Here is a 202,100-nt window from a genome sequence, read left to right on the forward strand (position 1 = left end):
ATAAGCTATTATGATATAATCCTCTAAGTAGAAACGGATATGTTGTGGGCTTTTCCTTAGTTTTAATAGAAAGTAAATGACACATTAATAAAAGTTAACATAATTATGTGTACGTTAAGTGGGACAAATATGTTAAAAAATTATTCGCTTGGCATCTTCACTATCTCCTGTGCATCCCTCCAGTCTCTTCCTTGCTCCATGGCGTGGTGCAAATGGCTGCCAATGTGGAGAGTCGGGGAATGTCAGATGGCAGATAGACATTTAACGGTGGTGATGTTCGTAGTGAACGTATCGAAATAAAGTATTTCGTTGAAACTTGTCATTTTAATATTGTGCCTCGCTTACACGACATTCTGAAGACGCCCGGGGACTGCGTTTTTTGTTTATAGCGGAAGGAGTATATCACTTTGTTTACAAAATACTTTTATTTTCCAAGATGCACAAACGTGGATGGGAGTTGGTGTAAGATTGGTCAACTTTCTTCGTGAAGAAAGTTGCTGTCTCCTTCTAGCCGTGTGTGCCGCGTGAGTTATCAGTTGCAGTAAATAGTGTAGTTCGGTCAGCCGTCGTGAAATAGCTAGTCAGTGCGGAAGTGGGGCAGGCGGCGGTGGTTCGTCTGTGCAACTTGAAGATGCGATGTGAGTACTCGCAAGGAGACGCAAATGACTTCTTTGCGAGTATCAGTCGCCAGTACCTACTAGTGATCGCCTGCAAGATAAGTCTCCAGTGAAACGTGATGACATTTGCCAAGTAGGCATGCGCCTAAAACTCGAGCTGTGTAAAATTGTTTGGAACTCCGATAATGAATGTGACTTATTTGGGATTGGTTTCAGGTGAGTCAGTTTCTAAACAACCATGTATATTTGTCTAAGCATATATTTAATGTAGTCTTGTAGAACCAATTCTGGTAATTACTGTAACAATAATAGGGCAAATATTATTTTAAAAAATTCTGAATTTTTTTTTTTTAAATATTGGTTAAATATCCTGTAAATATTATTTTAGATCCAACTTTTTCTTGCAAATGTGTTTCGCTGTTACCTGAAGAAAGTTAGTTGAAATAACCAGGTTATTGAACATTGTTCCAGACAGCAATTGTTCTGTGTAACATATCCAATTGTATTTTAACGTAATATATATACCAGTTAAATTGATTTGTGATTCCAAGCTGTTGATAGTTAAAAAAATATTAATTTTGAAAATACGATTTATAAAATTTTGAGATACCTATACCTAATGAATGCGATAAGTAAAAAATACCTAATCTGGCTATGATCAGGTTTCGTTTAAAAAGAAATAAACTAAATCACAAACCCAGCAGGTAGGATGGGTGTGCGTTCTGAGTGTGTTCTACATTGCTCCTGGAAGCAGATTGATTCAAATTTGTAATAAAAAAAAATTACTCAAATATAGTTGTAATTTATATAATACTAGCTGCAGTACCCAGCGTTGCCCGGGCTGAACACAGGGTGAAGGGGAACTGTTTAGAATTGTCTTCTTAATTTGAATGTCAAGTGTGCAAAATAATTTATATCACTTTCAGATCCCGACAGACGTTCTGCCAGTTTATAGCGATTTACCTGGTCTGTGTGTAATCTTAGACTCTATAAAAAGCAATATAGAAAAAAAAAATTGAAAAATAAGGGATTACTACTTAATATTGAAAAGATTCCATTATCTAGCTAATGCTCGGCATGCATTGCAATGCCTCATTCAGTTATGTTTTGTAATATGTTTGAAGTAGTTACACATAGGCCTATACAAATAATCTATCCATGTCTCTAAATATATATTTATCTCTATCTACATCTATAGTCCTATATATCTATGTATCTATCTGTATTTATCTCTTTATATCTACATATATACCTCACACTATCTCTATGTATTCTATATGAGGGTACTGATTGCTTCGTTGTTAATATCACATGGGTGCTTTTTACTTGTATGGGAAAATTAAGAATGATAAGGCATCTAGTGCGTGGCAACTTCTAGTGCCTGCGGCATTGTCAACACACACTTCATAGGTGTACTGCATGTTGTATCTAACCCCCTCCAACGCATTTGATTCTAAATTGGACTTTTAGTAAGGATCCCAAATGTTATTGATAATATAATATAGCCTATAGCCTTCCTCGATAAATGTACTATCCAACACTGAAAGAATTTTTCAAATCGGACCAGTGGTTCCTTAGATTAGCGCGTTCAAACAAACAAACTCTTCATCTTTATAATATTAGTGTAGATACCATTTTGTAGAATTATTTATTAGGTAATTGTGGAGTTTTGTAATACTGAAAAATACAGACTTTTTCTAGAAAAATAAAAATAATAAGAAAATGGTTTTTTGAAGCCTCGGGATATTCCTTGATTCATCTCAAAAATGGCATTTTTAAAATACCACTGGACTGAAAAATTTGGTCGTGGCAGGGCCGTAAAATGGAGTGAGCATGTGTGAAGTAAAAGTAATAAACATATCACATCTTTCAACATGGTTCATATCAAAATATACACTGCCCTTGTATAAGCAGTCGTATTAGGGTAATTAAAATCGTCCAATATAGCAATACTGTATTATTAAATAATCATGGATGATGAAAGAAACTTAAAAATGTAAAATCAAGAACTTTTAAATATTTTTTGAGAAGTAATTTAATTCCTGCTCACACTTTGTTCGACAGAGTGGCACAGATTTGCTATTTTAAATGGAGGGGTGGCAAGAGGGATTCATAATTTTAAAACTTGCTTGTGCGGGATGGTTAGCAAAGAGGTTATCAGCATCCAAACCACCATTTTCATAATTTTTAAAATATTTCAGTAAACCATGTTAATAAGTATTACAAGCAAACATTAACAATAGAGATTTTTTTATTTTATTTTTTAATTTTTTAGCCTATATTTTTAGTAAAGCTCTCAAACAGTGCATTAATAAAATTGGAAATATGCCAATCGTCCATGCTTTGTCAATAGTATAACCTGTGTTATGTTTTATTGCAAGGCAACGCCTCATGCAGCTAATGAGGACGAGTTCTGCATAAGGCGTTACTTGAGTTCTGGTTATACCAACATCTTGATTTACCTCTCCTGCCATTTCTGTTTGTGCACAAATTGTTAGTGCTGCGGAGGGCTGTGTCACTGATTTGTAGAGATGGCCGCAGTGCTCTGCTTCTAAGTGCACTCCAGGGTGTCTGTAAACGGCAGGAGAGAATGTTAGTTTTGCCCGTCGGACCCAGTGGGCAGTCCTGAGCTACAAGGACTATCCAGAGGTCACACGTATTGTCGATACCGTATTCTTGTTGGCTCTGGGACATAGGGAATGCATACTGTATCAAATTTACCAGAGTACCTACATAGGGAAGTAGAAGTAGAGAATTATTTTCCACGTGCCAAAAGGAATTTGGTTTGATCAGGAAGTTGGTTGAACACAAAAGCTTAATAAACACCAAGCACTATTTACTTTTAGTGATTTGAACACATATAATGTTCCTTTTTTTTTTACTTGTGGATGCATTATGCTTTTACTATTGGTATGTTAATATATTTCAGTTTGCAGACATCTGAATTAAATTTTATACCCATGTTGTTGCTTAGAGATAGCTTGAACCAAAAACACCACCCAACTTAATATGCATGCACAGTACCTAGCTAGTTTCTATTTCTTAGAAGTATTAGACATTGTGTTAATAATAATAATAATAATAATAATAATAATACATTCATTTATTTATAAATGCAGGTTTCTTTTATTTAGAGTAAATATATTCTACAGAAGGGCATTATACAATCTCCTAGTCGTTTAGTGAAAGTTTAATAATATAAAATGACTGCCTTTCAGTGGTAATGAGTCTACAATGTCCATTTTCAAAGTCATCCCAGTATGAAAAAATGACATTATGTGACATGTATAATTGTTTTCTGTTAGGCAGACATTTTAGAATAAATAGATATATTCCAAGGACATTTAGGATAAGCATAGAGAGACCGTTTTGCTATGTGAGCCTCATTTCATTAATGATTATCAAAAATTCAAGAAATCAATGGCATTTTTGAGTGGACTGAATTTATTGCACATTTAATGCCCCCCCAAAACTAAAAATGTACGAGTATCATGTGACTTCTCGTAATGATACTGCCCTTGGAAAATGCATTGTTTTAAAATTTAGCATGTAGCAACTTCTACATTCCTCATTTCCAAAACTTATGTTTTATTGTTTGCATAGTGACAAACCACATCATTTTGAACTTCCTTTATAGTTTGCATCATAACAATTTAATTTGCCATTTTCAACATTTGAACCAATCCAAGGCAATCGTACAAATATTTGTAGCTAATGTTTTAATTTTTTTATTGGTACTTAAGTACCTCCACCATATGATACTGAAAACTTGGCCAGCAGATAGGCCTACTCTGTACAAGAGGAGTATCTTCCTATCTGCCAGTGAGCACAGTTTGGTAGAATACATTTTTAAATTTAAAAAGTGATAAAGATATTGTTATTTTTGCGTTCAGAAAACTATTCATGTCTGTATGGTAAATTTTTTTCTAATACATAAAGAGATTTTTTTTTTTTTGCAGGGAAAAATTCAAATTTGTGTATTCTTCATTTACAGTCATGACAATTTCTGTACAGATTATTTCAATTTCCATTTGGACATGCAGCATACCTTGATCTTTATCATCGGCTTACTTTGTAAATTGATTGGCTCCCTTATAAAATTCAGTGACAGATACTTGTTGCTTATATTAAGTACATGTCAGGGGACACACTTTAAAACTTTAAAAATGCCTGATTACAAAATACACATATTAAAAAACTATGGTATTTATTTAATTTTTTAGACGCCAATACATACATTGTTGTTTCCAAATATGCATCAAATAATTATTTTTTGTTGGTTAAATGTTTATTATATGTGCATAAATAATTTATTTTTTATAGAAAACTAATGTTTCTGCTTCTCGCTATATCTAGTTGGATAGTAATTCACTTTACGTCTTACCGGAGCCATCTTGGACTTAACAGCTTAAGTTTTTGACTCCTAGGAGTGTTATTGTAGGTATGTTGCTGGGTTTGTTTGTGTCTTAAAGGAAAGTGAGGATGTGTGATGTAAGAGCACACACATTGTGTCGCAGGTGAGTCCCGGGGGTGCGCTGGAGCCAGGCGATGCCTTTGCCATAACCGCTGAGTCCCGATGGCAGCCCTGCTCCTGTGGCTGCTGTGGGCTGCCGGTGTCGCCGCCGGGGTCCCCTCGACAGTGCCGCCCCCCGCGGGCAGCATCTCGGTACCGGGCCCGGTTCCCCGGCCGGCCCTTACCACCCCTCACCCTGCCCCGCCACGCAGCTACCCCCTCCGAGCGTCCACCATTCCTCCGTTCGCTGCCCCGCGCACCATGTTCCCCGCCTCGTTCACGACCCCGCCCGGCCGCAAGGCGCCCTCGTACGTGCCGCCCCTGCGCGCCTCCTTCACCCCGCCCCTGCCCCCCGGCTACGGCAATCCCTTCGCAGACAAGCCCACGCTGCGGGGGAGCAACTCGGACGGGGGGTCCCTGGGGCCCGGCCGGCACCAGATACCCCCTCCACCGCGGCCGCCGCCTCTCCGGGAGCGCATCCCCCTGCGGCCCCAGCTGCCCCTGGGGGCCGACCGCGACAAGGACAGGTGAGTGGCTATTTTTAAGTTGTTTAATGTTGATTAAATATTGGAATAACTATTTTTTTTATTGTATATCTTATGCTATCACAACCATTAAATACCTAAATTTGTATAAAGTAGGTACATAAGTCATTTGTTTGTGTGTACTGTTTATTCAATAAATGGTCTTAACTTTGAGGTTTCCGCGAAGCAGAAGATGTATGCATTCATTGCAAATGATACAAAATAACTAATTAAAGGGACTATTTGTAAGTTGATGTGAGAATGTTTGTGGTTGCTTGCAGCTCCACGCCGGAGCGCAAGAAGCCACTCAACACCCCGAGCTTCAACCGCTCGCCGGAGGCCCCCTTCTCTGAGCCAGAGACTCTGGGCACCAGCGTCCACGCGGCCAACGACACGGAGCTGGAGCTTCTGCACTCGCTGAGCGTGTCGCGCATCCTGGCCGGCAGCAACGGCCGCAAGCAGGAGCTGCCGGAGATCTTCCGCCACCCGGACCTGTTCCCCAAGGTGCAGCCGGACGTCTCCGTGGCGTCTACGGCCAGGGGGACCCCGCCACCCGAGCCCAGGCCGGAGCCAGAGACGCCCAGGGCCGAGCAGAAGCCGGAGCAGACGGAGAAACTGCCCGAGGAGGAAAAGGTACTCCCGGAGAGCGTGGCCCCCGCGGAGGCCGGCCCGGCCGTGACCGGCAGGAACGAGGAGAGGGTGGAACGCCTGCCCGACCCCCAGCCGCAGCCCCCGGAGCCTGTCGAGCCGGCCATCGGAGTGTCCGACGCCCCGACCAGCCCTTCTCGAGATGGCCTCGAGAACAAGTGGCAAATAGCCTGGGACATCCACGTGTACCTCACGGCGAGCCTCTTCACCCTCCTGTCGCTCTACTCCGTCGTTAACATCGTGCGAGTGAACTTGTCCAAGAGATTGTTGTCCTGCGGCTACTACATGGCGCTCCACGGACTGGTGCTTACGATAGGCGTCGTGAGGAGCGTGTATCTTTTCTACGATGCCTATAACCTCAACCGCTCATTCCCCGCGCCTATATCGCACCTCATGCTGAACGTAGTCTCTCCGCTAATCACCTCGACGTTCATCATCCTGTTCCTGTTCCTGCTGCAGGCGGTGAAGGTCAGCAACGTGCTGAGCCTGCAGGTGCACCGGCCAGCCCTGGCGGTGTGCTTTGTCGTGCTGCACGTGTGCCTGTGCATCGGTCTGGACCTGGCCGCGGGCCTTTTCCCCACCGCCACGTTCCTGCCCCTCATCTGCCAGTCCCTCTTCATCGTGGTGTGCACGTGCCTGGGTGCGGCCTACCTCTACGCGTACCAGCACCTGGCCCGCGCGGCCACTCGCAAGCTGGACAACATCTTCGGCAGTGGCTTCGCGAACGTGCGGCGCCCGGCGCTCGCCACGGCGGTGCGTGCCACGCTCGCGACCGCGCTCCTCGCCTTGCTGATGGCTGCGGTACAGCTGTACGGTATCTTCGGCATCTACGAGGCGCCCGGCCCGCGGGACCGGCCGGTGCCCTGGCTGTGGTGGGGGTACCAGTTCTCCGTGCGCGTCATCGAGATAGCCATGTGCGGTCTGTTGTCGTGGGCGGGCACCCAGCCCCTGCAGCGAGCCGGCTCCGAAGAGGAGAAGGAGTCCCAGAACTCTGGGTTCGCCCTGTTCCGGTGTGGCCGGTGCTCCAACACCCCGCGCAGCAGCGAGGGGGCGGACGACATCTACCCTGCGGTGTGTGTCACCAATCAGGCCATCCACGACTACACCATCCGCACCGGCAAGAAGGTGTACGACGACTCCTTCCCCCTGAACAACCTGCACTCGGGGTACCCCCCGGGCGAGTCCAACCTGGGCCTCTCCACCTCGGAGCGCCGGTCTCTCAGGAAGTCCCCGTACCTGCCGAGCGGGGCCGGCACCTTCGAGAGACACTCCCTGAAGAAGGGCGGTCCGTACGAGATGGACGACCTGCCGTTCCCGACGAGCCGGGCGAGGCCCGAGCTGGACGCAGTGTACCCCCTGAGCAGCACGGCCGAGCGCCGCTCGCTCAAGCGGTCGGGAGCGCTGGAGGCCGCGTACGGCAGCGCGGAGGCCCGGCGCTCGCTGCAGAAGGCCGGCACGCTGGCCTCGCTGAGTGCAGACCGGCGGGCACCGGTCTCCGGCCAGCACAGAGGCGGCACGCAGACGCTGTCGTGCGCGCGTGATCGCACCTCCCCCTCCATGCTGGTGGCCGAGAACGGCTTCGTGCGTTTCCGTGCGCTCGCGGAACCGGAGGACGCGGGGGTGCCGGACGCACCGGGCAGGTGAAAACTACAGCCGCGTCCCTTACACTACCTGAGCACGCCTTGCGTCTCCTCGAACACTGCAAGCTGACTCATGAGTCGCAGATAGTGCTGGTTGTTGTGTACAGTTCGTTACAAATATTATGGTGTTCGTTAACTTTTTTTTATGTAGCTGAATGCTGGATGACCGAAGTGTGTGCTCCTGTTGGAGTGCAGACTGTACTTAAAACTGAGTGGAGAACGTGGCGTCTGCTCCTCGACTGACCGTCCAAGTCTGATTCAAGTTTCTGTCCTTCGTCTTTGTGCTCGTACTTAACCGTAGTTATAGTGTATGCGAATCTCAATCCTTGCTACCTAGAAGCGTGTACATATATTGTCTCTTGCAACTTTTCGAGATAATGTACAGTGTCCATCAGTAATGCAAACCACTGCAGCCTGCTCTCATTTTGCAAGTACACATATGTGGTAGCTTGAGTGTTATGACCAGTTTATAGGATGTTTGGAAAATGTGAGACAAGAATTTATTTTGTGGCAAGGGATGCCAAACGAAGCCATTTTTGCTAAGGATCAATGTCCAGAAAGGAAACCCTGAAAAATTACAGGGGTGAACAGCAGTGCTGAAATTTGAAATTCGCAGGCACAAGGGCACTGAAAGGACGCCCAATCACAGGGCAGCGATGTTAAAACGCTCGGCGGGAAGTGGGGAATGAGATGGACGCACGCCAGCAACCAGCAGTCTGGTGTACACTATGTGAAGTCTGCAGTGCTGTTGCCGTTTGTTAAATATAGTTGCCAGTCGAAACCTTGGCTAAGTGTTCAAAAACAAACTGTAAACGTGCCACAACTAAGCACCACTGTGTTTAACACCAGACTGCTGGTTACTCGTGTGTTTGACTAACAAACTGCATTCCTCTCAGCCAATAGAGTAGTGCCCTTGGGCTTGTGATATTCTAATCTGTGCACTACTGTTCACCCCTGTAATTATGCAGGGTTTTGTTTCTGGACACATGATAAAATACCCTTTAAATTTATGCTCCATGATTTCCGAACAGCTCGTTACATTATGTAGGAAATTTTTTTCATGCCAAAAAGGGTAAAGGGTTACATTGTGTATATTAGATTTTTCAAAAAAATATATTTAGGTGTTATTGCTGTCTCTGTTATTTTATGGGTTATACAATTTGTTTATTCTATGTATGTAGTAGGTTTTTGGAAAAGCAACAACTAATTGTACTTAACGTTTTTTATACTTAACTGCTTTACAGTTTTTGGATCGTATAGTTCGAATTTATTTATGCATCTTGCATTTGATTCCAAAATAACTCACTACTATATTATTCATTTTTTTTTTATGGCAGGAGTTGTGATGCAGCAACACAGAGTGTGACATTTAACTTAACGTGTACAGTGCATGGGTGTTAAAAACCTTTCTATCACACCATCTGGAAACAGTTGTCTTGTTTTTGCGCTACACTAAAATAATCACATTGCTGCTGAATAATTAAGAGGTCAAGAAATGAATAAAATCGACGTAGTATTTGGCTGTAGCGAACACAAGGATCATTGGCAAACCGTCGTGCGACGGAGGAGTTGGAGTGTTTTGTGTCGCTGGTTCGGATCATGCATTCACTTCAAATCCGTACATTTTGGTTTGATATTCAAGTAGCTGATTTATGCCGAACTTGATGTTATTTCCTCAGCACAAAATAAGACATTTTAGTTTTTTGTTTGTATTTATTGTGTTATATGACAAGAATGACTTAATTTAAATTGTTGGTAAATTTGTGATAAAAAGTACTTGACCTTACTTACTCTGTTTTATGTTATCAATCATACTTTTTATAATTTTTTTATACTTTTGATACGTATTTTACATAATGATCTCAGAAGCGACAGTGTATTACCAGTCAGTACTTAATTAGTCGTGTTGGCGGCCTGGATACAGGCCGTAGAACGAGAGCTGGTTGTATTGGTTTGCATTAGTTGTTGGGCTTGTTGAGCCTTTGCATGTTTCCTCAGTATTAAAACAGTATTCAGAGTTTTTATCTATCTTTTATGATGAACATTCCATTGATTTGGTTACAAGGAGAGCATTCCGTTTGTTAGGGTTTGAGTGCTAATGGTAAACGAGAAAGTTGCGTTGATTGGGTTTATAATGAAATTGGTGGCTTAACAATATAGTACCTCATTGGATGCAAATTTTAATGTTCATTGAAACTCATTTTGTATTTCCAGGACTGTAAATTGGCCTGTAAAATGTGGGTTTATGATTTGAAGCAAATAGGTTAACACATTTTTTCTTTAGTCATGTAATCTTACCAGCTGTTATTGTTAATGTGAATTGTTTGAGAGCACATCGTAGCCAGTCAAACCCATTTCAAGGGCAAAGTGAAATTTCTCCTATATATTTCCACGTAAATCATAAATTATGATCACATCAGTGTTGATTTTTTTTTTCTTGAATGCTTTTATACATATAAGATTCATATGCAAAATTACCTTTTTTATGACAATGTGTGTTATGTACACACTTGAGAGAGATTATATCTGTTTCATGAAATAGTTTTTCTCCAGGTGTTTATAAATTACAGCACAATGATTCCCTGTGCTCTGGGCTTCAAAATGCCATCTGTAATTGGTTTCTGTCAGATAGTCCCACAATATTGCATTGCAGAGGACACATCCGCCATTTAATGCAGGCATGAATTTTAGTGTACTCCAGTTAAAGTTAGCTTTGAATGTCACCACCATTTTTGGTGTAGTTCTACATAAGCAACTTCATAGAAACTCAAGTTTGAGGAATAGTACAGTAAAAAATTCTAAGCATGCTAGTTGTCGCTTAGTTTTTGGGGTGATAATATAGTGTGGTTTAATGATTATAGAAATTGGCTCAGAATTCAAACTTCTTCTGGTGTATTACCAGTAGAAAGTTATTCATTGTTTTTTGTACGTACTCTAAAAGCTCTAATTGTGAACAATACTTTTGAACAGCAGGGTTTTTTTACTGTAATTTTATTTGCTGGCCACTACATTAACCTGTCTTTTGCCTTAAAAAGAAATGGCTTTCACCACAGTTTTATTATTCTTTGTAAATAGTTTGGGTAAACATGAAATAAATTTTCCTCTCTAGCAAACTTAAGACTGGGGCTTGTACTTTAAACAGGAAGCTAATTAACAAGCATAAATGATAATTATTGCGGTTAGGTTATGATCATAATCCTATGTTTCAAGGTGTTGTTTCATTGTAATTAAAAAAAAAAAGAAGGAAAATGCATATTGATGTACATAGGTGTTTTCCATCACAATATTAATTTTTCCAAGGTTTGCCTGTCGTTAATTAGACTAAAACATTTTGCAGCTATTCATTAGCAATTTTTTTATTAACTATATGCATATTTATATGGCAAGCTTAATGCAGTAACTTACAAACCCTTAACATCGGCAGTATTTTTTAGGATAGGTTTTGTAGGAAGATAATTCAGGCAAGTTCTATAAAAATAAGCATAGTCCTTTTTTATTTACCTTTTTTATTTACTGTCATATGGCCATGTGTCTCCAGTTGCTTGTGGTCTCCACTGCTTTTCATTTAAATATCTTGTGACATATTTTACAAAAAAAAAAATCTCAGGATGAAGTAGAGTGCAATAAAACTGTGTGAGGTTACACTCAGCAATGACACCCCGCTATTTCAATTTTGGGGCAGAGTTGGTTTACTGTATTTGCCCAAATAAAATTTAAAAATACTCTTCCAAAAGGTTTGTTAATACGCTTATTATCGCAAGACCTGTGATACTCTAGCAGTATCATAACAGTTTTAAGCCTTAAACTCAGCAGTCAGTATTAAAGTGCCTCACCCGTAAGCCAGTTGCATTAGCACTGTGACCTTGCTGCCAAACAAAATGCGCTTTCTGAAATGAAAAATTACTCAACAAAATTTCCTCACTTCTAGATTTCCTAGACATTTCTCTGCTTTTCCTGATTTGTGATAACCGTGGATTACTTGTTTGCTAATACGTAACAATATGTACATTTACAAGATAACTGAAAACTTACTTTACGACTCTGCATAAAAATCTTTTAAATTTACTTCCTCCGGGAAAAATAGTTTGTAATTTAGGATGCCATCAATGTCTGTCCAATGAGGGTACTATGTTGTTACTGTAACATGTTTGTTATGCATGCCATGGTTGGCTTAGATTCTTGTGAAAAGAAGTAAGTGCTCTATTGTCTGCTACTACTTAACTCCAGTTGTAACTTTTTCTACTTAAATGTATTGCATAGTAAATAATAAGAGCATTATTATGTCTGTTTTTGTCATGGTTTGTACATATTGTCAACTCAATAAGTCTTATTCTTCCTCGTAATTTTCATCTATCCTATTTGCGAATGACTTAATAAGAAATTAATATTGTTTCAAAAACTCAAACTGTTCTGAAAACTGTTGTGTGATGAAATTTATATGTCATTAGTAGAACAGTTCATTAAACATTGTAACTTTTAAATAATTGTCAATATATTTAAGTTTAAATCTTAAGATATAAATCCCAAATGAAAAATGTACTCGTTGAATCACTTAAAAAAAAATTGATATATTTATTCAGCAGCTAAGCCATAATTACTGTATAGGTAAGATCATGGAATTCATACGGGTTGAGAAATAAGTGTATTTCAGTTTGTATGCTCTCTTCAATTTTCTTTTGTATAATTTTTTTTATGCATTTTTTTACCTCAGCGGAGCATTCCACCGGGTAACGTCATGCTTACGCGTTTTTACGGTTTCCTTGCGCAGTCCAATTGTATGCATGTAGTTATTTTTATTGCGTCTCATGTTCAATCTGCAAACCATTCCTGATTTCACCAAAACATTAGTACCTACGGGAAATCTTTGAACTAAATTATAAAAATAATTAATTTTAAAATTATAGATGTGTGTTCCAAGGTGTGATTCTTCTCAGATTTCCCAAAGGAATGCATTAAAACAAAAAACTGCCTTTCCAAAAAAGAGTTTCCCTCTCCTGCAGTGACTGTCCTGTGTCATTGCCATCAGTGACAGGATACAGGTGACGTGAGTCGTGTGTCTGATCAGGGAAGTTTGCACGAGGTTTTACTTTTTTATCATCTTAATTCTGCCCAGGTTGTAATTTCTTACATTTTATGAGCATTTGATACTAGTGTACTCTATTTACTTCACCGTGCAGTATTTGTGAATGTGTCAACATGTTGAAACAAGTGATCTCTCTCACTGTTTTTTTTCTCGGCAGCTTGTGTGTCAGCTTGTTTATATTTCCAAACTATTCGTAGCTATTCTTTCAGATTGTTTTGTTTCTGCAGTGAGTTTTAACCACTGGTTAATAAACATGGTGTACTTTTTCGGAAGTTTCGGCACAAAATATAATGTAGTTGTTTTGCAGTGTAGTGTTCAGTGCAGCTAAAGTCAAGGAGACTGCTCTATGAATTGGAAGTAAAGTTGAGGTTGGCAGAGGGCTCATCTAGGTAAGGTGACTGTCTCAGCAGCATCTCATTTCTGGAAACAGTGCACTAGTCTAGTCTGGGATTTGTGCCTGGGTTCCCTCCCAACCCACTTCTCCTCCGTTCCCAACCCGAAGGGCGCTCGGCACGGCCAGCGGACGTTCTCCCGGATGGAAAGCTCGCATTAATCCCAGTGTTAACGGTAGCGCGTGAAGACTACTAGCATAGCCAGCACACTTCTGTTTTCGTAGCAAGTAACTTCCTGTAATACTAAGTTGCTAAAAAGATGGTTGTGTTAGGATTATAAATGTATAAGTGAGTAGTTATATTTTTGTAAAGAAATATGAAAAAAAGATGCACACTTTAATTTGCTTACAAGGACTATTTTGGAACGTGAAGTTATGTTTGCTCTGTAGGATATTCTTACTAATGTTTCCATGTATGGTTGTGTGTGTGTGTGCAATGATCGGTTTGATGTATTCTAACACATTGTATATTCAATCACTTCCTGTCTAGTCCTTGTAGACACGTTATTGTTACTGATGTTTTAGGCTCGACATGGTCTCCCCTTATCGGAATTGCACCCACGCAAATTTGACAGGCCTAATTAGGTGCAGTGAGGGGGAAATAATGCATTTAAAACTGGGCATTGCAGGTTTTAATCGAGTGTAATGCCACATTGACATTTTTTTTGTGTGTACAGATATTTTATGTATGTATTCTTAGGTAGTTAAATATAAAGTATTCATAATATGGTTGTTTTCTTAATTGAATCCTTTTGGGGGATAAACTTGTAAAACAGTTGTATAGTTTTATCCTATATCATTCTTTGTCTGAAGAGCACCTTAAAGTGTTTGTGTTACAAAGCTTGTTTCTTCATAGGAACAGGACACATTTGCAGGTTCAGCAACCTGCATGATAGACTGCACAGTTGCCTCACCCATGTCACCTGTTGATTGGCTGCTGACTTACGAGAAGATTCAACGAGGTAGCCTGTGAAAAATATGTCCTTGATGGAGGGTTTCTCATTGGTTCATAGTCCTCCAGATAAACTATAAACTAAGCTAATAGCAGAAGCAGCACATAGAAATATGCATTTGAATTTTAGCTGATTGATAAAAAGAATGCAAATCTTTTTCCTGTATTTAGCCACGTTTCAAACAAGGCTATGTCCGATTGGATATATTGCCGGATTATTGAATGCCATGTTTTAATGGTACTCAAGAAAAATGCAGATGAGCTTTACTGTTTGATATATATAAAAAAATCTCCAATATCATGTTGCAGCCAAGAATCGGATCACTTGGAAAACTCCTTTCTGAAATGAAAACGGATAGCAATGGTAAAAACTAAGCGAACTGAATATGCCGCAGCATGGCAGCAGAGAGCAACTACTGAACTCCCCAGAGGCTAGAGTACAGAACGTGCGGAACCATGGAGTCAAACGAGCACACAAGAGAGAGAGCACTGCTGTGCTCATTGAAGATTGCATACTTTCGTCTTTCCTCAAAAAAGGCATTGTGAAAAAAAAACTAAATTTCCCATATCCTCAACGGAAATGTGCAAGCTTTAAATTTTTTTTAAGTTTATGCCAAATTTCGCATGTTCAGATATTTTATTACTTGTAATTACAAGAATATTTGTGTGTGTAGCAATATAGTGAATTGAAAAAAAAAAATCTGCACTTTCAGATTTTCTTTCCTTGTAAAGAACTATTTGGGCCAGTAACCTCATAACTATCACCAAGCTGATATTCACTAATGCAGTTTTTGATGTGCAACATCTTAGCTCTATATACAGAATTTCGTAGGAGTAATTTTGCGAATAGAACGGAAGTCTCACAGAATGAAAATGTGTATTCACGGCTCTGCGTTCTTTAGTGGATGGCACAAATTAAGTTCATAAAGCCAAAGGGAATTTTTAACAGTATTAACTGTTAAATGAATTTTAGTAAGATGGACAGAATTTAATAAAATTCCCTGTCAAAAATCAGACCCAAAGCAAGGGTTTAATACTGTTTTGAGTCTTTTTCACTTTTATTGGTGCAGTTTCATTGCATAGTTAAAATTTATGTTTTCTACTCAAATGATTCAATAGTCAACGTTGCTGCTCCAGATATGAATTCTAGCGGCGGATGCGGAAACAATATGTGATTTGCATCCAGAAATGTAGTTAAAAAATTAATTTGCATATATTTATCACATGCAGCATTATTTTAAAGAATTCAATGTTATAATAAGAAACATGGACATGAAATTTAAGTGTATGTGCAACATGAAAAACACATGAATTTTCTCATTACAAGTCAGGTGTTGCATATCTCTGGCGAGTACTGAAAGGCTCATTCACATTTTTATTTTTGTCACACTTAAGTCAATGAGCTATCTAGAGACAGAGAGACAGATGCATGTGACAAGTCGAGAATGGAGAAGAAATCATTCAGCATATCACAGACTCCAGGTGGTTTGATTGGGTGTGTTGTGGTCCAGTTTTATCACGAAAACTCCCGTGGAGACAATCATCACACTGAAGATAAGTACTGAACCTAACACAACCACAATGAAGAGTAACTACATTAAGACAATAAAAGAAAAGTTAAATGTAAAATGAGATATAATAACATCTCTGTGGTAAGCATTAAGCAAATATACAACACAATGAAAATGATTACTGATGAAATCTACAAACAATGAAGTGAACATCAATTATGAGCCAATTGACCACAACAAAATACAGCAAGTTCTCAATTAATAGGCTTTTGTTATGAGAGAGAGAGAGTATTTTGTTGCTTTCAGTTTGGTTAATGAACGCCAAACACACTACTGCGAACATTTCAGCATTGCAACTTATGAACGGGCGGGGTTGGCAATTTTTGAATAGTCTTGTGTATAAACACATCCAAACGCTACACTGCGCGCGCACACACACATGAATAATTAAAGCATGCATGTATGTATAATGGTTATCTAAGGATGACAACTGTTTTAAAAGTGTGTCTGCTAATGTGTATGATACGGACAGCAAAGAAAACGAAAGCCAACTCGCCCCTTTCATTGGCACGCAAGTCTTGTTATGAAAAGGAAATCTGTGCAGTTCTTTCAGCTAGAGGAGTAGGTTCACAGGGCGAAAACTTAAGTGCCAGTCGGTGGTTTGACAGTTTCATAAAATGCCACAGCTACAATAAGGTGGCAGGCAAGGCTGCAGAGACGTTTAACCCAGAACTCCAGGGTATCGCTGGAAATGGAAAGTACACATGTAAGCAAATATTCAACATTGACAGAAACTGGGCTCTTATGGAAACATATGTTGGCCAGAACACACACTTAACGAGAGGGAAGACTGCACCTGGCTTTAAAGTAGCCAAAATCATCTTGCAGTGTTGGTCAGGAAGCCATGCATCAGGAGATTACAAAATGAAGCCTCTTTTTGATTGGCCACGCTGTCAAACCACGAGCCTTGAAAGGACATTCCAAGGAACACCTGCCCATTATCTAAAAGGTGAACAAAAAAGGTGTGGATAATAGATGCAATGTTTTGAGTGTGTCTAACGCTACATACAATACCAGAATTCAAGGTATACTGTACCACGGAAAACATGTTTAAAGATTCTTCCCTCTTTGAGAATGCTCCATGACATCCAATCACCAGTGACAAAGTGCACAAAAATTTGAAAGTAGTATCTCACCCCAGAAAAATTCACCCTTTTTTAAGCCAATAGACCAGCCTTTAAGGCGTGATATTTAACAATTTCTCGATGCCACTGATGGGGAAGGAAAAACCTAGAGCAGGAACTTCAACTTTAGGCACATATTTTAATCATCCTGAATGTGATCCAAACCATCATCAAACCTGGCAGGAATTGTCTCTGAAATGCATGCATGGAGCACGGTGAAAGATATGGCCCGAGTCTGTTTAGGATACCGTCAGTATTGCCAGGCAAGCACGCTTCATCGAAATCTAGGCAGGTGTCACCAAAGAGCAGACCTGCCAACATTCAAATTAAAAAAATCATGAGGTCCTCGATAAAAATTTTCAGGCCCATAAATACAAGTTAGAAATAAAACACAACAAATGAGAATCTTTAAATTTAAGTGACATACCTGTACATGTGTTACATGGTCTCTGCTTCAAAATTTATTTCAACAAATTATAGGTTGCAGATTTAATTTAGTTGAACATAATTTAGCGCTGTCGTGTAGTGATCATGCAGGGCCGCAACTAAAAAAGATGTAAAATAACATTCTGCTCGTGTAACACTATTATCACTGTTCACAGCAAAATTAATTTTTTTATTGGAAGCAATACACTTCACGTGTTAGTTGTGTTTTTTTTTTGTAGCGACATGTTTCACAATGTCTCCTCTTCCTCTATGCAAAAATAGAAAAATCAGCACGGCACATGCTACAAAACGCAAAATTGCTTCCTTTACGTGACTCGAGTATTGATGGAAACTCGATACTGTAAGCTTTCGTAAAACTTTTTTTGTAACTTTTACAAACAAAATCTTGGGGCTCCAAAAAATAGTGAGGAAACACTATTTTGGCGTGAGGGCGTGAGATGGACCTTAAATTCGTGAGCCTCACACCAAAATCGTGAGAGTTGGCAGGTCTGAAAGAGGTTCTTGCAGCCCGTAAAGCACTTCACAGAGGAGCTACGAGAACACTGATTGACAAATAACCAAAGCTTGTTCACTTAAAGGCCCCACTTTTCTATCAAAATTTTAGCAAAAAAAATTTGCCAGTAAAACAAAACACGGTACGCATTATGTAAAATTTAATTGGAGTAATTAATGTTAATGCATAATATTATTGCCAAATGATGTATGAGAAATTATGCAAAATGTAATGTAGGTAGGCATTTTGGAAGGTCTAGGACCATAATCTGGGAAATTAACATTGTTCCTTGAGGAGAAACTTGCTTTATTAATGGACTATTTCCGGGAACGTAACCTGCCCATTAATCACGGACTCATACTGAATGAAGCCAAGGCAGTGAAGATGAGTCTGAGCCAACTGAGACTTGCAGGAACGTGCGTGGTCAGGCCTGAGAACGCATCAGAATATAGTAATACAAGACTTGACTTTGATGGGACCAGCATGGGAAACAATTCCCTCATTTAACCAAACCACCACGCAACTTGGTGGTGAAGAAGCCACACCAAGGTCTGGACTGCAACAACAGAACCCAGCAACGCCAACTGTTGGCAAGATGTCCGCATGCCATCCCCATGTTCAAGAGGAATCCACACATGATAAAATACTCCTCCACATTTACACAAAAACAAGTACCACATTCATCATTTATTTCACTGCTGCATCACTGAACAATAGAGTCAAGACTAGAATAAACCAAAGTTTTTAACACAAAAAAAAAAATAATTCCTTACACCTTTACAAGGCCATTTCATGTCAGTATTAAAACAAATTCACTTAAATTTCATCAGCATTTAATTACTAAATGCTTGACAATACTTTTTCAGCCGTGCACAATGTGAGGAAATATTTACATGCTAAAAATTAAGAAAATATTGTGATGTCTTTTGAGTTGAAAATTCTTCTAACACTAATTATCCATTTCTACTGTACATAATATCTGCACATATTTACACTGGCAGTTAATCAATGCTTATTAAACTTGAAATGTCATGACCTTTAAGCAACATGGTCAAGACTTCAATAGCATCTTAGAACCCCCAATTTTCTAGCAAAATATTACCTTTGTCTGAAAAACATAAGGATTAATTTAGACAAGGTTAACCTTTACTTAATTTTTTTTTTACAGGATGCAAATACTGTAACATGATATATAAGCCAATTACCAAATTTCCATGAAAAGAAAATGCATGAATATGGTAGAAACAAAAACATTCATTGTGCCTATAATTAACTTCAAATGCTTCAGCGAATTATTGGGTAGCATTTCCCCAAATGTAATGAGAACCGTGTATGAGCAATTAAGGGTCTATTAAAACATCTGCCTTACATCAGCATGTGCAACCGTTTCTTTGAGCAGGCCGGAGATCCACAGTCCTGCAGCACACGTCTCAGCATTATGAAGTGCGTTTTTAAGTTTCAGAATCTGCTTGGCTTTCAAAATCAAAGTTTAGATAGCTATGAGACGAGACAGTTCCAGTATTTCATCATCTCGTAACTAATGTTATTTTGCACAAAAGGTGGTCGTCATTTTTAACTTTCGGAAAATGTTGACTTAAAACATCCTAGAACCTTATTGGTGGTTCTAAATCACAGTAAGTCAATTCTTGATTCTTAATCTTAACTCAACCCATCTCTAGTTTATCTTGCAGGGCTGTCAGATGAGCTTTCAGGAGTCTTGGCAGGAATTCATCAAAGTTAACTGCCACGGAAATGAAGTGTCAGCTGTTGTGAATGCTGCTTTGCTTCAACAAAATGAAACAAAAATGAGTTATTCATTCAACATTCACTTTTTACCAAAAACGGTTGACAGAATAAAAAAAATGTTATATTAGAACCAAAAAACTGAATTTGTGTAAGTAAATATTTATTAAAACTTAGAATTGATACTAAAATAAATTAGATGTTTAATTCTGTACAAGAATAATGACATCTTCCAACTACATTATGTAGTTGTAGTATAACATTTGATACTGACAAATTTAAAACTTTTGTTTTACACTACTATGGCTTTTACCAACAGAATTTCTTTTGGAAATCAAAATGAAATTTCCGATTGTTGTGATATAAATAATGTTAATGAACATTTGCACAACTATGTGCAAGTTCTTATCGCTGTTCAAACAAACACATAACTTGGAACCTATTTAGTGGTGTAAATTTACTATCACACTACTTGGAAAAAAAAAAAAAAACAAAGAAGCACTACAAAATCATAAATACATATATTTTTTAAAAACATACAAAAAAAATAAAGAATTCACCAGATATCCTGAGCCACCCGACACGTCACGGTCAACAATATTAGTACATTACGTTTACGATTGTTTAGGTCCATAATGCCCAACCTGGTGCAAAACTGTAGCTAATTCTGTCGAGCACCGAGAACACATGGTGTATGTTTCCTGACTTGTACTGCCTGCTGTGGGGGAACAGCCAATTCCAAGTTTAATAAGCACCATCTAAGGTTAAAAGAATTTACATAGAAATTTGTCTGTACATATGTTCAGGCTCCCGACTGCACGCCGTGCTACGCGTGGGCACAAGTCTCGCCTCGGCCCGGCAGCTGGCCGGGAGCGTCTTCACAACGCCAAGCAACGTCGTCAAAGTGAAATTCTGCATCGATAAAAAAAAATTCAGATATAATCGCATCAACGAAAACCACAGTTTTAAAATACTGCACTAACACGTACCAGAGCATGCTGTATTGTTTTGAAGGTAAAAACTATACAACTGGCTGTCATTACAATTCATATGCTCACTGCAAGATGCTTAAAATAAAATGAATCATTAAAAAAAATTAAAGGAAAATATAAAAAATCACAATTATTAAGCACAAAATATGTTTACATACTTCTATGCCAGAATATGTTCAGATCAGCACAAAACTATTTTCCTACAATTGCCACAGAAACAGTTGTGGAAAGAAAGAAAAAAAAAAAAGAAAAAAAAAAAAGGCATGATTTTGAACTAATATCAGCGGTACATGTTCCAAACATTCTTCCCACATTGTGACCAATAAAAAATCAAAACAATCCTAGTGGTTGTAATTGGTTCATGGGTAAATGAACACTTCTGAACCACTGCCAGGCCCAGTGATGTGTGCCCTTGCAAGATCACACACTGATAACTCAGGAACTGCTACAATTTATCACACCTACCTAAGTATGTGTTTAAAATAATCTTTCAGTAAGAGTCTATGATAAAAATGGTGATTTAAAAACATGAACATTATTTTTTTGAACAAAAACTGAATACTTTCCTCAATGTCACTGACTGTACAATAAATTACGTACTTTTTTCAATTTTTTTCGACACTACATAAACTGATTATCAATAACAAGAAATCCATGTTCAGAGTCACCAATTAAAATACAGTAAACTCTCGATTATGTGTGTTATTTGGGACGTACCAATTCCTGAATAGTTGAAATCCCTTAAATAACCCGGATACATAATTTGTTTCACGGTAAGGGTCGCCCTCTAATATGTGCAGCACCATATTGGACCATGATCAACAGGACACTGTCTCGCCATGTGGTCTTCATCTGTCTACTGGAGAGGCGGCAGTCCCCACCCCAAACCCCTTCGTCATGTTGAATTTTTTCTATCTGTCAGCATCGGCGGCAAATTACTCCTTCTCAGTTCCTTGTCCTTTCATGAAACTATCTCGCAGAGAAACATGTGCCAGGCTGGAGGGATATGTAAGAAGCATTATAATACACAATTCTCAGAGGAGTGATTTTCACATACCTCACACAGAAAAGTTTCCATAAATCTAAGAGGGATGAAACACTGCAGTTACAAGCGAGGGAAATAAATAGCACGAGAAAACAATATTGCTGGCATCACGAAAACCTGTCGTGAAAGAAAAGGTTCATGATAATTTACAATGGCCAGAGAGGAAACGTTAACCTAACACTGCTCAAGATAAGCTAGCGCAGACTTTGCACACACAAACTCTGGCTATTTCTTTCTTGTTTCCCAGTGTCTCTTCTCGTCACTCGCCGGGCAGACAGAAGCACGTGAAGCAGACGAGACGGATACTGGAGTGAAGCAGCAGTCAGCCCCCCCCCCCCCCCCCCGGGTTAAAGAGTGACAAGTGTGACAGCTGAGGGGGTGGGCGACCCAGGGTGGTTAAAAATACACAACGGCCAAGCGAAAAAATGTGCCAGAGCACTGCCATCCGTTTTTTATTTTTACAGCTACAAAATATAACAAACCAAAAAATAAACTAAATTTAAGCACGGATAACACGAAAACCGGATAACCCTAAAACCTGATTATCCAGGCCCGGATAATTGAGAGTTTACTGTATTAAAATTTTTTTTTTTAACTGCCTGATCTGCTAGCTGGATTTGTGTCCGGCTATTTCTCAAAGGTAGATTTCAAAAGTGTTCATCTCAGCATGATGGCATTAAAATACTGTACATTACATCCACGAACCCGTCCGGCCGACATTACTCCACAGCCCACTCAAAATTTTTTTTTTGAAAATGCGTTGTACTTTTAAACATGTGGCCCCTCTTGTTTCAGAGAATCATAAAAACATTTTGACTGCACCTAATGAAATCTGAAAACAAATGCATGCAGACTGCCAATTCAACATCTGAGAACATGACACTTTGCTGAGCAGTCAAACTACACGAGTCAACAGAAGGAAGAAAAACAGAGAAGCCAATTTTTAGAACTTGTTTGCAGGTAAGACATCTTGGTGGTATTGTTAAAAGTGAACAACTTGCAAGCTAAGCATCTTTACTTAAAACTTAACTTTACGGAGGAGATATAAACCCAATAAAAATCTACTATTTTTTTCTTCTTCACAATTATATAATTATATTTCTGCAGACTTTCTGCACTGTTGAAAGCAGTTTCTGTGTAGTGTAGTGTGTGTGGGTGTGTGTGTGTGAAAGGAATGTGCCTAAATACAAAATGGCTGCATGATCCCAACATAAATGTTCTCGACTGCCTGTAGCAAGAGTTCCCACATTTTATTACGGGTGGCAACCCACACAAACATGGCAGCATCATAAAAAAAAGCACTACATCATCGTTAAAATACTTGTGCATGCAAAGTTCGAAACCAACGTCTACTGCCTCTAGCAGACTTTGCCGGAAGTCTCGAATGACCAAATAAATACAAAAAGTTGACACATTTACAAGTTGTAAAAAGAGCTCACATCGGACGCGCACAAACAGGAGTGGTGACACTTAAGACCTTTTGCGTGTGGGCTTGTCATAACGTCATCTGGCTCAAACCCCAGTTATGAGTCATTCATTACTCATTAAGTCAGATGTGAATAGCCTCTCAAGATAGTTGAAGTAGATTTTGATACACAGACGTGATAAATGAAATATAACACAATCTGCAATCAAATAATAATACGAAAATACATTTCATCTATTAGCTTATAAATACTAACATGCTACTATTAAATATTAAAAAATTTGTGAACGGCAGAACACACACTGACTATCTCACCACAAAATAACACTCTATGAAAACACCACATTACAAGCATTTTGCTTTAAATTATGTTCTGATGCTTCAAGTTTTCGTTTTCTGCGCGTACTACGCACTTTTACCCATTTGCTTGATTGATATATTCATGAACTACAGCAAATGAGTGTGAACCATCGCCTACAATGCGATGATCACGGACCTTAAAACAGGACATTACTAAGCATGGTGAAGACTCAAAGTGTCAGACGAAAATCATAACCACTAATACATACTTCTGGCCTGCCAGGCATTTTTACAACACTCACAATTATAGTCTGCACGCCCACACCCCCTTATTGATCCCCAGTCGAACTGCCACCCAACCTCACACTCGGAAGGACATATGCCACCACTCCTAGCATTTCATACAAAGCAGTTTACAAAATAAAATATATTATAAACATTTCTTCTCTGATAAACACATATACCAGTAATCAAATATAAAATATCTACGATGAAGACACAGTCCAGGGCTGTGTACAAACTGGCACATCACACACAAACAATATAAATAAAACGTCACGCCCACCGAGTAGCAGGAGTCACCACGTCCTGGCACGCACGTCCGTGGCACGGGACGAGCCGGCGTCTCCCGTCTCGTCGAGAACCACTCCCGCCCACCACCGCACTTCCCGTCGACACGGCACGCGCTCCACGGCTTCGTGCGGAGCAGCAGAAACACCGTGGAGTGGTCACAACGAAATACGACGAAGAGTAGAACTGAAGGTCATCACAGCATGAGTAATAAATAATTTATCTTCATGTCTATCAAGAGGAAAAAGTACCAGTAACTCGTTCCAGATGGATTTTGAACTGGATGGGCAGATGTGTCCGTAACTGATTGGGAATGATTTACAGAAGAGTGCTTTGTCTTTACAGGTTAGTTGAAGATTTCTCTTTGCATTTTTTTTTACCTATTTTATTGTTGTCTCGAAGAGACAATTCGTTCACCCCCTCACCATATCATCATTGTAATTACAGCTATTAACTAGCGACATACGTACGCAACCAACTCAGTATACCTACAGGAGGATCTAGAGGAATGGCAAACAGGTGAACAGGCCCGAGTTCAATGACGATAAATGTAAAGATAATTTGCAAGGAAGCTACGACCTCTGAGCACCAACACCGTGCTCCTGCCCGTGTCGGGGAACTATTGACCCCTGCCCTTGCGTGCAGCACTGGACACGATCAAACCCAAGCCTATCCCTTACCGAGCTTCACGGTTCAACAAGCATGTTGTGATCAGTCGACTGCCAACCAGCTATAGGAGGTGTTTCGTCTGTAGTTTGAAGCAATAAAAACTGTTAAAAATGTAATCTCAGCAGTTAAAGATAATGTAATTAATTTAAAATGCTATCCAAAGAGCATAATTTGCACCTATTACTTGCCCTAAGGATTATTTACTTAGTAATATCCAAGAAATGTTTTGATGAACAAGGTAAAAATCTGATTTAAAATAAATCAAAATTAGTTCATTTTAATATTGGGTTATAACGTTTTCACCCCCTTTTGTAGTACTGCACTTTCCGTATTCTACGCTCTGTTTTAATAGAAATAAAACACATTATCAATTCTGGCAACAGTGTGGAGGTACAGAAACCAGTCCCAAGAGCTCGAAGAGAACTGGCGAACAGTGCGCGGCAATCGCAATATGTGGAAATACACGTTGTTCCAAGATGACGTAATGTGTAATAGTATGTGTTGAGCTGAAATACGTGATGTTTTCAGTAAGCAATCACAGTGAGATACTTTACCCACACTCCCCAGACAAAAATTTTTTTTTATAACAACTGTGCAGGGTGTAGCGAGAGGAAAAAATTCAATCTGTAACGAGATCACACGGCATCAGACGAAGCAATCGGAAGATGGAAAAAAAAGTGTCACGTAAAAGGCAACCGAGACGGAAGTATAGCGAACACCAAGGCAAGGACCGGTCCACGGTGTTCCTGCCCGCCACGGAGGACGCTACGGACGCTAGCGCGCTGGCGATCAGGCTGAGTGCAGGCGCCGGTACGTCTCTATGAGCTCGCTCGCCGACACGGTGGTGGGCGCGCACAGGTACGTGGTGCCGCCGGCGCTGGACGTCGACACCTGGATCATGGCGGCGGTGGTGTTGGCGCTGGTGGTCTGCACCTGGTGCAGGATGTTGGGCGCCAGCAGCGCCGCGTTGTTGATGGTGGTGAGCGGCGGCGCGCCGGCGTGGGGCAGTGCCACCTGCTGCTCCTCCTGCTGCTGCTGCGCCGCCTGCTGTGCCGCCTGCTGCGCCGCCTGCTGCGCCGCCTGCTTCCCGCGGTGCCGCATCTTGTGGTTCGCCAGGTACTGCTTCGCGGCGAACGCCTTGTCGCACTGGTCGCACTTGTACGGGAGCGGGTCCGCCACCTCCGCCCCCTCCTCCACCTTCAGCCCCGCCCCGTCCTCCCCCCCGCCCCCTCCGGCGTGCGTCCCGCGGTGCATCAGGAAGTAGTGCTTCACCACGAAGGACTTGCCGCAGGTCTCGCAAACGTACGGGCCCGCCACGCCGTGCGTCTTGCGGTGCTTGTGCAGGTTGTCCTTGCGGCTGAACGCCTTGCCGCACATGTCGCAGGCGTGCATCTTCTGGCCGGTGTGGGAGACGGCGTGCCGCACCAGGTGCTCCTTGCGGCTGAACGCCTTGGAGCAGACGCCGCACACGTACGGCCGCTCGCCCGTGTGCAACTTGCGGTGCTGGAACAGGTGCTCCTTGCGCTTGAACAGCTTGCCGCAGATCTCGCAGGCGAAGCTGCCCCCGTTCTTGTCGTCGCCGGGCGCGCCGCCCTTCTGGCCGCACGGCGCGTGGTTCTCCAGCTCCTCCGCGGTCGTGAACAGCTTCCCGCACTCGTCGCACGGCCGGGCGATGGTGCCCGCCACCTCCACCACGGCCGTGGGCAGCGTGCCGTCGGTGATGCTCACCGTCTTCATGCGCAGGAACTCTCCTATCTGCGCCATGGAGGTCCTGCAACCAGCACGCCCCCCCTCTCTCTCTCTCTCTCCCTCGCACACAGGTAAGCAGACACTTACATGTTGGGCGACCACTTGCAAACACATGTCTAACACATTCTGAACTAACAAAATATTAATTAAAAAATATATAAAGAAACACAAAAATGGAATGCAGCGTGTTGAAACTGGTTTTAAGTCCTAAATGTGAACGTGCTAAATTTTTATATATATAAAATAAATAAAAGCATATGATAAAAAAATATTTTCCAGAAATATTCAAGTATTTTTAAAGTCGTACATGTTATGAGTAGGGACTAGATTATATGGTAAATTGCGATAAAACCAAAATAACATTGCACAGCATGTCAATGTAACACTGAAATAAAAGTTAATACCTCACTTAGCGCTAAAATCTGACTAAAAACACGAAATCAGACAGAAATGTTACTAAACTACAATTAAATCAAATTACAAAATTTTAATCTTTTATCATGGTAAATTCATTGAATGTAATTTATTTGGAATGAATTTTGTACCAGAATGTATGACCTAAATGGAGTGGGAAATAAATAATACTATATTGTTTAATCTTGCATTGCTTACATTAGTAACACTTTTTTTTAATTATGGCACATGATTATTACTATTATTATTTATGGTAATAGTGTATCAGGTGTCAATCAAAATAAGAATATTTAAGGTAAATTATTTTAAGAAATAATTTAGTTTCATATTTGTTGATCATACAATTTTTTTAATGACAATATACAAAAATAAAATATATAACACCAAAATCTCCTGTTTTAAAAACAAAACTTTTCTGAAAATAAAACCATAAAATCTTGTCCCCATTTTATGAGCGCTTTCATTTTACAACTTTAAATTTTTTTTTAAAAAAAAAAAAAAAAAAAAAAAAAACCCACGCAATAGCTTAATGCTGATAAATAACTTCACAGTTATTCTATTTCGTAAATGTCTTATCTTAATGCATTTAATACTGAAGGAGCAGAAGAATACTAAATGTCAAGATGCAGAAAAAATTCTAAAGGTCAGGGGACCCGGCTTGGAGCCCTGGGTTCGTCCCACGCACCTGCACAGCAGTGGGGTGGGTTCCCAGGGCTGCAGTACTGCCAATTGGTTTGCCGGGAAAGCAGTGACACCCGAGGATGGGCTGGACGGTCAGAAACGAATGCCAAAAATGCTGTACCTGAATATTAGAATGTATCTTCAGTCAGGATTTTCATGCCAGCAATGATTGTCCTACCTATTCCAAATATTTAAAACAGTTAAATAAGGTTTTAGTCCAAACCAAAGAGTGTATTTTTTTTTCTATGTTTGTTAGATTGTTTTTAATAACCCAGTAATAAACCAGTTAACCTAATTCATATTTACGTAGCACTGAGATTTTTATTGCTCTGTGAGAACCAGCACCAGAACCAAGGTTCTTGAAATAAAACCAAACTGGAACCAACCGACCAATACAAACCCCAATAGCACAGCCCTAACAGGATTTAGAGCTGTGCAGATAAGAATCGGCAGAACCCGATTTTGCCTATATTTAGTTGAATCTGCGTTTCTGTCAATTCATAATACACTTGTTAATTGAAAAATGAAAGTGCCCGTCAGAACCTAAAAATCCACCAGTACCCTTTTCACTTTTCGTACTACTACAGTCAAACCTCTATCTATCGTTTTTCAGGGGACCAACAAAAAAAATTCAGTAGATGCTATAAAGGCAATATTTACCCTTTCTAGAAAGTAAATATTTAATTTCCTTAATATTTATTTTGTTTAATTACATTTTATTCCGTATGTTTATATTTGTAATCTATGATTAATTCAGACTGTAAATTTCTTTGGTTATCGTTTTGTCTATGTATTACTCTATGTTAATTTTTATTTTAAATTATTGTCAAGGCTAGCATATCAGTATTTTTTGTAACCACTATTAATTTAAAGATGAACACGGCAGTAATGGGTAGTAATTTTACTAGTTTTGTTTTATCAACAACCTTAAGAAAATTGTTTATTAGTGACAGGGAAAATATTCTTTTAGAACGAATTGAGACTTGATTAAGGCAACATCTAGAACGCAACGATTTCGAGATTAATTTAGAATTGAATATTTATAGAAGAATTGAAAATGGTTATTAATGCCAATATTGACTGAGATGTTGAAGGAACTAATAAATTTAATCAACGAAGATAAGACTCAGACGTCAAGAATCTAAATAATTATTAAGAAGAGAAGTCGACGAATATCCAGATTCAAGAGATCGTCCAATGACTGTAAATTGCTTTGAAACTACGAAGAATAAATGCCGTTTACAATTCCGAAGAAAGAAGAATCCTGTCGAAGAATGAAAAGTCGCAGTTCGAGCCCGGGAAGGATGACCGTCGTGCAGTCCAGCCAGTTGCAGCCCACAGCCTGAAGGATGGAGTCGTGACGGCGCGTATTCCTGCCGCCCGCTAGAGACCGGAGGAGCAACACCAAGTTCGCAGTCCTGATTGAGTCGAACCAAGGATTCTCCGAGAACCTACACGTCTCGTGGGTATCCTGCAGCAATGTTTGGTCCCTTACCCCATCACCCGAAGACTCACTGATTATAGAAGTACCCTAACGAATTACGACTTAAACAAGACAAACATTTTTCACAGAACTAGAAGCTTTTATATTATAGATCATATTATTTGTACAGAAAAACCGTGTACTTGTTCATCTTTAGATTTACCATTCAAATTCCGGAATCGCGATCCCGAACTAAATAATATTAGATAGTATAGATGGAACTTGATATTGAAAGAACGTATTGCTATTTTGTTTGACTGGTACTGCAAGTTACGTACCCAGTAGTCCACGCTCTGCCGGACTGAAGTTAGTTAAAATAAATAACATCCAAGTAATTAACATTTGATCTTAAAGATAACTTAATCAAGTGAAAGAATTGTTAGATGCTTTGAATTTGAGAGTAATAACAAATTCCATCTGTAGTTAAAATAAATTATTTTAGTTAAGTTTATTTATATAAAGCGTGATTTGTGCCTTTCGAAGTGTATTGTCACCGTCTGCGCAAACATTACACGCAAATATAAATATTACATTTGAATTTGTTTACACGTTATTACAAGGTCTAGTCACGAGATTAGTATTTAACATACTTTTGACACACTGTAATTTGACTTTCAGACACAAACTTCTAGATACAATTCTTAAAACTGAGAGAGGTAGGCTAGAGAAACTGAAATTATTAACTATATTAAAGAATTTCAATATTTACACTAGCTGACTCTACAATGCGGACATTCAATAGATGTGGACTTCACTCTAAGAATTTTTAAAAAATATTTCAACCTCAAAATTAGTGTCAGAAATATATCAGTTACTTGTAATTAAAGTTAAATCAGTTGAAAAATAAATAAAAATGGAAGTATTATACTTAATTCAATTTACACTTGCAAAAAAAAAAAACATACGCACAATCCATCTACATGGAAATTAAAGTCTTTTTCAATATCCTGAAGTCTGAAATATGTTTACTCATGTCATCAAATGTAGAGCTGTACTGAAGAAGCCGATTTTGCCAATATTTAGTTGAATCGGCATTTCTGCCGACTTCCGATACGCTTGTTAATTTTCGGCCGATATTACTGAAAAACGAGAGAGACTGCCCTAACCTAAAAATGCACGATTACCCTTTTCGCTTTTCGTAGTAGTACTGCATTTTTTCAGATCGCATTATTTCTTTGCAACATGTGCCAAACGTACATATAAAAATTTAACATCCTATTTTTCAATAATGTTCTTTATTTTTAATATGTCATAAATAAATACATTACCGTCACGGTAAATATACATCTCGGTTGTTACGGTAACTGTAGTGCAAATGTGGTAGCTATCGTGCTTCTGTAGTAATTATGGTATCGACAAAGAATCTTTAGTTCTTTTTATGGTAATTATCTTAGGATAACAATTGGGTTTGTACTGTAGTTATGGTACATCATGCATATTTCTTCGTAAGTTGTTGTTCATTTGTCTTTTCTTCATATTTACGTGCTCCATTACTTGGCTGCAGATTTAAGTTGATTTTTACTACTGTATACTATCGTTAATGTTTTTATGACGGTTTCTTTCTAAGAAATGGTTATTTCTGCAAAATCTTTATGGTTAAAACGATCATCTATTATAATTTATAGTGACGGGACCACATATTTTGTACGATCAATACGGACAAAACGATAATTCGAACATCGGTACAAGCGGACTTTTTTAACCTTAGTTGTATGGCAATTTTGCCGGGACCGTAGAAAGTATACGATAAACACGGACAATCGATACATGCGAGTTCGATAGATAGAGGTTTGACTGTACATACTTTGAACTCTCCGTCATTTCTTAACTACGTGTGCCAGCCATACATATCAAACTTAAACATCCTATGTTTTAATAACGTTCTTGAATCTAATACATTGTAAATAAATATGTCACCAGCAAGGTAAATATTTACGGCATGGTTACCACTACAAACAACGAAGAATACCAACTGCTTCAACGGCAAAAGAAATGTCCGTAATATAGTGACGGAGACATTTTTATATTAACTTACGTAAAGTTTTTAAAACTGAATAAAAAAATAATAACCAAATAATATAGGACTTCACATAACGTAAACTATTTTTACTGTTTCACGTGCAAAGCGACCACATGGAACGCACTTCCCTATAAATGTTTGGTACCATAAATTTTTGCCGCTGCACGCGTCAGGATGGTATTGGAATTCCCATTAATTTTTTTAACTTAGTATTTTGTGAATTAATATATTTCATAGTTACATATTTATATTAAAAAATCTTATTTTATATAATTAAGTATTGAATTATTAAATTTTCTGGTCTCCATTTATAGATTCATTTCTCAAGAAGCAACTAAAAACAAAAAAAAAGCTAAAAATACTAATTAAAAAAAGAGAGTACATGTTCCATTAATAAACTAAAATACACATGCATTTGCATTGCATGCTTTTTTATGAGTTATTTTGGATCAATTAATAAAATTATAAAAAAAAAAATGTTTTTTTCTCCTGTATTGGTTCGGAATCGTTCAATTGGCAACAACAGTTGTATATGCATTATCGGCAAAATTTTGTGAATTGGTACAGCTCTAATAGGAATGTGACCATTTTTAAGTTAGGGGAAAAAAAAAAAAAAACCTTTCAGAGAATACATCTGCACGAATTAAGTCTTCCAACTATTCACAGACTGGTAGTATTTTACGTGCAACTAGAAACTGAATTGGGGTACCAAAAAATGCAAGTTATGAAATTAAAAGTATTGAGACGTTCAGCACCGTTCCCAATTATTTCAGATCTTCAGTTTTGTTACTTCATGGAGACTTTCGTGACCAGTAGACACCCCGAACCTGAAGCCCCGCCAAGGAGGCGAGGGCGCGGGAGAGTACTGAAGTAGCCTTACGCCTGCGCCGCGGGAATGTCGACCCTCTGGAGCGTGGCGGCCGTGTCGTCCGCACGCAGGAAGCCATCGCGGTCCTTGGTGAAGTTGAAGTGCACCAGCATCTCCTGGCCGGTGCCGGCGGCCGTCGCGAAGGCCACCGTCTGCTGGGGCTGCTGCCCCACGACCGCCTCGCTGCCGTCGCTGCTGCCCGGCGACTGCTGCGGCACACCAGGCTCGGCTCACGCCGTCTGCCAGCAGCCCCGACACTACTCTACTCACCCCTGACACTACTCACCCCCAAAACTACTCAACCCCTACACTACTCTACTCGCCCCAACACTACTCACCCCTGACACTACTCACCCCCAAAACTACTCAACCCCAACACTACTCGCCCAACACTACTCAACCCCAACACTACTCAACCCCAAAACTACTCAACCCCAAAACTACTCAACTCCAACACTACTCAACCCCGACACAACTCAACCCCCGACACTACTCACCCCCAAAACTACTCAACCCCAACACTACTCTACTCACCCCAACACTACTCGCCCAACACTACTCAACCCCAACACTACTCAACCCCAAAACTACTCAACCCCAAAACTACTCAACTCCAACACTACTCAACCCCGACACAACTCAACCCCCGACACTACTCAACCCCCGACACTACTCAACTCCAACACTACTCAACCCCAACACTACTCAACCCCCGACACTACTCAACCCTGACACTACTCAACTCCAACACTACTCAACCCCAACACTAAGCATCATAACTTAAATAACTGCAAAATATTTTTTCTAAGAACCAGAAACCATGTTCAATACAAAAACATCTAATACAAGGATTTTTTTTTCAACTACATAAATTGTAAAGCGAACCAAAGAAAAAAAAGGTACACAATTAAAGAAAACTTAAAATAAGAAGCCAAAAGAAAAGGCACACAGAACTAAACTAAGTATTCAAGGTGCAGTATTTTCCTCTTGCACCATTTCACTCTCTTCCACACAGACATGCTCTCGAATATACTAACAACTCACACTTGGTCTAGTTCTCATGAAGTTTTTCTGCCTTTTACAACATCTCACTTTCTCTTGTGCTCATTCATAAACAATCTTTGCTCACTCACGCTCAATCTTTGGTTTTTTCCAAACTATCTTTGCTCACACTCAACATTTGCTTAATCACATTAAATATTTCCTCACTTGCACTCAATCTTTGCTATTCACAACCAATATTTGCTCACTCACATACAAACTTTTCTAACTCACACACAATTTTTGGTCACACAATCTTTGCTTTTTTTTTCAGTCACCTTCATGCAATATCACTCACTCAAACCATCTCATTCAGACATTCATTCAAATCACTTATTTCTACTCTTGAAGTCCCTTGTTTACTAACATAACATGATAATTCTATTAATAATAAGTCATATTAGAAACTAAAGCTACACAAAACATCTTCAAACAACTATTTTTTTCTATCTGCCCACCAGTGAATGTTACATTTGTATCCATTTCCTCAACCTTACTATTTTATTCACGATGGTAACACGAGCAGTTAAAGCCACACCAAACTAAATACTTATACATTTTAGCTGCCAAAATGTACCTTATCGATAATACGTGCCTAGAACTTTGTAATACATACACAAGAGGCAAGAATTAGTAGAACGTAATCAGTGGGTCCAAGGTGGGGTGCGAGACAGGACACACTGGAACACAACTCTTGCCCCTTGTGCACAACTATATGCCAACATTCTTACGCTGTAGAACATCGAGTTTAGATCGGTCGCGTGGGAGCGTGTTGCGGGCCCGTCGCCGCCAGTCACCTTGTTGTTGAAGTCGGTCTCGCTGCACTGCGTGCTGCCGTCCTCCACCTTCGAGATGACCACGGCCTGGGCGGCGGCCGCGCTCTCCTCCAGGGGGCGCGGCGTGCCGGAGGCCGCGCAGGGCTCGTAGCTGTAGCGGGCCTCCGAGGCCGCCGCCTCCACGACCGTGGTCCCCGCGGCGCCCGGCTGCATCTGCGGGCACGCCACGGCACCCCGGCCGTCACCAGGGGCCCTCGCAGGCCCTCGCGCGCGCGGCGCACCAGGGAGACGAACATAACCGTCCGTGCGCCAGGCCGATTCATTTGTTCGTGAGCAAAATACAATCTAGTAGCTTTCCCTGTTGCTACAAAAGTGTTTCTCTCATCCATCAAAGAGTGCGTTGGTGTTTCTGTCACACACAATAGCTATTTTTTTTTATTGCTGGTGTGGAGTAACTTCGCACAGACACGATGTGACTGTAGTTAATGTTATCTGAATTTCGAGACAAAATGTTTCTTTACGAATTAAATAGTGATGTTCAATTTGAAGTGTACTTACTATCTCTGAGCATAATATCATGTGTTACTCTTTGTTTTTTTTTGTTAAAAAAAAAAATGTTTGGCTGCCATCCGATTGTGCAGAATTTTTTCGCTAGAGGGTCCAAGCAAAATAGTTTTATTAAGAACATTTGGTAGGCTTCGAACCTTCATTGACGTCAGACTTGTTTCATGTAGTCTAGTTTTAATAAGTCAAATTGTCGTTAATACTCTGATTACTAGCTGAATGATCAAGAATATAATTGAGTAACTACGTCAAGCTAGACCAATTAATTTATACAGTTATAAAAAGAGTTTTGAAAAATTATCTTTTGGTAATCCCGAGAATTTTTGAACTTGATTTCAAAAGAGTTCAGTAACTGAAGATATCGCAACTTCGAACATTAATTTCCTGAAATTGGTGCATCGCGAAGATAAATAACAGATGCTTTGCGGTGAAACTCTAGGAATAATAATTTTGAGATCATACAGTTCAACTACATTTAGTTTGACGACTAGTTTGAAGAGGTGTTGAGCACTTTGAGGAGTCCTGTGATCAGCGTCTTCCAGTGCGCGGTGATGACTAGCCGAGGACCAACAGGCGACCAGGGACGTCTACAGGTTCCAGCGAGTGGAAGGACCCTCACGGCTCAAACAGATGATATTCTTGTTGGAAAGGACTCCTTCCGGATTACCTATCTCTATGAATTGACGCTAATATGACGATATGTCTCAGAGTAGTGAAATTGCTAAATTTGTTTTTGTTGTGTTCAGAATATTAGCATCTCCTTAAATATTTCTTTTGGCATAGAATTAACATGTTTTTCACTTATTTTCATTCAATTAATGTTCACAAATTTACATCTGCAAAGTCTATTTTAACTATCATTTTTAGTTATCCCAGAGGATACCTGTTTCACTTAATTAAGTTTTTATTTGTGGTGTAACGAACGACTAGCCACCTTAATGATGCTTAATGATTAGTATAAAAGTGATACTGATTTATTTATTTTCTAAACATAATACTTTTGTTGTCTTGAATTAACTTCAACTATATGCCGGCGCTCATCCTGAACTTCAACTGCATGTTCTACTGGCGTCACGTATAAAACGACTACCTTGATAGTCAAGTTAGAAAACTAGTTTTATCGAGAACTTAAGATCTGATTAGAATGAAGACAATATTAGTATCAAATAAGAGCATGGTTTTTAAGATTTTTTTCAGCTGCCAAGGCTTACTGGCTATTGCTATAAATATTCTTATGATGGGAAAGTTGAACTAGTGCATTTCCTACAGTGATTATCTTTTGACTAAAGAGCGAGAGACAGTAAAAGCAGGCACGGACATCTGGAAGTTTTACTGTAGTGAAATGTGTCATGATTGGCGGAGTTGTGAAAGCTGTGTTGTGATTGGCCAGTGAGGTCACGTGACTCCCTCCTCCCTGTGTGGCTGGAGGCAGTGGCGTGATCTCGTTAGTCCTCTGCTTAATGTCGCCCGAGAAAGTCGCATTCGGCAGTGGCCCAAGCAAAAATTAAATAATGTGTAATAAGTAACAACCTTCATGGTTGTGGTCCGGGTGGCACCGGTAATCAACCTACACTCGGATATTCAGTTAGAATTACAGTGACCACAGTCGTCGGCCTTCAGCCTACGATGGGGCTTAAGTAAATTTTTGCGTTTGTCCCTTGGCTTGCATCGTCGACGCCAAGCAACTTCAGGACTTAACGAGATGTGAAATGTGAAATTGAGCATTAAGAACATTTTAGACAGCATCCAAATGAATAAGCATTCACATTTTTTTAGCAGGGAAATTTTGTTATGAGAACTGTGTGGACTTGTAAGCATCGCGTAGTGACGGATTGTTTTGTTTTGTGCAGCTCTGAAAAAAAAATAAGTCTAAGTAAAAGTTCTACTAAATATTTTCTTCAGTAAAAACTGCATAACCAAATTTGTACCTAAGCTCTAAATTTAAAATATCAACAAACATTTAAATTTTTTTTATAATTTTTTTTTAAAAGTGTTCTGTGAATGTAGAAAGTCAGGTTGTCTTTTAGCCGAGCCGACTGAGTTGTAATAAATTATACTGCCATACCTGCCTACCTACCAAATGTTATGAAAATCCAATCACTGGCTTGAAAGTTATCATCAGACAAAGTCACATACATACATACATACATACAAATGTTGATCGCTCTGGTAACAGAGACCCCACTTAGCTCGGTTAACAAGAGAAGACAAAAAAATCCACTTTCAGCACAGCCTACTGGTGCAGGTTTACATTTATAGATAATTTTTGCATTTTTTGCATATTCTATAAAGCCAAAATGTTACAATGTTTCCAATGTATACAGCATTTTCAAGAATATTTACATTCTTGCAATGGGGGAAGATTGATTAAAATTTTTTTTCGACATACATCAGTGTTTTAAATCAATCTAGAATCTTAATAAGAATGACATAGCCATGAGCTGGTGATTGGCTCGGCGCAGGTAGCAAGGTTCTGTGCTAGGCTGCTTGTGGAAACTCTCATAGCATAACACGCCCATTTACGCCCATAAACTACGTATTTAAAAATATACGTGCTTTTGCACTAAGGTTTACAGTCATCAAATTTATTGTGATAAAAAGATGTACAATAATGTTGAACTGATTTTATAATATGCCTATTAATGAAATAATAAAACAATGAAATATTTCTCTTTCTAATCACATTTATTTTTCCACCCTTTGCAATAATAGCTTGTTATATCAAAAATTTAATTACACAAACGTTTGCTCCATTGAGGATTAATTATCTCAAACAGATGTGATATGTCATATTAAGGTAGTTAAAGCAATTTGTTTGTTTTTCAAAAACCTTCCCCATTTCTAACCATTTAGTCATTTCGCCCATTAATGAACTCAACAGAGATTTTCATCTCTGTATTTTATGTATCAGATTAAAAGTGATTTGTGGAAAATTACAGCAGTTATTGTGTCCATAAAATGTGATATATCATTGTACAAATATATTTATAGACTTTTCTGATGATGGTTTTAAAATGAATCCTTTGCTTATTTGTCTGTCCAAGTATAAATATAGTCTTGTTAAAATGTGTTTAATAATACTTCTGTTTCTCCTAATTATGTATTTGATATTAATTGATAAGTTGTGCTCCTGCGATGCTTCATGTCAACTGTCATGTCAATGACTGTATTGCAATCTAGGCGAGATAACAGAAATCAAACATATCAATGCACAGCTAAATGTAATCATGAACAGCTTTTAACTAATTTTACCAAATTTATCAAATTCCTTGTGAAATATCCTGCAGTGTGCCCCAGTATATAATTATTACACGCTGTATTTGCCAAGAAAATAGCTGAAAATATTATTTTCTATTTTCATAATGTCTGGCCCCATGCGGCTTCTCCATCTGTTAATGCGCTGAGTATTTTTGATACAGTTTTCGTTATCCATAATTTTTTTGTAATGCACTTTTGTTAAGCTTTGATAACGTCATCACCTCAACTTCAGCTACCGGATATAAAAAGAGTTTCACTTCAAAAGCATCATCAAAACCTTGCAACAATCCCTCAGGTCTCGGTAAGCCAAACAGCACGACTGCAGGTTCTTATGAATGCCACCTCTAGGGTGCACTACTCTTACTGCGTCATCCTACACGCTCTTTATCACTGCATCTCTCGCGTCAACACACGTCAAAACAATCCACAGAGGAAAAGATTAGGGACTATTAGGATGTACGAAGAGGACGAGAGTGTTAGTATTACACTTACTTCACATTCAAATAAACATTTAGTGATTCCTGCCCTTTATATACTATCAGTTTGAAATTTATCCCGCCACACAAGAGATACTCATACAGACCAATAAAGTTGGAAATTTCCAATTTAACTATTGTTTAAATGAATCTAGTTCAGCAGCCACCAATGCAACAAGTACTTTTCAATGCTTATGTTTATTTATCAGTTACGTACAGTGGTCAATTTCCAGTGTTCAGATCAGCGAAAACACACTACAGTAGCTTACCGTGACCTGGTTCTCTCAGGCATTTTGCTCGAGTGTCACGTCTTCCACGGTCGTCGTCGTCCGTCCCGACCACCCCCCCTGCCCGCTGCCCCCGGCCGGTCAGGTACCTGCATGGCGCACTTGTACTGTTGCACCCGCGTCCCCTCGGCATCGCTCACGATCTGGATGCCCGCCGCCTGCACCAGGCTGTTGAGGCCGTCAGCCGCAGTCGCTATGGCGACCTTCTGTTGCTGCTGCGGCAGGGGCGGCTTGCCCCCGCCGCTGCCGTCAGAGTCCGAGCCCTTCTTCTTGGACGGGCACTCCTCCTTCACGTACACCTGGCAGCACACGCTCGCTGCAGCTAGCCGTGCCGTGGGCGCGTCCCAGGCCGCGCGGAGCAAACCCTGTCTCCGAGCGACGTTCCGCCGGCGGAACAGAGCTACTGCCTCGCTGCCGCCTACGCCACCCCGCAGTGGCTCCTGGCATTGGACAAGATGATGCGCGAGTCGATTTCACCACGCGGTAAGAAAACCATGTCCAGAAGTCGCATTTCACTTTGTTCGGTCGTCTTCGAGCTGCCACGGACGGGCGACCGGGGAACCGAACATATGGCTTGAGGTCGCACCGACATTGTTGCTGCACCCAACAAGTTGTGCAGTTTAGCGAATACAGCGCTAATACGGGCTCAGTCCAACAACCAACCAAACCTTTTTTTTTTCCTGTAGATTCCCAATCGATTATGAATTAGCGTCTGTACCAGCAGACTGGACCTAAATGTTCACACATCATGCATCTTCACTTAGTAAGTTTATCGTTGAAAAGAACGACAGGAAGACGCTGACCGTGCTGAGAACAGTGTTGCGAGCACAACCGCAGCAAGCACTACCACGGAACAGTTGTGCGTCCACGCAGGGTTTGCTCCACGCAACGCAAGCGCTAACCCACACATAGCAGATACATTGTAAAGACAAAGATGATTGTGTTGAGATGCCACTTGTGGCCAAATGCATTTTAATCAACTGGCTTGATCGTGCAGTCGGTGAATCTTAACAAATACCATAGTACGAACGTGAGCAATGACAAGTGTGCTGACATTCACACACCAAATACTACAGTAAATTAAAACAGTAAAGTTCTCCAGCCAAGCGCGATAACCACAACAGTAAATGTTTATTACATTTACTCATTTTAGTGGGCATCTTGTTCACTTTAAAATACTTCACAGTACCCAAGAACCTTTGCAGTGTTACTGTTGGAGTTAATACATTACTTACCTTTCTTCATTCAAAATAATACTATTTGTGATACATACCTTCCCTGTAGTTGGTGGTGTAGGTTCGATATGTACCTATCTTAAGACAACTCTGTGATTCCAATCATCGAGATAGGAGAAAAGTAATATTGTGCAGTTCATGTTTCTAGGAACACATTTCGTGCAAATATGAACCCCTACTTAGCTACACTATTGTACTGTTTCTATAAAATAAACTTTTAGACTGAAAACTGAATACATCATGGTTCGTCCTGCCGCACTTGAAACTTAATCAAAGACGGTAATGAACTCTGATGGTTTTCTGCAAATAAGTTTCTTTATCATCGTAGAATTAATGCCCGTGTTGAGCATCTTATGGTATAGATCACACTTCAGGCTCAATTAAATGCGTCTACTGCAATTGAGAAGTTGAACCGCTAATTTTGATTTTCAAGTCTTACTCATTATGCAATAATGTGAACTAACTAATCCACACCCAAGTACGTAGCCTCTACACACTGTTGTGAGAACAGTACAATACGGCAGAACATCAATTTGAGTAGCAAAATGCCGACACTTAACTGTTAAAAACAAATCAAACTTCAAGGGGTTAACTGATACGTAGCATCAACGATTCTTTCAAATAATTATCTACTTTTCTAGCCCGCTTTCAATATTCTGGCAGTTCACAAATAAAATTCCAAAGAGCTCATTAAACATAGCCAAAAAAAAAAAAAAAAAAAAAAAAATCAATTGAGGTTGTTTCAAAATACCACAGGAGATACATTTGATGCTTTCCGTCGAATTACAACAGCAACTCGGCACGAGACTTCCCCCTGAACTTTGACTTGCATGGCCTAGGGCAACGAATCTTACAACTAACTTCACCTAGAGAGAGAAACAACATGTAGGCTAACATTTCTTGCTATTCCAACCTTGCCCTCTCTTGTGAAGTCTTCGGAATAGCGCAAGGAGGTGAAATAGCTTTCGAGCATGGCCTCTGCGTTGATGCACGACTCTCGGAAGTCGTAGAAGCTCTCCAGCTTTTCCACGCACTGGCTGCAGATTATTTTGGGGAGGGAGTCGTCCTCACAGACCTGCAAGAACAGACATTGGACGGTGCGAGGGCGGTGGATTGATGGACGAGTCACCTCGTATGCACTTGGAGAGGGTTCATCGACCTTCTGTCCTCTCTAAGCGCTACGCAGTCATGCACGTAAGTCTGTCACTCTACGAAGCCAACCACCGACAATCTGAGACCAACACCGGGGTTACTGCACAAGTTTTTATCGTATCAGAAAGGTTAAAAGATAAAAGTTGTGTGCAAATCTTAATTCTATTTTGATAGGGACACTATTGACGTTAACTTTGTAATTTTATCCACCATGTCAAAAATTTAAAATTTTGCTTCATCTTGGAATACTTACGAACGCACTACACGAGTCAGTGGCCGTTTAGAAAACTTGCTAAACAATACTATGTGCTTTAGAGATAAAAAAACTTGCAAACCCAATGCTTTAGTTATTCAATAATCATTCCATGAAGAGTTATATACAAATATATTTTTCTAAAATTTCAGTAGCCACAATGGAGAACAAAGTGAAAAGGTTAATTGTTTGTACTATAAATTATAATACTCTAAATTGTAAGAAATTTTTAAATATAGAACCAAGCTTAAAAGAAACAACTAAATTTGTTGAAAATATGCTAATTTATGCCTTTTAGGAATCCAACTAAGCACGGGAAAAATTGTTTCATAGCAATCTTCCTCGAAGTTCAATGACAAATATTTCACCTTTTCCTGACTTAACAGAATTATTATTATTTTTATTCTTTCCTCTGCACCAATAAAAGAAGAACAAGAAATCACAGCCTTCACTATCCTCGTATATCAGCATTCCCCACCTATTATTGAACACGGAACCTAAATCATAAATCGCTGAAATCTTTCAGCACACTACACGCATGCACTTTCTGAACACAATTTAATTTCTTTCTAGGCTACAAATTTTTTAGAAGCTGTAAATAAAAATTAACTAATTACAACTGATCACCTGCACCTAGTATTTATAAGGGAGGCGCGGTGGTTGAATGGCTACAATTTTCACATCCGGGTTCAATTCCCGGCGGAGACTATAAAGTGGGTTACTGCAAATTTTTAAGCATATTTTGTGCACGTGATTAGGTACACTTTTGTGCACGAGAGTACCAGGAGACACAGGAGCGTCAGGAGAGGGGAGGGGTTGAACCATCTGGCCCCTGTTTGCTTTCAAACTCTTTTCACTTGGTCGTAGGAATAATATAAATTTTTATAAGGATATTTTTTTGGAGGGGGAGGGTGGGAGAGATATATCCCCTCCACCTACCCCACTATAATTTCCTCTGAAGACAAAATTTTTTTTAATCTGCAGTTACAATACCTCTTAATTTTGATGCATCATTGTCACCTTTTTCTAGGTGGATGATGTTAGTAGGTAACCTATGAAATAGTATTTTTTGAGACAAAATAAATGAAAATTACAAAAAAAAATTAGTACAATACAGATACACCATGCTCATAAATGTAAAAATTTTAAAGCTGCTGGAACCTTTACTGTGCCTCGTACGTATATTTATATAGAGGCTGGAGCGGCCCGCCGAGTGTCCAGGGTTCAGCCCGATCAAGAACTATTTCCAGGAGCATCCCAAACACGACACCAGGCAATTTGAAATATGTTTAAACTGCATGGGCATAAAAACTCTACAATTTACCATCCCAGAAAATAACAAACAGTTCAACAGTATTAAAATAAATTAAAATCCAATTCTCCTAGAACATCCTCTTTTAACTTTAATTTGATAGAAAATAGAGAAATAAAACTGTTGTTTGACCTGACATCTGACGTCACAGTAACGGTTACATCTATTGTACAGGCTGTGGCAGGGAAACTTCCTTATTTCAAACGAGCGTCCTGAAGCAACAGTTATTCCGAGAAGGGTGGGGTGGTGCTTATCCAAAAGAGCAGGACCTGATGGTTTCTGTCAGGTAGGTTTAGTAACCATCATGCAGTGGACGAGGGAGGAGTGTGCGTTTGCCCCAGAGGCGTACTTTTAAAGTGGTCGTTCAACCATCGCCACACGACGTGTATTCAAGAATCACTGATATTACAACCTTGGGTCGTGTTCCTGATCGGAAATGGATTCTTTTATGGGTGGACAGCTTTAAGTACCCATGTTTTTTTTTTTTTTAATCTCTCTTTCTTACTTTTGAAATGTAAAAGTACTCTGTAATATTTAGTTTTTGTGGTTGTACAGTTTGTTTGTATATATGTATATATTTGTATTAATTGACTTGTTCTATATCCCGGAGTCCTTACCTCCATATGGGATCTACAGAACAAAAATTGAATAAATAAATAAATAAATAAAAACAGATGATGTGAAGGGAAAAAAAAGACCTGGAGTTACGAGAACTGTCAGGACACCCAAAACACTGAGCAGGTCAGGCAGTCAACTTGCGATCTCCTTGCTGCTCTCGGGATGTCCGTTCATTCTGCGAGACGAATGCTTCGTAACGAACTGCAATTTCATTCGAACAAATTGACAGTGGTGCAAAATTATAAAACAATTTCCTTTCACAAAAAAAAAATGCATGCAAAGCCATCATTGATGATATGCCTCATGACACCCTCATGCTCTTCAGAGATGTCCAGAATAGGCATCACTGGACCATGGTTTTTGGAAGAAAAATGTCAGATAGTTATGGTCAATTCTGTTCGTTATGTACACGTGATTGGGGAGGTTTATTATTATTATTATTATTGTTATTATTATTGTTAATATTAATATTCTAAAACTTGAAGAAATGGATGTGAGGGTTGTCTGGTTTTATCAGGATGGCACCACAGTCCACATGGTACGATCATAGATGAATCTTTTGAGGATCACTTCTCCAGACGCCTCAACTCCTTGCGGGGCAATCTTCAGGGGACGGCACGCTTGCCAGATTTAGCCACGTGTGACCTTTTTTTATGAGGTTATCTGAAATCCCTCGTTCACACCCACCTTAGAAGGACCCTGGATCAACTAACGAACAATATTCAAGCTGCTATTGATTACAAACCCGTCAATATGCTGTCAAGGATGGAGAGATGCTTCGAAACTCAATTACCTCAATGCATTAACCAGAAAGAAGCCCACCTAAATAAATAAAAACTTTAAATACTCTCTGTAAATTGGAAAAAATAACTAAACTGATATCACCTATACTGTCTGTATTATTCATTTTAAAAACAGTTAGTTTCCCTGCGGCATCCTGTATAATGTGCTATAATTTTGCTTTATATACCGTAAAAAGTTCCCTAAACCTAATTTTACTATTACTATGTATACTCTCTAAAGTAATCTTTCTAAACACGTACTATGTAATGTATTTTAAGGAAGTAAACATGTGAATATATTCTACATTGTATGACCTGACATATTCTATATCTTAGAACCTTGACTTCATGTGTAATCCAAGGAACAAAAATTAAATTTAAAAAAAGATGCCACTGCACAATTTGAAAGAAATATTTTCACACAATGAATACATTATATTATAAATAAATGTACATGCAAAACAGTTTAATTGGAATGATGTTTGATCAGAATCTCATTTCAGTCGAACATTTGGCTAATGCATAGGTACTCATCAAATCATAACACACATGTTTTAAACAACTGAAACCTAGCCGTGAGACACAATCAGGTCTTGAATAGGATTTCTGAAGTTTGTTTTATTGTGCGTTAAGAATAACTGAAATACTTTTTAAATTTTTGGCTATCAAATTAAAACTATGTTTTGCAAACAAGAGAACATTTATTAACTTTTTTATTAAGTAACCTAAAAAGTGGACCAATGAATGCCAAACATTAAAATATATTTTGAATAGGTACCCTCTGAAATATATTTCATGCAAAATAATTTACGGCAACAACTATATTTTTCATAAGTGTATTCTACTTATATTTACTCTGTTTTACTATTATTTATTGGTCAATGAATAATGAACATAACTTTAGGGCAGTTTGAATTTTTAAATGAGAGTCTTACAAACTGCAATGTTTTTTTTGATCCCCAGGTTTGTTTGAAAATGTCTGAAGTTAAACTGTGCTAGTCAGTGAGCAGTAGAAGGAGTATGCGTGACTAGTGCTGAACAAGTGTCTACTGACTGTTACGTACCGCAAGTGTGCCCGCTCTCGGGAACTCCGTACCTGCGGGTGGTCGGCATTTCCCCCCCAAGACAGATGACACAAGCTACCACCACCACCACCTTTAGGCCGGGTTTATAAACTACGCAAGAACGCCAAGACCCAGAATGTTGCAGCTATCATATTATGGAGTTCCAGTTTATAAACTACGCACGATGAAACAACGTAACGCAAGTATTGTTCAATTTCAAACACTCTTGGCTTGCATTTTCGACGGCCATACTAGAAGAGAAGTGTTCCAAACATTTAAAGACGCAGTTGTTGTATGCAGACGCCCACAGTGTTCTTTTTATTATGTAGCCTACATCATTTTTACACTTGTTAAACTTTCACACCATGAAGAAAATAACTCTTTAAAATCTAATTATTAATAATATCTTTTGCTTTTGCAATAAAAGTGAATTTTTCAAAAGAAGCCCAAGGTAGAACTATGTTTTTACTGTTTTAATATTTTAAGTTATACGGTTGGTGACGTCGTGCATGTTTTGTAAACAACAGTGATTTTCTTGCATCGGTTGCGTATTGCACTGTTACGTCAGTGCATACATTGTGTAGTTCATAAACCCAGCCTAACAGTGCTTAGTCAGTCAACAAGAAGAATATAAGTTTGTAGAAATTAAAGGGGTTAAGATGAAGTTTAATGTGGGTTTTGTACGGATTAAGGGGTTAGGAAGTGGGCAGAGGCAGTTACGAAGGGGGTAAATGAAGTTGTGAAGGGGTGTTACACAGGAAGTTAAAAAGAAAGAGGATAAAGAAGGTTAAGAAGGTTAAGAAGGGAATAGTGGGAGTGGGATCATTAGGGTTAAATAATTCAGTTCAATTCAATAAAAGTACATTTTTACACTACTAAATTTAGGAGCATAACTGGACCCTCATGCCTTCAAAGCACGAGCTAAGTGAGAATGGAAGGTATAATCATCTACTAAAAGCATTTTACATATTACTTTAAATTAAAAAAAGGACGTACATGCAATAGATAAAAGCAGCAGGTAGTTGAGTGTACCACCACTCATTCTGCTCATGTTTCAGGAAGCAGAGGGAAGCTATCAGTTAACAACTATAAGGAAGATGGGAAATTGTGGGACTTAAAACACATGCTCGGGTAAGATGATTAACACACACTGCAATGATATAAAAACTTCAATTTTAAAATTTTATTTTCATGTCATCAGAAACGCCACTTAACTCTAACCATTTAAAATAAAAATTGCAGATTCGCGCACCCGTACAGAAGCGAACGTTTATTAGTAACTAACTGCTTTACTAAAAAAAATTACGTGAAACGCTTCTGAAATCACTAAAACACTACACAAGACATGCTTATGACATTTAGGACAAAGCAGATGGCCTACGGCAACACGTAACATTTCATAGCACAAACCTGGATATACTGTACTCATTTAATGCTGAAATATACCTGCCTCGTTACGATACACAGAAATCACACTGCGGACGCCAATAGATACATGGCATCCATGAGAAAACATTCGGGCTTGACTACGATACCTGCAATGGTAAACAGATCTGTATTTTAGTAGGGAGTTGTCTTCGTCGGCCTTCTTCGCGGAAAATGTGCATCTTCGTCCCTTCGCTTGACGTGCAAAGTCGACAAAGTTCGTAATAATTTACTCTTCTGTAGCCAGCCATGGCTCCTAAACGCTTTGATAACAAAACCCAATTCACTACAACGAAAAAGCATAAATATTACAGAAAAAACAATACCTTCAACATAAAATCGAATCACAAATGTTACGTCTACAAAACTTCGATACCTCGAAACAGTAGACCAACAAACAGATTTAAAATTGTGTTTTACGATACAGCTATAACTAAAAAAAAATTGTTTTAGAATCGTGTAAAAAAAAGTATAAAAATAAAATGTCAAATTCTTGAAAATTTTTTACCCAAAACGTTTTAATCAAGGTTTCAGACAAAAAAATTTTTTTTAAATAAATTTGTTTTTATTTAAATTTTTCCAAAGGTCCTGAATATAGAACATGTTTTATTTCAATTAAAGCAATGATAAGTAATCAAAATTGATAAAAATATTTTTCCTGCAATTGTACTTCATTCCAATGTCTGATGTACAAATTCCATTCATTTTTTTTTTATTATTTACTTATTAACCTGCAATTGGGCTTTCACCCGGTGGCAAGAACTCCCACTCACTCCCCTCTCCCCCCCCCCCTCCATCAGCTTTCTCCTCAGCTCCCTCCCATCCCTGACCTCCACCATTTCCTCCCCCAGCCCATTCCACTCCCTCCCCGTCCTCACCAGGAAGGTGTTCCGCCCTCTCTCTGTCCGCCTCCACACCCTCTGGAGCTTACATCTGTGGTCTCTTCGTCCTCTGTACTCCCCTCTATGTACTTTGTATCCCAATTGCCCCCATCCCCCTTCCCCCTTCAGCACCTTGAACATCCTGACCAACCTTTCCACTCTTCTTCTCCTCTGTAACGTTTCCCACCCCAACTCCTTAATCATTTCCGTTGGGCTATGCAGTTTCCCATCCTGCCCCTCCCTCCTTCTCCACATTCCCATCACCCACCTAGCCGCTCTGCGCTGCACCCCTTCCAGCTCCTTCACCTCAGTCACCAGGTAGGGGTCCCAGACCGCCGCCGCATACTCCAACATTGGCCTGACCAATGTGGAGTATGCCTTCTCCTTTGTCCTCCTCCCAGCTCCCTGCAGGGTCCTACCAAGCAACCCCAGCGCCTGCCTTCCCCTCCTGACCACCCCTTCTATGTGCTCCGCCCATCCTAGGTCATTTTTCAGTGTCACCCCCAGGTACTTATATCCTGCTGCCTCTCTTATCTCCTGCCCCTTCCAGTAATATACATTTCGTGTGACTTTCCTCCTCTTTGTAAATCTGACAACTTTTGTCTTACCAACATTCAAGGACATTCCATTTTTCTCCGTCCATTGCTCCAACCTTATCAAGTCCTCTGCTAAACATCCCCCTTCCCCCACAACCTCATACACTACACAGTCATCTGCAAATAGCCTCCATCTGGCTTTCATGCCCTCCCCCAGATCGTTTATCATAATTGTGAACAACAGAGGCCCCAGCACACTCCCATTGCCATATTTACCTTGAGACCACTGCAACATCAACACGCCACATCCGTATGTATTAGTGTAGGTTAGGGTATGTGCAGATACAGCACACAGTTCCTGCCTGAACTAGAGTTGTTACATTAGACTTTGCCATCACCCGTGGTCTGTTGTTTCGACACCCGGGGTGAACCTAATGGGGGCTGGCGTGAAATATTTTTGGCTTTGTTCTGGGAGGATGCCAGACTAGCTCTTACTGCTAACCGACAATGTTTCGTGGGTCGTCGGCCCCAGCGTGGCCGATTTGGCTAGGCAAAGACTTAATAAGCAGTTAAAATACACACTAGGAATTCTAAATCATAGATTAAGCTGAAAAGGTTCTCTGAATGATATAAGCAGTTGGGGAAACACATATTTTTATTGCTGTTTGTGCTGGCAGTGGTACACTGTGGAGAATACTTTACATTAAAACAATGTGAAACAATACACAAATCGAACACGTTGCAGTTCAAGATACGCACTTGGGTTACACGATGAAGCTTGTAACTGGCGAAGTTAAAAATACCCAGAACAAGACAGAAAATTACACATTATGTTTAAGTAGAGCCACTTAAAGTTAAATTATACCTGTTGCACTGCACGTCACATGAGATGAGACCTGGTGACAGTCTTGCATGGGTTTCACTGGAGTCAGCCAGTACCGTTTATTGCTGTAATAACAATAGACTCTAACATGCTCTAGTGAATCACGAATTTAGTTAGTAATTACAAAGTCTATTGATACCTGTCGACATATTCTCGACTAGGTACCAAAAAAAAATAATTTTAAGTGATTATTAAAAACTTTACATTGACGCTTAGGTAGTTTTTCGCCGGGGTGTAATGGTGATGATTTGTGCAACTTATAGCAATGTGTTTTTGAAACAAAGGGTCCTCGAGCGTAACGTCGCCACAACACGGTAAGCAGAGGCACAGACAAAAATACCTATGTTTTCCCCCTGGTTCATAGTTCAGCCAGTGTTCACTCGTTTGAAATCATCTAGGTGAACTTTAAACAACGTAACTTGAATAATTTTTTTCTCGGTCTATTACCTGATAGGTACCGGGTGGGTCGAGGTGGGGTAGGTGGTAAGACGGTCTTTATCTAGCATATTCTGGTTTGGTCTGCACGCTAGTCCACATAACCTGGGTGACTGGTTGTCAGGATCTTGACGGTAACCGCCTCTCCAGCTGTTTGATTTAATTTACGACTAAACGAGAACCCTCCAAGGCCAAAAACTAGTACAGAGATGTGAAGTTGATGAGTGAACATAATTATTATAATGAGGTTAATGTTCCAGAAAAAAAATACTGGAAGCAATTTTATTTTTAATGATCATTGTGTAAATTGTGTGTGTAAAACGAGTTGGTGATGTAATGACGGGCTGGTGTGGGTGACAGATTTTTTTTTGCCCCACTCCATGGAAGCAACGCAGCGTCCGTTGTTAGTAAAATGGCGGTGATAAGTGAAAGTGAAAATTAAAATGTTTTGTTTGTTTGATAACAATGATGCGTTCAAAGTTCAAACCTGTATGGTTATGGTTACATTAGAATCCTGCTCTAGCTATATTTTTACATTGTTAATAAAGCAGCTAAGTCGGAGGAGAAAATAAAACATGTACTACAATAGAGAATTGGTGTGTGTGTGGGTGTTTCGCAAGGTGGTTGATGTAAGGAACATTATATTCGATTGGCAGTCATTTAGTATTTAGGTCCTTTTATGCTTGCTTGTGTATTTTCGTTTTACTCGTCAACATGTCAATTGTATCGGATAGTGTATTGCAACTTTGCCGGTTGTGCGCGTCTTACCAAGCTATTAAAATGGAAATTTTTGGAAGAGAAGGCAGAGAAAGAAACCTCGTCGAGAAGATTGAAGTTTGTCTACCATTCAAGGTACTGTTTTACTTATAGTAGGCCTATTTTGTAAGTTGTAGATTTAAATTGTACTCTCCGTGTTCCGTTGCGTCCTTCCATCCGTCCGTCTGTCAAGTCGAGCGATTGACAATCATCCGCACGTGCGTCAAATACTTTTTCATTTTAATGCTGCCAACATACCAAACATTTTAAATATTGTGAAAATTGATCTTGTATAGAGACATTATTGTGACGATCATGGAAGTTAAGGACCTAATAAATAAATTTTTTTTGCTCTGATATTCATTAAAATATAACATACCAGAAAATTATAAGGCTGTCAGCCTAATGTCGAGTGCAGGGAAGGTGATGGGAAAACCAATAGTGAGGTATATGGCAGGAAAAATAGGATAGCTGGAAGAATGGATGAACGAGAGACAACACGGCTTTAGGAAGGGTTTCTCCTGTGAGACACAGATGGCTGTAGGACTTGGTGGAGGCAGTGGATGAGGGCAAACAGGTAGAAGGAATCTTTATTGATTTCGAGAAGGTTTTCGATAGGATGCCAAAAAAGGTGACGGAGAAGGTTGATAGTCTGATAGATGACAGTAGGGTGCTGAATTGGACAAGGGACTTCCTGAGGGATAGGAAACAGCGGGTGAAGGCAGGAATGGAATGATCAGAAGAGAAGGACATGACATCAGGGGTACCACAGGCGAGTGTTATGGGGCCCCTGCTGTTCCTAATCATGGTGAACGATGTTGGATAGGAATTGGATAGCAAACTGAGACCGTTCGCTGATGACTGCTTGATCTAAGACACTGTGGGGGAAGCGGCACACTTGCAGGAAGATTTGAAGCTGGAAGTTTGGTCGAAGACAAATGGATTGGGGATAAATATCAACAAAATGAAGGTGGTCAGATTCACAAGGAGAAGAAAGGTGGCTAAGCTAATATATAGTTGGAAGGGGCAAGAGATTCATGAGGTAGAGGAATACAAGTACCTGGGAGTAACCCTACAGAGTGACCCAGGTTGGGGAAAGCATGTGCAGCAGGTGGTAGAGAAGGGGAGGAGAGGGCTGGGGCTGATTGCTAGGACACTGAAGGGGACAGGACAGAGCGTAAAGGAGAAGGCATATTCAGTGTTGGTGAAGCCAATGCTTGAATATGCAGCGATCTGGGACCCATACCTAGGGATAGGTATAAATTAAGGAACTAGAAAGGGTGCAACGTAGAGTGGCTAGATGGGCGATGGGTTTGTGGAGGAGGGAAGGGGCGAATGGTCAGGCGCATAGGCCATCAGCGATGAAGGAGCTGGGTTGGGACACACTATACAGGAGGAGGAAAGTAGAGAGATGGGTGAAGGGTGAAGTTTTTGGGGGTGACAAGGGGTGAGGGGGGCTGGGGGACTGGTTGAACAAAGGGGTGTATAGAGGGAGGAGGGATCATGGGTGGAAGATTCAGAGAGAGAGAGAGAGAGAGAGAGGAGAAGAACGGAAAGAGGAAGGCAAGTATTCCTGGTGAGGACGGAGAGGGAGTGGAATGGGATTGAGGGAAAGATACTGAGTGTGAGAAGAGGAAAGGACTTGAAGAAGAGGTATCAGAATTTTTCGTAGAAAAGGGGGGGGGGGGGGGAGAGACTCCTTGTGACTGGGTGGAAACCCAATCGAATGTGTATCATTCAATCAATTTTCATTTGTTAAAAATATGTTCAATTCTACGTTGATAACATTTAATGGAAGCTGCTAGACAAATAAATATACTTAAAAACCTTATAAGACAATGAGGATTGCCAGCAATAGGTATCTTGCTAACATTTTTTTGGAGGATATTTCATCTGTCTGTTGGTCGAAAGTTAAAGCTTAATATGGTTTTGACAGGCGGATAGAATTATCAAGGCCATCTGATTGACTGCAGGTACGTGATGGACAGACGGATGAGATGGATGATTGAGTCCAGCTTAATTAATTACACTTTTATGTATCAGTTTATGTTTGTATCAGATAGGTATCAAACTTTAAAAATGTGTTCAAACATAGGCAGCTTAACAGCTAAACAAGCTTCAAAACTTTTTAAGGTAATAAAGTTTGCCGGCATTACCTTGCGAACATTTTGGAGGTTATATTTTAATCTATCCATCTGTCAAAACTTAAAGCTTGACACAAGTTTTTGATGGACAGCTGCTGGAAACTTTGAGCCTTCTGGTTTGGCTTGAGGTCATGTGACTGTTGGATGGATAGCTTTAGGTGATTAAGTAATTGTAATTATGGATGGAAATTTTTCATCATTCATTTGTAGAGTTTGTGGTCTTAACTAAAACAGAAATAAAATTTTGTAAGGATTGTTTTTGGTTGTTGCTAATGTTTAATTGGCCTAGAAAAGTACATTTATAATTTAATTTTTTGTCATTTTTAAACTTTCACATTAGTGTTACACACTGTCTTGGAGCCCATTTGTGTGAAGTTATGACAGCAGGTAAAAAATTTAATGCAATTCAATGAGAATTATTTATAAATTAAATGAAAAATTAATTAAAATGGTTTATGAAATGAATAAAATAGATTATACATGTCTGACTGAACTGAGGTTTGCTATTTCTCAGCAGGGGCACTTAAAAATTAAGAAATAAAAATCCGAAAGTGCATTTTATTTACTTCCTGACAGATTTTATACTCACTTCATTAAATGGCGTTGCAACATTTCAAGGAGTTCATGTTAACTAACAATTAAAATGCTAGAAATTTGTGTGAACTGCCAGTTAAGTTAGGTTAGCTACATTTTAATTACTGTATAAATGTATGAAATATGTATTCATTACATATTAAATACATTTTATTAACATGCCAACACCTTGTATTTAATCTTTAATATGGCAGAAATCATATAGCTAATGAACATGCAATTGGAAAATGATTGATTGTTTCACTTGTGATTGGGCTTCCGCCCGTTAGCAAGTAGCCCCCCCCCCCCCCCCCCCCCCTCTTTTTCCCAATTTCTGAAGCCTCTTCCTCAAGTCCTTTCCTCTTCTCACACCCAGTATCTTTCCCTCAATCCCATTCCACTCCCTCCCCGCCCTCACCAGGAGTACTTGCCCACCTCTTTCCGTTCTTCTCCACACTCTGAATCTTCCACCCATGATCCCTCCTCCTTCTATACACTCCTTCGTTCACCCTGTCTCCCAGTTTCCCTGAGCCCCCCTCGCCACTCATCACCAAAAAAAAACTTCCCCACTCTTTCTGCTTTCCTCCTGTGTCCCAACCCAGCGCCTTCGTCATCACCGATGGCCTGTGTGTCTCACCCTTCGCCCCTTCCCTCCTCCACGAACCCATCGTCCATCTAGCCGCTCTACCTTGCACCCTTTCCAGTTCCTTCATTTCTATCCCTAGGTATGGGTCCCAGATTCCTGCTGCACTGGCCTCACCAACGTTGAATACGCCTTCTCCTTTACGACGCTCCGTCCTGCCTCCTTCAGTGTCCTAGCAATCAGCCCCAGCCCCCTCCTCCCCTTCTCTACCACCGGCTGCACCTGCTTTCCCCAACCCAGGTCACTCTGTGGGGCTTAGGTAGTGAAATAATGTATGTACTAATAGCCTTGCAGTTTTACATAGTGATTAAAAAAAGTTGAGAATTAAAAAAAATAAAGGAATTTTCAGGTTTTGGCCTTTATTTTTTTTCTTGGATGCTCACCTGTCACATTTCAAAATTTCCCTTCCATTTCTATCCTCTCCCTCAAAAAGTAAAGCAGTAGGATGAGTCATTCTAAAAACGTAAGCAAGCGGAAGAGAGTTAGCACGGTCCAACCTCCAAACAGTCAGGGCCAATTACAAAAACTAACAGGGCTAGCCGGCCAATTTGTGTCTTGCATTATCTTTGTAGTAGGTATCAATAACTAACTTTTTAACCTGATTTTTAGTTATTTTTGTACGTGATGGTTTGGTTTATTTAATGTTATTGCATTCATTAAATACATTTTGCATGACGTGTTAGTGCGGAAAAATAGGACAAGTCATTTTATACTTAAATAAAATAATGCAATGACAACAAATTATGCACACATGTAAGCTGAAGCCACCATTGGTTCTTTCGCAAATGTACAGTTACTGTCTATATTATTTTTTTTATCGATTGTAACAAATATTTATTCACAGAATGGAGTTGTGGGTTGAAAATTCTTTTATTTTAAACATACTTTGAAATGTATGTTTATTGTTTAGGTTGAGACAGCTTGTTGTATAGCTTGCTTGCCAGGTAAGAAGGTTTTTTATTTCAAAGATAAGTTTACAAAAGGCATGTGTAATTGTTTTGTAGCCTGGCGTGAGCCTTGGTGGACTGTGGCTGATTCCTTTGTGATCAAGCTGTGTAAATAATCTTAAAGTACTGAAATTACACATGATAATAATAATTCTATATAATTTCCATTATTCAACTTTTGACATATATTAGCAATATTATATAGTAAATGTTGGTAGATATGTATGGTACATCTGAGAAGAGTTTCTCTTATTTTAAATAGAAATAGTAGCCTCGTTGAGTGATATCTTAAATTAAAAAAATATCTAGATGTGAATTAAAATTTTATGAATTTATTCCATCTGGGCGGTTGGTTACAGCTAGGATAATTTCTGTGCAGATACGCGAGGACGATGCCTTGCCCAAGTCGCTGTGCTACCGCTGCATGTACCTGCTGGAGAACTTCCACGACTTCAGGACGAACTGCGTGAACTCGGTGCGGCTCCTGGAGAGCTGCGTCAGCGACCCCGAGGGACGCAACGTGGTGCGTACCGCGGCCGCCTGTGGCACGCTCCCTCAGAGTTGCCACGACTTCCTCCGTGTGGCTCGCTTCTACCTTTGCACCCTGACACGGAGCCCACTTTCATCTTGGAGGCCCTGATGCGTAGCCCATTTGGAAAAAAATATGTATACTATTAATTGGTTAAAATACTTTTCCTTTACCTAATTTATTACAGCCTCCTATCAGCCTGTTTACACATTTCTCAGTGTGTAAAAAAAAAAGCAGGCAAAACTTAAAAGTACTTGAAATGTAACTTTATTTTTAAATAAACTAGCTTCCAGTATAGTTTCTGGTGCTCCATTCCAGCTACATTCACGGATGGTGTGCAACAGTAAAGGCACTATAGAAATGTGGGAATCGACTATCAGTACTTGTGGACGTGGTTGAAATGGTACAGACTAATGATAGTGTTCATATCGTCTTCGATTTTTTAGGAAGGGGAAAGTGAGCAGAACTATTAGTTGCAAAAAGTTTTAATTTAGAAAAACATACATATTTGCAGTGATTCCGCACAAAGTATAATATGACCATACCATAGACATCAAATTGATTGGTTTCAAAAACTTAGCTATGTTCAGTTATGGCTTAGTGACAAAAACTTGTGACTGTACTGTGTTTCAGACACACTATAGCCACTTGTTTAAAATTATAATAATTACTGCAAATCTGTAATACTTGGCAGTACTGTTCATCTGTGTTTTTTTTTTAAAATTTTTTTACTAAGCCTGCAGTTCTTGTGTTCTTTCCAACTCAGTAACTGCTAACAGTTAACTGTGTCCAGTCTCTGGCTGGTCTGCCAGTAAACTGCCATCGTCTTCCTTTTATAATACATCCATTCACGGCCACCGTTATTTCCTGGCATGCTTCAATATTCTTAGCTCATTTGTGGTCTAATGTTTAGATAGTAAACAACACAGATTATTTTAATATTATTATTTTATAAAACATACACCGCTGCTCTGTGCCATGAAAGATGTAGTGGGCAAGAGCACAGACTTTAACCAAGATGAGACATGAACCAGAGACACTGCAGTGTCGAGCCTGGAAGGTTAAGAGTGGTGCATGTCTGAGGAGTCAGGTTTGAAGGGTGGTGAGTGTCTCGGGAGCCAGCACTGAGGGTGGTGAGTGTCTCAGGAGCCAGCACTGAGGGTGGTGAGTGTCTCTGGAGCCAGCACTGAGGGTGGTGAGTGTCTCGGGAGCCAGCACTGAGGGTGGTGAGTGTCTCGGGAGCCACCACTGAGGGTGGTGAGTGTCTCTGGAGCCAGCACTGAGGGTGGTGAGTGTCTCGGGAGCCACCACTGAGGGTGGTGAGTGTCTCGGAAGTCAGCACTGAGGGTGGTGAGTGTCTCGGGAGCCAGCACTGAGGGTGGTGAGTGTCTCGGGAGCCAGCACTGAGGGTGGTGAGTGTCTCGGGAGCCAGCACTGAGGGTGGTGAGTGTCTCTGGAGCCAGCACTGAGGGTGGTGAGTGTCTCGGGAGCCAGCACTGAGGGTGGTGAGTGTCTCGGGAGCCACCACTGAGGGTGGTGAGTGTCTCTGGAGCCAGCACTGAGGGTGGTGAGTGTCTCGGGAGCCACCACTGAGGGTGGTGAGTGTCTCGGGAGCCAGCACTGAGGGTGGTGAGTGTCTCGGAAGTCAGCACTGAGGGTGGTGAGTGTCTCGGGAGCCAGCACTGAGGTTGGTGAGTGTCTCGGGAGCCAGCACTGAGGGTGGTGAGTGTCTCGGGAGCCAGCACTGAGGGTGGTGAGTGTCTCGGGAGCCAGCACTGAGGGTGGTGAGTGTCTCGGGAGCCAGCACTGAGGGTGGTGAGTGTCTCGGGAGCCAGCACTGAGGGTGGTGAGTGTCTCGGGAGCCAGCACTGAGGGTGGTGAGTGTCTCGGAAGCCAGCACTGAGGGTGGTGAGTGTCTCGGGAGCCAGCACTGAGGGTGGTGAGTGTCTCGGGAGCCAGCACTGAGGGTGGTGAGTGTCTCGGGAGCCAGCACTGAGGGTGGTGAGTGTCTCGGAAGCCAGCACTGAGGGTGGTGAGTGTCTCGGGAGCCAGCACTGAGGGTGGTGAGTGTCTCGGGAGCCAGCACTGAGGGTGGTGAGTGTCTCGGGAGCCAGCACTGAGGGTGGTGAGTGTCTCGGAAGCCAGCACTGAGGGTGGTGAGTGTCTCGGGAGCCAGCACTGAGGGTGGTGAGTGTCTCGGGAGCCAGCACTGAGGGTGGTGAGTGTCTCGGGAGCCAGCACTGAGGGTGGTGAGTGTCTCAGGAGCCAGCACTGAGGGTGGTGAGTGTCTCTGGAGCCAGCACTGAGGGTGGTGAGTGTCTCGGGAGCCAGCACTGAGGGTGGTGAGTGTCTCGGGAGCCAGCACTGAGGGTGGTGAGTGTCTCGGGAGCCAGCACTGAGGGTGGTGAGTGTCTCTGGAGCCAGCACTGAGGGTGGTGAGTGTCTCGGAAGCCAGCACTGAGGGTGGTGAGTGTCTCGGGAGCCAGCACTGAGGGTGGTGAGTGTCTCGGGAGCCAGCACTGAGGGTGGTGAGTGTCTCGGAAGCCAGCACTGAGGGTGGTGAGTGTCTCGGGAGCCAGCACTGAGGGTGGTGAGTGTCTCGGAAGTCAGCACTGAGGGTGGTGAGTGTCTCGGGAGCCAGCACTGAGGGTGGTGAGTGTCTCGGGAGCCAGCACTGAGGGTGGTGAGTGTCTCAGGAACCAGCACTGAGGGTGGTGAGTGTCTCGGGAGCCAGCACTGAGGGTGGTGAGTGTCTCAGGAGCCAGCACTGAGGGTGGTGAGTGTCTCAGGAGCCAGCACTGAGGGTGGTGAGTGTCTCGGAAGTCAGCACTGAGGGTGGTGAGTGTCTCGGGAGCCAGCACTGAGGGTGGTGAGTGTCTCGGGAGCCAGCACTGAGGGTGGTGAGTGTCTCGGAAGTCAGCACTGAGGGTGGTGAGTGTCTCGGGAGCCAGCACTGAGGGTGGTGAGTGTCTCGGGAGCCAGCACTGAGGGTGGTGAGTGTCTCAGGAGCCAGCACTGAGGGTGGTGAGTGTCTCGGGAGCCAGCACTGAGGGTGGTGAGTGTCTCGGAAGCCAGCACTGAGGGTGGTGAGTGTCTCGGGAGCCAGCACTGAGGGTGGTGAGTGTCTCGGGAGCCAGCACTGAGGGTGGTGAGTGTCTCGGGAGCCAGCACTGAGGGTGGTGAGTGTCTCGGAAGTCAGCACTGAGGGTGGTGAGTGTCTCGGGAGCCAGCACTGAGGGTGGTGAGTGTCTCGGGAGCCAGCACTGAGGGTGGTGAGTGTCTCGGGAGCCAGCACTGAGGGTGGTGAGTGTCTCAGGAGCCAGCACTGAGGGTGGTGAGTGTCTCGGGAGCCAGCACTGAGGGTGGTGAGTGTCTCAGGAGCCAGCACTGAGGGTGGTGAGTGTCTCAGGAGCCAGCACTGAGGGTGGTGAGTGTCTCGGAAGTCAGCACTGAGGGTGGTGAGTGTCTCGGGAGCCAGCACTGAGGGTGGTGAGTGTCTCGGGAGCCAGCACTGAGGGTGGTGAGTGTCTCGGAAGTCAGCACTGAGGGTGGTGAGTGTCTCGGGAGCCAGCACTGAGGGTGGTGAGTGTCTCGGGAGCCAGCACTGAGGGTGGTGAGTGTCTCAGGAGCCAGCACTGAGGGTGGTGAGTGTCTCGGGAGCCAGCACTGAGGGTGGTGAGTGTCTCGGAAGCCAGCACTGAGGGTGGTGAGTGTCTCGGGAGCCAGCACTGAGGGTGGTGAGTGTCTCGGGAGCCAGCACTGAGGGTGGTGAGTGTCTCGGGAGCCAGCACTGAGGGTGGTGAGTGTCTCAGGAGCCAGCACTGAGGGTGGTGAGTGTCTCGGGAGCCAGCACTGAGGGTGGTGAGTGTCTCAGGAGCCAGCACTGAGGGTGGTGAGTGTCTCAGGAGCCAGCACTGAGGGTGGTGAGTGTCTCGGAAGTCAGCACTGAGGGTGGTGAGTGTCTCGGGAGCCAGCACTGAGGGTGGTGAGTGTCTCGGGAGCCAGCACTGAGGGTGGTGAGTGTCTCGGAAGTCAGCACTGAGGGTGGTGAGTGTCTCGGGAGCCAGCACTGAGGGTGGTGAGTGTCTCGGGAGCCAGCACTGAGGGTGGTGAGTGTCTCAGGAGCCAGCACTGAGGGTGGTGAGTGTCTCGGGAGCCAGCACTGAGGGTGGTGAGTGTCTCGGAAGTCAGCACTGAGGGTGGTGAGTGTCTCGGGAGCCAGCACTGAGGGTGGTGAGTGTCTCGGGAGCCAGCACTGAGGGTGGTGAGTGTCTCAGGAGCCAGCACTGAGGGTGGTGAGTGTCTCTGGAGCCAGCACTGAGGGTGGTGAGTGTCTCGGGAGCCAGCACTGAGGGTGGTGAGTGTCTCGGAAGTCAGCACTGAGGGTGGTGAGTGTCTCGGGAGCCAGCACTGAGGGTGGTGAGTGTCTCGGGAGCCAGCACTGAGGGTGGTGAGTGTCTCGGGAGCCAGCACTGAGGGTGGTGAGTGTCTCGGGAGCCAGCACTGAGGGTGGTGAGTGTCTCGGAAGTTTGCACTGAGGGTGGTGAGTGTCTCGGGAGCCAGCACTGAGGGTGGTGAGTGTCTCGGGAGCCAGCACTGAGGGTGGTGAGTGTCTCGGGAGCCAGCACTGAGGGTGGTGAGTGTCTCGGGAGCCAGCACTGAGGGTGGTGAGTGTCTGAGGAGCCAGCACTGAGGGTGGTGAGTGTCTCAGGAGCCAGCACTGAGGGTGGTGAGTGTCTCGGGAGCCAGCACTGAGGGTGGTGAGTGTCTCGGGAGCCAGCACTGAGGGTGGTGAGTGTCTCTGGAGCCAGCACTGAGGGTGGTGAGTGTCTCGGGAGCCAGCACTGAGGGTGGTGAGTGTCTCGGGAGCCAGCACTGAGGGTGGTGAGTGTCTCGGGAGCCAGCACTGAGGGTGGTGAGTGTCTCGGGAGCCAGCACTGAGGGTGGTGCATGTCTCAGGAGCCGGCGCTGAGGCTGGAGTTCGAGCAGCTTAAGAGCCAGCTGCACCAGATGGACTTGCAGCGCGAGAAGGAGCGACTTGACGGGGATGACTTCATGCCCCACCTTGAGCCCCAGGTGAGAAACAGCATCCGAAACATATATTTTGCCTTTTTATTATCAATGGTTTACCATTATTTTAACATGTATAAAAATATAATTTTTCTTAAATGCTATCACATTGGATATTTGAACCTTTGAACCCTGAGTAAAAATGCACACACTTATATTGAAATATACAGCTGCATATTCTTTTGTAAATAAGGATTTATTGTTTTAACAATTATTACAGATTAGCAATACATTCACACAGCATACGCGCGTATATCGTGTAGGCCAGTACGCTGTGATTTCGCAGAACCTAACGGCTTCAGCAGGGCAAACAGCTAGCTACTCCAGCTAGAACTCTTAATATCAGTGCCACAAATCACGTGGGTGTCCGTTTTAACTGTGCGAAACTGTACTTTGTTTGTGGTTGAGATTAACCCTCTTCAATTTAATTTTATTCTAGCTTGATTCGAACATCTATTTTACTGTCAGTTTGAACAGCGCATGTTTGCGGCGGATGGAAGCAGTCACTGAGCTGAAGTATTTGAGGCTAAATGATCGGTTGCTGTCGGAGGTCGCGGAGGGGTGTCAGCGGTGTGTGTTGTGGGTCGAGGTAACGCCCGCTTGCGACCGCTCCTGGAGCCGCCGCTCGTCGAGCGAGGGCAACCACCCCAGTCCCGGCTGCTCCCCGCCCCGGCTCGAGCGGAACGAGGAGGCCGTTTCGGAGCCGCCGTGCGACCAGGTGCGTGCGGGCGTGCGTGTGTGAGACTGTGTGCGCTGCTCGCCAGGGCGTCCTGGCCAACCGGTGTGTTGCTTGCAGGGCGCGGAGCAGGGGGACTCCGACTCCAACTCCTGGGACACCTCCCGCGTCCAGACCAGGCGGTGAGTTCCCACGCTTGGACCTCATACTTTCTCGTTTCTTTTATTCTTTTCAATGAACGACCAGGACAGCTTTGAGCTCTAGGTCTTAAGTTATTATTATTATATAAACTGTATTAAAACATTTGTAATTATGCTCGGTGATCCGTGATAAAGTCGAGGTGGTGGAAACCACGGCATGCAAGATGTCAAGGCAGAACAACACAACATAGTCTGGACCTAAGTTTTTTTTTTCTCCCAATATTGGTGAGAAAAAATAATTTAAAACCTTTTAGGACTAAATCTCTGCCAAATAAATTTACTATCCCTTATTTCAAAAATCATGAATCCCTGGAAAACCAAATAAACATTTGTGTGATCTTTTGTAGCAAAGCAGCCAGTGTGGATGGTTGTAACATTGGCTTACGATCCTCTATCCAAACTCCAGTAACATAATCTATGTAACCTTACATCATAGTTTTTACATGCGATAGAGTAGATTTGTAGGTGTGTTCTTCGTTCCCCCTGAATTTAATACAACTGGAATTGTAAGGTGGACTGAAATATACAGATGACAGCTTTTGATATGACAACCTTGGTTCTGTGGATGCGAAGTAGACTAACGACAGTTAACCTGATCTTGTAATGCTACGCGGAGTTAATGGCTATAGAAAATAAAGAGTGCTCGTTTCCACTGATCGTTTGATTAGTATCACAACCATTTTGTGATGTAGTGTCACATAAATGTAGAGTGAATTTAGGGAAACATTTTAAATGCTTAAGGCTAAATTATTGTGTTTAATAATCATACCATTGTAAATTTTCAAGTAGAAATAATTGTTAGCACTATTATGGAAACAGATGAAATCTGGTAAGATTCATTGAGTTAAGATGGTCCTCTTCATTTAATAAAAAATTTGGACTGAAGTTATTTCAATACTATGTTGGCAAGTGAAGTTAAGCATACAAACGTGAAAAGTGAAAATTAAAATAAAATGCTTATTTACTTATTTGTTTTTGCATGTGACTACTCAATATTTTTTATGTTTTCATAGGTTCTAATACTTGGGGATAAACGTATATTCGAGTTTGACATACTTTGAAATAAATATGTTAATGGATATAATAATTATGCATTAAGCCAGGGATGCCACTAAGAATGGTTATAAAATCCTGTATTAGACCATAAAAAATCCTGTAAAATCCTGTATGAAGAAATTTCTGTAAACAGGTTTTTCATTCGCGCCAACATTTTTTTTTTACAGCTGCGACACAGGAGAAAACAAAGTATAATAAGCATATTTCTTCAAAAATCAGCTTTTCCTTCGTTCCATTGCATAAACCTACTTTAAAATAATAATAATGAATGTAGATAAAAAAAACTGATAAGTTTACATGTAAAGAGTTAAGGTCCTCACAAAAATCACTTTAAAAATATACACACAGACACAAATAAAATTTGCCCACATGAGCTCTGCATCTACAATTTTGTACTCCGGTTTGCTGATGAAAGATGTGAGAAAGTACTTTGTTCAGCAGCCCTCTGATTTCTCTGTTGTATCTGTGTGCTTTCGTGACGCCTAAGATCTTTCAGACCACCCTTTTGAATGTTAAGTCCGACCTACACAATAAACACACTGCAGTAAAGTCAGTGTTACCGGGTTTCAGCCACTTTAATTCTACTTCCCACTCACGTTTATATCGTTTATACGGCGTTCAATCTGTAGATAACTTGCGTTTTCTTTCCATTTCTTTCAATTATAATCTCCACAAAGATGCAAGCCGAATTTTTTGTACGTAACAATTACTTTAAAATTAACAATAAACTGTAAAAACACCGTCACAGATATCACTTCGCACTAATATTACTGGGCGTGTTCCGTTACACGCACGAACGCACCATCACGCAGAAGAGAGAAACAGAACACGGTGTCTAAAAAGAACTGTCATAGATATTACGGTGCACTGTATACTTTCATCCGTGAAATAAAAAACAGAAATAAAAGGTAGAGCGTGAATTGTTATCATCTTAGAAAAACTGAAACGACGTAGCAAAGTGAAGTGTCTCTTGATGACATGTTATCTATGAAGTGGAGCGGGAGCAGTAAGTAAATATTTATGTTTGTGCGTTCGTCAATTAAAATATCCGTGATTCGAAGTGCTTATCCGTTAATCCGGTGTAAATCCAAAATATCCATGAAAACGGATAAGATCCGTAAAAACGGCAACCCTACATTAAGCATTAAACATATTACTTTCGATGTTTGCAATGCAGCCAGATTTATTATGAGAATTTGTTTCTGAACTGGGGCGAGAGGTGAAGGCTAGTAACTTGGTGCACCTACAATGAACAGTAACATATAAATTTTCCTCTTTTAGATTAGAGGAGCTTGTGTTAGAACATGCAGTGAGCTAGTCATGAGTGGTACTGCGATGTGGAGGCAGAAGTGATTGGTTGTGTTGCGCAGGAGGCTGAATCACTCGCCGATGCACGACTGCAAGCTGTGCGGCCAGACGTTCGTGTCGTGGAGCCAGCTGAACGTGCACAAGAGGAGTCACACCCGGGACCTGGACGACGCTCCGGAGAGCGGGCCCTTCTCCTGCGACCTGTGCTGCAAGTCGTACGCGCTGCCCAAGCACCTGTGGACGCACGTGAGCACGGCCCACCGGGGGGACCCCGCCGTCACCTGCCCCCTGTGCCGGCGCGTGTGCATGAACCGCGCGCGCCTCGAGGAGCACCGGTGCTCGCACCGGGACGAGGGGGCGGAGCCCCGCCGGCACATGCAGGCCATGCTGAACACCCTGCTGAGTCGGCGCTCCTCCTCCCAGCAGTGCGCCGAGGTGAGCCTCCTGAAGCAGACCCTGCTCCGGTCGCGCTGGGACTCTGCGGAGGGCAGCTCGCAGGGACCGGACCTGCCGTCCGGGAAGCGGCCGGCCGAGGCCGCGAGCGACGCCCATTCCGGCAGCCGCAGGAAGAACTCCTGTCCGAGGAAAATATCTCGAGAGCGAGCTGTAAGCACGTGCGAAGACGCGGCAGAGGCCGTGGAACAGTTTGTGTGCGATGTGTGTTCGGTGGTGTTCGAGACAGCGCAACTTCTGGCAGACCACAAAGTAGTTCACAAAATTGCTGAAGAGACAGCCCCCGTTGTTACCGTCAAAGAAAGGCCTTTCACCTGCCTGCTGTGTGAAAAAAGCTTCACGCTGCGTCAGTCTCTGAGTAGGCACCTCCTGTCTTGCCATGGCATAGATCCCCAGGATGTGATGAGTACGTTAAAGAAAACACCTGAAGCCAAAAAATATAGTTTTCCTAACACAGATGACTCTGCTGCTTTTGACGTAGCCATGTTGATGAAACGGGAATCCACGGAGGAACAGTCAAACAAGAACTTCTTCTCGTGCGAGGTGTGCATACGGGAGTTCAACGACCGCTCCAGTCTGTGGCTGCACATGCTGTACGCACACAAGGACCAAGCGATGTATGCCTGCGGTGTCTGCCTGAAGGTGTGTGCCAACAACGACCAGCTGATGGTGCACTGGAAGGAGCACATCAACGTGTGTGAGCAGCGGCGGTACATCTGCCAGATCTGCGGTCGCCAGCACGACACGCGCAAGAAGTTGGTCATCCACGCCGGCTTGCACTGCCTCGACGACGGCAGGGGCGGCTGCTACGACCCGGAGGCCATCGTGTTGCAGAACCACGCGTTCTACAACCCGGAACAAAAAGGGAAAGATGCCGAAGGAAGCTTGGACACGAACAGCCTCGAGAGCAAGTCGGAAGGCGCGGTGGGCTTGGACACAGCGAGCGACAGCTTCACCTGCGAAGTGTGCTGCAAGACGTTCCTGTCGGAGGAGAAGCTGGTGAAGCACAAGAAGAACTCCCACAAGGAGGAGACGTCCATCAGCCTGTACAGGGGCACGTACCAGCTGTTCTTCGTGTGCGAGCTGTGCGGGTCGTCCCACCACAGTAAGTCGGAGCGGTGGCGGCATGTCTACAAGTGTCACGGGGGCGAGGCGATGCTGCGCTGCGATCGGGGGTCGTGCGAGAAGGTGTTCACGACGCGAGCCTTGCGGCACGAGCACTGCGCCAGCCACCACCAGCTGCAGGGTGACACGCCGAACACCTGCGAGGTGTGCGGCAAGCTGTGGAGCTCCCGCGTCGACTTCTGGAAGCACATGATGGGCGTGCACTCGGACCTGGTGCCCTTGACGTGCGGGGTGTGTCTGAAGATCCTCTGCGACGTGGCGGAGCTGAAGCTCCACGTCAGGAGGAAGCACTGGCCACTTGTCGGAGACTACTGCTGCGACATCTGTGGGCGAGCGTATTCCAACCAGTCCAAGATGTCGAGGCATCGCAAAGTTCACGAAGAGTTGGCTGCAAGTAAAGGTCATTCAGAGTATAGTTCTTCAGCTGTAAAGAAACAATTAAAGGTGAATGTTAAAAGCGAGAGCAAACCATATTTGCCCTCCCTGTGCTGCGACGCCTGCCCTGAACAGCAATTTGGCAGTATTTCTCAGCTCGCAGAGCATCGCCGAAATGCTCATTCCTTGTACCCTTGTGACATCTGCACCAAGTTTTACGGGCGTACGACACATCTTCTCAACCACGTAAGGAGAAAACATAAAGATGAACCACAACTGATGTGTCCCCTCTGTTCGAAACTGTGCAGTAGCAGCGTGGCCATCTCGTCCCATATAGCGAAGAATCACACCCCCAGAGACGATCAAGTTAAGGCGAAGAAGCTTCCGGCATTCAAGGCGGTGAAAGGTACGTACGGGCAGAAATGCTCTTACTGCTCAAAGACGTTCTGGAAGCGCTCAGTTTACCGCAAGCACATAAGAAGCTGTCGCAACAAGACGGTGGCGGATGTATCGTCCGTTCAGACCTGTGAGCTATGCGATGTCTCGTGCTCTTCGAAGACGGAGCTGGTGCAGCACATTCGTGCACGGCACTTGGGTCACCCTAACTTCACCTGCAGTTTCGGAGAGTGCTCGCGCGTTCTACGCTCCCTCGTGGACCTGGAGATGCACTTGAAGATGCACACCATGGACGTGGGTACGGCCACTTGCGACTTGTGCGGGGAGGTGTACGACAGCAAGCCCAAGATCTGGAAGCACCTGTACAGCTGCCACCGGCTGAAGGACTTGGAGGGGCTGTGCGGTATCTGCCTCAGGGCACTGCCCAGCGTCGACGAGCTGAAGGCACACCTGGACGCGGCACACCCGGGAGCCCGCGACAAGCCCAACACCTGCAGGCTGTGTGCCAGGACCTACACCGGTGCCTACAAGGTTCTGCTCCACGTCGCCAAGTGCCACGCTTCCTACTCGGTGTGCAAGATCTGCTTGGAAATGTTTGCAGACCCCTCGGAGATGGCAGTGCACGAGGGGACCCACGCGGAGACCCCGGAGGGCGAGGCTAGCGACGAGCACGAGGAACCGGACACCGCGGAGCCCGTGCCCGAAGAGACCTCCACGGAGCGCATTCCGGAGAAGAGGCAGTCGGTGGAATCGGGGGAAGCTGGGATCCTGGGGAAAAGACCAAAACGGTCGTACGGCTGCGATCTGTGCACTCGGGTGTTCCAGTCGCCGTCCGCGTTGTCCGAGCACAAGAAGCAGTTCCACTTGTCGACGGCCAGCGACTACAAACCTTACCACTGCAGCACGTGCAGCAAGCACTTCTCCAACAAGACAAACTACTGGAAGCACATCAACTCCCCCTCGCACGCCAGCATGCGCAAGATGGCGGCAGGCACTCCGAGCCAAGGGGAGGTGTTCGCCCAGGAGGATAGCAGAACCTCGTACGTTGGAAGCGAAGGCTTCGACTCGAGTCGCAGCCTGCAGGAAGAAGAGAGCTTGGACCAGGAAGAAGCGCACGGCGCCGCTAGGCGGAGGTCCGACACGCGCAAGGTGTACGCTGCAGACGCGACGGTCGCCGGGCCGTACTTCTGCTGTCTGTGCGGCAAGAAGTGGCCCGGCCGTAAGCACCTGTGGCAGCACCTGATTCGCAACCACCGGAACGAGGCTGCCGTCACGTGCGGAGTCTGCCTCACGGTGTGCTCCGACTACCAGGACCTGTCGCGCCACCTGTCCATCCAGCACCCGGGCAACTTCCTGGGCGACGGGAACAACTTCACCTGCAGGACGTGTGGCCGTTACCACAACGCGCGCTGCAAGCTGCTTCAGCATGTGCTGATCCACATCGTGCTGGGTCCGGGTCCCGAGAAGCAGCCCCCGTCGCTCACGGAGCTCATGGAGGCCCAGGGGGCCAGAGGAGAGGACCAGGCTTCACCGCGCGAGCAGTTTCAGGAAGCTGGTGACTCTGAGCCAGAGAGCGCAGGCTTTTTGTCTGCTTACATCGAGTTAACGTGCCAGCAGTGTGACAGTGCATCATTTGACTCGTTGGAGGACCTTCTGAAGCACCAGGAAACCTGCCAGGGGGCCGCGGGGTCGGAGAAGAAACAGGAGTCTCTGGTGGAGGAGACCGCGGACTCCTCGCAGAGCAGCAGTGACGACAGCGACAGCAGCTCGTCCGGCTCCAGCTCCGACAGTTACATCGCCGAGAATGGTGTTGGGGATGGCGATGAGGATGTTTTACCAGAGTGTGTGGACTACGAAGTGTTTGGTGATGAAGTGAAGCTCGGTCAGAAAGTGCGACCGAACACTCCAAGCATAATAAATACCCCTCAGAGCGTCGTCGATGAGAGTGCGAGTCCTGCGATGGGTGATGTCGACTTGATGGATGGATCTTATTTCGAAGAAGAAAGCTTGGAGAACATGAGCTACGACTCTAAAGGGTGTATCCGGGTGGCCTTTCGTGTAGGAGAGGAAGACCTTTCGTCGGAGAAGTTAAAACAGGCGAAAAGTGGCTGTGATGTCGTACGAGACGAAACGAGCGTCTGTGCGGTGGGCTCTGCTGCAGGCGGGTGCGGAAGTGGCCAAGTTGACCGTTGTGCGGACGCTGTGAGCAACGGTCTTCCCGAGGACGCAGGCAGTCCGGTCGAAGCTGCGGACGGTGGAGGGACGTGTGTGGTAGATGAGGTGGGTGTCGCTGGTGACTTGTTGAGTGACAGTCTGAACTCGCTAGGCATGCTGAATGCCGTGGAATCCGTGGACATGTGACGTGCCAGTTGCAACTGTGGGCCGCCTGTGTCTGGCGAGTAGCAGGACGCAGCTCTCACGGAAGGCCAAAGAATTTGGCAGAACGATTGCTGGTTTTCGGTGCTTTTCTCTTTATTGCGGCATTTGTAGCAGGAGTATAAAATATTTTTTATACTTTGTTAGTGATCCAAACCCTTCTCTCTTACGTTTTCTTTATTATTGTGTAAATATATTTTGTATATTTGTATGTTCCAGATTAGTTAATTCTTTAGCTTGGATCTTAAATTACTGTCTTTATTTTGAATCATGCATTTCCTGTTTTGCAAAATAATTAGTTACTATTTATTTGTTTCGTGTGATCACAATTTTTGGAGTAAGACTCAAGCTTAGATATACACATTACCTATTTACAAGTTGATCCAAGAGAACAGTAGTAATAATGTAAAGTTAACGTATTTCAATCTCCATCTAAAATTCTCCAAGTGACAAACAATCTTGAAGTGCAGGCAGATTTCAGAGTTCTTGGTTTTTATATGAAGGAACAGAATCAGCTACACTGTCTTTGTACATTTTAGCTCCACTTTTTATATCTGGCTGTAACGGATATTGTGTTCTGCCTTGGCGAGGGATTTGAAGATTGTTCTTGGCATCCTCAGTTGTTTGATGAAAAGCCACTTTATCCAGATAATTAACTGACTGCATAGCAGTTAAAAATTTCTTAAATATGTTGGCCAATGAATGAAGGCAGAAAATTTAAAGGATTAAATTAATCCTGGCCAGGTCAATAAAATATAAATAATTCATTAGTGAACCTGGAAAAATTTCAACTTTTTATTTCATTTTAATAATCTGTGAAAATGTGCTTCATATTTTTTTTCCTCGCAAATATGAATTTGGGCTGAGGTACGCATCCCGCGCCCAACTCGCCCGTCTGGCCAGACCGGTTGTTACCTGCACGTCTCTTTTCAGGGCAGGCAGTCCAGCATATTCAACTTCTTTATTGGTGTATATTTTAAGTACCGTGTTTTATCGCATAATCGTCGCACTTTTTGTACTAAAATCAAGATTGAAAAGTAGAGATGCGATTTTTATGCGAGAAATGCATTTTTGTTGAGTTGAAAGTAATTAATATAAACAAAAACATATTCCTGGAAAGTACGTTTAATCAAAAAGTAGAGTATACGAAAGCACGCCAAACCGTTTAAATTTAATAATTCATGTAACAAAAACACATTTCCTTCAACTTTAAATAGAAAAATGACAGTGACCCAAACTATCGTCATAGCACACAGTAACCATGAAAGATTGCAGACTATTAAATGTAGTTTACTCTGCACTAGACGGTGCATGCAATCTGCGAGCTATCGACATTGGTATTCGACCACATGCACGCACTCTATACGGACATCAACGTAACCAAACATGAATGATGCCAACTAGCACTGGCTACTTTTTTATGAGCGGTACACAGCGGTAACGAAGACGAACAAAGGTTACATTTTAAAATGTCTTACAAAGAAATTTTACACATCGGACAACTTTGTATTTCTATAAATTAAATAAGTAAGAAGTAATATCCAAACAAATTATAGATTTAAACTTTAAAATAAATTGTTTAACATTGTAAAATAAGTTTATAGGCACCATTTTGCATGGAAAAAAATAACGTACTTCTTATTGAGAAAATGGCAGGACTAAAACACTTGACCATATTGGATGGAAAATCATATTTTAGTGGTACAGCTTGAACGAGTTTATTTTTTGGGTACATCGTAAACGAGATTGCTGTAATTCTAATTACTGTTTTTCCCATTATAACTGCCAAACTGCCTAACAGCAACTTGGAAACTGACTGCTGTTTCTTAATGTTTTTATCCTGTCTTGTTTAATACCTACAAGAAGTACTTGGATTAACAGTGGGACCAAAAACATCATGCTACTTACATGCAAGTATTTTTTTTCTTTCCAAATTTTGATGCCCTAAAGTACTGGTGCAATGATATTGCAATAAAACATGGTAAGTATCTTTTTGTAATTATATGTTTATTTTTTCAATCAGCTGTACAAGTTTGCCAATTAGTTCCTGTATTTTTACAGTTAAGTATATTAAGCATCTATGATCTTTGTCCACCCTCAAGGCAAAAGCTGGTGAACTGAAATGGAAAATGATAATTAAGAATTAATGTAACCTAGTAAAATCAAAATGCATGTTCTCTCTCTTGGGGCTCATCCAATAAATTAGAAACTAAATCTCGTACAGTTTAATTAAAATATCATTAAACATAGTGTTATTTTGGTTCTTGTAGAAGGTAGTACAGTAACTTAAAAAAATAAACTTTGTTTTAGTTTTTACCAATTGGTTTTGTACGTTATTGGTGTTTATATTCAAATGACAACAGCAATAAAAGTATAACATTTTTATAGTGTAAACATTTTACTATTGCTGTGTATGTGATATGGAATTGTTAAAAATAGTTTGTTTTTTTAAAATTTGATTGTAAGTTTCCTTTCAGTAATAACGAACGTGTTGTGGCTATTGCGGTGGGGCTGGGAGGTGCAATTCTTATCTTTGTTTTATTAGCAATGTGACTGGCTGTTCATTAAGTTCAAACTGCCGGTTAATGTGATATGCGTTAAGTTATCTGTGAATTTTTGTTAAGTGTTGTGCAGATACAAGATGGGTGCAGCGTTCATGTTCTGCTATGAGCACGTTTCATCACGACTATTGACATCTTGGGCAGATGGGTTCTAATTTTGAGTAACGTTCTGATGGAGTGGCTGCAGAGTATTTGTACAGTTAATTATTATATGGCAAAAAAAAAAAAAATTAATTTGGTTATGCGGATTATGCATTTGAGATTGTTCTGTGCAGTGGTCTACCAACAAAATATTAAAATATTATTTTGATTTTCATCACATTCTGGCATCCGTATTACAGAAGACTGCTTTAATACCACACCTAAGTGTTTGCATTTTGTGCGTGTACAACACTGAAAATTATGAGTGATGTGATTGGCAGACATAGCAATGCACGTTGAGTTCATCACTGGACATTCATATTCTGACCAGGGTTGGTTAATTTAAACCACAATTGTTTAGTCAAGTGGTTTTTATAAAAAAACAAATTTTTTTTAAAGTAATGTATTTGTAAAAAGATAGACTATCCTAATTTTCTTTAACGAAAAGTCCTAATTACACTCTTATAACAAAAGTTAAGTCATTAATGTTTCTTATGATTTAAAGTAACAAAAAATATATATACTAATCAAGATCTTATCAGTTAGATTATCTGAATAAGTTATAAATCATACCCAGCTAAATACTGCTGTGAAATTTAAAAAATATATATTGAATAGTTAATGCTTGTTCTGTGGGAAATCACCAACTGAGGTGTAAATACCCATTCTGTGAGAAACATCCATTCTATGGTGAAGTCTCCAGTCAGATGTGCAGATTTGCTGGATATCAGTTCTTTTATGTTATAACTTTCCTGGTTCAACATGAGTGGTAGAAAGCTGGATGATGTATGGTTTTAATTTGAGCACACTGAGAACCCAAACAACTATTGTAATTAAAAAAAAACCCGGTTCAAACAAAAAAAAATTGTTTTCCCAACCCTGATTCGGATATAGTAGGGCAGTGATGTATTTTAACTTTTAAACATTATGCTTCCCTGTCACTCGTAATTGAGAAAGTATAATACAGGTGATGCAAATTAGTAATCCCTTAATGAAATTGATGGTTCTTATTACTCTTGAATTTAGTGTGTCCATTGTCCTGATGTTTGAAGTAGCGAGAAGCGCACATCTATATGCTGGAGTTGTAAAATAAGCTGCATCTGTATTTTTAGTTTTTGAAGTTGTTCATTTCAGATTTTCTTGTTGCCTTGCCAAGTTTTTTTTTTAATAGTAATAATACTAATTCATGTTTGTCTGATTGTCTCTACTTGATATTGTGCCAATGTAAGATGAAAAGTTTTGTTTACTTCTTTCAAAAAGAATGTCCAGTGGCAGTACTGTAAACACTTTTTGCTGACTTTTGAAATAAAATCACTGCCAGCGGTTTTATATTTGTGTCCTGAATCTTGTGTTAGCGGTGGTCAGGAGTGTTATTTTATGAGTTGGAAGCTTTGTTTCGGGATTCAACTACACAATCAAACGTTTATCAGAGATGGACAAGCGAGACTATTGATAAAATTAACAATAAATTATAATTCTACATGAAAGTTTCTAATGCATGAATTTATTCTGTATACAGTTTAAATTGAAGTTTTTTTTATATTAAAAAAAGCTGTGCCCATCTCTTGTGTTTATTTTGCATGTTAGCAAATAACAATGTTGGTTTCATCTTGTATAACATAGCCTGGATGAATTACACTGTAGTGTAATACGTCAACTTCATACATTCCAAATTAATACCTTAAACACAAAAATGTTAAAATGTTTGGGTTGTAGGCTGGATATTTCTTCTCCAGGATGAAACAAATATTTGCAAACCATGAGATTATTTTGTTCTGTGTGTGAAAAATGTTCCTTGAAGTTAATAGTATACAGTTTTTTTTTTTAGGGAAAAAAACTGTTAAGTCATTAGAAAAGGTAGCAGCATGTTACACTTATCTACAAAGGCTGAAAACTAGTGTGTGTGTGTTGTCTAAAGTATTAATGCTGTCTGGTTAAAATGGTGTAGTGTAAGAAAATTGCTATCATCCCACCTCTGTAAAAATTTATAGTTATTGGATTATTTGGATTTGTATTTAAGGCATAATTTTTTGTGAAGCATTACTTATGCATTTATTCTCACACTTTCTTGGACACTTAATGCTTCTTGCTAGTTTATCTAGTTAACACAGTATTTAATTGACTGTAATGCGTGATCCAACTGATATAAACCTATACGTCAAAAAAACATGTCATCATGCTGTTTTAAAAATATTCAGATTTGTTTTTTAAGTTTCATTTTTCAAATTCAGATTCTGTACATCTCAAACTCCGACCCATATTAAACATATATTTTAAAAATTTCACTGACGTATGGTTCTAAAAGTATTATGTATATATCATCTCCAATGGTGTGATTTCACTATGAGACTCCATTGAATGTATGAATATATGTACAGACTGAATGTATGGTTTAGTGTAAAATGTGTTGGTGGGCATGTGAGAAAAGTTATCTGTAAAGCTAGCTTTTTTTCTCAGCATTATATAGGATTTTAAGTGAAACTTTTGCTCTCTCTTATGACTTGTGTTTTTGGTCACAGGCTACATCCATGTGACTGTAATTATGTACGATTTGTAAATGCAGGTTTGAATGTTGCAGTGGCTTTATTCATAGTGTGTAGTGCGGAGTTTCTGTAGAAATGTTTTATTAATTTACATGATTTCGCTTAATTCAGACTAAAATTACTCCATGAATTATTTCCCCTCTGTGTTTGATTTTAAATTATGTGCGGTACTCTCAGTTTTTTTATGAATAGCACACTCTTAATTCAATAACTTGCAAACCCTCAAAATATTCTTTACCTCCACGAAATCATTTTAAGTAACAGATGTTTTACTTTTAGTGTATTGTCATTTGATATCTATCCACTATTATTTCATTTACTATCCAAGAGTGAAAGATGAGATTCCTGTTAAAAACTGAAGTCCCTCTTTAGTTTTTTTTTTTTTTAATTCCAGTGAATTATTGCATGGAGATTAAAGATGATATAATGTACTATGTTTTGCTGCTAAGCATGTTTAGTTGAACTATAACAACTCGTAGTGTGTGATGATGTAGAGTATCTAGTCTGAGTAATTCCTTTCCGTAGGATGAGTATCTTAAACAATCACAACCAACCACATATGGTGTTTAACAGTGTATGTATGTGAAACGGTAAATCATTTGTAACGAATGTTTGAGAGTTTGATCATCTCGGTTGCACGACTCGGGGAAGGGATACCAGCCTTGTGTTCATGTCAGATGGGGCCTTTACACCTTTGGGTTCGGAACTTAATGGTTTTGCTGTTGTAATCATCAGTACGCACTACAAACGTAACACTTAAAAGATTTGAAAATGGTTGACAAAGTAGGTAGTGTACGGGTCAGTTGGCAGTGTTCTCATTAATCCACCTCAGATTGATTCAGAATTCTTGTGTGTACGCACATGTGTCCAGGATAGCCGAATGCCGATTTTGTTATTGTATTCTTAATTTCATGGGACAGAACATTTATTTAAATACATTAAAACTTACTAAGATTTTAAAAAGTATAAAACACAAAAATTTGCATACTTTATATGTAGAGCGGAGTCCCGCTAATCCAAACTACCTGAGGAAGAGATCTGTTCGGATTACCACATTTTTGAATTGGCAGAATAATTGTAACAGTGCAACAGCATAAAGAATTTAGCTATCACATAACACAGTGTATAACATTTTACTTGCACAAAATCACTCAACATGCTAAGGTAAAAACAATAAGTAACACCATTAATAAATGGTAAATAAAATTGGCCAATTTCGGTACATGAAATTTCCAAATTTATCCTTTGTAAATATATGCATACTTAGAGGAACATACAAATACAATTTCCAGAATTTTATTTTGATTATTTTATAAGAGCACCAATTATAGAAAATGACTGTTCTAAATTCAAATCTAAACAAAATTATGGAGCTAAATCTACATAAATACATTGTAATATGTCTTCTCATATCTTTAATAAATATTTCCTGGCCTGAACTATAAAATCACTCAAATACAAAGTGTAAATAATATGTTAATTCCAAATTACTTTTCACATTTGTTCAGATGTTTTCTGGTAAACAAAGTTTTTTCCCACAAGTTAGAGGTACATATCAAAATACTTTGTTATTGAAATTTGTTCTCTGTTCCTTATCGTGACCTAGAGTAGTCTTCAGAAATGGCATCACATCAACTCTTGGAAATAAGTAATTGCAAAAGTAAAAAGAAGCCTAATTTAATCTTTTTTTCCTTTCTTTTTGCAAATTTTGTGCTTAACTTTTTTTCATTGGCCCTAATAGTAAGTTCTAAAATTAAAATAAAATAGTTTACTGAATTATTGTTAACCCTAATTTAATTTTAATTGAAAGGACTCCACTATTTATATAAAATATATTTTAAAAACTTAAGCTCACTAAAATATATATTTACAGATGATCATTTAGTATAATTTTAATCAATGTCTCAAGTTGTCTTGCATTATAAGAAGTCACCTCATATGAAAAGGTCATTGTAGATTTCAGGTCACTTCTACCTATTGCTCATCACACTTGCTGTGTATCTGTTTTTTCTTCATCTAGCTCACCAATGTAAGCACTCGGTTCCTGCTGATGGAGCGTGTGTCAATTCCAACATTTACTATTGAATAAATCTATCTTCTGTCTGCCTGAATAGTGACTTATTTTCGACAACCTTGTAGCTAAGACTAAAGCATTCATTTCAGTTTCTCTGAATCAAAATAGCCAAGATTTCTTGACTTAACTTGTGAACCCAGCTGTGTGAAGTTTCCGACTGTTCAAGCAAGTAGTAAGTTTGATATAAAAATCCAATTCAGGCTAAGGTAGTCTAAAACTACCTGTGTACGGAATCATTTTAGCATCATTGTGGTTAATTATGAAAGAAGCAAATGTGCTTGGCATGCAGACGTGATGCAGTTTAATAAATCGGGGGCGACTGAAATGCTGCCCCTTGAAAGGTCGGCCCTTCAGGATTTTTCTGGCAATGGTTTGTTTGTACAGTGACTGGAAGGGCAGCCCATCCAATTTCTGAAAACATGTTTCTTTAAGTGTTTAAATAATCCTGAAAACTTGCCCCTTGGAAGGGCGGCCCATCAGGACTTTTCTGACAGTAGTGTTTTTGAAAGGTTGTCTGAATTGTTGCCCCTTGGATGGGCAGCCCTTCAGGATTTTTCTGACAGTGGTTAGTTTTTAAAGCGACTGGAAGGGTAGCCCTTCCAGTATCTTAAAATGTGTCTATTTTCGTAATTTTATAATCCTGAATTGTTGCCCCTTGGAAGGGCAGCCCATCAGGATATCTTTAACAGTGGTGTTTTTGAAAGGTAGTCTGAATTGTTGCCCCTTGGAAGTGCAGCCCTTCAGGATTTTTCTGACTGGTTAGTTTAGGTTAGGTCACGGTTAGTTTAGGTTAGGTCACTTTACAAACTAACTACTGTAAGAAAAATCCTGAAGGGCTACCCATCCAAGGGGCAATAATTCAGACAACCTTTCAAAAACACTACTGTCAGAAAAATCCTGAAGAGCTACCCATCCAAGGGGCAATAATTCAGACAACCTTTCAAAAACACTACTGTCAGAAAAATCCTGAAGGGCTGCCCTTCCAAGGGGCAGCATTTCATTTGGAATGTCGATAATTCATTTCTAATCCCTCTGTAGCAGTGTGCTGTTACTTGACGTCGTAATGCTCGGATCAAGTGAGGGCACACCCTTCTATTGCTCACCCAAAAATCATCATTGATGGCATACAGTTTTGTAATGTAAACAATCTTGAAATTCAAACAACATTCGTGTTGGTTGCATGTAAGAGTATTAAATCCCGTGCAAATAAAATTTGTGTTCATGCTGCGAGGTGTCTGAACAGTTGTATTACGAGAATAATTCTACAAAAATAATTTATCGGTGGAAGAAATGATAACCCATTCCTCTACATTTTTCATGCAATGAAGTAACTTCAGAATTTACAGGGAAAAGTTAGTTGTGTAACAGTCAATGCCAGGAAACAAAACTATGCTGGATAATTCATCTAAAAAAGAGGAGCAAGTTAAGTTGTTAAGTTTTTTCCAATCCCAGTCATACTTATGCTAATTATTTTAATTTCCATCTGTTTGGAGTATAAGTTAAATGCATTGAAACTTATTTCCATTTTGTCTTGAGCTTTGCCAAATTAGATTTTTTAATTTAATAATTACATTAAGAAAGGTGTTTATGTTGATGGTAGTTATAGGTGCCACTTCAAGTAACATTCTTTTAGAATTCCCGTTGCGCAAAGCATTACCACGTTCTTTAATTATATTTTTCAACAGCTTTTGCTGAACAGGGAAACAAGGTTAGCTTCTTCGTAAAATAGCAATTATTGACTAACACTTCAGTATTGAAAATGTTTCCTTAATGATGTTAATTATGTATAGTTGCTTAGGTGAGTCAGTTACTGATGAGTGTAAGTATGTGTATATATTTGTGAAAGTTGAACTTGTATTTACTTCAACTGTATGTATATAATCATTTTTATATTGGAAAATAAAATTAATTTGCATAACAAACAACAATTGCTGACTTTTTATTAGTACAATATGCATTGTCCCAGGCTATAGCAGTATAATCTGTGGCCTCTCAATTAAAAATATAATAATAAAGAATTACCTACAAAAATTCCCCTCCCCCCCCATCCTTTTTATCTTTATACTTTTAATGAAGGATGTTAGAACATAGCTGAAATTGGCCATAGGATGTTTCATTCACAGTTGTATGCTTAAAAGAATATTTGGTAAGTTGCTTTCCTGATTATAATTTTTTTGCCCATCACCATTGCAACTTGTCCAAGAAGCCAATCTTCACTCCAGAACTTAGCAGAGTCCATTTTGATGAGTACGTCATGGTCATGTACCACAACTACAGTACGGAAATAATATACAGCAACATTGATATTGAGGTATTCGTTAGATTACAAGATTTTTTTACATTACCTGGTGGCCGACAAGAATTGCAAGGTGGTTACAAGGACTTACTAAAAGTGAAGACCACAGATTAAACAGTGCAAAATGGCAACTTCTCAGGAAGCCCTTATTACTTGTGTAATATTCTGTGTGTATGTGTCATCAGTTGATTTTAATTCAATATTGTGACACATTAAATCAAGATAAACATACATGTAACAAGTATGAGTGTATTCAGTTTTGGTTGATTATTTAAAATAACATAGACATACAAATATCATGCACAGATATACCATTTACCTGTACCAACATATGGGTTACTTAAATTGTCAATCTTACTCTCTTAAGTATGATGTTACAAATATGGTCACTGAACATAGACGTACATAAATATTTCGGCTCTGTAATAGAATTTAATTCTTGAAAGAAGTTCCACAAACTCATTTTGGAACTCACATAATTACATTATATTACTTAAATCTGATATTAATGTTGATTCTTTGATGTATTTACCATCTAGCATTGTTCAGTCTTTAAGAGACATCAAATAAGGATCACCGAGTCTAAAGTGTTTGTAGGTGATTCTTGTTAAATATATATTATTTCCAATCATCCTATCAATTAAATGTTCTAAAATGAGTTTGTGGAACTGCTTTTGATAACTGTGTAAACTATACATTAGCACAATACATTATAACTACAAAAAGAAAATATATTACTTCTGAAACAGTTATAAATCAAGAACTGATCGCATTGATAAAATGATTTAAAAATTTCTGCAAGGATTTTATCCTTATGGGTATCAATTACTATAACTTAGTTAGCTCTTGGTAAACTTAGTTTGGAAGCCTTTAAAAAAGGTTAAATTCTGTGATGCACTAAATGAGAGCAAGGAAGTTTCTGCACACACGTCGTGTATAAACTATCCAAACGCATGGACACACGACCGACAGGCCAGAAGTCCTGGATTATATTCCTGACCACGTCACTGATTGGCGGAACGATTCTTACCACCGCTCAGGACTGGTTGACATGATGCTGTTTCACAATTCAGCTGCAGAAGGTAACTTGAGAACCATTGTGGAATAATTCTGAACGTGCAACACTCACGCTGTGCATGGAGTCGATACTAGTGGTTATCATTTACATACTTCTCAAACATAGTACATTATTTTCTGCATTAACAATTGATAGAGACAAGATTTTATGGTTTTATTTTCAGGAAAATTTCATTTTTTAAAAAAGGATTTTTCTGGGTTTTTGTGAAACATAATTATTAAAAAAAAAAGCATATTACTGAAAACGTTTTATACTTAATGTTCCATGATACTAATTTCTCCAAAACAGTGTCACTTTGATAACTGTATTCACTCTCGTATGGGTCGCACATTTCATGCCAATTTTGTTTAATAACCAGTACTGTGATTATTATGCATTTTTTTTATTTTGGGTATAAAAAAATTAACATTGCACTGTGCGGTCGAATATGTGCGTAAATAACTAGCCTGTGTTAGTTTTTAATATTATTTCGCGTGGCTGGCGCTGAGCAAGAGGGGAATCTAAATCTAAAAATAAACCAGCCAGAGACGTGAACGAGAAGTGTGCATGCATGTGTGTTTGAGAGCATTTCGCCATGCAGCAGTATTTATGGTTCATCCTCCCTCCACCGTAAATGTCCGTGAACTCTACCGTTCACAATCACCACGTCTATCTTGACCAGTTTTTCTGAGGCAAATGTATTCAAACATTGTTTTAGCGCCAGATTTCCGATGCTTTTTACTGCAACATTCCGTGACAAAACTGCTGGTAAAGACTGTTTTTTTTATAGGAGTAACTATAATACATGATCACTTTTTGGATTTGTAATAAGCATGTCTATCTTTTCAGAACAAATAAAATAATTCTGTTAATTATATTTTGTGTTTGAAAAAAGTTACATGGTCATAATTTATAAATGAGTAACTAATAACAGTTGCAAGATTTTTTTTATTTTAAAAAAAAGCAAACTTTTTTCTTATTTTTTTTTTTTTATTGAAATGTGGTACAAACATCATGCTAAATAAATTACTTTCATTGACTTTGATATTTAAAATGCAGGTATTCGTCATTAGTTAATTATTGATTAAAAATGCTGATTAGTTACATAATTTTAATTGCATTTCAGTGTTAGTATGGTGTATTGAAATATTGAAATGCTTTTCGGTGTTATTTCGGTTTTGTCGCAACTCTCGATATAGTCTTGTCCCTAGCAATTGATAATAATGACAACACTTGCCTTGACCCCACATCGCACAGATGATAGACGAGACCAGTGGAGCACTAAGGTACACATCACAACTAACCTCAGTTTCCACCAAACCAGTTTCCAGATGTAGAAATTAGTAATGGGCGTGGGCTACAGTGATTCCTCTAAACTAAACATTTTCAGTTTTTAAGTACTATTAATTTCCAATCATTCCTAAATGTTAAGTACATTTATGCACCATCAGTACACGGGGCCGAAGTTGTGTTACGGAGTAGGGACTGGGAAAATGTTTGTCATTTTGAAATTGCCAGGAAGTGGCACTTTAAAACCTGAAAAAACTGTGTTTTGACTCGAGTTGTTAAAATTCACAAACACATTCATGTGTTTACAAACAAGGTTGCTTGTTAAGTGTGCAATATCGGCAGGAATACATAGCACTAATAACTGCTTCACAGGAACAAAACTACATTCTTGCGCTGGTACGAGGATGTAGGTACCAAACCTGGTGCATGTTAATCAACTGGCACATTTTTTTTGTGGATGCTGTCTATTATGTTTACGTTCTACCTTGCGTAAACAAAACTAACTAAGAACTGATACTATATTTAATACTAATTAAGTTTTTTTTGCAAAATATACCAAATTTCACGGTAAAAATCGCTTCTGTACGAGAAAGTATCTTTTTTCTGAGTTTTACTTAATTTCACGCAAACGCACATTATATTTAGTGGACGCGAAATCGTCTACTCTGAATGAACGAGGTAGCTAGGTCTGAGTGGAAGAGCCACCTGAGGTGCCCGTGTTGCCGCGGGAGGCGACAGATGCCGTCCCGCTCAGTGGCCCCGGGCCAGCTCCGCGGTCTGCGCGGGGTTGTCGGCCCTGCTGAGCAGGCGGGGCCCCAGCAGCGTGATGAGGACGGCCCCCAGCGGGGCGGTCAGCAGTATGGCCAACACGGCCACCACCAGCACCTTGTCTGCGTGCGCCACGCTCTCCGGGGACTGCGCGGCACGTGCCATGTCCAGGGCGACCGGCCCCAGCGCTGCCTGCCGACACACGCACGCCCTTCTTGGGACTCCCGCCGGGACACCGCCCACGCACCGATTGTAACAACTGAAGTACGAGTCGTTCATAGCCGGACAGAAGTACAGAAACACACATTGATACACCATTTAAGATTTTACCCAATGTTACACCAAAGGCAAGAGATAAACACAGAAAAATCAAAGATAAATAAGAAAATAAGGTAAATGCCTGATCCTGCGTTTAATACGTCGCTGTTGTGATAATGTTCCAGCGATAGAATACACTGGTGGGGGAACAGAAAGTAGCTCCAGAAACCCCACTGCCTCCCTGCTACACCACCACATTCGCTACTTGCTAAAAAAGATTCAGGTTCGACAATGTTTTGCACGGAAACTAACTGGACATCTGGACGTTGAGTGAGTGGAGCTAACGCAAGCAGCTCTGGGCAGGATCATTGACAGAAACCAAGGACCAGGAAGGCAGAAAATTTTGCATGGCCTGCCTCCTTAATTTTTAATGTACAGACTTTCAAACCCTAAGATTAAAAAAAAAATCTACAGACTGTAAACATTTAACATTAAAAATCAAACATAATTATGACCATTGCTGTAAGATTTTCTATGTATTTTTTTAATTTCTTTATTTATTTTAAATTTGTCACATGCCCACCAACAGCCGAGGGCTTGGGCACAAATACAAGTCAAGGACAGTAGTGATTCGTGTTGTTACATCGACACTCCAAAACCATCGGCACCAACAGTAGTGAAGTACCACCTGAGGGGAAACCACAACAGGTAGGCATATCCACGCCACCCTACACACGGGAGGCGAGTGTAGCGCATAGCCACAGAGAACAAAACAAAACCACTTCAATCTGGACGTACACAATAACACAAAAAACAGAAGGAAGGATACAATACATCACAGTTAATATAAAAAAAAAAACAGTGAAACAATCAATATAACATGAATTAGGAAATGTGTATAGAATGACATTAACTTTTAATGAACAAAAAAACACTAGGAATACTAGTATATTATGCTACAAAAAATACTGTGATCAAACAGATCCTCAATTATTTATTTAATTAATTACATGTTTAATTTATTATCGTAGTTGGAAGTAAGTCTACACATTAGGTCGTTGTTACGGAGAGTCCACACAGTTGAAAGGAGGCGACAATTGAATTGTGGACCTCTTGAGACCAGTATTATTGAGGAAGTAAATACAATTAGTTTTAAAATCATAGTAATTTTGAAGATGGAATCTCGGCAAGTTCTACGGTCAGAAAATGAAGTTAAAAAGAGTTGAGGAAAATTCTTTAGAGTACCTAATCAGATGTATTAATTTGTTTTGTATGCTTTCTGTTTCATTAATATCTATCGACCATCTTGACGTCATTCTACATAACTTGATAGTAATCAAGTTTAGATTTAACGACAGACCTGTGATTTCCGTTCCATCAGGGTCAACACAGAAAACACGTGGAGACCCGAGGCACGACGGACAGTCTCACCTGCACCGTGGCCTTGGGGAACCACGCGATGGAGACAAACAGCTTCTCCTTCCAGTTGAGGTTCCCGCCCATCGCAGAGGCCAGCGACAGCAGCAGCTTGGCCTGCGGACAGGAGCCCGGCTCACGCGACGCCAAACAAACCAGGCAGCAGCCGGGAGTACTGCTCTACACAGTGCGGTGGTCCGAGATGCACTCTCACGGACGACAATAACAAAATAAGAAGGGTGTTTTCAACATGGCGCTTCAGCTGGTTCACCCTCCAGTGCCGGTGCAAGGTAAATTGGCGCCCTAGGCAAAAAACCTTAATGCACCCCCCCTCCCCCCACCAGACACCCCAACAATTTTTTTCCATGCCTCAAAATACATCACGTAAGCCTAAGATTTTGTCAACAATCAAATGTAAGCAGGCTTGTGTTTTTTTTTACTTTTTCACTTATTACAAATCATAAACAGGTCACCATGGACTTAAAATAATTACTTATATCAATATAAACATTCCAAACTGTTACAAAAATCCATTTTCATCTAGTTTCAATAATCGTTAAACATAATACATCAGCTGTTGTGTGTCGTGCTGCGCCGCCCCCAGCTACTTGGCGCCCTGGGCGGTTGCCTGGTTCGCCTGTGTGGACGCGCCGGCCCTGTCACCCTCCACACTTGGCTTCACACCCCCTTCAACATTAATCCTGCTTTATTCACCACCCTGTGATTATATGTGACTTTCAGTAGTTTTCATTAAGTAACACTTACGTCGCAAAGCTTCCGTGCTGATGTATATTTTTTAATTAAAGATACATTTACTTGTAATGTGGGTAAATATGTAGTTGAGCGGTATTTGCGGAAAAAAAAATGTTAAAAATCTGAAAATACTTTTATTATATGCTCGTTCACTTCCTCTTTTCATTAAAGCTGGTGGAGATAAGAAATTCCAAGTACTTTAGGAGATATAGAATTTTTAATTTTCATCACAATACCTGTGCATTCATGTGGCAGTGACCATTGTTGCTTGTTTACGAGTATGAATTTTTTTTTTCGCGACGTAGGTGAATGACTACATAATTTTCTACTAATGGCAAAGGAATTGTACCCACCTCTAACTTAGGTGAGTTTTTAACATATCAAATTTTAATGTTTTATTTGTTATTTGGATAATAAGTAAAAAAAAAAAAAATTACGTGAGTTCCTACTGTTCATCCTTTTTCCCGGTTTGTTAGGTCAGGTCAGTTACATTATAAATACCTTAAAACTAAACAACTATTAAAATTAATTCATATTATTTTTAATGTCCGCTTAGTTTGAAAGTATTTATAATGTAACTGACCTGACCTAATCAACCATTTTAATTAAATTAGGCATTCACGAACACACGGTAAAATAAAATAAAAATTGCGTCGGTCAAATGATTGCACAGGTCTTGTATTGCAAAATAAAAACGGTGATATCTCCTAAAGTATTTGGAATTTCTTATCTCAGCTGGATTTAATGAAAAGAGGAAGTTAAAGCGCATATAATAAAAGTATTTTCAGATTTTTAACATTTTTTTCTCTCGCAAATACCGCTCAACTACATATTTACCGTAATGTGTGTAAATTAAAACATTTCAAAAGAAAGGCAGAAGTTTGACACTACACAGGAGTGTGGAGTGTGGAGTGTGGAGTGAGAACCACTGAGTGCCGAGGCACCCGAGACCGGAGGCGTGTGGAGCGTGGAGCGGGGCGGCGAGGCCTGGTACTCACGAGCAGCGCGATCAGCAGGCAGGCCAGCCCCAGGCCGACAGTGCGTCCCTCCAGCACGAACAGGTCTATCTCGGTGCCGATGAGCGAGAACAGCACCGGCTGCAGGAACTGCCACAGCAGCGAGAAGTTGTCCCCCACCGGGTTCTGCACACAGCCACGCCTCTTGACAACTCACTACACCACCAGTCGCAGGGGTTAGGTGTGGCCCGTCGCCCGTCCCCTGGCAGCCCGGGGCCAGCTAACGCTTCGCTGCTCCAACCGGACAGAGCTCGCCTTACGGCAAACACGGGCTGATGGTAGCGGATCAGTGGGTACCTGGGGGAACACACTCCTGGTTCCTAGATGGCATCCACACACCACAGATGAATAAATATCTGCAATGCCATGTTTACACACTGACACAGCTACAAGCTTTGTTGCAGCGAGCTGTAGTTTCGTGTACCGTCTTTTATCGCATAATCAGTCGCACATTTTATGGTATAATCAAGTCTTCAAGGTCTGGGTGCGATTTTTATGCGAGAGAAGCATTTTTGTTGGTGTTAAGTTTTACATAAAACGAAAACATGTTGCATGGAAACTACATTTTATTAAAAAAAACAGAATAAACATAAGCACTACAAAAAATTGAAATAATTAGTCATGCAATAAAAACACATTTCGTTCAACTTAAAATAGAAAAACCCAAAACTGTGACCGAAAATGAGCCAGAACTATGTATTTTAGTAGTAATCACTAACCACAAAAGAGTGCAAGCTGTCAAATTTAGTTTTACTATATATACATATTTACAATGAAATGATTCTTTGCCTAGCAAACTACCAATTTCAATATTTTATTGTAACAAACTCAAGTGACCTTAAAGCAGTGTCAAAAACCACTGCACTAAACTCCAACAAAAGTTTTTAGTCCAGGCTTGGAAACAGTGGAAAAGGGTTTTGTAGGGACGCAGTATTACGTTACTGATTCGAAACCCTCGACAGAGGCACATCCAGAGTTTTAAGAAAGGTGGTAAAAAATACTGGTGCTATAATATATTGAAATTCAGATTCAGTTTCGTAAATGGCACACTAAAATGTATTAAATTTAGGAAGGTATTAAATAAGGTACTCGTACGGGGGGAAAAAAAAACGAATATATTTAGTGAAATGATAAATTAGGGGCCAGGTGGAGAAGACGATTGGGGTCATGGGCGAGACAAGCGAGTCCGGGCCGGAGCGCTCACGTGGTCGTCGCTCCAGCCGCCGGCCCGCCAGCCGCCGCAGCTGACGAAGGCGGCGGTGATGCAGCCCAGGGGGCCGGCCCCGTCGAAGCCGACGGCCTCGGCGCCCAGCACGGCCAGGAGTCCCCCGCAGGCCAGCAGCACCGTGCGCGAGCCCACCAGCCACGACTGCGCACACACACACACACGCTCCACTGCAGGCGTGCCTGGTGTCGCCACTCCACAAGTCTCACACGCCATCATTCAGAAAGTGGTAGTACAGTGAAACATCATTAACGAAAACCACGGTAATACAAAACTCTAATTGGATACAAATTTTTTTTTTTTCAAATTCCCTAGAAATTACATAGGAGTTAAGGTGGAATCACAATGCCCCGACGACCCCGACACGACGAAAAATTTTCAACAGCCAATAAGAACCTGGTTCATCCCGACGAAACAGGTTCTTATTGGCTGTTGAAAATTTTTCGTCGTGTCGGGGTCGTCGGGGCATTGTGATTCCACCTTTACAGAGTTAAGTAATTTGTTTGGACAAAAGTACGGTTACGATGTAATGCAAAGTTTTTTTTTGTTCCGAGGGTAAACAGTCACGTGTAGTAGAGGATGGTTAGTACAATAATATTCCAGAAAGATGTAAGGACACAATGTTTAAGTTTACAACTTAAGCGATACTGATGCCATTGCTTTGGTTTTTTTGTAGGCTGGGCTGAAAAAAAAAAAAGCTTGGAAATTTTATCCATCCAAAATCATTTTGTTGGTAGTAATTCAAAACCTTTTGCCTTATTCGTTTTGTCTTAAATCCTTTTAAGTTTGATACAGCATAAAAAAAAATTTTTAAACCACAGATGTAGCCATCCTGAAATAATTGTATTTCACAATCCCTAAAAAAAAGTACATTTGGTGTAGTATAAAGTTAGTTATGTGAGTTTTAAATTCATTTGAAATTTAATTCAGAAATAATGTAAATATTTTGCATTAGTTTGGTTAAAATAAACCTCGTAATTGCTAAGTGACCAAATTATGGTCTCTTCAAGCATGGCTGCAATACCAAAACCAGACTACCGTACTTTATACCCACAAAAGTATTTATTTTCTGGAAATAATGTTTTGTCAATTATGATTTATTTTATGCTGCATGCTAGAGGGATATAAACGGTTGTAACATTAGACCTCCCAGCTATCTCTATGTTTGGTCTAGTATGCACATTAATTAACACTTGCAGAAAATAGTTGGGCACTGAAATAATGTCTCTCGGACTCAAATGGATTTTTAACTTCTGTTGCACAACACATCTTCACTGGCTCCACAATACAACTTTACTGTTTGCAGGTAGAGAAAATATAAAATTAAATTATAGTTGCAAGTAAATCCAGTGGTTACACACAAACTCACGTACAAGCACAAGAACTCAGTCCTCAAAACAAAGATTAAGTTTACTCAATCATTATTTGGGCTAATACCGATGACTGTGGTTAAGAAATTCTAGTTGGAAGTTGTGAAACACGAAAAGGTTAAATATATGCCGGAACCAAAACCACATATCTCTCTCTCTCTTTCTTAATGTTACTTGCGAGCCGCTCAACACGCGACCGACCGGTACTTTATACAGACAACGACAGAGGACGTGACCATCCTCTGTCTTAGAGGCCAAAGGGCGCTCATACGACATAACTTTGAACCAATCACAAAAATACATGGAAAAATATCATGGTACATTGCAACAACACTCCGACAAACTCCGGAGTCTTTTTCTCACAGTACTCTAGTCTCTCTCTAATAATTACGCAGCTGGCAAACTAATCCATCAGCTTGTTGAACAAAGAGCCACGGGGAAAGGAAAGGAAAGTAGGGGGGGGGGGGGGGAAACCATATTTATGAATAAAAAAACAAACCACGCTTATAATACGTGAAAGCATATAAAATGAATAAAGAAACAAGTAAAAAATAGGTTATTCACCATAAAGCAAGAGAATCATCAGAAACACCTAATAAGCATGAAACAATGTAAATTATGATCATACAACATATGGCAAACACACAAATACTTGTCAAGAGAAATAAAAAGCTAGTAATTATATATCTTAAAAACCTAATAATAGAGTTGACTATAGACAACATAATAATTTAAAAAGTGGGGAATGCTGTAACCTGGGACTCAACAAGGTGCAGGAGTGTCTCACCGCGCGCTCAGAGGGCACGTATCTCGCCATCACGCCCCAAAGCACGCCAAACGCCAGCCCCATGACAAGTCCTGCCGGCCCACGGATTATCTGCATCGTCAGCGAACCTGCAACAACCGTGTCAGGGTTAAGTCAGGGTTTACAAGGTGCCCACAGGAGAGGGCACATGGACCCAGCGGAGACCATCTCAACACATCGCTGTATCACCACACAAGACCTGGACTCTCAGCACAGGAAGCTACCGCATGGTCACATAGCGAATCATCTCTCAGATGTTACGTCTCCACACAAACACTCAATAAAACTATTGCTACAAGAAGAGCAGCAGAACTGGCATGCGGTGACACATCTGCTCGCTCTGCCGGTGGGAAGATGAGTGCATACTTGCCAACCTTCCTGCTTTAGGCGGAAAACTCCCTATTCACCACCCTTATATATATATATATATATATATATATATATATATGTGTGTGTGTATGTATGTATGTATATGTATATATACATACACACATACATACACACACACAAAGAGAGAGAGAGACACACACATACTAGTCGACCCGAGCGGAATTCCGCAGTGAGCACCAAATTGTTTTGTGTGGCATTCCATTCTTTAAAAATTTGGGAGAAATGACATTTTGAAAAACAGAAAAAAGAAAACGGGTGTTGGTACAAAAGAAGACATGTAATTGAACACATCAGTAACAAATAGCTGTTACAAATTTTTTTTTTTAATAGAAGTATGTATTATATTCAAACATACCAATAATATACGTGTTTACAAAACCTCTTTAAATATAATGTTGGAAGTGATTATGTGATCATTGTTCACTTTTTGGTTATACGTATCTTCAATACTAACTGATGCTATGAGAATTTAATGTAAGAGGTTATGTTTGTAGGATATGTTTGTGATACAAAATATCAACAGTAATTTCAAAAGTACTTACTTATAGAAGTTTAGGTTAAGTGGTTTGTTGAAAGGAATTTTTTGTTTAAGTTGAAGGATCCTCTAAGATTTTTTTATCACAAGTTGTGTTTATTATAAAGGAAGTGCAGTTTTTTTAAAAAAAATAATGTAAACGCTGATGTTTCAAGTGGATATCCAATTCGATATTTATCAAATCTGATTCAATATCTATCGAAAAATCGACGCATCCATTAATGGACCTCTTCTTAGATGATTTTAAATCTCAAATTTAAGAGAAGCAGTACTTTTATAGACCGTGGGTCTATTTTTCGTCATTAGCCGGCACGATAAGCTTTCAAATGTGGGGTAAATCATGGAATTTGATAAAAGGAATACGTAAGATCTCGGGACCGGCAGAAAGACAAGCTAGAGAAATAATATATAAGATTATATATATAGATACACACACACACACACAATTGTCATAAGACATTAATGGTGGACACGACACTAAAGACAAATACATAGTAATCACTGCAAAGGTATGGACTCCCACCACACTGTCGGTGCCACAGCAGACAGAAAAACCGCAGATGGCCAACAGTGATAAGAACAGATACACACAAACACTAAAACAGTAAATAAAGAGAAACACAAAAATTGCTTTATTATAACTACTAAAAAAAAAAAAGCATGACGTTCATGCCATGTCTTTTATAGTAGTAATAAAATTTAAGCAACTGCAGCAAATCTTTTGGAGAAATATAATGAACAATTCAACAAACTAATTTTCAATTACAGTAGTTGTGGTAAAACAAAAAAAAAATTACTTACACTGAAGAGTACCTATGTCTAAAGGTGACTTAAAAGGTGCACGTAAGCAGTGGCGTAGCCAGGATTTGTGTATGGGGGGGTGTTAAGAAGCATCCCCCCCCCCCCCCCGTATTAAAGCAGGGGATCCGGGGGTCCTCCCCCGGGAAAACTTGGATTTAAGGTGTAAAATAGTGCTATTTTAGCAGTTTTCGGTACTTAAATTTAAATATTGTAATGGTAAAAATTGTATTAATTTTAATATGAAATTTGTTTGAGTGATGAATAAGAAATTAATTAAAGATTTGGTGCTAAGGGGGGGGGGGGGTGTTTGAACCCCTAAAATCCCCCCCCTGGCTTCGCCCCTGCACGTAAGTTATATGGAACACATCTGAGCGTCTTTCAAAACTACGGAAAATTGTTGAATTTTTTTTTTGTTTGGTCGGGACTGCGTGCGGTCGGAGGGCGGAGGGCTCACCCGTGGAGAAGATGACGGAGACCATGACCCCGAACACGGCGATGGCGATGATGTCGTCGAAGCTGGCCGCGGCCACGATGAGCGTGGGCACGCCCTTGTCCACCCCGTAGCCGCGCGCGGCCAGGTGGAAGAGGCAGGGGATGACCACGGCGGGCGAGACGGCCGCCAGCACGCCCCTGCAGTAGCACCCCCCAGTCCTGTCTCGGCCGCGCGACCGTCAGTGCCACCTTTGAATACATATACTGTATAGAAGTCGCGAGTGAATAGGATTTACTATACGTTTTTCGGGATCGTATGGTGAGCAGCTTGGGAACTTCAACCGCTGCAGTGCGCTGCCGTGACGCCCCTGTATCGTCTTAGGTTGTTATTTGCCCGTTAGAGCGCAGCACTGTCGCCCGCTGTCATTCCCCCGCACCCCCCCCCCCCCCCCCCCATCCATCATTCACTGCAGCTCGAGGTCGTTCAACGGGAGGGGGAAGGGGTTTTTGAAGAGTTCGACACTTGTCCGCTAGGGACCACCACAAGTCGATGCCCTAGAGATGGTGGCGATTGCGGCGGTGAATTAACCAACTACCTCAAACCGTATTAGAAATTTTAACCTGGGCTGGCGTCTTCTATACAGTATATATATTCAAAGGTGCCACCCAGCTACGAACACCGGAGCGTTCAGTGATGTCGAGAACCTCCCAGTTGAAAGCAGAATCCAAAAATTATAATTAATAATAATATCCCTCAACACATTTACGAAATCTTGAAAAATCTTTATCAAAACTTTGAATTTTACCTTCTTTTATAGTGATACACATGTTTGAAATAATCACGTGTAGAGTAGCACTAAAAATGTCAAATAGGTTAACCCTGTTATGATGTTCCCACTTATAATTTTTTTCCCCCCTCCTTTTGACCCTTTCAGAAACTTTATAACTAGGTTATAATATAAATTTTTTTACAAAAATAAATGAAAAGACTTAAAACGAAAAGTTTAGCTTGAATTAGATTAAATTTTTTAGCCCATAGATTTTTAGTTGGAAGGTATGGTTATGAAGTAAGAGGGCCACAGACCGCCATTGGCAATCTCATATGCTAAATGACAAATCATCTGCCTGTCTGAGTGTTTGTGTAACAACCCTGTATGGAACAAGTGCTTAATCAAGGATTGTTCGTCGTTTACTGTTTTGCACATTTTGCGTCCACTTAAACCCAAGCCGATGGCAAGGTTTTTGGTGTTTACTTTGTCCAGTGGAAGGGAAGCAACACTGCACATTCAACTCTTACATTATATTTAATTTTACAAAACTCTGTCATGACTGGGACCAGTACTGAATGTTAAAAAAAACAACAGCAACAGGTTAGTGATTAGTTTGTGGAACACCGATAGTTAGTCACTCCCGTCGTCACACAGTACAGTCAAGTCCTGCTTCATACAGTAGGATGTGAAAGTAATACATGGAAAATTATTTTTAATATGATGACGGAGAACAGATAATGATCTTCAGACATTTGGCAAATAATTAAAGTTTTACTGTAACTTGTTTACTTACTGCACTTATGTATGTAAAAAATGTTTTTTTTTTTCTCTCACACTGATAAACCCTCTACACCCTGTTATAATTGATGCTACATGGACTCTCACATCACAAGGCCCTGAAGCTGCCGGGTTTGCGCCTATCGACCTACTAACATTCGAGAGGGCGAAACTCTATGACATCAAAGCTACCGGCAACAACACAAAGGAAGCCAGAGAAAAAGTGAAGTTGGAAACGCTGGAAGAATGGGAAGACAGATGGAAGACCTGCGACAAGGGCAGATGGACAGCTCGCCTGATCCCGAACATCAAAACCTGGATCGACCGAAATCACGGTGAGACGGATTTCTTTCTGACTCAACTGTTGACAGGCCATGGCTAATTCAACGCATACCTGCACAAATTGGGCCTACTCCCACACTGCGATGTGCAAGCACTGCCTGGACGAAACCGACGACGCTGAGCACACGTTTTCCGAGTGCAAACGATGGATGAAGCACAGAGCTGACACCGAAGCAACAGTGGGCAATACTCTCAATCCCGCAAGCCTAGTGAACCTTGTCGTACAAAGGGAAGAAAACGGGAATGAAATCGCTGCCTACGTGCGGTGCATTCTCAAGGAAAAAATATCCGAGAGAGAGAGACCAGAGAAACGGGAGCGGACATCGTTTGACGCAACACGGACTGGGTCGAAGTAATGCTAACGTGGTTCTGGCCCGGTCTACTATACGGTACTAACGGGGAAAGTGGATAGGAGGTTTTTAGTGGGTGAAAATCCCATACTACCAACCATCATGGCAGCGTCTTTGAAAGATTTTCCCTCCTCTATGAAATAAAAAAACTAGAACTGCAAGGCCCTAGCAGAACATCTACGCACCCCAGCATGAAGCCCCAGAGCCACGGCAGGTCCAGCAGGAAGTGGCTCAGCACGCCGATGACCGCGATCTCCGCGAGGGAGGGGATGACCGCGAGCCGCACCACCATGCCGCTGAGCCGCCGGAGAGCCGCGGGGTCCAGCCCCAGTCCCGCCCGCGTCAGGATCACCACCAGCGCCACCTTCCTGCGCACGCGGCTTTCGCTGGAGTCACACTTCTTCAGGCGCATTACGCGAAAATAATGAGAATGTGCACAGCATGGAACAAAAATTGACAAGGAGGAAAAAAAAGGCTACATTCAAATTAAAAATCATGAACTTTCGTGATTGACTCTGAATACTACTGAATATTAAAAACATTTATTAGTGAATATTAGTAATAGAAATTGTGTTTATGAACTTTATATATATATATATATATATATATATATATATATATATAAAATATAAGTGAGGTTATGTTCCCATATGTATAGTTTATTTCCATTACATAATTATTTCATTAATATTTAATAAATAATTAAAATTAATAAAATAGAATAAACATTCCAAATATGTATAAATTTTAATTATTAATGAAGCATAATGCTTATAAGGCCAAAACAAAATTTATGGATTATTTCAGGATAAATCCAACACAGTTTGATAGCATTCCCTTGGAATCAAACCCTAGGCAAAGTCCTGCATCTCCCGCCTCCTATATCCTTACATCAATTCATTCCATAAACATGGATATTTTTGTAATCTTTAAATTATCTTTTCTGTCCACTTGATAATTTAAAGCACAATACTAAGAGAAATTAAACTTCATAAAAAGCAAACACAGTAGTACAGCACAACTCAGCATGGAAAAAAAAAAAAATTTGTTTATCTGCAGACGCGTGAAGTCAGCGACGTGTAGAAAAATAGCAGAGAACCAAAAACACCCGGTGACCTTGCCAGGATGGCCAACACAGCGAACACAGCTTGGTGTGACCAGTGGCACCTGAGATGCAGTTGGCTGTTTTGCTTGCGCAGAGAACATCGCGAACATAGCGAGCGTAGCACCCTGTGTGGCCATGGCTTTATATCACCATGCTCTAATTATCATTATTCAGCACCCATAAATGGAGCCATGCTTTATTAATTTTAAGCTTGTTGATGAGGTGCATCATTACTTTTAAATAAAATTACAATCACAAAACAGTAGTTCAATTTGAAGCGTAAAATTACATTTACATTCAAGTAACGACGACAACTCACAGAGAAACATATACGAACATTTTGAATCTGCACATGCACAAGTGGCAGACAACTGATCATCGTTATCTTACACTATAGTATTTATACTACACTAGAAGCCGCAATATCACAATAATAGTAGTAGTAGGGGAATGACGATAAAAAAGACATTTCACTCCCCTTCGTCAGGTTGTTAGTGAATAACAGGGAGGGGGTTGGCTAAGGTCTCAAAAGGTGCAGGAGTTCTCTCTCCTCCCCTAGTCGTCGGGCAGACTGCATCAAGATCTCAACAAGAAAAACCAGTAATCAGCTGTGTGTGTGCAATGCACCGTCATTTCAATACAATGCAACTGAATGGATTATCATCGATGATTTGTTATGGTAAAACAATCCCAAAACCACAAGGACAGATTATATCAAAATTATATTTTAACGTAACTGCACACTAAAGAATCAAAATAAAATAAGGAACTTGAAATGCCTGACGCATCCTTAATTGCAAATTAATAAAATAATAATTTATTTTTAAAAAAATTTCCACAGAAATCGGGTTTACAGGGAGGAATACGTTGTCACCATGGATTCTTGATTTTCGTATTTTTCTTAGCAACAAGTAGTAACTATCAAAATTTTACTTTTTAGCATTGCATATTGATGAAATGAGCTACAGGTCTGATATGTCTCGCGCACGTCGGGACGGCCGCCGGCACCTGAGCACGGCGGCGAGGTGGGCGTAGGACCCCTGAAGCTGCAGGAAGCCAGAGTTCCGGAGCGCGACGCCGACCGCGATCATGCCCAGCAGCGGCGGGAGGCGCGCCAGCCCCGCCAGCCGGCCGGCCGCCTGCGCCAGCACGAACATGAGGCACAGGTTGAAGAGCGGGCCGTCGCGCGGGGAGAGGGGCTGCCCCAGCAGGCAGTAGCCCGCCCCCCAGGCCGCCAAGAGCGCCACCGCGAGGAACACGGGCTGCGACAGCCGAGGCCACCGCGCCTCCGCTGCCTGCCTCCACCTGCACGACGGGGCCGGTCACACTTCTCTTCACGAGTAAGTTTTCTTTTCAATTGTCACACCGAAATCACAGCATCTAGGATTCCAACGTTTACACATAGAAATTTAAGTAATGATTATTAGAGACCCGTGAATTTCGCGGATTCAATGACCTCCAGGATAGACTCCAATATCCTCTACACACTGTTCATTGGCTGCTGACTTGTGAGTCGTCTCGACTGGGTGGCCTGTGATTCGACATTTCTATGAGTGAGGGTCTCTAATTGGCCCTCAGTCCTCCAAATTAACATAGAACCAATGACAGGAGCAGCACTAAGGTATAATTATTTGAATTTTAGCTTAACACAAAATGAATCCGCAAAATTCACGGGTCTCTAATGATTATGCTTGAGAAAAAAAAACTGAACATTTCATATTTTGGTTTTTAATTTAATGGTTTTCAATACTTTCTCAAGTCAATTGTTTGATGTTTTCTTTAAAAACAAGTCAGAAATACATATGTGTTAATGTTATTTTATAGGTACAGGAAACACACAGGTCACATTTGTATGAAAGATGTTTACAGCAACATGTGAGCAAACTGGCGTCGAACATATAGACTTTTTGCAAACACAATTCCTGCCGTTTCTGTGTATGAGGCTTGCTGGACCAGAAGCGGGAGGAAATGCATTTTCTGTAATTTAATAATGTTGTCTCCACTAGTTTATTTTTATTTTTTTCATTTAAATTCTTGAAGAGAAGAGAAGGGAAGGCGAAGGCAGGACGGGGGAAACACACAGACCATCAGTGATGATGAAGGAGCTGGGGTGGGACACGCTGCAAAAAAGGAGGAAAGTAGAAAGGCTAGTGATAATGCATAAGGTAATTCGAGGGGGGGAGGGCGGCTGGGGAAAGCTGGGAGCTAGGTTGAACAGAGGGCTGTATCGAGGAACGGAGGGATCATGAGTGGAAGATTCAGAGAGAATGAGAGACGGACAGAGAGATGAAGACAGGTACTCCTTGTGAGGACGGGGCGAGAGTGGAACGAGCTTGAGGGGAGGACACTGGATGTGGGAGGAGGGAAGGACTTGCGAAGGAGGCTCCAGAGGGGGGAGGAGTGAGGGTAGTGGGGGGGGGGGAACTCCTTGCCACCGGGCAGATGCCCAATTGCAAGTGGAAATATATATATATATAAAAGGGAGGGGTCCCCCCCCCCCCCCCCCCTGGCTACATCCCTGCACACAAACATGAAGCACTTGCTTAGAGAGGGCTACCACATGCCGCAAATTACCCCCTCTGGCACACTTTTCAGGTGCCTGTCATTTTCCATTTTGAAGTAAGTAACATTACTTGTTAGAACAATTTTGAAATGTAGATAGAACATTGAAGTTGAGCGAGTGTTACTGTGTAATATTCATGCAACATTGTTCAATTTTGTTATTGAGGGACACTGAAAGAACGTTGTAAAAACCTGTTGTAAAAATGTTTCAAAATTTGTATGGAACATTGCCGCTACATTGCTATGTTTTCATTTCACACATGTTACTTTATTTTAGCTTATGCTTAATGTCTCAACAGCAATGACACAGGAGATAGCTAACTCAGTAACACAGTTTAAGGAAAATGTTAGGAATGTGAGAAATATTCTTCTTTAAGTCATGTGACTGTAGGAGAATCAATAATCATTTAAGTTTCAACATTTATTCAACATTTCTTCCTTGTATTTTCAGGTTTTTATCTCAATGAATTTGTTTAAGTTTAATTTTTTATGTTGCAATTTAACTTGTTATCTTTTGGATTCTTGATTTTCGTATTTCTCTTAGCAACAAGTAGTAACTATCAAAATTTTACTTTTTAGTACGGTATTGTAAATTGATTAAATAAGCTACAGGTCTAATATTTCTCATAGACATGTATTTTTTTATGCATAATATTGTAAAGCATGGATTTTCTGCTCAGAAAAATGACTTAAGTAGGTATGTATTAGCTTTTAAGACATTTGTAAAATTCATGTAATTTTATAGTACAACTTCTGATTGGCTAAACAGTCTGGGGCTGGGTAATGAGCTATCCAAGTTCAGTTGTTTGGAAGGTTTAATTGAGTCACAGCCCTCATGAGCTACAGTGCATGTTTTGTTGAGCTCCGTAATTTCCGAACATTTTATGGTACCTACTGAAGTTTACACAATATAAGTAAACACTTTATTGAAGATTACTTATCAATAAAAATCACTCTTAATAATTTTTTACAAATAACTTGCAAAATAGAAAAATTTTATTCATAACAATTTTTTGAGCAAAATGTTTCTATTCATCCCGCTGTTTCTATTCACCCTGTTTTATGGTATTGTTTATTTAGGATTATCATTAAAATTTACTATGTAGTTAACAAAACTTCATTGGTGCCCTTTACGAGTTATTAAAAAAAATCAAAGTTACATACTTCAGTTGAATTCAATTGTAAACTCAAAACAAGATAATTATCTTCTTGATAGCCGAATATTAATTTAAAGATAACCAAAATCAAATACTGATTTATAAAAATTTTCTTGACAACCATTATGTTGATGAACAAATCAAATAAATACATAGAAATCTTGTCGTACAGGAACAATTCAGAATTTGCCTGAAATGATTTCAGGCCACCACGGAAGAACAAAATCAGAATGACCGCGCCAGGATTCGAACCCGCATCCTTTAACTGCGTTCTGACACTTCGCTCCATAGAATGAATTAAACCTGCTCTGAGTTAGTTACTCAATCTTTTTAAAGCCCAAAGTAACCTAGGAGATAACCGTCGTGTTAACCCCCTGCGACTTGTAAAATCCTTTATTTTATATATTTAAAAGCGTTGACAGTTCTGGTTTCAGCGCTGATTTGGAAAAATACGTCATGACATCATACTCGCCTGGAACATTTCTTCTTGCCAGCATCTTGCAGAACTGCTGGTAGCACAGCTCCGTTAGTGTCTGCTGGAATACAAATGGAACACTTTAAGCAGAATCTCCACGATTCAAAAATATTTTGGAAGATTGTTCCTTATTGCGTATCCAGTTTTATAATTCGTATTTTCAAAATAAAAAAATATTTTTGTTATGCTACAGTTTCGGTATCAAAAACACATTCAACTGCTTACTTTATTTTGATAATTTACATTTTTAAAAATTTGATGCGTTACACGGAACAATTGTTCCCGGGAAAATCAAAGTTTTGTATATATTAGTTTCAAAATAAAATATGTAATAGTTATTATACAGCTTTGCATCACAAAAACATTCCATTCCTTTCTTTATTTCAATGTTTTGTGTTCAAGTACAGCTGGATACACAATAATTAGAGACCGGAAAAATTCGCGGATTCATTTCGTGTTTGCTAAAATTCAAATAACTTTACCATTGTGCTTCTTCTGTTATTAGTCCACTGTTAATTTTAATGACTAGTGGCCAGTAACAAAACAAAATCACGCAAACGAAGCCGGATCGTCCGGTTCCGGAACATTTTACTATCGCGTCTTCTGCTTCAACAATGGAGGAAACAAACAAATGACAAACAATGAAATTGAATTTTAAGATTACTAAATAATAATTTGCACCGAGATCATAACACGTGCAGAATTTACATATATAATAAAATTAACCGAAAAAGTATAAACAGAACACTAGACATCCTTGTACTTGAAACAATTATTAACGTATTTAGAGCTTAAACAAACATGGCTACCACCGCAGCCGAGTACTCGGCTTCTATTGGTCGCACGGAGCGACGTAAACGTAAGAGCTCAGCAATGCAGAACGTACGGGTCCGTCTCCGTGCTGTTAGGCCTATTCCACAATGACACGGAAACGGAGACGAAAACGGAGTATTGTTCCGTTCCGTCCGTATTTACCTCGTTCTACAATACACGGACCCGTAAGAAATCTTGGCCAATAAGAAAGAGCGAGCGTGACGTAACTGAAAACTACGAGTATCAAGTGAACTACCTGTTAAATCGAAATGTATGGTTGTTAACTTGGTAATGTAGTAAGTCGATTTTTTTTTGGGTTGTGGCGGTGGTAAAGTAGTCCTTCTCCGTCTTGTCATATATAGCAGGTATATCTTTTAACCATGAAAATTAAAAGTTCATCAAAATTCGTCATGATGAAACCCACGTGCACAATTCAAATTTCAAAACAAATCTTGTTTTGTTGTTCACGCATAAAAAAAAAAAGTCGAGAAATACGGAAACCAACATTAGTCAAAACTAATATCTTAATTAACATGAACGAGCAACTGTATCTTGACAACTTCAGTGAATAAATAACGTGCTCCTATTGGTCTAACGGAGTAACGTAAACGGAAGACTTCAGCACTGCTGAGCAGGTCCGTACGGGTCCGTCTCCGTTTGCGTGCTATTGCAGAAGCTCTGTTCCGTGAAATCCATCTTCGTTTCCGTTTCCGTGTCATTGTGGAACGGGCCTTAAAGAAACTCTGTTCCGTGAGAACCGACTCCGTTTACGTGATCCGTCTCCGTTTTCGTGTCATTGTAGAAAGGGCCTAAACAGTACCAGATCTAGTACGAAAGTACAAGCAGAGGAAACCTTGATACATAATTACTGTCGCTCTGTTGAGAGCATAGTTCATATTGGGCCGTTCAACCGATATGCTACGACAGCCTAATTAGTAAAACTGCTATTAATGTCAGCAGTCACAGACATGGATCACGTAAATCGCGGAATATATAACAAGTTAAGTACGATTAAAAAAATATACTACAGAGAATAATTTTATTACGAACAATTTAAACTAATCTCCTTCAAAATGTTCTTCTTGGCTAGCGATAGCGATGCAAACGTAGCCCAATCTTGATTCCATGATAGAAAGCATTTCTAGAAGTGTACATACAGAAACCTTCTGTTCAGTCAAAAACTCGCGCATCTGAAACGAGGTATGCACGGCGCGTTGTCGTGATGGTGGAAGCCATTAACCCATTTTTTTAGTCTTCGTTTCGCAAACAAAACGAAACCCAGATGTTGCGTCAGCAGTTCCTGCTATAAAAATTCATACACCGTATTTTTTGATCACACCTGGTATCTACGATGGCACGCACACGGTCACGGAAGTGTACGAATTTTGCTGGGCAATGCCCAATTGCCCATATCTATCCTTTGCGTTTTTTCGGGCGATCAATAAAGACCAAGTATTTGGCCGCGGTGGAGGACATTTTTGTGTAAGTTTTCATTACGTTAAAATTTGTTCAGTTACAGAAATACTTGTATACAACCAGTGTTCCAAGCATTACTAAGTGGATATTTATTTTTATAAATGAAAATCCCGGCCGTGTTGTTTCCGTATCTCAAAGAAATTTAAATTAATATTTTTAACAGTGGCATTTAATCTAATTGATTGCCAATTGTAACGTTTATGTGCACTGAAGAAGCAGCAGGCGGTAATGAAATGTAAAAATCGTGCCTTTTCGTCTTCCGTGATCCATTTCGTTTTATGTTTCTGCGTCGTTAGGCGGCACGGCAATAGCCGACAGGCGCTAACTGGAAATTGTTTTATCGATGTCATTTGACAGACTGGCTCTAAACCGACATCTCTGTCAAATGACCGCTATCAGACGCAACAATTTTATCCATCTTTCAGAATCAACCATGTATCTTTAAATTATCTTGCCGGTGACAAAACAATTACAACAATGCTTCACACGAATTCGCAACCATTCGCAAAAAAAAAAAATGCTTAACCTATTTTTAAAAGAGATCTTCTGCATGTTTTCAAAGGTAATCGAACTATAATCAACTGTTTGATGTTCACCACCAATAACTATCATTGATAAAGCTCGTTATATAAGTCGTTGGTCCATGACGTTACACGTGTCCAGAGTCGAAGTCGAAAACAAATAATTCGTTTACACATTCAAAATGCATTATATCGTTTCATAGCGCACATTGCTTTGAACCAGGGGCTAGTTAAGGCATTAAATGCAGACAGCAGCTACTTATTAACCACGAGGTAAACAATTCTGTGACATGGTCTGCTGATACGTAAGCAATGGAGATTCCGTTTCCTACAAAACAGTAGGGAATAGGTATACAAGATGCAAAAACGCATTGCAAGCATCGCCCAGCTTTCAACTGCTACCATTTTCGCCTTCTTTAAATGTTATTTAAATGTTCCGAAAACCTTAGAGGATGCTAACGTAATGTGTAAACAAGACTGATATTTTATTTTTAACACGCGCATAACGTCTTCACTTACTTAACTATCGCAATGTTAACTCCAATGACGATTTTTAATTAAAGTATTAATAATTTTACAAGTTTACGTGAAAAACACTACTTATAAATAAAAGCTCGGCGAAGAAAACGTTACAGTTTCAAGTTGTAGGGTTAGTGAGATCTTGAGACTTGTGCGCATTAAAAACAAACCTAACCCTCTTTAAAAAGTTTTTTTTTCGTAGCAAAGCAGTATGCATTGACTATGATTTATAGCTGTTTAATTATTTACATCGATAAAATGTTACGTACCATTAACAATTGGTGTGCACTTAGGGTCCAAATCTGTAGCAAATTTTTCATTCACATCGCCAATATTTTTTTCCAAAAATACAGTGGTTTCACCTTCATTCATATTACCAATCCAATAACATGAAACGACAAGCACCTGACACTTAACCTAAGTGCAATGGTAAAATAGCAAGGCAAAAAATAACGACCTTAAAATAATAACAATTATTGCACTAATATTTAAAACATATTAACATAACAATTTTGGTAGTTCTGAAAATCTCGCTAGATAGCAGCTCACAAAATAACATCGTGAAGTATCGATACTAAAATCGATTGCATTTTAACTCTATGTGTAGTTCCATGCTTACTGTAGAGATCGCAGTGTTATAATTTACTTCTGAGAAAAGATACTTTTTTTAGGCATATCCTTGTAACGGTACTTGTAGTACTATTTTTTTATGTGCCGTTTTCTACAATGAGGTTTTTTTAACTTCTGAATTATGACTTTTATGTTGCATTGCCATTCCTCCCAGGGCGAGTGCAGCGTGGTGCAGTGTAGTGTGACGCCACGAACCAACATCGCCACTGGAGGTTCGATAGTTGTCCATGTGAATAAATATCTGGACTAGCGTGTTTTTTTGTTTTTTTTTACTAAGCTGGATTAACAATGGAATTAATATAATATGTAAATATCTCGTCCCCTGACCACGAAGGCATGGTCCAGGCTCCAAGTAATTCTGACTCGGCCATAATGCTTTCTACTTTAGCCTGCACAGGGTCGCACTAGGGAGAGACGTGTACCATTGACTTTACGTTAATTTAATTTGTCTGAGGACCTTCGCGGCGGTCTATGTATGGCGCCCACGCGGCACATGTGTTTCAGGGACTCTCGGCACGGACATGTTAATTACTGTCTTAATCATCACGTCCCTAAGAGCTAGACATTCAGTGGATGTGTTTTAATATTCGTGATTAGGATCATGTGGTGTAGCAGGGGTCGTAACCACAATGCCGAAATACCATAATGCCGAATGTCAAAATTGACCACAACGCCGACAGCTAGAAAACTACTGTGTACCACAACGCCGAAATAACAACTAAATGAATTTGTGTGTGTTCCTTAAATGTATCTTAACGCCGAAATACCACAATCAAACCTAACCTTACCTAACCTAACTTAGCATAATATAACCTAACCTAGCCTAGCCTATCCTAGCCTAGCCTTACCTAGTCTAACCTAACCTAATCTTTGTGGCAGTCCTGCAATGACATTTTTCGGCGTTAGTGTATTTCAGCGTTGAGGTCAATTTGGCATTTCGGCGTTGTGTTATTTTGGCATTGTGGTATTTTGGCGTTGTGGTATTTTGGCGTTGTGGTATTTCGGTGTTGTGGTGCGTCCCCGTGTACCAGCCATCCCGCATCCAGATATTAGCATTGATCTAGGACACAAAGTAGGTTTACAACTGTAACAAACTTGGTGACGAAAACCACCAAAAAAAATTGCAGTTGTCTGACTCTCTCCTTTGTTCATTATCACCTCTTCCCCTTCCCCTCAGGGTCATCAATTAACCCATTCCCGAGCAATGCATCTTTCGTAATGCTATATGAGTCATCGCCTCGATGACCCTACCAACCGCAAATAAGTTTCTTAAATAATATTTAAATTGAAAACTTTGGACTATTTCTGTTTGATAATAAAATTTGATAGCATGACAGGATTAAGTTATGTGTACAACTTTATATGATGAAAAAAAATTTGACTCACCCGCGCAGCTGTTTGCGCATCCCTCGCTCTGCGCCTGCGCGGTCCCATGCTCCGCCATCTTGTTGCCTGCAACATCACGAACATCACGACTCCGTGAGGCTCATCGCGCTCTTATTGGTGGACGAAGTGGTGTGAAGGCCGTGCCACATTCGCGCAGTCGCGGCTGTCTTGTCTGTCCGACCGTGCTGTCTGAAGCTTTCCCGCAGCCAGGGCCGGCGCGTCCATATAGGCGAATTAGGCAACCGCCCAGGGCGCCAAGTAGCTGGGGGTGGCGCAGCACGACACACAACAGCTGATATAATATCTTTAACGATTATTGAAACTAGATGAAAATGGATTTTTGTAACAGTTTGGAATGTTTATATTGATATAAGTAATTATTTAAAGTCCACGGTGACCTGTTTATGATTTGTAATAAGTATGAAAGTAAAAAAAAAAAAAAAGCCTACTTACATTTGATTGTTGACAAAATCTTAGGCTTACGTGATGTATTTTGAGGCAAGGAAAAATTTTTTTGGAGTGTCCGGCCCGGGGGGGGGGGGGGGAGGAGGGCATTAAAGTTTTTCGCCTAGGGCGCCAATTTACCTTGCACCGGCCCTGCCCGCAGCAGCGAGCCACGTTCACTTGTCTGATGCATTTGGTTCACACAATACTACATCGAGACCAGCACGCTAGATTGCTATAGGTATTTTTGAAGTTACACTTCTTTAGGCGCATTATGGAAAAATGATGAGCGTTATTTTTCACGATGCGCGCGCACCATGGAACAAGATGGAGGATCAACGTGTATGAACATAAATCCATGTATAGTCACTGTCATAAAAATAGGGGGCATACCCAATACAATGGTGTGTCAAATTAATCTTTATGATAGTGAAACTGCACTGGAATATATTTAATAAACTAAAATAGTCGTAGCAAAGAGTAATATCAAGTTAAAAAAATAATAATTTATACTGGTATCACAACAATTATAATACATTTTCTCCATTCAATATCTTGTCAGGATTTGTAGAGCTGTGGTTATAGTATGTGGTTAATAAGTTAAAAGAACGTTGTCCAAAACTCGGCAGGGAATTTTTTTTTTTACTTTTTAAATTTCAGATTACTGGATTATACAAAGTGTGCTTTAAGCAATTAACATGAATGCATTTCATTTGTTTAACATATTGCTATAATATTATTAAATACATAGCTCAGTCCAGTGGTTAGATTATTTCATACTAAGTAGGACTATAACATCTTTTTTTACTTAAACAAATATTAAATTAATTACGTTTATTAGGAAAATAAATGACCTTGAATTCGCATAGGTGATACAAATAAAACTTTGTAAAAGTACAAGCCGAAGTTTAATATTTTTTCAAGCGTTTTTCGTTTTTATCGGAGATGTTTCATTATATAATTTAACCTTTCGCTCTGCAGATCGAATGATTTGATAGTAGATGCAGCTGCCTCGGAGTACATAGAACACCCCCCCCCCCCCCTTATTTTTGTAAATAAGAATAATTTGAATTTTGGTAATTTTTTTAAAATTACTAGGAGTTAAAATATAAATTTGGACCAAACCTGTTATTTTCATGCCTACACATATTTATTATTTCATTTATTTTTGTGGGTACTTCGTTTTTCATTTCAAAGTAACTTAACGGAAAACAAATTTAAAATAATGGTGCCGAATACGAAATTATATTAAAAGAAAGTACAATTAAAACGTTGTTCGGAAATAATAATTTTTTTTGCGAGATTTTTACAGTTTGTTAATACTCATCACGCTTCTCATTGGCGAATGTTGTTGATGACGTCAGACGCAGATTGTGCTGCTTGACCCGCCTGACCTCAGCGGTTCCAGCTCTGGTCAGACTGAACAACGCCACGCGATTGCACCATCAGCACCTGACGTCATCGGTCTCGTGAGCCAATCAAATGCCATATTCTTCATCTGCACCGTCGGTCCCGACTCATCAGACACGACTGCGTTTATTGTAGTTAATTGTGGCGAAATGTTCAACAAGGAAAAAAAAAAAAAAAAAACCAGGATCAATTCTGCATTGTACTAGCAACAAATTTGGTATAAACTGTTGTGTGGTGTGCTGTTTGTAATTCTTATATCACAAAAGAAACATGTTTTTAAGCAGTGAAACGACAAATTTTTCGCAAAAACTTGAATCAGATTGCAATTGGGAGGAGAAATGAGGTCGTCAAGGGTGACAGTACTGGCTGTGGCTCTGATCGATTGTTGAAACGATTCATGTGAGATAAATCCTATCTGAACTTTTCTCGAAGCGTTCTGAGTACGAATTTTAAAAAAATCTGCACGGAATCTTTGATTATTTTTTATTCCGCAACATTTCGTGGTCAGTTAATGCTCTGCTCCTTAATTTTAAGCATTTATTCATAATTGACGAATACAACTTACATGTTTTTTTGGGGATAGAACGCATGGGCCTCTCTGGTAAGTAAATTTAGGGGGGGGGGGGGGGGCTGATGTGTACTGATCCCTCCGCTAGAGAGTACGGTAAACATGCCACGAAACCATGAAATTCCAAAGAGAAAACAAGTTAGATAAAAACCATACCTTGTCGCTTCTGTTAGATAGGTACTTATTTATTCTTTGATGCAGTGTTCAAAGTTTACCACAAACTGAATAGAAACTTGCAATGATTCGAACCAGCATATAAATTTGTCCCTGTATCCCGTCCCTGTGTTCCCTCCACAAGGAATTTTGGAGGGGACATGTCCTCCCCATCCCCCCCGCCAGAGAGGCCCATGATAGAAGTCCCGTGAGTTACAATAGTTTGGGTAGCGTCCTGAAGTAACACATCACTTCTGCTTCTATTCGCCTTTTTTTACACACATTATTAGAGATACGGAAATTTCTTGCATTCGTTTAGTCGCAAGTGAGAATGCAAACCATCACACTCTCGCACTGCGTTAATGATTGGACCGCAGTTATTAGGACACGCCCTTCTACGACTGTGAGCCAACGATGTCCAACCAGGAGAGAATCAGGCAGTGCCAATTATTAACAAGAATAACAATATTCTCGCAAAAAAATCAACCAATGAAATAGCAAACATGGGTTGAGCAAACATATGACTTTGAATTCTACCCCGAGGCCAGACGAATCCTTGAAATTTCAGGGTCTCTACCCATTATATATATATATATATATATATATATATATATATATGACTTAAGAAGTATCTGTTGAAAATATTCGTGACAGAACAGCAGAGTCAAGAGAGGTATAGTTTTATATTTACAGACATAGCCCTTAAATAATCTAATGAAGGTAAAATATAAAAATTAATCAACATGAGGTGACCCCACCTTAACACTGCGGGAAATTTTCGCTTCAAATAACTTTTGATGAAAGGACGATAAATTGAGTATTAATTTAGATTTTCAGTGAGAGCCCACACGAACAAAATGGAACTGAACGAATAACTTGTTGGAAGAACAAAAGATAGCAGAAGGGTGTTATCTTGCGACAAGGCAGACAAGCTAAGCCCGTAACCACACACTTGTCTTCAAAACAAGAGCGACAACAGTAAGGTGTAGAGACTGTCGAGTTCAGGGCTGCGTCGAGTTGACATCTAGATCGCAACTGCCCGCATACAATCACCGACTACACTGCCATCTTCTATGTCTCTACAATTGAAGTAACGTGATCGAAAGTGCGTGACGATAGAATGTATTGAAAGAAATTGATTGTCAACGGTTTTTTATTTTTTTATTTTTATTTTTTAAATTTTGAACTTAGACACTAGATAACTATCAGCAAATCAGTCTTGCATAGTAGAGTATTAATAATAAACGATTCAAGCTTTTTGAATTGCCAGTATGCTCTATACAATTTCAGAGCGGTGAAATATTTTTTTGTTTATTTTGTAGACAGTTTTTTTCTTTACATTATGGATTACATAATGATACTTGCTAATTTCAATTTCTTCAGTTATTAATTTATGTATATGCCACTATTTATTGTTTAATTCATACGTTTAATTCTGTCATAAATATTTAAATTATTATTTAATTATACATATGAACGTTCTCTATGGATGCACAACACAATAGAACTACGGTAGGTAGCTACAGTAGCGCTATCTGTAGTGTCGAATTGAAGCACTACAAGGGTACATACCGGGCTACTCGTGCTGCTGTCCGCTGGTGCTGTGTGATGTGTCTCCTCCAGTCGCCGGCAGAGTACACGCGCGTCGACACAGCTGATTGGACGGCGCGGCGACACTCACGTTCCTCGTCGCCACAACAATCTGCCCCGAGCCCCGAACTATAGCGCGTCCCACACTTAGCAGTAGCACCCACTGTTGCCACATAGAGACAGGAAAAATTCGCGGATTCATTTCACGACAGCCTGAAATTCAAATACGTAGTTATACCTCAGTGCTGCCTTTGCTATTGGCTTACAACTCACCTGGACGACTCTGGGCCAGTGAGAAAACCTCAACTGAAGCTTTATCGAATAACAGGCCCTACGTTGGGACACCTTCACAAGACAGCAGCCAATGAGAGGGTGACATTTGACCGAGTGTGCGTAAAACTATAAAGTTCATCCTAGAGGTCATTGAACCCGCAAATTTTTCCGGTCCCTATTGCCACATTCATTCTACCGGCTTCTTAGCATTACACCATCTTAAATTGGAATAAAAATTCAATTTTACTTTTTGTTAATATTCATACGACAATAAATTATTGTCTATTGACCGTTTTATCATAGTTTTAGGCATCCTAACTTAAAAAAAATAATGTAATTCTTACACCAATTATTTTATTAGGTTAACAGGAGAAATTCTTTGTAGACAGTTAATAAAAAAAAAGCATTCCATTTATTATGTACTATGTTCAGACAGTGAAAAGTTTTAACATTAAATTATATAAACGATTTATTGATTAAAAAATGTAGAAACCAAGCGTCTTTCAGTTATGTGTGAACATTGTGTGTCCTTTTTCGACGAATGTATGTCCTTTTTGTCGAATGCGTGTTCAGCGTGTGTCTTTTGTCGAGTTTGTGTGTATTGAGTGTTCTTTTTGACGAGTGTGTGTCCTTTCCGTTGATATTGCATCGAAAAATCTGTAGTCAGGTCATGATTGGCTTCGTGGTTCGAAAACGTCTGGTCTATAACGCGTGACATTGTACATGAGCGGCTTAAAATGTTCGCCGAACATCTTAGAATTAGACCCCTCGGCTACTGACTTGTATGTGCCTGACCACCAAATGGACATTCCTGGCTAACCTACTAGTTGTGCCTGGCTATTGAACAGACATGCCTGACCACCAACTGGCTGTGCCTCGCCACCCACTGGACGTGCGTTCCTGAACATGCGTGCCTGCGGGCTGATTGCGAACACTCGCGCGCTCCGCCGAAACAACGTGCAGTATTTGGTGATCACGAACCACATGCGGCGTGTGTTTGTTTCCTCATGGTCCGACTGCAGTGGCGGCGAAAAACCATTAATATTGCCGACAAAAATGATTGTTTCTGAAACCAATAAAATATTTTTTTATATAATTAATGAATTTCTTGTACTTAAAATCATAAAATCTGGTGGTTAAATGTTATGAGTAGTGTGAGTAGATTAAATACAAATTTAGTAATTTTAAGACATTTTTTCCTCTGGCTATTCTGAAATCCTAGAGTGCCCCCTCCGAGGTGAACCTCTGGATCCGCCACTGTGTCCGAGGGACTATTGAGACACGGTCAAAGTTGGTGACGTTAAAAGAAAGCAACCACTGAATATTAAATGCGTGCGTTAAATAAACTATTTTTTTTTCCCTGTTGTTTCAAGCATTGAAGTATCTAACTGATACACACATAGTCTACGTACTCAAAGATCACGGTACTTACCGTCACAGAGTCATCAACAGTCGGAGTTTAACGGGGAAAAAAAAAAAAATGTCGTGTTGAGGCGGCTTCTTCCCGCGGCGGTCTCAGCGACCTCCGTGTGTTCAGTCAGCTCGCCGGGCCGGCGGGAGGCGGCTGACAGTCGCCTGTCGCGCGGCAGCTGACGGCAACTGACGGCCCAAGGCCGCGCCGTGTCGCGTGTGCGTGCCTTGTCCTCGGGCGACACCAGCGCGGTGTCTCCTCTTGGCGCGCAGTCTGCTACACACTGTGCCGTAACACTGGGGACGTACCACAACGCCGAAATACCACAACGCCGAAAACCATAACGCCGAATGCCAAATTGACTACAACGCCGACAGCTAGAAAACTGCTGTGTACCACAACGCCGAAATAGATTTCCGTCGAAAAAATGTCATTGCAGGACTGCCATAAAGGTTAGGTTAGGTAAGGTAAGGTAAGGTAAGGTAAGGTAAGACTAGGTTATGCTAGCCTAGGTTAGGTTAGGTTGTGATGTTTCGGCGTTAAGATACATTTAAGAAACACACACATTCATTCAGTTTTTTTTTTTTCATTTTGCTCCTGTGCCCCCCCCCCCCCCCTTCCCCTCAGCAACATTTTTCGGCGTTACTGTATTTCGGCGTTGTGCTACACAGCAGTTTTCTATCTGTCAGCGTTGCGGTCAATTTGGCATTCGGCGTTATTGTACGTTCGGCGTTGTGGTAACGACCCCACCAGCGACGTGACTGAGCGAGGTATCTTTGACATCACAGACGAACACATCCAATCTTTAAATAGCAGACAAAAGTTTGAATGTGCTGCTTGTTTCTCTGCGGGTTTATGTTTATATATATTTTTTTGTCTTATTTATTGCATTCTGGAAATTTTTTACACGTCAAACAGTGCAAAAAAACTGCAGTGGCGTATGTCCAAAAAAAATCGCATTAAAACCAAATTACCCATTGATTAAATCATTTGAGGAATGATTGGACAACAATGAATAAATATCTTGAAAACATATTGATTGTATGATAAATATGTCCAAAGTAATGTGTTACAATTCCGTAAAGCAATTGCTATCACTAGCGAAGAGACCTGAACCAATGAAAAGATGTTGAGACACAACCCGAAAAGCGCGAGGTACAGGAACGCCACGCCGGCGCCCAGAGGTCGCTCGCGCGTCGAGATAAGCCCGAGGTCACCGGGGCGCATGACGTCACCGGCAGTGACGCTGCTGGTAGCGTGTCTCACGCAACATCTCGCACACACATGGCTAGAGACCGGACAAATTCGCGGATTCATTTCGTGATAGGCTAAAATTCAAACACGTGAACAATTCTGCTGGTTGGCTCGCGGTTTAACTGGAGCTCTCTGGGCCAATGAGAGACTATCGACCAAAGAAGCCTCGAATCACAAGCTACCTAGTGGAGACGCCTCACAAGTTAGCACCCAATGAACACGCGTGTTTGCTTGAGAAATGCAGAGGATAATGGAGGCTATCCTAGAGGTCATTGAATCCGCGAATTTTTCAGGTCTCTACACATGGCCCCTCGCCCCGAGCCGGTGATTTCAATTTTAATTATTATATTTTGTTTGTCCTGTGTTCTGTTAAAAAAAAGTCATTAATTAATGGGAAGATGAAAATCTAAATTTTCAATATCTCGTAACTTAATGTGTTGAACGTATTTCAATTCACGAATTCGTATTAGAAAACAACTTTCAAATATTTTATTGCCACGTATAGTGATGTGATTGTCCCGGAAAATTTGATCTCAGGCATTTTGTAAAAATGACCCGAGGATAATTTATCAGGAAATAATATCAAAATATCCTGGGATGAATTAGCAAAACCATTGTCGAAATTTTAAGTGACAGGTTTTTGAAAGAGTAATTTTTTCAAACGTTCCGCGGGGGAGCGCCTCCACACAAAGAAGTAACACGGGGGGCGGGGGGGGGGGGGGGTAGCGGCTCACGACGGCGCCCAAGAGATGCTGCCGTGCAGATCGCTACTGGACCGAGGAGAGAGTCGCTACTCAGCACTGTGAGTAGCGCTCTTATTTGCTTCGGAGATCAGCGGACTGTGCGGTGTTTATCGGCAACCTAACAACTACCTCAATGCCGCTAACTTTTCCAAAGTAAACGTTGGCTGAAGTAGCTTGTGTCCTTGGCAAATACTTCACCGACGTTTCGGGTCGACATTGCAGTTCGCCATCATCAGGGAGCAGTTACCTACTACAACCCAGAAGCCAAGCTACTTCAGACGATGGTCGTGAAAGCCTGCGAACATTAGTAAATGTTGGCTACCTAGATTTTTTATTTATTTATTTTTTATGGTTCGTTACTGGGAATATTCACCATTAAATGTGTCGGATCATATATTTTCCAATACGGAACAACCGAAACACTATGCATGAAACTGCATGGCTGCAAAGTATGGGCGTTGAAAAACCATAACTTCACCATACACCCGAGCACATGCCTGCATCATGGCAGCCATGCTTATTTCATTGCTACCAAGATTCAACATTAACAATAAAATTCCCCAAAGTATTATAATTTGCCATTGTACTCAATACGCCACTCCGTTAATAAGCCATTCCATTAATTCTGAGCTAATAGTGTATCTAAAATTATCTTTCATTTAAGTCATTATGTTTAAGATATTTCTATGTTTTTTTTTAGATTTAAAACTTAATTTTTTATGTTGGCATTTCTCAACCGCACAGTTTTATAACTGGCCATATTCCGCCTGTTCAGTTGCTCCCCCTGGTTCATTGGCTAACTGCCGCGAGGGGGCGTGTCCTGCTCTCGTAATCATCACAATCATCATCCATTTCCACCTTCATTGAACAACGCTACTTCGATGCTAGCAGTTCTACAATTACTCTGAATTCCTTGGGCGAAAATGACGGATGGTCCAACGTACAAAAATTACCGCCTGGAGCAGTATTGTTTGATAAGTGCTCAAAATTACGAAAAGTCCCTTCGCTCACTTCAATTAAACCTTTCACCCTTTGCAAGCTCTGTCACGCTTCAGTTGCAGACAAACTAAACGGAGAGACATGCTTTTTTTTCGAATTTAAAAAGAAGAAACCAAGAAAAGGTTGCCAGCATCTTGGAGAGGTAATAAAAGAATGGTTATTTTTTACCCCTGAATAAGCTGCAATACCACAATGTCTGTAGCAAAATGTTTCGTTTTTTAGTCATTCTATAGGCGGATAAGTAACTTAAATGTGTAGGGATAGTGGTAGCTCAAAATAAAATCAAGAATTTTAACACTTGTTGCATTTTAATCAGGAGCACTGGATACATCAAAGTAATAATACTGTTCTCATTGTGGCTTAGTTTACATAAAAGTTAAAAAGACACAACCACAGGTACAATAATCTAGCACTCATAGTGCAACTAGCAATCACAACCGTGCCTGATAAGTCAACTATCTGGGTTCGAGCCCAGGTTAAGCAAACACAATTACAATGATATTTAATGATTGCATCCAGAGAACATATTTTCTCACAAACAGTTACACATAATTACAACATATCTCGATAAAATACGAATAACTATCACTCCACACTAAAAAAAGTTATAAATAAGTACTCTTATCTAAAATTACAAACACCATACAAAACATTCTCTGAAATATTTATATTAAATGTTTTTACTCGACTCAGGCATTGAAAGCAAGTACTTGAAACTGTGTAGAAAGATTTCTTCGCACCATCATATATTGATTAGCATAAAACAATGTCGGTTTATTTTATTTCAATGAATTTAGCATTTAAAAAAGTAACTCCAGGCGAGTTTCACGCCAGTTTGAAGAATTGTCAATTAACAAGTCACGGGAACTGAGAAGAAAATAAATAGCGATTTCTTTAAAAGAATCCCTTTTTTGTTTATTTCAAAATTGAGAGAAGCGGGAAATAATTATTTGTAAAAATGTATATTTTTAAATCGGTTTACTTTTCGTCGGCTTCACTGAAAACCATTTAAATTCATTTTAAATTGACCATTTCAGGCTAACATATGACTCCGCTCAGATTGTTTCCAACCCAAGCACTGGCGAGCCATCCTAACTGATATTACATTTTTTAGTTTGAATAATTCTAGAACAAGACCACAAAGAAAAAATTGATACAGTTAACCATATAAATATCTGAATTTCGAAAGAGCTGAAAAATTAAATACAATAAATATTGAAAATGATGGTGCGAAAAGGCTGCAATCTTCAATCTTTCAAGATAAAATGTTCGGTTAGACCTTAAAACAGTAACAACTGCCTCTCGGGATATCAGACATTAGGGAGAAACATAATTGAAGTCATTACAAAATATTCATTGGACATTAAGGGGCCCGCATACCTAGGCACACATACGGTGTGCAGAGCTTCAGGAAAAACAACGCGATTTCAAAACTACTCAATATATCCGAGTGAGGCCTATTTACGAATAGCATTTAAGAGTTCGCTGAGGACCGAAAAGTACTTTTAATTACGGATTATGTTTTTACTGTATTTTTAGAAGCGTTAAAATGCCTAAAACGCGTGTTTTCAGAGTAATTTTTAGGCATAAAACAATCAGTAGAGATTATTGAAAGCACTTAAGGGGCTTGCATAACACACTTATCTTCATTTCTCCGCCATATAATGTTACGGTCACCGCTCAAATTTCACAGTTATCCTGTGACGACGAGACGAATGCGCGCCAGTTCAGAGACTTGTGCTTAGAGGCTATACCGCGCTGGAAGCACCAGCGAGCGTCGCGCTTATCACCCCGCCTCACTAACACACACACACCCCTGACGAGGCGGGCCCCTTAACAATGCCAAACTTTTATCTGTGCTTAAAAAAGTTTTTTTTTGACCACTATATATTTTACCGTCACCACAGCACGTTTGTTACGGAGAATTTCCACACATTTTGTGGCAGCCACCACGACTTTATTTTCCAGAGTGACCGTCTCAGACAGTGAATTCCAGGGAGCATCAGGCAGAATCACTGGCCGAGCTCACAGAAGCCACGGGCATGAACAGCATCGCTGCTAACTAACACCTAACACACAGTTATTGTCAAGAAGGTACACAATTATCGTGTAAAGCTGTACGCGGTTATTGTCAACGTGGAAGACATGGATGAGATTGTTTGCTGGCGGCTCGGGGCAAGAGGCGGGGGACTAACTTTATTTTCCCTGACTTTTCCGAGAATACTGTTTCAGTGCATGAAATGTACTAACCATTTTTCACGTCCCGATAACCTAAAATCGTCATTACGAAATATGCTCTGGGCAAGTCACGTGCAAGCACAATGAAAATGGTTGTTGTTTTGACTCGTGTCTCACGCCAGTCGCTGCAAGTATAAGTGAGGCACGTCTTGGTCCGGGTTAAAAAGTATGTAAATTATATTTCCTCTTTAAACCTATATCGTTTTATGTTTTAATCAACTGCAAGGTCATTTTTATTAAATTCTACGTTTAATTTCACGACGAACAAACTTCGTCATTAAATGTGTAATTACGAAAAAGCGTAAAACATTCTCGACGATCTTGAAGTTAAATAGCAAACATGTATAAAAGTTATAGTTAAAATAATATCTTCGTTAAAGTAATAAACATATTTGAATTAATTAGTGCAAATAAAAGTAAATTAATCAATTAAATTGAAGATTTCATTTCACTCCTTCTTTGTATCCATACAAAATAGTGATAATTCAATAAAAATGATTAAATTTTATTCATAAAAGTATGCAATCATTTCATTAATGTTTTTTTATGACGTCACGTTAAACTATCGTCCGTAAACCGACTTTACAGATAACAATTTTTTTTTATTTAAATGCATATTATGTTGGCAAATCACTCAGGCTTAATTATCGCTAAGCACAACTTTTGTCGGTTTCTGTCAGTTAAAACAAACATTTTTCCCAGGAGATGCGACGTGCTGTGAGACCTCAAGGCTCGAATGAACTACAGTAATTAGCTCCGACACACAAGTACAGTCGTCCCAAGCGTCTTGCCTCCGATACAAGTGCATGAGGTTATCTTACTACATTCACAGACTGTCCAGGCAGCATGGCCCCGGTACAGTCGTGTCCGACGAAAGGATAAGAGAGTCGCAACAGCCCGCCGGGGTGGACTGCGAAGGCTGCTCGCTTTGACTGGCTGCTGCCTCGGATTGATACGTGCTCAGTGTTGTGGGGCAAGACACAGCACTCGTCTGATCCAGCCCTTCGGGCCCTTCAGACCATTCAGGCTCTTCAGACCTTCAGACCATTCAGGCTCTTCAGACCATTCAGGCTCTGCAGACCCTTCAAACATTCAGGCTCTTCAGACCCTTCAACCCTTCCGACTCTCAGACCATTCAGGCTCTGCAGACCCTTCAAAAATTCAGGCTCTTCAGACCTTTCAGGCTCTTCAGACCCTTCAAACATTCAGGCTCTTCAGACCCTTCAAACATTCAGGCTCTTCAGACCATTCAGGCTCTTCCGACCCTTCAGACCCCGATCACTGGAGTGACCAAATTATGCACGAACAACCCGGCTGAGCGAACAAGAGGAAACACTGTTCTTGCAAATTTCAGAGAAGGAAAAGTCCTTGCATCAAACTGTATTCAAATCTAACATTTTATTTTTTTCAAACTCGTAAACTTAGAGAAGTATTTTTTATGACTACCAGAATTATGTTTTCCTGAATAATTATAAGGTGCCTGTATTCAAAGTACACGTAAGATGGACGCTATCGTTTCAAAATGATCGCGGTTTTTTATTTTAACGTTTGAATTTATGCGTTCATATTTTGTAACTTATCCTTGACGCACAACTGTAAGACTATCTTATCCTTTCGTGACATGTTTGAAAAAAAAAAGTTATTTACCTTGTGTATACATCCAGTGAACACTACGTTTGAGAACTTAAGACTAAGAAGTACATAATTATGAACTACATTTAAACACAGACTCATACAATATTATATTCAAGAGTATTTGCTAATGGATAGTGGTACAGAGATCTCTGCTGCTTAACCCTAACCCATGTTTGATGGGAAAATAGATAACCAACCATTTCGAAAACATGGTCTAAGTCTGGGATTCCTTTATGTGTTGTAAAGATGTTACCAATAAAACCATCTTGCAAGATGAAACGGGGGAAACGTATCCTTTGTAGACATAACAGAACAGAAGCCTGTGTTTGGGGGTGTTTAATTAAGATTTCGGAGATGTGCCATTGTCACACACGCTAGGCCAGGGGCGCAACAACAGGGAGGGGGGGCAAGGGTATTTTGCCCCCCCCCCTTCTGAAACCTTGAAGTGGGGGAAAACAGGGGCAAAGAAAGTGCTGTGTAATCAATTTTTAGATAATAAAACTACTTAAATAGAACCATTTTCCACCTTGAAATACAAATTTTCCCTGGGGAGGACCCCTGGACCCCCCGCTACAATAGGGGGGATCGATGATTCTTTATAAAAAGGTATATTGTCCCCCTTTGGAAATTGAGTTGTTGCGCCCCTGCGCTAGGCATTGCAACTCAAAAGTGCGCCAGTACGAAAACGTTGTGCAGGAGAGGAGTGTGTTAAGACGCAGAGACGAGGATGACGTCACCGAAGGACGCGCAATTGTCCACTCTACTTAGCGCCGCGCTCCGACACAGGGTGTTACCTCGGGTCGTTATCACCAGATGCCGTGACGCGCCGTGGTGTTTTCTGTTCGGGCTGGGTGTGCACACCCAGGTACACGGACATTATTATTCAACGTTACTTCCTGTATTTCAGCACCTTGTTACCGAATGAAGACTTCTGGTAGTAACCTCTCAGTTTATCGTGCACAAAAAAATATCTGCCCTACATTCTAAGATAGAAGTTTTTCAACCTGTAGATCGAAATCTGTGAGTCAAATATCGTGGAATTTGCCCCCCTGGATACACACATTTCCTATCACTGGCCAGTGATTGTTATCAAGATCACTAGACAGTTATCAATATCACTGGCCAGTGATTGTTATCAAGAGCACTGAATAACGGATGTTATCAAGATGTGACAGTTGTAAATGCTTGGATTTGTTATGGCGGTACAGAATATCACTTTTTTCATAGTATTCCGAAAAAAAAATTTGAAGTCTTTGATGTACACCATTAAATAAGAATACTGAACATTCGGTAATGGCTAGATAGAGTAAACAATTAAAATCGCTACAACGTTGTTGGCGTGGCTATACATGTATCACGTAGGACTGAGCAGAAGATAGTTACTTTGGCCATCATCGTTTTATTCTTTTAAGTGATAACTTTCAACTCCACAGTTTTAATAAGGTTAGTACCAGTGACCCTGCCTCTTCTTCCATGACTAAGAAGCCATGAGACAGCGCTTAGGCCGTTTACAAACAAAAAAACACGGCATTAGTTTCCATAATATCTCTGTACCACTACCCTCTAGCACATCGCTATTTTGCTTTATATTTTACCATCACTGTAGCGACATTGTTATATGCATGCGCTAGAGCTGTTCAGTTTTTCGTTGTCTTTCCCTCGTTGAATATTCTCCCAGGACATTCGGCCAACTGCGAGACGTAGCTCGTTAAGATACCGTCAACCTCTTTCGGGCTTACCTGATGGTTAAATATAAAGCACAACTACAGTAATACATAACTACAGCATATTCAGCAATAGCATGGCTGGGATACTCCTCCTACAATACAATAACAAGCCACATAGCATACACAATTAACATTACATGCCAAATTTTTAGAAATCTGCGCAATCACGAAGCTGATTGCAGCGTAAAACAATACAATATTATTGTCTATGAATTGACAGCATTTGTAATCATTTTCATTTTCTGAGAATTGACGTGGTAATCTCACAGTCAAGTTTGTTTATTTGTATCTGAATTGACATTGAGTCTTCGAGTTAATACCTAGGTGAGCTGGTACTCAAGCAACTCTAGCTCGCAACAACCGTCAACAAAGTCGGGAGTCAGCAGACACGCGCGCGGACCCGTGATTGCGTGTCCTGCTGTCTTCACGAGATGGTTTTTCACCGCGAGAATCACATTGTTAGGGACTAGAAAAATTCGTGGTTTCGATGACCTTTAGTATAGACTCCACGATCCTCTATGTACGCGGGGGAAATTACACCAGCTCATTGGCTACTGACTCGTGACACCTGCTAAACTGGGATGCTTGTGATTAGATACTTCTTACGCTGAGGGTCATTCATTGGCTCACAGTCCTCCAGGAAAACTGTGTTCCAATCACTGAAGCGGCGATAAGTTACACGCACTTGGATTCTAGCCTGTCGCGAAATGAAAACGCGAATTTTTCCGGTCTCTACACATTGTCAATAATTACGAGTCTGCTGGCGCCTGGAGGAGGCTGCAACCCAACCTCGAGGCATGTACAGCGTGTTGCCTGCCAGCAGGCGTTCCGGTGATAGGAGGGAACAAGGACCTGTCAACGCAGCAGCAATAGGCGAGGCGATCGTGCAGTGGCTCACCGTTGCCTTTCGCAGTGCCGAGGTGAAGGGGAACACACAAAACTCGGTCGGGAAGAGGACATAACATGAGCTCCAGCCAAGGAGGCGACAGGCCTTCGGTAGCGTTGAGACATCACAGGGATTGAAACTAACGGCGATGCCAACTTGCCCTCCTGTACCACCCTGAAGCTTGAATTTCTTTTTGGGCACAACCTTCATTGTTATTGTCTAGGGATACAAGGCAGGGCAGTCTCCTCCCCCTCCCCTTCGTAGCCAATGAGCATGCATGTGTACAGTGTCCAAGGCCCCCCCCCTCCCAAGTAAATCAAATAATGTAATCACAAATACATCAGCAAACATTGGCAGCTGTCATCATCTCATTTTGTGAATAATGCTCAGGTCAGAGCCGCAGCTAGGTAGGGGGAAAAAGGGGGAGGGGTGTCTGGTGGTCCCGATCCTCCCTTCCGGAATTAAAAATAATAATGCGAAAACACATTTAGAAAATAACATCAACTTAGCTACATAAGGTTACAAACATATCATTATGGAACTACTATTGTTTCATTCCAGTTCGCACATGTGTGTTTAATGTATTTATAACTTTTCTTAACGAAATCAAACAATTTACTTAAAAAAAGTATTAAAACAAATTAAAGAAAAAATAAAATGTCAAATTTACTTTTCTCGAGCAAAATCTTTACTGAAAAATTCTATGTGTATTAGTTGGAGTACTAAAAAAGTCTACTTTTCCATGTGATTTCAGTGCGACAATTTTCTTTTTAAAAATATTAAAATTCAATTATAAAGAGTTCTCACTCGTTCTCACTCAACAAAATCCTGGTTCCTGCCCTGCTCGAGGTCATGTGTAAGTGATATGCTTGCTACACTTCTGGACACAAGGCTTCTGCAATACAGTCATCACGCTATACTTCTGTCTTGTCTTAGGCAATTAACCTACCTAACAATTTAGGCTATTAATCCAACACGCTAGTCAAATGCGACATAGGATACACTATTCCTAAAACGTGAAACACTGACGCATGTTTCAGGAACTTTATTTTTTTTACTTCGGGCAGAATTAAAGTTTGGATTATTTGTACTTTACCTATAAACAATTTATTGTCTGCACAAGGAAGTTCGTGGATATGTGAAAACACAGATGTATTATATACATACAGGCTTTAAAAAAAATACAGTACATTATCTTATGTATGTCGTCATTGTTGCCTGAGTATCAATGACATATTTCTAAAGCTACATTAACCTACTTATTGTCATTTTATACATTATTTTATAACCGATAGAAAAAATAAATCTTACATAACCGTCGCATTTTTACATCACAATAAATCAATATTGGGATGATAAGCAACATTGCGTTTTTTTTTAAGTAAAACTTCTTAAAATAATTGTTTGAGAACCAGCTTTCTTTTGTTACTTACTAGGACATGCAAATAACCATTTCTTATGGTAAGCAGTGCACGTCAAAAACCATCATTTTATATAAATGTATATTATAGTATTATAGTAAAACATATTTAGACTCATTATTGATGGTTACTGCGTTTTTAACAAATTACATCTGAGTGACTTTTCAAAACATAAATTTATAAGAACATTTATCATTTAGTCACTACTTGTATAATATAAAAAAAACATAGTTTATGTTTGGTACAATAATTTTTATAGTAAACTGGTTAAACATTACCGTACTGAAACAATCGTTCAAAAAAAATGTCAGAGAAAACTCGAAATATGTTTTTTTTTCTTGATTGAGAAACAACAGGTAATTGGATGAAAACCGAAGCAATACACTACCATTGGTAAGCACATTTCATTAAATAGAAGCAGTTATTGGGATTTGATCGTTGTTTACTACACGTACAATAAGAATGTTCTTATATAATTTTTTTATTAATACTAAAACTATCACCACTCCCCCAAATTAGGCCCGTAATGATTTCTGTCCTGTATTTTACGATATATGAATTTTATTATGTATTACTTAGGTCTATATCTTCAAAGCAATTAGGAACAAAATACATAATTATTTTCAAACAGTCTTTATTAGTCAATATGTGTGATTCTAATGTCCCAAAACATACGAGGATTTTTTTTCTGTGTAGCGCTAAATAACTGCTTCAGAAAAATCTAATTGCAGAAGTTATTCTTTGAAAACAGATCGCATATTACCATATTATGCTAAGTTATATACCAGTTTCATATATTTTGTGTTAAATGTAAAACTGATGACATTTTCTCATTTGAAAAGTTATACGACTGTTAATCTTACACATTTACGAATCGCCAAATCAAGTAATTCCCCCTATCGCTCTCTTATCTTGTCAAATATCCGTTTTTTTCCCGAAACCATATTTAATACGTCTTGTTTTTTTCTCTAGCTGTGTGTTTTATTTTTGTTTGCGGAGAAGTGACTCAGTGAACACTCGTCTGCGGGCAGTACGCTCCTCTGGGATAATATACATGTTTGTGCCTTAGTAATCGTGCCATAAGGCTCATCTAAAACAGAAACACTTCGTAATTTATGCATTAGCAATTGTGTCATAGGCTCATCACTCACAGAATCATTTAGTAATTTATTCTTTCCGTGTTTTTTCTTAAAAGCTTTTGTTTTAAGCTTTATCTAGTTTTCTAAGCTATTGTCAAAGAAAGCATACTTAGTTACACATACATAAAATATATTTGAAATTATTTTTTTCATTTATTTGATTTTTAATTCCTTGTGTCGGGTATAAATAACGTATGTTGGTGAAAGGTCGTTACCCAAAATCAAATCGATGTGTTGAAGTCATAAGCTGGTCATGAAAGGTTTCCTTGCCAGCGACTTAACGAATTCTAACACCTTACGCACACATTGGCGCACTTCACAAGATATGTTTGATTTCTATAGTTCTTGGTTTGTGTTAGTGTGACTTAAATTTTTTCAAATATTAATTCTGTTTGTGTCATGTAACTACGTATTATGGAAAAATATATCGGCCTATTTGAAGAAGAAAAAAATCATATTTGATATGTTTTGATACGTACACAGTGGAAGATATGTATTTTTAAATAATGACAATCACAGGGAAATCTCTGAATAATAACCTACAAAATAACATTGAACGCTAACTGTTAAATACTACTACCTTTCGCTTATGAAAGTATAAGGCTTGCTCTTCTGGAAAAAAAATATATAAAGCTCCCCGCATTAATACATATTTTCATAATATAAACAAAATTGGCCTATAGAGGTCCCTCACGTTTAGCAAAACAGGCGTGTTTGATCACTTACGCATATTTCTTTTACCTGTTGGTAGAAGAGACGTTAAAGATACCTCATGACCTACAGGAATAAAAATGCTAGTCATCACGAATGTTAAAAGATATTTTTAAAAGCATTATTGTTTGTTGTTAGCCAAATGATTTCCTATATTCAATGTGAAATGCGGTGAGTAATTTAGATAAAATTAGGCATACGTCAGGAATAACTGACACCATGTCCTTAAAATATAAAATTTAAAAATATAAAATGTAACTGAATACATTTTTTACAGCAAGAAAATTTTATATAGGAGAAAACCACACAGTTCCATAGAGTAAGTAGTGTATACTTTAAATCCCCATGGCTTCAGATTTTAAAGAAAATACAAATAGTGTTTGAACTTGAGGAGCAAACCTTAACCTTTACTCAACATACAACAAACTAATGACAGTCTTAAAAAAAATCATTTCATGATTAATATATATTTTGTAGCATTCAGAGTTTTAACATCATAAATCAGAGAAAAACGACGGTTCGTTTCAGCCATCCCACGTGCTTGAAAGGACAGTAGTTGAGATGGCTTCCGACGAATTTGACTTTTTTTTTACTCGGCAATGTAAATAATTTGCATTTCGATTTGTTGTGAATTAGTTAGGGACCGGAAAATTTCGCGGATTCGATGACCTCTAGGATAGCCTCCATTATCCTCTGCACATCTCAAGTAAACACGCGTGTTCATTGGGTACTAAATTGTGAGTCGTCTCCACTGGGTAGCTTGTGATTCGACGCTTCTTTGGTCGATAGTCTCTCATTGGCCCAGAGAGCTCCAGTTAAACCGCGATCCAATAGCAGAACCAGCAGAATTGTACACATGTTTGAATTTCAGCCTTTCACGAAATGAATCCGCGATTTTTTTTCCGGTCCATATGAATTAGTTAGGAATAATTCATAAAAAAAAAGGGGTTTGTTCGGTCGATCAAGCCGCCGGGCTTGTAAACGGGAGGAAGATGGAGACTGCTGGTGGTTCTGAGGCCACGTGGTCACTACCTGGCCTGCGGTGCGCACTGCCGGGACACCTCCAAGGGCGGCTCGTGTCGGGGCGGCGGGAGACGGCAGGAGACGGGGGCTCAGCGCACCACCACGCGGTCGGCCCGGGCCCGCGGGGGACAGGTCTGGTGCTGGCGCAGGTGCCGCAGCAGCTGCGCGCGCGCCTCGAAGCTGCAGCCGCACAGGTCGCAGTACAGGATGTGCAGCTTGAGGTGCCGCGCCAGGTTGCACGGCTGCGTGAACACCTTGTCACACAGGTAGCAGGTGCGGTCCCGCGGCGCGGCGGCGGGCCGGTGCGCTAACCGCGCGTGCTGGTTGCACTCCTCGCGCGAGTCGAATAGCCGCGGGCAGGCGCCGCACGGCACGGCGGCGGCGTCCAGGTGCGAGCGGCAGTGGCGCCGCATGTTGGAGCGCAGCGAGAAGGTCTTGTCGCAGTAGCGGCAGGCGTGGCTGGCGCGGCCCGTGTGCAGGCGCAGGTGCGTGGCGAGCGAGCCCGAGTGCGCGAAGGTGCGGCTGCACACGCGGCAGCTGTAGGGCCGCTCGCCCGAGTGCGTGCGCGCGTGCACGGCGAGCTGGCGGCGCGTGGCGAAGAGCCGCGGGCAGCAGGGGCACGCGTGTCCCGGGGCGGCCAGGTGCGCGCGGCAGTGGCGCGCCAGCTGGGAGCGCGCGCACGCCTCGCCGCACAGCGGGCAGGCGCAGGGCTGAGGGGCGAGCCCCGGGTGCGCGGAGCGGCGGTGCGCGCGCAGCAGGGCCCGGGAGGGCAGCCACAGGTCGCAGTCGCGGCACGGCAGGTGGTTGCCGCCGCGCGCGTGCCCCGCCAGGTGGCGCCGCAGCGCGCGCCGGTCAGTGAAGGGCCTGGCGCACACTGCGCACTCGGCGATGTCGGCGCCGGCGTGCAGGCGCAGGTGCAGGCGCAGCGCCAGGCGCTGGTGGAAGCGGCGGCCGCACGCGGGGCAGGGGAAGGCGCGGCCGTCGTGCGCCGGCAGGTGGCGGAGGAGCGCCGCGGGGCCCGGGAAGGAGGCCTCGCAGGCGGAGCACTGCAGGCCCTGGCCGCCCGGGTCGGGCCCCGGCAGGTGGCGGGCCAGCACGTGGTGCACCAGGGCCGCGGCGGTCTGCAGGGTCTCGCCACACGAGCCGCAGCGGCGGCGCGCCGGCCCCAGGTGCTCGGCGATGTGCGCGCGCAGCGAGGTCTTCAGGCGGAACCCCTGGCCGCACAGGTCGCACAGGAAGGTCTCGCCGCGCGGCGCCGGGGTCTGCTCTTGGGGGCCCGCCCCGAACAGCCGGCCGAAGCCCTGCGCCTGGGACTGCGCCCCCGCGTGGATCTGCGACAGCTTGGTGCGCATGGCCTGCAGGCTGTCGTCTCGGATGTCCAGGTCGTCGGCGTCCAGGTCGCCGTCGAAGGGCGGCATGAGGCCGGGCGAGGGGAAGCCGCTCTCCGTCTCGTGTCGCCGCACGCTCTGTATGAGCTGCAGCAGCTCGTCGCTGCAGGCGGGCGCGGCCCGCGGCTCGCCCGCCATGCCTCCATGCCCGCTGCAACACTGTCCCGCCATGCCTCCATGCCCGCTGCAACACTGTCCCGCCATGCCTCCATGCCCGCTGCAACACGCGGCCAGCGCGCTCGCCTTCACCCTGCCTTCACCCTGGTCGCTGCCCGCAGTTCCCCAACCTGTGGGGCTGCTTCCGTCTAGTGAGACAGGCCTGGCATAGCTCGAGTGGCGAGGCCTCCTCGCTTCCTCACTTCCTCGCTTCCTCGTCCCCTCGCTTCTTTGCTCCCTCGTTCCCTCACTGCTGATCACTGCTAACTAGCTACTTATTTTTATTGGAGCATTTGGTACATCACCAACTGCTTGTTTGTACTTGGCTGAGTGCAACTTTCCGCCGACAAAGAGATAATACATACCGTAACACGCCCACACGGACCAGACACCAGGGTATCGGCCCTGGCCTGTAGTCAGGAACGACGCCAGCAGTTACTTCGAGTGGTTTCAGTGTGCCACCTGCAGTGGCCGACACATAACCCTCTCCCTTCCTTCCTTGGCGCGGTTCATGGCCAGGGGAGGGCGCGACCCCGCCGCCCTTGTTATACAATGCACGATAGACTACGTAGTTTAAATATTTTAGAGTTTTATTTTGCAAAATAACTCAATTAAAAATTATGAGGCGTATTATTTTTTAAGTCAGTATCTTTTTAGGCCGCTGCAGCGCTGCTAACGATGAATTTCAGCCGCTGTCACGTCTTCAAAACAAAAAAAAAAAAAAAATCCCATGGCTTATTTCACAGTCGGCGGGATTCTCAATCGACGGAGAAAATTTTAAACTCGCACGAACAAACGTAAAGAGGGTCGAATGTTCCCGTAATGGCGTCTGTGGCTGGATGTCAACCATGTTCTGTACAATTGTGAAAGAATTGAGGATCTTCGAGAACATCTGAAGTTCCATTTGGGTCTGATTGGGTGTGATTATGACCTTGCAAATGTGGTGGTGCGGAGGGAGAGTTGGGTTCTCTTCCGTGAATTTGCTCGGCGAGTCATAGGGAGACTGCAAGTGGCTGATGAAAATGGGCCACCAGCTCCGTGAGCAGTTCTCCCTTGCAGCTGCTAGCGAAGCAGTGTTCATCCACTGCTGAGATACTTGGCATATGCTCTCCTGGGTATAAAGCACGCACCAGGAGCAATTGACTGACTACTGGTAAGACAGGGCCCTAACGGGAACTGGCCCCAGTGGACAGTCCCCAAATATGGATATACCTGGATTGACTGATGGGTAGCAGTGTGCTGAAGCATGTCTGGCAATATAAGTATAATGGACATATAATGGGCATATAATGGACATATAGTGGATTAAAAAAAAATGGAATTAGTTGCTGGGCTGTGGAAGCACCTGACTTGAACCCTTACCCGGACGTAGCTCCACCTGGGGATTTCAGTCCCCAGGTTCCTGTGAAGCCACTCTTCTAGCCCAGCGGGTGCTGTAGTGGTGGAGGGGAGATGTTTTCTGGATCTGGTAGCTTCAGTAAGGCGGGGCTCTGGACTATACAGATCTGCAAGCAGACTCCCGATCTACCCTTAAAGGGCGCACATTTGGGAGGGGTGGAAGGTGGGTGCGTTGGCCTTCGGGCCTCCGAAAACATGGATGTCGACCGCAGCGGCGCTCGCTTGAAGAAGCACGCCCCGTGCATCGTGAACCCGGTTGCAGTCGTGCCGGTGCGGAGGGTCCCTGATGCCGGGTCGCGAGTCGCGTGACCAACCCTGGCACGGCCTCGTGTGCCGCGTGTGCCGTGTGTGCCGTGTGTGCCGTGTGCTCGGCCGGAGATGGGGCTCTCCCCCGCCTCGTGCGGCGAGACCCTCCCTGGACCGCCATGCAGCGGCGCGCTGTCTCAACACTGATACAGTTTTATATAAGGAATACCTAATACAGCAGAAACAAATAAGAAAGAGATCCTATATAACTATAAACAGAACATCCTGCATAGGTTTCTTGGTGGTTCTTCCTATGCATGGTAATCGAACCACCGGAGTAAGTATACATGTGTTGTTTAAAATGGATCATATGTGGACCGGCTTTAACGGAAATCTATATCAGCAAATAATTGCTGCTGAAATATATTTATAATAATCGCATTTAATCATATAATCTATATAAATAATTATAAATAATATAAAAGGAATTATGCCTTAAACCAAAATAAAAGAATCAAAGAGAAAGTAGTGGTAAATAATGTTATACAGAACGAAACATTTGGAAAATAAAATTCCTTCTTGCATACCCCTCGGGGCTTATATCAAGAGGATAAAAGTTAAAATAAATGCATTTAGAGAATAGGAATAGTGATGGAATTTTATATTATGCGTGTTATAAGCTATGTGGTTCTAACTTGTGAATCTTCTAAGTTATGTGGGTCTATGTCACTGTGTGTTTCTAACAATTAACAAGGCTTTATTCTGGCTGCTGGCACGGCGGTAAGAACAGAATGGATAAGTTATTTCTGGTAAGGGCCCTCTGAATGGTATTTATACCATTTCAGGAAACGTGGAACAAAGGCCAACTCCATCCACGGTTCATCCAAAACAAGGGTGTGCCTGGATTGTAGAATAACATAGTAGTGCTCTTGGTACACCCTAACGGGTTCAGTCCTAGGAGGTGGTGGAGGTGGTGAGGTCAGACCGGGTTTTTGCCCGGAAATTAACTTGTGTGTTTCTAAGTTGCAAAGTTGCGAAGTTTTAATTTGCGTAATTCGACGTCGTGAGTTTTCTAAGTTATGTGTTTCTAACTGTTGTACCTGAGTGCACACCCCCGTGGGTTTTCTCTATGACATACAGTGCAAACTAGCAAGGGTGTTTGTTCAAAATAATGAGATTGATCCATGTTTCCCATTGCAAGTGTCATTCTATCCGTGGTGTGCGGTTGTCTGCATGACCGAGCCAGAATCGCGCCTGGCGACGCAACCCGCCACACGCCCAAGTGCGAGGTGAGGCATACCACGCAGGCGCTACAGAGAGCGACTCTCAGCACACGAGCGTTGCAAGTTCCTCCGCCAAGCGACGGCCGAGACAGGATGTCTTACACTGACCAGAACTTTGTCTGTGCACGAACTTGTTGCTACTAGCCTTTGTGCCTCCATCTTCGTCCCCTCACGACCAACGATACCTTCTGCCCTTCGTCTTTCAAACTCGGACACGCTTGTGTTTTGTACGACCGACCTTTCATCTCACAAATAACATTTTTTTTAGCAAACAAGCACGCATATTTTTTTTATCCTCATTTACCATATTATCATTGTCAATACGTCATCTGAAAATTTATGAACCCTATAAAAATTACGTAAGTACATTCTCTTACCGTTTTATTTAATGTATGTAATGTATGTGCTCAATGTTCAGCCATGATGAATGTAGTTGCTCTAAGACGGAACCGTCAATGGACAGCGACATGGTGACGTCACCACAGCGATGCAAGCCACGGGCTGGATATGGCCCCGAGTCACACACACTACAGCTGCAGCTGAACACCAGCCTGATGGATCCCTCAGCTAAGCGATCCGGCAGAAGTGCATCGTACTGGACGCGACCATCTCTACCTTGCTTCTGGATTCTCACAAGGCATGCATCGGCACCCCTACATGCGTCCACTGAACTAGAGACTACCAGAGATGCGACACCCGCATCCACTGATGCGTCTATACATCCAGTAGCTTCGGAACAGTAGGGACTGGAAAAATTCGCGGTTTCAATGACCACTAGGATAGACTCTACGATTCTCTATGTACTCGGGCAACTATCACCTGGTCATTGGCTACCGACTCGGGACACCTGTTTACTGCGATTCTTATGATTCGATACTTCTTTTGTTGAGTGTTTGCCATTGGCTCAGAGTCCTTCAGGTAAATTGCGTTGCGGTCCAATCACTGACGCAGCATTAAGCTAAACGAGTTTGGATTCCAGCCTGTCTCGAAAGGAATACGCGAATTTTTCCGGTCTCTACGGAACAGTGTTTTATTTTGTTTGTATTCAATATTACTTCTTATTTTTGGCGTAAGATATGTTTAAAACTATAAAACGTAAGTGATAACTCAAATAGAGACAAATAAAACCCTTAATAAAAATTACCGAAAAACGAACTTAAACTTACAGGAGTAATTATTATCATTATAATTATTTTTAATGATTTGATATTCATAAAAAAAACTTTTTTATTTGATCGTTGGAATATATAACAGTCACACTACGTTAATTTTAGTAAACTGGTCGTTGTTATTTACTCATTTTTCTGGATATTCGCAGATATCGCGTCTGAAAATGGCTACGTGCGCATTGGTAGGACCGGTGGTGCTGGCAGTAGACGTATCCGGACACTATGCTAGGGGACGGCAGACAGCAGACGGCAGACGGCAGACGGCAGACGGCAGCAGGGCTCACCTGGATCACGTGGTCGGCCCGGCCGGGAGCAGCTACGACCTGCCACTGCTCGCCGAGCGCCGCCCCCGCCAGGAGCGCTGGTGTCGCCGCGCCCCACGCCTGCCAACCACAACCTGCAAGCACGGCCGTAGCAGCAGCTTGTGAAGGAGGCCAACCAGCAATGAGTAAGATTTCTTTGTGATTCAGTCTTAAAAGAAAATTGGCTGTTACGCTAAACTTTCAGCGAGTAGTACACTTTTACAACTCCAAAGTTTACTTGAGGAAAGAAAAACTAAATAATTTTTTTTTCAATTATATTTAATATTTTTTTCTTAATTGATGTTTACGCAAGGGATAAATAAACAAGTCATAAATAGAGACCCGAAACATTCGCGGGTTCAATGACCTCCAGGATAGACTCCAATATCCTCTACACACTCGGGCAAATGCCAACTGTTCATTGGCTGCTGACTTGCGAGTCGTCTCAACTGGGTGGCCTGTGATTCGACACTTCTATGAGTGAGGGTCTATAATTGGCCCTCAGTCCTCCAGATTAACAGTGAACCAATGACAGAAGCAGCACTAAGGTATAATTATTTGAATTTTAGCATAACACGAAATGCACCAGCGAATTTTTCAGGTCTCTGGTCATAAATACATATATAAGTGTTATTGAATAAATTAAACTCACACATCAAGTAGGTATGAAAGACATGCTGCAGTCAAACGAGTGCAAACTGGCATTAAATATAGCCTACTTAGGAAAACAATTAATATGGCTTCTATGTACGAGGCATGATGGGCTAAATGGGAAGTAAATGCATCACACGCATTTTGGACCACTAAAGATTAGAGGAATTGTTCCAAAATAATATCTGTGTAAACTTACGTTGAATATTTGAATATATAGATGATTTTTTTTCCTTTATTTTAAATGCTGGAAGGAAGATGTCTGGACCTCCCTTGTGACTACTTGCCTGCTTCAAGTAAACTTTTCTTTTGCTTGCACTTTTCTGTAATAAATCAGCAAATGAATTTTCAATAATTTCTTTCTTTGGTCTTTTTATATGTTATGGGTAGGGACTGGAAAAATTCGCGCGTTCAATGACCTTCAGGCTAGACTCCACGATCCTGTGCACACTCGGGCAAACGTCGCCTGTTCATTGGCTGCTGACTTGTGAGGCGTCTCAATTGGGAGACTCGTGATTCGATACTGCCTTGACTGAGGGTCTATGATTGGCCCACAGTCCTCAAGGTTAACAGCGAACCAATGGCAGAAGTTGCATAAAAATACAATTATTTGTATTCTAGCATATCGCGAAATGAATCCGCGAATTTTTCCGGTCTCTAGTTATGGGAGATTAATTAGAGTTGAATGAGACATATTAACATTAGATTCTTTTTATCTGAACGTAAACTTGTGACTGCTTGTAGGCGGATGTATAGCGGGGTGAAGCGTGGGAAGTGGGAACTGGAGAATGACTGTTGCTTGGAGGTTGGCAACAGTGCAGCGAGGATCGATGCTGAGCCAAGTGCGCATGCGCAGTGCGTGGGTGGGGAGGGGATGCGCTGTAACGATCTGCCGAGTGGCTACCTTAGTGGTGGGAGGGAGGGGTAGCATCCCATTCATTCGCGAGAGACCAAGAATGAGATCCTAGAGAGAGGATATGAGATGAAATCTTAAGACTGGGTTATAAACTTCGCAAGAAACGCAAAAGCGCATGGAAGCAACACGCAATGTACTCAAGAAAACTACTGTAGTTTATAAAAAAAAGCATGTCATACTACATCACCATCTCTGAAACTTAAAACTGTAAAAATGAAGAAACAAATTCTTTCAGTGGCTTCTTTTTCATAAATAATGCCCCCCCCCCTCCCCCCAATTCCCAACCGGAAAAGAGTTAAAATTTAAATAGTTTGCATTTACTGTGCGATTTCACTTACCTCACTAAAAAAATTCAATTTTAACCACGTTTTCTAACATTCGAATATGATTTTCTAACCCTGCTATAACGTTATTTTCATAAATATACCAAAGTAAAAACCATAAGATGAAGAAGTTTATGTGAAATTTGACGATTTGAAGAAAATTAAAAACAAGATTATCTGACTACAATTTTAAAGCTCTTTCCTATGGTGCTATTGGAATTGTCGTAGGCTCAGTTTACATGTAACTATTATCGTTTATACAGTCCATAACAGGAAATTCTGGTTTGTTTAGTACTATTCAAACGCACAATAAGAGACAAAAGTATTTAATGTATATAGAAAAGGCTCTACAATTAATTTTCAATAACTTACAACACCAACACTCATAATTATATACATAATGTCTTATTTCGTGGCATGTGTTTTTCAATACACATTCCTCTCAACAAAAGAAAGAGCCAAAAACGTATACACGACTAATGGCATAAAGTGATCATGAAGGAAGTTATGCGTCCTTTGAAAGTCTTATTTCCAAATATCATTTTTGTCCAACTGTAAGAAAATACGTGAGACGAAGCAAAAAAATCCATGGATAGTAATTAGTTTAGGACAGTAGTATGTGTCATGTGAATGTAATTGGTAATACAATCCCTTCTGTGAAAAATAGGTGTGGTCAGTGTCGTAGCCAGAACCGGTTTACCATATCTTTTTTATGTGTCAGTTTTTATAATTTAATTTAAAAATAAATTTGATATAGCACGTTAATATCCCGGGGAATAGTTGACTTTTAGAAATTCATTGTTTACACACAGAAATTTAAGCTGTGATTTGGCTTGAAAAAAGAAAACTGATAATTTTATACTTTGCCTTTTATTTAATTGTTTTAATCACTTCTAATAATGCGTTAAAACATGTCATATGTTAATGCTATTAAATACATGAAACACACAAGTCAAGTTTGTATGAAAGAAATGCTTACAAAAACACGCATTCAAACCGGAATAAAATACAGACTACTTTTAAACCATTCCTGCCGCTTTTGTGTGTGTGGGGCATATCGGGATATAATGGGGAGGATATACATTATTATAGCCCACTAAGAGTAAAAATAAATTCCCTCGAAATTAATATTTTTGTAACATTATGTAGCTAGGCTGCCTTATTTTTTTTAAATTTAATTATTGAATCCGGACTCAAATGACCTCCCCCTTGGCTACGCCACTGGTCAGATCCGTGCCGCATGCAGTTAGCAAACCCGAGATCCAATCGCTCTGTTTTCACAAACGAGTCTATTTGGCTCCCCAAAGCTACCCCCTGAGACACAAGCCACCAGTCGTACAACACTGCGACACTGGCTGCATACCCCGCAGGCGGTACAACATGCAGCTCGAGCTAAACGCAGAGTTTTCACGGAAACAGCTAAGGCTGACTTTTTTTTTATGTTATTCGTTACAAATAATTTCTGATAATTCACCAAATGTCGGCTGCGGTCGGCAGATGCGCCACTCTGGCCAATGGGCGCTCTCGCTATCTACAGCAGCCGTCCTCCGCATGAACATTCAACCAATGGCATAAAATAAAATAATAAAAAGACTGGAGTGTTATTGTAAATACGGTTGGTAAAGTAAAAAATTCAATCAAATTAATATATATATACTCCGTTTTCAATATAAATTTAAACACGCGTATTAAAAACTAATTATTTAATTTAGTAAAACAACCGAGAAAGTTTTTAAGTAATAATTAAAATCAATAAATGTGAATGTTTATTCTAATGTAATAATTTCCATTATTAAAAAAAATATATAAATACACTTAAAACACACATATAAGTTTTGTTTTTATGCAGTTTTTTTTTAATTCTGTAAATGTTTGTTGAATGTTGCTCGTGCATCGTATAACACGCCTATAAGATTTCCGGCCGCTAGATGACACAGAACACCGGTGAAGTTAAAACACCGGAAGGTATAAACCAGTGGTTCCCAACCAGTGGTCCGCGGACCATCAGTGGTCCGCGAGAGCTAAAATATGGTCCGTGAAAGATTTCAAACTTTGAATGAACGCGCGTCGGTGAACAAAAGCGAGCGCGGCGCGCAGGCGACCGGGGGAAGGGCAAGCAACTGACTAAACATTATGGCGCAAGCCGGTTAGTCAATCGTACGTTTTCTTTTGTTTTGCTCAGCAGTGTTGTGTTAATGATTCTGTTTAGATGTTTAGTGGGTCAACATCTGTAACTCCTCAAAATTCTTATGGATATTTTGATAAAATATGAACAGGGTAAGTAGGCTACGCATTTTTCTCTGTTAAACGTTTTTAATAAAAACATGCAATTACAAAACAGAATGTGGACGTTAGTTTACGTATGATTCTTGTGTTTGTGTATTACAAATGTTCAAAACAGTTGGGTACAATTAGTTGAAAACCTAATTGTATATAAAATAAAGCGATATGAAATTAAAAATTAAGATAGTAAAAGAACACTGGCCTCCCAAATTAAAAAGTGGAGCCAGCCACAAAAATCCTTTAAAAAATGCTATCATAAAATTTTTGAATTGTTATTATGCTGTTTTAGGTTTTTCATAATGAAATAAAAACACCGTTAACTCTTTTAATGCCAAAGTCGGATAAATCGCCTTTTCTGTGTCGTGCGAAAAATTGGAGGATCGAAAAATCGGCCTGAATATTTTTGTCTTTCAACGACGCACGCCAATCCATTAAAAATAATATAACTTTTTCACGAGAACTTTAAAATAAAATAAATAAAAATGCATTAGGAATATGTTTTATTTAATCTTAAAAAATGACAAAGAATAATTTATTTATAAGATGTAAAAAAATTATACTTTCATACTTAAAGGTAAAAAAGTTATTAAAGGTAGAAAGTAAGTAAAGATAAAAAGTTACTTAAGGTAAAAAGTTATTAATATTTAACTCCAGATATGTAATTCATTTAAAAATGACTTGGCACTTATAGTATAACCGTCATAGAATTAGACAATTTGAGGCTGTCACCAAGAGGGTTAAGGGAAATTTAAGGTTCCAACCAAGACCCTTGTTTTTAACGATTAGACATTATTTTTTAAATTGTGTAGTAAAGATTAAAGTTTGTAAACAATTTTTAGCGAGGTTAGAATTTTTTGGAAGCCAGTTTATATTTATTTATTTAATGATATATTTTATGAATTATGAAAAAAATTTAGCTATATTATTTTTTATTCTTTTACTTGGCATAAAACATAATATAAGCATAACAGTGTAGGTAAATTCTATTGCATTTTGGTTTTGTTTTCAGAAAATGCCGCCTAAGAAAAAATATGATAATAGTTACATTAAATTTGGATTTACATCGATAGAAAGTAATGGAGAAATAAAACCACAATGTGTTATATGCGCAACTGTTCTCGCGAACGAAGCCTTGAAGCCAGCGAAATTAAAACGTCACCTAGAAACGATTCATCCAAATTTTTCTGACTGACCACCAGAGTTCTTTCAAGGAAAATTGGAGAATTTAAAAAAAAAAAAAAAAAAAAAAAAAAAAGAAACCTGAGCCTAGTGGTACAAGATATGCATCATCTGAAAAAAAACATTAATAGCATCGTTTGAGATATCGAAATTAATAGCACAATCAAAAAAGCCTCACACATAGGAGACACTCTTGTGAAACCTTGTTTGATCAAAGCCGTCGAAGAAGTTTTAGGGTTAGAAGAAAAAAAAAAAAAGAAAAAAATATATATACCTTTGTCGAACAACACGGTGAAATCTAGAATTGAACTCATGTCAAATGATATCGAGGAGCAACTTGTTTCAAGAATTAATATGTTGCCATGCTTCGCTTTGCAGTGCGATGGATCCACTGACATTTCTAGTTGTGCTCAGTTACTTGTTTTTGTCCGCTTTTTAGACGACGACAACGTAATCAAAGAAGAACGGTTGTTTTCTCAGGAACTGGAAATGACATCAAGAGGTATCGACGTCGTGAATATAACTAGTCGGTTTCTGTACGGATGGTGCTCCTGCGATGTTAGGATCACATTCCGGTCTAAAAACGTTAATCAAACAGAGGAATCCGTCAACATTAACATCGCATTGTATCCTTCATTGCCAGGCGTTAGCTTTCCAAGACTCTTCCTAAATGCCTTAATGATACAATGAAATTGGCCATAAAAGTAGAAAATGTCATTAAAAGCAGTGCCTTAATGAAACGCCTTTTTTAAAAAACTGTGCACTGAAATGGACTCCAACCATGAGAACCTCCTCTTTCACACAGAGGTTCGTTGGTTGTCGAAAGGCAATATGCTGCAAAGATTATACGAGCTGAGAGGAGAGATTGAGTTGTTTCTAGGTGAGAATAAAATGGAAGACTTACTAGTACAGTTTTCTGATTTGTCATTCCAGATGCATTTGGCATATCTTGTGGATATTTTTACACACTTAAATAAATTTAACTTGCAAATGCAAGGTTCAGGAAACAGACAATTAGAAGGCGTTGCAAATATTTTTAATTTTGAAGATAAACTTTGTGCTTTTATTTGCAAACTTAAGTTATGGATTAGTCAAGTTGGCGAGAGCAATTAGATTGCGTTTGCAACATTGAAGGCACTCCTTGACGACAAAAAGTATGTCATGTTTAGGGAAAGCATACAAAAAAACAGAAAATGTCATTTTCAAATGTTAGTTGATGAATTCAACCGTTACTTCCCAGAATATAACAATACAGAAGCTAATGTGGACCAAAAACTGATACGCAACCCTTTTGGCACTAACGCTAGAGAAGTTGCAGAAGAAATCCAAGAAGAACTTATTGAATTACAAAATGACAGGAACTGTAAGGACGCTTTTGAATATGATTCTTTGGAGACGTTTTGGTATAAGAAAGAAATTTCATATACTAAAATTCGAGAAATTGCTTTGCGCTCTCTTATGCTTTTCTCAACAACTTATTAATGCGAACAAGGATTTTCTGCATACTGATCATTAAAAAAAAAAATCCAGGAATCGACTGAAAGTAAGTGATGATATGCGTGTAGCTTTGAGCAAAAATATTACCCCAAAAATTCAAGATCTTGTACAGAAGATGCGAGCTCAAAAATCTCATTGATACAAATTTAATTGTGTACTAAAAATATATTTTTTTCAATCATAACACTGTTAATAAATGTTTATTTTGGTTTTTTAGATTGCTTATGTTAAACGTTTGGATAAACATTGAACGATTAGACTTAAAATTTATTTTTAGATTGATACAGATTATTTTTTAACCTTGTGGTCCCTGCTAATAATAATGAAATTAAAGTGGTCCCTGATCAAAAAAAGGTTGGGAACCATTGGTATAAACAAACGTTAGATCACGGACCGAAACATAAAGTCACGTGTGTAAAGTCTCGGTCTCATACGCCATGCTGGTTTTTTCTTCCTTTTTACGTTATTGCTTTTACTTAAGGGCTATTTTTAAACTGTTAACTCGATACCTCTCTTGGATTTGGTTGTTCTGACGAGGGGACGCACCACAACGCCGAAATGCCACATTGACCACAACGCCGACAGCTAGAAAACTGCTGTGTACCACAACGCCGAAATACACTAACACCGAAAGATGTCATTGCAGGACTGCCACAAAGGCTAGGTTAGGTTAGACTAGGTTAGGTTGGACTAGGTTAGGTTAGACTAGGTTAGGTTAGACTAGGTTAGGTTGGACTAGGTTAGGTTAGACTAGGTTAGGTTAGACTAGGTTAGGTTAGGCTAGGTTAGGTTAGGTTATATTACGCTAGGTTAGGTTAGGTTAGGTTAGGTTAGGTAAGGATGGGTTTGATTGTGGTATTTCGGCGTTAAGGTAGATTTAAGAAACACACACAAATTCATTCAGTTGTTATTTCGGCGTTGTGGTAACGACCCGTTCTGATGCACATGAAACCATGGGTGAGGAAAGGCACACACGTCCATGAGCATGTTTGTGGCAGAACAGCGAATGGGAGGGCTTCCCCCGGCACGTGAGCGGAACAGGCCGAGGAATGCCGGCCCGGGGCGGGGTGGGGGGAACCACGGAGCCGCGCGCCTTGTACGGAGGCGGCGGTCAACCCGCGCCGCGTCCGGGTGCCATCCCGCTGACGTCACAAGGCCGTCCCCGCGACCTTGGGCCGGCGCGCCGGAGGTACGGCGCCCGTGCCGTAACTGCGGCGCCCGTGCCGTAACTGCGAGCGAGTCAACGACCGCGCCCGCCGCGGGGTAACTGCACGCAGTTACGGTACCCGCCAAGGTAGTTACCGCGACGCCAAGCTAAGTCCATCGTCAGCCCCCAGCGGAGTGCACCGTAGTTACGGCACCCGCTACCAGAAAACCGACGGGACTGCTCGCTCGAGCGAGCTCCCAGACACGCCACCGGGTGAAGGAGGATCTCCTGGTAAGGACAGAGGCGCTCTTAGCTTGGGTGTAGTTTGGGCCCTGATAGTTGTTTACTGCGTGTAACTGCGCACGAGAAAAATCTGACTCATGTATGCTCATGCCCGCGGGAAGCGCCGCCATCTTGCTCGGGCGGTGCGACTCCACTGCAGAGGGGACTCGAACCCGCGCGGTCCTGTGGTGTCGCCTGGGAAGGGGGGGGGGGGGTAGAGGGACACTCGACACCGGGGCTACCGACACACACGCCGTGAGTGGGCACTTCCACGCCGGCAACCACAATCCCCCGTACATAGGAGTCTCTCTGGATCAACCTGCATTGCGCGAAGAAAAACAACAGTCTATTTTGAACTTATATTTCTCTAGGCGCGTTATGAAAAAAAAATATATATGATGAGAACGAATTTTCACGATGCGCTCCATGCAACTAAAACTGACAGGATGGAAAAAAAAAGGCCTATATAGAGATAAAAAATTATATATGTGCTTTTGGTAGACCTGAGTGAGAGTACACTCCTCGGGGCGACAGTCCAGCCCCAGACCTGCTGATTCACAATAGCGCACAGGACAGTCGCGTGCGTAGAATGAATAAATTTTTTTCTGTTACGAACGCGCGACGCAACAGTCAGTTAAGAGTAGATTTGGCTGCCATTTCGCCGGGACTGGAGAACATATCATAATCACCAATCAATATGGTGACAAGAAATCGTCGAGATATTACAATTCTCAGGTGCTTGTAATTACTGCTTTAAAAATTAGTTGTTGCTAATAATTTTAAAATTATAAAAAAAGTGGGTTGTCTGTAAAGTCGGTTTACGGACGATAATTTTACGTGATGAAATCATAAAAAACATTAATGAAAAATTGCATACTTTTTTTAATTTTCAAATATTATTTTAACTTTTATGCAAATTTAATTTAAATAATTTGTTTAAAAATAATCACGAACAATTAGTTAAAAAGCCCACCTTAAACTGTTTGATATTATAGAAGATTTTCTCGCACGTCGGTTGGCCGGTTCTTGCACGTTCGGCTCAGGCGGAACGTGACAATGAGTCATGCTTTTTTTTTCGCGCGTGCGGCCGGTGTTCATTGATTTATAAGACGTTATCACGTCAAAAAAAAAATGTGTCGTGGTTGGAATGGTTCGATGGAGATGTTACACAGGCCTTATTTACGTGTTGTAAAACTGTGCTCTCAGACTGCTGGTCACGTGGTAGTTGACGTAGTTGCCGGCACTGCCGCCAGATGTCGGAGCCGAGACGGGAGCTGTCCTGTCCGGTGGCGGCTCGCTGGAGCGTGAGCGAAGACCCGCCCGGCGCCAGGGGGCACAGGGGTGAGGGAGGGAGGGGCCCGGGACAGAAATAGGCGCGCGCGGGCCGCAAATAGACCGGGCCCGCCGCGGAGCGCGGGGTAACGACCCCTGGGCGCCGCCCCGCCGCGCCAAGGTCGCAGGTAGCCCAGAACCTCTTCAAGGAAACTACTAGCGTTACTTCATCGCGTTTTCCTGGGCTGTGATAACCACTACAGTGAGGAGGGCTATCAAGTCCAGGGAAATCGAAAGTTAAAAAACCCCAAGAAAACAGAAAATATAAACATATAGCGACCCGCCCCGGCTTCGCATGGGTGCAATGCTGATACTAAATATACTAATTAGAAATATAAATATAGACTAAAAACAAAATATAATCAACAAATATCAACAACAAAAGATACCTATTCTATTCAGTTCTTTTTTGAACTGAAATACCTTACCTTCAACTACGATTTTCGATCATTAAATAAAAATATTTTACTTAGTATTCGTTCGACTAAAAAAAATAAAAGATAATCAACAATTATCAACAACATGATCTATATTGTAGAGTTCAGCCAGCGTTTGCAATGTAGTAAGCGCAAAAAAATGCGTTTATTTACGACATCACATTAGAAACCTCTAAAATGATAAGTGTTTCTCTACTATATTATGCATGTATTATACATATAAATCTTCCTCTTCAGTCACGCGATATATTAAAAAAAACCACGTCAAAATTCGTTGCGTAGTTTTAAAGATCTATGCATACATAGGGACAGACAGCGGGAAGCGACTTTGTTTTATACTATGTAGTGAAAAAATAGAAATAAATTTTTTCTATGCAATATCCCTAAAACTATTATAATGCGAAAGTGCGAAAGTATAGCATTTGACCTACAGACTTGAAACTCGGTAGTGATGTTCCTTATATTATAATGAGTTCAACCTCGGCCACACTCGGGTACTTCATCTAGTTTATAATAATTTTTCATCAATATTTTCTCGTTTATAAGATGTGGAACAGTACAATTTCCTGTGATTTCAAATGCCTTCGCAACCAGAAAGTTTCCAGAACCCAGTAAAAGTAAATATTATTTTTAAAATTATTTTTACAGCGATTTAACCGTATTCGCAAAGAAACTCACCTGACCTAACCAACATTTTTTCTTAAGTTATAAACGTAGAAACATTTAGCCATTCGGAGAAAACCTATCCTTCGTATGTAAATTAATATAAAAATTACGTGAACACACACAAAATCCTTACTTTTTACGAAGTCATTGTGAATGCTTAATATGACTCGTGCACACAATAACATTGGTACGAAAAAAATACCCCACGATACAACATCAGTGACATATTAAAATAATCAAGCGTTATAACTAGAGACCCGGCTAATCAATGAGTTCAATGACCTGTAAGCTAGAGTTTATGTTGCTGTGCTTGCAAAGTCGTGACTTGAGGCGAAGTCAAGTATCTCTCCACTAATACGCGAATCACAATAAAACTTTGCGATCACATACTCGCAATTCATTCGAACTTAACATGTCCACACAAACTTACAACGCCGATGACTTACCTCATGAGTGACCCAAAAATAATCATAACAATAAGAACTGGGAAATCGTTGATCGTCGTACACACGCGAGAATGTACGAGAATAATCATTAAATTATTTATAAAACCATCAATAAACAAATAAGTAATACGTAGAGACCTGTAAAATTCGCGAATTCATTTCGCGATAGGATAGATTCCAAATAATTTTGACATTATTTTTTTTCAGTGATTGGGCCACAGTTTATCTGAAGGACTCTGGGCCAATGAAAAATCTTTAACAGAAGAATTAGCGAATCACGATCATTCCAGTCAACAGGTGTTACGAGTCGGTAACCACTCAGCAGATGTAATTTGCAAGAGTGCATAGAGGATCGTGGAGTCTATCCTTTAGGGATTTGAAATCGCGAATTTTACAGGTCTCTAGTAATATGTGACCATTTTGTACAAAAAATAAAAACAACTAAAAAAAATTCATTAACATTGAAAACCCCACTAAAATGTACGAACATGAGTTCTAAAAAAATTTTTTTAGCATGTACAACGGATGTGAATAATAGGTAAGGTAATATACGGGCACCAAAATAAATACTGTTCGGTCGCGTGCCCAGCCACCTCTGGGGTAACTGCCACTTCGAGACCAGACACATTCATTCTCCACTTGTTACGTGTAGTAGCGTTCTGTCGCCTCTGACCAGCTCGTCTTCAACACGTCAGGTCAAAATAAAATGACACGGAGTACTCCGAAAAATGTTCACTATAGTCTGCACTATAAAATAATTAGTGTAATTTTACACACACACGTGCAGCACACGATTAAAAATAAACCAACACATTTAGGGGTAAAAATCACACTTGCATTAGTGTAGAATCAGCTGTTATTCGATAAACATGCCATAGATAGAGACTGGGAAAATTCGCGCTTTCGATGACCTCTAGGATAGACTCCACAACCCTCTACAAACTCAGGCAAATGCCACTTGCTCATTGGCTATTGACTCGTGACACTTGTCAACAGGGACGCTTGCGATTCGATACTTTTTTGGTTGAAGGTTTCCCATTGGCTAAAAGTTCTTCAGATAAACTGTAAGCCAATCACAGAAGCAATATAAATGTACAGTTGTTTGGATTCTAGCATATAGTGAAATGAATCCGCGGATTTTTCCGGTCTCTAGCCATACATTTTAGTGTTTTTACTCCGTGTTACATAAATGTACAAATGCTTTGTAAATTCACCACAACTGTCAGTTAATTTTAAGTCCTCCACGCACGATCAGTCCAGCTCCCAGTTCGTACTGCTCAGTTCGGACTAAATTGAGGCTCTCTGTACACGCATCGTCTGCTAGAGAGCACTGCCGCCATCTTGTTTTCAATACTTCGCTACTAGAAGAGCTAGTACACACGTCTGTCTCTCAGAAATCGCTGCCACCATACTGGTTTAATTTTCTACCCGCTAGCGTGCAGTACTATTTATTGCAATGACGTCAGTCATATTGTCGGCCATCTGGGCCGCCAACATGAAAATCTGTAATTATTAAGCTATAAATTCGGAACAGATAAAAAAAAATCATCAAAAAATTCCGCATATTAATGGAACTATTGATTCGAACGATTTAAGATTTTGGTTGAGAATAGTCGCAGAAAAAAACACGGAACGATAAGAATTTTCAACATGTCTATCGACATGAACCGCACGAAAGTATACGAGCGCGTGAGATTAGAAACAAACAAGTTTAAGAACGCGACCACTATTTTTTCGAATCGTTTTACGTATGCCCACAATAAATGTGATAGTTTCGATGTACTGAAATCAAACAGCTTTATAACATTTAAATATTGAAAGATGCAAAAGAACGCCTTTCAGGTTGTGGGAAGACTAATTTTCGCTCGAATACATAGCCTACTGGTAGGGGCGACTGAAATGCTGCCCCTTGGAAGGGCAGCCCTTCAGGATTTTTCTGACAGTGGTTAGTTTGTAAAGCGACTGGAAGGGCAGCCCTTCCAGTATCTTAAAATGTGTCTATTTTCGTAATTTTATAATCCTGAATTGTTGCCCCTTGGAAGGGCAGCCCATCAGGATATCTTTAACAGTGGTGTTTTTGAAAGGTTGTCTGAATTGTTGCCCCTTGGATAGGCAGCCCTTCAGGATTTTTCTGACAGTGGTTAGTTTGTAAAGTGACCTAACCTAACCTAACATAACCTAAACAAACCACAGTCAGAAAAATCCTGAAGGGCTGCCCATCCAAGGGGCAACAATTCAGCTCCCCCTAGTGGCAGGTGCTGGAGACCGCTACCCACGGGCGAGGGGGGAGGATGGTGAGGGGTGACCTTCACCGCGGGCGCATCCGGGACGCGCCGACCTTGAACTCGGGCGGGTGTAAGTAGGGCGACGCCCGCTCCTCGCTGGCCTCTTACAGTGCGACTCTTACAGTGGAAACTGAAGTAACGTGCTGCTACCTGTTGGGCAGACCCGTGACTAATAACAAATAACATCTTGAATACAAAGTTTTAAGTTTAAAATGTCAATTTATCTACTACACGACTAATTGCTTAGAGAAAAATAAAGGGGGGTGGGGGTTTGTCTGTAAAGTCGGTTTACGGACGATAATTTTACGTGATAACGTCATAAGAAAACATTGATGAAAAATTGCATACTTTTTAATTTTCCAATATTATTTACAATTTGTTTCAAATTTAATTTAAATAATTTGTTTAAATATAATCACGAACAATTAGTTAAAAGGCCCGCCTTAACCTGTTCGATATTATAGAAGATTTTCTCGCACGGTTTTTAGCAGGTTCTGGCACGCTCGGCTCAGGCGGAACGTGACAATTTTTCGTGCGTGCAGCCGGCGTTCATCGATTTATAGACTTTGTCACGTCAATAAATTTAGATTTTTTTCTTCCTAACCTAACTTAAACTCAGTGTATTTGGGAGGGGTCTAGATAGGGAAGCCTGTAAGCCTAATCATGCAGGGTTTTAGTCATGCAGGAAGGGGCAGCATGCATCATGTGCTAGGAAGGGGATGGCCAGCCATGGCTGCGATTGGCACCATGGCTAACTCCCCCCACTCTAGACGAAAACAAGATACGTTGGGTCCAGGTAAAACCTACATAGACACTGGGAAAACACTGAGCTCTTTCACGCGGCAGGTTTCATGCAGGCAGGTTGGTCAAACGAAGAAGACACTACGAAAAACAGTTAAATAAAGTTGTAATAAAAAAAGCATGTTCTATATAAATGAGTATGAGATGCCAATTTTCTGGTATGCCACACCAAAAAAAAAAAAAAAAAAAGTGGCACGAGATTCCTTGAGCGGACCTTACACCATCAGTCGGCTCGACATTCGGAGTGAATCAGTCTGAGCGGCGAAGAAGAAGCCAGGACGGCCAATCAGATTAGTATCAGTACAGTCTAGTTGCTACGGATAGTTAAAGAAAATAAAAGGAGTGTGTACTTATGTACGCGCGTTAGCAGTTATACTTCTTTTTGATTTACGACACTGAAATATTTCGAAATTTACTGTAACAAAAGTTAAATAAATTGAAAACTCAGTAGGTATTCATTATAAATATAAACATGTGTATAAAAATTATTTGATTTTGTACATTAATCGAGAATAATTTTAATTACTAATGAAAATCAATTTCTTATTTATTCATATATATTTAATAATTATTAAAAATTAATTTAGTAAATTAGACTTTTATACATATGTTTCTATAAATATTGAATTTTGCGTGTTTATTTAAATTGAAGTATTTTTTTTAAATTGAATTATTTATTGAGATTTATACCTATATTAATTATTTTGTTAAATGATGCATGCTGTTTTATTAATTTGGTACGTCGACACATTCTGTACATAAAAAATACTGGAATAGCACAATACAAAACTTATGTCCGTTCTTGTGAAAATTATTTTCTTTCGTATACATTTTACAATCATATTTCATTGTTATAACACAAATTCTTGTAATGTCCAGGATATTTCAATGTACTGAATGAAAACAGCAAGCTTCATGTACCACAGGATCAATGTGTACATGATCATGTCATTATGATCAAGGAGTATTCATGGTATATATATATATATTTTTAATAAATACGCAGCTATGCGCAAACCTACCAGATTTCTCAGGTTAATGAATACTGTAGAGAAATCAAACTTTGTGTTCGGCATGAAATTGTACGTAGCATTTTATGAAAGCACTAAATAAATAAGATAGATACTTAATCTCCGACCCAGTTCCTCGCCATCACCAGCCTTGAAGAAGCGCTGCCTCCACAAGTCCGTCTGCACGCACACCAGAATGTCGAGATCACCACGAAAATTAACGCGAAAAGACAAATTCGGGTCCGCTCGGTTTTCGAACCACACGACCGACCAGCATGATAAATCAACGAAAATTCATTTTTTAAAATACATTTTCTGGACGCGAATAGTAAAAGAACACGTAGTACACACACCCGCCGCTAGAATGCGCTGTCTGCATGTTAAAGTTGTTTGCCATCACCGATCACAGAGCGCACTCTCTTCGGGGGAGCTGAATTGTTACCCCTTGGAAGGGCAGCCCTTCAGGATTTTTCTGACAGTGGTTAGTTTAGGTTAGGTCAGGTCAGGTTAGGTTAGGTTAGGTTAGGTTAGGTTAGGTTAGGTTAGGTTAGGTTAGGTTAGGTTAGGTTAGGTCACTTTACAAACTAACCACTGTCAGAAAAATCCTGAACGGCTGCCGATCCAAGGGGCAACAATTCAGACAAACTTTCAAAAACACCACTGTCAGAAAAATCCAGAAGGGCTGCCCTTCCAAGGGGAAACAATTCAGACAACCTTTCAAAAACACCACTGTCAGAAAAATCCTTATGGGCTGCCCTTCCAAGGGGCAACAATTCAGACAACCTTTCAAAAACACTACTGTTAAAGATATCCTGATGGGCTGCCCTTCCAAGGGGCAAGTTTTCAGGATTATTTAAATACTTAAAGAAACATGTTTTCAGAAATTGGATGGGCTGCAAGGGGCAGCATTTCAGTCGCCCCCACTCTTTTCATCCTGTGAAATTTGCATTGCGTGGTGCGCGCTCATCGTGAAAATCACTCTCATCTTATAATTTTAGAGTTTTCTAATGTGATGTATGTATGAGTTGGCAGAAAATCACATTCATTGTTAGTGTAGTCCTCATCACTCATTAAATACAGACCACCAATTTTTAGATATATACAGGTAAATAACTATACACTGGTAGAACAAAGTCGGTCGGGATTTGAAAGTGATATAAATTATTCAAATTAAGAAGACAATTACTAACTACATCTGATTTCTAAAAAGGTCCCCTTCACCAAGTCAACTGATTTCGATGAAAATGGGCATTTATGTGTAATTTTTTCCAACTTGAGAGATAGGGTAGTTTTTATTTTGATCAATGGTCTTAAAAATTTATTATTAATAATAAACTGATCATCAATGTTGATTGGTGTTTAAACCCGGGAAACAGTGGGCACTTCGTCTCCATGACAACGTTGCGTGCTCGAGAGTCGGGAAACCATCGGTGCTATTCGTTTTTTCTTCGGTACATTACAAAGCATTGTATTAAATTTTTGTCAAAATTAATTAATTTTCATTTTATTTCATTTATTATAACTGTAAATAAGAGATTTGGTCTCATTTCCCCCTCCCCCCCCCCCAATTAATACAACCGTGCGAAGCCGGATCGGGCAGCTAGTACTATTATAAAATTTTATTTTTGACGTGATAACGTCTTATGAATCGATGAACGCCGGCTGCACGCAAGAAAAAGCATGACTAATTGTCACTTTCCGCCTGAGCCGAGCGTGCAAGAACCGGCCAACCGCCGTGCGAGAAAATCTTCCATAATATCTAACAGGTTAAGGCGGGCTTTTTAAAAGCAGCAATTTAATCTTATGACGTTATCACGTAAAATTATCGTCCGTAAACCGACTTTACAGACAACAACCCTCCCCCTTTTTTTTTTTAAATACCTACGCGAATTCAATGCACTTGGAGTCTCTTGGAGAAACCACGTGAGACCAGGATTGCCAGGGTGCGTCGGAACACAGCCGGACACGAGCCGGCGACAGAGCCGCGCTCGGGAGACTAGGGGGTCGTTACCACAACGCCGAAATACCATAACGCCGAATGTCAAAATTGACCACAACGCCGACAGCTCGAAAACTGCTGTGTACCACAACGCCGAAATAACAACTGAATGAATTTGTGTGTGTTTCTTAAATGTACCTTAACGCCGAATAACCACAATCAAACCTAACCTAACTTAACCTAATCTAACCTAGTCTAACATAACCTAGTCCAACCTAACCTAACCTTTGTGGCAGTCCTGCAATGACATTATTCGGCGTTAGTGTATTTCGGCGTGGTGGTAATTCGGCGTTGTGGTACACAGCAGTTTTCTAGCTGTCGGCGTTGTGGTCAATTTGGCATTTCGGCGTTGTGGTATTTCGGCGTTGTGGTACACAGCAGTTTTCTAGCTGTCGGTGTTGTGGTCAATTTGGCATTTCGGCGTTGTGGTATTTCGGCGTTGTGGTCAATTTGGCATTTCGGCGTTGTGTTATTTCGGCGTTGTGGTGAGTCCCCGAGACGAGGCGTGGCGGGACCCGCTCTTCTTGACCCGGCGAGATGTCCCCGGCCCTCAACTACGGCCTCGGCGGGCCTGCAGACACCGCGTCAAGGCACTCGGCCGCGCCACGATTGCCACACTTCACACACCAGCAATGATCACGTGCTCCTGAGATTTTTTTTTCGACGTAACAACGTCTAATAAATCGATGAACGCCGGCTGCACGCACGTAAAAGTGTCTCGTTACGCACATTGTTCCGTTACGCTGTGTCCCGTTACGATGTCGGCGAGTGCAGTAATAATAGGTTATGTTACAATTGACTAAAAAATTACGGTGATTCATATAATTGATGATATATATTTGATTACAGTTAATTTATATGAAAACTTGTTCATAATTATATTTAAACTTTATAGCTAAACGCCATTTTTTAAAATTAATTACAAGTCATCTACACGTGAACTGTTTCGTCGACTGTTTATAAAGTGAAGTGAAAAGTTAATGTGGTTTTCATTGCTTATTACAACAACAATTTCGGCAATAAAAGTTAATAATTCTTGCATTTTAAAAATATGATTACTAGTATAATTTCAAGTATTTATTTTTTTATTATTAATATTAAAATGATTCAATTTTATTCATAAAAGTATGCAATCATTTCATCAATGTTTTGTTATGACGTTGTCACGTTAAACTATCGTCCGTAAACCAAATTTACAGACAACCATTATATATATATATATATATATATATATATATATATATATATATATATATATATTCGGTATCCAAAGAACCTAACACAGTCCTTATGAAGCACAGATATTCGGCAGTACGCATCACCCGCTATCGTATTGGCCGGTCCAATTCGGAGTAAGTAAGGCCATGCATATTTCGCGAAAAGTTTCCGAGACTAGTAGGTAGGTAAACCACCCTATCAGTGGGTAACTGCTCCCTGATGACGGCGACTGCAATTGTCGACCGAAAGCGTTGGTGAATTGTTCGCCAAGGACGCGGCTACAACCCAGAAGCCAAGCTACTTCATTATAAACATTTTTGCAACCACATATTTACCAACAGGCTCTAGTCTGTTAGCGCCGCCGCGAGTAAAAAATACCTATTATTTCACGCGCGTGACTAAAAAACTATCATGAAAACCTCACCAGTTCACAAGTGTCGACTTCAACAAGTAGCCAAAGCTAAGTCCTGTTCCATGTCAAAAACAAAAATTTTTGTCTGTAAAGTCGGTTTACGGACGATAGTTTAACGTGACAACGTCATAACAAAACATTGATGACATGATTGCATACTTTTATGAATAAAATTGAATCATTTTATTGAAATATCACTATTTTGTATGGTTACAAAGAAGGAATGAAATGAAATCTACAATTTAATTGATAATTTTACTTTTATTTGCACTCATTAATTCAAATATGTTTATTACTTTAATGAACAGATTATTTTAACTATAACTTTTATACATGTTTGCTATTTAACTTATTCCAACCTGTGTTATTATGTTAAGGATAGGCAATGATAGGAAAAGTATGAAACGAATGGGAGTGTTTCAAGTTTAATGTGCCTCGAAAAAGTCAAATCGATCGTTGTTCCAATCGAGTGGAAGAGAGATAGATGCGGCGCAAGCGTACAAAGAGCGTAACGGGACATAGCGTAACGGGACATAGCGTAACGGGACAATGTGCGTAACGGGACAACGAGTTATCCTTTTTCGTGCGTGGAGCAGGCGTTCATCGATTTATTAGACATTGTCACGTCAAAAAATTGCACGGAAGCTTTATTGCAAGCGGTGTCAAAATTTTTAAAATTGCAAGATGGCGAGGCTCTAATCTCTCTTAACGCTCGCAGCGCCGACTATCAGCATGCTGTGTCGCTAATTGAAATTTATTTATCACCCCACCCCACCCCCCTCCCCCCTTGCGGCACGTGAACAAAGCCTCCTGGCTGTTGTGCAACAACCTCTGATGGCGCCTGGGCGCGGTAGCCATGGAAACGGCTGAATTAATTACCCCCCCCCCCCCCCTTCCTTTTCCAATCCTTCTTTCACATAGCTCTAGGGACGCGAGCGAGCCGCGGACACAGAGCGGTCACCGATACAGAAGAGGAACCAACACGGCGAGTGGACTGCCCGAGTCAACCAGAATAATAAAAAAAAAACTATTTCGGCGTTGAAAAAAAATATTATTCCGGTACTTCCCGAACTTTCATGCTGAGAATATGTATGAATTATTATTGTAAAATGTGTCTGAATTTTTAGAAATGTTTGTGCCTTAATTGTTTTTTTTTTTCTTCCATAAAATGATCTGTTACAAAATATTTCTAAATATCGTTTTAATTGTAGCATTAGGTTCCTCATAAACGTACTTTTAGATAGATTTAAAAGAAAGACTACCTACTGTAGCCGTAACCATGGTGCGACTTTCGGGAAAATTTGTACATAGCTTTTCGTTTCACGGTACATAGACCCCAAAACCACGGGACATGGAGATGACTCGCCAGAGCCGCTGCAGTGTCACCCGCGGAGAGAGCGGCGGGGGAGCAGGGGAGGGCCGTGACCCGCGGCGTCAGGACGACAGCGGCCCTGAGCCGGATAGCGGCGGTGAAGGCGACTCCACGGCGGGCCGAGGACGACGGCTGCCTCTGCTGGCTCCGTCCTCCGCCTCGTGCGTCTGCCGCCTGGCCACCCGCTCCGCCATGTTGTTGGATACCTGCTCCGCCATGTTGTTGAATACCTGCTCCGCCATGTTGTTGGATACCTGCTCCGCCATGTTGTTGGATACCTGCTCCGCCATGTTGTTGGATACCTGCTCCGCCATGTTGTTGGATACCTGCTCCGCCATGTTGTTGAATACCTGCTCCGCCATGTTGTTGGATACCTGCTCCGCCATGTTGTTGGATACCTGCTCCGCCATGTTGTTGGATACCTGCTCCGCCATGTTGTTGGATACCTGCTCCGCCATGTTGTTGAATACCTGCTCCGCCATGTTGTTGGATACCTGCTCCGCCATGTTGTTGGATACCTGCTCCGCCATGTTGTTGGATACCTGCTCCGCCATGTTGTTGAATACCTGCTCCGCCATTTGTTGGATACCTGCTCCGCCATGTTGTTGGATACCTGCTCCGCCATGTTGTTGGATACCTGCTCCGCCATGTTGTTGGATACCTGCTCCGCCATGTTGTTGAATACCTGCTCCGCCATGTTGTTGAATACCTGCTCCGCCATGTTGTTGAATACCTCCTCCGCCATGTTGTTGAATACCTGCTCCGCCATGTTGTTGAATACCTGCTCCGCCATGTTGTTGAATACCTGCTCCGCCATGTTGTTGAATACCTCCTCCGCCATGTTGTTGAATACCTGCTCCGCCATGTTGTTGGATACCTGCTCCGCCATGTTGTTGGATACCTGCTCCGCCATGTTGTTGGATACCTGCTCCGCCATGTTGTTGAATACCTGCTCCGCCATGTTGTTGGATACCTGCTCCGCCATGTTGTTGGATACCTGCTCCGCCATGTTGTTGGATACCTGCTCCGCCATGTTGTTGAATACCTGCTCCGCCATGTTGTTGGATACCTGCTCCGCCATGTTGTTGGATACCTGCTCCGCCATGTTGTTGGATACCTGCTCCGCCATGTTGTTGAATACCTGCTCCGCCATGTTGTTGGATACCTGCTCCGCCATGTTGTTGAATACCTGCTCCGCCATGTTGTTGAATACCTGCTCCGCCATGTTGTTGAATACCTCCTCCGCCATGTTGTTGAATACCTGCTCCGCCATGTTGTTGGATACCTGCTCCGCCATGTTGTTGGATACCTGCTCCGCCATGTTGTTGAATACCTGCTCCGCCATGTTGTTGGATACCTGCTCCGCCATGTTGTTGGATACCTGCTCCGCCATGTTGTTGGATACCTGCTCCGCCATGTTGTTGAATACCTGCTCCGCCATGTTGTTGGATACCTGCTCCGCCATGTTGTTGGATACCTGCTCCGCCATGTTGTTGGATACCTGCTCCGCCATGTTGTTGGATACCTGCTCCGCCATGTTGTTGGATACCTGCTCCGCCATGTTGTTGGATACCTGCTCCGCCATGTTGTTGAATACCTGCTCCGCCATGTTGTTGAATACCTGCTCCGCCATGTTGTTGGATACCTGCTCCGCCATGTTGTTGAATACCTGCTCCGCCATGTTGTTGAATACCTGCTCCGCCATGTTGTTGAATACCTCCTCCGCCATGTTGTTGAATACCTGCTCCGCCATGTTGGCCGCTCGCTCCACCATGTTGGTCACCCGCTCCGCCATGTTGCCCGCTCGCTCCGCCATGTTGGTCACCCGCTCCGCCATGTTGGCCGCTTTCTACACCAGTTTAGCCACCTGCTCCGCCATGTTGGCCACCTGCTCCGCCTTGCTGGCCACCCGCTAAACCATGTTGTTGAATACCTGCTCCGCCATGTTGTTGAATACCTCCTCCGCTATGTTGCCTCCTTGCTCCGCCATGTTGGCCACCTGCTCCTCCATGTTGGCCACCTGCTCCGCCATGTTGACGAGGCATGCTGTGACGTCACTCAGGAGATCACCTGTCACTCTGATGCTGAAGGTCCCTCAGCTTCAAACACTCAATTATATACCGCATATGAAGGTATATACATTTTACTCTTAATATATTGTTTATCATGTCCGAAACAATCAGTGACAAAATAATAACTAACATTCATTTATTTTGTAAATAATATGTGATAATAAATAATATTAAATTTATTTTTCCTTTTGTTGTTGACACTTGACTGAAATTCAGTCAATTAAACAGGAAATTTATCACTCACAAAAGCAAGCTTGTGTGTGAGTGCATCAAGTCACTTTAATCTACGCGCCATATTTTGATTAATGTAAACATTTAAAAATTTGTAACGAATGACCAATAAATACATAAAAATAACGTGAAATCATTAGAGACCGGCAAAATTCGCGGTTTCGATGGCGTTCAGGATAGACTGCACATACCCCTGTACACTCGGGCAAATAACGCAAGTTCATTGGCTGCCGACTTGTAAGTCGTCTCAGCTGGTTTGTCTGTGATTCGATCCTTCTTTGGTTGAGGGTTTATAACTGGTTGAGATTCGTCCAGATGAATAGTAAGCCAATAGCAAAATTATCTAAGAGGTATATGTGTTTGAATTCTAGCCTATCACCTAATGAATCCGCGAAATTTGCAGGTCTCTAGAAATCATACATTACAGTAGTTTTTATAAAGTAAAAGTTAAAAAAAAAACAATTAATTTAGATAAAGTATAACATTGTTTCAGAAACAAAATATTAATATATGTATAAAATAAAATAAAATAATATTTAAAGGAGAAGAACAAGTACATGAGTTACAAAACACCATACTTAAATATTGAATAAATCTTACTTAGCCGAAGGTTGACATTTTTTGTTTGAAGATAATTTTTGTTTTTTAAGTTTTTTTTAGGAAGAATAACTACAATTATATTTGTAAGCGAAAATTCTAAAGGTCTCTGTGAAATTTTTTTATGAAATTAGAGGAATGTGTAAATTTATGTTCCGTCCATGCCGTGTAGGATAATATTATGAGCTGCGTATTTTAACTGGTTTGCCCTCGGACGGATGACGTAACCGGCGCACAGATGTTCCAGTGATGGATGTCCATCTGTGTAAACCACTATTTTGTTTATCGAGCGCACGGCCAAACCGGCTCCATCCCGGAAGACGAGGGTCTGTTCCGACCCGGGTAACGACGCGACGTCGTCCTTCCAGCGAGGCGTCCCTGGTGGTGTCGTCGGGGGGGGGGGGGGGGGGGGGGGAGGAGGAATGGGCAAGGCCGCCAGCACTGACACTCAGCTTGAAAAGAGTAAAAAAAAATATATATATATATATTTTTTTTGTCGCTCTATATTTACTGCGCTCTGGTGACTACTTTATAGATCAGTAGATTCTGACATTGTAATTGTAGATGTCATTCACATCAGGATAAGGACACGGACCACTCACAGGTTCGGACTGTCGCAGAGGCGATACCGCGCTAGAAACACCTGCGAGCATCGCACTTACGAACTGCGTGTGTTGATATTTCACTGCCAAATAAGTGGGCGTCAGTCACACAACTCACAGATTCCAGGGGAGCAGTTCGGTCAGATGTTCGAACATGACACAGTGCAGGTTTGTAGCCACTCAATTGTGACCTGCACGCGAATGTTTCCACCAAAGAAACACCTCCAGCTGCCAACCGCTGTCGTGCTGGAGGAGTGTCTCACAGCTGGTGCGTCACGACCCGACCGTGACGTCACAAACATGACGTAGCCGCTGGAGAGGCTGGATGATTCCCCGACGACGTCACTCCTCTCTCTTTCTCTCTCTCTCTCTCTCTCTCTCTCTCGTCTAATGCACAGCGGAGTATACACTTCGCTGACGGGCGAGTGTTTGCCTTCCTTCGCCGTCATGTTTGAACTTCTGCGCGCTACACCCGCCTCAACGAGGTATCGGCGTGAATAACAGAATGAACTTCACCTCCAACATTTCCCTGGAAAATTTTGGTTCGCACGGTGAATACCAAACATTTGTTTGTGGTGAGCTGGTGGCTGGGCCACGCACGGCGCTTACGACATGGGCTTACACGCCACGGTGATATTCTTTAGAAGCGAATCTTCTCGGTAAAATTTCAAGGCCCAATTTTAATGCAACGTTTTCGATTTTTTTTTCCTAGCCTAAATTATTCTAAGCGTGTAAGGGGAGGGTTCAGCATAGGGGAGGACCGACCTAAGTGTGTCTCAGGCCAAAGCCTATACACTCTACCATGCGGGTTTTTAACCATGTAGTACAAGGGCGCGTGCATCATGTGCTAATTGGGGTTTACTGGCCAGCCATGGCTGCGATTTGCGCCATGGCTGACGCCCCATTGAACGTCTAGCTTAAAAGCTAACTAATGTGACCCAGGTAAAACCTGCATAGACACAGGGAAAACCCTGGGCCGGGCCATGCGGGGATCAATTAACATGCATTAAGCAAGCAGGTAACTACTGGACAAGAGGGAAGCGGGTCCAGGTAAGAAGAGTTGGGCGGGGCAATTTTTTTTTTTCCTAACATAAGTTAATTACTAAGTGTGTTTGGGAGGGGGCGACACAACGGGGTTCAAGCTTATTTTGAAGAGGGTAATGATTGCGCAAATGCGCAAATAACAATATAAAATCAGTGCCTTCAAAGAATCAACTGTTGCATTCAAACACACGCGGGCACACAAAAATAACGTGAATGTTGGTATTATACAATAAGCGTTCGCCGAGGTCTCCTTTGTTCTTTTACAGTTGAGGCGTTACACATTATTCATTACTTATGCATTATATTGATTATATTAAATACACATCAGGCACGCATGTGTAAAACGACAACGATCTTTCGACGAGCGCGATTTGAATAAACAAGGACTCCAACCTGACGGTGTAACCTTTGATTACTCGCACCTTTATTAAAAAAAAAAAATTGTAAAATGTTCCCTCAACACCAAAATGTTATACAAGTCGAAAAAAAATATTTCAAGAAGATGAAATTACAGTTTAGATGTTCTGATGTTGGTAGGGATGCTGGGTCGGCGAACGCGCACAGAGCGGGAAGCCCAGACGGCGGGGAAACCCCCGCGTCCTTGCATCGTGCGACCGCCGACCGCAGCGCCCGGCGCGGCCGGCCTGGAACTACTTCACAGCGAGTCTTACGTAACAAGGCACGCGGAGCCACGCTCAATAACTGCAAACTTCAAGTTGAGACTGTTTTGGTCAATGTTCTGCCACCTTACACTTTCAGCATAGGTTTTATCCCTTTGTTTGAATTTAATATGCAGGTTAGGCCCCATCTGGGTAAGTATTTAACCTTGAAGAAGGTAACAAGAGTTGATGCTTGCAGTGGGAGTTGGGACTCTGATGGGGCCCGGCCTCAAAGTTCACGCCAGATTTGTAACTAACGATTTATGTAATAACGTGCACAGGCTTTCACGGCCGTTGTCTGAAGTAGCTTGGCTTCTGGGTTGTAGCCGTGGCCTTGGGCGAATAATTCATCACCGACGTTTCGGTCGACATTGCAGTCGCCATCGTCGGGGAGCAGTTACCTACTCAGTTACTTACGAGTAGGTAACTGCTACCTGACGATGGCGACTGCAATGTCGACCGAAACGTCGGTGGATTATTCGCCCAAGGACACGGCTACAACCCAGAAGCCAAGCTACTTAACGATTTTGTAGCTTTAACTTTTTCTGGAAGTTACTTATTAAAAATGCTGGGATCACATACGCCATTTATATATATATTTAATTACCTCTAATTTCTAACAGTTTTAAAGACCATTTCTGTAAATTTTATGTTATTTTATGTTAATAATTATGCATTTTAAAACGTATATATGTAATAAACATTAGAGCGAAAAATTATTTTAATGATATACCTATAAGTGTTTACATGATCGTCAATCTAATCTAGCATTACAAAATAAGTTTTCGCCACTGTTCACACCTTATTGTCTGTTGACAGCATCAAAATGGGTAAGTATTCAAACGGACGTGGGGATCTCTGTGTCGCTAGGCTGGTCGGAGGGCGATGGGAGACCAACATATCACAGAGAGTCCTCCTAGCTGCTGAATCACGAAAATAATGTAACTGTTGCTATATCAGAAATCCATCGTTTTCTTCGACGTACGTTCAGTTTATTAAGTGTCTGCGATATTTTGAAACGAATAGAGATATTTAGCGTTTATGATTAATTTCATAACTGATGCCTACAACACATTCCGTTTTGCTGCTCTTAATAATTGTATTAACTTGCGCACAAAAAAATAACATTATAGTTTCAAAGAGAAATCCTTAAACTTGAATTTCCATGTGATACCCTGGAACCTTAGACCAATCAACACCCGCGGTACAGTTCACATCGACACTATCGTCATGCGAGCGTGTAAAACGGCGTGGTTACCCGCTTACTGTCACGTTCAAGTCTCCGAGTAGGAACCTGTGTTCGTTGCGACGCGCGACGCGTGAAGGAAAACAAAAATTAAGTCGTCACGTCTCTCACGATTGTGTGGCAGTAGGGCTTTCAGACCATATGCTACCGCGAGATCTGGCGGTTTCGCAGGATCGACGCAAGCACACTCCACTCATGACAACACACGAATCCTATTCTTAATAGGCATTTATTTAAACTTTCATCTTCTTGATATAAACCCCGAGGTAGAGACCGGAAAAATTCGCGGATTCATTTCGCGATATGCTGAAATGCAAATAGTCGTACCTTTATGCGATTTCTGCCATTTGTTCACTGTTAACATGGAGGAGTTTGGGCCAATTATAGGCCCTCAGTCAAAGCAGTATCGAATCACGAGTCTCCCAATTGAGACGCCTCACGAGTCAGCGGCCAATGAACAGGTGACGTTTGCCCGAGTGTGCACAGGATCGTGGAGTCTATCCTGGAGGTCGTTGAATACGCGAATTTTTTCCAGTCACTACCCCGAGTGGTATTCACTCGTGACGGGTGTCGAGCTCTTGTATCCGCCCTTTTGTTTTGCTACACAGAAGGTATACTTGGACCAAGGGCGCAACAACTAAATTTCCAAAGGGGGGGGGGGGGGGGGGCAATATACCTTTTTATAAAGAATCATAGATCCTCCCTATTGAAGCGGGGGATCCCCCCGGGAAAATTTTTTATTTCAAGGTGGAAAATAGTGCTATTTAAGCAGTTTTATTATCTAAAAATTGATTACACAGCACTTTCTTTGCCCCAGTTTGCCCTCACTTCAAGGTTTCAGAAGGGGCGGGGGAGGGGCAAAATACCCTAGCCCCCCCCCCCCCCCCCCCCGTCCCTGTTGTTGGGCCCCTGACTCGGACGCATCTTCTCACGATCGCCGCCACTTCCGGGCCACGCGCCGGCGCCGCGCGGGGCGGTGGAAAGTTCCGCCGTGCGGCGCGGGCCCGAGGTGTTGTCGGCGGGCGACGGGGTCAGGAATGTGGTCCAGGCGCCAGAGCCGTGGCGCCGGGATGCTGCGCCGAGGTCGCCCGCCCCCACCACACCCCCCTCCTCAGCTCCCCGCACGGGCACGACGGGGGGCAGCTCCTCTGGGGTCGCCGCGCTCAGATCCCCGGCGTCGATACCGCTCCGTCGACCTCGCATCGATTTACACAGCTTATCGATAGAGACCGGAAAAATTCGCGGGTTCATTTTCACGACAGCCTGAAATACAAATAGTTATACCTCAGTGCTGCCTCTGCTATTGGCTCAACACTCACCTGGACGACTCTGGGCCAGCGAGAAACACTCAACTGAAGCTGTGTCGAATCACAGGCCGCTACGTTGGGACACATTCACAAGATAGCAGCCAATGAGAGGGTGACATTTGACCGAGTGTACGTAGAAGACTATAAGGTTCATCCTAGAGGTCATTGAACCCGCGATTTTTTTCCAGTCCCTACTTATCAAGTGTGCATGTATATACAACAAATGAAATAATAACACCGAGCAATATTTATTTACAATTATATATTTTCAGTAAGGTCGTTCTTCTGAAGCGAACAACGAAATACGTTATAACTATTATGTAATAATAAGACATGTTAAAACGCGCGCATCTGTACTTAGAATTATACAAATAATAATCCAACAAATCTTAATTTTTTTTCTTCAAAATTTCTCTCATTTTTTAGTTGGCTTTGGTGAATTTCGTTCAATCGTCCCATTGCACGCCATTCAAAATCTACTTTTTTCAACAACTGCAGTCCTTGGGATCATATCTTACGTTCTTTAACTAATAAACTAACAACTTGTTCTTTAAAATATGCGAAACCGTTCTGCCCGTTATTTTCGTTCCAACATCGCCAAAAACCTCTGTCTTCGCCAATACGTCTTCGCTATGCCCAGTATTCCTCCGCAGCGCTTCAGATGATTCCGTTACACTTGTTACTTTTTTCCGTTCCCTCCTTCGGCGCCGGGAACGGAAGCAGTGACCCTCGCACTGGTTGTCCGCTCTGAATGGCATACCCGCCACAGCACGCGGTGCTTCCCAATACTGGCCATCACTTCTCGTCGAAGTGTCATGGCGACAGGCACATGAATCACCAGCCAGGAAGTGGTGTCGGGAAGCTACTGAGGAACAACTGAGTGCGAGTACAACTCTTACAATGGAAACGAAAAATGAAAAATAAGTGTCTCTGATTTCTTCTTTTGAAAAATGCGAATCTCATTAAAAAAAAATGTGAGCTAATCTTTCAGTACTCGTCAGAGATGTGTGACATCTACCCTCAGTAACAAGCAAATTCACGTGTTTTCATGTTACAAATACGCTTGTAATACGAAAACATGGACACGATATCTAAGGTAGAAATATTAACAAAAATATTACCGACGTGATACATATACGAAAATTGTGTTTATAACTACATTTCTCGACGCACATCACACGTAGTTTCCGCACTCGCCACTAGAATTCGCTGCCGGAGCATCTACGTCGGCTATTGGATAATTTTATTGGCAGACAGCAATTTCAAAATATATAATGAAACGGCTCCGATAAAAGCGAAGAACACTTGTAAAAATACTAAACCCCGGGTTCGGACCTGATTTTCAACAAGAACTTTTGCGAAAACACTGCCTATCTTGTCAAAAATTCATTTAAAATATTTAACGCTATAAAGTTTCACTTTGGCTTTATGAATCTCGACTCGCGCCATCTGCCACAGATGTCAGCACCCTAGTTACACATCTCCGTTTCAAGCGACTTCCGTTGCAATCACGATATTACTCTGGTGAAATGTATACGGGAAGCTAAGACGTCAAACGAGGATAATAACAGCTGAAGTGTTGTTTAAAGATGTTATCGCTCCTGCTCTATGCTGTACAGTTACCAGCTATGTAAACCCTAGCTGACCCAGCCTAGGACGGCACTCGTTACTAAGGCCCCTGCTCCGCCGACGGGGACAGGCTGTGCGGTGCGGGGGGGGGGGGGGGGGGGGGGGGGAGTCGACGGCAGCTCCGAGCCTTGCCTCGTCAACCACCTCTCACACCACCTCTGTTTTGGAAAACTATTGTGTTTGTTTCGTCTTTTCGTTTTGTCGTGTTTTTGTCTCGTTTCAACTGTTGTGCTGAATTTTTTTTTGGTTTCAATATTTTTGTACTGTCATCATTTGGGGGGCGTTTTCCGTTCTTAGTCCATTTTTCTTTATTTTCTTTTTTTGTTGACCATATTCCTGTTATGGAATATTATGTGGTGTTTATATCCTGTTGACAACAGCAATTTTTTTGCTTAATTTGGGTTTTTGTCTTTTGGGTATTTTTTTTAGTTTTCTTCTACAGACATACTACTAGCTCGCTGTAGGAAAGGTTTTGATAAAGATTAAAAACTGACGAAAACTAGCTTCTACTGCGCAGCTTAGGTTCCCCCCTCACTTCTTTGCGACAGAGAATTTCCGTCACTCCCCTCTCTGTCGCAAAGAAGGAAGGGGGGAACCTAAGCTGCGCAGTAGAAGCTAGTTTTCGTCAGTTTTTAATCTCCATCAAAACCTTTCCTACAGCGAGCCAGTAGTACATGTGCTTAGCAATGGCGTATCTCCAAAAGCTTGCATCAAGTCAGAACTCGCCGATCAGCAACGCTCCGGCACACTCCTGCAGGCAGCCCGGCCGACACCTGCGCTCCGCGGGTCGCCTAGCTGCCAGGCGCTCACTCAGGTTCAACTACTGCCTTCATTTCAGTGAACAATCCCTTTCTAATCTTGCTGATCAGCCTCTTCAAGCCTGATTACGGGAACAGATGCCAGTTCCCGAAAACGCCGCAACTATTTTTGTAATCGGTGTTGTCGTTGTGTTGTTCATAATAGGTACGTGTTTATGTTCATCGTTGGGTTTATCTGTTTGGCATCCTGATTTAGGGTTCTTTCTCTGTGGGTTTATGTTTACATTTTTTTTAAATTGCGTTCTTCTTTTTTTTCATGACAAACAGTGCACATATCCAAGCAATTGTATTAATTCCCTTTTTACGTTATGACATTTAAAATCTTTTTCACAAATTTTTTTTTCCGAGTAAATATGAAATTTAGATTTTTTTTGAAGGGAGATTAAAATATTGTCTTCGAGCGCGTGAGGTACCAATCTAAAATGTTCTTTACCTCCATCTGGCCTTTTCAAATAATTACATAGTAGATGTCGAAACCAAGCCAAAAGCGCAGGTGTTTGTGTTCCAGGATAAACTGATCACGCCTCGCCGCGCCGCGCGGCAGACAGGTTGCGACTGGGAGCTCGTTAGCAGCTCGTAGCTCGGCCGTCGCCGGCTCGTATAACGAACCACATTATCGCCGGCATTTGGACGGCTGCTGGCGCGCTCCAGCTAACACCCCCTGGCTATCCACAGACGCAGCCAGGACCTTGTTAAAAAAATTGGTTGTCTGTAAAGTCGGTTTACGGACGATAGTTTATAACGTGACAACGTCATAACAAAACATTGATGAAATGATTGCATACTTTTATGAATAAAATTGAATCATTTTTATTGAATTATCACTATTTTGTTTAGATACAAAGGAAGAGTGAAATGAAATCTACAATTTAATTGATAAATTTACTTTTATTTGCACTCATTAATTCAAATATGTTTATTACTTTAACGAAGAGATTATTTAAACTATAACTTTTATACATGTTTGCTATTTAACTTCTTCCAAACTGTGTTATTCTGTTAAAGATAGGACGATGATAGGAAAAGTAGGAAACGAATGGGAGTGTTTCAAGTTTAATGTGCCTCAAAAAAGTCCAATCAATGGTTGTTCCAATCGAGTGGAATTGAGATAGATGCAGCGCAAGCGTACAATGAGCGTAATGGGACACAGCGTAACGGGACAATGTGATAACGGGACACTTTTTCGTACGTGCAGCCGGCGTTCATCGATTTATTAGACGTTGTCACGTCAAAAGGCGGTCCAGCATAAACATAATATCATTTTCTATGAGTAAGCTTTCTTTTTCATCGAGTTCCAAAAGAAAATTTTCACACTAAAATTTCAGGGAACAGTAGACTCTTGGAAGTCCAACCTTTCTCGGTCTCTCTCGATCCAAACGTCATGGATTAAATAGCAGTGTTACATAAATTTACCAATCCCTCTATTTCATAAAACAATATCTCAGAGATCTTCTTGGAAAACTAAAAACTAAAAATTATTTTCACATAAAAAAATATGTTAATATTTGGCTAGATAATTTAATTGATGAAGAAATGGCTTTAGTATTTAAGTAAGTTTTACATATTGTTATTATTTTGTACTTGTATTTACTTTAAATACTAATTTTTATAGAATTATATTTTCATTTATTCATGTAACAATGTTATAATTTATACGTTTTTATTTGTTTATACATTATAACGAATTTCAATAAATTTCTGTTTTTAACTTTCAGCTTTATAAAACAAATGTAAGGTTTCCTTAGGTTATATTTTATATATTTATTTCTCAGTTATTACACATATATAAATAATTTTATACATATGTGAAAATACCGCATGTGATTTGGAGTGACTTAGATGCACTCACACATCCAAGCTTGCTTTCGTGAGTGCTTAATTGCCTGGTTAATTAATTAAGTGAATATTGTTAACAAAGTGTAAAAAAAGGAGGGATATACATTATTATTATTATTATTATTATTATTATTATTATAGTCCTGGGCGGTTGACTAGAAGGGTTCACCACAGGCACACACTCCCACGCACTCCAGAGGCGCTTGTAGCGCAAGCGCCACCCCGTTGTGACTTCTGGAACTGCCGCGAGTAGGTACGTCGACAAACCAAACACCGACCCCCGCGCTCCTGCAAGTTCAAACTGCTTGTTGTGGCGAGTGTTTATAATAATAAATTTCTTTTGCGTCGATAAAATGTTTGTTTTTTCTTTGACACTATGAACTGGCAAAAAGGGTAAGTATCACCGATTAAAGAATAATAATATCACTAGCATGATTAATTTTACAAAACATATTTGTTGTGTAGGAAGGTTATATATATAAATTTATATAACTGAAATGTTTTTAGTACCTACTATCTATTGTTAAAATGGCATCGTAGTATTCATTTATGCGATAAAATAAATTTTATAATATTATGCAATGCCAGTTTTTTAAACAAATCTTATACTCTTTATAATGCAGGGTTCCTGGATGTTCGTCCAGAACGAGGAAAATTGTAGAAGCAGCAGCTTTTATGAACCACGCCACCTGCCTGATGCCTCAAGAAGCGCCTGACCTTCCGCGGGTCGAAAAGGCCGAGGGGAAACACGTGTATTTACACTCGGCACGTGCGGTGCCGCGGCAACACCGCGCCGCACAGAGCTGCGGGCCGCGGTGTTTACAAACAAGACACGAGGTCGAGTTCCTTCGGCGGCTCTGGTTGGCTGCACTGCCCATGTGTTCTTGCTGTCGCACACAGGCTGGAGAGCACTCGCCCAAACATAGCGCGTCTCGCCGAAACTATACTTTGTGCTGAGGAAGAAGTCTGGCGCCTTGGAAAGGTTGCGAAAAACAATTGGCCTTCAGAGTGTCACGGGTGTCACTAGAGGAATAGGGAAACCCTAACAAGGCAGGAAAGAACGGATGCGAGTGCGGGCGGCATCCACAGACATGTTAGGGACACTGTCGATTCTGCGTGTGTGCGAAGGTACACACGTTACAAGAGTAATGCTTCGTGACTTCCTATAATGGTTGTCATTGAAGTGGGAATACTTGGCCGAGTTTGTTCCTGTGCTTGTTTGTGTTGAGATTCGAACCGATGACATTTCTTAATGACGTAAATTATTTTTTTAATTTAAAATTTAAAAAAAAAAACATTAATACATTCTTAGTATACTTTGGTATTATTTTAAATAATACACGTTATGCATTGAGCTGGAATGGGAGATCACATGAAGTGAATTTTTTTTTTTAAATGACTGTAAGCGTTTAAATTTTTGTTAGGTATTGGAAAACAGGAGTTAACTTGAAGATGGACGCTACAATAGTTGTACTTTTTAATTTAATTTTAAGATTTTTAAATATGTATTGTTACGAGTATAATATGGAGGAACTGTGTTCGTAATGGATAGCTAGAGACTGGAAAAATTCGCGCTTTGGATGACCTCTAGGATAGACTCCATAATCCCCTACAAACTTAGGCAAATGCCACCTGCTCATTGGCTAATGACTCGTGACACCTGGCAACTGGGACGCTTGCGATTCGATACTTTTTTGGTTGAAGGTTTTTCATTGGCTCAAAGTCCTTCAGATAAACTGTGAGCCAATCAGAGAAGCAGTATAAAGGTACAGTTTTTTTTTTCGATTATAGCATATCGTGAAATGAATCCGGGAATTTTTTCGGTCTCTAAGGATAGCCCAGTTAAGTTTTATTACAGTTTTAATAATTACTAATATTTACATTACTAATAAATACTTTCAAATGTCTTATCACCAATCACTTGCACATAAAAATGTTTATTCGCAAGTTGATGAATGTTCGTCAAGTCGCGCAGCTCTCAGGTGACGCCGCAGCGCGCGGTCGAGGCGTGACGTCACCGACACATGCGCGGTGACGTCACAGAGTGCGCCGTGACGCACGCCGGAGGTAACGGACGCTCTGCCGCGCGACCTTCGCCTTGTTGACCGCCGGTCTCTCGAGACGAGAGCCGTCTCCGAGCGGGGAAACACGTCCCACGAACGGAAAATTTCGCGTTTTTTTTTTACGTGACAACGTCTAATAAATCGATGAACACCGGCTGCACGCACGAAAAAGGATGACTAATCGTCCCATTACGCACATTGTCCCGTTACGCTGTGTCCCGTTACGCGGTGTCCCGTTACGCTCATTGTACGCTTGCGCCGCATCTATCTCTCTTCCACTCGATTGGAACAACCGTCGATTTGACCTTTTCGAGGCACATTAAACTTGAAACACTCCCATTCGTTTCCTACTTTTCCTATCATCGTCCTATCCTTAACAGAATAACACAGATTGGAAGAAGTTAAATAGCAAACATGTATAAAAGTTACAGTTAAAATAATCTGTTCGTTAAAGTAATAAACATATTTGAATTAATGAGTGCAAAAAAAATAAATTTATCAATTAAATTGTAGATTTAATTTCACTCCTTCTTTGTATCCATACAAAATAGTGATAATTAAATAAAAATAATTCAATTTTATTCATAAAAGTATGCTATAATTTCATTTTTTTATATGACGTTGTCACGTTAAACTATCGCCCGTAAACCGACTTTACAGACAACCAATTTTTTATTCGGACATGGGCTTTTCTTCAAACGCTTGTGCGAGAGTTGTCTCGAGCTGTACTATCAACTTCTCGAAGATTCTTAATCTTAAGAAAAAGCTTGATATTTATTTCATTTTTTATTTATTTATTCTATACATTTCATAGAACCTTTTACTAGGCTAGAAACTAGAAGGCTATGCGAGCAGTTAAGTTTCACATGGAATCATGGCATTTTTACAAAAAAAAAAAATCGTATACGTTAGGAAACTGAGATAAACATTTGAAACTGCATTAAAAAGGTAATCAACGAGATTAATAAATTTGTATATTACTTACATTATATTATATTATTTTAGGATTCAAATGTTTTAAATTGTGTGCATATATTATAATACAAAGTTTGTACAGACATTACAGACGTATAACTGTTCCAATTTAAACATGTTCATTATTATGAACTTCCAGATTATATAAAATGAGTAGGACAAGGTAAACACTGGATAATGTTACGAGTGAAAATACAGTTCCGGAAATGATAGCCCAAATTAATTAATCAGAGTTTTATTTATCTAATTATTAATGATTTAAAACAATCTGAATGACTGCCCTCAAAACTAATCGCACTTTAACGAGTTCATTATTTACTTCCCACACTGGAGCTCGGCTTGAATACAGCTTCCTCTACTGCTCGTAACTCGCCACACCACACACCTCGAACTCAACTCACCGCCTCGCGCCATGACATGGTTCCAGATGCTCCGATCTGCGGACACGGAACTCGTCGCCCTCTATCGCTCGCCAAGGCCGGTACCGCCACCAGTCCCCGCTCGCCGCAGACACACCCGCCGGAGTGACCCACGGAAACGTCTCGTAGCCCTCAAAGTCCCCTCAACTCGACTTTCGAAGCTACAAGAACAACAGCGCCCCAGTTACGCCACTTCACGCGACGGGACTCTGGGACAGAGCCCCGATAATGGGGAGTCCATGTAGTTGTAGTGGAGGGACCGGCACCTGCTTGCAGGCGGGGTTTCCCCAGAGGTAAGTGCGGCCAGCGGGCTGCTCCAGTCATTCCTGGCAGCCTCATTTCTATAGCTAATACTGACTTCACCTAAAAGAATAACTAGAGTAGGTGCATCTAGCCAGAGAGAAAACTCGCGCATGTCCGCAGCCTGTGCGTGTTTGGCGGTCGAGTTCAGACGCGGCGATGTAAAATAAACCGACACACCGCTCACGTGTTGCAGGTAGCACAGCTTTCAGTATCCAGAACCCTTTCATCTGGAACAGCTGGCCTTTTAAGGGTGTTACGGAATATCTATGTTAGTTATGTCGCACGTAGGTATTACCTGTAATCTTAACTCACTACCTTAATAGCGAAAATAAGAATATGAATACTTAAATATCTAAATAGTATAGGTATTACCAACTATTTATTTTACATAATAGAAAATTTCCAAATGAACAACCGGATGGTTTGGTAACTCGTTAGCGAATGGTCGTTAGCGCGCAATTAGATACGCCCGTATAAAACCAAGCCTAGAGCAATTTATTTATGCTTTGTCGCATAATTTTCATAAAAACCAAATTTTATCTCCAAATTATAATTCACAGAATAAAAACATAATGCAAGGAAAAATACACATTTTTGGGTATGATTAATGAGAATTGTGTTTCCGAAAGAAAACAATTCTAATGGGAAAATGTTTTAAAAAATAAGTGTTGATAATTTATTTACATATATCACTTTAATGTGTTATATTTATTTCACGTGCAATTTCATTGCCGGTTAAAAAAAAATTTATTCTCCTTATTGAAAAAAAAACTGTAATCCAGTAGTGTAGGTTGTTATAATACTAACTAAAATTAAAAAAATATATATATTTAATAATAAGTCTTGAACTGTTCCTTGTGATGTACGTGCTTTAAGTACTATGCGTTTTAGAGTTTGGAAATAAAAAAAACTGTTATCCAGTAGTGTAGGTTGTAATAATACTTTCTAAAATTAAAAAAAAAAAGTCTCGAACTGGTCCTTGTGATGTACGTGCTTTAAGTATGGGTTTTAGAGTTTGGAAAATGGTTCTAATTTAAAGAGGGAATACTAATGAATGAATACGCAAGCGACAAGCGAAGCGGTAATGGCGGCGGGCGCGCGGGAAGTGGTTTGTCCGCTCGCCGGCGCCGGCCGGACGCGCGACGCCAGAGACACCTAGCGGCGCGCGGCGGAAGCCCCGTGCTATATACCCGCCGCGGCGGGGCCGGCGCCGGCCAGTAGAGCGTGGCTGGAGCTCAGGTGAAGAGTGACTCGTCCGTGAGCAGTCAGCATGCGGTTCAGCACGGCGCTGGTGGTGGCGCTGGGGGTAGCCGTCGTGGTCCCAGGTTCGACGCTCGGCTCGGCCATCCCCATGTGGGAGTTCCTCAGCAGAGGGGAGAAGGTGAGTCCAGCGAACACACAAAAAGCCCTGCTTTGCACAGTCGTGACTTGGGTCGAAGTGGAGTATTCTTCAATTTGATTAACCTGCCAAGTTTTTGCTCGGACTTCACTCGCCTGTCTCTGCAAGCGGCCCTATCTCTTTCTCGACGGAGCAGAAATCCGATTCTTCAAATCGTTTAATCTCTCGTTTTCTTCCAAAGACACGCATCGGAAGTTTCCAGCATAAAAACAATCCAACGTTTGATTCTACGTGTTTTTAATTGTACACAGAAAAAAAAAACGCGCATGTCTACATTTTTTATTTTCTCATACATACAAAATTTAGAATATTTAAAAAAAAATATTTTTTTTTTACGTTCTTTGTCTTGCAATGGGGATGACTGATTTACTTAATCATTTTGGACATAACGCCATTGCTAGTTTGCACTGTACGTCACAGAGAAAAACCCGAAGAACGGACAAAGAAAGATGAATACACAAACACGCTGAAAACAAGCCGAAATCAACCTATGTAAAGACAGCACAGAGAACTCAGGGGTAAGGAATTGGTCATAACAACAACACAAACACAGACTAACACAGTGGCCTGACAACGACGAGACCGTAGCAACAAAAAACAGTGACTACAAACAATAATTTTAGACAACACACCGACAACACAGCGAAGTACAAGCAAACTCAGCGATGATATAGAACAGGTATTATGACAACTCAACAACGACGGGTTTGTCTTGTGAGGCTTACTGAGTTCGTCTAGGCTGTAATATATTTTTTTCTGACTAATTCCATCCAATGAATTCTCTGTTCTGTCTTTACGTTTAACAAACAGCTGATCTTTGACTTGATGTGTAGCCTACTTTACTATGATTTTGTTCGTCGGGTTTTCTCTGTGACATTCAATGCAAACTAGCAATGGTGTATGTCCAGAAATGTTTTAAATTTTTTTTTTGGCAACATTCACCACGACGTTTGGACACAGATGCTTACTCATGTCGGTCTGAAATGAAACTGGCGCGTATTGACACTGCCAGTAATAAACTTGATTTGTGATAAGGAGAGCCCCGGCACCAATCTCTTAAAACATGGGTTCTGTTGTGTTTTCAGTAATATTGCGTGGTTATGCATGTGTGCTGTTGTACAGCGTGAGTCTGGATTCAACCGACAAACTCTGCCTACTGGTTCATCGCAACAAAACATACATAAATAAGGTTCGCAGGCTTCAACGGCCTTTGTCTGAAGTAGCTTGGCTTCTGGGTTGTAGCCGCGTCCTTGGCGAATAATTCACCTACTGAAGTAGGTAACTGCTCCCTGATAACGGCGACCGCAATGACGACCGAAACGCCAGTGAATTATTCGCCAAGGATGCGGCTACAACCAAGAAGCCAAGCTACTTCATACATAAATAAGACTTATGGTTTAAAGTGCTTCCCAAGGCTGATATACGTCGTTGAAGAGAGGGCTGAACTACTTTTTTTTTTTAACTAATAAGAAAGTATATAAGCTGGAACACGGAGCGTCTGGATATTTTTGAGTTGAAGAATAAATAGTTCTACAACCCCCGCGAATGTTGTGGCAGCTGCAAAACTATTTAATTGAAATGATCGGGGGGTAACAAAATTTAATTTTCACATAATTTTGTGACGTGTTACTATCCCAACTTATTACAATAAAACAATATATCAAAAGCGAATATATTTGCTCTGGTTGTAGAAATTCAATATTAAACATAATGCTCCACATGCTTAGCGTTTCATTTTAAAAAAAATTATCTATTATTTCCATTAAATATGTAGTTCAGTTTACTATTCTAAGGGACACGCTGTTCCTACACTAAGCTTAAAGGACCACATTGACTCCTACACTAAGCTTCAAGGACCACATTGACTCCTACACTTAAGTTCCAAGGGCCACACTGACTCCTCCACTACGTACAAATCTGTTTGATCACCGAATGTAAACAAGTACATGTGCCATTGTCTACATGAGAACATGTATAAAGCTATGTTGGCAAGTCGTATAATGCTGGTAATATGTTTAGAGGTATGTCTTTTACGGCGTAAAACCAAGTCGGAAGAGCAATAATTTTATCTCAAAATAACCAGCCAGTGATTGAAGTGCAAGACGTTCAGGATATCGGTGTTATGCCTGTGAATTTCCAATACGTAGGAAAACAATCATTTGGCCTGTTTCACACGTAGGCGGATTCCATTCGGTTCGATACGGTTCGTTTTCGGTTGCAACCGAAAACGAACGAAACCCCTTCACAAATAGACGGTTCTCATACGGATCATACTAGGTTGTGTGTTCTCTTGCGTTCACTCAGTAGTGATCACGAAGAGAAGACAAGCTGATGCCATGTTGTTTCTCTATAGAAAAATTAACAAAAAAAAAAACGAATGAGGAATACTAGAACTCATTGGGAGCACCCTGGCATAACTTTACGGCGGGTATTTGGAGCATTCCACACCATGTTACCAAAGCCAAGAGAGCATGAAGACAAAAATTTTGAATTTCTTCAGCGTATCTATAACTTATCCTTATTTGTTCACAAGCATTCAGACTGCACTGCAGAAATCAGCCGACCCACATCAACATCAGGTAAAAGGCTCATATTTATCAGAAAAACTGCGACACTTTCAAAAAATAGAGATCCACTCGCCGTCAGGTTAAAACAGAAACTGAACCGCGAGTGTATGTAAACGCGTTGATTGCTTTCTGTACCCTGGACACGTGTTCGGGCCTTACAGAAACCTGATGGAACCTGTTCGTGTCTGGGGAGTGTTCGGTGCCCTACTGTGCCGAATATAAACCGGAGAACCGCATCACACTTGTCGGGGCAGCGACCCAAAGAGAACCCATATAAACGAACAGAACCGAATGTGACCGCATACGTGTGAAGCAGGCGGTTGCTAAGGCCGTCACGCCGCGCTGTTCAGGTGAGGAGACTACACCGAGAGTCGAGGTGTCGTGACCTTGGCAATGACCTCCGCGTTTCACCGCCAAAGCGCAGTAGAAAGTTTCTGCGCAACATCCCTGCTTTCTTGTTTTCGGTAGCTACCTAAGGCTTGGAGATAACCACAGGTTTCTAGCTGGAAACATTATTTGCGCTGACATGCGCACGGCAGTTGTAAAAGTATTTGTCTTCACAGAGTTTCCACAGTTTCGTGCAAGCGCGCTGAATTGAATACTGTTGTGGTGGGCGAGTATTTCCCGAAACCCAAGATGGCGCTTTCTGGCGCTCGCGCTGTGGCCTGCATTTATCCTGCAAACTTCGCAAGAGCGCAGTGACGCAAAAAAAAAAATAACACAAGAAAACTGCGATAGTTTATAAACAACACGCAATTCGCAAGACGCCACCAACCTTACAACCTGAAAATGCAAAACTGTAGGACAAGTTTTTTTCATCGGCCTTCTTCATAAATAATGTGTTTCGCGAAAGCGGGGAAAATTTTTTGTAATAATAATTTATTTAAAAGTTTAATTCCGATAATTTAATAAGTAAAAACGTGACGTGTGATAAAAAAAATCGTCAGCAACCATAGAGGAGATGGGGTTGGATGATGGGAGGATATATCACCGTTTCCTCCGCGAATTCATAAAAAATTTAGTTATCATTCCCACCAGCAAAAGGAAATAATTTGAAAGCAAACAGCGGACAAGTATGTTGTATCCCTCTCCCCACTACCACAAAAAAATATGAAATCCTACACAAAGAAAAAGGTTTGTTTGAATCAAACAAATATTTGTTTATATAATGGCGATACAAATATTTACTTGGTGGAACGAAATATTTTGTTAGTTTAACCAAACTCGGTAAGTAATAAATATGATTTTTTACACCAAACCATATATATATATATATATATATATATATATATATATATATATATATTTGAGTTGACAAAATCATTTTGTTGGGTCAACAGAATCTTTCCTACTGCAAAATATTTGTTTGAATTAACAAAACATATATATTTCGCCGTGTGTAAACGAATATTTTGTTGAGGCAAACAAACGTTTCTCTCGGTGTACGCAAGCTCTCGCGTGTTCGGGAGTTGAAGAAGGCGGGAACGCGGTGTTGACGCGGCGCGCGGCCGGAGGAAGCGGCCCGCCTCGTGTCCCCGGCAAGTGGGTCACGGGGCCAACGCTCGCCGCGCGCCTCGGGGAGTGTTCCGTTCCCCGCCGCCAGCGCACCGGTGCGCGCACGAGTCGTGTCGTGGCGCGCGGTGGAGGGTGTGCAACTGGCCTGCTGAGCTAGCGGAGGTTGGACAGGCCTCGGCTGGATCACGAGCAACTGTGTGACCGAGGGTTCCCAGGGATGTGAGAGGTGTGGTTCCGTGTCGTTGCTACTCAGATCCCGCAGAGGGGGCCAGCTCTGCAGGTGGTCTGGGGGCTGGTCGGTGGGGCCGAAGTTGGGATGGGTCTCCTCAACCTCTCGACCCAGCCGTGCGCTCACCAGTAACATGCCGCGACTGGAAATGGCGAATCTATTTCCCGGTTCTCGGAACCCATGTTTGGCACTGGTAACAGTGTCAGGTAAGTAAAAGACCCATCTTTCTCCTAACCAGGACCACTCCCTTACGGGATCATATGCCTGGGGGAGTATTGGTGCATTCTATGAGGTGTGAACCTAAATTACACGTGGAGGGTGTGCTTCACACGGTGAAGCCACGTGCACTATAGATGCAACAACAGGAACAGTATGTCGCGTGCACAACATTTGACCTTGTTTTCCAACCTACCGACTCACACAATCTCATAGGACGGTCGGGTGCACGGGAGACAGATGGTGCCCACAGGAGCAAAACGAATTTTTTTTTTCTGTTACGGACGAATGGCGCAACAACCATTAAGAGTAGGTGATACCATTTCGGTGGGACTGGATAAATGTTCATATTTATCAGTCATACTGTGGCAAGAAATTGTCGAGATGTTACAATGCTCAGGTGTAATAAAAATTAATTATATGTCACTAGCAAAAATTGCTGTCACTGAATATAAAAAGTTTTACATTTTATTTAACGAGCTCTAGGCAATGACATAAAACTATCGAAATTACTTTTACGTGTGTGACTAACTGTGTACATTTCAAAACAACTTGTCAGTTGACGAGCGGGAAGCCAGTCACAGGCGGACACACCGGCACCAGCGGCAGGAAGAGGGTCTGTTGTTGAATGCAGAACCTGAACACAGAGGTTGTACGGCCGACTGCCTCTGGCTCTCACACATGTGTACGTCATTCAGTTCGCTGTCCACAATGCCCACGCCCCTGACGATACACAGAGACGAGAATGAATGAAAGAAGTCACACGGAACAGTAAAGTTTCAAATTTATATATGAAGGCTACGCTGTTAACAATTTTCGCCTTAAATTTACGAAGAACTCTGTTTACAAATTATCCAGGAATTTTAATAAAATTATCGTTATCTGCGTAAATTTACGGGCACAAAGTTCACTTACTTTGAATATCAATCCCCAAGAATAGTCTTGGTATATAAGAACATAAAAAAAAAAAACTTTAAGTCTCATGCAAAGATCCTTATTTCTTTCACGTATGCCTTTACCCTGCTTATGCAGAAGAAAAAAAAATCGAAAGTTGATATACTGTGTAGTCTATACGACGATCGAGTTATCTGAAATTACGAAGAACTTTCGCTTATTTGAGGTAAATTCTTCGTTGAAAATTACGTATGATTGACTATAATTTGTAACATTGTATCTGATTCGGTAAGTTGTGAATGTCAAACTAGATGCGTGGGAGTTCCCAATGTGGTCAGGGTCGGAATGGATCGCCGTGCTGCGTGTGGGAGGGGCAGACGACACTGCGCCTGTCAAGGCCACGCAGGGGGGAGGAGTGTTTCTGCGCGCGACCGCCAGGGTCGTCCTGTCGCCACAGACACGGAGGTGAGCCGGCCGCGGTCCGAACAAGACCGACACCTCAACAAACTACTGTTTTTCAATACACTGATATTTTTTTTTTTTGTAAATGGAACGGATACATTCATGTTAAATTAATTATATTTGTATGTTTGACCGTTTGCACATGATCGCAGTAATACTGGGTTCAGATTCTTACCCGGGAATTTATGCTCTTTGTTGTCTCTGTACCTCTAATAGTTAAAGTTATTTGTATACTGTTCCCTGAATAGCTTTCCAATATTAACTACGCACATAATAAGTATGATACAACAATATAAAACCAAATTGTTGAATGTTCGATTATCTTCCCCATTGTTTAAAATAAATAGATTTGAATGAAAAGTCAATTAAATATATAAAATACGCCAACTTTCTTAATAAATACTCATTATTAACTCGAAATACGTATTTCATACACGCAAAAATTACCACAGGTATGTGTTGTATAAAAATTTATATATTTTTTTGGTATTGCAAAATATTAATTTTCAACTGGTTTCCAAAGGAATCTTTTGTAAAAGTACAGAAGAATCTTTTCTGTGTACCAAATTTTTGGTAACTACCTCTTGTGAGCATACCGGATGATTGGGGAAACTACAGAAGTTGTAGAAAACGTCGAACTCGGTGAAACATGCCAAAAAAACACGGGATGCGCAGAAGCAGAAATATCGAACACGATCAAAGCAAATGTAACCAATCACAGGCCAGTCGTCAGGAAATGCGGACCAACCCCGCTAAGGCAGAAGGCGAGGCTCCCACTGTCGCCGCACGGCTACCCGTCTACACAAGCATGCAAGTCTCCGCCGGGCGGTGGTGCCGTTACACCGGCCGGCCCTAGTCTCTGTGGGTCACCGCCGGCTCCACACGGCGTCGCTCGCGATACTTGCGCACGGCTACCCGTCTACACAAGCATGCAAGTCTCCGCCAGGCGATGGTGCCGTTACACCGGCCGGCCCTAGTCTCTGTGGGTCACCGCCGGCTCCACACGGCGTGGCTCGCGATACTTGCGCACGGCTACCCGTCTACACAAGCATGCAAGTCTCCGCCAGGCGATGGTGCCGTTACACCGGCCGGCCCTAGTCTCTGTGGGTCACCGCCGGCTCCACACGGCGTGGCTCGCGATACTTGCGCACGGCTACCCGTCTACACAAGCATGCAAGTCTCCGCCGGGCGGTGGTGCCGTTACACCGGCCGGCCCTAGTCTCTGTGGGTCACCGCCGGCTCCACACGGCGTCGCTCGCGATACTTGCGCACGGCTACCCGTCTACACAAGCATGCAAGTCTCCGCCAGGCGATGGTGCCGTTACACCGGCCGGCCCTAGTCTCTGTGGGTCACCGCCGGCTCCACACGGCGTGGCTCGCGATACTTGCGCACGGCTACCCGTCTACACAAGCATGCAAGTCTCCGCCAGGCGGTGGTGCCGTTACACCGGCCGGCCCTAGTCTCTGTGGGTCACCGCCGGCTCCACACGGCGTCGCTCGCGATACTTGCGCACGGCTACCCGTCTACACAAGCATGCAAGTCTCCGCCAGGCGATGGTGCCGTTACACCGGCCGGCCCTAGTCTCTGTGGGTCACCGCCGGCTCCACACGGCGTGGCTCGCGATACTTGCGCACGGCTACCCGTCTACACAAGCATGCAAGTCTCCGCCAGGCGGTGGTGCCGTTACACCGGCCGGCCCTAGTCTCTGTGGGTCACCGCCGGCTCCACACGGCGTCGCTCGCGATACTTGCGCACGGCTACCCGTCTACACAAGCATGCAAGTCTCCGCCGGGCGGTGGTGCCGTTACACCGGCCGGCCCTAGTCTCTGTGGGTCACCGCCGGCTCCACACGGCGTGGCTCGCGATACTTGCGCACGGCTACCCGTCTACACAAGCATGCAAGTCTCCGCCAGGCGATGGTGCCGTTACACCGGCCGGCCCTAGTCTCTGTGGGTCACCGCCGGCTCCACACGGCGTGGCTCGCGATACTTGCGCACGGCTACCCGTCTACACAAGCATGCAAGTCTCCGCCAGGCGATGGTGCCGTTACACCGGCCGGCCCTAGTCTCTGTGGGTCACCGCCGGCTCCACACGGCGTGGCTCGCGATACTTGCGCACGGCTACCCGTCTACACAAGCATGCAAGTCTCCGCCGGGCGGTGGTGCCGTTACACCGGCCGGCCCTAGTCTCTGTGGGTCACCGCCGGCTCCACACGGCGTGGCTCGCGATACTTGCGCACGGCTACCCGTCTACACAAGCATGCAAGTCTCCGCCAGGCGATGGTGCCGTTACACCGGCCGGCCCTAGTCTCTGTGGGTCACCGCCGGCTCCACACGGCGTGGCTCGCGATACTTGCGCACGGCTACCCGTCTACACAAGCATGCAAGTCTCCGCCAGGCGATGGTGCCGTTACACCGGCCGGCCCTAGTCTCTGTGGGTCACCGCCGGCTCCACACGGCGTGGCTCGCGATACTTGCGCACGGCTACCCGTCTACACAAGCATGCAAGTCTCCGCCGGGCGGTGGTGCCGTTACACCGGCCGGCCCTAGTCTCTGTGGGTCACCGCCGGCTCCACACGGCGTGGCTCGCGATACTTGCGCAAGGCTACCCGTCTACACAAGCATGCAAGTCTCCGCCAGGCGATGGTGCCGTTACACCGGCCGGCCCTAGTCTCTGTGGGTCACCGCCGGCTCCACACGGCGTGGCTCGCGATACTTGCGCACGGCTACCCGTCTACACAAGCATGCAAGTCTCCGCCGGGCGGTGGTGCCGTTACACCGGCCGGCCCTAGTCTCTGTGGGTCACTGCCGGCTCCACACGGCGTGGCTCGCGATACTTGCGCACGCGGCTCGGGACAAAGTGCAGCGAGGTCCGTGGGAAACGAGTTCACTAGCGAAGTTCCCGCGGAAAAAGCCACTGGAAAGTAACCTCTGGAACATTCGCACGAGCACTATTCGAAACTTCTATATTTCTTTTTATTGACGTGACAACGTCTAATAAATCTATGAACGCCAGCTGCACGCATGAAAAAGTGTCCCGTTACGCACGTTGTTCGTTACGCTGTGTCCCGTTACGCTCATTGTACGCTTGCGCCGCATCTATCTCTCTTCCACTGGACTTTTTGTAAAGTGAAGTGAAAAGTTAATGTGGTTTTCATTGCCTATTACAACAACAATTTCGGCAATAAAGGTTAAATATTCTTGCATTTTAAAAATCTGATTACTAGTAGGCTATAATTTCAAGTATTTATTCTTTTATTATTAAAATAAAAATGATTCAATTTTATTCATAAAGTATGCAATCATTTAATCAATGTTTTGTTATGACGTCACATTAAACTACCGTCCGTAAACTGACTTACAGACAACCAATTTTTTAGTGGAATAAGGATAATTTTTTCCACGATCTGTTACGTGCAGACGTGGGTAATCTGGTCCAGGATCCTTGGAGGGTGTTTAGAACTGCATGTTAGGGGCACGCTGCACACGTGACAATACATTAATTAATGAATAATAGGCCTGACCTCTCGTCAAGATCCAGGTCGTTTAGAGAAGATGCCAGAAGCTCTCGCTGCGGGTCACAAGTGAGGAAGCGGAAGTCTTTCCCGTGGACTGCGCGGGTTGGGTTTGTCCTGAACGCTTCGTTCACGAGACACAAAAAAGGAATTTATTGGCGCGTGGCTCTCATTTTTGTCACCCCGCCATCATCGTGGAATGGAGTCTCCAGCGAAGAAGCCCGCTGATGGAGAACAGCCAGGACATGAAGATGAAAGAAGAGATGTATATGAGTCAAGAAGATAGAGAGAAGTGCAAAGAAGAAACGAAGAAAGACCAAGAAGAGACGCAGGAAGACCAAGAAGAGGTGAAGAAAGACCAAGAACAGGGGAAGAAAGACCGAGAAGAGAAAAATGAGAACACAAGGGGTCACGAAGAGGGTACAAGGAGAAACTAAGTGCAGTGCAGGCGAGACTCAGAAGAACCAAGAGGGCACGAGTAACCGAGGAGAGACGAAGAAGAGCCGGGAAGAAATGCTGTGCGAGAGAAGAAATGGAGAGAAAAAGGGAAGAAACAAGGACACCGTTGGAAGTCAATAAGCAATGCACTCAAGAGCAGTAGCGGATCCAGAGGGGGGGGGCTAAGGGGCTCAAGCCCCCTCCAAAAGCATCTGGGTCCACTATTGTTTTAGTGTTTGCCGTGATAAAGCCTAGCCTCAGCTGGGTCAAGCCCCTCCCAAACCAAAATCCTGGATCCGCCACTGCAAGAGTATCGGGTCCGTCCAAGGCAACGGTCGGCCCGTCTCGGGCAGCTGGCTGAACTACATGGGTCGTCTGTACGGGCTAGTCGTGGGCTGCCGTCGGGCGCACCAGCTGACGACCACGGCCGAGCGGTGAGTCAGGCCGCTAGTCGCGGCGGCCTTGCCGCTCGGGATGGGCCACGGCCGATTCCTTCTTCAGCATCATCGGGCGGCGTCCCTCGTGGCCTCGCCGTCCGCGGGACGTTATAAGGTCACAAAAAAAAAAACCACGCCGGGTGGTGAGGCCGAGCCAACCAGTTTTATTGGAAGGAGTTGGAGGAAGTTCGAGTATGCGACGCGGCCTTGAAGTACCTCGCCGAGCCCTCTTCTGCGGAGCGTGAGGACACCCCCCCCCCTACCACCCTTCTTACTTCCTCGTATGAGCCAACGATGTCCAGCTAGAAGAAAAGTAAGCGAAATCAGGTAGTGCCGATCGACAAGAACAAAATCATTCTCACTTAATAAATCGGCCGCTGGAAAAAACAAACTTCGGTAGAGCATACACAAAACCTCTGAATTTTAGCCTGACGCCAAACGAATTCGCTAGATTTCTAGGTTTCTATCCTTAATTGTGATTGTGATTTTTTTTTTTGTATTTTGTTAAGAACTTAATCTTATAATACACTTGTAAATAAACGTAGGAAACAGAAATACGCCATCTTGGTTTCAATATTTTTTTCATAATTTTTATATATTTTAATTTTGCTCTGACTACAGGACATAAATAATTGAAAGCCTTGATAGTTATAGCTAGGGCCATGCAGATTTCGCGAAAAGATTGCTAGACTAGATGAAAGTTAAAACACTGTAGCATCGTCTGTGTTTCGTGATTGGGAGAGTTTCCCCCAGCTACATATCGATTGTAACAACACCAATCACAGTAAGTCAGTGCGGAAGCAAACGCGTCCTGAGTGGCTCGGTCAAATACGGCAACGACTTCTCTCGCAGACGGCCGCCAATCACAAGGAAGAAACCACAGGTCCGGGTATACCTTGTTGCAGTCTAATAGGCGTTCAGATCTTTTCGCGAAAATGCCTGCCCCTAGTTATAGCTATAGTCCCGGAAATTTCGCGGATTCCTCTGGCCTCAGGATAGAATTCAAAGTTATAGGTGTGCTCGACCCATGTTTTCTTTCCCATTGGTTGATTTCTTAGCGAGAACATTTTTATCCTTGTTATTTGGCACTACCTGATTCGCTTACTTCTCTCCTAGCTGGGCGTCGTTGGCTCACGGTCGTAGAGGGGCGTGTCCACATAACTGCGGTCCAATCATGAACACAGTGCGACAGTGTGGAGGTTTGCATTCTAGCTTGCGACTAATGAATGCGCGAAAATTCCGTGGCTCTAGTTATAGCTATTTCTTCAGTGTAAAAAAAAAATTGTGTTTGGAATTGATACATCCCCCCCCCCCTTTTTTTCAGAATGTTTACAACTGTAGTAATACCATCAAAATACACTATTTTATGGTAATAGGAAAATCAAGAAATAGTAAAGTTAGAATTATAACAACACTTATGACAGCTGGGCGGAGCGACTCTGGCGACAGACAGACTGGAGCGTGTGGGCGCCTGTGATGGTCCGCCGAGCAGCGCGCACTTCCGGCGCGCGCGGACATCCGGTCCTCCCCTGCCCCCTGCCTCCTCCCCTGCCGCACCTATCTGCCTGCGTCCGGGGGCGTGGTTCAGACATGCCAACACCGAAAACTAATTCTTAAATTTAACGTAAACATAGAAAGTTCTTAAACATAATGACTAGGGACAGAAAAAATTCTCGGGTTCAATGACCTCTAGGATGAACTTTATAGTTCTACGTACACTCGGTCAAATGTCACCCTCTCATTGGCTGCTGTGTTGTGTAGGTGTCCCAACGTAGCGGCCTGTGATTCGACACAGCTTCGGTTGAGTGTATCTCACTGGCCCAGAGTCGTCCAGGTGAGTTGTGAGCCAATAGCAGAGGCAGCACTGAGGTATTACTAGAGACCGGAAAAATTTGCGGATTCATTTCGCGATATGCTAGAATGAAAATAATTGTATTTTTATGCAACTTCTGCCATTGGTTCACTGTTAACCTGGAGGACTGTGGGCCAATCATAGACCCTCAGTCAAAGCAGTATCGAATCACAAGTCTCCCAATTGAGACGCCTCACAAGTCAGCAGCCAATGAACAGGCGACGTTTGCCCGAGTGTGCACAGGATCGTGGAGTCTAGCCTGGAGGTCATTGAACCCGCGAATTTTTCCAGTTCCTAGGTATTACTATTTGAATTTCAGGCTGTCGTGAAATGAATCCGCGAATTTTTCCGGTCTCTAATAATGACTTAAATAACAAAATAAAGTAATTATACAGGAATTATTAGTTCAGAATTTATGGAATGGTGTATTAAGGAAGTGACGTATTGAGTATAATGGCAAATTATTATATTTTGGATTTTTTTTTTTTACAATGTTGAATTATCTTGGTAGCAATGAAATAAGCATGGCTGTCATGTGTTCGTGTGTATTTTTTTGTTTTTGCAATTGAAACTGAAGTTTTGATTTTCAACACTCGTACTTTGCGGCTATGCAGTTTTTAAGTTTTGAAACAAAAGATAAAAGCACTTTAACATTGTGGTTTGGTTGTTCCGTATTGGGAAAAAAAGACAATCTGAAACATTAATGGTGAATATTCCCAACAACGAATGACCTCTCAAAAAAAAAAAATCAAGGTAGGCAACATTTCGTTTGAAAAAGTCAACGACTTTTCATTGTCAAATAAATCCTTGAAACGACCAGTTGTAACACTTGAGTTCAGGTGTAATCTATCTACCGACAGAAACTTGTTTGATCACATCATGGTTGGACCATTGTGTCTCGTGAGCGCTGAATGATCACCGGAAACTTCGAAAAGAACCGACAAGTGAGGGCGTTTCAAAGCAATGATCTCGGATCGACACAGTGCGAGCTGACATGTCAGCAATTTTCATTGACTTCTTGGTGGTTTATTTAATTCTACGTAAATATCAGAGCGTTATTTACAAACTTTCAGAAAATTCTCAATACATGAAAGTCCCATATTTTAAGTGTTTGAAATGCTTTGGAAAAGATTTTTATTTCGTCATAATTACTTTACATTTTAAATAGAAACTTTTTTTAGTCAAAACCCATTAATATTTCATATTTCAGATTGCTTAATTTATATTAATTGTTAAATACCAGTATTTGTTTTCAGTCATTATTAAAATTCAACAGATGAGGCAGCAGCCGTTGTGTGCTGCAATCTTGTAGCAACAGCATTAATCATTGGCTAGCCGTGTCACAATCGATCATAGCGACTCATATAGTTCCAGTCCACTAATATAAATACACCTAACATATATTCGACACTTCTGCTACATGTTGTCACAAGATTGGAAACGTATTAACATGTAGTTCCAGTTCGCAACTTTAGAGGAATAATCCAAAGATAATTCTTGGTCTAAGATCATTGGATCGCTGATCTAGGAGCAGAATGGTGCAAATGGCCTTAAAAATTTGGGGCTAGAATAATTCGCGTGTTCATTTGACATATACATTCCCATTCTTAATCGATAATCGGTAAAGGCAGATATCGTAATCGGTGGGCACCTGTAAGAGAAGCCATTGCCCTGTTCGGCCGGGCCACTCAGGACGCGTTTTGCTTCCGCACTGGATGGCTGTGATAGGTGCGCTGACAGTATGCACGCACTTGAAATAAACCCGACCAACCACGAAAGTTAAACAATGCTACGAAGTTTTAACACACAGCTGGTCTGGAAGTCGTTTTGCGAAAAATGCATGGCCCTACCTGTAAACATTCAAAGTGTTCAAAAAAAAAGGGGGGGGGGGGGGGGGGGGGGTTGTCTGTAAAGTCAGTTTACGGACGATAATTTTAAGTGATAACGTCATAAGAAAACATTGATGAAAAATTTGCATACTTTTTAAATTTTCAAATATTATTTACAGTTTTTTTTGCACATTTGATTTAAATAATTTGTTTAAATATAATCACAGAACAATTAGTTAAAGAGCCCGCCCTAACCTGTTTGATATTATAGAAGATTTTCTCGCACGGTGGTTGGCCGGTTCTTGCACGCTCGGCTCAGGCGGAACGTGAAAATTTTTCGTGCGTGCAGCCGGCGTTCATCGATTTAAAGGACGTTATCGCGTCAAAATTTCAGTCTGGCCTGTCGTCAGGCAATAAGGTTCAGACCAATAATGACAGCATGCAGAGTACAGTGGAGTGTCTGTTGGTGACCAAGGAGCCTGCCAGGAATGCGAGAGACTTGCGATGGATCACCACGATGGGAGGGAGAGGGGGAGGGGGTTGTAAGACATGCCAAATGGGCCAACACTCGTTTGCGCAAAGAGAAGGCATGTTACAATGGCCAGCTTAGAAATCCGCCGAGATTACGGTCTGGCGTATTCGACACGCGCTCTGCTACTTACAGCCTCTTTACATCTCTGCTTTTTCCTCCCAAGCCAACTCGAATCTACAATTGAGCTCATCAATTCCACATTTGACGCTCTGTCGGCATGATAACCAAAGCTATCTGCTATTTCTCGTCCAACTTCCTGTCAGTACAGTGATGCGTAAAATATATGATCGCCGAAAATTGTATTGTTTGCAAAAAAACTAAGACAACGCGGTTTCATAACTTATCTTCTGCTATCATACGCTAGGAACTTGGATGCTGTTATCGGCCAACAGACTGAGAATTACTGCAGCAATATATTTGTTCCACCGTTACACCAAATACATATTTACCAATTACATGACTTGATGTAAGTTTTTGGACATACGCCATTGCTAAGAACTTTTTCTGTTGAAGAAAAACTAATAAATAAAATAAATAAATAAAAATACTCAAAAAAAGACAAAAAAACACACAAAACTAAGCAAACAATTGCTGTTGTCAACAAGGATATGAACACCACAAAATATTCCGAAACAGGAATATGGTCAGCAAACAAAGAAAAACAAAGAAAAATGTACTAAGAGAACGAAAAAATCCCCACAAATGATGACAACACAAAAATATTGAAACCCAAAATAATTCAGCACAACAGTTGAAGCGAGACAAAAAACATGACAAAACGAAAAGACAAACAAATACAATAGTTTTACCTAAACAGAAACAAGCGACGTTTCGGGAACTGCTATCTGCTCCCGTCCTCAGGCAGAGACGCACATGGTACGGAAACACAGGTGCGGGTCGCACTTGTGTTTCCGTACCATGTGCGTCTCTGCCTGAGGACGGGAGCAGATAGCAGTTCCCGAAACGTCGCTTGTTTCTGTTTAGGTAAAACTATTGTATTTGTTTGTCTTTTCGTTTTGTCATGTTTTTTGTCTCGCTTCAACTGTTGTGCTGAATTATTTTGGGTTTCAATATTTTTGTGTTGTCATCATTTGTGGGGATTTTTTCGTTCTCTTAGTACATTTTTCTTTGTTTTTCTTTGTTTGCTGACCATATTCCTGTTTCGGAATATTTTGTGGTGTTCATATCCTTGTTGACAACAGCAATTGTTTGCTTAGTTTTGTGTGTTTTTTGTCTTTTTTTGAGTATTTTTATTTATTTATTTTATTTATTAGTTTTTCTTCAACAGAAAAAGTTCTTAGCAATGGCGTATGTCCAAAAACATACATCAAGTCATGCACTCCCATTGCACAAATCTTTTAAAGATAATACCAATTACATGACAAACGAGACAGATTCTCCATATATATGGTGTTTACATTCTGGAAAATCAGGGAAAGTCTGGGAATTCACTTGAAATTTTGGAAAAGTCACGGAAATTCCCCAATGGTAGTGATTTGAGGGGAAAACTCCATGCTATAATCTGCCTTCACCAAGATAGTGAAAGATTTTTTTTAAAATTTCAGATAGTGTTTTAGTGCATAGACATCCACATTATAAAACAGCGTATGCAAGGTTCTGTTTTAATTTTCATTTTTCTTATATAATTCTAGGCCAGCTTCGGGAATGGCGTATTTTGTATTTTTGTTATTTCTTTCAGAAAATATAAAAATGGGTAAAACATTGAAAATATTGACAGGTAAATTTTAAATGTTGGTCATGTAAAGTTAGCGGAATTTTGTTACAGATGTGTGTGAAAACCTTGGCGGAGAGCGGAGACACGTATTAGTCATGAACACGTTAGTCCTCCCTGTACCGGAACTAGGAACTCGCTCGGCCTGCGCGCGGGGCGCATGCGCAGTAGGACCACGCACTCGGGCTGGGCGCCCCCACGCGTCCTCGGAGGAACTGTTGCTGGCGGGGCCAGTCGCCCGCGTCCGTTGAAGCCGCCGTCGACCCGCAGTCGGGCAACACAACAGTTATCATTTTTGAGCATTTGCTTGACGTTTTGCGCATAGCATATAACAAGCAGCAGTATCCGGTGACTAAATCTGATACAGGAAAAGTAATAAAATGTCAATATAGTGTAACATCCGTAGAATTTGTGTTTAATTAAAATAATGTCATAACAAGACAATAACCCAACATGCATTTCGAAGTTTTGCGACTAAAACCACTAAGGTTGTATAATTTTTTTGCACAATTTTTTTCTGTAACTATTTTTAATCACCGCGATTGGGTTTATCAAAGGTTTTCGAAACATCGTGGAATATGAAGTAAAGACATATCTCACGAGTGATTACAGCTTTAGGGTGAAGAAGCGCTCGGAAAGAGCTTGTAGCTCGACCTTATGGACATCCTCGCCGCTACGAGGTCACGTGGAACTTCCACTGACCGGTCCGACCGTCCTGGTTTTCACTGGTTTTCCGAAATCCCTCCAGGGAAATGCTGAGACGGACCCTTATTGTAGCCAGTGACAAATTGTTTCCAGAAACATCCCTGAATTGCATCGTCGAGTGTGATCGCCTCCAAGGACCTCGTTGTCGAAGGGCCTTAAAGCTCGTCTAGTCACGTGTGTATCTGTGTCAGTGAGGTGGGATGATAAGGGCGACGTTCGCTGGTGCTTTTAACCCGGTCTCGCCTCTGAACTGGCGCGCTGTCGTCTCGTCGTGCACAGGACAAGTGTGAAATTTGAGCGGTGACCGTAACATTACATGTCGGAGAAATGATGATAAAGATGTAATGCAAGTCCCTAGAGTGCTTTCGAGAATCTTTACATGGCATTTCATGTGTCTCTCTCTCTCTCTCTATCTCTCTCTCTCTCTATCTCTCTCTCTCTCTCTCTCTCTCTCTCTCTCTCTCTCTCTCTCTCTCTCTCTCTCTCTCTCTCTCTCTCTCCCACTGGTCACAGCAGAGAGTTAGCGTTTTTTGGTCAACTCAAATGATGTATAGGTATTTGGTTAGGTGTGACAAATTATTTTTATTACTTACCGAGTTTGGTTAAACTAACAAAATATTTTGTTCCACCAAGTAAATATTTGTTTCGCCATGTATAAACGGACCTTTTTCTCTGTGGACCTGAACCGCCGGCGCGAGGCAACCCGGAAGGCGGAAACGAAGAAGAGGGGCGCCCGGCGTCTCCGTGACCCGGAGACCCGCCACGGGTCGGGGGAAGGCCGGTCGCCGCCGGCAGCGACCATCTGTCAGCGCTTCGCCCCAAGGCCCCGGGGCACGCCCCCGGACCTCCGTCCACTTCCGCCGGGACACGCTTTATTTTCCGTGAAACATATTTGTACATTTACACGAAAACGTGTAAACGTGTATCACTACAAATTAGTGCTTGCAGTAATGCTGTGTTGTCTTATTACGAACATTACTTAAAGTTATTTGTAAACCGTTCTCTGATTAGCTTCCCAGTAGGTATTAACTGCGCAAATTAATAAGCACAAAATTAAGTCCAGCTGTTGAATATCCTATCAAAATGTCCCAAAAAATATTTTATTTAATTCTAATAAAACTTTTGTAAAATATGAATCCGCCATTTTGATTTACCTTAAAATTCAGTAATTTTATCGAGAAAAAAAAATTGTAAAAATTTAAGTTTAAATTTTAATAAAATCTTGTTTTTACAAATTTTTTTTACATTAAATTTTTATGTTCTTTCGACTCTGTTGCTCCACTGATCACTATCTATCGCAGAAGAAATGTGGCCAGTGTTCCGGAAGCAGTGGGCGCTGCACGGGCCTGGCAGCCGTGTGCTGCGCTGCTGGCACGCAGAGACGGGGGTTCGTCGCCCCAGACTCGACAGTGCTCGTCCCGTCGCGTCGCTCATCGGCCATTCGACTCGCGTCGGCCGCAGAAAGTCAGCGGCGTTGTGCAACGGCAGGCGCACACCCGCCGCACACGCGGAAGTGCCCCCGATGCGGAGCTGTGCCCTGGACGGGGCCGACGAGGAAGCAGCTGCTGTCAGTTAAGGCCCCTGCGCACCATCGGTCCAGCTCCCAGTCCGAACTGAACTGTCGCCTTCCCCTCGCGCGGTCTGTCCCGTGGTTGCTGCTGCTGTTGGATGCATCGTTTCATCGGAGAACATGGAAGAAACTTTGGATGTTGACGTTGTAGTAGCACTTTTAGTTACAAAAAAAGAGTTGGGGGGGGGGGGGGGAGTAAAAGCAGAGATGACTGCCGACACTCGGCTGACGGACTGATTGTTTGGACTGGCGAGAAGCTGTTCCCACACGCGGTAGTTCGGACCGAGTGCTCTCGAGCCCACTGTCCCATTTGACGGGAAGTCATCATTTCGGGAGTCCATCAGTTCCGAACTGACAGTTCTGACTGTGTTGTGGGAGGTCCTATTCAACGGAGAACAACTTTGCCAAGTTAAAAATATTTCTTCCTGCCCAAAAAAAAAACAGTGATTACCAACTGTATGGTAGCAATTATTATTTTTATCTACGTATTTAATCCATCATTACAACAGTAGCGCATCTGTATCAGGCTAGTTGTAAGGACACCCTGCCATTTCGCAGTATGTTTTACCACCAGGCGCGACTCTTAAGTGGAATGGAAAAGGGGGGGAGAGAGGAGGATAGAACCACTTTGCCCGCTGTTTTATTTCAAATTATTTCCTTTTGTTGGTGGAAATGATTGCATTTAAAGGGGGGGGGGGGGACATTATAACCCTCCCCTATTTCTCCGATTGCGCTTCTGGCCACGCACTCTTGGTCAAGTAGCATGGAATATCGTATTGGTAGTGACACGGAATCATAACGGAAGCAAAACCCGTCTACCTATTTCCTGCCTCTGTGATTGGAACCACAGTTTATCAGAAGGAATCAAAGAAAGGAGTGTCAAATCACAAGCAACCCAGTCTACAAGTCTCCACAGTTGGCAGCCATGGAGCCGAGAGTGTAGAGAATTGTGGAGTCCCTACGTGTAGGAGCGTCTAGTATCGAGCCACTGCAGCACGTGGTTCAGGCTCGCATGAACTCCAGCCTCTTGCCACGTGGGCTCATGCCGACCGCCAGCGAGGACAACTGGCGTCCAATCAGAAGAGCAAAGCTCGCTTCACGAGCCTGCGTGTAACGTGACAGTGGCGGCCTCAGCTGCTGTAGGGACTTGGCCGCTCCGGGTAGCCGAACCTCCTTGGCGCACTGACCTCTCCGCGCTCTTACTTTCCCGCCCGGCCGCCAGAGCGCTGGTCATCAGCCCGCCCCCTCCCTTCCCCCCACACGGTGCGATGAGGCCCCGACCTGACTTGGGAGCCCGTCTCGTCCAATACGTGAAACTCCTCTGCAGCCGCTGGCGCTGGGGTGAAGTTCGAGGCGATGACTCATCGGAGCGTTTAAGGAGTTGGGGGATCGATGGGGAAAAAGAGAGGCGGAGGGATAATAAAAAATAAAGTAGAGAGTAAGACAACAGTACGAATGTACAGATTGTTTCTTCGCCATGTTTGCAGAATATTGTGATCCTCCGGTGTGTTCCATCCTTTGTGTACTCTATTGTTTAGTTTCATCGTTCGAGTGGATTATTGAAGTGTGTTGTTTGTTGTTTTAAATACGCGAGGAGGCCGCGCACCCGTTATTTTGCGATTTTTTTTATTTGTTTGTCCTTGTTTGTGTTTTGGTTTTATTATTGTTGTAGTTTTCGTGTCCGTGTATCTGTAATAGTCCCTGTAGTACGTGGTTTACGCTGTTCCCAGTTGCGGTAGTGCCTACATGATGGGGGTTCCCCCTAGGAAGGACTGGCCTGTCTGCCTGGTGCATAATGGTTAGCAGTGGTCACATGCTTCACTTACTATATTTGTCTTTTTTACGTGACAACGTCTAATAAATCGATGAACGCCGGCTGCACGCACGAAAAAATGTCCCGTTACGCACATTGTTCCGTTACGCTGTGTCCCGTTACGCTCATTGTTCCGTTACGCTGTGTTCCGTTACGTTGTCGGCGAGTGCAGTAATAATAGGTTATGTTACAATTGACTAAAAATTTATGGTGATTCATATAATTGATGATAGATATTCGATTACAGTTTATTTATATGAAAACTTGTTCATAATTATATTTAAACTTTATAGCTAGACGCCAGTTTTTAAAATTAATTACAAGTCATCTACACGTGAACTGTTTCGTCGACTGTTTATAAAGTGAAGTGAAAAGTTAATGTGGTTTTCATTGCTTATCACAACAACAATTTCGGCAATAAAGGTTAATTATTCTTGCATTTAAAAAATCTGACAATTAGTATAATTTAAAGTATTTATTCTTTTATTATTAAAATAAAAATGATTCAATTTTATTCATAAAAGTATGCAATCATTTCATCAATGTTTTGTTATGACGTTGTCACGTTAAACTATCGTCCGAAAAACCGACTTTACAGACAACCAATTTTTTTTCGTGCCCAACGCCATCAAAGTCCCTAGAGACTGTTGGTGGGAATGTAACAAATTTAAAATATAAAAAATATATATTAAAAAAATCATGGTTGGAAACGATGTATGTGTTTCAAGAGTTTTCGAAGCTCAGTAAATTGTTTTTACTCTTTCGGTTGCAAGTAAACACCGAATTATTTGGAGGGATCAGTCCGGAGCACGCCTGCTCCAGCAACGACCCAGGGTCACACGGGCAGCATTCCGAATACTCACATGGGCTTCGTGCCAAAAGAAGCGCGGAGTAAATGTTCTGAGCACGGTACAGTTGTTTGCAGGCGAGCCTCGCTCACGATCGTCACACATGTAGTTCAGGAACCGTCACTGACTCATTGGTAGAGACCTGCAAAATTCGCGGATTCATTTCGTGTTGTGCTACAATTCAAATAATTATACCTTAGCGCTGCTTCTACCATTGGTTCACTGTTAATCTGGAGGACTTGGGGCCAATTAGAGACCCTCACTCATAGAAGTGTCGAATCACAGGCCACCCAGTCGAGACGACTCACAAGTCAGCAGCCAATGAACAGGTGGCATTTGCCCGAGTGTGTAGAGTGTAGTAGAGTCTATCCTGGAGGTCACTGAATCCGCGAATTTTTTCGGTCCCTACTCACTGGGCCACGCTAGTGCGCACAGTTAAATGGACGGCTAGTCCATATCGAAGTCCTTACAGACTGCACGAAAACGAAATGAGATGCTTATGTAGTATCAGGTAATGTATTTTTCACGAAAAGAACTCGAGATTAGATGAGGATGAAAACATCGTGGAATCGCGTGTGTTTCGTGATTGGCCGCGTTTTTTTTTTTTACCCCCCTTCAGATATACTGTCAGCATAAAAATCCCAATAATTCAGCGCGGAAGCAAACGCGCCCGAACGGCCTGGCACTGGCCAAGCTTGCAGACGGCCGCCAATCACAAGGAAGAAACAACTGGCAGTCTGAACGAGGTCAGATTTTACCGCAAGGAATGCTTGCCCCTACTTATGCGGCAATTACGGAACGAATGGGCGGGGGGAAGCAGAAGTATCCAGATGAAGCCCACGGGCTCAGAGCAACGTCCGCCACGTGTCCTACTAGCGGACAGTCCGGGTTTGACCCCGGGCGCCTGGCGGGAGGCGAGTGAGGAGGTGTTCTTCCAGAAAACATGAACAAATCACTCGACTATTCCGCGATCAACCAGTGCCTTTAAGGGTGTATGTCCCGTTTCAGGTATTCTTTTATATTTACGTTCAACATGTTTTAACCTGTAGACTGTTTGAGTGACCTAACTTCAATAAAATGAAGGAAAAAAGTGCATAATTTTTAGCATTATTAGCTGGCAAATGAATTTTAACATTTTTGTGCAGTATGGATAAGTAGAACAAAATTGAATAAAGAACTGAGAGTTGTTGGTTTAAAGGCAATGTTGGTGGCTTCTGCGTCGTATGTTTTGAATTTCTTTAAGGAAAATGTATTTTATTTAATTTATCCTATAAAAATCATAAAATTTTTTGAGGATTTTAAAACGCTAGGTAATACTATATATATACACACACATACATATATGTGTATATATATATATATATATACACATATATATCTGTTTACGAAATTAATTGGATTTTGCGCTGAGGGCTGTTTCCGTATTTAGTTTTTAAACTGCATTTTTATGAGACTGAAAAAGGCTGAAACGTGTGTTTTGGGAATACTTTTTAGACATGGAACGCCCGGTACAGATTGTTAAAAGCACCCAAGAGTCTTGCATTATACCATTATCTTAATTTCTCCGCAATAACATCATGGTTACCGCTGAAGTCTCGTATTTGCCTACGCACGACGAGAAGCCTAAGATGTCCATCAAGTTCTGTCCCTGCCCGAACACGCCCGAATATTCACCTTCGGCCAACCTCGGGATTTGTTTTATATTTGCGCAGGAAAAATGAATTCAAACGTTAAAAGTGGTCGGTTAGGTTAGCTACATTAAAACACTTTAAAACACTATGGACGGTTAGTTAGGTTAGTATAGCTACATTAAAATAAACAGAGAAATATAAATAATATATATAAATAAACCCGAGGTTGGCCGAAGGTGAATATTCGGGCGTGTTCGGGCAGGGACAGAACTTGATGTAGGTACTCCCATGCACGACGAGAAGACTGCGCTCCAGGTCTGGGTCTCGCGCTTGGAGGCGACTCCGCGCTGGAAGCACCAGCACAGATACACGCCCCCGCTAGTAAACAAAGGGAGCGAGTGTCGTCACACCTCGGGGGAAGGGAAGGGAAGGGAAGGGAGGGGTGAGGGGTTGTGTTGGGGCTCGGGGCACGCGCGCTCGTGTTCGACTCGCGGTTATCACCGGCGAACCCGAGACCCGCCCTGATTGGCTGCCGAGCTCGACAACAAGCAAGCACGGCTCCATCCCGGGCAAGGCTCGATGATCCGGCAGTCTTGGGTCGGCGAGTGTCAACACAAGTTTCAACGGAAATACCAAAAGATAAATTCTGTGCTTGTTGCGTCCAAAATCATAGTTTTGAGAAATTCGCGATTGAAAATTATCAGGTTTCTTAAAGTAAGTTTTTTTTAGCTTTATTAACTGCTTTAGAACTTTGGAAACTCATTAAATGTTTTAAAATAATGTCTCTGATCTCCCTTGTCAATTTTAAAAGTAAATAATTCAATATATATGTGTGACGTAACCCCCTTTACGCAACAAGCACAGAATTAAAACACAGTACTATGGTATTTAAAATAACTTGTAAACAAGTTGCTGAAATCCAAAAAAGCGGAAGGTTCTGGAAGACAGAAAGTGAAATCCAATATGGCTGAATCCAAAATGGGGATAGTTCTAGAAAACAACATGGTGGCTGTTTTGTCATAATATAAGAACATGGAAAATTCTTGAAAACAATTTGTCATAATCCAAGATGGCGGAATACAAGAAGGCCGAATCCTATATGAAGACCGGTATTAAGGCCATCCAAGATGGCCACTGGAGTCAAGGTCAAGGACATACAAGATGGCTGACCCCGGCACCGGCACCATACTAAATGTTCAGAAAAAAGTTTACTAAAAATTGTAACCGTACAAACATATGTAATTTAAAAAAATACTACCGTACATATTACAGATTTTTGAAGTTATACTTTTTTAGTCGCATTGAAGGCTAAATTTTATTGAAAAATCCGAGATGGCAGAGATAAAAGCTGGCATGTAGCAAATAAGTGTCCTTGCTATTTCTCAACGAGTAGTCCTATAGACTTTATTCTCGCCGGGTGGAATACTCGTGTTTACAAACAGCATCACGGACAAACATAAAGGCGTAACGAACGGCAGTAAACGTGCGACATGACGACCTTCAGATGGCACGAACGGCAGTCAGGTGCTCCCAAATGGCTGCCGGTGAAGAGTTGAAGTGGATAAGTATGTTCGACGTAGAATGCTTAAAATTCAGATTCAAAACTGTAAGTTTTGTGGCTTTCTGAGAGTAATTTCTCCCTTTTCTCCCGTATACTATATTAATCATAAGATTTATTATAAACGTATGATTGCATGTCAACAAAATACACTTTATTAGGTACCTTTAAAGGTCACAAAATTAATTGTTAGGATTGAACTTTTGTTAGCATGAAGTGAATATTACAACATAACACGTACGTTAATGTAAAATGATGGCAAATCTGCAGGCGAATGTATAGTTTCATTTCATTGCCAACTGCCCTTCTCAAAATAAACCTAACCTTTAACATGAATTGTGTGGGGTCGTTACCACAACGCCGAACGTACAATAACGCCGAATACCATAACGCCGAATGCCAAATTGACCGCAACGACGACAGCTAGAAAACTGCTGTGTACCACAACGCCGAAATACAGTAACGCCGAAAAATGTTGCTGCGAGGAGGAGGAGGAGGGGGGGGGGGGGGGGGGCACAGGAGCAAAATGAAAAACAACTGAATGAATTTGTGTGCTAACCTTACCTAACCTAACCTTTGTGGCAGTCCTGCAATGACATTTTTCGGCGTTAATGTATTTCGGCGTTGTGGTACACAGCAGTTTTCTAGCTGTCGGCGTTATTGTACGCTCGGCGTTGTGGTATTTCGGCGTTGTGGTGCGTCGCCAATTGTGTGTTTCTGTATGAAAAGTGTTATTTCCAATGGTAAATGTTGAAAATGCCTACCCGGCTGCCGCTGGAGGCCGAGCAGCGCCGCCAGCTGCTACCCGCGCTGCGTCGCGGCTCGCAATAGGGTCGAGGCGAGCTGGTCCCGTCCAGGGACACCCTGAGGGGGGGACGGCCACCCCCCTTCCCCCCATCACACCGTCCACCCTCCGACTCCTCTCTCGACGCGGCAAGGGAGCGAGGGATGGCAACAGAGCGACGGCCACCTTGAATACTACTTCTCTGTTTTTTCCTAAATCATTACAATTTACTATAGTTAGGGACTGAAAAAATTCGCAGTTCCGATTAACTCTAGTCTATACTCCACGATCCTCTATGCACGCGGAAAAAATTACACCAGCTCATTGGCTACTGACTCGTGACACCTGCTAAACTGGGATGCTTGTGATTAGATACTTCTTACGTTGAGGGTCATTCATTGGCTCACAGTCCTTCAGGTAAACTGTGTTACAATCACTGAAGCAGTAAGTTACACGCTCTTGGATTCTAGCCTATCGCGAAAAGAAACCGCGAATTTTTCCGGTCTCTAACTATATAGTATATTCAGGTGCGGTTTCCTAGGATCCCGCGCCGCTCTATTTGATTTTAACTTCCCCTCATTTTTTTCTAATGTTCTGATTAAAAATCTAGACATCAATGGGAACACATATCGTTTAAAACGCTGATAATAACATGGTTTAATTCATAATATCGTATTAGAAAAAAATTTCAAATATTTCATTGCCTCACATAATGACACGATTTTACCAGAATTTGATTGCAAGAATTCATAAAAATAACAGGAGGATAATTAACTAGAAAAGAATATCAAAAAATTTTTAAAAATAAATTAGCAAAACTATCGTTGAAATTGAAGCTGTAAATGTGCTTAAAAATTTGTTTGAAATGAGTTGATACATTTTCCGGAGGAGGCCTGGGAGCTAGTTCATATCCAACCCCCCCCCCCTTCCCCCCAACAAAATATTTTGCCCCCGTAAATATAAATGGCCAAGGGCCTCGCAGAGTCTAGGACCTTCGCTGTGTATATTATTAAAAAATGGCCTTCCTTAAAAGTGTTTATTTTTTTAAGCCTCATGTGGAGGGGAATAAAAAAACACTTCTACAGATATGGTGACGAATTTTTGTTGGCAGAATTGAAAAACTATAAGGTATTCTCTAAATTGTCGTTTAGTTTTTTTTTGTTACCACGATGGTAAATATGTATTTTATTTAATGACTTTGCGCATGGTTTTTCAGTTGACTGGAAAATAAAACTAAACCGTAAAAGATATGGCCCAGTTTTCTGAACAGAACTACGTCCAAAACTGGTATATGGACACAGCATTGAATTTTGTTCCGTTTGCAGAAAGTTGTCCGAGTTGAGCGAGACCTTGTCCAGCCAAGGTTCCGTGATCAGACCACCTTCGCCTCTAGCCCTACAAGAACACTCGTAAGGCAGAGAGCATTCAGAAATAGATTCATTGGCGGATACAGAATTTGTTTTTGAGGGAGGGGGGATTTTAAAAAATAAAATAATTTAAATTAGGTAATACGTATTAAAAAAAATTACATTTCTATTGACAAACACATGGGTTATAGTAATAGTATGCGACGTGGCTTCTCACATCTCACACAGTTGTAATTGCATAACATAGTGACATCACTAATAAATTGCAATTTTTCCCCCCCAAATTCCCAAGGGGGAGTGGAGAAATATCTCCATGTCCCTTCCCGCTGCGTCCGGCCCTGAATAGAATGAGAGATTGCAACACAACTGACTGTTGATATAGCTAACAAGCGCGGCCCAAACGCCTTGAGCTATCAGCTTAATGGCGAGAAGCGTTTAGGGCAGTTGGCATGAGGGGGAAGTAGGGGAAGCGATATGTATCAGTGGGGTGCGACCAAGGACGTTAAAATAACTTCTTCGACCACGGCGTTTTTCTTCCGTGCTATATTCGTTCGAAATATTTTGGTCATGCAAACAAATACACTAAGAGACTAATACCGGACAGCTCTATGCTAACAATACAGGCAAGAGTGTAATTCCAAGAGGTGTGACTACAGAAATATTTCATAGATACATCGTTAAATTACATTATATAATTTCTGGTTTCAATTAATTAATTTAGTTTTAAGAAATCTGGATAAATTTAAATGAGTTTTTTTTGAGAGATAAGGTTTTTTCGTAATCATAATGTTGGTACTATATGTATTAAACAGCTTACCTTGTTAATACCATCGAGGTAAGAAGTAATATACTAGTACCTCCATGGTTCATACTGGGCATACCGTCTGAAATCTGTCGAACTGACGTGAAAACAACGCCAGGTTTTCACACAAAAATCTTGAATCTGTCTGGTGTTAGTCTCTAGTGTGTCTGATGCCAACTTTAGCGAGCGATGGAGACACGCGGTAAGCGCAGAGAAAAGAGAAGTATGTTTTGAAAACAGTTAAAACAGTTGAACTGAATACGACCAATGGCGGGTCGGAAGTGTTTGGTTCTTTATAGCTCCGCCTGCTATTGGGCGCTGCCAGTCCGGTCCGCGCGACGCGTCCACAGCCAACAATGGAGCACAGCTCGCAAGACTTTTGGTCCGCACTATACAATCGTTATCATTCTTAAAAGTGGATTCCATCAATGGTCCAAATATGTATTTTTTTTTTTGCAGCCAGTTCGGGTAATGCCGGTGACGTATGCGACAGAAGTTCGCGACGAACAGGGAGATGGCGCGCACCCAGCTGTCGTGTGTTTGTTTTCGAGCGCGCCTCCGGGGCGTGACTCAGCCCTCGGGCGTGACGCAACAGCGCGACGTCACGGCTGTGACGTCAGGGCAGCGTCGCCCGTCACTGCGCCTGCGCGACACCGGGGAGCGGGCCACAAGCCGCCAATACCAAAACAAAACAAATATTCTTTACGTTGGCTATTAAAAAGTTATTTTGAAAAAAAATATCCTACTTACAAAAAAGATGGAAATAATTATTATGGCTTGTTAATTTAACTATGTCTTAAACTTCTATGTTAGAAATGCTTTACAGTGTGCCACTCTAAGTGTTAAAATGTTAAATTCTGTGCACAACACGTAAAAAAAAAAAACTGAATTTCAAAATTGCACGTGTGCGCAATACACACACACACATATGTGTGTGTGTTATGCAGGATGAACTGGTATGTAGTATAGTGTAAAATGTACCTTATTGTGTATCCAGTTTATATGAAGGTTTTATAATTCATATTGTCTAAATAATTTTTTATGCAGTGCAGTTCCGTATCAAAAATACATTCAACTGCTTATTTATTTCAATATTTTACGTTAAAATATAGTTGAATACATTACACGGAACAGTTACTCCTGGGGAAAATGTTCCTAATCGTGTATCCAGCTTATATCAAAGCTTTATTTGTAATGCATATCTCCAAAATTAAAAATATGTTGGTAATTGTACAGATATCACAAACACATTCAACTGCTTACTTTATTTTAATTGTTTACGTTAAAATGCAAATGTATATGTTGCACTGTACAATTGCTCCCGGGAACAATGCTCCTCAAAATTGTATACCTACATATTTTCAAAATTAAAAAAAAAATGTTGGTGGTTATTCAGCTTAGCATCACAAACACATATAATTACTTTCTTTATTTTAATAATTTATGTTAAAATACAACTGTACACGCAATAAGGAACAATTACCAGTGTAGCTATCGCAGCCAGACTAATGACGGCGGTATTGTTGTTGCAGATGAGCCACTTGTTCAACATGTTCGTGAAGCAGGTTCAAGACTACTGTGACAGCCTCAGTATGCCAGGTGAGTCCCCACGTTCCTCCAGGAACCAGCCCTGCCCCACGAAACTGTCCAAAGATAACATACAAGCAAACAGAGAATTCATTCCCATGTTAAACACGATATTTGTTTTTTACTCTGAAATCGGTTACTAACGATTCTGACACTACCAACCATTCGGCATAAACCCAAGAAATGTAGTTTTGTTCCGAATGATGTCAGGATCTAGGACTTTTCAGATTTCCTCGGGTTCAGGATCTAGGTTTAAAATACATTTACACGCATACATGTGCAAAACACAACGATCTTTCAACGAGCGCGATTTGAAAAACAAGGACTCCAACCTGACGGCGTAACTTTTGTTTATTCGCACTTTATTAAAAAAAAAATGGAATGTTTTTTTTTCAACATTACAATGTTGTATGAGTCGAAATAATTATATTAAGTAGATAAAATTACAGTTCACAAATCACATTATTAAAAAATATTTATAATTTAGCTCTGAATGCCCTATCTAGTGACTGCTCCCTGCAACTCCGTCATTTCACGAGATATACGGAATAAGCTTTGCCGTTTGAACACTTTGAACTACAGCGGACGTATGAACGAAAACTACGAGACAAAATACGGAATTAGTATCGAGCTAAGTAGATGAGTCTATGTCCACACGGCAGTATTCACTTTCTTTAAATACATATCTTGATCGTGGCCTAAGTTTTTAACTACGTCATGGTCGAGACGTAGTTACATATTCTTAGAGCTAACATTAATTATTTATTCAACACCTTCACATTTTATTGTGGAAACATAAGTACAACCTACTGCTTCCACATTTACATGCTAGAAAGGAAATGATTTAGCTCACGCAGTATTGTGGATTTGAATTCTTGGCACGAGCATTCCAGATTTTTCTGACCACGTTTTATAATTTTTCATATCTTTAAAATTATTTTTTTACAAAATTCAAAATTAATCCCCATGTATCATTTCTAAAACTTTAAAATTATCGTTCGTGTACATTTAATATATATAAACATTGCTAGTATTGTCCAAACATAACCTATAAAACGCTAATTAAGTATCTGTACTATATATTTCCGTAACCACGCCCCACGCTCAGTCCTCCAATGGGATGGACGGCACGTGTCCGGACCGAACTGGGCGGACACAGCTCATTGGTTGAGCGACCACAAGCAAACACGAGCTGATGCTTGCAGGAACGTCACGGCAACACGTCGCTACGATATCAAGTGTTGGTTTACTTCTCGAAAACGTTTAATTATCTCTTCCAGAGCGAGATGCACGTGTAGTACGCTAGAGAGACTCAGTGTATACTTTGGTCCAAATAACGAAGCTTGGAAAATGAGATGTTCTTATATAGGTGTACATGCTATTCATATTTTATCAGTTAAATATTTGATTTTGATTATTTAACTAATGGAACACCAAAACAAATGGTGCAAAATTATTGTGGTAAAATTTTCGTTGTTACTTACTACATTACTTTCTGTTCATGTGTTATACTCACATCTGTTTTTATATTATATCAGTGAAAGTGGCGAAACAGTGTTGTACAAATAGAGAAACTTAAATTACCTACTATGGATACAATTTAAAAATAACTTATTTTCGTAAGTAACCAAGTATTATAAACTTAAGACACTAGTTTTAACTTATGCTGAGGAAAAAAAATAGGATCTGACACGAAATAAACGAAAAATTATTAAAATACCTATACAATATTGTCATGACTTTAAATTTAGTATATAATTCATGCACTTTTACCCCTCACCCGAATATTTTAGATCAGCTCACCTTTATTGTTGTCGGTTGATTTGATTCGACATCGTAACGGTTGAACCTCAGTTTTCAAATGACGACACTTGGTATAAAAAAAAGAAGCACGAGAACAACCCACGCTCTTACGCTTACTCTGATTGGCCAGAGTTTCCCATATTATTCTAATACGATATTTGGCAATGGTTACTTGGACGCGGCTTCCGCTCCGCGGGAGCAGAAATTGCGTCAACAATATCAGTAATTTAAATCTCAAATGCTACCAGTCTGTATCTGGGTGGATATGGAAGAAAATATAAATTACTCATGAATATATAACGCATTTCGTTTGCTGATTAAAGTTTTAAAGCAACATCTTTAAACACAACACTGGCGGCGGTTGACCATGACGTCACAAGGTGCGCTCCAACAGCGGCGGACAGTACTACAACCTCGGTTTCTTGAAGCTGTGTGATGATAAGGGGGGGGGGGGATGTTTCTTCTTTTTTATATTAATTATTTTTCAGATATTAGGTCACAATTGGCAGACTACATATATCTTACTGTATTTTTTTTCTCTACATGGCACAATACATATATTCCAAAATTTCTTAGAGTAACTTGAATCATATTAGTAGTAGCCCACATGAAATAAATTTGAGTATGGATGGTAACTGACTGGAGCAACTATATTAATTAATGCGAGGATGAAATAACATAAAATAATGGGAAGATACTAATTATGCGGTGTCATGCAAACATTGAGTGTATAATTATAGATAAAGTTTCAGGAATAATTAATAAATCCAGATATTTTTTTTTTAGGTTATGTGACTGTAAAAGTGGGTGAGGCTGCAACAGTATTGCTCTCTGTTGTCGCAGACTGCAACAAGGTGCTGCTGGTGTACGGGCTGACCAACCTCGCCAAGATGGAGGAAGACAGCCTCGACAAGATGGACCCCTACCAGCACGGAGCCACCGACATCAGTGAGTACAACAGGGCCATCATGAGACCCAGAGGAGGCGGGGGAAAATCATTTTGTCGCGCCCCCACCGTAATACTTAAATTTCAGCTTTTCAAATCCCACAGTTAAAAAAAAAAAAATCTATAAACTGTAAAACATTACTGTGGCCATAACTGTAAAATGTATCTGTGCTTCAAAAAAAAATCTTGAAACTCAACCTTGGGGGGAGGGGGGGAGGCTTGGCAACTGTACCTGGGGAATTGTTTCCCCCTCCTCCCTTCCCACTCGGCTCTTGAGTTCTCATTCTCTAAACATGAGCAGGAGGTAGACTCCTGTCTTCTCCTCACGTTCCCTGACACCAGCCATGGTTACTCAGTCCCAAGATGCCAGTTGAACTAGAATTGTCAAGACCGTGCGAGCAGTTCTCCTCAAGTCGGACAAAAATTTGCAAACTATCAGTGAAGCTAATAAGTTATTTTGGGTGGTTCATGGTGAGATGTTACACCTGCAATTTCAAATGTATGAGAAGCGACAACCTCTACGGCAACTTCTGTAGGCACATATGCCAGTTTTATAGTGTCAAAAGTAATCTAGGTTTTTCTTTTTAATACAAATTTTTATATTTCTTATATATTTTTTCAATTTTCAAACTTCAACCCCCCTCCCCCCTCAATAAAAACTCCTATATCCCATAATATTTATTTGCAAAGTGTTCACATGACTCAAGTGCTTGCTGGGATGAGCAAGCCCTCCTGAGTTGCACGCTGTACGGTCGGCTCGTGTGTCCGCAGTCTGGCAGAGCATGATGAAGGGCACGTACAAGGCGCCGGGGGCTGCCAAGGACAAGGAACCCCTGGACTACAACTACGCCTCGGCCGCCGGTGAGCCCTGCCTTCCTGCACGCCTGTGGCACGCACCTGCGACGTCCCATCTCTTGCGACACTTCCACGCTCTCCCACAAAGTTACAGTGCAACTTCATCTTCTGTACCATTTCAATTGTTTAATTCTTGTAGCTGATTGCAAGACCATGCTCATGTTTTCACCGTAGTCATTGAACGTTTCCCATTCTTCAAACTACGTCCAATAACACTTTATTTCTCCTGAAACACATTTCAATATTAGGTATTTAAAACTTATTTTTATATACTTTTTCCAATGTTACTTAGGTGCACCGGTCCTCAGGCTATGTGGGTTGGTGATTCTGCCCGTCCCTAATCACAGCTTAGTTACCAGTCTGCTTTTCGTTAGCCTCTCAGAGTTATGAGGATTAAAAATTAAAAATTTTAGCTACACAAGAAAAAAAAAACCTCTAAGTAATGGCCTTGTACGTTGTTTTTGGACAACTACATGCGTAAGTGAAACTTTACTTTAACTGTTTTAGGACAATCATATTTTTTTTTCTGCTCGTTCCTTTGTCTTTCATGAATTGTTTGAGAAGGAGAAACAACTAGCAAAACAAAGATAAAACTATTTTAAATATGACCAAACACTGAACTTAAGAAATATAGTTAAAAAAAAAAAAAAAAAAAAAAAAAAAATTCAAGTCCAAATCAGCGTATCTCTATCCAAACTTCTTAAATTTATATTTAAGGTTACAACATGGTTTTGTGGATTATACTAAAAAAAAATACATTTAAAAGCCTAAATTTTTAAGGAATATCAGCACATTAAATTTTTTTTTTCAACCATTCAAACGGGTGTCTGTTGATATTCTGTTGATATTGCAAGGGACTGAGTTTACCACTCTCATAACGTTGGCAGCTTGTGCGGTGCAGGAAGGATTGTCTGGTGGTAGACCCCGTGCCGTGTTGTGGCAGGTCCCGGCGCGGGCAGCGGCTCCAACAGCCTGGGCTCCCAGGAGCAGGCCTCCGCGCAGGTGGAGCACTACGCCGCGCCGGGCCCCTCGCAGTACGTCATCGGCCCCATGGTGGTGCGCGTGATGCCTGACGGCCGGCCCGTGCCAGGTAACCTCACCCCTCTCTCTCTCTGTCTCTGCCTCCCACCCGGGACACACAGGGGTTCTCTCGTCCCAACCCTCATCGTACAAGGGCGTACATCCTGTTCCAGGTCAAGATTTTATATTTACAGTAATTACAGATAAACCTGAACACTTTTTCAATTGTTTAACTTTCACGAAATTAAAAATTATATATACAGCGCATACTTTTTGCACAATTAGCTGCCAAAGTTACATTTTTTAACGTTTTTGGGTTGTACAAATAAGGAGAATTAAATTTATTGCAGAACTGAAATTTTTTTAGGTTTAACTGCAATGCCACTAACTACTTCAAGAAATGGTTTGAATTTCTTTCGAAAAAATGTTAATTAATTTTTACCTGGCATTTCAAAATTCTCAAATTTTTTCCGATTTTGAGAGCGAAGAAACATGAAATGAGTTTTTGTGATGGAAGTGCAAAACCATATCATGAAGTAGCCAGTGGCATTGCAGTTAAACCTAAAAAGTTTCAGTTTTGCAATAAATTAAATTCTCATTATTTGTACAACCCAAAAACGTTAAAAATGTAACTTTGGCAGCTAATTATGCAAGTATGCGCTGTATATATTTTTCATTTCATGTAAGTTAAACAATGGAAAAAGTCTAAAAGTTTATCAGTGATTAATATAAATATAAAATCATGACCTGAAATGGGAGGCACACCCTTAAGGGCGTACATCCCGTCCTAGATCATTACTTTATTTTTAATTTTTAACACTGTTAAACTTGTAGAATTATCGAGTGGCTAAACTGCAACAAAATGAAAAAATTATATATAGTGCATAATTAGCTGGCAAAGTTGAGTTTTTTTTAAAAACATTTTTTATGCAGTATGAATAAGGATAATCAAACTGAATAAATAACCAGAATTTACGGGTTCAAAGACAATGCTGGTGGCTACTGCGTGGTAGATTATTTCAGAAAAATTTATTTAATTTTATTTAGCCTTTATAATTAAAAGGCCAGTAAAATTTACTTTAAACCTAAAAAGATGGCAAATTCAAATTAATGGAATGTAAATATAAAACATGATCTGGAATGGGGACACACACCTTTAATACAATGGTTCAAATACATTATATTTTAGAGTCCCAGGATTGTTAGGTGTGGTTCATGGTCTCTAGCTTGTAAATGCTTTACTACAAATGTAATAATATACCAATTAGAGAAAGAATGGCTTCATTTATGGTGTGCATTACCTTTTACATGTCACACTGTTATGCAACTTTTCAACTTGTAGGCTTTTGAACTGATTTTACTTCTACAAAATAAAAACAATATATCCTTCTCTCAAAGTGGATTGTTAAATATTTTTTTAAGTAAGCTTATGTAGAAATAATGACAACCAAGTATATTGCAGAAATAAATTTTAACATACTTAGGAGTCAAAATTGACAAAACTTTTGAGAGTTCTGACTGTCTCCATTTTTGACGATTAATGTAGTTGTAAACTATCAGTTACTTAAATTTTTAGTTAATTTTAAAACAAGTAGTTTGACGATCGCTATAATCGAGAATGTTCATTTGCCTCCATTGCAACATTCATTTAACAACCTTTTTCCACGTGAATCATCTCTTCATTTCTGTTCCGGTATCTAACGTCAAATATGTCCACGCTTCTCCGTACTCCCTTTGCCACCTATTTATAGTAGTTCTTCCTTGACTTAGACTAGCCCTATTTTTATATTCACCATCGTTTTTTCCCCAAGTATTTTTTAAATGATGATCTGTGGAGAGGCGCTGTAGTCCCGACCGGCGCGACGGTTGCAGGAGACAGCCGAGCGCCGCTGCCCAAGGACGAGGACGCGGAGGAGTTCAAGGCCATGCGGTCCCGGCCGGTTCCGACCATCGACGAGATCATGAGCCGGGACGCGGAGCGGGCCCCGCCATCCAGGCCCCAGCCCCACGCCGTGTTTGCCAGCCCCCCGCCGCACTTCAGGATACCTGCCGTCTAGGGGCGCGGCGCGGCGCGTCTGCACGCACGCACGCACGGCTGCCTCGCTTGCCGTCAGCGAGGCCTGAGCGACGGTCCGAGCACCCCCGCCACCGATCAGCAAACATGCGGGTCTCGCTGAAACAACCAGCACAACATTCACCCTCTTTGAAACTTCTTGTTTTGCCACCAGCCAAAAACCTGTTGTGGGAAACTGAGGAGGTTAGATTTCAAACTATCAAACTTCTGTTTTATTCCACCCATCTCGAGTGAATTCTTACAAGTCCTTGTTATTACAGTTAAAATGCTTCTCGATTATTCCTCTTTGCACTGCTCTATTCCCCATCTCCCTTTTTTTCCCTCTATTCCTTCCAATCTTACATCCTCTAATTCCGTCCTCTTCCGCGATCTTCCTCGAGGCCTTGTCCTGTGTGCGTCGTTGACTGTCCTCCGCAGCATGTGACATCTGGCAGACGAGTGACACCGACTGTAGATATCTGTGGAGCAGCAAAATCAACTAGTGGTTTTGTCAATTTTCTTAAACTACGTAGTTTCAGCAGATCTCACTAACAGTTACTACATACGTACGTAAAGCACCCCACATATCACTTTTTATGATCAATGGCCACTCAAAGAAATTTTGCTTGCACTCGGCATTAGGCTGCAAAGTTAAATTACTCCAGCTGAAATCTATGTAAGAGGGCTTTCATTCACTTTAATATTAGTTGTTCTGGTAATGTAATGTCTTAGAATTTTTTTACAAATGTTTCAATTTGTTACGTGCCGACTTCAGACGGGTGGATTTTGATGTGTGGAGAAGGCAAAATCAAGTTGTGCGTGTGTGTGGCAAATTTTGAGGCTACAATTTGTGACATATTCTCATGATTATTTAATTATACGCTACTAAATGTGTACGACTTGGTATACATGTTTGTGGCACATGTTATGTTGTATGTAAAAAATTTGTTAAAAATTTATTTATTTAGTTATTTGCCTTATAAAAAGAAAAATCAAATTCAAAAGTGATTTAAATTACTGCTTTATTTTTAGAAATATATATATATATATATATATCTGCATGTGCAAATTTTTGTAGATAAGAGTTGTAGATAGAAATACACTTTTTTTTAGAATAGATATAAAGATAATGACAACTATGTTCATTGGCTGCAATCAAAATCATCATTTAATAAATGTAAGGCTGTCCAGTAACTTATGTCTTCCCTTTTTATTTCTCTTTCATTCATCTCCTTTTTCTTCCACACTTCTCCATACTCCCTTTGTCACCTATTTATAGTAGTAGTTCTTCCCTGACTTATTCTAGCCCTACTTTTATATTCATCATCATTGTTC

General features: G+C 41.5%; 7 protein-coding genes across 16 annotated transcripts; 3 read left to right on the top strand and 4 right to left on the bottom strand.

The window, feature by feature from the left end:
• The first annotated feature begins 212 nt into the window (after positions 1-212).
• LOC134536219 (uncharacterized) lies at positions 213-14,143 on the top strand. The gene is made up of 3 exons (XM_063375883.1): positions 213-833; positions 5,135-5,657; positions 5,936-14,143. Exons 2-3 carry the CDS (start codon positions 5,194-5,196, stop codon positions 7,944-7,946), a joined length of 2,475 nt encoding a protein of 824 aa, XP_063231953.1. The 5' UTR covers positions 213-833; positions 5,135-5,193; the 3' UTR covers positions 7,947-14,143.
• LOC134536220 (zinc finger protein 236-like) lies at positions 12,687-46,543 on the bottom strand. Of its 5 annotated transcripts, none has more exons than XM_063375884.1 (6): positions 46,317-46,543; positions 40,496-40,675; positions 38,455-38,664; positions 33,736-33,993; positions 31,976-32,172; positions 12,687-26,519 (listed from the first exon to the last, which is right to left on the bottom strand). In XM_063375884.1, the coding sequence occupies exons 1-6, from the start codon at positions 46,455-46,457 to the stop codon at positions 25,538-25,540; spliced, it is 1,968 nt and encodes a 655-aa protein (XP_063231954.1). In that variant the 5' UTR covers positions 46,458-46,543; the 3' UTR covers positions 12,687-25,537. The 5 variants fall into 5 exon arrangements, with proteins under 5 accessions (XP_063231954.1, XP_063231956.1, XP_063231958.1 ...); XM_063375886.1 differs by having other exon boundaries at positions 40,514-40,675; positions 46,317-46,537; XM_063375888.1 differs by having other exon boundaries at positions 31,976-32,169; positions 33,802-33,993; positions 46,317-46,537.
• Positions 46,544-49,041: 2,498 nt separating this feature from the next.
• LOC134536222 (zinc finger protein 91-like) lies at positions 49,042-76,815 on the top strand. The gene is made up of 6 exons (XM_063375890.1): positions 49,042-49,793; positions 54,384-54,527; positions 59,493-59,609; positions 60,193-60,321; positions 60,400-60,461; positions 62,906-76,815. Exons 1-6 carry the CDS (start codon positions 49,656-49,658, stop codon positions 67,551-67,553), a joined length of 5,238 nt encoding a protein of 1,745 aa, XP_063231960.1. The 5' UTR covers positions 49,042-49,655; the 3' UTR covers positions 67,554-76,815.
• A 603-nt stretch (positions 76,816-77,418) lies between these two features.
• On the bottom strand, positions 77,419-108,313 carry LOC134536223 (sodium/hydrogen exchanger 9B2-like). 5 transcript variants are annotated; one of them, XM_063375893.1, is made up of 12 exons: positions 108,053-108,313; positions 106,330-106,459; positions 102,183-102,248; positions 96,835-96,898; positions 93,652-93,948; positions 91,724-91,906; positions 89,322-89,497; positions 87,124-87,230; positions 84,946-85,110; positions 83,724-83,867; positions 81,988-82,089; positions 77,419-80,490 (listed from the first exon to the last, which is right to left on the bottom strand). In XM_063375893.1, the coding sequence occupies exons 3-12, from the start codon at positions 102,238-102,240 to the stop codon at positions 80,281-80,283; spliced, it is 1,506 nt and encodes a 501-aa protein (XP_063231963.1). In that variant the 5' UTR covers positions 102,241-102,248; positions 106,330-106,459; positions 108,053-108,313; the 3' UTR covers positions 77,419-80,280. The 5 variants fall into 5 exon arrangements, with proteins under 5 accessions (XP_063231963.1, XP_063231966.1, XP_063231965.1 ...); XM_063375896.1 differs by having other exon boundaries at positions 96,835-96,895; positions 108,053-108,251; XM_063375895.1 differs by lacking the exon at positions 106,330-106,459 and having other exon boundaries at positions 108,053-108,251.
• Positions 108,314-121,896: 13,583 nt separating this feature from the next.
• On the bottom strand, positions 121,897-123,333 carry LOC134536355 (zinc finger protein 501-like). The gene has a single exon (XM_063376107.1). It carries the CDS (start codon positions 123,331-123,333, stop codon positions 121,897-121,899), a length of 1,437 nt encoding a protein of 478 aa, XP_063232177.1.
• A 24,734-nt stretch (positions 123,334-148,067) lies between these two features.
• Positions 148,068-149,842, bottom strand: LOC134536356 (uncharacterized). Its single transcript, XM_063376108.1, has 2 exons — positions 148,595-149,842; positions 148,068-148,547 (listed from the first exon to the last, which is right to left on the bottom strand). The coding sequence occupies exons 1-2, from the start codon at positions 149,840-149,842 to the stop codon at positions 148,068-148,070; spliced, it is 1,728 nt and encodes a 575-aa protein (XP_063232178.1).
• A 15,177-nt stretch (positions 149,843-165,019) lies between these two features.
• Positions 165,020-201,757, top strand: LOC134536224 (rhythmically expressed gene 5 protein). Of its 2 annotated transcripts, none has more exons than XM_063375897.1 (6): positions 165,020-165,187; positions 194,034-194,100; positions 196,735-196,839; positions 197,609-197,698; positions 198,636-198,782; positions 200,585-201,757. In XM_063375897.1, exons 1-6 carry the CDS (start codon positions 165,077-165,079, stop codon positions 200,767-200,769), a joined length of 705 nt encoding a protein of 234 aa, XP_063231967.1. In that variant the 5' UTR covers positions 165,020-165,076; the 3' UTR covers positions 200,770-201,757. The 2 variants fall into 2 exon arrangements, with proteins under 2 accessions (XP_063231967.1, XP_063231968.1); XM_063375898.1 differs by having other exon boundaries at positions 165,038-165,187; positions 200,588-201,757.
• Positions 201,758-202,100: the final 343 nt, after the last annotated feature.

This window comes from Bacillus rossius, chromosome 10 (genome assembly GCF_032445375.1).
Source record: "Bacillus rossius redtenbacheri isolate Brsri chromosome 10, Brsri_v3, whole genome shotgun sequence".
Classification (NCBI taxonomy): domain Eukaryota; kingdom Metazoa; phylum Arthropoda; class Insecta; order Phasmatodea; family Bacillidae; genus Bacillus; species Bacillus rossius.

Excerpts from the sequence above, each read along its gene's own strand:
- LOC134536219 (XM_063375883.1), top strand. The coding sequence starts at position 5,194 with ATGGCAGCCCTGCTCCTGTGGCTGCTGTGGGCTGCCGGTGTCGCCGCC. Across the intron at positions 5,658-5,935 it reads GCCGACCGCGACAAGGACAG|CTCCACGCCGGAGCGCAAGA; the intron begins GTGAGTGGCTAT and ends GGTTGCTTGCAG.
- LOC134536220 (XM_063375884.1), bottom strand. The coding sequence starts at position 46,457 with ATGGCTGGCTACAGAAGAGTAAATTATTACGAACTTTGTCGACTTTGC. Across the intron at positions 38,665-40,495 it reads AGGTTGGAATAGCAAGAAAT|GTGTACGTGAAGGAGGAGTG; the intron begins GTTAGCCTACAT and ends GTGTGCTGCCAG. Across the intron at positions 33,994-38,454 it reads AGTACAAGTGCGCCATGCAG|ATGCAGCCGGGCGCCGCGGG; the intron begins GTACCTGACCGG and ends GCGTGCCCGCAG.
- LOC134536222 (XM_063375890.1), top strand. The coding sequence starts at position 49,656 with ATGTCAATTGTATCGGATAGTGTATTGCAACTTTGCCGGTTGTGCGCG. Across the intron at positions 54,528-59,492 it reads ACCCCGAGGGACGCAACGTG|GAGCCGGCGCTGAGGCTGGA; the intron begins GTGCGTACCGCG and ends TGCATGTCTCAG. Across the intron at positions 59,610-60,192 it reads TGCCCCACCTTGAGCCCCAG|GTAACGCCCGCTTGCGACCG; the intron begins GTGAGAAACAGC and ends TTGTGGGTCGAG.
- LOC134536223 (XM_063375891.1), bottom strand. The coding sequence starts at position 100,538 with ATGAATGAAGGTGAAACCACTGTATTTTTGGAAAAAAATATTGGCGAT. Across the intron at positions 93,949-96,834 it reads GGCAAGAAGAAATGTTCCAG|GTGGAGGCAGGCAGCGGAGG; the intron begins GCGAGTATGATG and ends CCCGTCGTGCAG. Across the intron at positions 89,498-91,723 it reads CTCTGGGGCTTCATGCTGGG|GGGCGTGCTGGCGGCCGTCT; the intron begins GTGCGTAGATGT and ends GTGCTACTGCAG.
- LOC134536355 (XM_063376107.1), bottom strand. The coding sequence starts at position 123,333 with ATGGCGGGCGAGCCGCGGGCCGCGCCCGCCTGCAGCGACGAGCTGCTG.
- LOC134536356 (XM_063376108.1), bottom strand. The coding sequence starts at position 149,842 with ATGGCGGAGCGGGTGACCAACATGGCGGAGCGAGCGGGCAACATGGCG. Across the intron at positions 148,548-148,594 it reads CCAACAACATGGCGGAGCAG|GTATCCAACAACATGGCGGA; the intron begins GTATCCAACAAA and ends ATGGCGGAGCAG.
- LOC134536224 (XM_063375897.1), top strand. The coding sequence starts at position 165,077 with ATGCGGTTCAGCACGGCGCTGGTGGTGGCGCTGGGGGTAGCCGTCGTG. Across the intron at positions 194,101-196,734 it reads TGACAGCCTCAGTATGCCAG|ACTGCAACAAGGTGCTGCTG; the intron begins GTGAGTCCCCAC and ends CTGTTGTCGCAG. Across the intron at positions 197,699-198,635 it reads CAACTACGCCTCGGCCGCCG|GTCCCGGCGCGGGCAGCGGC; the intron begins GTGAGCCCTGCC and ends GTGTTGTGGCAG.